General features: G+C 45.9%; 6 protein-coding genes across 6 annotated transcripts in view; 4 read left to right on the plus strand and 2 right to left on the minus strand.

Moving 5' to 3' along the window:
- Positions 1-7784: 7784 nt before the first annotated feature.
- Positions 7785-139617, minus strand: Nckx30C (solute carrier family 24 member Nckx30C; the record flags this gene model as incomplete). Its single annotated transcript, XM_084592022.1, has 10 exons — positions 7785-11900; positions 21099-21235; positions 23244-23363; positions 26310-26465; positions 28009-28203; positions 29326-29597; positions 29670-29790; positions 57818-58051; positions 134580-135245; positions 139483-139617. Coding segments are annotated over 10 exons (2298 nt in total), but the record flags the coding sequence as incomplete, so codon positions are not given.
- A 110741-nt stretch (positions 139618-250358) lies between these two features.
- On the plus strand, positions 250359-252436 carry LOC146199037 (E3 ubiquitin-protein ligase CHFR-like). The gene has a single exon (XM_084594517.1). It carries the CDS (start codon positions 250466-250468, stop codon positions 251423-251425), a length of 960 nt encoding a protein of 319 aa, XP_084450643.1. The 5' UTR covers positions 250359-250465; the 3' UTR covers positions 251426-252436.
- A 3257-nt stretch (positions 252437-255693) lies between these two features.
- Positions 255694-260046, plus strand: JTBR (jumping translocation breakpoint protein JTBR). Its single transcript, XM_084594518.1, has 4 exons — positions 255694-255934; positions 256032-256176; positions 256463-256545; positions 259806-260046. Exons 1-4 carry the CDS (start codon positions 255735-255737, stop codon positions 259960-259962), a joined length of 585 nt encoding a protein of 194 aa, XP_084450644.1. The 5' UTR covers positions 255694-255734; the 3' UTR covers positions 259963-260046.
- A 5211-nt stretch (positions 260047-265257) lies between these two features.
- On the minus strand, positions 265258-269616 carry LOC146199039 (perilipin-2-like). Its single transcript, XM_084594516.1, has 6 exons — positions 269488-269616; positions 268902-269319; positions 268162-268299; positions 266729-267064; positions 265695-265970; positions 265258-265601 (listed from the first exon to the last, which is right to left on the minus strand). Exons 2-6 carry the CDS (start codon positions 269286-269288, stop codon positions 265479-265481), a joined length of 1260 nt encoding a protein of 419 aa, XP_084450642.1. The 5' UTR covers positions 269289-269319; positions 269488-269616; the 3' UTR covers positions 265258-265478.
- Positions 269617-269829: 213 nt separating this feature from the next.
- On the plus strand, positions 269830-280997 carry LOC146199040 (uncharacterized). The gene is made up of 6 exons (XM_084592023.1): positions 269830-270019; positions 270103-270207; positions 270354-270411; positions 272539-272639; positions 277015-277276; positions 280686-280997. The coding sequence occupies exons 1-6, from the start codon at positions 269976-269978 to the stop codon at positions 280824-280826; spliced, it is 711 nt and encodes a 236-aa protein (XP_084448149.1). The 5' UTR covers positions 269830-269975; the 3' UTR covers positions 280827-280997.
- Positions 280998-284119: 3122 nt separating this feature from the next.
- Positions 284120-288358, plus strand: part of Ctr9 (RNA polymerase-associated protein Ctr9) — a 43514-nt gene continuing 39275 nt past the window's right edge. Inside the window, exons 1-3 of the mRNA XM_084594519.1 lie at positions 284120-284299; positions 284608-284706; positions 287642-287881. Coding sequence (XP_084450645.1) covers positions 284258-284299; positions 284608-284706; positions 287642-287881 — 381 coding nt within the window. The 5' untranslated portion in view covers positions 284120-284257. The remainder of the gene's footprint in view (positions 284300-284607; positions 284707-287641; positions 287882-288358) is intronic.

A 288358-nucleotide genomic window follows, 5' to 3' on the forward strand; every position in this document is an offset into this window, starting at 1 on the left:
CTGCCAGCTCTGCCTCCATCGCTCTTGAAACGTTTACCTAGCTTCAAAGTGATTAATCGATTCACCCTAAGCACGTGTTCGAGCTCACTTACATGGTCACTCACTCCTCCGTCAGAAAATGTGTTTACTCCAAGATCGCGAACATTGTTCATGAGAGCTGCCTTTTTCGTATTGCTTTTCTTCACTTGCCCATTTTGCCAGTATAAATAGGTACTCGAAATGATTGTTGAATTCGTCACGCGCGTGAAACCACTTCGGAGCGGTCTTATCACAATCATTTCTTTACTCGCTGCTTCCATAAGCCATGGAAATAGGTCACATCTGCCTCTGTTGCTACCCAGGTGCATGCTTCAATACGGGGAGGCACTGCTTGCGCGATTAGGTTTCACAAAAGATGAGAGCTTGATGACAAGATAGAACAGCGCAAGCTCACAAGGGCAAGAAACGGAACGAGGCACACGCGCAGCGCTGACTTACAAATTAAGATTTATTTTTCTGACAGTTCGGTAAATATGTAAAAGCGTCAAGAAAACAAGAGCATCATCATCCTTACATCCGCTAAGTTACAATCGCTACAAAGTAAAAGCCTCTTCCACTGACATTTAATTAATCATACCCTGTACCAGCTGTGGCCATCCTACACCAGTATCGCGACAAATTCCGTCATCTTTTCTCCCCGAATGCTCTGGACCGCCACGGGCAGCCTTTAACTTCTATTGGAATATGCTTAGCGACTCTAACAGATTACCGCTCTCCTCGGCGATCTGTGATCTATTATATTATCAGAATGACTCGATTTAATTCAACGCAAAGCTTGAGGTTGCCATTACATAGAATAGCCACGTTTCCAAGCTGTACGATGCGTAGCAAAGGCTTGCTGGGTAAGTGGATGAAATAAAGGGGATGGGGGGCGCATTATCACGGAGTTCAAATGCAAAGCTACAAATGTGATGAGAGCAGGAAATGTAACAGCGTGTTAGTATAATGTTCTACTGGCGGCATGCCTGAGCCCTTAGAGCTGTTTTGGTATGGTATGGTTTGATTTGGTTTGTGGGATCTAACGTCTCAAAGTGGCTCAGGATATGAGAGACACCATAGTAGAAGACTCCGTTAATTTTGACTACCTGTGTTTTTTAAGTGTGCACTGACATCGAACAGCTCAGGGAAGCCTTGTTATTCGCCTTCATTGAAAACTGGCCGCCGCGGCCGGGATTCGATCCCGTATCTTTGGGAAAAGCAGTCAAACGCCCTAACCACTGCGTCACTGCGGCGGGGCTTTGGCATGGGTATTGATATGCCTGGTATAACAAGACCGACGTGGAATATGAGGCGCGCCACAGTAGATGAATAAGAATTTAATATATATACCTCGTGGGATCTTCGGCGTGCTCTGACAATGCATGGACATATTTGCATTTAGCCTACATCAAAATGCTGCCAGGATTCGATCTTCCGACCCATCAGCTAGGGCCATGAGGAAGGTCAAGCCAAGAAGACAAGGCCAAGAAGGGCCAAACCACAGAGAGAGGTCCCAGTTTTTGAATCGGCACGTTCTAAACAATAAAGTTGTTCCAAAAGTTGGGAGTTGTTCTTTAACATATATGGCAGAAATGCGCCAAGGAACCGGAACAACTCAGAAACATGAAATGTCATTTCACTTACTTTATTATGTCAACAATACCCTTGATATTTCTGTGGAGCGGGGTCGAGAATTGAAACACATGCACGCACGCACGCACACACACGCACGCACGCATACGCACGCACGCACGCGCACACACACGTACAAGGACTTTTAAACCTGCTGGCAGGTCATTTCAGCAGATACTAAAAGGAGGAATGAGAAACACTCGATCATCCGTCTCTTCAGCATTTTTATTCCATCATCTGGCCCGCATACATGTACATGCTGTACAGCAGTTTTTATGCACATCTCTGGAAAAGGCAGGACACTCCGTTAGCTTCGCCCTTCGTTGCTTTCATTCTGGGTATTAAATATAGGCGATGTCGCCCCTTGCTTAACCTGCATTACCTTTCTTTTGCGCTTATTTTAGACCTTCGTAAAAATCGATGCGCTTCAGTGCCACGATGAATTTTTAGTCAACGTAATGGATATATGTAGCTCTTTCGAACGGTTACTAGCTGGTACTAAGATTCGGGGCATTCTGTTCGCTTCTCTAGGGTAGTTTCTGGTTCGGTGAGGGGTACCACTTTGTCTCAAACATAACTTAACCAGTTCGGATCTGAAAGAATCGATTGCTTTTGGGGCACACTGACTCGCGATCAAGGCACTAGTTGAAAAGGGGCCCACCTTAACGGTGAGGACTCGCACTGGGTTCTTGACTATGGCTTCTGGCCACCTTCGATGCGATAACAAAGAACAAGAACTAGGGCTCGACGCACGGTTTCCTGGAAGCTTCTGTGATCAATTTCCTGAAGCCGTTTGTTTCGGCGCTGTGGCGTACGTACGGACCTTAAAGACATACGGTGACAGGGCGATTAAATGTTCCAGGAGCAAGGATTGGTAGAAGAGCGACTTTGCTGTTTGATAACAGCAGAGGGCGAGGACGAGACTTACGATGTGTCAAGCCTTCTCTCACCGTACACGGCACTCCGTTTCTCCGTTCTTGCTATATCGTCAAACATCTTTGCAATATGGTCGACCCGCGTGTACTTGTGCAGAGAGCAACGCTGTGCCCCTGGCAACGTTAACAAGCAGTAACCACGCGAAAAGAGTACTCCCCATCTCGTTCATGCCAAGCATTTTTTTTTCCACGAAAGCGCGCCCAGCTATCGATACTATGTACAAGGCTCGTTTTTGTTTGTATATCATTTGACGGCACACATACGGTTCTGTATACATTTGTATTTTTTATTCGTCGCGAAGTACGCAGATCAAATTGCTCGTGACGCGCGAAGCATGTTTGTTTTCGACACGTGCACAAAGTGCATACCGCTAGAAGGCTATCTGGCGCCCATGAGGATCACACAATGAGAACAATTTGGCGCTCGCAGTCACAGTGAAGACTGAAAGAGACGATAATAGCTTTCTTTAACGCACACTTTACTAACCTGCGAGTGATCGAGAAATTTCCCCTTTCACGTATGAGTCGACGAATGAGCGACTTTACTTCGACTTGCGCACTTCGCGACTGAAGCTATGCGACAACACGGCAATGTCTCACTATGGCAGCTAGCTACGTCAGCACATGGCTAGAAAAGTCACAGACGACGCGAAGGCGATATAGAAATGAAAACGTACTACTATATCGTGTACCTTTTGATTTCGCTTCAGTGCCTAGTAGATAGATGGTATGGTACACTACGCATGTGTATTATACAGGAGACAGTGAAAGAAAACACATTCCTCTTACCGTGTTCGTTCTCGTTACGCCGATTATTTGCGTTATGGTGCCGCTTTTATCGTGTCCGCCGAAAGTGTTTCTTTTTTGTTTTTTGTCTCCACCAACAGACACGCCTCAGCAATGTATTTTGTATTAAGCACGCTGTACACGAGGCTGCTTTAGTCAACGATATAAGGTAAACACTTAGCTGTAATAAGATGATACCTTGAGGAAGGGAACGTGAACTTATAGCTCTTCCAGCACCATAACATTCTTTATACTTCCTCCTTTGTACCTCATCAACAATCAACAGCTGAAGCACTCCTGTGAACAACCCGAACTAGGTTAGCGGCTACTACGAAAATAACACTGTATCGCCGCTTACACTCGTAGGGCCCTGTATCGTTGCATTTTATACCGCGACAGGATATTGTGCGCGATTAAGTTAGGTGATTAGATAGTAAAACGTTATGTTAAAGACTTAGATGAGCATAAACATAGAGACCATCATAACGTCGACATTACAGCGGTGATACACTAAGCAGAAATGGCACGTGTGTTTGACGTAACAAGGATATTTGCCAGTGACAAGGGAAAAATCATTACCTGCAGAGGCGAGCAACAGTGCGTTCATTAACACATTTCAACAGGTATCAGCCAGCAATCGCCACAACAACTTCCTTTTCATTCCGAACACGACATTGTAACTACAATCCCCCCCTCCTTCACTTCCCACCCGAAAAGTGTGCGACAGGTGTTCAACGGCGTTTCGTTTTGCTAAACAAGAAGTACATACGCAACACGTTTGAAAACAACTATATGTAAAAAAGAACTGCGCTGCTGAATCTTGACTGGTTCTTACAGGCAGAGCGTGTGTCAGCCTACTGACGTCACGCGCGCGAACCAGATAACAACTGTGGCGGCAAACAAACAACCAGATGGGTACACACACCTTTCCGTGGAAGCTCACATTGCAAACTGTTGCAACTTCGGTGTCTTTTGTACGTGACTTGGATGGAAAGTAACAATGCAAAAAACTTTGGCTACAGTCGCACTGATGACTGGACATTTCGCAGGCAGCGCAGCTCTGCGTCGTACGCACGCGCTGACGCGCCAGCTAGAAGTTAAAAAAATGCTACTAGAAGACTTGACGCGAAGCCCGGGACGACTGATGCTTGCCTGTGCCTCGGAGGTTCTCTTTTGTTTACCGAACAGAAATTAATTAATTTTCCTTTCATCAGTATCACATAGATAGCGATTTAGGTGCTTAGAACATTTTTTTTTCTTTTTTTTTTTTTTTACTAGTCGAAAGTCATTTGGCCTCAGCTAATTGTTTTTCGTGGAACAGGCAAGCGTCCGTAACGTGAAATGTCTAGTAACAGTATGCTCAGGTTATACACGACCACGAAGCTTGAAGGGATAAACGAAGCCACTGCCATGATTGCAGCTTCAACCCATCTATTTCGTAGACATGCTTTAACGCGTTCGAAGTACGTTAATACGGAATACCGCTCACAATTCTTCGCCGCTACACATCTACGTGGGCGGCGACTTGACGGCTGTACCGTATCGAGCGTAGAAACAGGGAAAGTCTGTCTGACGGCGCTTCCTCGACGTACCGTTCGTATATAGCTACTGAGACGCGTACAAGTTCCACAAAGACGGGCTGGTCATACAGTGGGAGACACTCAGTGGGCACAGTACGTATGTACAGACTATAGACCTTTAAGTACCATTGTACAGACGCGTGTGAGGCACCAACTTCTGTAAGTAATCTCAAGGCTCTACGACGGCTACGGGCGCTACAGAGAGAATGTCTTGCAACAGCATATAAATTTGTTTGCTTGAGTCTGTCTAGCGGTACGCTCTGGCATTTAGAGCGAGTGGTCTGGCTTTACAATGGGCCTGTTCTCGCGTTACAGGCTAGAGAGTTACTGCAACACAGTGCAGTGTCAATGGAGTCGCGAAAAGGAAGGAGGTGTGTTGGGGGAATTGGAGGGGGGGGGGATACAATTTGTATTATCCAACATAAAGCGGCTTTTCGCTCTTTGGTGGGTGCCTATACAGTTGCAGCTTTCGCGTATTGTCTCCAGGTTCCTGCGCGGAAAAGGAGTAAATAATTATGCAGAATGAATTCTTACGCCTTTTTTAAAACACAAGTATATTTTAAAAGCAGAGAAGTTTACTCTTTCCCTGCCTCACTGGAAGGGGCTGCAGAAACTACCGTTTCATAAGACGGGTTCTATTGCGTCAGCACGCCAGCGCCTCTTTTAGCTGCTGCTCCGATGCTCACAAGTCCATTCACTGGAGAGGAACTACGGCAATCCGCCTTTTTCACAAGGCCGCTCTGCGCATGCGCGCCTCTCTCTTGGTTGAAAACAAACCACCAGCCCCAGCTGCGCATGCGCAGTTCTTGGCCTCCGCGAGCGGCGCAGCCGTAGCCAATCTCGGCAGCCATGTGTAAGTTAATATTAGTGACAGGCGTATGCAATATATGACGGTAGCTGTCAAGAACGCAGATATTTCGCTGGCGCCAAGGACGTTTTCAACCAGTAGCAGAGGAATTTTCAACCACTCCTAGAGGGCGCCACTTTTTGTGAAAAAGGCGGATTAGGAGCTGCTTGCAAATGCGTTTTCTGCGTGCCCCCGCGCGCAGTGCGGTTCTGCGGAGCGGATGAGCGAGTTTGTCGTCGTGGTCAGTGCGCTTCGATAGCGCGGCACTAAATCTGTTCAATGATATGTTCACTGACGCGAGCATTTTTCTTGAGCATATTGCGACCCTCGCATGGCGCTATTAGAGGAATGAACAGGTTTACTACGAGAGTTCTTCCTCCTCGGAATCGAATTTTTCCTGTCGTAATTTGCTGAATATTTATCGGTTTATGGCACTAGTGGCTTTTAAGGAATCATTCGTTCCAAGTGAAAAATTATGAGGATAATTCTTAAATTTACTCCCAAGAGTGTATGCCAGCTTGGTCAGATTCGCGACGTAATTTACAAAAGAACGCATCAACGGTACATTAAACTCCTTTTGTGTACCATAAAAATGGCATAAAAATCATATACCTACTTGTAAGAAGTCTTTGCGAAGCAAGTGCCAGCAGTGCAAATGAACATAAAAATAAAAAGACCGCACAAGCTATTGTAAATAAGTTGCCTTCTTTTTCACTCCGCTACAGGACCAAGGATCGAAGGGCAGCTAGGCGGTTGATATTGGTGTCGAAATAAAATATGACGTGAAATGAAATGAAATATGAGAAGAGAATTCCTTGGTGTCAGAAAGCTTTGGGAGAAAACGGACAAAATACAAACGTAATATTTTCGCTTTTCAAACATTATTAGGAAACTCCAGTGGCTTTCAGTTCTTCTCTGTTTATTGGATAATGAAGATTATTTGCTGTTTATTCGAGGCGGTATGAATGTGGTCTAATTGGCCAGATTGATTATCGATGTATGCGCGGCAAAAGCTCCATTTTTATTTTATGTAACCAGGACATACGCCTGACAGCGCTGATTGTTGAAGGCTGGGCGCACATTTTCGATCGACGCTGATTGACACTTGCTAGATGAGCATTCTGAGCGTTACGGTAGACTGCTATAGCCGAAGCTTACAAGAACCTCTGGCTATTAGACTCTATACGAATGCCAGCACTACGCGCTGCGCTCACTAAAGAGCACGCAAAATTACTATCACGTGGTTCCAATAATAGTGCATGAAAACGGCATCTATACAGCGATGGCGGTAGTTCCGACACTTGCCGTCAGCGAAACCTCATTACATATACTTCCCGCATTCAGACAACTACAACTGCTGTGCAGCGTGTGCTTTCAAGAGAAATAATTGGACCCTCTGAAAACGCCAATTTTTTTCTATTCGTACAAATCATAAAACAGAAACCAAGAAATAGCTGCGCTTCGCATCACGAACACCGTACCTGAAATGCCAGTTTCTAAGTCAAGGAAAGATGTGCCGATGACATGAGTCCTGTTGCAACCACATATCGGCAGCGGATTTGCGAATAAAGCACTCTGTCACAATAAGAAGAGCAACACATTTCTTCTGAACCACTGCCAAGCTCACAATGCAAAGGCATCGGGCATCGAATTCGGCGCTATGGCCTATATATGATGCAAGAAACGATGACCCTCAATTGGGTTGCTTCCACTACGTTTAAGAGCAGACTTAGGTTTGTATGGTTTAACGTCCCAAAGCGACTCGGACTATGAGAGACGCAAGAGCAAGCTTAAGTACAGCGCCACCTCATCAATATCAAAGCAGCGACTTGCATAACAGTGCATAGGCGATAAGCTCCGGCGGCGCAAGGTTGCACCGAAGCAACATTATAGCGAGCAGCTCGCACGGCGGAAACTTTATATGGACAGTCAAACTTCTCGCCTCAATTCAGCTTAACTGAAGCTCGACTGAAGATTGTGAACAATGCAAGCCCGGTGTACGAAAGTTTTACATTTCAGCAACGATTCGTATATTGTATTGTTTGCTCTTGACCAAGGACAGACAATTTTTTTTTTCTGAAAAGAGGACGCTTTCTGCTGAGAATTTGTTAGGTGTCCTCTCAGCGTTAGGAGGCCGTATTTCGGCACACTTAAATGGTCAACAATCTTGTTTCGACGCAAGTCTGTACGCTTTAATCTTTTCGTCGCGAATAACACCATGAACTTATAGCTAGATGCGATAGCGGCACATGTAATATATTCCGGGCAGATCTGTATAGACGAGGCTTGTCGTAAGAGTACTCGGTATGCGAGGGAAGCGAGCGGTGGATGGGAGTATACAACGAAGTTCCGTTCATCTAGAGGCGGAGCAGAAATTCGCTCCAAAAAAACTTCGGCACATTCCCCGATCGACACAGCTGCGATGGGTGCGTTTTGGAAACCGGGTCGGCATAGAGACCACGAAGAACGCCTTGCTTAAAACAAGTAATGAACACGCGTAATGGCAGAATACTATCGAAGACAGGTCTCGTCGATTGTTATGGCGACGGGGGACGTGAATGAGGTGTGGGGAGGGAAAATGAAGATGAGGAAGAAAAATCGAGGAGGGAGGGACATGAGGAATGGGTAACGAAGTGGAGATCCAACGGTTGTGAAACGATGGTCACCTGTACGTACGAGGTGATTCGGCGATGACATTTTGCGAATGAGGGAGACAACGAGGACAAGGAGCATGACCGCGATCAGTCGTTTGCACCGTACGTAGTCTGAACGTCGGAGTTTTCACCTCTATATCATAGAAGCCCGTGCCTCGCGCGGGAAGAAAAAAAATTCTGACTTTCTTTTTTGCCGCACTAAATGTGGAAGAAAGTGAAAGAAGAAGTTTACTCTCATCCGTACTTCCATGGTTTGTAAGCAGCCGGATGAGCAGATGCACCTTTTAACTTTTTTTCTGTAACATAATTCGATATAACTAAACCTAGCTGTGTTCGCTTAAAGGAAAGATGGAAAGAAACCTCATCATATAATACCCTTCTCAGCTCCTTGGCGTAAAAAGAAACATATAGGGTCCACAATTCCTTAGAAATTGGGCTTATCAGCATTGCAGTTCTCGGCCGTGCTTTTTGGTTGTGACAGCAAGTGTGACTTGTTTTCTTTTTGTTTAGGTTTTTTCTTCGCGACCGTTGTGAGATCGCCGGAAAACGACCGTTCATAAAAATTTGAAGAATTTTAGGCCTGTCACACAGATGAAAAATAAACAGACAAAAATATAGGTTTATTAATAGCCTGCAGTGCAAGAGTGTTTGAGGACTAACAATTATAAATTGTCCTGCCTGGAAAAATGAAATTTTGTTGTATGCGCGTTGTAACCAGCCCTCAGTTTAGGCATGATTTGCGCCAGTTGTTCCGCGAATAATTTCAGTTTAAAATTTGTGGAAGTTTTGCGATTCGACTCTCCGCGCGTTTTTAACAGCTGTAAAAAAAATAATGTTATCGACGTTTGGTTCAGAAAAATCTTTTGAGGAAGCGTAGTGATAACATTATTTTTCTTGTGTATGGAAGCACGTGGAGGTTACTGATTTTGGAGTGATTTTACCACAAGACTAGCAACTAAGAAATGTACTTGAGATATCGAAAACGCCTTTTGTTTTCTGCAGGCAAAGAAAGGGGACCAGGGGACATAAATGATCAATTTTCCAAAATCGACGTGTATTCTTCGTTGTTACGCATGACTTGATAATTACTTATTTCATGCGTTCATTATGCGTATGCGTCTAATAATCACCCCCTTTTTATAGACATCTGCAAATATAACGCGATGTTACCAAAGCATATTCGTTTCTTAGTCGTTTGCTACTACGCCGTGTTCACTAAGAATAGATAACACGTTCAATTTCGGAAATGCTCTAGTTGAGGAAAGAGGAAATAAACAGAACAGACGATAAAACAAATAAGCAGTTCAAAAGATAGCCAGGAATGACAGTTGTACTTCGTCGCTGCCTTTGACAAGGCTTCTTTGGAATAGCGCGTTTAGTTCCTAAATAGGCCTCGATCTATTTTCCAGGGGTCATTTATTTACCGTTGGTTTCCTTCAGCGCACAGTCCTCGAATCTCAAATACGAATCTCCTCCCGCATTGCATTTTGGCTCATTGACACAGCGCGCTTTCTAAAGCGTTCTAATAATTTTCACAGACGTTTTTCTCTCCGTGAAAATAGAGGGATCTTTTGATATCGAGGATTTTATGAGGCAATAAATATCGACTAAAAAAAAATTATCGGGGATTTTAAGACCTGCGCACATAGAGCCGACATGCAATAGTTGTTTGACTTCACTGGTGCCTTGTTATTTGAAATGTGCTGCAGTGATTTTCTTATTTTGTGTCAGTGGGAAGCCGTTTTCAACAGTTAGGCTTCTTTTTTGCTCAGAAGTGGATGAAGGTCGCTTGCTTTTGCGTTCAACACAAGTTTATGACAGCAAAGTTGAAAGGAGAAACAGTAGCCGATAACCCGCCTCCACGAAAGCTGCGTTGTATTCGTCTAAAGCGCCTGCTCCGCCACGTCATGTAGGAGCTTTGCAGTGGGAGACTTGGCAGTTCGGGGCTTGGACTGTTTCACAGAAAAGCTCGGTGCCGAACCGCAAAAAAATTGAAGAGGCCCCTTTCGCAAGCCACCTAGGTGATGTCACTTCTTACACAGCACCCCCGAACGGAACACACACGACATGAGGACGTCAATGGAAGCGAGCTGCTGGAAGACCAGACCTGATGAGGATCGGCCATGCTTCCACCTGGCGCGAACACGGTGACAAGAGGAGCGGGGCAAGGAGCTTCGTTCTACACGCCACGCAGTCTGCTTATTCGCGGCACCCCGCTTCAGCGTCGCGAGTTTGCCTCATCGACAAAGCGTGGCCGAGGAAACTTTAGAGGTACGAGCGTCGCGCTGCCTCACTAACGTGAGACGATTGGTTACTGGAGTTTAGAAAGGAGCAACCGAAGATCCTCCGGATCGCCACACGTGGCGATAAGGGCCGACGAAAACGGCGTAGAAGATCCAACCACTCTTTAGGAGCGCATTTTACACTTGGCGGTGTTATCGTCTCTCTGGAAGAGAGTCCACTTGTTTACGAGACACACTTTATACAGCGATCTTGGTATTCGCGCATAGGAGGAAGCCTACTGTAAGACCACAGAAGCACCGAGAAGCTTTGGAACTAAACAGCGTTCTCAGCTGTTTCTCTTTAGTCGTTCCAGACACGTTCCTTTGCTTCGACAATCAAACTGTACGCCGCCGCTAAGAGAGCTGCCTCGTTCGGACAAAAATCTCGTTGTGTCACGAAAATTCGGAGAGTTATTGTCGTGGAGAAAATTTCGCCGCGCTTCTGGAGTGATGTATATACCTACATTGCATTTCAGTGCGCAGTGCTCAATAAGATGGGTGCCTGCTTCACACACACACGCAGAAACAGGCCGCAACAGTTGGTCTCTCACTGACCAAACACGATATTTGAGGGTTCCTAACTCGTCAATAACATTTTGTTTTTCTTTGCAGACGACGTCCCCCGTGCACTCTCACCGGCACACTCTTCCGCACCCAGAGTGCGGTGCAAGTACAGAACCATAGATTCCGCGCTCTTCACACGCCGGGCGATGACGGGCGTTGCTGGCTTGTCCCTCCACGATGCGGCACGACCAGACTCGTGTGCGACACGCTGTTCGTTCCGCGCTCTCCTGTCTCAGCGATGGTCCATCCCCCTCTCCTCCCGTCAGAAGCGAGGGGAGACGGAGAGGGAGAGGAGGACCCAAAAGCAGCAACAGCAGCGGCGGCAGAAGCGGGGTAGCCTTCATCGGCGCATCAGATAGTTGATGATGTCGGTGCAGCGCACCACCTCGTACTCCAGGATGAGGCTGCAGGCTATGAAGACGAAGTAGAGGAAGAACATGACCATCGCCAGGCCGACGTTCATGCGCCAGCGAAAGATGGCGATGGTGATGATAACGAAGAGCAGCATCATAAAGAGGATGAAGATGGAGCAGGCCATGCCGCTGCTGCTCACCGACACCGGCCCGTAAATCATGCATGACAGCAGCCACGGCAGAGGCAGCCTGCGTCACGACATAGAAAGAAGATTTAGCATAAGCACAACACGCTCGCAAACAGAGCCATTCAGCGATACAGTTAAACTCCCTCATCAGCGCCCTTTACACCACGTTGCATATTGGCAGTTTGTCATCGATGTTGGGGATAGAAAGGTAATGTCACATTTAAGGAAAACAGATGTGCGGAGAACAAGGAAACGAAAGGAAAAAGGTTTTACAGTGAATTCTACTTAACTACCCTGCGCTGAATAGAGAGGGGGGGGGGGGGGGGTGAACGGCAGGTGCTGTGAGCATGCGGAGCTGTGATAACCTTTCACCCAAGTGTGACACCCTCGAAAAGCTAAACGGTGCATGGCAGGTTTTAAGTACTGGCATAATATGTAACGGGACTTTTTTTCAGTACAACCTGCAGTTACCTCCCACGAGATAGGAGTGTGGTGGGCGCGGCGCACATTACGAAAGTAGCCAGTTCGGCCCGTCAGAACTGTGCTAGACGCTGGCCTCACAATAGACCAGGAAGTTTAGCATGCTCGACCTGTAGCGTCAACGTACTCCCGCACACATTACGGGCGTGTGGTCATTCTGGGTCGCCGGGGCATTGAAAAAAACCCAGTAATATATATTTGATGGATTGATGGATGATGGATGGATGGATGGATGGATGGATGGATGGATGGATGGATGGATGGATGGATGGATGGATGGATGGATGGATGGATGGATGGATGGATGGATGGATGGATGGATGGATGGATGGATGGATGGATGGATGGTTGATGGTATGGATATCATCAATCAATCATCAATCAGGTGATAGAAAAATGCGCGGAATATAACCAGCCCTTATACATAGCATTCATTGATTACGAAAAAGCATTTGACTCAGTTGAAACCTCGGCGGTGATGCAGGCATTGCGAAATCAGGGGGTAGACAAGCCGTACGTGAAAGTGCTGGAAGATATATATAGTGGCTGCACAGCAACCATAGTTCTGCATAAAGAAAGTAACAAAATTCCCATAAAGAAAGGTGTTAGGCAAGGAGACACAATCTCCCCAGTACTATTCACAACTTGTTTAGAGGAAGTATTCAGAGACTTGGAATGGGAGCAGTTAGGGATAAGGCTAGATGGAGAATACCTCAGTAATCTGCGATTTGCTGATGACATTGCCTTGCTAAGCAACTCGGGAGATGAACTGCAAATAATGATTGATGACCTAGACAAAAAAAGTAGAAAGGTAGGCTTGAAAATCAATATGCAGAAGACTAAGGTAATGTTCAACAGCCTCGGGAAGGAACAGGAGTTTACATTAGGTAGCGAAATACTGGAAGTAGTAGGCGAATATGTCTACTTAGGACAGGTAGTAACCGCAGATCCGGACCATGAAAAGGAAATAACAAGAAGAATAAGATTGGGATGGAGCGCATTTGGCAAGCACTCGCAGATTATGACTAGCAGCTTACCGGTATCGCTCAAGAGGAAAGTATACAACAGTTGCATCTTGCCTGTACTCACCTATGGGGCTGAAACGTGGAGGCTAACCAAGAGAGTTCTACTTAAGTTGGGGACAACCCAGAGGGCTATGGAACGAAAAATGGTAGGGGTAACATTAAGAGATAGATAGCGTGTAGAGTGGGTCAGAGAAATAACTCAAGTTAACGACATTCTATTGGAAATTAATAAGAAGAAATGGACATGGGCAGGACATGTAGTGCGAAGAGAGGATAACCGATGGTCGCTGAGGGTAACAAACTGGATTCCAAGGGAAGGAAAGCGTAGCAGGGGGCGGCAGAAAGTTAGGTGGGCGGATGAGATTAAGAAGTTCGCAGGGGTCAAGTGGATGCAGCTAGCACAGAACCGGGTTAAGTGGAGAGATATGGGAGAGGCCTTCGCCCTGCAGTGGGTATAATCAGGCTGATGATGATGATGATGATGATGATGAATATATATTTACAACGAAATGTGTGCTAAAAAATAACTAGAATATTTTCTGCGCAGATAGCGATGTACTATGCATCTCACTGCTAAGAGAGTTTCTCCAGTGTGCTAGGTTCGGCCAAGGCGACTTACGTTTTGCACTGTGAGCCTAATCTTTATTATTTTCTCTGAGGGTCACCTTAACTTTGCTTTTGACAGTTCTCATAATCCATAACTTGAGTAGGAGCTTAATATTATTTTATTTATATATATGCAAAGCAAAATGAAATCAGGTGGACTCACTACCGGTGAATCAAGTTACCTTTCTCTCACTCGATACCCTATGCTGATTTGGACTTTCGCTGGAAAGTGCCCAGAACCAAAATATGTTGCTATCCAATTAAAAAAAAACGAAATAAAAGCTTCGTCCTGAGTCTAACTTTGTTCCTCATTTTTGATTCTCTTACCGAAATGCGCCCTTCTTGACTGTTATCTTCACTCGGACTTTTGTTTTTATTTTTATAATTATTCCCCCCCCCCCCCCCCCCCCGGGAGTTGCTTTCAAGGCATGCAAAAGAATGCTAACTGTCTTGCTATTGTAAATTTCTTTGAATGTCATTTTTTAATTCATGAACGAAGTATTTGTGCCTTCCCGCCTAGGACTGGTCATATAGTACCGGCCGTAAGCTCCGCTGACTCCGTACGGAGCACTAAAATGCTGCACACATGGATCATTACGTTGCGAAACAGCGCTAACGCGTCGGTTGCCCGTGCCGATGCGATCCACGTTCACGAACGTGACAGTGGCAGCAATCTTCTTCAAAGCAGGCGCTCCCTCGCCAGCCAGCGCTTGATTTCTCAGCTTGTTTTGAAAGGCAGATATTGCCACGCACGTTTGCGTAAGCCGGCGCTGCTCATGAAAGTTCCGAAGTAGAGCAATATATGGGACCACGTTCGGCTGCAAATCACTGTCAACACTGTTTCTAAATGCTTTTTTAAACGTCAGCTTATTATATTCTATAAAGGGGTAGCAACGACGCAGATTCGCGCTGCGCAAGTTGTCCTTACAGCCTCCACGGGCCGGCTTTGATGGCGCCACTGCTTCGCCGCCTGACCTCTTTCTTATATTTTTTGCGATCCTAGTTGTTTTATCATTTTTGTGAGAAACCGGCACGTTTAAGTTGTGATAACATGAACACTGACTACGCTCATATTAAAGCAGCTGCCATCTGTGTTGTTTTTCCACGCCGAAGCAACTGCATCGCTCTAAACAAGCCTGTTCTTACGAGTAGGTACGCTGAACGTCCAAAAATGACCGGATCAAAAATAGCACGTGCGCTGCTTACATCGGCACACACCACTAAGCAAATGGTACGCGCGATGAATGAATCCGTACTTGTTAGCTCGTTTTTCCTTTCTTTTTTCAGCGACGTACTGTCACTTGTGGAAAACAATTCGTTCCCAGAATACCCAAACAGGTCATTCACGGTGCCGTCTTCGCGGATTGAATATTAATCAGTACTAGTTGCCGTGATATCTTTCGCTGCTATCGCGCAGCGAGATCACAGACCACGCAGAGACTGAGCAGCTGTTTGGCTTCGTTTTGCTGTGTGTTTTTCTTAGTGTGAACGGCCTCGGAGACCCAGTGCGTGGGTCGTACAGTTCACAGCAATGGTGAGAGATCCGAAATGCATACAAAGTAATGCTGGGTGGTAGACCCTTGCTGGTTACTTAGGCTGGGTCGCTGAACCCATAAAAGAGTTGGCGAACAATAAGAGCGGCACAGGTTGGGTCGAAAAGCAAGAAAAAAAAGTAAAAAAGTAGCCAAATGTTTAGCAAAGAGTAAATGTAAGTGTAATAGGGCGTTTATTGACGCTCAGATGGAGAGCTGTTAGGAGAGGACCTTGCAACGGCGAGCCCAGCGTACTTCTTCTTTGTCTTCGTCGCACAACGCACTGGTGCATGTTGATGGCTGAAGTGCTGACTATCACAGTACATTTTCCCCCGGGTAAAAAAAAAGGAGCCATCCTGGCGACTTATGGCGCGGAAAGCACAGCGGGGTCATAGAATGGCTTCAATCGGTTCACGTGAACTGTTTCACGACCACGGCGACGCAAGTCCGCAGAGGGCGTAACGGGCTCAACTACGTAGTTGACTGCAGATGTTTGCTGGAGGACCCTATATGGCCCGTGGTAGCGAGCAAGAAGTTTCTTTGAAAGGCCAGGGATTGTGGAGGGCACCCAGAGCCACACCAGAGAGTTCGGGAGATATGACGAAGCTTCGCCGGTATCACGGAGGTATTTTTGTTGCCACTGATTTTCTGTTGTGAGAGAGCGGGCGAGCTGACGGCATTCTTCTGCGTATGTGACGGCATCGGATAGGGGGGAAGATTCGGAAACGTCAGGGCGGTAGGGAAAAAGTGTGTCCATGGTACAGGGTGGCTCGCGCCCGTAAAGGAGAAAGAATGGAGAGAATCCAGTAGTGGTCTGTGCCGCGGTGTTATATGCGTAAGTAACAAACGGTAGAACTTGGTCCCAATTGGAATGGTCGGTGTTCACGTACATAGCCAGCATGTCACCGAGAGTGCGGTTGAAACGTTCTGTGAGTCCATTCGTCTGAGGGTGGTACGAGGTAGCGGTGCGGTGTATGATGCGGCATTCTTTCAGGAGAGCCTCAAGAGCGCCTGATAAGAAAACGCGTCCGCGGTCACTGAGCAGTTCGCGAGGGGCACCATGGCGAAGAACCAGGTTTTTCAGAATAAAGGCAGCCACGTCGCGTGCGGAAGCAGAGGGCAGTGATGATGTCTCAGTGTAGCGGGTCAGATGATCCACTGCCACGATAATCCAGCGGTTGCCAGCTGAAGTTGTAGGAAGGGGACCGTATAGATCTATGCCGACACGATCAAACGGACGGGCAGGACAGGGCAACGGCTGCAATGAAGCAGGAGACTTGAGAGGAGTTTTTCGGCGTTGGCAAGACTGGCAAGAGCGGACAAAATGGCGGACGAAGCGGTACATTACACGCCAGAAGAAGCGTAGACGCAAGCGCGTGTAGGTTTTCAACACTCCGCCGTGGGCGCACTGGGGATCAGTATGGAAAGCAGCACAAATTTCGGCGCGGAGATGACGGGGGATGACTAAAAGCCACTTCCTTCCGTCGTGAAGATAATTGCGGCGATAGAGCAGCCCGTCACGAATTGAAAAATGGTGAGCTTGGCGGGCAAGCGCCCTAGACAAACGACCTGGAGAGTGACTTGAAAGAAAGTCCAGAAGTGTAGATATCCACGGGTCGCGTCGCTGTTCCGTGGCCATGTCGATAGCGGCAAGCGAAGACAAATCGTAGGCGCAGATCTCATCAGACAACGAAGAGGGAGGCAGCGGTGAGCGCGAAAGAGCGTCCGCGTCAGTATGCTTGAGGCCTGAGCGATATATGACACGAATGTCATACTCTTGGAGGCGAAGAGCCCAGCGAGCAAGGCGGCCGGACGGGTCCTTGATGGACGCCAGCCAGCACAGAGCGTGATGATCAGTGACCACATAAAATGGTCGGCCATAGACATACGGACGGAATTTGCCGATGGCCCAAATAATGGCCAAGCATTCTCTTTCCGTAACAGAATAATTTGACTCTGCCTTGGTCAAGGTGCGGCTTGCGTACGCCACCACATAGTCTCGGATACCAGGCTTGCGTTGGGTGAGAACGGCGCCTATCCCAATACCGCTAGCGTCAGTGTGAATCTCAGTTGGCGCATTCGGGTCGAAGTGGCGGAGGATGGGAGGCGAAACCAAAAGACGGCGTAAAGTGTTGAAGGCGTCATCACAAGCAGGTGTCCATGCGGAGAGGTCGGAGCTGCCGGAGAGGAGCTGGATGAGAGGAGCAATAATAGAGGCGAAATTTAAGATGAAGCGGCGAAAGTAGGAGCACAGGCCGATGAAACTTCGTAGCTGCTTCAGTGATTTTGGGCGTGGGTATTCGGCAACTGCACGAAGTTTGGTGGGATCGGGAAGAATGCCATCCTTAGAAACGACATGACCTAGAATAGTTAGTCGGCGAGCAGCAAAGCGGCACTTCTTCAGATTCAGTTGGAGGCCGGCGGTAGCGAGACACGTTAGAACGTCCTTCAGTCGGAGCAGGTGGGATTGAAAATCGGTAGAAAAGACTACGATATCATCGAGATAGCAAAGACAGGTTCGCCACTTGAATCCACGAAGCACAGTGTCCATGAGGCGTTCAAATGTGGCCGGGGCGTTGCAAAGCCCAAAGGGCATGACGTTGAATTCATATAATCCATCTGGTGTGATGAAGGCAGTTTTAGAGCGGTCAGCGTCATCCATTGGCACCTGCCAGTAGCCAGATCGTGAATCCAACGAGGAGAAAAACTCAGCGCCCTGCAAGCAGTCCAGTGCGTCATCGATGCGTGGCAGAGGATAGACGTCCTTGCGCGTGATCTTGTTGAGCCGGCGGTAGTCGACACAAAACCGGAAGGAGCCATCTTTCTTAGGTACCAACACAACTGGAGACGCCCAGGGACTGTGGGATGGCCGAATGACACCACGACGGAGCATGTCGTCCACATGATCAGCAATTACTTGGCGCTCCGAAGCCGACACACGATAGGGGCGCTGGCGCAAAGGTGCGGTTTTGCCGGTGTCGATGGTGTGCTCTACGACAGACTTGCAGCCCAAGTCAGTTTGAGGAAGGTCGAATGAAGAAGCGAAGTTCTGCAAGAGGGCGACAAGTTGATCACGTTGCGCAAGTGGAAGATCAGCATCAATAGCATGTTGGAAAACGTCGGATGGCGTCGAAGCTGTCGCAACATCGTAAGAGCACAGACTAACGTCGAAGGAGGGGGTTGAGTCAGCAAGAGTGGTGATATGACCGGGATCAAGCTCTTCAAGACGTCCAATGCATTCGCCACGGAGCAGGACTGCTGGGCAAGAAAATGGGTTCGAGGCGTAAAGTGCACTCTTGCCGTCTTGAATTTCGAGAACTGCGAACGGAAAAAGGAGGCAGGGATGACGGGAGGCGGCTTCGGAAGGTGTAAAAATCGCAGTCAAAGGAGTTACCCACTCACAAGACAGTGGTACGAGGGCAGCAGAGAACGGAGGAATGTGGGTGTCATGGGCGACGAGAAGTTTTGCAGTGCGGGGAGGGGTATCACAGAAGGGGGCATCACAGAGTGGGGCGAAGGCAATTTGCGCACGAGCACAGTCAATAACGGCTTGATGAGTCGATAGAAAATCGTATCCGAGGATGATATCATGCGAGCAGTTCGGCAGAACAATAAACTCGATGGGGTACAAGACGTCTTGAATGAGCACACGGGCTGTGCAAGATGCGGAGGGGTGAATGTGCTGTGATGAGGCGGTGCGGAGCGAAAAGTCGGAAATCGGAGTGGTCACTTTGCGAATTCGACGGCAGAGCGCTTCACTGATGACGGAGACGGCTGCACCGGTATCGACGAGAGCGAGAACTGTGGCGCCTTCTACAGAAACTTTGATAACATTAGCGGGACGACACGGAGGACTTGAGGAATTCGAAACAAGCGCAGTTCTTGCCCCCGGAACTGCGACTGTTAGTTTCCCTCAACGGTGCTAGTAGAACGTCGCAGCATTGGAGAAAGCGATCGGCGCCGAGGAGAATGTGATCGACGAGTGGCATACGTTTGGCGATCTTGTGAGACAGATTGAGAACCGGGCGGAATCATTTGCGAGCGTGAGTCGGTATCGTACGTATAAAGTCGAATGTCGGTTGGTTGGAAGCGCTGTGAAGGTTGGAGGCGCTGGCGACAAAGGCGTGCAACATGGCCCGGGCGACCGCAGGCATAGCAAATCGGAAGGTTGTCCGTAGTACGCCAAGGTTTCATAGGATGTGGGCGGAACCTTGAGGGTGGGGCTTGGAACGAAGGCTCAGCATGCGGCGGTGACCGGTAGGCAGGGACCTGCACATAGGAGCCAGACGTGGGCGAAGGTGGTGGCCTAGCCGTTACTTGGGCATACGTGAGAGGTGCCGTCACAGGCGGCAGCACGGGGTTGGACGGCAAGACATCAGCGACGTGTTCTTGCACGACACGGCGTATAGTAGGGGCCAAAGATGGAGCCAGTTCAGGAACGAGGCGGCCCGAGTCTTGAAAATGGGGAAGGAGTGAGATTTGACGTGCGACCTCTTCACGAATAAAATCTTTGATCTGTTGAGTCAGCGGGCTCCCTTCAGAAGTTGGCGAACCGCCCAGGGCTAATGCGGATACGCCTTCGTCGCACACACTGGAGCGGCGCCTAGAAGCGCGCCGCTTTCGGAGCTCGTCGTAGCTCTGGCAAAGCTTCACGAGTTCACTAACGCTGGTGGGATCTTTCGCTACCAGCATCTGGAAGGCGTCCTCAGAAATACCCTCGAGGATGTAGCGGATTTTGTTAGCTTCCGGCATGGCCGGGTCGACTCGTTTGCAGAGATCAACGACGTCTTCTATGTAGCTGGTAAAGGTCTCATCATCGCGCTGAACACGATCGTGCAAACGTTGTTCGGCACGAAGCTTACGCACTGCCGGGCGGCCGAACACTTCCGCGAAATTCTTTTTAAATGTCGACCAAGATGACAGGTCAGCCTCATGGTTGCGAAACCAGAGGTTCGCCACGTCCGTCAGATAGAATATGACGTTACTGAGCTTGTATGAGTCATCCCACTTGTTGTAGCTGCTTACTCTTTCATATGATGACAGCCAGTCGTCGACATCTTGGTCGGCCGTGCCACTGAAGAGGCAAGGGTCACGCTGGCGCACGACGCCAGAACACATGATCGTGGGTGGAACGGCCGGCAGCGTAGAAGTGGACTGGTCTTGCATGGCGGTTGTAGAGGGTAGTGTACGGCTTCGCAGTTCCTGTTTGGATGGGATCGTACCCCGCACCTCCGCCAATTGTAATAGGGCGTTTATTGACGCTCAGATGGAGAGCTGTTAGGAGAGGACTTTGCAACGGCGAGCCCAGCGTACTTCTTCTTTGTCTTCGTCGCACAACGCACTGGTGCATGTTGATGGCTGAAGTGCTGACTATCACAGTACATAAGTAATTTAAAAAAAAATTAAGTGGAGTAAATTTAACACAATAAGATAGACAAAAATAGGCTGAATGTGCCACCCCTTTAGCGCTGTTTTGGTGCAATTGATGATGAACATTTAGCCGAACTTTGTTTTCTTGTTAAAAAAGCAAGTATAAATCAGTGAACAGTACGTCATGTCATAGTATAGTAATAGTTAGTGGTCCTTCACTAAATGCAGCTGACCCGTGATACCCACCCTACGGCCACGTCGAAGATGTTACTTCCAACCGAACTGGACACGGCCATGTCGCCGAATCCTTTGCGCGCCACGAGGACGCTGGTGATAAGGTCCGGGATGCTCGTGCCTGCCGCCAGGAAGGTCAGGCCCATCACCTGCCAACAGAGTGAATATGAGATAGGGACGACCACAGTTGCTCTGTTTCGCTGTTCTCGCAAGAAAGAAAAGACTTACAAGCGTGTCTGGCGTGCCATTTCCGTTCAGCTATTTATCGTTCAGCTGCTACGGATTGCTCACTCTTTGCTGATGCCCTCTTGACGCCTCAGTGTTCTCCTAAGCTGCATTATTTTCACGGATAACGAGAGGCTGCACATGGGCATGCAAAGGCTAGGGTTCGTTATCACGGCGGTGTTTATCTGTATCGGAGTTATAACGTTCTAATGAAAGGCACACTGACAACCAGTCAGAGATGACCTGTACCAATAGGGTGCCGCACTCCAATATAAAGAGGCCACTCTCGGCGAAAAAAGGAACTCCATAAAGTTAAACCTACCGAAAAACGGAAGGATAAGGCCGTCACCACTGGCCTATTTTGCAAGTGGAAGTGGTACACTGACACTGATTTCAATAAAACAAGGTGCTGGGCTAGTTGGGCGCAAGTCCCCACAGGCCATTCCTATTAAAACTACGGTCCCTCCCGTTAAGCGTGCATCAGTTTGAAACTACTGGGGCAATGTTCCTTAAATCCAGTTGTCGCAGCGATAAATTTGTTTTTAGCTCCCGGACAAATGCTGACGTGCTTAGGAAATGCCAGAGATTCAATTTTTACGGGAAATGATACATGCATGGCATTACAACCGGCTTCATTTAAAGAGCTTGCTAGGAAGTATTGGCGGTTAGTTTGCCTGACTATCCCCACGCTCCTCTCCCGCCTTTTCAAGGTTTTGCTCCTTTTTCTTTTGTTTGTTTGGCGTACCTTCTTTTTATTTCGGTTGGTAATGGTCTTTCTCTGACAAAGTGACAAAGATTAATTGCAGCTACGACGCTTCTCCTGTAAAGTTTGGTTCGCCACTAGTAGATCGTTGTTGCGGCAAAGCACGCTTGCCGCAATCGGTCTTCGAGCAGGGCATCATTGAGCGTTAGATGCGCTTTAAAGAATTCTTACCAACGCAAGCAAGGTCGTCTGTAAATGCTGTTATTCTCGTCTAAATGAAGAAAACTTGACAGTACAACGGGTTTTTTATATCATGTTTGTTTTTACTTGAAGAGTCGTAAAGCATTCTATGTCCATATTTGTTTATGGCATTTTCCCCTCAACTTTATTGCTTCTTCGGAAACATATCGTAAAAGGATAAGCAAATCAGCTGGCTATTTATGTGTTCTGGCAAACATGCTCCATTCTGACAGGTCTGAACTTTCAGTTATTTAAATTCACATTTTCGAACTAAGTGATAAATTTGAACATACCTTTCTTGTTCGCAAAGAAGATTTCATTTTACACTTACAACAATCGCCGAAAGGTAGGTGTAGAAAGCGCAAACTTCTTATAACATGTTCTGCCATATGAGTTCAAGGTCCTGTTATCTATTTTGTTACAGGTGCAAACAAAAACATTGGAGTTCCAGACTGGGTTAGCTTTTACCGTAACTAAACGATATATCCAGCATGTTCCATATTTTCGGGAAGCATACTAAAGCAAATGAAACAGAATATTTTACGCCGTGCTCTGAAGGCTAGACAAAACAAGAAATAGAAAAAATAAAACCGCCAATGCATCCAGTTTGATTTCGACATGTCCTTTCAACATCGTTGTTGGTGTAATTTCTAAGACTCCTCTCCAAAGACAGCGGTGCCTACAGGGTGGCTGAACTACAGCGACTAGAAAGCCTAGAAAAAAAAACACAGTTTAGATTATCTGTCCAGGTCTCTGCTACTCAAAGCTGTGAAAATGAGGATTCGTTCATCTCCAGTGCCGATAATTTTGTTTTAAACACGCGCGTCTTAAAAGATGGTGGAAATTTAGGTGAGTTGACCTCTGACAAGCGTCATACACCGGCGCAGCGAGTTCTGAGCGGGCAAAAAATATGCAAAACTTGCGTCGCAGAAAAAAGGAACAAAAATGAATGCGAGACGCCAGAGGGATACAGTGGCCGTGTGGCATACCTCTGTCGGGATACCGAGCGTGCGACCGACCACGGTGGCCCACCAAACCATGAGGTAAGAGAAGATGGCGATCCATGCGATGCTGCCTAGGAAGGAGCCGGCCACGAACTTCACTTTTTCCTGCGTCGAGAATAGAATAATACATGGGGGGGGGGGGGGGTACATCGGCTCACCAGGGGAAGGGGGGGGGGGGGGGGAGCACCATCCCCATAGCCGCCCTTACGCCACCGGAAACGATCCTGCGCCAGCCACTTCATGCAGCCAGGCACGCACTTTTGCCGATGCATCAGCTCAAATCCCGCAAGGCGCCACTGCCGCCCGCGAAAGGCTTCCGCTTCTTTACGTTTATTTATTTTCTTTTTCCACATCTGACTTGCAATGCAGCAGTAAACTTTCTAAAGTGATGGTAAGGAGAAAAAAAAATGAAAGGTGGAACGAAAGACGCGAGAGCGGTTTTATTCATGGCTCTGTCACTTATTCCGATAGGTTGCCTCCATTGCACGAGGCTTTCCATGCATGTAGCATTGCACACGTTTTTTTTTTTTTCTTTTCATGGTTTATTTTCACTTCTCCGACGCGGCGCCGAAAGGAATATATTTTCCGAATATAATAGGGAGCATGGTGACGTCTATAAACGAACTATGAACAAGCAAAGCGAGTTCGAAACTTTACGTGTTTTCTACGGGCCTTTTCACGCGTTGTCGGTGGGGAAAAAAAAGAAAAAATAAAGTAAAGCTTTTTCCTCTAGAGTGCCGGCGCCGTTGGTTCGTCCACACACGAAACGAACGCACGCCGTTAAATTATGCATTCGTTCTGTGGCCCACTGCTTGCGGCGTTGTGCTCTGTCGCTCTCTCGCGCGTCTAAAGCGCCCTTCTGCGTCGTCCCCTTTATCACCACTGTTATATTTTGTTGCCGAGGAAAAAGCATCCTTCCCCGCGTGTGCGCTCTTTTGCAGGTCAAGCATGACCAACGGTAGGCATGCATTACGCAAATTGTTCGACGCCCTAAGGATTACGACTTTGTCGTGAAGCAGCGCGGCATTATGCGGTTTAGAATCGCTTACATTACTCGAGTTTCTTACGCTCATTTCATATAACCGAACGCAAATGTTTATTTATGGCCATGTTCACTCATTTTGTACACCGTTCTTCGCAGAACAAGAACACCGTGTGTCGACGGGAGAAGGTGTGGAATAAAAAAGACGTTTTAGTACCATGGGAAGCCGAGCTAGCTTGTAGGACATTTTGCAAGCAGGGGGAAGCCTGAACATACGGCTACAAGAGCATTACGATTCCTCGGGTAAAGATCCGTCCTTAAACCTGGCACTACACCATAAAAAATACCGCCATAAACCGCCTTGTATCCCTTTGTTCGACAAAGCTTCGGTCCTGTACAGGCACAAAGATAAATTGACAAGGGAAGTAAAGGAAGCCTATTTCATCCATAAGAACCACGACAAATGCGTCAGTACTCCATCTGTTAATACCCGTAAGCGTAACATCTCATATTTGGACGATTCTGAATGATTTTCTATGTTATGTTTTATCTATATACATGAGCACCTGGTTTACAGACAATTCTGTACATCTATGTTTGTTTTCTCGAATATACCCTGTTGATCGACAGCGCTGGTCCCGTCTGTTTTTTTTTTTTTTTTTTTGCTGTTTTTTTTGTTTGCTATGTTTTGTAGTGTTTCCACAAAATTGTTTTAGTACGTGATGTAGGTTTTATTCTCGATGCAGCGTGTGTGCATAGCTGAGAAGTTTCAAAGGATGCGTCGAAGACCCCAATGCAGACACATTTTTTTCTTTTTTCTTTTTTTTTTGTGAAGTTCGTGGATGGACATCTGATAGAAAGATCGAGCGTTATTCTAGATTTCTTTTTTTCTTTTTGAGCGTCTCAACTGAGCACCTTTATGTTGAATGAGCTGAACCACCCCGCACCTCCACCAAGGTGTTAGGGGTAGTTCAGCTTGGAGCAGAGGGCGGACACGGAAGACAAGGCTTTCAAACAACAGACGTTTTCTGCAGACGTCAGCCGACCCTGTTGAACGTCGTCTTCTCTAAAACTCACGAGAGTCTTCTTCTTCTGTCCTTATGCGCGTGCACCGCCTAATGTGACACTATTATTGCGATATGGACATTGCTACAAGAAAACAAGTTAAGCGAAGCGAACTGCGCAATTTTATGCGATGGGAAAATAGCGCGTTCACGCGAATCTGCCTTAAAGATGCTCAATAGCTTCGAAGAAGAAAAACAAATGTGGATTTGTCGAATTTTGTCTTCTTATCACTGATAATGTATTGTTGTTATACTACATACACGTGGCTTATTTGTTTTTTCTCCAAAAGAGTACTGAAGCCGATAACCAGGAGCTTTCTTTTTGTTAGTTTTTTTACCCGCACCAGGATCATCACTACACGGGCTTTGTCTATATCGACTAGAAGCACACATCATGAATGCTCAGATCATGAACCAACCAGCTCGCGAATAAGACTTACCTGACCATCTACCTATTCATTCTCGCACTTAAACAATCCCCCATTGTAGAAGACGTCGAGTTTCTCAGACTGAAACGGAGTAAAATTTTGAGCCGCCGTCTAGTCAGCTTGATCCACAACGGGAATGCCGAGAAGACGTGGCTTACTAACAGGCTTGACTATTTATTATGCGCATCCGAAAACGTGGGTTCTGCCTCTAAATGTTTGGCTGCGATTCCGCGACGCTCTCCTTAGTGCGTAAGGGGAGTTATTTCAGTGCAAATGTTTTAATTTCTTTAATAAACTTAACGGAAGGGCATCTTTTGTGTTAGGCCGGTATTGAAATTTTAAAATTCCTTGAAATGCTTTTTCTTGTAAAAAGTTGTACTCTTAGACAGAATCCACATTTCCCGCCCAATATAACATTTCCCGCCCAATATAACAAAACAAAAAAAAAAAACGAAATAGAAAGCATTCAATTTTCTAAATTTCTCTTCTCTCCGCGGTAACGTTGAGAAACTCTGTGGGAGAATCAGAAGGCCGCCCGCTTCAGTCTCCAATAGCAGGAAGCACGTGTAGCACCCACCGGCCGGCGCACGTCGGGCATGGTTAGCCAGAGCGGGAAGATGATAGGTGCCAGGACCACGTAGTTGAACCGTTCGCGCCACGTGTCCGGCCAAGCGACGCTCAGCGGTTCATTGGTCTCTTCGATGGTGTCCGGAGGCAGCTCCTTGGGGGCCTGCTGCAAAATAAACCAGGTCCACTTCGTTCTAGACCGAATTTACTAGCATAGCAATTAACCACCGAGACTAAGAGCGAGAAGACTACACTGAACTGCTCAGGTTAGCCCCGCGGTAAAATATATCCCATGGCTGTAATCGTAGTATAATAGAAGCCGGTATTTCTACACTCTGAAGAGATGTTACTCTGGGCTTGGAAGGCTCGTGAAAGTTAACACCTGGCTCGGCAGACTAAAGAAAAGTTAAAGCGGTCGCCAAAAGATTGCAAGGCTTTGAGCGTGGTTCAACCAGGGATTGAAAATTGAAACACACTTGAAAACAATTGAAACACACACACACACACGCACACGCACACATACGCACACACACACAAACACAAACACACACACACACACACACACACATACACACACACACACACACACACACACACACACACACACACACACACACACACGCACGCACGCACGCACGCACGCACACACACACACACACACACACACACACACACACACACACACAGACACACACACACACACACACACACACACACACACACACACACACACACACACACACACACACACACACACACACACACACACACACACACACACACACACACACACACACACACACACACACACACACACACACACACACACACACACACATTTCGCAGCGAAAGTTGGGAGCCGCGTGCTTTATTTGTCAGCCACAGCAGCTGAAAGTAGTGGCTAAGCCCTTCTGCTAAGGAAATCACGTTATTTGCCATCAAATTCGCAAGTCACATTGGGGGCCACCACCTGTGTGCAACTATAGTGTCAAAAGCTAACGTGCGATAGGCCAGTGAGCCGGGATAACACACACACACACACACACACACACACACACACACACACACACACACACACACACACACACACACACACACACACACACACACACACACACACACACACACACACACACACACACACACACACACACACACACACACACACACACACACACACACACACACACACACACACACACACACACACACACACACACACACACACACACACACACACACACACACACACACACACACAATTTCGCAGCGAAAGTTGGGAGCCGTGTGCTTTGTTTGTCAGCCACAGCAGCTGAAAGTAGTGGTTAAGCCCTTCTGCTAAGGAAATCACGTTATTTGCCATCAAATTCGCAAGTCACATTGGGGGCCGCCACCTGTGTGCAACTATAGTGTCAAAAGCTAACGTACGATAGGCCAGTGAGCCGGAATAATGCAAGAGTATACATTTATATTCTCGCTGTCTTTTTAACTTGCATCATTGATTAAAAAGGTACCTTTGCCGCTCTACCGCCGGAGTCTACGAGTCGGACTGGCTTCGGCCGTTACAAAAGGGAGCAAAATCGCAATGAATATAACCGTGGTTTTACACCAACCCTGGTTTTACTGCCGCTAATTGACGCATTAGGGTGCGCTGCGTAAACAAGCGTGATGCAGAGACGTGTGCACGTGGTACGTATGGCACAACTCACCACGGCCTGTGCTGCTGTGGCGCTGTTGTAACCGGAGTCTGGCAGCGCGGAGATTATAGCGTCGCCGGTCGGCGGTAGGCTCGCCGACTCGATAGACTCCTGGATCGGAGCGGGTCGCTGGTGCAGGATGGCCACGCCGCCGCCCCCACTGGCCGCCATCTTCTCACTCAGGTTGGACGTTATGGACGAGTCGCTCTGCGCACGCGTCACCACTCTATATTGCGCTGCAGCTCCGCACAAGGCAGGGGCGCCTAGCTTTTATTTATTTTTTTTTTCAGAACGTTTTGGTTCATATATCTAGATTTTTTTTTTCGCGTGCTCTGCTCGATCATTTGTATGCGGTGTCGGTGACATGCATACTATGGCTGTTAGTTCGATTCATTTCATGGGTTTAATAACAAGCATCTGTGTCCGTACGCACTGATCGTTAAGAGTGTACTTGCTGACTTATTTGACGTTGATTGCTTCGGCCCGCTCTAGCAAGGGTCCATCAGTTTTCCATAATATGGAAATATATGAATGAAAAATTAACTTGATAGTGCTAGTTTTTTCGAATAATCTTTTTTATTATAATATAGCAAGCTCTATAGTACGAGAGACTAACCAACTGTATTGACAATGAACACTGCTCTCGGTTACTATTAGAGGCACGAAATCTGTTCTCGGGCCTGCAAATGTGGTCATGAGTTTTGGAAGCATTAACTTGTTGTTGAAGATATGATGTGACGTTTAATTGCACTGGAGGTAACCTCACAAAAGTGTGCACTATTTGCAACGCATCATGGTAGCCGCCATAAAAAGAAGCTTCCTTCCGTCTTTAGGTGTGCTTTCATCGATTGTGTGAACGACCACTGCATAGTGCGGGTTTCGATTTCTCGCCCTTTGCCTATGCCCTGAGGAATTAATTTTTAGAGCGGCTTCTGTGATATCCGCAACTTAGGAGGGATATATCGCATTACGTTGTCACAGAAAGGACGCCGTTTTAGTGTCACAACTAATAGCAAAGATGTGGGAGTCGGAAATCAAACAAAGTGTATTGAAACATTTCATGAAGCGCCGCCGCAGCCTTTTGTGGCGCACGTGGAGATAGATGGGAATGGTTACTGCTTAACGTAGCCGCCTTTTATACCATTAAAGATATTACTGAATTCTGCCGTCAGACCATGGCAGTTGAGGCATCTTGAACTACAAGAACTGCGCAAGAGCTTTAGGACCGGCCAGAAAAGCGTGCATTTGTTGTCTCAAAATGGACGTGATCATAAGGTAGGGGAATGCGAAGGGACGCTATACCCCTGCCAAGGTGCGAACAGGGCCCACCTGGAGGTTGGAGACGGAGTCTACACGCACGAGCGCGTCGCTGTTGCTGAGGCTGGTGAGGCGGGTCTCGGCGGAGCCGCTGCTGCCGTCCTGGGTTCCCCCCCGAGGGCAGCCCCCGAGGGGGGCCGGGGGGGGACCGCCATTGGCCACGCCGCCTGCCGAGGACTGGGGCGCACCGCCCCCGCTGCCACTCTCGCCGGGCTTAGTCGCATCCAGCAGCACGCGCAGGGACGCGATAGTGTGCAGCTGGGACGCCTTCTCGTCCAGCTTGGCTGCATGGTGACGAAAATTGTTAGTGCGCGTGGAAAGAAACAATTGTTAAAGGGAGGGGGAATGCAACTGACCATTGGCTTCCCCTTCATGCTCGTGCAAGGGGTCGATGGAATGGATGAGGAGCTGCAGGAGTCCGTGCCGGAACTTGCTGCCCGAGTGGAGGATAGGGGCGCTCATTCTCCTCCTCGCCATCTGAAGGGGGCAGAACACCGGCACCAGCGCAGCACCAGCGTGGCGAGTCAGTTGCCGTGTATTTTGACGGAAGCAGCACGAAAGTAAGAGAAGTGAAAAAGAAAAACACATGCGCCCACGGAAGCGTTACACGCTTGGTGGTAGTTCTGAAACTTGTCGATCACGTGACAAAATACGCTGCCGGTAAAACCGGTAAGTAATTTTGGATGCCCCGTGACGCAACCATGACGAACACTGGAAGGGAGATACGAACAAGAGTTCACTCCAAACTAGTTTATTCCCCGAAAAGAGAGAGAGAGAAACATGCAGTGTGTACACCCAGGCACATGCAAAGAGCATCTATACCCGGTCTCACAGTACGTTGGTACTAAAGTGGAAAGTACAGAAGTGAGCAGGCTTCTTCAGAGCGCTGCAATGCGGAAAATTTCGGTATGGTAACCGGTATTTGGGGCTCAAAGCCAGAAGGCGACATATGAGTGCAAAAATGCATTTCCTAAAGGACGTAGTACCAGCTTAAAGTAAAGAACTTCTTTGTTTGGTCTGTAACGTGCCACTCGAACGCTGTATAGACAAGTCAGCTCGTGTCTGTACATCCAGCTACCCGCCTATGAACTGTACTTCTCCGTACATGGCAGAACGTTATTAGACAGGAAGACCAACCAGCTTGACTGACGTCAGACAATAAGACTATCTCGCCTGCGTAAGTGGCGGAGCGATGAAAAACATGGTGTCCAAGAGTCTTCCTCGTCAGTACCGTATTATTTGTGGTTCACTCTTCCTGACTCCTGAAAATGCCTGACGTAGTTTGCACTCCAGTATCAGCAACTGTGAGACGTAGTATACAAATGAGTGTATCAAAGAAGTACAGTTCAGATACGTGCATGAAGAGTATTCGTGTTGGGAAGTTGATGTATGCAGGAAGTACTCTCTTCCCGTGTATAAAAAAAAAAAAAAAAAAAAAAAAAAGATTTGATAGGTTCCCGTGCAGCAGTGTAGCAAGACACAAGAAACAAAATGTTTGACCTCTGGTATGCACCGACCGGCGAATTCCAAATTGGGTAACCATCCAAGGCCCTTATCCGGGTTATGGTGCAGACGACACAGCGTATAGTTTCGAGTCCTTTTAGTAAACGATAGGCAACACGAGCTTTTTGTGTAAATATGAATGGGTTCACTTGCATCGTAAGCTTCTCCCAACATAATAACAATCATCTTAGTTAAATTCGTATTATTCCACAGGCCGACAAACCCTCATCTCTCGTCGTACCGTAATAACGGGCGGCTGTAATTTTTGTAGCCTTGCATACTGGCAACAGCAGACGCGAGAAAGGTTTAGGGCAAGATGGGAGGTGCTGCAATAATTTTTCTAACCTAGGAACCAATGACGTTAACATAATATATAGGAAGAATGTCTGCTTCAAACGGCAAAAAAATGAGGCGACAAAATTTTTAAGGAGCTAACGCAAGTCGCAGCTTGGAGGAGGTGAGCGTGAGGTGTCGCTCGAGATAGCAGCAAAGGGTACAATACGATGGAATGAAGGCTGAAAGAAATGGTTATAATTGGCGCGATCAAAGTCATCTTATGGTGCTGATAGCTTCCTCTCAGTTACAGAAATGTCACACTTTTCCTGTCCCGTAACCTTCTCTCTTCCTCGCACCTCGCACGCATTTTTTGTATCGTACACAAGAACGTGCCGCGGGAGTTCAAGGGCTATGGTGGTCGGCTTCTGTGCCGGATGATCTAGGCGTGATTCCGGCCGTCGGGGCCACGTTTCGATGGAAGCGACACGCAAAAGGCGCCCGTGCGCTGTGTTACGTCATTGAACGTCACTGTAACTGTAATCACATGACCTCGTATCGGTAAAACAGCTCACAACAATTACACAGTACAGCAGTCACGATGTGACTACACAGTTCCTCGTTGGTCTAAAAGGTCATGACGTCACATGGAATTAAAGTTTATTAAAGCACCAGGTGAACTGTGTAAGGACAATAGAAAGCGCAAGAATGGAAATTAGTCCCACTGAAAAGAAAAAAATTGTGTGAGATGGGAAAAGAACCTGGGACATTTTGTTGACGAGCTAGATATGATATAGGCATAGGCCATAGAGGCACGCTCATTGAACTTAAGGGAAGGCCTTGTTTTTCTTTTCGTAAATGAAAAACAAAGAAATAGAAGGACGCTTAAGCTTCGCCTTAAGCATAGCCGCGATAGCGCTTTTAACACCGCCTTTTCATTCCACGAAGTTTTGGAAATGAGAGACTGGCACAGAGTTTGGGAAAAATGTTAAGCATATCTTGATGGTTTGGTTTTGGGGAAAGGAAGGTGCAGTATCTGTCTTACTTCTCCATGGATGCCTACACTCACAATGGACGGCACACAATTGGTGATACATATTTCGTTGTTTCAAATCCCTGTAGAAAGCCCGCCTCCAGCTTGACTGGCAAATGGATGCTAAATGCTAAATGAGATGATGATGATGATGAATCAAAATTTATTGTGCCCGAAATAAATCGGCGGTGCATGCAAACGAAATAGTATTACAACGTTCTGAACGCTCAACAAACAACTATTAAGTCGTAATTTTGATACGAAAACACGGGCGAATATTTTCCGACACCATCACGCCCACGCCGACGGTGACATTTCGGGCGAACGAGCGTGCACATCAGCGCCTGAAATTTGTGGAAATAAGTGGCGATATTAAAGGCGCTATCGTGTCTACTCTCCTTGTACTTTTTTACGCGAAGCGTATACAGCTCGGCTCGGCTGCGGTGGCTCAGTGGTTAAGATGCTCGACTACCGTACCACAGTACCCGGGCTGGAAACCATCCGCCGTCACCTGCGTTTCGGTGGAGGCGAAACGGAACTTTCACTTTCCCCGTCCTCCCTTCCCTTGTTCAGGTGTTCGCGGAAGAAGTGTTTGATTCGGTTTGGTTTATGGGGTTTAACATGCCAAAGGGACTCGGACTATGAGAGGTGTCGTAGCGTAGGGCTACTTAGCAATTTCGACCATCTGGGGTCCTTTAACGTGGACTGCTATCGTACTGTACACGGGCGCCTTGCATTTCGCCTCCATCGAAAAGCGGACGCTGAGGCCGGGATTAGATCCCGCACCCTTGGACACAGTAGTCGAGCACGCTAACCACTGCGCCACCGCGGCGGTGTACAGAGAAAGTGTGACATACTGCGCCTGAACTTTCCTTCGAACCAATTTACATTCTAATAGTTTTCTGACACTTTGTCAAAGTCTATAACAGTCGCACAATGCCAAAAGCACACGGAATAAAAAGGCACTGTTCAAGGCGCCATTGCGTCTACTTTTAAGGAGAGGAGTAAACGTTTCCCTAATTATTTTTGCGAACGGACACCACTGCTTCCAACTGCGGTAAAACGAGCATTTTGTTCTGTGGTGCTCGAAAGCTGGTCGCATTAAAAACCCGAAAAATTACCGATTTCACCACATCGTAGATGAACACACCAGAAAAAGAAAAAAAAAAGACAGAAGAGAAATATATCGTACTCGGGATATTGGATAGCTTAGGTAGGATATTGGATAGCGTGGTTGTCTGTCGTTAGCACAGAGTGCTGGCATTTTTTAGCACACAGTAGGATTATTTTTTGACAGGCTTCATTTGCATAACGATTCTACTTTATCAAAAACGCTGTGCTTTCTGTAAACATCCAACAGTTTTGTTTTTTGTTTTTGCGAGAAGCGAATGAACAGACCAAAATTTACGACAAAACATTAAAAGCTATATACGACATTATTACTGCAACGTATTCTGTTCGAACAAAAGGTCTCAAGTAACAGCCGTCCCGAGCTCTGCCTAACGTCGCAATCAAGCGCGTAGGCTTAGAAAAGGAGTAAGTTTATTTTTCCCCCTTTTTATATAAAGTTGAACACTGGTGGGTACGAACTTATGTTTGCTGAGCCTGAGGTTTCACATTTCTTGTGACGGCCGTGTAAACACCAAGCCTACCATCACACTTTGTAGGTACATATAAATCCACTCTGAATTAAATGAGAGCTGCTAAGTGGTGCGGGCCTGAATTTTGACGATCTGACGAAACACTCGCTATTTTCTACGGTCTGGGTTCATTGACCTTTCTGCATAGTGACCAGCGTGGGCAAAACATTAGTGTGTCTTTTTTTTTTTTTAAATATTGTTATGTATAAGGAGGCCGCCTTTATAGAAGTGCGCATACAACGACAGGCGGCAACCGGGGTCACCTCGCGGACGTTGTTGCTGCTGTTTTAGTCAACGGCGGGAAGAAAATGAAGATAGTTCACGTATTGCAAATCTGGTCTGGCCGTCCTTCTTGTCGAAATTGCTGTCGCGAATGGTTAGGAAACATCAGACTTCAAGACAAACTACCACTATGCTGAAGGAAAATCAAGAGAAGAAACTGCATAGACGCCTCCTCAACAAAGTGGTTCTGTGTTCTCTTTATACTTCTTTTTTTTTTATGAAAATACCCGCGAGAGCGTTAAGCAAGAGGAGTGTCTGCAAACGACATGCCATCCATCAGAATAGTGGCGCAATATGTGTACGCGCGTGTTAGTGTCGCAGACAATTTGTCCCTGAGTTTTGAACTGCCTGGAATGTCCAGTCAAAGAAATGGCCGCTTTGTGTAAATGAAGGGTGCATGCCCTAAAACAGCGACATGTTGAACGTTTGTGTATTTCGACTTTGAGAAGCTTCAGTTAGCACGCTGCATGATGAAGCTGGGGCTCGACATTTGGTGCATTCTATTGAGTTTGAGCGACTGAACACTTTGCCTGGTGTTACAAGTTTTTATGCCCCTTCTGCGTCGGCTGCGAAGACACATTTTGGCATTAACGTCGCATACTTAACAATAATAATGAATGGCGCTGTTAACGTCTCACATTTATTCTTGAAATCAGCGTGGCGGTCTACCAAAGCAAACAATATTGCAATAGGCATCGGTCATCTCAGCTTCACAGAGATGTGTGTCGACCATAGGCATATTATCTGCCGTGGGCATCCTTACCGAGACTCGCAGTCTATCTCTTGAATTGCATGAATGGGTTGTAAGCAAGTAGTGGTGTAGTTAAAAAGGGGTAAAGATGGACTCCTTAATTAACTATCTCTACCGCTAGAGTTAACAAAGAACAAAGTAAAATCTTAAAACTTGACCTCCTAGGAATCATGGCATATTTACGCGCGAGCGTGCTTCAACAATAACAAAACTTAAGTGCCCACACGAGCGTGTTTCATGCCTCAGTATTAGCCAAGGACTGAATAAAAAATACAAACGCTTACATATGCACTTGTCGATCGACAGTAACAAATATTGCTCGCTGCCAAAGTTATCTCAAACCCCGTCTGTGTAGCAGAAAACAACGGCTCGTCATTTCGTACGGTTATTATTTTTTTATCCAGTTCTGTGCAGCAAAAATATGATATAAAGGGGTACGCAAACGTTCTTAAAAACAAGGAATTATTTGCGAGATTTTCGACGTATAACAGCTAACCAGCATGTGGAATATAGTAGCTGAAATATAGTAGCATGCAAAACCTCTGCAAAACCTTTGGGTCAAAAGACCTGTTAGCGTAACCGTATACGCGACCTCATTTTTCGCTACCCAGATCACGTCTTGGAAAGCCAGCCGACCGGGCGCTGCTGCTGGGTTAATCGATTGTTAATCGACCGATTCTTGGGAACCGATTACAGCGGGACTTCCGAATAAGCGGATTTTCGTCTTGCTTTGTCGTTTCGCCGCTATTATATCACATTTTCCGGTGTTCCGGATCGAGTCACGCTTACTTGGCACGCTAAAAGCTGGACAAAGCTCCACCCACCTTACACCGGGAGGGCTCCGAGAACGTGAGCGAACTCTTGAGGACAAGCCCGGCTCGGAAAGGAGAGAGAGGCCGTAATTACTGGCGCAAAACACGAACAATATACCGCTCCTGAGTCTCGTTATACGGAAATTGAGCAGGCTGGCAATCACCTTTGCCAAACTTTTTTTTTTTCATTTTGCTGCTTGTAACCTTCGCAAGCTTGCAGTATAAGAGACAATTCAGAGTCCAAACACTGAAACCCAATATAGTTACCCAATATAAGACTCAATATAGTTCCCAATATAGTTACCGTATAGTTTCACAATATATGCACGTGCGCAATACACGGGTTGCCCCGCTGCACAGCTCGTTGTGCTGCGGCAACATATTTTTCGATTGCTTTAACCTGGGCTGGAATAGCTAGTTTACTTAGTCGAAGACAAGCCGCTCCTTGCGCGCCTATAAACTATCTAAGAAATGCAAAAGAGAAAAAAAGAAAGCTTCCGGGACTAGCTATAGCTTAAGCGTTTAGAAAGTCTTTGGTGTAGCCTCGTGTCGCGTGAAATTGGGGAACGTTCGAGCTATGTGAAGAATGTGTAAATGTAAATTTGCTTGTTCGAAAACGGTCCCCTTATATTTTCAGTGATATATGCAAATATGACGTACTAAAAACAGCATGAGCTGTTGTTATCTCGTACACGAAAAAATACAGTGCGACCATAAAGTCATGGTGCCCTTTTGACCGGTCAGAGTTCCAACTTTGACCGGTCTCTGCGTGACTGTCAATAGCAATGTCAAATCCGCCTCAAATAAAAGGAACTTTTTCCAGTTTCATACCTATTTAATCCAGTTCGATGTGGATTCCATTTGTCGCCCTAAATATATACAAACGATAATGAAGTCTTTGCCACACACTGATAACGACGTCTGATGTACCAGAGGGAATAACGTCTGTGATTCTATGTTTTAAATGATAAATATCATTGATACGTCCAATATACACATATTGCTTGGCATAACCACACAATCAAAAATCTAAGGGCATCTGGTCTGAGGATCATGGTAGCCATGGCTTGATATAATCTCTGCCTATCCACCGTCAACGAGGGAATATTGTACCTCCGATATATGCCCGATGTTACGTATCACATTCGCATGTGCACATGCTGCCACATCATGTTACAAAAACTGGGAGAGTTTTTCTTTTATTTGGTGCGAATTTCACATTTCTATCGCCGTTTCTTTTTTGTTGTTGTTGTTGTTGTTGCTTTCGATAGAGAGGTCAAAAGTGCGTCATGATTTTTCGGACAGCAGTGCACCCCGGCATAAAACATGACAGAGGTACAGAATGAGGTAGGCTTTTACGAACTTTTGTGGGTCGAAAGCAGCACCGACCTGCCGCCCATGATGCTTAATCTGGGCGTATTCCTGACTACAGGCTACATCGTGAAAGATCTGACACGCGGCGTCCTAAGACGCCGGCGTTTAGCAAAGCCATCATCAGCTGATGAAAGCGTTACCATTCTGTTTGAGGCGAACATGCTTTGTTTCGACGCTAAAGGTGTTTCCCAGCTTGCTCTACTAAATTTTATTTTTTACTTATAACTGCGAACGAAACGAGTGGGGAGCAAATTTCTATTATTAATTGTACTTAGTAATAGGTATTTATGAGGCGGTGTTGAGCTTCACCGCGGGTTTCTGCTAGAGAGAATCGCGTAAGAAAACTGTACCACATTAAATATATATTTGTGAAATGTACAAAACATCCGCCGATTTAACACACAGTAAACGTGACAATGGCAATCGGTGTGCATTCCGATGCGACAGTTTGCTGCTAGTGCGTTGTTTGAAATGCTCGGCCCTGTGCCGTCGAAACATAATGCGGGTGCAGTGAACGTCACCGACTGCTTAAGTCATGTGAGTCTTTTTTTTTTTTCCGAGCGAGAATTGAGGCCAAGCAAGCGTAAAAAGCATCGTTACAGTTTATCGGCGCTTCACGCACAACCAGTGCAGCTCTATCGGAGCAGCCGCGTCTGGATCAGAAAGAGGAAAGCGCTCTTTGTGTCCTAAATTATTGAGGGTTATCAGAACGCGATGCAGACGCGTTTGCACTGAAAGCGAGAACAAGCGTCTTTGATCGAGTGCGTCATTTAGGTGCTGCGCTTCCCTAACCTTCTTCCGAGCAAAGAGCACTTCCGGCGGGGAGATGGTTAAGGTGGAAAGGGAAGGAACTAAATGAGTGGTTTCGCTTGCCAGAAGTGGATGTTCGCACCGAAAGAGCGATTTTATCCGGCACGAAGCCTTGCGTGCAGATTGTTGGAGTGGAATGGAAACAAGTTAACATCAAATTTGAACTTAATGTTTCACGGTGAGGTGACGATGAAGGCATCTGAAGACTCCCTTCCCCCCGCTGCTGAAGAAGATGATTTACAATGCGAGTGCCGCATGGCAGAAAAATTAGTGACGCATTGGGCGACGCATTGCCGGGAAACGCATTGCCGGGAAGAGAAGGGAGTACTCATAAGAAAACTTTGTGGAAAGTTTTGCCTCTTTTTGTTTTAAGCGATGACTATTGAGAACGCGTTTCCCCGTTACGCGGCGTCGGCACTTCCGGCTTCCATACGCTGGTTATTCAGACGCACGAAATCGCTTGGATGAGAGCTTGTTGTGCTGAATCAATGTATAAATATAGATAGGACGACGGCTTTGGTTTTAGTTTTGGGGTCACCAGCTGTAATGCAACGGAGTAAATATGGAGAATCAGTGGAACACGTTCAAAGGAAAAGGAACTATATTGCCGGACGTAAAAATTTAAATAACGTGCAAAGTGCAATATCATTGAATGCGCGGTCGATGGAAACGAGGTAGAGACAGTTTCGTGCGTTATCATGACCGATATTCTCGTTTTATGTATTAAAAATAAAAATAAAAAATGTAATTAGGCTGAAATTATTTTCTCTTTGAAACGAAACAGAACAGTTGAGTGACAGCAGCTCCTGGCTTTGATGTACGCGATAAAAATATTGTGCTTTTAGCTAACGGGCGAAACAAACCTCGCAGAAAACGTAGTCGTTCGTTTGAAATGAAGGCAACGCTACGGCGCCTAATTTCAACCCACATGCATCAGTTTTGATGATATTGAGTGCCAACACTGAAGAGCCGCTTAAAATACAGGGGCATTGAGTACAATTACCTTGTAGTATTCAGAAAGCGACGAAATGCACGCGAAGAAGCACGAGCAGTTTACGTGGCGAAAATGCATATATATATATATATATATATATATATATATATATATATATATATATATATATATATTGTGGAAGAAGGCTCTATCCACTTTCACTCCCACCTTCATCCCTTCCCTTACGGCGCGGTTCGGGTGTCCACAGAGCAAGTGTGACAGTTACTGCGCCTTTCCCTTCCTGTGAACCAATTTAACTTTTAACTTTAAGAAGGCCACGTCGAGACGGCAAGGTCGAGACGGCGAGGCAACGGATGCCGTGTCTGGCGTTTTATTCCGATGGACAGAACCTAAGCGCGTGCCGAAGCCAGCGCCGCGGGACGATGATGATGGTATGTACAAGAGGAAGAAGAAGATCATAGTATGTACAAATGAAAGAAGATCCGTGGAGGGCTCACACAATCTGCCCGGGGGGTCGGAAGCGGCTAACCTGGCCGCTCCTAATCAACCGATGTACCGCGGCGCACAAACGGCTTCAAGCGAGATACATGAGCAATTTCAGCTCCACGGTGGCGTCGGTCGGCGGGGGGATCAACAGGTGTGACTCGGTAGTTTACTGGGGACGTTTGGTTGATGACCTTGTAAGGACCAACATAGCGGCGCTGAAATTTATCACTAAGGCCAGGGGTGAGCAGTGGTGTATAGAGCAGTACTTCGTCACCAGGACGAAAAGAGACCACGCGATGCTTCGAATCGTAGCGACTCTTGCGGTCTTGCTGACACGCTTTTGTGTTGAGACGGGCAAGATGACGGGATCGGGTCACACGGGATAAGAACTGGGCTGGTAATGATGAGGAGTAATCGGGCGTAGAGAAGAAGGAAGTGTCGAGGATTATAGTGGGAGGACGGCCGAAAACGAGAAAAAATGGGGAGTAACCGGTAGTCCGCTGTACTGCAGTATTATAGGCGAATGTGACGAATGGTAGAACAGTATCCCAATTTCGATGATCCGGTGTGATGTACATGGATATCATGTCCGATAGGGTGCGATGAAATCGCTCAGTCAGTCCGTTAGTCTGGGGATGGTAGCTTGAGGTTGTCTTATGGAGGGTGGATGAGGCCCGAAGAACTTTGGATACGACTGTCGATAAGAAGGCCGTCCCGCGGTCACTTAGAAGCACCCGAGGAGCGCCATGACGCAATACAATTGACCGCAAAAAGAAATTAGCTACTTCTTCAGCGGAACCAGTCGGTACAGGGGCCGTCTCAGCATAGCGTGTAAGGTGGTCGACAGCTGTTATAATCCAATGGTTACCCCCGTCGGAGAGAGGTAGGGGACCATATAAGTCGATGCCGACTACGTCGAATGGCGTGGCGGGACATGGAAGAGGCTGTAGGAGGCCAGCGGGCGAAGAAGTCGGCCGCTTGCGACGTTGGCACAGATGGCAGGAAGCGACGTATTTAGCTCTGGTAGAAGATAGGCAAGGCCAAAAGAATCGTCTTTTCACGCGGTCATATGTTTTGTTAAAACCAAGGTGACCGGCAGTGGCGTCAAAAATGGCTTGATGGGCTTGAAGCAATTCCAGCAATTCTTTGCTTTGGTGCGGCATGAGGTCCGGACTGATTGTCTTCGACAGCATGAGAAGAGAGACGTGCGATGAATCACGTTGCTGAGGTAGCGGGGCGGTGAACACCATCATGGACATAGGGTGAGCATCCACTATGCATGGCAGGGAAGTTCCTTTGGTCAGCACGAGGGATTCACGGGATGTGTTCGTGGCAGCTACTATCGCTGAGCCGCTGCGGAATCGTACAAGACTTGATGGGAAGGCAATTCCACGTGCAAGATGACGATGAGATGGTGCGATGAGTACATCCCCGTCAGTGATGTGTTCTGACACAACGGTAACAAGCTTTTCGCACTGTGGAGGCAATACAGTATCAACTGCGGCAATGAGGGAATGACGTCCTTCAGAAATGTCAGATGAAAAATCACTGTCTGTCATATGAATGACACGGTCGCCACAAGAAATTAACGCTGAAGCGGTCGACAAAAAATCCCATCCAAAAATCATCTGATGCGCACACGTTGAAAGCACAGCAAACTGCACATGGTGGCGGACGCCGTCTATAACAATTCGAACTGTACACTTTGCTGAAGGATGTAGAGGGACGTCATTTGCTCCACGAAGTTGAGGTCCATCGTATGGTGTCGTTACCTTCCGCAAACGGTGGCACAAATCAGCGCAAATAACAGAAATTGCAGCCCTTCTGTCAATCAAAGCTTCGACCGGTAATCCTTCAGCTGAAACGGAAATCATATTGTACGGGCGATGAGGAGGACTTTTGGTTAGTTTGCAGAGTGCAGTTTCACCTCCGGAAACTGCGTCGCTTAGTTTTCCGAGTGACGGATAGGAACAGTTGTTGCTGGTCGAAGTGGAGAAACAGAGCGGTGGTATGGGGAAAGGGACCGGCGTCGGGATACATGGGCACCACTTGGTTCAGACGAGGATACCGGCGGTGGAGAGAATCGACGAGGTGGGCCGGGATTAGGTTGTCGCTGATAATATGAAGGTACGTCACTTTCGAAGGCGTCGTAACCACGCCGCTCGTTCTGAATGCGTCGACGACAGAAGCGGGATATATGTCCTCGTATTCCACAGTAGTAGCACACTAGGCGAGAGGGGCGCCAAGGTGCGTAGTAGGGTGGCGTAGGCTGAGCCGTCATCACGGCGTTGATGTGGTTGTAGGGCGATGCCAGTTGGGGCGGCGGAACAAAAGGAGGGGGTGATGCTGTGACGTGCGCGTAAGTCGATGCTGGGCATGGTGCAGGAGGGTAGGACGCCATAGGTCGGGTGATGGTTGCAAGCTCATCTTTAATGATGTTGCGGAGACCGGCGTCATTAGAAGGTACGGAAGAATGATCGCACCCATGTCGACAGACAGGCTTGAGGGCTTGGAGCTCCTCCCGGATGATGGCTCGAATCAGTGCCCGCAGATCCAGGTCAGCAGAGGTCGGGCCAGCAGCAATGCCGGGCTGCAATCGGGAGGACTGCAGCTGGTCGATGCGTTGGCAGGTCGCAATAATGGCGTCAACAGTAGAAGGATTCTGGGCAATCAGGGTATTATAAGCCACAGAATTAATTCCTTTCAAGATGTGGTGTACGCGTTCAGGTTCCGGCATGGTGGGACTAATACGCCGGCAAAGTGCAAGTATGGCCTCTATGTAAGACGCGTACGACTCATCGGGACCTTGGAGGCGAGAGGCGAGCTTGTTCTTCACGACCTCAGTCCGAACTGCTGGGTCCGCGAAATATTGGCGGAACTGCTGCTTGAATGTGGTCCAGTTAGTGGTGTGGGGTTCGCGGTTAATAAACCAGGTTCTGGCGACCTCAATGAGGTAGAAAGAAACATTCAGAAATTTTAGAGCATCGTCCCACCGGTTGTAGTTACTGCATCGTTCATAGGTGTCCAGCCAGTCATCGACGTCTTCATCGCGACGACCAGCGAACAGCGGCGGGTCGCGTTGTCGTGTGGGCACAGTCGGAGGGGGTGGTGCAGCCGAGGTAGAGGGTCCTGCCGATTCGTGGGTACTCTCGGTAGACATAACGATGGTGGCAGGGGGTAAGCAGCGACCGGAACGCAGCTCCAGCGAGAGGCAGGGCACAAAACGGCAAGGGGATCAAGTCTTACCTCCACCACTTGTGGAAGAAGGCCCCGTCGAGACGGCAAGGTCGAGACGGCAAGGCAACGGATGCCGTGTCTGGCGTTTTAATCCGATGGACAGAACCTAAGCGCGTGCCGGAGCCAGCGCCGCGGGACAATGATGATGGTATGTGCAAGAGGAAGAAGAAGATCATGGTATGTACAAATGAAAGAAGATCCGTGGAGGGCTCACAATATATATATATATATATATATATATATATATATATATATATATATATATATATATATATATATATATATATATATATATATATATATATATATATATATATAAATATAGTGTAGTGTGGTAATCTTCGTCATCATAACCACTGCTGGCATGCATCGCGTGCTGGCGCGCGCACTAGAGAACGATGAAGTTGGTCGCTGTCCTGGTGATTCGCTACGCCTGACGCTCCGCTGCGAGTTAATCCTGTGCGGCTGGATTCATCTGGGTTGACTGAATAAACACACCCTTACAATATATATATATATATATATATATATATATATATATATATATATCTATCTATAGAGAGAGAGAGAGAGAGAGAAGGAGGCCGCGGAGCCATCGTTAAACGGTGCTATCAATATGAGTTCATATAGGCAGTAAAATTTTCACGGAAGCACTAAATAACACTTTCTCAGCGCGAACGCATTTATAGCGACAATAGAGAACGCACATGAATTATAGCTATGTTTATTTATCTCTCTTTCATTTTGTCCTCTTTGTTCTTTATCTGGAGATTCAATTCACCGTCGATATAGACACAATGGTGTCTATAATACAGCATAATAAGTATCGACATTTGATGATGAACGTATTTAACGATTACTTGTTACGGCCGTCTCTCTCTCTCTCTCTCTCTAAATTGGCAGCTAAACATACACGTACGTCAAAAAACGCGGTCAAGGGCGAGACCCTACTACGCCTTAGCTTATACGAGGGGGCTGTAGAGCCCACAACTTATATCCTATTCATCCACTGTGATGGGGAAAGAGCCTCGACCGCAAACAGTGATTCTGCCACGCCGACGGCGCAGCAAAACAGGCAACCAGATTTGTTTACGATGCAGGTCGGTATAGCGGCTGTACCCACTGCTCTGATATGCTCATTCGTTCAAAGTATTTTTTTTTCCTATGTGGTTCGAGCGCATGGCGATGACCGCAACTGGACTGACGAGGCTCGAAGCACGCTGTCCTCGGACGCGGCTACCAGGAAAGTCACTCCGCGCGGGCTTGTTTGCTCACCAACGACGTTGTTTATGCTGATGCGTATCGACCGTTGCGCCGAGGCGACCGCGATTCGAGCTTTGCGGGCAGGGGGGCGACGCATACAGTTTGATGCCGTAACTAGTGTAATGCCCGAGGTTCATTTATGGACGCCACCACGTGTGCATGGACGTCCTGATAATATGTATACCGTAAACTTCCGACAAAGTGCCACCTCCCCCCTCCCCTTACCCCATTTCACACGCAATAATTACCGGAATCTCTAAAAACGGTCAGTTATACGTTGTCTCCAACAACCTAGCATATGCGTAAAAAGATAAATGCGCAATAATAAAAAAGCAACTTTCTCATGACTGCGGTGCCACTGTTAAGAGCCAAGACGCCTACGAGATAGCAAAATCCGATTTTCTATCCAGTGCTCTCTCCGATGAAAAATAATTAAAAATAACAGCCGGTCACGTGACAGCATTTTTGAATGCCTATATATAGAGCTGCGTAAGCCGTGGCATGATAAGAGTTGTCTCCCCTGATGGGGCTGGTACAGGTGGGTCACCACCGCTTGCGGCGGGGGCTAGCCTGGCACCGAATTTTTATCTGTTCTAGGCCGTCATTGCACACGCCACCGCTGGTGGTGGACGACGGCTGTCGTTGCGGCGCGCGTCTTTCTTTCCCTCTTCCTTTTCTTTCTTATCTATTTTCTCTTCTGTCTGCACGAGGCAGCGGAGGTGGCTCAGCTACAGAGCCAGTAGCAGGCCCGTGCATTTTCTTTTCTTTCTTCCTACAGCCACAACAACAACAACAACGTGGCATGATAGAAACAAAATAGCTAGCCGTTTTTCGAGGTGGGGAGTATAGACACGTTTTCCCTCAAGGCAATAATTACAAATAGCTAGTTAGTATTTAATAATTAATTAACCTTGGCGAACAAAAAGAACTGCAGATTAGCTTATGTGACTCTTAAAAGCTCTGAAATGGTTTCACTGTGCCCGGACTCGCCGTTTTTTTTAAGACCTTGGATAGATTTAGCTGGCGGACCTGTCACGGAGTGCGCGCCGCAAGCACGCAAGGGCGTGCTGTGATCTCTCTCTCGCAGTGACCAGAGGGTTCCTTTGAGAGAGAGTGGGCAACCACCGCAAGGTACGCCTGTCTCGGTTCGTTGGATCACGATCGACAGGCTCGAGTTGCACTCTCAGGTACGACCCGGGTGTCTGTCTGTATATATATATATATATATATATATAATATATATATATATATATATATATATATACTTTCTCGTATATCCTATTTTATTATAGGTACTACGGGGTGTTTAAACCTTCGAAGGCGTGCTCAAACGCAACAGACAATACATCACAAACAAAGGCAATCTGCGCGTTTCAAGAGAATAAAAGGCTGCAATATGCTAAATAGTCTCTCTTTGGTCAACTCGTTAGGATATTTCCTATTCATAAATGAACCGCCCCGCTTAAGGCACTTAACTGCTAATCCCAAGGATGCAGGATCGCATCCCGGCCGCGGCGGCCGCTTTTTGTTGGGGCCGAAAAACAAAGCGTCCGTGTGCTGTGCGATGTCAACGCAAGTTGAAGAAAATCCTCAGGTACTCTAAAATTCCGAAGCCCTCCACTACGGCGTACCTCATAGCCTTGGTCGCCCTGAGACATTAAACCCTAAAAAACGATTGAAACACTAAGCGAATCAAGTTTATCTCCCTTCACGGTGTTTTTATATAAATTTTTGCTTTTATGCTTGTGCATCGCTGTCTATTAAATTAGCGCGATTTTCTTACAACGCTGTTGTGGTTCATCTGGCACACATCATGAGCTAAAAGTATGCAAGCAAATACACATTTCACATTCTTCTACACTTTTCTTTCAAAATGAAAGCAGCAGCGGCGTGTACTGTTGTTGTTGTGGCTGTAGGAAAAAGAAAATGAAAATGCACGGGCCTGCTACTGACTCTGTAGCTGAGCCACCTCTGCTGCCTCGTGCGGACAGAAGAGAGAAAGTAGAGAAGACAGAAAAAGAAGAGGGAGAGAGAGACGCGTGCCGCAACAGCCGTCGTCCACCACCTAAGCGGTGGCGGGTGCAATGACGGCCTACCTCGCATCGGTGCAAAAGGCCTCAGCTTCTGCCCCGCCGGGGTGGTGCAGTGGTAAGACGCCCGACTACTGTGCCGGAGTTCCCGGGATCGAATCCCGGCCTCGGCGGCTGCGTTTCGATGGAGGCGAAACGATGCGGCGTCCGTGTGCTGTGCGATGTCAGCGCACGTTAAAGATCCCCAGGTGGTCGAAATTACTCCGTAGCCCTCCACTACGGCCCCCTTTCTCTCTATCCACTTTCACCCCCACCTTCATCCCTTCCCTTACGGCGCGGTTCAGGTGTCCACAGAGCAAGTGTGACAGATACTGCGCCTTTCCCTTCCTATGAACCAACCAACCAACCAACCAACCGATTTTACCATTGGCCGTGCTGACTCTAAGAGGCATGGATTCGAATGCCACTCAAATCTATATAGTACCGCTTCCGTTTTTTGCTCGAGATTTCCCTGGTTTTGGACCGATGGAAGGATAGGGGATCAAATTGTGCAGACAAAGAAGGGAGAAAATGTAAATCCGCATTAAAGCTACTTGTGTAAACCAATGCCACGGGAGAGATTGCCCACCCAGGTACTTGTTCTCAAGTCCGCAGCTTGAGTCTCTAATCTCTTCAGATATGATGTCCACTTCTGCGTTTTCAGGAAAAACCAGGGACCTACTCAATGTATGTTGGGTGCTGGTCAGGTGTTGTAGTGGGTGCCAGTCCATATTTGCAAATTTCTTGACGTGCGTCTTGGAACTCCTCCTATGAACGTACACTTAGTGTTGTGCGATTCGCGACGATTATTTTTGTTGTAGATGCTAGGCTAACGTCAGTCCCCGGGTGATGGCTATGGTCTCTTTTGACTAGGCGTGACATCAGCCTTGCACACTGAAAAGTAACACAGCAGCAGAGAATGCATCTGTGGCTCACCGCGTCGGTCAGCTCTCCACCTCTGTTTCCTTACACTTTTGTCCTTACAGTTGCCATGTTTTCACTAGCCCTGCTCCTTACCGTCATGCAAGTTAATAATGCGAAGCAGCAGTCAAGCTGCTGCAAAATATTTAACAACATCCTTAACAACATTTACAACTTTATCAACATCTTTAACTCTTCTTTAACTTTCTCTTACCCCTTTCCCCAGTGTGTAGCAGCAGACCAGGGTCTATTTACCACCGGCCGACCTCTCCACCTTTCTGCTCATTAAATTACTCTCTCTCTCTCTCTTAACAAGAATATTTTTTGCCCGCTGAGCGCTGACATAATACCAGAACAATGCAGAGCTCATTATATCAGTAACAAAAAAAAAAGAATTATAAATCGGTCGAAGGGCGCTGTGGAGACCCGAGCGATGCAGGAAAAAAAAAAAAAAAAAAACAAGAAAAAGAAAGAACGCTCACGTGCGTACATCTGAGCGAGACGGGACGAGAAGTGTGATGAAACACGCAGGTCTTGAGAGCTCTTCCTTGCTCCACTGCGTGTCACCTCGCTTTCAGTTCTCTTGAGCACGTAGACAGTACGCAACCCAGAAAGAGCGAGCGCTTAACGACCGAAATCTGATCTGACGCGAGCGTTCGGTTCCTGTTTGCTTACAGAGAAACGACGGCGCATTATGGCAGAGGAATAGAACAGCAAGATGACGTCACTACTCTGCGCCGAAACACGAGGCGAGAGCAAAGGGAAAAAACAAATAAAAATATGAGACAGCTATAGAAAAAAAATGTTATGTAAAATATGGAAAACCAATAAGTTTGCATTACCGCCCTGCTCCGCCTGTCCTTCTCGAGTGCATTTTTTTTTTGTACATCTACGGAGAGAGAAATGGGTTGATGGACACGTGAAGGCGCTAGTGTAAGAACAGCAGCACTGAAGCAGAGCATTTGGGAGGAAGGAATAAAGGTTGCAAAAATGAAAAGGGAAAACTACGTTGAACAAGATACAGAAAGAACGACATAGCATATATTTGGACCCCGCCGGGGTGGCGCAGTGGTTACGGCGCTCGACTATGTTCCCAAGGACGCGGGATCGAATCCCGGCCTCGGCGGCAGCTTTTCGATGGAGGCGAAAAGCAAGGCGCCCGTGTGCTGTGCGTTGTCAGTGCACGTTAAAGAACCCCAGGTGGTTTTTAAAGAACCCCAGGCGGAAATTTCGACCAGGTGGTCGAAATTTCCGGAGTCCTCCACTACGGCGTCTCTCATAGCCTGAGTTGCTTTGGGACGTTAAACCCCACAAACCAACCAAACCAACCAACCATATATTTGGCCTCTCTCAGAAGTTCAGCGTCATGAAAGCCGCAGATTTGTCACCGGTCCATTTAGGGATCCCTTACTAAGCTTTTCTTTCTTAATAACTAACTCTGATCGACCGGCACCTTGACTATTTCGTCTACAGCTAACAAAATGCTACCGGTATGGTTAGTGAAGTTCATTTTCTTCGTAAATTTTGTGAATTCGTGAATTTGGCCTCGAACCACTGAGGCCAGCATTACAGCTTCTCCTATTCTGCCTCCTACAACTAAGGCGACTGTCCCACTTTCCGGGTCTAACCCCCGAAGAGCGGGATAGTCACTCCGTTGGACAAAAAGTTCTCTCTTTCTCTCTCTCCTATGCTGCGCGCTTTCACCGATGAAGGAGGGCAGTTTGGTTGCCAGGGGCAGACAACCGGAGACAGCGCCACCGTCGTCGGCGCTGCCTTTGCAGCACGAGTGAATTGCGCTCGGCTTGCGTCAGCTGTCCACGGCAGCTGCCGGTTCATAACGGATCTCGTCGCCAGGGGATCGACATGTCTCCCGATGCTGCGACGTCGCCGCAAAACATGCACGCGCGTCGACATGTGCAAACGCGGCGCAGTACAAAGAATCGTTGCGTGGTCAGGTTACAAAAGAGTGCAGAAAAAGAAAACGAACGTGGATAGAAAGCTTGCGCACACCCTCTCACGGACACACACAAGCACCCATATAGGGTGCGAAGTAAAGGGCTGCAAAGAGGCCGGCTGCGCAACGGGCATGAGGTGACAAAAGCACGCGCGTCGAATGTCGCTCATAAAAGCGAGGGCGGGCGTGTAATAATGTCCCGTTGGCCAACAAAAGACGGAAATTCCTTGCCTGACTATTGTTCACAGCGCTCAGACCTTGGCTTAGGAATTGGACAATGGCGTGGAGAGAAGGAAAACAAGAAGATAATGAACGCTTCCCCGTGTTTGTCTTAAGGTGTACGTGCAATCAGCGGTGTTATACAGATGCGGCATTACGTATGCAAGCGTTCGGAGGCTTCTTCCGTTTTCTTCCAGCATCACGACGCGCCGCGCTCGTCAGAGACAATTACGACGCTGTGTTTTCACTTACTCATTAAACACGCGCATGAGGCGACGAAAGATGTGTGAGTGAAAATGTTGCTAACATTTAACGGAGACAGCCCTTGTCTTTTTTTTCATTTTCGAGTAATCGATGTCACAAGAGAAAGAGAGGGAGCGAAATAAGTTCCTCCTCTGCTTTTAGCTCGAACAACGAGGGCAGCGAACAGTCAATAAAACTTTATTGGCGTCATGCCGTCGGCTCCTGAATGGCAGTGAATTTCCTAAACGCGTGGGTTGCGAGAGCATTTTACGAAACGTCAAGTGATACAGCCGCTTGACTGGCGGCTCGTTTCACCGTTGCCTTAGTGCTTTACATTGCGATTCATCAACATCCACGCCCCCGCCTCCGTTTTATTGTTTCGCTTTAAAAAAATGAAGTTTCGCAACCTTTAGTTAGAGAGCTGATCGGCGCAGCGAAGAAACGGGGGTATTCTTCTCTGCGGCCGGAACCACGCGTCGTCGCATCGACCCTGCCCTTGCATGCTTTAGAAGTTGCCCAAGACGCCGGATGTCGGCATCGAACGGGGAAGGGCTGCTGTTCTCTTCCTATTGGTACAAGTAACAGAAAAATAAATCGTATTTTCGTTTACTCGACGTCAGCAACTTTTATTTCTAGAAGTAGTCAGATACCTTGCCATTTAAGTGGTCGAGATAAAAATTATAACAGATAAGTGCTTTAAGGGAAGGAACACAAAAATGGCTATGTCGATTCCGCTAATGCATCTTTAACATAAACTAGGATGCTGTTAAGGGTTTCTTTCAATGCCTCTAGGATACAGTGTGTCACTCCGGTAACGCCACTTACACTGTGACATATTTGGAGGTTAATTTTATAGTTGCGATGACGTGAAAGTCCAGCGTTCTTGGACATCGTTTTGGATTATGTGGAAACTGTGTAACGTTGCCATATACTACTATTCCATGTGCTTTAAGTGAGTAGTTAAGTCTGTCACACACAAAAAAGTGCACTTTTGATAAGAAATAACGGAAAGCTGCAAGCGTCCCGAAGGAAGTGATCGTACGATTTATTGATTATTACAATTCAGTCTTACGACATGTGACAATACATTGCATTCATAAGCAACTTCCCGTTTACAAAAAAAAAAAAAAAAATAAAGCGCATGGGTAGAGCTTCTAGGTCATGCATGCGAGGTCTTCTGTGCCAACACTTTCCCTCGTCGCATGTTTAATGAATCGTCACTGCGCAGATTCGCGATTATTTTGGCTTAGCGACGGATAACAAACCGATAATAAACGTTGCGCAATGATAAAAATCACAGCCCTTAAAGAATCTTTGCGTTTCTCTACAGATGATTGTGGTACGACATGTTAAGTGACCAGTATCTGTAGGTTCCTTGCTCGATGCCTCTGATACCACTTCCAAAGCCCTGGACAAACGTGCGCTTGCGTACTTCCTCAAAAGGGGTACGCTGCTTCAACTCCATGCCACTTTTATCAGACTGCTAGAGCACTGCTTGTAGCTAGTTTCCTGCTTCGTAGCATACTTGTACCTCGTTCGCGAAGCACTATAAGGTCGGGTGAGTGGCCATGAACGTCCTCACCGTCTCAGCCTTTTCTCACCGACTGATGTTCAGCTCCCTCTCTCTGAGTGTATGCAGATTTCTCTTCCTTGTTCTTGGCGCACTAAAACATCTCCATTTTCACTCGTATTTTCGCGTTATTGTGCACAGGCCCCGGCAATTGTCCATCACGCTTGCAAAGGCAACTCGTTGAACATCAGCGAAATCAAATTTCTTTCTTCAAACTTCGCCGCGTGCCGGTCTACTTCTGCTGGTCTACTTCGACTGCTTCAGTCCAATTCGAGAGATTGCATGCAAATACTGGTGCCGAAGCAAACTCGCGAGTAGCTGCTCGTTCAGCTTTCGTTCTAGGCCTCCCACGTGAAAGCGCACGAGTGACGCGCAGGCATCCCCATTCAGGGAAGCCACCTCGCACACAGAAGTCATCGTTCCAAGAAAGCTCTGCAGAGCGCGCCGCTCGCAACCCCCAAAATCGAAAAGTTGGCGTCTGACAAATGGTAGCGTACTGCGCGTTTAAATTACCTACGCTTTGGCGATGGCGGCGGCAACCTCCCCACTGCTAGGCAGAGCTGGAAACGCTTCGTTGGTTCGCTGTAGCTTTCCTAGCCCTTTTATATCCCTCGTTGTTTCCCATTTTCCCAGCCTACGCCGGGAACGCGCCAGAATTGATCTGAGCAGGCGTAATTTAAACTGTCAGGTCTTCTAAAAAAAAATAAAAATACCAAGTGAAGCCCTGTGCGCCTCCTACTCCCTGCCACGCTGCCCACTCCTTTTTCCTCTGTTCTTCCTTCCTTAATTTTATTTTCTTCTTTCTAAGCCTCCCGTTCTCCTTCGGGCACCTTCTTTTTTCTCAAGCAAAGCCTCGAGGATTGTAGTACTCCACGTGGCTGGAAGCAAAGCGTCAATTATTTTGAACGCTCTTCCTCTGCGGGAAATATACACAACAAAGTGCAATAAATAAATGGCCAAAAATGGCGTATGTCTCACTTATGCTTGTCATCCATTCATTCATTTCTCACAGCCTTCAGAATGTTTTTCGGTTTGCTGTTCTCATAGCGTTGTCAGGTTCGCCAGATGGACAAAACGCTTGTTCGGATTTCTATTTTACTCTTCCTTATGTGACTCGCAGTTCGTGTACAGGGCACAGGTCACACTGATAAGACAGGCGCGTGTGCCCACTTCGAGTTTCGCCCATTTAAGTGTGCATTTGTATGCGAATAAAAGTAGAATTAAAAAAAAACGGGGGGGGGGGGGGGGGGGTGGCATGCCAGTCTGTTTCGTAAAAGTCAGCTTGACCAATTTTTGGGTCAAGGTACTACGCTAAGGGACGAACTCCTTCTGAGCTCTGCTAGCTTCCTCAAGGTTGACGCTCAATTATCAGCGCTAAGAGTACAGCGTAGATGACCACAGCGTCATGCACATGTGCCGCAACTCATTTCGGTAGCACGCTTTCATGTCGTCCGCGCATTGTTGCCCCATACGCATCAAGTACACAACGTGAATAAATTATGCTCGTTAACAATAATTACCAGAAAACAAAAGGAAAGGTTTGCCAAACGCCTCGTACGAAAAAGGACTGGAAAGGCTCCCCAAATAGGTCTCGGCAAGCACCCAATGCTTAGAACCACAGCCTACATGTCACTTGCGTCGGCACAGGGGACATGGAGCTCACGCGAGGCAACATTTCCACTGTATGCAGTGAGCCTGTAGTAACGAACAGCGTTAAATAAATTTCAGAGGAAGGTCGCGGCTACCACAAAAGGCGTGCGGGTATCCTCCAGCGCAGTGCGCAGTCGTGGAAGAGCGATGGGTGGTCCCGGGGATTGCAGATGGAGAGGCATGAGGAATGCGGGTGGGAACGCCTGCTCGCGACAGCGCATGCATCATCCTGCCAGCGGCTCGCTTTGGCTCTCTCCACCGCTTTCGTGGAGGCCTCCTGATTCGTCACCAGCCGTTCTCTACCACGATCCCTATCCGCGCGCGCAATAGCGAGGCGACCATTCTCGCGCCGTCCTCTCCTCTGATTCTTTTGTTCTACGCGTAGCTTTGAAGATCCAGCCGCCCGCCGCCTCGTGATTGTCAATTCCTCAAAATGCCACTGCCCATCTGCGCTTATTGTAGACGTGCATCATTTCCCTTTACAGGTTTTAACAAAACAGAAAGAAATATACAGAATGGGCCAATTCTTTTCTTTTTTTTTTTCTTTCTGTCGCGCATTAAATACACATTGAGCAGCTCGAACCGAGCGTACAATTATAACTGTCACTTTCACGTTTGAGTAAAGTTAAATATCTGATGGTTTAGTGAGCCAGGGTGCGCAACACGGCCGTAATGGCAAAATCTGCAGGCAAATGAGCGATGTTCGGGCAACCTATCTAGTTTTGTCGCTTTCAGATCTCGGCGTAAAATTATTTTCAATAGTGGCGTCGCTTTAGGCAGCTCAACAGAAGGAAGAAAAGGAATATAGAACATCATAATAATGGAATCGTCATACTATACCCGCCCTGAAATCGCTTGACCAAGATGTTCAACGCCGAATCGAATTCAGAGCAGTGGTTTGAAAAGTGAAGTTCCTCTTTCGTTGACACGGGCAGAAATCGTTGCAGCAATTTTCTTAGTCAGTTAGAGCTCGGCTTCAAATTACGCTTGAACAGCAGAAACTCTCGCACCCTACCCTCACAGCTGACTTTAATTGAAATGACAACTTCATCGTAAACGGCATGAAACAGCCGGAAAAAAAAAAGTGAATTAAAAGAATAACAGATCTTTTATTTCTCCTGTTCTGCGCTGAATATAAACTCCTGTAACGTACTGAACCAGCTATTCTTCAGAAACAACATGCGATTCCTCTTTCTAGGAGAATCTTGCTGCCAGAACTAAAAAGAATCGACGTAACTCTTTCTGGCATGTGGGGGCTTTTTCACGGATGATGCGCTCAAACACTGAGCAGCTTTTTTTTTTTCTTGATCACAGCTAGCGAACAGAAGCCCACAATAAGGCGGAAACACAATGATAGATGCAAGCCTATAGCTTGAAGAGAGAAAGAATTGAGGCAGCACATACATGTCGCCGGCTGCTAATGTTCATCAATTTGTATGAGGACGTTATGAAGCATGAATGACTGAATGAATTCAGCGTGCTTCTTCCCAAATGCTAGACTGTCAGCGTACTGCTACTTAATTTTCACGGGATTTAGCGTAAGCGGTGTTTTCACTATCAGCAGCTGGCTACCTTTCACTTGCGCAAAAGAGGACATCAAGGAACGATGGGACGATAGTTTCAGATCGTGACATTTTTAACAGAAGCATCTGCGTTTTGTTTCATCGCTCTGGAAACACTTGTGAGACGTTCCAGATACCGTGTGTTTTACTTCAGATTAACAAATATACTTCATCCTTGCAAAGTTGAACACTAGCCACAATTGCTTCCAACGTTACGAAATCAAACCACGAAGAATGATAAGGATATTACGAACAAAAAGCACCCGCAGCCATCGCTGTCAAACGTGAAGTAAAAGCTAATGGGCACATAAAAACTCCTGCTTTCTTTTATGAATAATAAAGAAATGTAAATAACTTGAACGACAGAAACGAAAGTGCAGAATAGCACAGTTCCTTAGATCGTCAGAACCTTACTCTGGAAGGAACACAAATAAATGGAAGACGTAAGGAGGAGGGCTATCATGTTAATCGGGTCTGCTCCATTCTGCAGTAACAATAAGTTCACAATAACATGGGACGGGAGATAATTTGCTATGCACACGGAGTCGCGTATTCGGGGAGAGCGTAATGCAAATGCTTAATGACTGAAGACACTGATTATCCCCCGTGCAAGGTCTTTGTGCAAACAGTTTCCGCGGTGCGCCGCACAGAGGGACGAATTCTGAAAGCGGTCGTGATGAACAAAGACGTTTCCATCCTGAAGCATGGTCGATATACACAAAGGCGTGCTGTTTCTCGCTGGAATTGTTTGTACTAAGTACATTATTTTTTCCCTTTCAGAACAGGCAGCAGTGTACAACCTGTACAAATCCCTAGCCTCTCCCCTTCCCCCCTCCAGTGCAATAGGCAACTTATCATGAAAAACAAACATACTGAAGCTTCAAGCTTGAGTTGCAAGCATTATGATGGAACGGCCGCATCTAAAGCAGCCTGTCAGGTATTCAAATGAGCTTGGAATACAAATGAGCTTGCAAAAAGTGTAAAATTGCGTACTGGAGGCGTTGCTAGCTCGTCATATATCGATGGTACAGGCAAAACATCCACCGCTTTCCTCGCCTTTAGTATCGTTCACCAGGCGTCAGAATCACACAAGCGTGCCGGCGGATTTCTTTCTTTTTTTTTTTTTTTTGCGATGCAGGTGGGAGAAGTATTTGAAACCGAATCAAGAATGAGAACAAGCCGGTAAAGGCAAAGAAACAGAGAAAGAAGAGAAAAAAAAAAACTAGTGAGCGAATACATGTTCAGTGACTGGAGAAAATAAATTCGTAGGCAAACCTTGTGATTGGCGCGGAGGGAAATGTAGGCTCTCATATAGTGGCAATGCTTTCTGTGGACGAAGTGAGTTCGTTAATGTCCTTTGTTAGCCTGCCGCAACGGGTAAAATTTTCCGCCATTCCACGTGCCTTGCTGCATGGTCGTCGCGCGGCACTATTCTGCGGCTCGCTTATTAGAGGCGTCGCACGAAACCGACGAAGCGTTTGAACTAGGGCTCGCATGTCCAAATTTCCGGCCGTTGTCGAATCAAACGAAGGTTCCCAAAATTCAGAGCGACAGGCTGGCAATTTTGCGCTCGGGAGATACGAGAGGATTGCAACAGTGAAACAGGCTTGTTTGCGAAGCAGCAGGATCGATTGCAGCTCAAGGATGAGTATGCTATTATTTACTACGCTGATGCACTTTTGGCTTTAATATGCGAACGGAAAGGATTTCTCAACATGGGGGCTCTAATGTTCACGTGCTTATAGAAAGCGTTTTTGTGACCCACTTATGTGTCATATTAAGAATGGCGTTCTTTGAGTTAATAGTAAGCGACTTTTGATAATGACTCCTTCCCTGAGCTGCCCTCCTGTTTTTCTTTTTTTTTTTTCCTGTCCTCGCATCGACTATTAGTTTGCAAGCTTGTGCTTCACTACTCGATGCATTAGCGAATAAAACGAGAAAAAATGAACAAAGCAGGCTCGAGGCTGCAGATATCTCTTTAGAGACGGATACACACGTTAAGCGAAAACGCGGCACGACGGGTTAGCTTGTCACGGCAATGTACGCCACCAGAAAAACCCAATCGGAGTCGCGTCCACCCTAGAAAGCGTTGGAAATTATCGGCGTACGAAAATTACTTTTTCAAGACCAGGTAGAATGAGAATAGTGCACCTTCGTTATCAAACCGAGCATGGATCGAAAGTTTTTACGATTAATTCGCTACTTCTGCCAATATTCGCACAGAAGGAATAATCGCACGAAACTGAGAAGTGCTAGGCGAAGATGTGTTATAATGCTGTGTCTTAAAGAGGTACGTACATAGATATGCACTTTAAGGTTCGCTCTGATCTTTTTCTAAGGGATACGCAACACTAAGTCAAGATTTTCAATCACTTATCACCATGACATACGAGGGCAAATATATCTTATGATACTAAGGATCACATCTTAATGCTAGCTCCATATCTCACTAGATAAGTGGGAAAGAGTTCAGCATGAGCCATGGTTTCCAATACTAGGTACATAAGGGCAGGGTTTTCTAAACCTTCCAGAAGCCTAGAGCGACACTCAGTCTTGAGGGACAAAAGTAAGCGCAAAAAATGACAAACACGAGATAGGAGACAGGACAGGACAACGCGCTACTGGCAACTGTCTTTTTTTTGCGCTTACTTTTCTCCCGTGCGATCATGAACCAACTAGCCCAGCAACAAGTTTTACTTCAGCGACACTCAGTCTTGGTGACTGTGTACGAGCTACCCGAACGCTGCGGCAGGAGTGAACAGCGCAGGGCGTTGAGCCCTCCTTCACGCGTACACCGATAGCAGAATCATACTGCTCAGTGTTGGAGTGGGCTCTCTTTTGAGGCGAGTGCCTTTAATGGCTCATACTGTCGGCCTCCGTCCGGTCACATTATAGCTGTCAATCAAGTGACGTCATGATGATGCCATCAAAAAAATAAAAATCCTGTCTTCACCGGGAGTCTCGCCTCCATCCCTCGGAACCCCAGCCGTGCGCTTTAACCAACTGATCCAAGCCCGGGATTGTGAAAAGCATACCATTCTTCTGCTTGTCTGCCGTGAGGATAATAGTAGCGATGACAATGATGCTGCAATTAGTGATAATGACAATGATGACAGCAGCTATGATAATGATGGTGCATTTAGTTGATAATGAGAACAAACGTGATGCACCCTGTGCAGCAGCAACGCTCAGGCTTTCGCATTTTAGATTCAACAGGGCTCTTGGAATTTTTTGTAACAGCCATCGAATAAGCAAGAACAAATATACGTACTGTTGGCGCAAAAGTTTACAGGTCGTGAGTTTTCAGGGGAAATTTTTTTTTTCTGCCCTGTAACACTTACCAATCGCCTGGAAAATAATGATAGTTAATATGGAAAGGCGTGCAGGCTTCTTTATCTGCCAACAATACGAGGTGAATATGTCTGCGGACGCAGAGGTACAGTTAATGTTTTCCCCAAAACTGGCATCACGCATATCTTTGCTGCCGGCAGCGCTTTTGTTCTAAATTCATGCCGATTATTCGCAAACTGTTCAATAAACTTCAGAACATATTTGACCTGTTTCGAATAATTCTGCATATGCAACATTTGATTCGTTCGGCAAATCAAACAGGAGGACATTCGATTCGGTAGTCAAAATTTTGGAACATTCGCATACTTCTGCTGGTTTGAAACACCGACGGGCATGTGCAAGAAGCTCCTACAGCACACTCCGAGCGCCGGGCTTGGACCCCTGTCTCACGTTATGCCGCGGGTATTTAGCGACATAACAAGAGCTGTTTTTAGCAAATGTCTCACACTGTTCAAACCTGGCTCGCGTCATTTCCAAACGAAGGAGGGGTCGGTTTCGCAGGTTGTTAGTGGGGGAGAGGATCGGGGCTGCCGGGTCGTGACCTACCGGTGGGGGGGACGGGGGCTGATACACACTGTCGTCGTCCTCGGCTTCGTTGTCTGGCTCTAGCGCGCTGTCCGGCGCCGGCGGTTCAAAGGGCCCTTCCTCGGGGGCTACTGCGGGCGGCGGCGCCGCCTGGCCGGCCTCGACCGCCGCCGCCGCGGGACCCTCCAGCACCACCGACTGCATCCGCCGCAAGGCGCGAAGCTCCGACGCCGCCGACTGCTTCCTCTTCACCGCCTTGTTTTGCGTTTTGGATTGTTTTACGTTCGTTGTGTCGAATACGTTCGTTACGCATATTCGTTGTATCCAATATGTGTGATTTGTGTATTTTTTAGCAGAGCAGGTTCCGATTGGTTCGTTTGGGTGAAGTTCCAGTTCCGATGGTGTTGGAGAGGTGTTTCGGTTGTAAATATAAATGGTTGGCAGTTTTGTTTTGAGGAAAGAAGAGAGAGGATAGGTGAAGGGATGAGGAGAGGGGGATCGCGCAATTCAGAACAAGAACACACAGTGATATAAATGCATAAGAATAGTCAGCTCACAGACAATACTGATTTTGTTGAACTATCTTCCGAGAGATTAAAATGAAATGCGTGCTATAAATTTGCACTTAAAAGCAACCAAGTATTAAAAGCAAAAAACGAAAAAAGAGAATTGTGGTGACTTGGTATATCTGTGGAATAGAGAACTAACTGAAATTTGTGTGTGTGTGTGTGTGTGGCAGCGGTTACGGGAAAATGCAGAAGTTTATTCTTAACATTCTGGCCAAGGTTCCCCTTTCTGAAGAGCGAACATTTCGGGAAAATATTTTCACTCCCAAATTATTAATACTGACGAAGGTCGGACTGCTTCCTAAGCTTTGGGAATTATCTGCTTCTGTTTGTACATTCTGCCATTTCCACAAATGCACTGCATCAAAAGTGTTTATTTATTTGAACTTATAGCTGTGTTTTGTGTACTGACCGTCTGACCGAGCGTCATGGATAAAGAACTAGAGTCATCCAGCGCCTCCTTCCTAATCCGCTAATAATTATGACCTGCTTGTCACCAATGCTTGCTTCACGGGGGTAACGCTTTTCTTGTGAACCAAGGAAGCAAGGAATAAGACAGTGGCATACTATTGTACGCTTAGCTAGCTTTACACTCGGTACCTCTGCGCTAATCGCATTTAGCTCGTCTGTCAAGCCGCATATCCTTTTTTTCGGGCATCTAAGGGTCATTTACTACTCGAATGGCCCCCTGTTCTTGGCCCTGGCTTTTTATTTTACTTTTTTGTGTGCGTGAAGGAAAAGAAGGGAAAATTTAGTGCATTTCGTGTTGCAGTTAACGGCCAATAAGCCTGGTTCTTGGCCGCTAATTGGCATGACAGGCTGAGTATGGAGCATTGCCAGTCGGTTACCATGCGTCATAGTTTGTTTGCTTTCTTTACTTTGTGAGGAAATATTTACCGGTTTGTTGTTTGACCAGTTCCTGCTCCTAAATTACTGTGGAAGAATTTTTTTGTTCAGTTGCTGCAGTCGGTCAAAAATGTGATATTATATAGGCGCCTGAAAGAAGCTTTAGTAAGTCTTTTTTGCCTATCGAGAGTTAAGTTATTTAATGGGATCGAGTTTAACTTATTTGCTTATGCAAGCACATGTGATGCCAATTGCTCATCCATGGCTCGCCGTTCATTAAGCTCACAAACAAAGCAACTAGGCATAGGGCGACCCAAATAAACGGTAATTTGTCCCTAAAAACTATAGTTCAATAAAGAACGACACATGTATATACTTAAACGTAAAATATAAACAAAAAGTAAGTCCAGATAATGAAAACAAAATTCGAGCATGCGCAGATAGTTAAAATAAAGATTATCAAAATAACTGGCAATAACCACAAGTGTATTCAACACGTTGATTCAGATCTTGCACATATCAATTACTTTCGTGCTCTAAGCTATGGTAGTAACTGAGGTAGAAGCCAAGAAAAAAAAAAAAAACAGTCTTGCACTGCAAAATAAGTCTCAGCAGTTGTCATGGATTCTTGATGATCAACAGTCCTAACTACACACATTTCGAGCAGAGATTCCTTATGAATAATGAATGTGCTAAGGAAAGGGTAAACGAACACCACGTAACAGCCAAGTCCATGCAGGGCAGCGTCTAGCTAGTTGCTGTCACTTCGTTTCTATACTCTCGGACAGCTGAGGGATCTATGGCCAACATTGCTAGAGTATGAAAATGGTTTCCAGAGTATCCAATACATACATTTGTTGTGAAAAGTTCTTTCTTTTTTTATTATTGCCTTACAGCACTAAAGCCGTCATCCTTTAGCGCATACGCAGCTTCGGAAAGTAAACTACTGTAGTTTGGAACCAAGATGGCGTAAGGGCTAAGTCACAGCATCAAAGTGTGAAGTAAAGAGAGTGCATTCCAGTGACTGTATGCGAAACAAACTTAAGAAGCAGTAAACTGTATAGTTAATTCCGATGCCTAGGTGGTGCACTTGTATTTTATCGTCCCCCTCTTTTCACGGCAAACGCTTCATTCCATACGAAAAAGTACAGCTCTGATTAGAGAGCCAACGAACGGGTAAATTAAATGTTTTAGAGCCGTTGCGTACTAAATAAGTGCGGCAGTTATGGCCGTATCTCAAAATACGACCTGCAAGGTGGCTCCCCGGTAGCAAAGCAACGTGCTATTGTATTGGCCGAGTGGCGCTCCGGTTCGGCTAAAACTCTCTAACGAAATGTAAAGTACACTGTACAGACTTTTGTGAAAATTGACTGCGTTTTCATTTTTGACACCCTTGATACATACTCGTGACGACGACGGAGTTACTCATTTAGAGTTATTGAACCGCATAAGGTTAAATTACCTGCATATGCATATAGTGCGACTTGCAATACCCTGAACATTGCTATGTGGTTCTTGCCCTCTTCTTTCTTGTTTATTTGTATTTAGCAATAACAAACGTACTGACATAGACTGAGAAGTTCCGCGTTTGAAAAAAGAAAAAAAGAAAGACTTTTGAAGTCCAGCCCATGTCTATACTCGAGGACAACTTTCTGTGGCAATGTGGTGGAAGCTACGGAGCCGAAACGAGCCAGCTCGCTCCGCACAAGAATATAGTGCATCTAGAAATTTCACAGGTGATGCTGTGGAATATTATACTATACTGCTATACTGTTCACCTTATTATTTAATCAGGCTTTTACTACAGTACTATCCAGTACAGCGGGAGCTTAATCCGCAGCGTTCACGTCAATGGCTGCGCGACCTGTCGACAACCTCGCAAAGCGCAAGCAGTGTACGTGGGGCCGGGTGGGATGCGTCTGCCGCTTTTCTCCACCCATTTCTGCGCGCGTTAGTAAAGCGCGTCTGTTTTGACAGACGCGCATTCGTAACGCGTTCGTAACGCGTTCGTAACTGGTTTCTGTTCTTGACCGCGTACGTCATGCGCGGTGTTGATTAGTCGCGGCTTTATCTTCATAAACCATCAGTGACGGAAAGGAACATGCTGCTGCTTAGTGATAGCCAAGGAAAATGTTAAATCTGAACAAACATTGGATTCAAGTGCTCGAAACTACATAGCGTAGCAACACAGTTAGGAAAGCCCCGCCTACATAGCTTTGGCTTCATTGCCACAAAAAGTTGTCCCCGACTATAGCTTACATCGGGCCTGTTTTCACAACGCGCTACACTTCTAGCGATATTAAGTAATTTAGCACACTGTGGTAATAAAATCTAGTTGTTGACGCAAAACAGTTGAGGTGTTTATTTGTGGGTGCCCATCCCGGCATCTTTAGCAAAAATAGAATAAAACGTCTATTTCTTGGTCTGATACCTACATAGAGTTTCTTACTCTTACCTAGAGGGAAAGCTGTGCTGCCGTCTATGGGCGTTTACATGGAGTTTCCAGACGGCCAGTTCAGCCACCATGGGCGCTCAAAGCATCATGGGCCGGTGAGCTACCGAGTGCAGAACTACAACTTTTGACCAAAACTAATGCGAAGATAAACGTTGTTCTACCGTAAATAATGTCCTAAGATTGAATATTGTCACTATAAATTACAAAAAGAGAGAGAAACAGAATACCAGTGTGAGATTTATCCAATATAAGCGATGGCTCTTTCTCCTATTGGCTTAGTTTTGAGCAGCACAAATACCAATATTTCGCACTTAATAGGCAAAATTTGAAATAAAAAAACGTTATAAAAATATTTATGGTTGTGCAATCACTTAAGGAAGTTTTTAGTGGCATTTCAAGAAAGAAAAACCATTTATTGGCGACGTCTGCTTATGCGCCTTCGCTACTATGGCTTTCGCGGTCTATGTACGCACCTTCAAATGATGATGATGACGAAAAAGAAACATCGCAGTAACGCCACTCCACGTACCCGAGAAAAACCGACTGTCCCGCAACAAGTAGCACACCGGCCCATGATTCTTAGCGCGCCCATGGTGGCTGAAGTGCAGCGCCCTCAGCTTTCCCTCTAGTTAGTGTAAGGAACTCTATGGATACCTACCTTAGAACTGCTGTTCATGTTCTACCCAAAACATGGAGTGGTTGAGCTCTCCTTAAAACATTGTTATTTTTTGTTGCGCCTGTATTTAGAGTGCGCACTTACGCCTTTACCTATTAAGCAAATAGCAACTGCGCCTTTGTGTCTCTTGGGGCTGGAGGCTTTGAACGCGTAATTTACACGATCACTTAAGTCAACTTTAGAAGAAAGCAGGTTCTTCTCACGTGCTTGAGGTTATAGATTCCTGAATGGCGACGCCGCGGCATGCATTAAGAATTACGCACATCTACTCTATATAATTTCAGGTTTGCTTTCTTGAGCTTGTACAAGACAAGCCGTCGTTAAAGCCATGGAAGGAGTAGCGACGAAGCAAATTAACAGGAGGTGCGCTTCTTTTTAATTTTTCGGAGAGACTGCCGTATGCATCACAATGTTCATCGTTCGCAATAATCGAAAATGCATGTTTGCACACATCACAACGAAATCAAGGTCGTCTTCATTGGTGACGAAATTTGAGTCATCCACTTCAGTGAATTCAGTTGCGTTTGGTGTTTCACAAAGAATATACCATTCACAGGCATGTTCCTGCCATCCAAAAATAAACGGCTAAAAATAAATAATAAATAAGAGGAGCTCCTCAAGATACTCAATCCCGAACTTGGATATCACTGCTGTCCCAATAAATATTTAGGCCTTCATCTGCCTAGCGATCTTAATTCGTCAAATCATGTAACGCAGGTTACTAATAAAGCTAATCGTGTACTCGGTTATTTTCGGCGAGCCCTGCGCCTTGCGTGCACTTTAATCAGTGAAATTTCTAGCCTTTTTAACTTTTATTTCGGCTAAAACTGGAAAATGCGAATGTTATTTGAGACACTCAGTAAAGTAACTGTTATCCTCAAAACAATGAGACACTGAACTAAAACGTAATGCTCGCTTCACAAGCTCACTAGTTTGTCGCAACGTTTTAAGAGTATTTTTACAATATTTACTATAATCTCCTCCTAAGCTTTGGTACTAGCCCTGCTACCACATCTCCTATCGCACGGATTGCGAGATTACCGTTTACCCCCCCCCCCCCCCCCCCCCTCCTCCCTTGCCTAAACAAATACTCTTTTGTCATCATTCTTCGTTCGCACCTCAAAAGACTTGAATGATTTGCGCAACGCTGTCGAACATCATGCCGACTCCTTTAGATGACCCTTTGAAAGTATTACGAGCACCGAAATCCACTCTACCTCCCCTTCTAATCCAGTCCCCTGAATGAATACTTTGAGGTGCTAACAAATTAAATGAAATACTCATGCAGACCTTTACATAACAACCTCGATGTTGTCCCTGCACGCACGATGAGAGTCAAAGATGATTGGCAGGTATTTGCAGTTCACGTAGTAAAGGTAACAAGTAAAAATAAGCTACCAAACGGGCAACTTGGCAGTTATTATTTATCTTAAACAAAGAAAATATTGGAGTTCAACTCTATTATGGGAAAACCACACAGTAGAGCAGGTTTTATAATTAAGAAGTAATCACTCCTTAGCATCAATTGACACAATTATCAGGCTACAATATCGCTCTTGGAATACCATGACTCGTACCCAGAGTTGGTGATCGATTGGATCCCGCATTGCCACCCACAAGCCGCCCTGGTTAGCTTAGAGAGCGACTGCCCCAGCCTGACTGTGCTTGATCCCGGGATCGACTTCTATACCACGATTAATTTTTCATAAACTGCGGAACTTCTGAAAAAGCTGTGGCTACATGGCTGCATGCAGTGAACTGGATTCCAATGGGTAATTGCCTCCTAATTGAAATATTGGAAACTTTACGCGCGCAACTTTTATCCTCATCCAAAGCTTTGGGAAAACTCCGTCCGCAAAGCTTAGGGCATAGTGTAACCATGTGAACGCATATGGAGTGGTTGAGCTCTACTTATTTTGAGGCAGGGAGATCCTGAAAACATTGCACACGTCAATCTGGTTTTTGGATTGCCCATTTACCGAGAGAAATTAAAGTATTGCCCGCCGGATTTTTAAGCAGCCGTAATAGCCTGCAGTACATAAGAGAGGCATTGGTAATTACTGTTTTCTCAATGCATGAATGTTGACAGTAAAACGCGACGCGGACAAGAGAATCGACGAATCCACTGGACGAGGCATACCTGTCAGATGCATTATTTTTATCGCGTGCGGTTTATTTTTATACGTTAGATGAAACTCCTGTGCATGCCATCTATGTGCATATCGAAAATAAAGGTTTTCTTGCTTCCACTTTGTTCGCCTCTCTTTGACTTGTGTTTTTAGCGAAAACTTGGCGCTTTGTGAAAGTAGTAATTAACGTGGAACACTTGCTAGCATGTTTCGCAACTTTGTTGAACGTAAACTGCATTTACGTCAGGGACGCCTAATGAGCATCGGTAGTGGCCTCTGTATCCTCGTCTATGGGGTGTGAATAAACTAGGGTCGATAGTTTAACTAGGCGGTAAGTTTCGACGTGGGCGCCCAGAAAAGCCTCAGCTCAGCGTTATCTCGACGGGTAAAGGATGACACGTGCCTCATCGATTGTTTTTCCCCCCGTAATTAGCTGAGTTGTCGTCCGCTTTACTTCGGAAGCAAAAAAAAAAAAAAAAAAAAAAAAAAACCGACAAAAGCTCAAAGCCTTCCGGGAAGGAAGTGCATCAGAAGGCGGTCTGAAGAGAAAGCAGAAAGGGTGAAGCTACCGTGTAGTGTAAAACGAGACAAGAGAAAAACACGCGAGTGAAAGAAAAACCGGTGCATGGATCCTGAACTAGAGTCGACGGCGCCAAGAATTGCGTTTTGGACGCCAGCCCAAGTGCTGGCACCCAAACTTCGGGCTTTTACGCCTCAAGTTCTCTCCTCTAAAGCCCTCACACTCTTCGTTTTACTTCCTTTATATTTTTTTCGCGAAGACTCCTCTTCCTACATGCGTTTCACTTCCGATTTTCTCAACTCCGGTTTTATTTTCTGCTTTTCGAGTTTTTTCCTTAACATTTCGTTAGAGCTCGTCTTTCATTACGAGCGTTATTTCCTCGTGTGCCATTTTCTCGAGTACAACACGAGGAACATGTACGCCCTATATATTAAAGTACGGGCGCACTTTGCGCATGCGCGTTGGTTACGGTTTGCCACCGCGTTCCTGTACTAGGAGGTGCACTGGCAGTGACGCTCGCCTCCACGCATTCACAAAAAATACCTGTCTGCCTGTCTGTTCTTTTTGCTAATCTCTTCACGCCCTTTTCTCATTGAGTGAGGGAAAGGATAGATGATTTCGGCGGCCAACATTCACGAGTGTCAGCATTTATATCGTTCCTTTATAACACAGACGCCTTCAGCAATGCCCCAGTGGTTCGAAGCCGCGATGCTTATTAAAGTTGACATGTTCCTACTTCAAAGAGCACTGCCCATTTCTGACATGTACGAAACAGTTGAAGAACGCTCGCTTTTGTCTTGTGCAGCGTTTTGCACTGGCAAAGAACTGGGAAAGGGGAGGGGAGAAGAGCGCTGGGTGTGGATGGGTCTCAGAAGCGGAATGTACGCCTACGAACGGAACGGTGCTTTAAAGGTTCTCGTCACTTTTTCCCACTTGAGAACGCTCAGGTTTCCATTCTGAGCCTTTATTTTCATAACCGTCTGAGAGGCTATTTATAGGATGGTAACTTCAGCGTGGATAACATACATCGGTTATGAGACTGAGAGTAATGAAAAAATAATAATAAAAAAATAAAAATGGAAGTATGTGAGCATTTAGGTTCCCTATCAGAAGAATTAAGTTTCGTGAGCGGAGTGACAGGAGCTCTAAGTCCAAACGGACCCTTTTATTCTATTGCTTTTTTTTTATTGTAAGAGCGATATCTTCTTTTTAGTTGACAGAAGCATGACAAGCTTTTGCTTAGTCGAACTTAGTATAGACGTCCATGAACTCTGGGTTGACATGTGTACAGTATAAGACTGTCCGTGAAGCGGTTGGTTTCACATCTTTAGTACATGCAACGGAGACGTCAGTAAGGCTGAATTCGGTCTTCTTACATATAGCGGCGGCCGAAAGAAATGTCGCCCTGTCATCAGTAAATACACATAGGTAAGGAACTCTGATTTCGATACGTTGCACTCTGTGTGGCTCTTTTAAGCTTCAGGGCTTGTATGTTGCGACGGGAGAACTCTGTGACAAAGCCCGTGCTTTTTGTTTTCAGCCACGTTTCTTTTGCAGTTTCGTTTCATAATTTTCTTTTGGCGCGTCTAATAATGTGTGCACTGTTTTTCCCATGAACACTTGCCGAACTCTCACGCTAGCACGTAGAGTGAGAGTTGGTGGAAGTCTGCGTGGCTCTACTTTCACTAAAGTTATTTCTACGTCCTTTTAGCGAAAGTACCGTTGCTGCTGCATTCATCAGCCCCACAATTTTTCGCAGCACCTCGAACTTTGAAAACAGCTTTCGTTTCCTTTACGCAACAAAGTTTGGGTCACCGCTTTCGGGTAGTTGCCCAATTATGAGCGCTAACTGTTTTCAAAGGTTTCGATCCTAGGCACTGCAAAAAGCTGTGCTATAGGAACAGGCGAGATACAAATTAATATTTTTGCTAGTATACCGAATGTACAATACCATTTACAACCGCATAATCATGCGTATTGGAAGTGATGGATGGTTTCTCTATTTAGATAGGATGAACCAAACTCAAACTTCTCTATGTAATAATAGATTTGGCATGTTGCAGAGCGAAAAATGTTTGCACGAATAATTTTACTTCCCCACGTGCTGCAGCTTCTCCTACGTACTTCGCTAACAGACGTCAGACGTGTAAAAATGTATGCTCGCACTTTACTGTGTCTCGGTCCTGGCATTTGGTTCGTGAATGGTCGGATCATATGTACTGGCTTTTCGTAACTGATATATAATTATTTGCTTGGTAGTAAAGCTGCCAGCTCATTGTTAGCTATACTTTCGTGGGAAGAGTTCGTGGATCCCGCCTGCTCGTAGCCAACGACAAACTCTAACTAACGCGAGGCTAAACAATTTCAGAAAAAAAAAGAAAGGCTTTCTTTACTGAAATGCATACATGTGACGTAGTACAACGTATAATCGCCCAATAGTGCCTTAAATAATGTCTTCTATATCGTTTTGTAAGTACTGTTTCCACGCTGGCAGAATTTGTGCAGTACATACTAACGACTTCACGTCACCTGGCTAGCCTACGTTTCCCTCCCTTTTACCCAGCGGAAAGGGGGACAGAAAGGAATGTATTACCAATGCCATTTAAATAGGGTAATGTTACTCACAGAGCCATCGCCGCGCAATACAGTGCAGTAAGTACAGTACGCTTAAAACCGGTACTGCAGGATTTAATTTACTTTCTGTGTGGCCGAGAAGTATAGTCATACCTAAGAAGAAGAGCAAGTGTCATGCACAGAACAGAGGTAAAACAAAAACGCCATGAATTATCGACTGTAATCTGCTTGGAAGCTGTAGTTGCGGGAAACACCAGGAATTGCAGAAATGTTAAGGTCAGGAAGATATAGACGGACACACATGACCTGCGATGTCAGACGCAGTGAAGAGGGGATTCGACTAGAATTATATGAAGGGAATAATGGTTAAATTCTGTTAACCTGCGTCCAGGTTAATGCCAAACAAGATTCTTGTTCCGTCGCGATATGACTGATATTTCATTTCGACAAGTCACCGTAATCGGCTCAGGCTCACCCTTTGCAATTCATCCAAATATTTCAAAGTGCCTTAAGCGTAATGTGTAAAAACTAAAGCACTAACGACGGTAAGAAAAAAAAATAGCAGAATTAGATTATTCGAGCTTATACCCAAGAACATCATCGAGAATAAGCTTCACAAAAAATGAAATTGAAGTATTTATTCCACTTTATTTTTCTGTAGACAGAATCGGCTTTCACAGCCTTGGCCTGAAAGCTGATTTTTCACTCTAGTGCGCGGACGACAGAGAAAGGACTTGCGTGTTCGAAGCTCATGTCCCGAGTTTCAATCTCTTTCGGCTCCTAAAAAAAAAAGAAAGAAATCGCTGACTGTCACAATCACGCTCCAAGTTCTTTCTCTTGCATGCGGGCATTGAACCGGCTCAGATTTCTTGCCACTTCCTGCGCACGCTTTTTGCCGAAACCCGAAATACTAAAACGACTTGCTATCGCTGCTCATTTCTGTTTTCTTTGTTTGTTGCGCTCCGAATAACTATACCTGCTTTTTGTTTTGTTTTCTCGATTGTATGACGGTAGCTTTTGTGTGAACTATTAACGGCATATTCTCACTTAACCAGGATCTAAGCTTGCAAAAAAAAATCATAAAAATGAAGAACAAACTGGAAACACCGCAGCCAAATCTACCTCGCGTCTTTGCTTTCAAGAAATAAGCTTACGCATCTGAAGAATCGAAGAGTAAATACAACTAGCGTCGCGAAACAAACAACAAGCGGGGAGAGTACTTTTACAATCAGTGTGCATGGAGTTTGCCTTACTTTAACTATCGAATAAGCTGAAGTAAACATAGCATCGGCTTTTCGGAATCCTTCGCGCATTTCTTTTATGCCTAGTAATCTCGCCGTCTCTACAACCTAACTTCATCATAATGCGCGAAGTCTTCGGTTCTACGTAAAACGCACCAATCTTATCGACACTTCCTTTTTTCTAGCTACGCAACTCAGTTCCTTTATTGCAGTTCTACTAGAGCTTTCGTTTTGCACGTTTTGTATTCTTTTTTCTTGCCTGTTCTAGAAACAAAGCCTTCGCAGCTCTTCGGTCGACATACTGTTTCTGCTTGAATCTAGTTGCCAGCTTCAAGTCATTTCCCTTTTTTACGAAAATTTCGCAGTAGCTGGACCTGTTCTTGCCGATACTCTGAAGGAATGTGTTTGTTTGAAGAATGTAATCTCCAGTTCAGAATCGTCCAAAGCAATACTTGTTATCGCTGGTTCGACAGGGATAAGAAAAAAAGAAAAAATAACCATAAATCCGGTTGACATCAGCTTTGACGCTGTTGGCTGTCCCTCAATTCCTTCCTTAATTTTTTTATGCACACATAAAGTCGCTTATTTTGCGAGAGTTATTTATATACAAGATATGTTTAATGTTCCGCTTTAATCGAGGTTTTGATTTATTTGTGACTTGCGATTTTTGGAGGTCAGTATGTTTACAGGGTGCTTTTTTGCACTGCTCATCATTCTGCCACCACACCTCGAGGGTTCAATGCTTTTATTGCGACTTTCACTGCAATGGTGTCCAAAGGAAGACGTTAGAAGAAAATACGTACTCCGCAAGGTAGTTATTTGATACACACGATATAGTTTATGTCCATAAGAGCTTTTCCGCAAAATACTCGTGCCTCAGCCACCTTGCTGCCAGACAGCCGGTCCTAAGGCATTCTTTTCTCATTTCACTTCTTCCTTTCGCTTTAACGAGCTCGCAAAAAAAAAAAAAGAAACGTGGAGCGTTAACTTTGGTTACTTATTGCGAAGAGTCTCGAGACATTATACAGAAATGCTTGATTACAGCTACTCTGAGACGTCTCTGTCAATCCAGAGCTGTCATTAGCGGGTGACGCCGCACCGTTACCTCATGTGATCCGGTAAGCTCAACCCTCGTTCCATACCCCGTGATGTGAACATATTTCATTTTACGTCAAACGAATGAAGTATCATGCTAAGCCAAAGTCACAACTTTCGACACATGGCCATCTACCGACACACACACACACAAAAAGTAAATGGGCTAAAAAGGGCTCAAAGGATTGAGAGGCTGCATAAATTGGGGGTCAAAGCTTTTCGAGCCTCTTATTTTCGTTTCCAGAGGGCGCCTTCTACCAGCGTCTAGCAGATTATATATGGATACCAGCGACAGCGCGGCGCCAGGGAGCGTGGCAGCTGATAGTGACAGCATATAGAAACGACCTCCCTTAGACGCCATTGATCCTGACCTGAGGTTACTCGAAGGAGGCGGATTTGAAGCACCTCAACTTCTAAGCAATTGCTTGCTACAAGAAGATATAGGCGGATTCGTCTGCAGCGCGTAATGAGATGGTTCCAGAAAAGCTTTTTTTTTTTTTTTCCTTCAGCGTGGCGAGATAAATAAAGCTGCGTGTGATTATTTTATGCGTTCTTTTCCAGCTAAGATACCTCGCCGATCGCTGCCGCATAACTCATTGTTTATTTTTCTGAGACTTCATTGCTTTTTCTGCGACATTCCGTTCGTTCGGGTTCTGCAGGGCAGCGCACTTCCGTCTTTGGGAGCTGTTTTTCTTTCACTATCCGCAGCACGGAAAAGACGCCGTTTGCGAAATAACAGGAGACAATTATTTTAAAGATCGAACCTGGAGCTACACACGAACTAAGGAGTGTTTCGTCGTCGGCGGCGGGGAACAAATTGTGCGACTAATCCCTTGCGACACTTCTCCAAATCTCTCCAAAATCCTTTCTAATGTCCTCACTTTGGGAGTGTAATAGCACGTTCGAGTTCGGAGTGTTTACTTTTTTTTTTTTTTCAGTTTAGCTTCCAATTCTCCCTTTACCCCTCTGACCATTTTTCTACTTCCTTCTTTGTTTCCTGGGATTAGTCATGTTTATCCTACTCTCTCCCTGCTCCGCATTTTATTTCTCAGGTATTAAAACGCTTCTGATTTCTCCTCGGTTTGTCATTTAAAGAAGTGTCTTTTGTTTTGGTGTTCTCCTCGGACTGCAGTTTAAAGAAGTGTGCCCTGTTTCGGTGTTGTACTCGTTTTCCTATGCGTATAAATTTCCCAAACACCCTTGGCTACTCGTTTTCGTTTGCGCCTGAGCGGGCGTGGGCGTGGTTACAGAGGGCGCTGATTGACCAGTGGTGTCGCACATGACGTCACTGCGACTCGCCTTAATGACTGGTGAGCATGTCACACTGTTATTTTTAGTTACGCATTAGGCGAACTGAAAGATGCATGGAAATTATCACTTGTCTGCAGAAACAAATTGGAAACATTTATGTAGAAAAAAGAAGACTATAATTACTCGCATACGAAATATTTTCTCAATTGCGCCGTCGAAGTGCATATTGTCATATCTGTATATTCCCACTTCTGGTGTCCGATTTATTAGCGATGTCGCTTTTTTTTATTCTTTCTTTCCTGACTGAAACAATGTAAGGCTAATAAAGAAAAGTTGCTCTCCGCGGGTGACTGGCTTCGGGCTAGGCGAAACTTGTGCACGGAGAACGCGTCAACGTTACATCGAAGAAAAGAATTTGTAATGAAGTGGGTGACAAAAAGCTAAGACACGGCAAAGAGCTGAGCCTCAGCTCCATATCTAAGAACTACCGAACATTATGGACGCATCTAGTCTGGCCAATCTAGAATGTTCTCGAATATCGGAGGTAATGAAATTCAGCACCTGACATATTAGTAGTTTTCTTCACCCAGAGACCACACGTTCCATCAACTTACTCAATCGGAGCTGCAGCGTGAGAGCGAGAGCAGGCAGCCCGCTTCGCGCCTTCACCCCACGCTCTTAACTTCGTGACCCGTCCGCTCAGGTCATGCTCAGGTTTCTTGTTCGGCGCCTTGTTTCGCCAAACTCGGTCACAGGCGTATTTGCATTAATCGACCGGCGGGAGGAAAACTTTCTTATCGCTGGCCGCATTGACGATGTGTCGACCTACGACGTGCATATGCAAGCGTTATCGATCAGGCTGGGCGGACCAAATTCCTCCTCACTTTTTGTACTATTTTTGCATGGCGCTCAGTACAAGTCAGCCTTGTCGCTCATCGTCCCGGAACTTGATATCGCGCATTTTTCTCTCCACACGACGTCATCGAACAGCAGGTGCATTTAATCGACAGTGCGCGCATATGCTCCAGATGCGATGGCAGAATTGCAGCCTCAGAAGGCTTTGGCAAGAAAAGCCCCGGATATGTGAGCCTGAGCATGGGCTGACGCAGTTAATCTGCAATGCAGGTGTAGGAGCAACCAATCAACTTGCCTGGAACCAATCAAAGTGCACTGCTAATATATATTAAAAAAGCACATAGTAGTAGGAATATTCTATTCTATCCATGCACCCCATAAACGGTGTAGTGACATGTTCAGGGGGCCAAGAAGCCACGTAACGTGATTCGTTTGTAGTTGAGTGCGTCTGCGCTTGTTCGACACCAACTGAGAGCCGTGGTGAATTGAAAATGGAGCGCTTGGGAAAGAAACCGCTGTAGTAAAAACAACATGGGGCCCTACGAGGGGATTATGAACTTTCGAAAGTAATGAAAGTTGATTCAGTGGAACATTTTTTAAAACTGTATACTATGAAGTATGATCTCGTGTGATCAGACAACTATTTTCCTTACGACGTCGCCGCCGATCTATCGCTGCACAATAGCGGAATATGCAGATGAGACCGAAGAAGAAAAGCTATATGTGATGAGAGCGCTGAGTTGCAACTTGTTTATACATATCGACGCTTGATTTTCTTTTGCATGTATTGGAGGGCAGGGGGGGGGGGGGGGGGGGGGGGGCTCTCGGGGATCACTTAAGCATTTGGTGCGAAATGCACTGTATTTCTACAAGCCGGCGAATAGCAAGGAAACATTTGCCCGCCGTGGTGGTGCAGTGGTGGTCAGGGAGCTCGACTTCTGTGCCGAAGGATGCGGGATCGAATCCCGGCCTCGGCGGCCGCTTTTCGTTGGAGGCTGAAGGCAATGTGCCCGTGTATTGCGCGATGTCAGTGCACGTTAAACAACCCCAGGTGGTCAACATTTCCGGAGCCCTCCACTACGGCATCCCTCATAGCGTGAGTCGCATCGGGTCGTTAAACCCCACAAACTGAACTTGACATTGTAATTTTATATCAAAATGTGTGAGCATCCTAGATGACGTCTGCTAGCGTCTAGTAACGCTTACTATGGTTGAAAATAAGGAAACATGACTTTGCATACCTCCTTTATATCTCTTCTGAATACCGCCCAGTAGGTGTGTACGGTTTTATCTCGATGTGCACGAATGGAAAGATCGGCGGGCAGCAACAGATGTCATTTCGCCAGTCTCTGGATCCGCGAAAGTTCATGTTCTTCGTCTGGCGCACCATGCGTGAACTATGTACAGTCGTGAGTAAAAGGGGTATACAACATGCAACCGGTGGGGGCCCTCGGAAAAAATAGAGAACAAAAAAAAAACATTGCAACGCCATCTGGGATCGAGAAAATTGCGGCAGTGCCTCATTTTATCATCATGCATGGTCATTGTCAAGTGGCGAAATCAGAAATGTCATTGGGCGGTATTACACGCCACGAGTCAGAAATAAAATGAAAAAAAAAAAAAGAAGGCCAAAAGGATGGGAATGCAGTACACAGAACATTTCGGAGAATTTTCTAACACCGAGCCTTCCTGGGATTTTTGAATATAAGTACATCTGTACTTCTAACCCTTGCGTAACGTTTTTTGGATCCCTCAATACCGTGCACAGTCAGGCCCTTCGCATGTACCTTGAACTCCCTCGGAAAGAAACAATGGTTGCAACTTAGCACCCACCGGGGACCACCCCTTTTTCACTTATGTCACCCTTGATACTCTCCGAAAGCACTTACGTCATCAAGGATTCCTCAGCATCACATTTTATTCGTCCTCGTAGGAAGACCGCACGCTGCATTCGTGGTTATAGCAATTTACCAGGCATACGTCTAATCACAGTTCATTTCGGTGGCACGACCTACTTACTCTACGCTGTGCTGTTTGCGGAACCCATGTATGCACCTCACAGTTCCGAGCATAGCGAAAAATCAGACTTATCTTTGCAACACCCTAAGTAGTCGATAATGTCTTTACTACAGGCCAAGTATAGTGGTCATGCTCATTTACGTATGGATGGTTCGGTCTTGCTGATACTAATTCAACTTGCGATGTGGTTGTTTCAGCGAGGTAGTTCAGTATTAACCAAATAATTTTACACAGAGCAATCTCTGCCGCAGCTTAACTAGCCCATTTCGCGTGACTCCGCAGAACATCGGTCAGCAAACACCACTAACATTGGCTGCGTTCTACGATTATAAAGCCGCCTTTCAGTGTCTTACATCTTACTCCATTCGCGGGGATGAGAGATATACAACATCGGGCACTTCAAGGTCTCGACATCCTCTTCGACTGGTTACCAAGTTCGGGCGGCATTGTCGTGAAAGAGTTAGGTGATGAGCAGCTCATAGGCCTACCTACGGCAGTACCAGCAGTATGCTGGTGCCACTGACAAGAACCGACGCAGCAAGAAATCTGCGAGAGTTTACACGAAACATCACTTAAGCGCCATGTCTACGCCCGGAGGGTCGTGCGTAGACATGGAGCAGATAGAGCTATCCGCCTCGTGGAATTGCATCCGCTTCGCATTCCGGGGGTATCAGGTTCGATAGCTCTAATAGATGCAAGATTTCCCCCGGCCTGATGCTCGGCTCTTGTGGGGTGAAATGACCCACGACCTCTTATATTAAGACGAAAGCCTTTATTGCCTCATCGTTGACAGCAGAAGCTGTCGGCAGAGGCTGAAGGTGTCACGCTTTCGAGGGAGATAGTTAAAGATAAATAAATCAACCTTGTCTCCCCCGGGAATCGAACCTCCATCCCTTGGATCCCCAGCCGAGCGCTGTACCAACTGAGCCACGCCCCGGATCGGGAAAGATTCATCATAATTCCCCTTGTTCATCGTGAAGATAGTGGGATTCCGCGAGTGACAGATACTGCGCCTTTAATTTCCTGTAAGCGAATTATAGAACGCCGGTGAACTTGCATGCGTACAACGGAATGCTGGCTGTGTTCGCCTTTCATTTGCCGATTCCTCGGACGCCGCACCACAGAGCAAACAGAAGCAGACCAAGATGTCTAGGAGGCGTTAGTACAGCAAGCATCAGTGGCATTTAAAATTGATTTACAGGATAGAAAAGGCGCCGTATCTGTCACAATTCTCCGCCGACTGATTCAAAAAAAAAAAAAAAAAAAACTCATTCATTAATGATTTATTTATTTATAGAAAGGGAAAGGCGCGGTAACTGTCTCTCTTGTTTTATGTGGACACCTTAACCGCGCTGTAAGAGAAGGGAGGAAGGTGGGAGTGAAAGTGGAAAGAGAGAAAGAGGAGCCGTAGTGGAGGGCTACGGAATAATTTGACCACCTGGGGATCTTTAACGTGATTCATTACATGTACCACGCCGTAAAGGAAGAGATGAAGGTGGGAGTGAAAGAAGAGAGGTAGATAGAGGTGCCGTAGTGGAGGGCTACGATCCACCGCGCTATAATGACTTTCGCCTCACCCCACTTTAGTGGTCCAAGGTGCTCTCTAGAATTTTTTTATCAGCCACCTCTCCTGCTGCGATGTTATATACGCTATTCTGTTGCTCAGAGTAGTACTTACAAATTCCTATTCCCACCTCATCGTAATGGGAGAATATTCAACGTGTGAGAGTACGGATGCGATGAGACGACTGGTCACTATTAGGTGAGCGCACTCCGTTTGAGCTTGAGCGCGTTGTCCTGACTGGTGCGCTTGATCCGCCGCTTGGATATGCGTACCCTCATAGAAGGCAAGACTCTGGGGTCTTGTACTACGTGTTCGTTTCAGAGAAAATCAGTGCAGACACTGCTGGCATTCCTGAAGGGCTCCGAGCTGAGTTTAAGTCTGAGAACTTTCACTATGTGCCCTTTGTATCCTAGCAGTGATGTCCTGCGGAAACTTGCAAAACTGATTTCGCATTCACATCAACTTTTTATTTCTTTCTCTTTTTCTTCCCCTTCGCATGTGTATGTAGGCTATCCAACTGGATGTAGTCTAGCTCTGCCTTTCCACACTTATCTCTCTCTATTTCTGTATATACAGATATTGATTGAATACCTAAATGGTTGGCGCACAGTAAGAATGGAAACCTAAGGTAGAAACACTCAGCGCATGCAAAATAATGTGTCGCCTAAGCCGCATTAGCTTGCACTTGCAGCTTTATGGTGCTTCTTATCCGGCCACAATAATGCAGTTTTAATCACTCGGACACAAATGTTTCATGTCTTATTTGCCGTACCTGTTATTTTGACGCATCTATATCTGCGCTCCGCATAATTTGTGCATATTGCTGCTCAAAAAGAAAATTGCTATTATGCTGCTCGAGCTTTTTGTTTATTATAAGTTCGTCCAAGTCGCTCGATCTGTAACCATACTTCACTAACTAACCCAAACTTAATTTTTCTAGGCATCATGAATTTAGCGAAACTGACTGGTCTTTTCGCTAGGTTCGTGGTGCAATCGAATTGCGTGCGTATGTCACAAAGCCAATCAGCTGCATGGTCGGCAGACAACGCTCACGACTATTTGTGAAAAGGGGACGAAATAAAAGTACGGAGAGAATCGAACGCAATCCCCGCCGACTGTATCTTCGAGCTCATTTGAGATCAAACTCAATTGCAGTAGCGGTGGTTAGAAAGACATGCGGCGTTCATAAAATTGCTTCCGCGCCGCGTTTCCTGTTCTCCGTTTCGTTAGCGCGCACAAAAGGGGAGTGCAATATTGGAATATTCGTCGGTCTTTTCTCATTACGCATTTGTGCTCACATTTGCTTCCCCGTGGCGAGTTTTGGCAGCGCGCATTTCTGCGAAATTGCTTATTGATCGAGCCCCGAATGGCGCCTCTCCCTTTTTTCCCACCCCCTTCTCATCCGGTTCCATGACTTCTCTAATCGGCGATGACGTTGTAATGTAAACGCGTAGTGCAAAGTCGTCCGGAACACGGGCCAAGCGTATGAATTATGACCTGACATAACCATCGGACCGGTACTGCGGCACATCCTTCCCTAATGGTTCCCTCGCTCATGACGATATTCGGCTCTTGGCTGACTTCTTCGTGGCTAGCGGTATTTCGATTCCTGGGGAAGGCTTAGTTCTCCATCTCTCACGCTCTCTCTCATCGTTGTTTTCTTGATTTGGTCGCTTTGCGACGTACTTTGTCAGCGGCACTGACACCAGAAGACACCGAAAACGCCCACGTTTCTTTACTTTGGCCGCGATGAGTGCCCCAGTGTCTTCTGGTGTCAGTGCCGCTGACACCAGAAGACACTGGGGCACTCATCGCGGCCAAAATAAAGAAACGTGGGCGTTTTTGGCACGTGTATCATGCGCCACAAGCAGCCGTATACGAAACACGCTTCGCTTTGTTGACATGGTTCAGGCCCGATGCTCGCGTGAGATCGCTCAATAAAGCCCCCCCCCCCCCTCCCCCCCCTTATTTCCGCAGCAATGCGAAGCGGCCTTGAGAGGTCAGTAATTACGGTATACATCTAGGAGCTACTGGGGACAACTTTTTTTGCCAGCCCACATGGCAATGGGGAGCCTGTACTTTTACAAGGAAGGAAATGTGATATGGAGCGTTCAATGACTGCACTGGGGATAGAAATAAAACACTGGTGTACATGTTTTAGGAGCAGCTACGAAGAGGGAATGGGGGAGAGGGGGCGTTGACGACCCTTTTTAATGAATGGTAAGTGGAAGACGAACACGCTTTGAATCAAGAAAATTATCTAGCTCGCTATTGGCCCGGCACCGAAAAAAATAATGCCCAAAGAATTTCAGATTCCAAATAAAGTGCATAACCAGTTCTTTCTGAGCCCCGTCGAGGTGGTACAGTGGTTAGGGCGCTCGGCTGCTAATCATAAGAATGCGGGATCGAATTCCAGCTTCGGCTGCCGCTTTTCGTTGCAGGCGGAAAACAAGGTGCCCGTGTGCCGTGCGATATCAGTGCATGTTAAAAAAAAAAAGGAAAAAAAAAACAGGTGGTCAAAATTTCCGGAGACATCCAATACGGCGTCTCTCACAGCATGAGTCGGTTTGGGACGTTAACCCCACAAGCCAAAACAAGCCAGTTCTTTTTGATTATTTACTACTTCGCGCATACGAATGTCCTCCTGTTTTCGTTTGTTTTTCCTAAGCACAAGGGAGCGCTATATGCACCGCGGAAGCCACACGTCTGCACCGTTCCAATGAATTGCTGAGCAGGGCGGAACCGTGTGTGGACTGTGCAAACGGGGGCCGCTCTGCACGCCCAAGGTCGAAGAGGAAGCATGCGGAGCACGCACGAGCCGCAGTCCAATGTAAACACAAGGGATCGCAACCGTCAAGTCTACGCGCCGGTACTCGCGTAACATACATCTCGTGTAGGAAGTCAACAGAAACACTTTGGCGCGCGCGCCGCCTCTGGAGACCACGGCAAGATGGCTGGGGGTCCCGGGAGGGGCTCCTTCGGCTGCCTTCACAAACCCGAGTGTATGGCACCAGGTCTTCAGCCGTGTGACCCACTGGGTGCCGAAATTCACTACTCCTAGAGATCGACGAGCTGTTTGCCTAATGCTATATTGGCTTGCATGCGTACGGAATGAACATTTGAAATAGCTAACACATATCCCAACCTGTTTGATCACGTTTTGCGACTGTTCTTTCTGATAGAGTTATCGCCTGTTTTATAGTTATCCCGCCAAGGTGGCGCAATGGTTACGGCGCTCTACTACTGTTCCCAAGGACGCTGGATAGAATCCCGGCCTCGGCGGCAGCTTTTGGATGGAGGCGAAAAGCAAGGCGCCCGTGTGCTGTGCGATGTCAGTGCACGTTAAAGAACCCCAGGTGGTCGAAATTTCCGGAGTCCTCCACTACGGCGTCTCTCATAGCCTGAGTCGCTTTGGGACGTTAAACCGCACAAACCAACCAATCAACCGTTCTATAGTTATCGTATTTCATCCAAGCGCCGCATGACATTTGTTGGGGGCAACCTGAGCGCTATTAAATTTACTTGCTCGGCGCGTTATATGCACAAATGCGGGAGCAATAAACCTGTGCTAGAATGTGCAAAAAAAATATATACAAGTGATTATCTCAAGCCAGGCATGCAAAACAACGGCAAAAAAAAAAATGTTTTTTTTTTTTAAGTGAATTATCGTGTTTTTCAGTAGCTGAGGTATGGGGCCCCCGCTAATAATAATAATAATAATAATAATAATAATAATAATAATAATAATAATAATAATTGGTTCACAGGAAGGGAAAGGCGCAGTATCTGTCACACTTGCTCTGTGGACACCTAAGCCGCGCCGTAATAGAAGGGATGAAAGTGGGTAGAAAGTGGACAGAGAGAAAGGGGAGCCGTAGTGGAGGACTACGGAGTAATTTCGACCACCTGGGGATCTTTAACGTGCGCTGACATCGCACAGCACACGGACGCCACTTCGGCAAAGCAGCTAAGGATCGGATTTCATTTTTTGAAATCATGACTATTTTAATACTCCAAAAATATGTTTACTTGTTCACGCAACAACTCGTCACGATGTGGACGCATGGTGAGTCGAGAGGAGTTTTTCGGTAAGTCGTTTAGAAGAGTGACAATTTTTGCCATGCCCTCGTATTGGCATGCGCCTTAGAATTGAAAGCCGCTTACGAACTGGATTATAGTCAGCGTTTAAAGGACGCTAGAATTTAAGGCCACTGCTTGTTTCCTGTTATACAGATACGCCATTCATTCCCCGGGACACCATTACAGGTTAGGTTAGTATCTCGTTCATCCTTTAATTGGGGCATTCGTGCGGGCTTTCACGGCAATGTAATCAGAAGCTCTCTGGCATCCTCTGAAATGCTTGCAGTGATATGTGGACAACGTCGCCGATCATGGAACGCGATCCACTGGCGTGCAAGGAGAAAGCTTATTGCCGAAACAACGCGAAGACAGCGGATCGCCACTTAATCACTGCTGCCTCATCAAACGCGGAGCGACCGCGTATAACGTTACTGCAAGGGCTGTATCGGGTGCAATTCGGCTACCCGGGGGAGTAACTGCGCTGTTGGCTGCCTCCTTCCGCCGCGCTGCGGCCAGTTACGTCGGAGAGACGAGGCGAGAATGGCGGAGGGAGGATCTTTGACAGTGAGAACCGCGCGCGCGGGGAATGCGACTGGTCCCTGATACGGGGTTTCCCCTCGCGACTGCTGGCTTTTCCCACCAGCTCCTCCCGAAGCTTTCCCGAAACGGGATTGGAAACAAAAGGGCAATGAAGGAGGAGTGTCGTGCCGGAGGCACAGCTGACTGACTGGCTGACTGACTCGGTGACCCAGTTTCGCGCGCCGAGATTAGCCCAAGCGGCGGCGACTATGGCGGCGGCCCCGTGGGCACAGCGGGGATTCGCTTTTATCGTGTCTCGGGTGCCGAGTGGTAATGGCTTCTGTTTCCCAAGCGCCGGCACAATCGGGCGCCGAAGGATTTGTCCGCCGGAACTTTCGCTTGTTATCTTTGCCCCGAGCACATCTTTTTCTTCACTTATCATTTCTTCTCATGCAGAATGTGCTCTCGGTGAGAGGCAAAGAGTAAATGTAAATAGGGGGGAGGTGTGTGTCTGTTTAGGAGGACATTGCTTTTGTTTCGTTATTTTGCACTTATACTGATTTGCGCTTCAGCATGCGTGTTCATACAGGTGCACATTTTCGACGCTTCCGTGCTTTTTTTTTTTTTTTGTCTTCGGAAGTGAGAACGGCGGCAGGTAATTTCCTTTGTCTCTTATTCGTGATTTCCTCCTACAAGGGCATGAACATGACGGTCCGTAGTTGTAAAGAGGAAACAGAAAAGCGGTCATTTTTTTTTATCTTTTCTTTTTTTCGTCCCTCTTTCGGGGCTATTCTTTGAGACAAGCAGCTTCGAGTTACAAAATCTCGGCCCAAATCTTCATGTTGCTGCCTAAAGTAGCGAAATTCTGAGCTCTGTAAAGAAATGTTTTCCACCACCTCTGCTCGAGATTTAGACGTAATCAGCACGCTGCTAAGCTGGTGCTTCGTCAGGCGCTTTGTTTTTCTTTATCGTATCAGGCATTTGTCTTTTTTGTTATCGAACTTAGGTGCGCTATATCAGATAACCGCACCAAAGCGCAAATAAAATGAAGACGAGAAAGAACTAACCGAAATGAGAGGCCGAGCTGATATCTTAACTACTGTCCAGTACGTATTGGAACAAAGAAAAAAGTGTTTCCCACTTTTTTTTTATTTAAAAAAATCTTAGTTGTTTATTCAAATCGTATAATGAACATTTCTAGTGGTGTTTTTATTAATAAGTGTATGTTGTTGGTACAGGCAGCCTTACAATGTTCTCACAAAAAAAAAAAAATTAAGTGAAACGGACAGGCTTTCCGTACATGTTTTCTTCTACGGTGGTGACAACTTTACCACCGAAAGCAATATAGTTGTATAATGATGTCCTTACTGGTGTTAATAATACACTCTGGGGGGCTAGAGTTGCGTTATTTCAAAAAAAGAAAAAAAAAACACAGCCGCAAAATTGAAGACACGGAAGGAAGAAAGACGAACGCATGCGTAACTTGCGCACCATGCGCAACTGGTGTTAATGTCGCTGGAATGATGGTAACTTCCTCTGCGTTATCAAACATACATGTGCTTTTTGTACTTGATGTGTAAGGAATCCGCTAGGCATTTTTTTTTTAATATGCACAGCGGGAAAGCCGACAATGAGCTTTCAAACCTGCATTTTTGAAGCTCGGTATTTTCAAATGCCGATTAAGAAAAATTAAAAATATGATTCATCTTTGATATCGGTGACCTTCAAGTTCGCTATATAGAAGTGCCGCTAACATAAAAAATAAGACGTTTATTTAGTCGTTTTATTTAAATCTCTATTATGTACCTAACGTAAAACCCACCTTGTAAAACCCACCTGCAAAGACCGCAACAGATGTGTTTATCGCAGGTTTTCGAATACAAGCTCGTAAATGGTAAAACAAAATCACCAAATTAAAAATCGGCCAAGTTGGGATCCCCAGGTATACAATGATTATCTCATCGGAATGAGAAATTGAATTTATTATTGTGATCTCGAGACCTATAAGAATCACTGCGACATTGACCGTCCTCTCAGAAATTGTACCAGCAACTCATTAGCAGCTAACCCGCGCGACTGGCATACTAGATTGTGAGTAGATACTTAATGGGTCTGAGGTTATGAACTGCTAAATACTTCTACTACTCCTAACATCAACCGTAGAGAAGCGCTAAGACATTAAATATTTCAGTAGAACAAAACGTTGATCGTATTGGGAAAACGTGGAGCCTGTCGGACTAGTATCTATGCTTAGGCGAGTCTCTGCAGCAATCCCTCATTTGTGCCGTTATCCCTTTATTTCTTTTATTTCGTTCTTAATTCTTACATTGAGCGCGACAACAACCGGGCCCAACCTGCTATAAACCGGGGCACCCAGCTTAGCTCGAGCCATCTGTTTCTACTACAAAAAGGAAAACTGGAACGCCCAGCTCAAAAGGTTTCTCCTCATTCCACTCCTTTCTCCCCCCCCCCCCCCCCCCTTCCCCCCCCCCCCCCCCCCCCCTCTTCCACTTTCTATCGCCAAGGGCGTTGGCTCGGGGCAAGGAAAAGACCCCCGACGCGGTCAGCGGAATGGTCGCCGTAGCAACGCGAAGACACCACTGCCGTCACTGACTGTTTTGCCGAAGCGGTGACGTTGTCGTCCACGGCTCCCATCTCCCCCGACACGTCATGAGCGTCGGGGTGACAGAAAAGGGAGAAGAAAAGAGGGAGAAAACGCGATAAAAACGAGTTGAGCAGAGAACGAGTGCTGCCACTGCGGCGACCTCCCATGAGGCGAAGCAGCCCATTCATTGGATATGGACGAGGCGGCAATCAGGGTCAGTGGGCACGGCGGTCTGGAAGCCGCGCTGCGGGAACGGGAGAAAAGCAGATCGGGCCGATGGGGGCTGTTTGCAGCTCGCCATTGGTATGGGAGCCGCTTGACGCGCTTATTTGATGGCGCGGGTGGTTGGGAAAGGCGTCGTCCTCGATAAGCTGGACTTTGGTGGGTAGTGACTGGACGTGCCGGAAACGTTGACGACCGGGTGTTGTCTCCTGAGTACGCTGCGCATGTCTGTGCGCCTGCCTGGTTGTTCACGCACGCGTGTTCCGAGGCCATTTTTGTCCTCTGTGTGTCTTTCTGCCTATAGACTCAGCCACCTAAGGCATCTAAAGGAAACAAAAGAAACGGGAGCGAGCGCCATCAGTGCTGGGTGGAAAAGGAACAAAGACACAAGTAAATTGGTACCGTTCAGTCAGTTTATGGGTGCAGGATAGCATATAAACAATTTAATGGTAAACACTCCTCCGATTAGTGTCTCGAGTTGGTGAGGCAAAATCAGTGCAACGCCAGCCAACTAGCGAATCCGCTCTACAAACAACTCCGCAAATTGTAGCGCAACTGATACGGACGTACAGAGCATAAGTAACTCAAGCCTTAAAGTATTAGGCCCAAGTTCCGTCCGCCTTTGGGTATGGCGCGATAGCGTCGGCTACCAGCCCACATATAAAGCCCAGATAAATCAACCTGTATGACCATGCCTGCGTGGCCTGGGGGTAACGTGAATGCAAGGCTCCTGGTAGGCACCATTCTTTTTTTCTCTCAAACAATATGTCGGGATCAACTTTTATAAAAGCAAGCGAGATAATTATGTCAGGCTTTCAAAGGTCTTTTTCTGCCTAGTCGAGGCATATGTGAGGCCAGCCGAATTTTGTTTTGGTCGCGATGGCGATTTTCTACAGGTCAAACTTATTTGCAACAAAAATATATATGCGGAAGTAGTTGCTCCACATTAACTCGGTGTAGAAGTGAATGGTTAGTTTTTGCAATGTCATAGATTTAAAAGTGAAGTATTTTTGTGCAGTTTATTGTTTCTATTGATAAAACATTCTGAGTTAAATTATCTTAATGGCTTCGATAACAAAACACGTTAGAAATGTTAAGAGACAGGATGAAAGCGAAGCATAACAAGGACAGATGATGAGCAATGAAGAAGAAAGAAGAAAAAGGGATGGGTGAGACACCTAAAATAGTGAAAGAAATATCGATTTGCATGTGATATAAAGGAAAATACCGACCATCAGAAAGATATTCAAGGCAAAAGGAACGCGACACAGCGGTTTATTTAAAAAAAAAAAAAAAGACGAGTCGGAAAGAGTCAGCGTACATCACGGACGTCGTTATTTTTCTTTTCATTTGCTTGTTCTCCAGGAGAAACCAGAGTAGAAAAGAAACTTGGAGGATGACAGCGTTTAGTGCTTCAAGCTGTTCCGGCTTTGCATCAGTTCGAGGAACTACCCAAAAACGATCTGAAAGACGGCAAGGCGAAATAAGGCTGTCCCATGATACAGAGGGAACTCTACGCCTGCCGTATTCACATTTTTTTTTTCTTTTGTCTCCCAAGGCGTCTATATTCCACCGATATCTCCGAAAGGGGTACCAGCTGCCACAGGAACCTCTCTTGTGCGACGCTTCAAAGTGAGCGCTAGCGATGAAAGCGATACGCGTAACGTATAATCGCATTTCAGTATCATTTAAAGACGTGCCATGAAGACGGCGAATCCAACAAGGCGAAGGTTAGAAGGGGGGGGGGGGGGGGGGAGAGAAATGAAGACACTGCAGATGGTCACATTTTTCGCCTCAGTGAGTAAAGTGCGGCACGCGTGCGTTCTTCACCCTAACCGCATTTCGCGGGTTGAGATCCTTGACCTCCTTTCTCTCCCATCTCTTTATCTCTATCTCTATTTCGTTCCTTGTTATTTCCCACCCTGCCGCGCTGCAAGGAGATGGCTCGATAAGATGAGAGCCGAGAAGTACAACGATTTGAAGAGCAGAAGAGGAGGGCGTAAGTAGGTGGAAGGCTTCTGTTAGGACGAAATCCGAGCTGGCGTGTGCATTCGCGCGTCGAAAAATTCAATCTACCACACTGGCCGCGAGTTTGAGTGAAGCTGGAAGCGCTCTTATTTCCGCCCAGAACGGGGCTTCCTAACCGGAAAGCGCGGCGAGATATTGAAAATGTTTCTACGCTGTGAGCGTTGATTTGACAGCACAGAGGAAAATGGAACAAAAGAAAGAGGGAGCGAAAAGATAAGGAACTGAGATCTTATATTTGGAGCTGCTTCCCCGTTAGAGGGACTATTTTATTAAAGCTTTCCTGGTTCCTATTTTTTTCTCTCGATATGTTCAATATCCCTTGACAGACAGGCCCGTCTGCGTTTATTTCAATCATCTTTCGGCTTTCAGCGATGAGCCTTGTCATCCAAAGCGAGCACAAAAGGAAAAAATGTGTTCTTTGCTTTTAAGAAGGGGTATATGCGTTATGCTACTTTCCAGGCCGACTTATCACAATTTTCTTCTTTGGTTGCTTGATTATATTGCGATATTTTTTCGTCGGTTCAGCCAGTAGTTTCGTGTCCATGCATCAGGTAAAGCTGTATACTCCGCAAGCTCTTGACTGCGGAGGCTGTGTAATCCGTTCTGGATTTTTTATTTTAGGATCAAAATTGTAAGCCTCTTTTGTTCATCCGGGACTACATAGTACTGCGAAAAAAAAAAAAAAAAAAAAAAAGCCCAGCTATGAAAAACAAGATGTTACATGTGAAATGGTTTTAATAAAAATGCGGCGGATTAAAGATAGCTATTCTTTTTTGATAACTTGAGCCAGCGATGTCATGGCAAAAAACAAAAAACTTTCTTTTTGTGGACTGAGCGACTATTTGATTCCCTTTTCCAGAGCAGACTCAGCGGGCAGGCTTCGCGCTTTTGCGCGGGCATACACGCTCTCTTTGTGGAATTCTGGACAGTTTGCGAACTGCCACTTAAAATCCCTGGACCCTGACCCGAAGCTCCGGCTTCCACCTGGCCTACCCCGATGTGAAGAAACTTTGCTGTGCCGCCTGTGGGTTCGTGTAGCATTTACAAACTCTTATTCTTTTGTGATAGGTATGGCAAACAGCCCTCCATGTACAAACTGTGGGTGCGACGAGTCTATAGGCCACATTCTTTGCGAGTGCCCCATATACAGTGAGGAAAGACAGCGTCTGTGCCGTGCGCTGGAGCATCTAGATGGACGCCCATTGACTGAAATTAAGATTTTAGGTCTCTGGCCACAGCGATCGTCTGCGGTGAAGGCCTCCCAGGCCCTGGTCCGCTTTATGAAAAGCACAGGCCTAATCGAAAGACTATGATTTTGCTGTTATGTTACCTGATATGACTGTGACGTGATGTGATGTGAGGGATGTGACATGTTTATGATGTGACTGTACTAACTTCACCCATTCCTCTCTCACAACTTTTATATCCACTCACCCCTTTCCTCCAGTGCAGGGTAGCAAACCGGTTTCTTTTATCGGTTAACCTCCCTGCCTTTCCTCCTCCTGTAAGGTTTGCTTGAACATACAAGATAAATCGATGTTGTTACTACTAGCTTTAGCGTGCAATTTGATAGCGAATGACAACGACCCCAAAATAGGCTGGAGTATTATTCTGGCAGTGGAACTTACCTGTCATATGGTAAAAAGAGAGATTCGTTTTTTGATTTTTTGTTTTTGTTTCACAGAGTATCAGCACATTTCGCCGCAAATTTGCTGAGCGAGAGTGGCTTCCGTGCGCAGTGCTATTCGTGTAGTTTATAAGTGACATGCAAGCGAAATTATAATATTTGCAGAATTACTGAACCTTAATTTCCTCTCCTCTTCTTCATCGGCTAGAAAAATCGCAGTTCCACACCTCCGACACGCCATCCATACGGACAGATCTCCGAGAAGCCGTTCACCTTGAACGGATGTTTATAACCCCAAGGTTGATCGCTATACTTGCGGAAACAGCCAATAGACATACAAAAAGAATCACGACACATCCGTCGCCTCTTTTCTCCGCCTTCTTCATACCTCATTAGCCGCGAATGCACTTGCATTAGATAATCACTGACTAGTTCACCACCAGGTGACCTGCACAGCCACCGCATACTCAAACGATCAGCGCCCCCTCCACCCCCTCCCTCTCCTGTCAAGTATTTACCTTGGCAATGAAGTGCACACACATTGGACCTGTCCACGCGCCATTCATCTGGCATATGCTAATTCCTACCTCCCCCCTTGATCTATTTCAAGGTGACCTGAGCTTTTTCTTTTGTTGCACTAGTTACCGCCAATAATGTGGCCACTGCTCGCTATACATATCATGCATCCCGTGTCTGATCCAGCATCAACTGAGTAACCTAAGGCGGTGACCGGGATCTTGGTCGTGCAATAAATGTTTCCTCTCTCTCTCTCTTATTGCTCTTCTTCTTGCAGATGGTCAAGTAGAAGCCCATGCCTTCTCTACAAGATTTATTCGTCCTCTCTACGTGCTCAGTGCGCTCATGTATTCCGGTGTTTGCGCGATTTGACAGACTAGAGGCACACAAAATAAACCGCCTTATTGATTGTTGTCGGTAAAAACTTGTATTCTCGGCCGGCTTCGAATAAAGCAGCCAATTAGACAGCGATGATAAATTCCACAGGAAACACGCTCAAATGCCTCTACTGGCAACGTCCAGCCAGACAGTGCGGGTGCCATCACACAAGTTTTGTGAGCGCGTGGATGCGTACGTGATGCGGCGACGATGGAAATGCGTTCGCATCGGAAATCAAATAGCGCTGTTCTATCGAAATTCTTATAGGCTTAAGCTACGGTCGTTCTAGAGGCCAAATGGAATAGCATATGAGAGCGCCGGGCACACCTGAGCTCGACAAAGAAACGTGACGCGAGGTCACCGGTTTTATGAAGGCAGCAGCACGAGGCGCCGCTTAACACGCACGAGATTGCGAAAAAGAGACTAAAAAAAAACACACACACCTAAACTACAACAAAAGAGAGCCCAGCCTTGTGAGGAAGCAGCAGGCAGCCGAAATGAAGGCCGTGCCACTGTGCGCCGCGAAGAAGAAGAAATAATGTCCCCGGCGCGTAATATTCAAGGCGGCGTCGCGACGTTCTTCATCAAGCACTATGCGGTGCCGCATACATCTACGTGTCGTGCCTCGCCGTCGTTCTATCTGCATTGCACTACTGCTCCCCGGAGAACGGAAATTCGCGTGCCCGGATGCACCACTGTCTGGCATTCATTTCGCAAAACGAGAGAGAGAAAAAAAAAAAAAAAAGGCGCGAGCAATAGCCGACTGAAAGCACAGAGCTATACGAGGCGGGTGACCAACGGGCTGCAGTCTAGCAGCAGCTGAACCCAATCTGACTGCCCCGCTACGACGACATTGTCTGCCGCTGCTTTTTTGGTGTTTGTGCTGCGATATGTGCTTTTTCTTTACACAGATTTGTGTGTTTTTTTTTTTTTTTCGCGCAACTAAGAGAGGGAATAGAAGAGCGGGTAATGAAAGAGGGTGACGGCGAAGCCTATTCGCCTGGGCGCTCTCTGGGATGGGCAGCTGGCTGAAATTTCAGGAACCCTCGGCGCTGCGCGGACATTCGCGCTGCGCACGCAAGCATGCCGCGTCCGGGCGACAAGACAAACATCCGCGGAAGAGCGAGCGGCGCCTTGTTCCCCAAGTTGCGTTAATTAAGGACGCCACCCCGCTTCACTGTCTGCTCCTGCTTGCGTGTGTTCCCATCTATCTATTCAGTGCGATAAGGAAGAAGCATAGAAGCCGGCGCCAGCCAGCTTGAGCAGCTGCGATCCGCCCACTCTCCCTTTTTCAGAGATTTTTGCCGAGCGGGCATGAATCTCGCATCAGCGACACGCAGTGCGGAACCGATTCTTTCATTGTGCACCGCTAATTATCGTCGCTTCTGATCCGTAGTGCAAGAATACTGCCGCACAAACAAACAAAAGCAAAGGATACTCGCCCGATGTAAAAATCGATCGTTTGAAACTCGCTGACCTCCCTGCTTTCGGCACTCCTCCCGTTAATGCCTCGTTTGCTGAGGACATCATCACTGCTCGCGCTGGCTCGCCAGCGCGCCTTCGCAAAGTTTTTGTCGCGCGTTCAGATTCTCTCTAGATCAGCAACTTCATGTTTCTTCGGGAGTTTTCTTTTTTGCAGCAAGAGCTATACTGGCCACAGTCTCGCCATTTCACCGTGTCTGCCCGTGCCTGTCCGAAGAGCGAAGAAGAAGAAGGAAAAGAAGAAAAGGCGAAGAAGTAAAAGGAGAACACGAATGAAAAGAAGAAGAAAAGGACGAAGAAGTAAAAGAAGAAGAAGAAGAAAAAGGAAAGAAGAAGAGAAGAAAAAGATGAAGAAGAAGGAAAATAAGAAGAAACAGACGAAGAAGTAAAAGAAGAAGACAATGAATGAAAAGAAGGAGAAAAGGACGAAGAAGAAGAAGGAGGAGGCAAATAACTCAGTAGTTGGTAAAGGTGAAAGACAACGGCGAGTTGCTAGGACAGAAGGTTTGTTCGAACGTTGTGACGGCGGTGTGCTCCGGAGTTCGACGTAGAGACGATGTCATACCATTAGAAGTCTTCTACACCCGAATGAGAATGGTCAACGACGAGAAGAAAGGGGTGCTCATAGGTGAAGTGATTCCCCTGTGGCATAAGTAAAGCTGGAACCATAAATTACTATGTGCAAAAACCATGTCTTTGCTTTAAAACCGAACCTAAACGTAGTCATGTTGATTGCTCTCGCGTAACTCCAGGTTTCACATCACTTCACTTTAATACCTTAAAGACCCTCATTAGAGGGTATTACATAAGGGGTGGGGCGCACAGAAAGGAAAAACAGAATAGGTAACATATATGTGTAAGTAAGTTATACAAATACAAGTTTTTAACAAGGTTTAACCACCATCTAAACCACAGCTAATTTTCTTTCTTTTTTTCTTCATCTGTTGTGCGCTTGTCGTGAAGCTTTTTTCGTATTCATTACGATGCCTGTCAAAGCCAGAGGTTCATAATTTTACTGAAACCAGAAGTCATTATAGCACAATACTAATATTGCGATAAATGAAATACTTACTGAGACGTACATTAATTCCAATAATGAGTGCGGAATGAACGAAACGCGAACTGAAGCAGTGGTAATCCGCAGGATCAAACGACGATTATAGAAGGGATTCGGAGGCGCACAAAATACAAATGAATTTCAGTGGCATCACCTCCCTTCTCAATCCCAGTGAAGGCGCAACGAGAAAACTGAGAAGAGGGGAGGAGGAAGTAGGGTCTAAGGTGGCAGTCGCCACCTCGAAAATGTTTCTAGGTAGCGCTTCCTTCAGAACCCTGCAATGAATTACTGGTGATGCAGTATGTTATCGTCTCGACACTGCATTTGTCAACTTTATTATGCGAGAGCGTACAAGGATCGTTGAGCCGAAAAGCGCCATCGCCGTACACCAGAATATTCGAAAAAACACTTTGCATCATTCCAAACGTACCGGGAAAAAAAATACACGCGAGAGTTTGCATAGAAATTATGGCGCAACCATTTTTGTTCAGTGCCTTGCGTGGTTTGGTTTGGTTTGGTTTGGTTTATAGAGTTTAGCGTCCCAAAGTGACTCAGGCTATGAGAGATGCCGCAGTGGAGGGTTTCCGAAATCTCGACCACCTGGGGTTTTTTAACGTGCAGTGACAACGCACAGCACACGGGAGCCTTGCTTTTTGTCTTCATCGAAAAGTGGTGTCATACCATTTCGCTTCCGACTTAGCATCAATTGGTTCATCTAGTTTTGGGCTAGATTGATTGACTTGTTTCCTGTGGACGCCTCAACCGCGCCGTAAGGGAAGGGGGGAAGGTGGGAGTGAAAGCGGAAAGAGAGAAAGAGGAGTCGTAGTGGAGAGCTTCGGAGTAATTTCGACCACCTGGGGATCTTTAGCGTGCGCTGACATGGCACAGCACACGGACGCCTCTTCGTTTCGCCTCCATCGAAACGCAGCCGCCGAGGTCGGGTTCGAACCCGGGTGCTCCGGCACAGTAGTCGGGCGTCTTACCACTGCGCCACCCCGCCAGGGCTTTTACCTACCTCCAAAAGTAAGGCGTTAATTTAGGTGTACGCGTCCATCGAGATAGGAGTCAGATATTACGCTTTCCTTTCACCAAAACCCAAATTTAACGAAGTGGCGTCCGTGTGCTGTGCGATGTCAGCGCACGTTAAAGATCCCCAGGTGGTCGAAATTACTCCGTAGCCCTCCACTACGGCTCCTCTTTCTCTCTTTCCACTTTCACTCCCATCTTCCTCCCTTCCCTCACGGCGCGGTTCGGGTGTCCACAGAGCAAGTGTGACAGTTACTGCGCCTTTCCCTTCCTGTGAACCAATTTAAATTTTAAAAATATAAGCAGCGAAGCTGGGGCATCCCCCATACTTTTTATGTCATGTTCAGTGTGAACAATGATATAAAAATGTCGTGCCTGCCCAAAGTCAATCCCGTGAGCAAAGATCGTGGAAACTGATGATTTTGGATGGACCTTACCGCTTCCTCGGCCATGCTTGGCTTAGCCGCATCTTCTAGGATACTGTCGCTTTACAGACGCAGTAAGAAGGCGAACAATTCAAAAGCGAAATGCAGAACTAGTATTAATGTAGATTTGGCGCATCACATGGCCTGGTCGCATCTGCGTTTTTTTTTTTTTTTTCTGTCCTACTCTAGCTTGCAATGTATTGGGTGTCAGCAATGACCTATTTTCGTTTCCATTATAGCCACACACGTGTGCTCGCCTTTTTGTTTGTCAATCTCGTCGTACTCGCAAACAAACTTTCGCGCTCACATGCTCCCCCTACGTTCTGGAGCTTGAACTCGATAAGTTTGTAATGTTTAATGAGCGTTGGCTCCCGTGTAATCTTCTAATGGTTTTAATCGCCGCATACGTTCCCGCTTACTAAGAAAATAAACGAATTGAAAATTCGGACTCGTCACTGCTCGTTCCTGAACCGAACCACACCGCTTTGTACCCCGTGCCTATAAAAAAAAAAGAAATAAAGCGAGCAGGTAAAACATTAGAGAGACCGGACGCACGTTTCGAGCCGACATATATTGATGTTTACATGTTTCGCTGGGAGTCCCTGCATTTTTTTTTTTCTTGCCAAATTGATGAATTTTTGTTAGTGTGAATGTTCGCAAGTGCCGAAATGCGTGAGAGGCAGCCCTGTTTAGCTGAGATGCGCTTTAATTTGATTAATAGCATGCGCTGCGTTCGAACGCCACTTTGTGCGTGCGCGTATTGCTGATTAAAACTACAAAATGAAGGTTTTTCTTTAATTTTTTGGGAATTGTGGGCAACGTGTTCGCAGCGTCCTGAGAAAAATACGAAAATAACATACAGGAACTAAAGCGGCAGGTATACGTTGGAAGTTGAATAGATAACCCTCCTGTGGCGAAGTTCAAATGGGGACGATTAAATTAAGAGGTACGAGATTATGGTAGTACTAGTAGCGTTAGAGTGCCGATGTGCGTGTAAAAAGTAGACGGGGAGATTATAGAATAATTGTGGGGGGAACGAGGTGCCAGAGTATGAAACACAGAATGGAAGCCTGTAGCTATTCAAGCTGCACTGAGCACTTCGACTGTGCAGATATTTACGTCATCAGCATCATCATCATCCTCATCACCACCACCACCACCATCAGCCTGACTATACCCCCTGCAGGGTACATTCCCTCCTCCAATACGGGCAAAGGCCCGTAATCTTCAAGGCAATGTCATCGGCGAATCGCATATTACTGAAATATTCTCAATTCACCCTTATCCCTAAGTAATTCCATTCCAATTCTCTGAATACTACCTCTAAGCAAGCGGTGAAAGTACTTGGAAGATCGTGTATCCTTGCCCAACACCTTTCTTTAAGAATTTTGTTACTTTCTTTATGCAGAACTGTGGTTGCTGCGCAGAATTCGCATATCACGCAAAATTGCCAAATGTTGCTGCGAAGCGTAAAGCGCTGCTCGGTGAAATGTGCCGCCGTGCTGTTGGCTGTCTTCTGCTAATGTCGAAGACCTACAGACTTTGCGACAGTTTGGGCTGCCACGAAGATCGCAGCAGGCCCACGATCAAGTGACTCGCTCTAGTCGCGGGTTGAGAAGAGTAGCGCAACCGACCTCCCTCAGCAGTAAAGGGGCTAACAAATGTTGGCGCACGCAACTCCAAAGCACCCCGCTATTTAAGCAGGTCTGTAGTTTAGTAGACATTGCACGCAACAGCATTTTGACGGTATATGGCACTCAATCGCCTGTATAGCATCTTCCGTAAACTTTTTGTCGGCGTGAGCTTCTCATATGAATTCAAGTACGACCAGAGTCAATGCTTCGTTTTTGGCCACCGAAATATGTACTCTTCTGGGCCGTTGGATAATGAAGGTGCATAGAAAGAGAGTGCATACGCCCTCAAAATTATACCTAGTGAAAATGTTACTACCATATATTTCTAAATATATCTCTTGCATAGAGGAGTGAATAGAGCACTCTACACATAATGAGTAAAAATGAACCTCATTATTGGCCTGCTCTTAGATGGCAGGCTGTTTACTCCCATCTGGATATTTTTCTAACAGTGTTAAGACGTGGACAAAGTAGATGAAGCACGGTATTTTGTTCTAATTGAAATAATGGTTTCCGGATAGGAAATAATGAAACTTTGTTCTTGAGAAAGCACTCTAGCGTCGCCAACAGCCTGCACTTATCACAATTGTCAGTTTCAATTAGGAATATATGAAAAAACATTTGCCTGTGTGTACAGGGAAGGTACAAGAGCGGTCCTTAAGGGACCGCACCTTAAATTCACTGCGTGGGCTTCCTCTTACGGAAGCCCACTGTCAAAAGCGTAAAAAAATGTTTGAAGGCATTGCCGTGACCGACTTACTTTTGTCCCCGCCTGCACATCAATGATTGATTCCTATTTCTTCTTTCTGCCTCGAATTTTAGGACGCAACTTATATACCTTCCCTTTGCGGTCTCATATAGACATTGCATCTATAACTAAGGTGGTAGTAAGTCAATTTTGGATCCAAGGAAAGCACACATACATGCATGCTTAGGTATACGCACAAGCAAGCACGCATGTGCACGCAAAAACAGAGATTCTGATATTTAAAAATATAGACATTTGTCAGAGTCCAAAGTATGTCATGTGTGTCATGTCAATAGTGAACCATTGATCGCTACCACCCTAAGCCAATTGACAGCGCCCGCGACAACTTTTCCTGGCAGTGGAAAAGAAGTTGTGAATCTGAACCAAGTTCTCTTTTCCTATTCAGTGGAATATAACCCCCATTGCAGTTAGCAACTCGCCACGCTGCCAGGTGAGCTGTCATGCGGCTGAATTATTTGGCGAACGACACTCTTACAGACGCGCCGCCCCCTGTATCATTTCCTTCATTGCCAAAAAATGCTGCCGACAAGCATAGCTTTCAACGTAACCAGTTCACGTTACCCCAAAATGGACACTTCTTAAAGCACAATGAGAAAGCGCCAGAGGCTTATAAACAGTTAGCCTGCATCCTGAAGTCGTGTTGAAGAAGAATCGCACGACTTGGAGAAGGACGGAAGGAAGAAATACACGGATAGGCCCTGGTCCGTGTATGTCTTCAAAATGGCATACTAACTCGCCCAAGCATCAATTCTAACTGAAGTCGTGACGATGTGTTAACTGCCAACCCTGTTTATGTAGAAAAGGGAAATGAAATTCTCGTTGTAATCGGCATTGGAGTTACCAACTCTCATAATGGGGAACGCATCAATCTCGTTTCGTTTCCACTAATACCATTTCAAACACATTTGTTTCAGCATAGTGCAGGGTAGTGATTTTGCTTCAGTGATGCTCAGTTGGCAGAAAACGCGTTTTCCCGTCTACACGAGCGTTCCATCCGCAAACTTCCTCTTAGCCTCGCGGGCTGGCATGTCAGTCACAAAGTGTGCGCTCACGTGGAGCGCTACCAATTGGCGCGTGCTTCAGATCGACCACGGCAGAGGCATTTCCCGCATGGACGCCAATATCCGGTTGGGGAAAGCACTCGCTCGCTCGCCGCTCGATACTTCGCACAGCCACCGAAGCGAAGAAGAGCTCTCTCTCATACGCTTCTGGACCACTGTGGCGTGCGAATTTCACTTTCGCTCCATTACACGTGCAAAACATACGAAGATAACAGAGTGGCTGCTTTTTCATCTTTTTTGAGCCCCATACATTCAACGCAGGTTTCGAACAATGAAAACATAACAAACGTTTCGTGGCACGTGGAGCCGATACGCGCCCTTAGCATACCGACGCACGCGAGCGGATCGACACCAGCATGCATTATTTTGAAAGATACGTGCACACAACATGCTTGCGCATGTATTGACTGCATGCGAAGCGGCGTTGAGGCACACGGCTGATTGGGGTGGTCGTTTATTCACACCCACCGAGTTCGTTTGCCAGCCCACTTCCTCAGAGTCATCGTTAGAAACTCTGCCCTAATAAAAGGGGCGAGCGAATGCAGAAGAGAAATGGATCATTTGAACCACGACTTCGGGTGCGGAGAGCTCGTCAAGGAATCTCAATACCAGGACTGTAAACTAAACTGCAGATCAAAAAATTCAACCGTCGATCGTACATGTGCTGGGATGTTTCGCGAGCTTTTCAGATGAACATCAATAGATGCCGACTTTTCAGGAATTGTTTCAAATGCTAACGAGCGTTGTAATAAAGTTTGGTCGGATGATAGGGGGAAAGGAAGACACAGATGGGGGGCTCGTTAGCCCGCTTTCGTTGAGTACGTAGAAATGCACTTGCCGATTCTGCAATCACAGCCTAGAATTATAGTCCATTACATTCAATATTTTACGCCAATGAGTCAACATAGCTTTATAAATATTCATTGTTGCCAGTGCTGTATCGCCAGTATGCCATAACGCAACGCTGAAAAGAACGATATTTGCAACCATGACTTGAATTCTGTAGTGCCCTGTGCACATGATTTGTGCCTTGCAGTGACCTTGAAAGCATTGATCAAAACCTAGGGGCCCACTTCATCGAAATGGCGATGTCAAGCTTCAGAAGTGTTATACCATGAGATCTTGAAACTTTGCACAACACGTCGCGGCCACAATTGGCGCCAAAAGCGCCATCTATCCTTAATGTGAAAACTTTCGAAACGCAAGTGTCCTAGCGCCTCCTCTGCATCTCGGCTTGAATGCTGTGTTTACGCTCTTGTCGCATCGGTCCTGAACACTTTTCATTCTAACAGTGCGCCACAGATAGGGAGCCGAAGTTGGCACGAGGCCAGTATGTTTCCTTAAGCTCCTTATGCAGTTCTGTCGGACACAGAATAAAAGCACTCATCGCACTATTGTTGAATTTTGGGCAATGTAGAACTTGAGCACAAACCACAAAGAAATTCATCTTTTTAAACAAAATTAACTGTTGGGTGCAGTGAATGAACTGGAAGTACATTGCAGACTACAGAACGCATGACTGAGGCGTTTCAGTACTTGAAGATACGACAAATGGACGGCGCCAATACTTACATAATGCTAAATATATAGCAGTCTGGGTTTATTTTTTACTTTCCTATTCTCCACAGGAATCATTACGGTTTTATATCGTATTTATTCCTACAAAGAAAGAAGAGGCTTTGTTTTTACCTTTCTTTTTTGCGATGCAATTTCTCAAAATCGTTTTACAGACAGATCAGTTTTTAACCATGACTGGCTTAGAAATGGATGAAAACTAGACCTAACCTACCCTTAACAGCAAATTACACGCACAGCTTTTAACCTTACAACCAATTTCGCTTTCTATACCTTCCTCCCCCCTCCCCCCCCCCCCCCCCCCCCTTCTACTCGTTCATTCCCCGCATTCCTTCGTTACTAGCAAGACGTGACGTAGGACCATGAGCGGGGAAAGTTAAGGATGACCAGCCTGGCTGCCTTGTTCGTACCATAAGCAAAGCTTCGCCGCACTACAGAGCCACCCACCGGTCCCCTACTCAGTGGGGCGTGAAGGAAAAAGCTCGACGGCCTAAAACCGGCCTGCGCAGAGGAACGTTGCGTGCTGGCAGGTTTACTACATAACGTACACACTCCGATGGCACTGCGCTCCGCTCCTCGGTTGCTCGCGAAGTGGAAGAAACGCCACTGCTTCTACGCAATGGGGAAGAGCAGGCGTGCGCTCTCCTTTCCCGGAGGCGATGTTCCCGAGCAGCCCCATTGAGTCCATTCGCTACCGAGTGCCCCTGGATTCGACGCTCACCGCATGGGAGCCCGCTAATGCCGTTCCACGTGGCTCTGTAAGCTGCGGCTGCTGTTTCCTCCACGGTACATCTGCCTCTACTGCACTGCTCTGTTTTTGAAGTTCGCTCTTTCCTGTTCGGTTTCCTCTTTTTCGTCTATTCGAAAGTCCTTCTTGCGCAGGCGATGCGTCGTCTGCTCTCATTCCGCGTCGTCTCGAATTTGCTGTAGCGGTTTTACAACTTCTTATCCCCTTCCACCTTCGTATGGGGACAAGCAAAGGCAATGCGCTCTTCCAGCGTCGCTTTCGGGAAGAAGTGGGTCATCGATTTGGAAAGTGAAGCTCCATCGGTTTGAAGCGCCGCTTCTGTGCTGCCTCGCTTGTGTTCCAGCTTGCTCGTCTTCTCCTTCTGCTTCGTCTTTTCTTATCCTTCTGGGGTGTGTGTGTGTGTATGTGCGTACGTGCGTGGTATTTTTCCCACACACGCATGCACTTTTGTTCTCTTCTCTTTTCTAACGTCTATTCTCTCCCCCTTTTTGTTTCCTTCCTCCCTTTCGCAAAGCGGGGTTCTTCCTTCTCCGGGCTGGTCTTAGTTTTCGTCGCACTCGAGCGAGTTCGAACCTATCATTCGCAGAGCCTTTGCTCGCGCACCGAACAAGTGAAGCCTGCAGCAAAGGCGAAGAACTGGCGCTTTGCCCAATCCGCTTAGGCCTTCAGCGACATGCCTGCCATATTTCACTCTTCGCACAATGCTTGCCGAACCCGCCTCCCTCCCCCTCGTACACTGTCTCCCCAGCCCTTCCCCCACTTCGCTTTTCAACGTGATCATCCGTGTAGCCAGGGGGGCTATTTGCGTTCAAGGAAATTTGGTTTTGCTCCGGCGGGTTATTGTCGTCGGTTAAAAAGATCCGCTCAAGCGTGGCCTCTTCGACGGCATCCCTCGCCTTCTCCGTCTCCCCCTCGTGACGAGAAACCGTATCATCTCGTTCCCGTCCTTCGTTGACTCTGATGACGAAACGGCCGAGTCCATCGTGATTGACGACTATGCGCAACGACGCCGATATAGAGCGACTACGCTTCGAAACACGTGACGTCATTGCCACGCTATTCTAGGGAGCGGTTTATCCCAACTTATCTAAGCCTTAGAACAAACAGAACTGCTATCTTTCCTGCTATACCGATAATGCATAGTCCTTCCTGTTGCCAGTCTGAAGCCTTCGCTCGCAACTGCGCCCCATGAGAGCAAGCTTACAAGCCCCGCAACTCTCTAGCTCTGAAAGTGCATTCGCCCTCTCTCTGCACGATAATGTAGCTCCGTTTCTCTCCACTGCTACAGTATATCGAGTTCGACTCAATTTCCCGCTCAAATCAAAACAATGACTACCAGGTCTAGCTTCCACATACTTACTGGACGTGAAGGTGCCTTTATTTAAGCACAATATCTGTGCGGCAACCTATGCTCATTTCCCATGAGCATGCCCCTCACCTCGGGTAAGCTCGTTAACATCACCATAGGTGGGCCAAATACGCTGCAGTCTCATACATGCCACTGACCTGCTTCAAAGGTCATGACTTCGATGTTCTTTTCAACCTTAATTGTCATTACCTCGGTGGAAGCTCATCGCTGCAGCAAGTGTTACATTTGTTGCAATATTGATGTCGCAAACTTTTGTTGAGCTTTGGACTACTATGTCGCTGACTATTAAAACTGAGCCAAGGTTTCGACTCGGTGGGCATGAGTATATTGGCTGTTTCACCCTGAAATGATACCGATATTCGCATAGTGTTTCAAAGCGCTAGTAATAGATCTGAGCAAACCGCTTGCGCCCATCATGCTCTATAGACACTCCGTTCCTTGAAACCAGGCGCACTCGGGAAAAGCAACGTTTTAGCTAACTTTTCTCCTCACATTCTTCTACTCACCCCCAACATGAATAAGCTGTCACCAGCAACCTGCAATTACAGCACCGATATATCTCCATAGCTACCTGTCATTCTCTCGGGCTACGTTATATGAACAAGGAATACGTGACCTCGCCCCAAGTAGGTCTTTCACCTACCGTTCTCTATATATGTAAGGAGTATCAAAATTATTAGACGAAGAAAGACAACGGTAAAAAAGATCAGCTAATGTAGATTATGATACATAAATAAAAGATTTGGTAGGTGTACAGGGTCATCCACTTCTAACTATAACACAGTCACTACTTTCAAAGCGTCATTGCGTCCGACCTGGAGGCGCAATGAAGCTGAGTGGTAGGTCATGCAAATGGCCACCGCCAGATCCCACTATACGTGTATCGATTTGCTTCGATATGCGCCTGCGTCGTTCACAATGCTGTTTTGAAAGCATTGAGCGTTTCATAGCTAGAAGTGGTTGACCCTGTACATCGCTGAGGCAGCTTAGCACTGTTTATCCCTAAACTGTTGCTGCTCCGCGTCTTCGTTGCCTGCTGTACTTCGGCAGTGGCGGCGCTGTCCGCGAGTCTCCCTAAATCTTACATTTTGTTTCTCGCTACCATTTCCAGTCTTTTACGCATTACACAGAAAAGAAGTTACCGTTTACAATCACATCTCCTGATATGTAATAAATTTCACTGGTCAGTTTCAGCCCCCACAACTTAAAGGAACAATTACGAAAGAGAACCGTTACTGTTACATTTCTTTGGATTTTATTCGTGAAATCTGCGGCGTGATTCAATCCAAACGGTTTTAATCTTCATCACCAGTTGCTTTCCTTAGTTTTCGCCAGCATTTTTTTTTTGTCATCTCATTGTCAAAACGCCCTAGGTGCACACGCTGAAAGGAAGGATGGAGTGGTAGCGAGCGATGACCTTGCGCACCAGCTCATAGTAATTAATGTATACGCCGCACTTTATCGTTTGCGCTTTGGGGAGACAAGTGTCGAACTCTCTAAACATTACATGCTTTTGTATCGTTCTACAGGAAGGCGAACTGTGCAACACGAGGCGCGTCCAGTTAACGCAGATCATTTTGTATTGCATGCTTAGACAGCTTGCGCTCACTGATGTTCCTCAGCCCGACCACTGTCTCCTTATCAGGGAGGTATGTATACCTCGCTAGGAATAGTGCTTGCCATCAAGTTCAGGTTCTCGAAGTTATACCACCGACCAAGACTTGTTTGTAGAATTGAAACTAAACATTCAATGCCGATTCTATAGCCACTGGCATCAGTACCGACCTCAGTGGGGCTGCCGCATCCAAGCGTGCCAAAATTTACATTGTACTATGCTTTGATAGTGACGAAGGGGTTTTTTGGTTGGGTCCTCAGAAGAAACTTACCCCCTTTTTTTTAACCGTTCAGTGAAGAAGCGGGGGTGTACGCCTTCGACGAAACGACGAAGTACCAGCCCAGCCACAGGAAGCTACGGACATAGTTGCAAAAATGTGGCAAAGGGTGCCTGTAATCTACTACTGAAAACAGTGTGTGTGTGTGTGTGTGTGTGTGTGTGTGTGTGTGTGTGTGTGTGTGTGTGTGTGTGTGTGTGTGTGTGTGTGTGTGTGTGTGTGTGTGTGTGTGTGTGTGTGTGTGTGTGTGTGTGTGTGTGTGTGTGTGTGTGTGTGTGTGTGTGTGTGTGTGTGTGCGTGTGTGTGTGTGCGCGTGTGTGCGTGTGTGTGTGTGCGCGTGTGTGCGTGTGTGTGTGTGTGTGTGCGTGTGCGTGCGTGCGTGCGTGCGCGCGTGCGTGCGCGCGCGCGTGTGTGTCGCCTTGCAACAACCTGAACAATATGCCAAATAATATTTTAAAAATGGAAAGCATAACAAAGAGCCTTTTTTTTTTCGTGTTAAGCTGCCATCCTTTCACTCTGTGGCGCTAAATGGCACAGATGCGCTCAGATGGAGCCACGAAGCCCTGGCGCATGCGCTAGATTGCGGTGACTGAGCAAGGAGGGCGCCACGAGTCAAAGCGCTCACGAATCCGAAGCCCGTTTTTTGGAAGGCACTGAGTGGCAGGTGCTGGGCTTGTATGTTTGAAGCGCATTGTTACCGGCAATGTAGAGCAGCCAGCGACAAATGATGTTTACAAACGAACTATACAGCATGTTTGAGGTCTGAAATGAGAAACGAGAAAGTTATTTTGTTTTTAGTTTCGATTTGCCTACTCTTTCTTTAGTGGTCTTAACAAACAAATGTGGCTCAGAACGACGAGATGAAAAATGGAGACGTTAACATACAAAGTGCAGAGCGAGAGGCTTGCACTAAAACACGCGGTGCGAAGAGCTATTGCAACGCTCGTTGCAGCAATCAAAGTATAAAAGCTACACGATGATTCAGTGGCCAAAAGCAATGAGAAGCAGAGACTATTCCCTTTTTGTTTCGCCGCTGCCAGTTAGAGTCCCATGCTGGCCTACAACAATGTTAAGTATTTGATTTATGTTTCCCATTTCGTTTCGTCCTCGGCTTGCTTCATGCAGACTCTGACGCCAGGATTTTGCGAAATGGCACTAACGCAGAAACATTCAGCTAACCAAGATTTATGATGCTTATGCTTACCTGGTCTGGACCTTTAAATATACAAATTAGTCACTGACGTGTCCATGATTTGCGCAGTACGCTCTTACAACCGGGATGCACATCTCGGTGCTCTGCTCGTGAAAGCGTTTGCAGCAACTGTACAGTAGCAATACGTTTCCAAACCGCAAATATTAACCACCACCGTCCAACCCCGAAGCCCTCTCTCCTTTAGCACCTGCCTTCCTTATGTTCTTTTCTTTTTTTCATCCAGACCTCCCAGTCAAAAAGTACAAGTTAGGATTTCAACTGGCTTCAGGCACTGTTTTCATTCACTGGTACGTGTGAAACAAACTGTTGTGCGAAGCGACGGCCGCATTTTTTAACTTTTCATTCGACGGCGGTGTAGTATTTTCCTTACTATGTTTCTATTACAGACGAATTGAATATTGAATCGTCTTGTTCGTAGGACTTCAGCCTTCAAACATGTATTTCGGTACACTCTTGTCTGTCCCGAATTTTGACAGCTGCGGAACATGGCACAAATTTACAGTGAATAAATAGGTAGCACGTTTTTCTCGCACCTTTGTTTTTGTTCTTGTTCAGTGTCAACGTGACCCTAGGCAGGTCGCAACGTTTACTCCCTTTCCTAGTGCGGATACGGCTCTGCTTCTCTCTGAGGTCCGAATTGTTCAAGGTATGAAACGTAGTCTCTAATGCGTATATGTTTTTATGTTGCATATAATGTCATAACTCGCTGTTAGAGGCAATGTTTCTACTTATTCTGAAGCGACGGCTCACGAGAATCAGAAAGAAAATAAGAACGTACAAAACATATACAAACGAAAAGCTCTCTCGCAAGAACGGTTTTTCTTTCTTTCTTTCTTTCTTTCTTTCTTTCTTTCTTTCTTTCTTTCTTTCTTTCTTTCTTTCTTTCTTTCTTTCTTTCTTTCTTTCTTTCTTTCTTTCTTTCTTTCTTCCTTTCTTTCTTTGTTTCTTTCTTCGTTTGTTTGTTTATTTGTTTGCTTCTTGACTGCTGCTCCCCTGAATAGCCATTCTCGCAACACGGAAGGCTGTATCTCACTCGTCTGCTACCGTTCCTATAGCAAGCAGGAAATCCCAAGAAAAAAGACACAAGCAAGTAAAGCACGCACTAGCGTAGCTAAGCTACAGGGCAAAAAAAGTTAAAAGAGAAAAGAATCAGTGCTCAACCTTCACACTGTCAGAAAACGTGATAGGATCACTGGCTATCGCTTGACCTCTCCAAAAGCGAGTCCGCGGGATAGGAGACGAGAGGGAAGGTCAGGCACGGGAAGCGCACGCGCACTCCTAAATCAAAGTTAATCGTGATTCGTAGCTCGAAGGTTGACAGTCGAAGCCTTGCCAGAGTGCACGTCCGTCTCTCTCTCTCTCTCTCAAGCATTAGACGGCCGCCACGTTTCACTGTTCAAGGGAAACGGCATGGCTGTCGAAACGGCGGCGTCTGAGAAATATGGAAAGCGCGGCCTCTTTCAACAGCCCAGTGTCCCCTGCCGTAGCTACAGCAAGTTTGCTACAGAGGCCACTTAAATTGTGGCGGCTGTCTTCCCCTCTCGAAAGAGCAAAAAAAAAAAAAAAGAAAAAAAAAAGAAACGATGTCATGCGGCTGCACGAAATGACAAGGTCTATATACGTAGGTCGAAATTATCGCGTCAGCGTTTTTTGTCGTGGTTTTTGTTCCTCATCATTACCACTGTGGCGAGATTTGTTCTTCATTAACAACACAGAAAGCGCATCTCCGGCTGTTATATGTGAGGAGAAGGAGAAACGATGCAAGATAGGCAGACAGCAGAAGAACTAAAAATCTAGTTTCTCAGAACGACACTCCCGAAGTGGTGTCGCAAAGACATTCGGGTCAATATTATTTCATTCTACCGTCATTTACGGGAGGAAAGAGGTGCAAAACTTGGCAAATGTGCATAAACTACAAAAAAAAAAAAAAACAGTAGCTATGACTGTGACGCGAAAAGTCAATCCGCTGAAGTTCTGCTACAACATCGATAACAACACGTTATCTCGGGTAAATAATTACAAATATCTAGGAGTTATAATCACGTCAGATTTAAAATGGAATGACCACATAACGTACACTGTAAATAAAGCTATGAGGCAACTTGGATATTTGAGGAGAACCCTTGCTAAATTCCCAGCAGAAATCAGACTTCTTGCCTACAAATCTTTCATTAGCCTGGTTTTAGAATATGCGGCAGTTGTTTGGGATCCGCACACAAAGATCAATGTCACCAAACTTGAAAATGTCCAGCGTAAATGTGTCAGGTTCATATACAATTGTTATAGCTGGAAAACATCCCCAACAGCACTTTTACAAACACCTAATTTGGAAACCCCGCAGGCAAGACGATGCCAAGAAAGATTAAAAATGTTTTATTTGATCTACCACAACCAGCTTGGCATAGATAGAAATGCATACTTTCATTCAGTCACCCAACGACAAACCCGTTCTTTTCATTCTAAGAAAGTGAGCGATTTTTCGTGCAGAACAAATGTGTTCAAAGCCTCATTTTTTCCTAAAGCTATCCGTACTTGGAACGACCTACCTGCAAATGTGGTTGAGTGTTCGACGTTGTCTTCTTTTCTGAGTGCATTCCATGATATATAGCGGTGTTTCACATTGTCATATTATGGTGTTTACACTTCACTTTTTTCGTGCTTTTTGCTCTGTACAAGTGATATGCCTTTTTTTTTTTTTCGTTGTCGTTATTCGCAAGACGGAATGTACTATGTATTCTCGTGAATTGTATTCTTCTGTACCCCCCACTCCTGCCTAAAGCCTGACATTCCGTCTGGCAGTATGCAATAAATAAATAATAACATGAGCAAGATGTGTATGATGTACAGTAGCAAATAACTCCATAGCACGGGCACAAAGTCTGCCGGAGGCATGTCTGTAGAGAAAAACGTCTAAATTTGCCTTATTTTCCTGATGTGGATAAAATTGAGGAGATAATTTTTTCAACATTTCTCTTGTATGCAAAGTTGAGCTTGGATGCGCAGAGCTTTCAATGACCTATTTTTACGATGAGTAGACCATATAAACCTCTAAACTGACTTTTAAACTTTCTCAACTTTACTAATCTAACACGGCCGATACAGATTCCCGTACATATTGCATGCTCTAACTTAAGTCTGATCACCATTTTATTCCCCTGAAGTTCAATGTCAGGCGTTGCATGTTTTAAGTTCTGTTTTAAGAAGTCGAACTTCCGGCGAATTTGGTCCACATCTGCCCCCGATGTGCTAACTTCATTTCAATGTATCGATCATTCTTGCTCCTGAATATTTTGTATATACTACATTTTTACAGTCTAATATTGCTCACATTGAAATACAAACTAGGGGCTAGTTCTTATTTGCGCACTGGGTGGAACTAGCAAGTCGTTTGACGAACTTTTATACACATTCTCTAAAGACCAGTTCAACAACTCTTTAACAATGGCATTTCATACATGACAAAAAAAAAATCCATTCACTAGCAAGCAATCAGACTTCGAAATGAAGGTCTATATCCATTTAAACATCTTTAATGTAAAGCAACAATGGTGAGAGGCCAAAAACTAAGCCTTGAAAAGGTTAGATTGTGGATTCAAGACAGACGAGTATGCAATATTGCTCAAAAGCGCTGATGGACAGCACCGAGAAGGAGGGCTGTTGAACAACTATTAATGAATACCAACTCGCACAATCTGCTGTTTTTCTTGCGCATTCCCCAGACGTGTGAACAAACTGTTTCCTAATGCAGAGATAAGCGTAAATCAATAATCCACGTATGCTCACCGTAAAAATAAGTGCCATATCTTCAAATCAGTTTTCATGTTTATATAATTTAGAAATTAATAACGGCCCTTTTTAGCACATGCTTCTGAAAAAATAAACAATCACATCTATTCACATTATTTTGTTTATAGCAGCAATAAGGGTACCAAAAATTCCAAATGAATGAGTGATACTAGACAAAAGGTACCGAAGAGCGCGCTGCCTGTGATTATGAAGGTATATTTCCGTTAATTTCCACTAAGTATTTTGGAAGCTGGGGATAAAATACTTATAAGGCGATTTTTTTTATATTCATTTTATCGCCCAATTTACAAACCTTACGATGTAACCTTGTGGCGTGCAGTAAGTAACCAGAGGGATGGAGCAAAATCAGAGACTGGCAAAGTGAATTACAAGATGCATAGAAATGGTTATACTAGAAATTGTGGGGTACTAAACTTGGTTTGTTCCGGAGGTCTTACACACAAAACGACTCATTGTGTTCGCCATTGACCTTCAATGTTCAAGGAGGGAAGGGAAAAATGGTTAGTTAAATCCCCTTATTACATACAGGATGCAATGTACTGCATCGTCTTTCATAAAGCATTCATGAGCTGCAGCAGCGTTGAACGCCCCCGAAAACTGCTTCGGCATGCGGTCGTTCAAAATACATCCCTATGGATATTTGTTAGGCAGAGAAAATATTAGTGCGTTGAATTAGCTCAATAATTTCAACATGAACTCAGCGTGAAAGTACCTATAAATATTGTTGAGAATGCCCAACTCCTAAACGGTGGCCACTTTTCCGCTCACGTTCAACTCTGCCTCATTATTCTACCCACATCCTTGACCGCTTGATTCCAATACGAATTAAAGATGGCATGTAGAGTATGCGCACAAAAACAAAAACACGACCTCAAAATTATTTTTGTAAGTACTGGCAGAAATGTGGCATAACTGCACATATAGCGATGGTAATACGATGGTATAAAATGTCTTCTTCTTGCCGAATTGAGTCTAATTCATCAAGCCAAGCACTGACGAAAACACGGCAGTTTATTAGCCGCATAAACAGGAGCGCTGCCCGTGCTAATATTATAATAGTAGTTATATGGCTACGTGTACTGAAAAGTTGAGCTAAATGTTAGACGATGTAAGGCTGCGAATTGTGGATTTGGCTCTTTGCGATGTGAAACGATGCAGAACTGACCCATATTCATTCTAAAAACCTTACGTCGTCACTACTACTGCATCGAGCCCTATTTTCGCAAAATAATGCTTGAAACGGCCATAGAAAAGTACACCAGCTAGAATACAATCATCTAGAATTTATGGCACTTCGCCGAATGATCATGAATCAATTTTTCAGATAAAAATGGAGTACATAGACAGTATGACTGATGTTCCTCTCGTTTGCTCTTCGCGGTGACCATTTGGTAGTAACGTATTTGGGGAGCCAATACCAACTACCTCAACCAAGCATTTTAAAGGTTAAAGTAAAAAATACGCATCCTTGCTTCCACGGAGACGGGGCGAACGATCCCTTCGTTATGCTGTCGCCTTCTGTGTTAGATATCTCGCCAATCTCTTAATATCATATGCAGTCGACTGTACAAGATAGCTTGAGAAGGTATAAAAGCTGATATATATATATATATATATATATATATATATATATATATATATATATATATATATATATATATATATATATATATATATATATATGACGTCCCAAAGCAGCTCAGGCTATGAGAGACGCCGTAGTGGAGGGCTCCGGAAATTTCGACCACCTGGGGTTCTTTAACGTGCACTGACATCGCACAGCACACGGACGCCTTGCTTTTCGCCTCCATCGAAAAGCTGCCGCCGAGGCCGGGATTCGATCACGCGTCCTTGGGAACAGTAGTCGAGCGCCGTAACCACTGCGCCACCCCGGCGGGGTACTTTTAATTTGGAAACGGAAAAATTATTTCCCGAATCACCCTTTTCGATTATTAACGCAATTTGTGCGCTAACTTGACCTCTAAATATAGGGCCCATTTTTAGCCCCCTGCCTCAAATTCTTAGGGTTCTGCAAAATTTAAACCTGAAAACGAAATTCTCCTGGCAATTAACCTTGAGAAGCAGAACGGTCCTTGACATCCTGTTCACTCCATCGCAGAGGTTGTTCGCGAGTTTCTACTAAGGCAACAGGAAACCGTCGTTACTGGCAATCACTCGCATTTCAATTTCCCCTGTCGTCACTGGTTAGACTTCCAAGCTGTCCAGAGAACGGAACATTCGTACGATTACCAATGAAGCTTTGTACCTCAGCGCAAGCTTACAAAACAAAAGCGTTCCAGTCTGCAACTCTTGCATCGGATTTGTCAGCGCGCTGCGGCAGCACGTGGATCGGGTGTTGTCCCTGTTCGGAAGATACGAGCGCTTCCCTATTGACCAGTGCCAGAGGAAACCGACCGCTCGCCTCTTCGCGAAATGAAAATCACAAATAAAACACGACCTTCGAGAAGGAAAAAAAAAAAAAAGGAAGACTTGCGCACCCTTTGTTACCTCAGTCTTCGATCCTCTAGGAGGCCGTGCGGCGGAATTGATTGAGGCGTTCTGCTAATCTCTTCATTGCGCCGCGGTTCAATTGCAGAGGGGCCCGAGCGTAAGACAAATACTACCGCTACGCGAGGTTAACGCGAATTTAGCACTGTTTCCTTTTTTTTTCCTTTCGCTCCCTGTCTGCGCTGCGCAGCGCTCACTTTCGATCTGGGCCACAGTCAGGTCCCGGCGAATCCATCGATTCAACCGCCGTCAGCCGCCTATAAGAGCGATCCGCATGACGGCTCGCTGGGAATCATCGCACGAGACGGAGCTGCTACTAGTTGTTTTACGCACGCAATGCGGACGCAGTCTTCTCCGGAAGAGTGCCGTTCTGCTCGGAAAGTTCTTTGTTTTTAAACAATATCCGCCATTTGCGACAAATTTGCGACAAGATTATGGGCTGCACACTTCTTTTCGATCTTGTGCAGTGAGTTATTTCAGGGGCGTGTTTTGTTTTTATACTTTATTTACCTACCCTTGTTCGTCACAATGTCACTTCCAACGGGATCAAAGAAGCTCAATAATGCTCCTCAAAAACGAAGTTGGTCCCAAGGCCTTACTCACATGGCTGGCGCTCACAATTGTTTACAAAATGGCACGCGTAAAGACGTTTATTCCTTATAGGTACTCAACTGCACGCAAACATTTTAATGGCATCAGCCATGCGAGACTATAGTTCTTTAATCATTTATTTATATTGGTCATTCTTGTACATTTATTTGTAAGGGCCTCCTCCAAGCTCCATTTCTCAATGCAGGGTTTCACGCCAATGGTTTTAAAGAGGCGCGTAAAATCTCTCTCTCTCTCTCTCTCTCTCTCTCTCTCTCTCTCTCTCTCTCTCTCTCTCTCTCTCTCTCTCTCTCTCTCTCTCTCTCTCTCTCTCTCTCTTTTGAAGTAAAGAGCCCTTTATCGCCCTCATTCAAAAATAACATTCAGCAAATCGCTGAGTTCATCTAAAAACAGGCTCACCAAAGAGTACTGAAAAACGGCCGCCTGCTGGTGCGTATGTTTTGCACAAGGTACCGCACCCGTCTTGCCATTTGTGCGAAGATTCGATCGCTATTAGTGTCCAAAAAGCAAGAAAGTGTTGTTGTTTTTTTCAGCCACCAGAACCTCGACGTTTAAGGCACGTGCTAGTGACAAGTGGGAACCAGAGCCAGTAAAACGAAATGCAGAAGGAGGTTCGCCAGTGATCATCTATAATGACCGAGATATATTAATCATAATTACTTGAGGAATATTGGCTTCTTTCATAACGAACCATACTTGGCCTTGTTCAAAATGGTTACTACCGTTCTTATCAGGCTAGTTCAGCCCTTCAAGGTTACGGCACTTTAAGCAAAGTTGAAGCTGAAAGAGGTCACAGGAACATATAAAGATCGTTCGTGTTATTCGTCGGCCCACCATCGTCTCACCGCCTCCTCTCATTAATCTCTGCCCAGGAAGGCGGCTGTTAATCCCGCTTCTCCTCGAGGTTTGTCACCTGCGCACCTTTCACCCAGAGTCAATCTTCAAGCTTTGCGATAAAGGTGCGGGCAGGTGCTCGAAAAGGCTGCCACGCCCATGACCCGAACAATGGGCTTCTGGGCATCGCGAAAAATCAATTGGGCGCCAAGAGCCTTCATAAATGTTGACGAGCTCCTAATTTGCCAGGTGAATTTTCGCGACCATCTATTTCTATTTTCGCTCGACGTATAGTGCTGTCGCTTGTGCTGCTCAAAGAGATACACACACACCTCGCAGGTGGTGCTATTTCAGGACACCGGCTCCTGTGCCCATTCGCCTTGAACTACGTGTCGCGCTCGACACTAAAACGCGACACAAAATCGACGTAATAAATCTTTTTTTTTTTTTTGCATTTAAGCACGCATGAAGGGCGACTTGCTTCCTCATTTTGTGCAGATTTCTCGCCTGATGTGTCTTGGAAATTAATTTCCCTGGCAAATAATGCTCTTCTTGATTGCGAAAGCCACTTATTGACGTCATAACACCGGATGATATCATGTGTGTCCCATAGAGGACCACCACCGAAAGAAAAAATGACAGGTGTTATTACAGCGCGAAAGCACGGGAAACTGCAGTTTCAGCCCTCCGTGTGGCACCATCTATAAGCCGCCGCGTCAAATGGCAGACATTTAACCCTACTTAAACATTGTTATAACGGGCGAAAGCACCCGCCGCGGTGACTCTGTGGTTGAGACGCTCATCTACTGAGTCCGAGAACCTGAGTTCGAGCCCGACCCCTTCAAATCTGATCCATTCTTTTTTGTTTTTCATTTTATTTTAAAAGGTGAGCTTATCAGTTATTTTGTAATAATATATGTTCGCCTCTCGAGACAGAGCGGTGCTAAATGTTGTTTCGTGCTGCAGACGTAACCGCATGCGAGTAGTACGCGACATATACGTCGGTTACACAAATCTCCGACACATCTGCGGGTTCTGGGTCAGTGTTAATTATTACCAGGGAAAACGAGTTCAAACGGCAAGAAAATCTGGCATGTGCTTTCCACAATCCACAAGCCAAGTTCACATGGAGGAGAGTATGCTACCACTGCCCCTCCCCCCCCCCCCCCCCTCCCCCAAACTCACAAACGTATGTGCCCAACGCTACCTTCACGGTTTACACAACAAAATTAAACGCTGTCAATTTTTATTTCCTTAAGATACAGATCAGCTGCCGATATTCTACACGAAGCGTAAAGTAAAGGTTTGGTGACGTTGGAGCGACTTTCTCCGGAAGGGATATTCTCCCAGAGCATGTCGCACCAATTCGTCCAGACCTTTGCGCTGCTTATCGTCCCATTTCTAGTACATCGGGCTCGTCTAACGCGATAGCGTTTAGGGCCCCGTTTCGCAGAAAAATCAGCGTCTGCGTTGTGGTTGTAACATGGAAATCAGGAGAAAGTGAAGAAACAATAAAAGTTTTGAGCAAACCGGCGGATTCGAATACGGTTCTTTCGCAGTGAGAGGCGAGCACGCAACCACTCAAATCTGATTATGAATTTGGGAATAAAGAAAAAAAAAAGCAACCACTCCGCCACAGAGCCTCGTTATATACTGTCAGGCTTTGACAGACATCACATTAAATTGCAGACAAAAAAGTAAAAGCCACTGCATTGCTTCTCTCCGAATAAAAGTAGACCTAGCGTATGCATTGCCTTATGACTGTAAGCTAACGTTTACGTGCGTCATTATAAAGAATTTAATTACGGAAGTAATAGTTAATCCAGTAGCAAAAAACATTTCCGCTTTTCTTATCAGCGATGCGATGCTCACTGGAAAATTCCTTCGATCGTACGGCGCTGCCGCAACAGATGGTGCGAGCCCCCGCCTGATTCAAAGCCTCATACATCTTTCCATCGTCTTCAAAGCAGTGTGGTTTAAGGACAGCGAACGGGGCCCTATAACGCTATCGCGTTGGACTCTTAAAGGCGAAGCTTAAACGTCCTCTAATTTTTTTCTCATTAATGTTTAATTCCATGTGTGATTTTTTTTCCTTGCTTGCCAACGCCGAATGTATGGACACAACCCCTCGTATTTGTTTCCGCTCCAAGATTGTAACCCGGTTAGAGCTTTGGCGTGTGTTTTCTTTCCACGTCTGCCTGCCGCGCCATTCTTCGACGGCGGCGGCGTGAACGAACAAGATAACGCGATGCACTGGCTGGACAGAGTTTACAAAAGTCGCAGAATGGATAGCGTGGAGTGTGACTTAATGTTCCACGTGATTGGATGAGGCTCATAGTGTGGTGAGCGAGGTGGCATCGTGGAAATAATGTTACAGATGGAAGCTGTAATTGCCCGTGTGCAGGCGTAATGGTTTACGAACGCTGTAACTATCCAGTCACCATAGTGTCTGTAACCAAATCAAGCAAGCCGAGTGTTTCCCGCCATACCTTCAACTTTATCGTCAAAACAACGTCGGTAAACGTAATGCTAAGACACGAGGGCTCAACCCAGTCCTTACAGCAATGGTATTCCACCCAGAATATAATTTTGTAGCAATTCATAACGGCATGAAATAAACTTGACTTTCCAGAAAAATAGTTATTGAAGAACTAACGAGAGTGCACAGGGAGAAATATTGATTATTACAACGCGACAATGCTGAAAAACATTTTTTCGTTCAACTTGTTTACAACTTTGTACTTTTTCCATAATATAGATTGATGTTAGCGGGTATGCCCTGCATATATACCTCACAGCTCAGCTAGTCGCAGAAACATCGCTGTCTTCTCAAGGAGCCACTCCCCTTCATTTCCTCGCCCGGTAGTTAAATAACAGCTGTTGAGAACCCACGGCGGATGGCAACACTCTGGAGGCGAGGCAGCTTCGCAGGCGGCGGCGGCGCAGATGTAAATGGTCCGTATGCAAATAGCTGTCAGCCGCTGCTGTACGGCGCAAGGCCAACAACAGAGCGCCTCCGACTTACTTTCCCTTCCCTTCTCCATTGCCCTCACACCCTTTAACGTCTTGCGGCATCTTCCGCGAAGCCTTGCAAATTTCCGGACCTGCTATTTCTCTCCTGGCGGTCAACAAGCCATCGCGTCGCTTCTCCTTTGTTACGCCTCTACTTCATTCGACCACGCCGACGCCTCAAAGTCTCCTCTGCCCCTGTCTTCTGTATTTTTCAGAGGACCTCTACAACCCCATTTCCCTACCTTTTCCTCCTTTTCTCCCTTCCCCAGCGCGTTGCTTCCTCGTGGTCTCGCGTGTTGCGTATGCGTCTATTATCCTCAAGCGGGAACGCACAAACAGCGCTGTACGGCGACGATTACATTCGCGGAAACTGCGCTCGAGGAGCACACAGCGCGCGCCCACGTTGTGTCGAAGCGGCTGGCGCGGCTGGCGTGGCGTCGCTTCCGCGCGGGGCCCTTCGGAGGGTTGCGGAAACGGCCTCATACTTTATGCAGCCGCGGACGACAATGAAGTTTATGCACTCGTTATGGATCGCTATCCACACGCAGAGACAAGAAAAGTGTCGGAACTCGCTTCTCCTCCGCGCTTCTGCTTACTTTGTTTTATTATTTCTTTTTCTTTGAACATGTCGTTCTCTTTTGGCACCGTTTTCTTATTGATCTCTCCTTCGAACCTCCTGGAAGCTTAGAAAAGCGCATCACGAATGGCAAACTGATTTGAATGCGCAAACAAGCGCTGTTGCTCAGGACGTAGCCGGCTTTATGCAAATGAGCCGAGAGACTGAAACGTAAGGGGAATAGAGAAGACACGGCGAGGCGCTTTCCTCTTTTGTTTTTTGTTTTATTGCGGTTGTGCAACGTTACTCGTCCCGCTCGAGACAGGGGTTGTTGTCGTCCAAGGTTTGAAGAAAGAGTACAACAAAATACTAATTAAATGTTGATTGCTCGGAATGGTTAGCGGAAGCATAGCTAGATTGCATAACAGCGTGAATAGGGTGCAGAGACCAAACCCAAACTGCGAAAATACAAATTATTTTTAACTGTTTTCTTCCAATTCAATGCGCTACTTTTTAATACAAACGTAATAATCACTTCGTGTCTACTCCTTATTGACCTCTCTGTGTGCTGTATCCTTGACATTGGTTGTTTTCTTTGAGCACGACACCCGCTTTCTGTGCGATGACAGTGCTCGGCAAACAACCAATCTTTACATGATGAAAACCTCACCCGGAGGATCACCTGATCTCCTGTTTCATAGCTCACTTAGTACTTCCCAGGAGCTGCATAAACCCCACATTCTTCTTGTGCTACTTCGACTATTTCTTTCTTTTTTTTCCTTTCTCAACCTCCAGGAAATTGTTAAGGGACAGCTTATACAGCTCATTCGGTCCGAAAGCCTTCGGCGTAGAAGTATTGGTAGTAGTTGGCACTGCTTGTAGGAAATAATCGGAGACTGCGTAAAAAAAAAAAAAAAAAAAAAAAAAACATATTATGACGATTTGTGGTTCTAGTAATTGATGATTGGTTGGTGTATGATAGGCGATGGCGAGTTAATGAACCCGTAATTCATTGATCAATTAAAGTTATAAAAAATGAGTAATTGGGTTCAAAGGCTTCAAATTACTTGAAAACCAATGCTCGATGGTGCTCATTAAGAAAATTGAGAGCATTTAATTGATAATTTCATTAACTGAAATAATTGGGGAAAAATATGCGCTCAGAGGTCGCGAACAGCTCAGAATGGAAAAACAATGTTTTGTGGCGCTAAGTATCGGTCTATAAAAAAAAAAACGTAAAAATTATCAAAATTGATCAACAACGTTTGTGTGTGTGAAACGCTATCGCGTCATACCCTTATCGGCCTTATCGGCGGAGCTTAAGTGTCCTCCAAATTTTTCTTTTTCTTTGCTCTCGAATTTTCGTTCACAAAGATTTTCTTTATCTTTCTGCATTTTATAAGATGAAAAAAGAAAATCCGCGTCGTTGAGCCCATTACGCTTCCTTTCTTCTGGCTTTGCGCGTGCATTCGGCTGCGGCCGGCTATCAAGGATAGCGCCTCTCCACATGGCCAGGATTCCCGATTCGAGAAGAACACGCATCGCTCAAGTTCCAGCTCCCCTTACCTAAAGCACGGCTTGCGTTGCCCGAGGACATTAGGCGGCGCGCCAGGCCTAACACTCGACTCGGCGCCACGTTATAAGGTTTCATTTTTTTACCGCGTTTTGAAAGCCCGTGCTTCAACTTACGTCTTCCACGACTCGAGCCGCAAAGTGGCCAATGCATTGCCAGTGAGGCATCCTCTCGCGCAGCTGCCGTGCTTCCCCGTTATCCCGTGTGCAGGAAAGGAGAGGACGGGAACTTGGAGAGTCTGCGGGGGGAACATTGTGAAATCGTTCAAGAAGCTGTTTTTCCCCCGTTCCTTGGTATTTTCGGTTGCAGTGATGGCATGGTTTGTGGTTATTTTCTTTTTCTCTTTGTGAATCTAGCTCTCTGGGTTTCTTTTTTGGTTATGTTTTTCGTGTAGCTGTAGTTCCAGCGACGTGAATAATAAAGTTTTTCCTATTCTTCTGCATCTACGATTGTGAGCGCGTTTCGTTGGAATTCAAAATGCGTTTGAGTCCGAAATAGACAGCGTATTTTAAATTCAGCTTCTCTCTCGCTCTCTCCCCCTCTAGAAATCCTTTTGTTTGCCTCAGCTCCTTTGGCGTTTTCATTGTGCTCCTACATTGTAGTACCTACAAATAGAGCCTTTCTTGCTACCACAGCAATAAACCACGTTAAAAAGAATAAATAAATGTCAAGAGCTTAGCCTCAGAAGACGCGGAAGACCAGACAACTCGAGAAAGACTTTGAAGCAGGATGAAAGACGCTTTAAACTTCATGTGATTATAATTTGCTGAACTCAAGCCTGCGAAAGATAGAACACAGATTGAAAAACAACATGTATTTTGTTCCTTTTTTTTTTCAAATATTTGCTTATTTTTTCGCTGCCAGGTCCTCCCGCTTTACTTTCAATAACAGCTATGTGCGTTTTAATGCGCATACATGTCCTGCCTTATGAGTGGGGTCATCAGAGTGCGTCACCACGAGCTGTGGAGAGATGTGTTGTACAGAGTGCGTCCACATTCTTCTGTCCATCATTAATTAAAAAAAAAAAAACATTGTCTACGTCAGACCTCGCGCCGATATCCATCCGTGTCACAGCTAAGTGCGCTGACCACTACTCTACGTCGACTTTTTTTTTTTTTTTTAACGCGGTATTTATTTCGCTGAAACAATGTTTTATGTGCATGAACATTTTTTGGAAGAAGGCAGCAGAGCAGGTAACAACACAATACTTAAGAAGCACACACAAACACAAGGACAACGCTGCACTGAGAACTATATTGACAAAAAACCACACATCTTCTCCCTTCACTACACGTCTGCAGCCAACTTCTTCCTTCTCTTTACTATCCTGCTGGTTTGCGCAGAAATTCCAATTCCTTCTTCAATAATTTGTGTTGTTACCTGCTCTTCAGCCTTCTTCCAAGAGATGTGTGACCAACTAGCATGGACATTGTTTTTCTAATATTCCACGCCAGCTTCATGTGAACGTGTCCGTAATTCTCTTTGTCTGACGTAAGGACGCCGGAGGGCGTAGAGGAAAAAAGAAAAAAGATATGACTGATAATGAAAGTAAAGTGAGTAAGTAAAAAAAGAAGAAAACGAAAAACAAAAAAAAAACAGAATTAAAGCACACGGACACTAAAAAGATAAGACTGATAATGAAGGTAAAGTAAGCGCATAAGTAAAAAAAAACAGCAAAAAAGAAAACAATAATATGAATAAATCAAAACACAAAAGAGAGTAGAAGGAGGCTGAAGAATAAAAAGCGAGTAATTGAAACCCAAAAAGCTCTAAATAACAAAAATGGAATCTCATACGAGACCTAAACTAAGTAAAGTAAACTTCTGCTTCAAAAAGCAACTGAACGCAGAACCAGTAAATAACGTAACTACAGGAACTCGGAGTGGTTTCGCGTTTTCGCGCGCAAGGAGACATAAGTGCACCCCTGTAATTTTTTAGTGATATATTGTAATGATACAGCTGCCGCACGCGTTGTTAGTTTCTCGTGTTGCGAAGGCTCTCAAAATGTCAACGCTCAAAGCCGAATGCCAAACCGTGTTGGCCAGGGCAACGGATTCCCGCACCCGTTTCTTTTTTGTTTGTGATTTTTTTTTAACTATGCGCAACATCCTACCAGCTAGACACGTTCAAGATAATGAAAACAGGCAGGCATTTTAATTGCTGACTCGGGAATCTAGTTGCCTCTAGAACCAAGTGCGACCCTCGAAAGTACTAATTTGCCTGACATCTATCGCGAGCCATAAAAAAGCCAATAAGCATACGCGACACACGTCTAGCGTGATTTTCGAAGACAGCTTTCCAGCGAACAAAAATCCGGCCTTTGGGTTTTTTTTTCTTTTTCTTCCCCTGCAAGGCAAATATTTGCAGCCCTTGACAACATCTGCGTCAAATCGTCGGTCTTAGAGTATGGCAGAATCTACTCAGTTGCCGTTTATAAATGAAGCTTGTTAGAGAAACGGCGTTCTTCGTATAATGATTTTGTGCGTGCTTTCATCATCTCGCTCTCCCAAACCGCAGCATAGGTTCTGGCCATGATAAGGTCATACAGAAATCTGCCTCAGCTCAAAATTCTAGTCTGTGTAGCGACTGTAGTCCCCAGCAAAAACTATTAAATAGATGAAATAGGGCGCACAGTCTCGGTTTAACCCTATCCGCTAACTTTTCAAGTAAAATGATCGACGCATTTACTTGTGCGTTCTTGATGGGCCGAAGCCGGGATTGTGTCGTTGGTTAGGTCGTTTGGGCGTCACTCTGTCTACGCCGAGGGCACCCCGTTTGTAATTTCAAGGCAGCAGGAAGGACCCGCCCAGCAACGCAGCCGCTGCGTATAATGATCGTGTTTTGTTTTGTTTATTGATTGAACTAAACATCGCATGAGTTCTTTCAGCTATAAGTGTTGCGTTGGTGGGCCGCGCATCACATGAATACCCGGTCTTTAATCACGTTCTCTGTTTGCTTTTTCGGCTCTGTCTGGACCGAAGCACGCGAGAAGGTAGTAGCCTCGATATCCTACATTGGTTATGCAACCAGTGTCCTGGAGAAGAACAGCCGGGGCCACGAGATTCAGTTAACAGACAAAGTGCAGCATGCAGTTCAACTGAGTATGTTAACTCCACTTGAAACAGCGTGGAAATAGCTTTAACGGTCGTAACCTTATTTCAAATTTTACAATAAACGGTTCATTACTACATAATAAACATTGACGCTTCTTCTGCACAATATAGCACACAGAACCTGCGTAAACGGGAAACTTCTGGTGGTGGTGGTTTGTTGTTGTCGTTGTTGGGAACGTCTCTGTCATTTATTATTTCGCACATCGCCATGCCAGCGTAAGGAGAAGCGTGACATAGTGCTCCAGTAATTTCGAACGTAATGTCCTTTTCTTGTTATCTTATTCGGAATAGGTAGGATCTGCGTGACTTTGCGTGTTATCGAACCAGTAGCAGGAGTGCACCGTCATTACGATACGATACAATACGATACGATACTATACGATACGACACGATACGATACGATACGATACGATACGATACGATACGATACGATACGATACGATACGCTTTATTTTCCATCAACGATAGAGGGAGACGCGTGCTTTCTTACAGTAATGAATATTTGAGTCTTGGTGACTGGCGCCGGCGCTGACTTTCGGTACTCCGTTTTTATCCGTACTGGGCGACGTAATTCCCTTGCAATGAAGAGCAAGTGGCGAAGCATCTACAACTGTACCAGCACTCCGTTAACAGTTCGGCTTCAAGGCAACTGCAACGACTAACTGGCACGCTATTAGTGGATGTGTGGCCGCGGCTGCTTCGCTTCGTCGTTGGCGTGAATAACGTAATCTATTATATGAGCTCCTTGAGACTAGAAGTGTCTAGAGAAATCACATAACCAAAGAAACGGGTCCTTCTTGGACTGTTCAGTTTTGAAACTGTGCGTTTTGTTTCAAATAGGCTTAGACAATGGACATTTTTAATATACTGTGTGTTTTAGGAGGACACTGTTGACTGCAGTTGCCGACTGTGTTCCGCTGCGTAGGAAAACAAGGCAAATTTTGACTCGCTATCTATGGCTACATTAACTAGTAAAGCTATCGCGGAATATAGTCATTTTCAACTTTCATTTCGCGTTCAAACGTTTTTTTTTTTTTTTAAGTAATGCGATTATCATGATAGGTTTTTCCCTATAGTGCCATGAATCGCAACGCGAATGACAACTTTCTGTTTAATTCAGAGAAACTGCGTCACGCGCAAGTACATCTGTGGGCAACTTGTCATGTTAACGCTGTTAACGCTGTTACCGCTGTATTCATGAGTACGTTGCCGACTATGAGCGCCTGCAGTGTTTCGAGAATGGCGAGTTGTGCGGTTTTTCATTCAAATCACTGTTTTATAAGTATTATAGCATACTGACTGCGTCTTCTTTGTGTCTTTTTTTGAAGTGAGGTTACGAATGTCGTTTCCCGCCTCAAGACGCCTAAGGTATTATCTAAAAAACTTTCGAGTCTCTTTTACAATACCGTCTGCTAAAAAAAAAAAAATTATATTTTCTTGTAGTCAGTTAAGCATTATACATCATCATCATCATCATCACCACCACCATCATCAGTCTGACTATACCCACTGCAGGGCGAAGACCTCTCTCATATTTCTCCAGCATTTTACAGCATGCGCTACACGCTATGCTGATTTCTTGTAAAACGTATGAAAAGCAATCGAGGTATTTTGGCTGACAAGTATAGCAAAAAGTTTGATAACCTACAGCAGCATTCTCGCTTGATCTTCTCGTGCTGTTAAATGTAGGTCTTGAGGCGGCGACTCGAGCTCAATGAAACGACACTTGCGAACGTGTAGCCTATCCTTCCTCGGGTGATGGTTTGAGTATTAAAAAACATATAAATACGGCATATCAGGGAAAAGTATCTACGAAGTGCGGGCTGGATAGAACATAGCAACGATCGAATGTCTATGTTTATATTGAAAGCAACATAACTGGTACACTTATTAAACATCCATGGTGTTTTGTTTTGGTTTTTTTTTTGTTTTTTTTTTTAGTTTTCCAACTTTTTCTTCAGAAGAGTACAGTGCTGCGCTAGTTGGCGGGTGTTGTTAAATGGGCGAAATCACAGCTAACGGACGCAGACACAGTCTTCGTTTGCGCTGGTTTCTTCCATAAAACTTAGGTGCAGTATTTGGAAGCCGTAGCTACTAATGTAAATCAGGGATATAAACATTTCTTAAAGTAAGAAAATGAATTTCCGTGGATGGTTGCCTTAATGTCTGGACCACCAGCCTGCATTTGTATAAGATAATCTCATTGTATGCTGGGGACTGAGTTTTATGCATCACAGCTGTTCGTTCCTTTCGTATATGAAGAAAGTGATGGACTCCAACAAACTTTCACCACCAATAGCTCTTTAACGTACACTGCCGTCGCACAACACATATATAGTTTATATGCAGTCGATGTGGCTGGAAATAGAGGCCGCCGCTCATCCTCGTACGCACTAGTAAGGCTATAGTTACAAAATTAGAGCAGCAGGTATTTCAACGGTAATTAAATACAACGTGAAAGCGGGATCAAAAACTATTTCCACTCGACTGTAACCTATAAACTTAGCCAATCTGCTGAATTCTAGAAGAGATACAGTATCCGGCGTCGGACGTGGCTTTCGCATCTGTTCGCTCTATCGCTTTCATCTATAGGCGTGTTACTTATCAAAGAGTTCCACGCGCCTCACAAAACAAATATCCGCAAGCTGGCTTCCAGTCCGAAAACCAGTTAGTCAACGATTCCACTCAGGCTTTCGATCGGGCGTCCGCGAACTTCCAGTTGCCCGCCATATTATGCGGCTCGTGGCGTTCTCTATAAGCCTTGAAACTCAGCAGTGTACGCTTCTCTGTCTGAGAACATTCATTTGTATTGCTGATCATTAAAAACAAGCAAGCAGGTTTTAAAACAATACGCGCGAGCCCAAAGCTTCTTATCTCTTCACGCAGTGATAAACGCCACCATTAGTGCGTTTCTTTCTTGTTTGTGCGCAAGCGCCTGTATGCGCAGTTTTCTATCTCTGCCGTCGCCTTCTCAAGCAGTGCTACCAAAGCGCGTCTAATTTATTGCGTTAGATGGCATGGCGGATGCTGTTCCTGCCCTTCAACATAGCAGCACTATTGCGATGCGTGGCTTCTGAAATGCGAGTAATTATCCGAATCCCATGCCTTGCATCGCTTAAAGAAATAGAAGAAAAATCTCACAATTCGCTATAATGTAGGCCGCCGCTTGAGCAACCTCAGTGTTTACAGCATCCATCGCGTTGGGACATGCTGTCTCGCTTTACAGAACTTGCGAAATGCTCTTCTATTGCTGCCCAGATTTCTTTGTACCTATTCGTTATTGTCTCTCCCTCCTTTCCCCCATCTCTCCCTCCCTCCCGACGGCACAAAGTGACAAATCTCATTTTATTACCTGGGGGTGAACATACGCGGTGATTATTGTTCAATAGGCAAGCACGTGCCGAGCCGTAGACCTCATTTTCGGAGCACGGCGTAATGACGCAACGCACGTAAAAAGCGGACTTGGTTCGCCCGGGTTGATGCTTCGCTGACGGCTAATATTACGACAGAGAGACGACATAGGAAGGCACAAAACATAGTCTATCGCTGGGGTGAATCCGCGCGCGTTCACAGATATGGACGTTGCGAAAGCCAGTGAGAGTAAAGGGGGCAAACCGGCGCACCCACGGCACAGGCGTGTAAGAGAAGAGCGCAAGTGGAGCGAGCGTGTACTGCATGCAGCGCACTCGCACAACATTCGATTGCAACGTTTTTCACCGGCAGTCGGAAAAGGAGAAATATAACTGGTGCGTCGGCAGTGCTACTGCGCGCACAGAATCTGCACTAATCACGGCATGCTATGGCGAGTTCACGCACGCAAGCTCGTCTCCCGGTGGAGTGTGTCTGAAGCTCCGTTGAAGACGTAACTTTCAAAGACTCGTTGAGTCAACGCGTTGCCGGCCCTTCCTTGAAAGCACGCGCTTCGTTAAAGAACACTAAAGCCAAAAAGCAGAGTAGACCTTCAAGCACTGATCATTCAACAGGGAATTCCTAATTTTGTTGACGAGCCATCGGTTAAGCTGCTTGAAAAAGAAACACGTTATCTCATTTTATGAAACGAAGTGTCTGCAATTATTGCACCTTCTGTATCGTCCAGCTTGGTTTTATCATTTTTGTGTGATTACGGGCCTTTCTAGTGGCATAGGTATCACTGCAGGCGAATCAAAAAGGTGAGTTGCGTCATCTTGTGGTACTGCTCCTTTTTATTTTTTACTCTGTGTATGAAGTGGGGTTTCTGATCTTAGATAAGCGAAAACGGTAGAGTGAGAAGGGCGAGGTGGGTGGTCAATATCGTGATGTCATGATCGTACTTAAAGAGCTGTATTGTCAGGGACATCATGCATGTACCGAACAGACAATGTACAAACAATTAAATGATGTTAGTGACAATATCGATCTCTAGGAGTATATGACGCAAAAAGGAAAAAAAAATATCGCGACGTGATCACTGAAGTGTTTTGCAAATGTTCTGCCATAAAGTAGATATGTCAAACGTCTTAGCCTAAGAGAATACATCATGTGAATGGGGTGTCCAAGATGGCAGCATGGCTTGGGTCACCATATAAAATTTTTGAAGTCCATCCTTTTCTTCTTTCATTATTTGATGAACTGATGCGACGCCCCCGCTATTGCCGGGAAGTCATAGTAGAGCGCGAGAAAAATAGTAAGTGCGCATAGAGAAAGAAAAATGCACAATAGTAAGTATTTTTTTTTTTTCCTGCTCGAGAGTAAAATTTTCTCAGGTATCTTACAGTTATTTCATTGGCGTTTGAAAAACCACGGAGTGTCTAGATACATTTTAGCTGCACTTGTTTCTTCTGCAGCAATTTTTACAGTTGTCAAATCATACCCGGCCCTGCGTTCCAATGACCACGCTGTAACAAGACGGGAGCTTGCAAAGAGGACAGCATCCCCGGATAATAACTTCTCTCTGGGAGCTGAATGACCTAATTACCTGACGTCAACAGTGGCACGCCGCCGTCGGTAAAGACATTGCAAACGCACCTTATAACTACGCCATCCAGTGATGTTGCCATCCCCGCAAGCACTCAGCCACGTGCGCAGCTAATGTCAGCCACGAACCTTCGTTCCTTCCACCCACGACGCGCGGCAGCGTGGTGCTTGTAAAACCGCGCACCATGCCTGAGCTTTCACTGTGTCATTTGCAAGGCACGCTGAACCCCTGCTCATCGGCGGAGTGACTACGACGACGCACACTTACCTCGCACAGATTGCTTACTACTTACTTTGGCGGTGATGCCGAGATAATAATACTGGAGGGCGTCGGGAACTTTAGGAGCAGTAGCTTCGCGAAGGGAAAATACCCTCAGGCGTCCATTTCGAAGTACGCTTTTATGATCGAGCTATCTTCGCGACTGTATCCGCACGCACGCGCTTACGGCTTATGCAAATATGTGTGGAAAGAAACCGGCCATGACAATGACCGATAAGGGACGAACGCCGCTGGGACGTAATGAGAGGCGATGTATTGCTATGCTAATAATTGCTCGAGGTGTCCTAAGAGGTATTCTCGGAAATGTCGTATGGTGAGATACGAGCATTTGGCGCGGCGAGGAAGAGAGGAAGAAAAAACTAAACGGAAAGAAAGTACAAGGAGAAGAGTGTGTGCGAAACGAAATGGTGATGGAGCGCCCCGTGGAAGCTTCATTAGCATGTGACTGCCCCAGTGGCGCCGTCTATGCACTCTGCGAATACAGTTTTTGCATTTGGTTTTGTTTGGTGCTTGGTTATTGTTAGGGGGTAATTAGGCGCAAGCGTCGTCCGCCGCAGCGGTGTGACAGTCTCAGAAAAGCCTGGTTTAGGTTCTAATTAACTCCTAAAATTAGCGTCAGGACAAAGAAGTAATCGGTAGGAGCAGACGGCCGTGGGAAAGCTAATGTCTTCCGACCCATTTAGGCATTGTTGCGCAGTGTGCATAACACGCTGAAATGAAGAGAACATACTCATTTCTTTCTAGATTCCTGAAATGCACGTCTCAATTGCCTCGTTAACAGAGACCGTTAACGACGCTGACCAGTCTGTATAGGCGAAACGAAGCGAGGTACTCAGAAGCACATCTATGGAATTGTGTTTACTCATCTGATCTTGCATGCATGTTAATAATACTTCGCTATTATGAAATTATATGCAGACAGGGGAAATGCGCTAGGCATGGATTGCCCACACACTCTAAGCACGAATGCCCCTATAAGGGAGTAAAAATGGAGTAGCGTGTACTCTAGTGCACTCGCTATGGAAGCAGGGCATTTTTGTTCAAGCCTCGGGGGTAGATTCGCACTCGAAATCTGCAAAATTCTATACTGTTGGCAATACAGGCGTATTCCCAGCACATATAATACTCATATGATGCAATTAGTAGAATACAATTAGCCATCGCAAAAGACATTGTGCTTCGGTACTACAAATCTTTAAGTTATCATTAAGAAGAGATCGAAATCTGGGGTAAAATAACTGACAGCGAGAGCGTCTGCTTTATCTGGCGACCATAGTTATTTCGCATTTTCGGTGATGCAGGTGTACGCCAGGACTTGAGCAACATACCCTAATTCTGATTGGGAGTGCGCTAGAGACAAGATACTCCCTTTTTACTCCTTTATAGGTTTATTGCGTTTAGAGTGTACGAGCTCGTGTGTTCTGTAGTTGTAGTTGTAGGCTTTTTTTAACATGGCACATGTCCAGATGGAGAGATCGGCCAAATTGAGGATAATGATGATGTCCTCAATCGTAATGGCACATACCCATGGCGGAGGATTGGCCAGGATGCATTGCAGATAACAAACACTCGTGGGTAAGGAATGGAGTATTTGGTTAATATTGTGTGTATAGTGGCATATACAAGTAATACCTCTGCCACAGTAGCAGATTTAATGTCATTTGAATCGAATAACATTCAGTTTCTTTCGGTGCTACACAGTAAAATATAATGTCATTCGCAAATGGTAACAATTATGATCAGCTATAAAAGAATACTGCACTTAAGGACATCAGTGTGCATAAGAGGCGTTTGAAATCATTGTGCAGCATTTTAAAGCTAATTAAAACATTACTGTACGATAATTCAAGTAAAAAACATTACTTCTGACTGCGTTATATCACTTGAGTTATAAAAATCCAAGCCAAGTATCGAGTCACCTACAAATTCAATAAATGTAAAGAAACAATATGGCTGGACACAGCGGAGCGCGTATACACAGCGCGGAGAGGCACGGAGACACGTAGAGCATGAAGTTGGCGTGAAAGCTGTTAGGCACTCAGTCACAACTTTAATAGTCCTGAAATAAATGCACAGGGAGAAGCGGCCACCAAGGAACACAGAGCCTAAAATGATCGTCAGTCACTGGCATGACTGGACCCCTGCTGTGACCGAGAGTAATTGCATTCCACGAGAGCCTGCAGTGCGAATAATTTTACACCTCAATTAACAGTTTTTAAAACAAAACTCTAGAAATATAATGTTTAACTTTCACTGTGCGCAGAATACCTTGTTGCGTTGCTTGTTTCTGCTGCGTATCTAGCGTCGAGAGTATACATTCGGTTCACGATCGAATACCAAGATACTTTGTTGGGCGAGTTGGTACTTATTCATTATTAATATAAACAGCGCGAACACGAAGACAAGGGACAAGAAACAAGAAAGCCACAGTACATGCGCTGACTCACAACTAAGCCTAAGCCGTTTACTCCAAGGACATTTCAAATTAGTGAAGAATGGGATGATAAACACATGCTTATAAAAGCGTTGAAGAAATCTTGTTACCACGGCATGGGCAAGAGTTTTGAAAGACAAGTGAAGAGAATTGCAAAGGCCGGTTATCGGGAGTCAGATATTATTGAGGCCAGTTGCCGGGTACTGAAGAACCTTAAAAGAACGCACAGACTGAAATCCCTGCCCAGCATGGGTGAGAGGAAGAGGAAGGTTGCAGTGGTACCATATGTGCACAGGATTTCGCATGGCCTCAAAAATGTAGGCAAGAGGTATAATGTGGACGTCGCACTGACCGCCCCGCTCAAAATGAAGAGGATCTGCCCGGCTGTTCAAAGGGAAAGAGAAGCGAAGAAGCAAGAATGTGGGGTGAAACATAGAAACCCATATGTTGGATGCAAGACAGGTGTTGTGTATAGGCTTCCACTCTCTTGTGGAGCCAGTTATATAGGACAAACCGGACGGTGTATTAATAAGAGACTACAGGAACACTGTAACAACTTGGAAATTGGAAAGGACAAAACGTTTCTGGTATCCCATTGCCAGTCATGTGAAATAATGAAGAAGGAGAAGAAGAAGTGCACTCCTAAGTTTGACAGTGTTAAGATTTTATATCGCCACAAAGAGAAGATAACGAGAGAGATAGTGGAATCGTATTTAATTTCAACGGACAATAAGTGTGTCAGCAAGACGTCTCTTGCTCTTTCAAGCAAAGAGGTGTCTTTTTTAAGTGATTTTTTAAAGTAATTTTTTATGCAGCAGGTGAACCCAGGGGTTGTATCACGTGACTGTTTCGTTTTCTTCATGTTTGTTTTTCTGGGCCTTGGATTAAACGGCTTAGGCTTAGTTGTGAGTCAGCGCATGTACTGTGGCTTTCTTGTTTCTTGTCCCTTGTCTTCGTGTTCGCGCTGTTTATATTAATCACGATCGAATGCGAATCAGTTCCCCAAACTCATTCGATGAACAATGTCATTCCAACTTAATGACATTAAATTTTCTCGTGTAGCAGGTGAATAATGACATTAGATGCTAATGTCATTCGATTTGAATGGCATTAAATTTGCTCTTGTGACAGGGGTGTAAGGATAGTTTCTTCGTTTACCTCTCGTACTTCTTCATCTTCCTCTTCATCGACCCACTGTTGTCCTATTAAAGCAATCATTTATGTGATGTTCCCTGTAAGTGACACTAATCATTTTTTCCCACTCATAATGGTCTTCGCTGCTATCGAAATTGAGTGAAAACGCGGTGTACACGTTTTAAATTTATTCCTGCATTAACTCATTTCTTGCAAAAAATAACCGCACACCTACAACGATGCGAAGAGTTACGAGTAGTAACATGTAAAAGTATGCCGAACAGACAAAAAGCTCTCAAAAAGGAACATCTGAATTTGATCGAACTTTCTAGGCCAGAGAAACAAAACCAAACTTTGTTATCATAAGCTGTTAGCAACTACGTTTTGCTACTGCTCTAATGTATAGTTACTAGCGTCCTCCGATTGGTCTAAACGCGTTGGTGTTACGTAACGCAGCGAACATGGACGAATTAACAGGGGAAGTTGATAACAACTGCAGGAACGCGGCGTAATTTGGCTACGAAGTTGCTTCCTGCTTTCGTCATCAGTGCAGTTTCTGTGCACAATAAGTTCCCCACACGTGCAAAACACAGTACAAGCAATGAGGAGTGAGTTCGCGTTTTTATCGCAGTTTTCCCCGCTCGCTCGCACTATCTCTGTCTTTCTTCTTTGGTCCCTCTACTTCTAGTTGAGTTTCTTTTTCATATGTTTTTCTAACTACAAACAAAAAAGAAAGATCGTCTGCATGCAGAGGAAGCGAAGGGAGGAGGGGGGCTGAGCAGAAGCTCTGAAACAGCCCCCTGCCGTCTGCATCTTCCGATTTCATGAATGCTTATATCCGCATCAAACGCGACTGACGTCAAGTGGCATTTCGCAAGAGACGCCGCGACTGACGTCAAGTGGCATTTCGCAAGAGCCGCCAAAAGATCTTCTCCCCGCCTCCCCCGAGATCTCATTGCATCATAAACGTAGTAAGAGAGGCTCCTAACGTAAGAAAAGGGGGGGGGGGGGGGGGGGTGTTCGTTTTAGGAGCTGCATTCGTGTGTCCCCACATAGCATGTAAGGGAAAGAGATGGGAGTCGACGCGGCGACGTGGCACGCAGTGCGCTTGCGCATGAGCGCCACCAGGCTATACTGTATGCAGTGTAGTGGTCCGCGTTATCAGCGCCGCGGCTTCATTGCACGCTCCCCCGACGGTCCCAGCCGGAGCTTTGTTTTGCCTCTACCCTCCGTCTGCCCTTCCGCTCATCGGGCGCAGCATAGTAGACTGCTTGGCCCCCAAGCGGAGCTTTTCGTTATCGCCTCTGCGCACTCGCCTGTTTGTGGATGCGGTGTGCATTGTGCTTGCCTCTCCATCGCTCCGTAACCCGGGCAATTTTCACCCTCAACTCTCTCTCTCTCTCTCTCTCTCTCTCTCTCTCTCTCTCTCTCTCTCTCTCTCTCTCTCTCTCTCTCTCTCTCTCTCTCTCTCTCTCTCTCTCTCTCTCTCTCTCCCTCTCTCTCATTTTTTTTCTTTTTTTTTTTTTTTTTTGCCTAGCCTACATTGCCACTATCCTTTCTGTGAAGCCGCACTGAGTTGTGCATAGCGCTTTCTTCTATTTGACATTTTTCTTTCTTTCTTCGTTTCTTCATTTCTTTCATTCTATCATTGTTTATCTCTTTCTTTCTTCCATTCTTTCTTTCTTCCTTTCTTTCTTTCTTTCTTTCTTTCTTTCTTTCTTTCTTTCTTTCTTTCTTTCTTTCTTTCTTTCGTCCTTTCTACATTTTTGTTCTTTGTCAACGTCTCCGCCTGCATCCCGCAAACATTTGGACTAGCTGCGAATCGTCACATGTGCCTTCGTACTTCCGATCCTTAGAGGCATCTGAATCGATTCCGAGAGAAGGTCGTTTCAGCTTGATGCGCCTTTGGTTGCCCCAGCGCTAGGATGAGGTTGTGTACGACGCGTCATTTTTTTTTTTTTTTTCGTGATCGCGAATGGTGTGTTTATACGGCGCTATCTGTGCATTCGCACAGATAGCGCCGTCTTCGCTTCCACGCCAATTTCTACTATGATCCCCTACGTCAGCTTTTTTTCGAACTGCCACTACATAGACGCAACCCAAAGAGACGGAGGAACCTGAAGTCTTCAAAGTTGTCGGCATTGCTTGTGAAATGCACGCTTACGCAAAACAGACAAGGTATAGCTTCTCGCGTACACTCTTGGTCAAAAACATTCAGACTGCCGTGAATGCGGCAGCAGCGCTTGTTACCCGCTACGCGGCGCTGTCACCACCGGTGCGCAGTGCTACTCGCTTGCAATGAGGATAAGGCGGAGGAGGGAACATGCTCCTTACTCTCAGCTGTCTCTTGATAACAGTGCTCGTAAAAGCATAGTGAGGCGTGCATCCCGACATACGCGACCGCTTTGTGAGCGCAAACGCAGTGGCCACGTAGAAGCATCCCGGTGGTGGAGTGATTGTTTTGCAACTACGAAGGTTCAGCAACACACAACAGCGCAGGAAAAAGATGAAGAATCAAGTTTCTTACACTTATTAGTTCTCACTGTGGATTGCTTACGTTGACAGACTTGTTTTATATCGAACATAAATTGGGATATCGTTCATGTGATTTATTTTGTCATGAGGAGTGCACTAAGAGGAAGATCAACGAAGCTTTGGAAGGCGGCTGCCATAAGCTGATCAGTCAACATTTAAAGATTTTTATTTATTTTCAGCCTGTTAAATCTGCACATTTTAACCGAATGGCACTCTTCTTGGTATCACCAGCAGCTCTGACAATCTGGGATATGGGCAAGCCAATTCCATAGCATTAACAATTTATAGCGCAAACATGCACAGTGAGGAGTCTGACCTGGAACTCTTGAGTTCGGGTTGAATTTTAAAAGAACAATAATTAACTAATTCGTACATATATTAATATTATAAGCGCCGTAGATGCATGCATATGTCGTCGCACATACATTGCCTTAACGACGATGAGGTCGCTTGGTGATCAGCGCACGAGTCTGGTTATTCCGAAGGGCGTCCTGACTGACTGGCCTTCTGCGTGCCAGCCACAAGATTGAACGCCTTCCCTTCTACGCAACGTGCCCTCGTTGCTCCCAGAAAAACGCAACAATTTACAGTGCGATACTTTGCAAAGATGCATCGAAGCTAACCGTCAACCAAATTTACATTGTGGCTTATCTGCAAGCAGAAGCGCTTTAAAAATGCTGAATGTTCTCTGAGCAGCCTGTGTCATATACGCCGAATATCCGCTGGGATATTTCGAAGGATTGCCTTTACAAGTACTTATTATTCAAATTCAGCAATGTATAATCCGTACCGTTAGGCAATTTTCCAAGCTGCAGCATTCTGCAGGAAGCTTGACGGTTTCTTAGGAATTGTACCTGTCACATTCTTCTTCATTGTGGTCACAGCTTTTACGTGCTCCTAAAGGCCTCAGAGACCTCTTTGGGCTAAGTATAGGTATGTTGCAGAGGGAACGTAATTCGCACTAGGCTTTCTGTTATCAAGAGGCACCCGAGAGTAAGGGCTACGTTTATCCTCGCTTTCGTGAAGGAGAAATCTTCGGCGCAAACTAGGGGAAGCATATGCCGCATGCCCAACACACACGTAAGAGCCGACCACCCCCCAGTTACTAAGCGTCTCAGTAATCTTAACCAACCACGACCTTTTTCTAACGGACAATCATGCAGTGCTCCTTCTGGTTGAACACCTGTAGGTAAACGGTTAAGCAGCAGGTTGAAACCTTAGACGAAAACAATTAGGCACAAGAAAAAGAGAGAAACGAAACGCTAGCGGGGTTTTAATACTTAGCCTCCATAGTGCGCAGTCTGCAATGTGAGCATTCCATGCAGTGCCGCTGGCCTGTGCACTTAACTGTGCTGTGCGCTGTGATCTCACTCACTACGTGCGCTCTCTTGGCATCTAGATGCATCGCTTTCATATAAAGCTGTGCGTTGGTTTAGAAAACTTTTCGTGTGCGTGCTCATTGTGCATGGGTACTCCGAAGATTACTACATTACAACCCTGATTTTTAACACGATGACGTTTAACACGCCGTCCTGCATAAAATTCAACGTCGCCGCCGTTGTGAGCCAAAATCGCGGGGATGGTTCTCGCAGATTATAATCGGCAGTTGACGTGGCTAGACACTGATTGGCCGGCGGCTTGTGCGACGTCACGAAACCATATGATCTGACAAGTGCCAATTAAGGCTTCTGATATAAGATGAGAAGGCGAGATTGAAATCGAAACCACCGGAACCCCGAGTAGGATAACGCTACTCCTAGGCCACTTAGGCAGTACATTCGTACTGACTGGTCAAAGCGGAGCTTTTGATCTACGCCGAGTGACCTTCCTAAACGGTGGTACGTAACTTATTACGGTATGCTAAATAGTATGTGTGAGAAAACTGGAGCACAAATAAACGGATTGGTGATTAAGTGAGCCATAAATTGTATCCACGCGAACGCGGGTCCACAAAGGAAACCGCAAAGGGTGCCAATAAAGCTATCGCGCTAAACCTTTAAAAACGGAAGTTCATATTCATCCCATGGAAATAGGCGAACCTGTGCCATTTACGAGTTGCCCAGTTTACCTAATGTCTTTCAATTTAGGTTCATGCAAATTAGCTACAACTTTGGATGCACAAAGATAACAAACATTGTCCTTGTGTTTAAGGCTGCTTCAGCTATTTAAGCGTGATTTAATAAACAAATTCGCACGTAAGGAGAACCGGTGGAAATAAACGAGAGCAGAGTGAGGCCAGCTTCGGTGCCTTCGCTCCAGAGATGCTTTCCGCGTGAAACAAACAAACAAGCAAACGAACAAACATACAGACAAACAAGGAAGCGGTCACAACAGTATATAGTTCCCCGAAAGAGAGACGAAGGCAACCAGTCAGAAGAAGCAACATCAACAACGGAAAGTGAAGCACCATGCTAACAAGAGTCACTGGATCGTTTCGGAGCATCAGTGGTGAGGGCTCAAGTGCCATATTGGCTCCAAGCTATACCATCGGCCGCGGCCATTTTGGTTCCAAGACTGGTAGGGGTAAATACCTCTGGGTGTAACCTTTCGTCGTTTTCGGGTTGCAGCATAACATTTCGTCGCTTCAGGTGGCTTGCTGCCCGCTGCCAAGTTCACTCTGCCACTACACCCGTCGCTGCAACGGATGTTCACATATATTTTAGCCAATGAGACTATTACATTAATTTATGTGCAGGTCGATATTGTGACTTTTATCGAGGCAGCCAACACTCAGCCACACTGCGGAAAAAATTTGAAGCAACGGCCTAAAGCTTCACACGCGACATGACGCAAATCCCTTGCAACGCCGTCAATGCTAGTGTGCGCATGCAGCGAGTGTAGGCTGGCGCGGGCGAACTTTGAGGCAGCGGCAACAAGCGGCGCCGCGGGCGCCTATCACGGCGTAGCTGGTCACGCACTCGCTGGAGCAAGTGTCCGAACGCAACGCCACGCCACCGTGTGTGCGCAGCGTATGTAGCGATACTCTGGCAACCATATCCAGTGACTCTACTCCATGCTTTGAGTACAGGGAGTGAAGAGTGACAGGCGAGAAGAATAGGGACAAACAGGGACACGCACGTACACTGATGATGCAACAACAGCTGTGCCCGGCCCTTGGCAGAACGCCCGGACTTCTGAGTCACCGGTGTGAGTGACGCATAAGCACTGCAATGTTTTTTGCTTTCTTTCTTTCTTTCTTTCTTTCTTTCTTTCTTTCTTTCTTTCTTTCTTTCTTTCTTTCTTTCTTTCTTTCTTTCTTTCTTTCTTTCTTTCTTTCTTTCTTTCTTTCTTGAAATGTTGACACTGAGCCTTAAATATGCCTTTCAATGAGGTTCAAGCGCAAGAAGCATTTTCTCTATAAACACATATGCTATAACTACTATGCGGTTGTTCAAGACAGGAAACGTTTGCAAGTCTGTACAGAATTCGGGCCGCTAAAACTTAAGTTCTGCTGGCAATGTACCATATATTGATTTCTGCACACGCTGCCTGTAGTTATCCGCCGTTGAGATTAAGTGAAAACTTAAAAAAAGGAAACGGACTAGGAGTGAAGAAGCTGCGCTGAACCTGTAACCTCATTGCATGCCGTGCTCCCATGCAGGGCGACATTATTTCTACTTCTTTTTCTCCTTCATCAATTTTAAAGTGTGCACCTGATTAGGTGCTCATCCCGCGGTCTTTTTTTTTTTTTTTTTTTTCGCGTACAAAGCGAAATCGTTTTAATTTATTTCGCCTTCAGCTGTCTTTTGCGTGCCTTTTTCTGCTGCGTAGTAGACCGTGTTTTGGACATGCATATGTAAGCGCTTAACTCGGCTGTGTGTGTTCTTATGGTCAACTCCCGTTCATATAAAGGAATGAATGAAATGTTCCCTGAGTTAGTGGTTTGTATTTTTTTTTCTTGCTTTATGTGTTGTCATTTTACAGACCTGCGTACACAAACCCGAGCCAGTAGTGCAAAGGGTCGGCTACTAGACGAATGCCCCGGCGTTCAGCCAAGGACTGGGCAGCGCTGCAATAGTGAAAAAGACCTGCGGCGCTGCAGAGCGCCGGCATTGTGTGCACAAGAGGCCATATAGAGAAGGGTACGGCATGGTTAGGGGAGAAGGCTGGCTGCGTGAAAGATGCAACTGAAATGCGCCCATCGCTGTCTCATGACATGACCACCTACGTGAACGATGCACAGACAATGTCATGTGCAAGCAGGCATCGTTCCGAGTGCCCATGCAAGGAAGTTAGGCTCTGAGAGGACCGAAAACGCCTCAGGGGATCAATTTATTTCCCGGACTTGTTCCTGTTTCCTTCCTATTTCGAACAAGTTACTCACTACTGCCCTATTGACAAGTATAGTCTGCTCCTGTTTCGAGCGAGGTACTCACTGCTGCCCTATTGACAAGTATAGTGAGCTCCATGGAAAACATTGAAATCTCTTTTTCATTAAGAAGCACGATCTCAACTTATAAAAGTAACAACTGGCTTCTAAAGTGTAAATTTTCGCATATCCGTAGCACCAGTCCGAGTGTCTGTTGATATCCTGTGGTAAAGCCAGTCTCTATTTGCTGCACTCCACTGCGGCTTGGCGAGTCCGGTCCCCTCATGATTCGGCGCCCTACTCCAGCCAAAGCCAGCGAGGTCTCACTTTCTGGTAAGCGGAGCACAGGCTGAGCCCGTTTTCGAACAGCGTAAACGAAGCTTTGCAACATTTGCTAGGTACTGCACTTAATATCACCCAGAACCTCCGTCTGTTTGGCGACGTTAATGGTCGGCTTACGCTTATATAAAGCTACCACTTTGTCTTAGCCGTATCGCTAGAATATGCCGATAACAATTTTCAGAACTTGTCACATCAGCGGACGAAACCCGATATTTTCTAAATCTGTTAAGCCAAATGCCGACAGTCAGAGGTGGATGATTCTACCGCTCGATCTGCGGTGTTAATATCAGGGGACAAAACAATGGCAGAAAAAAAAAGGCATCTTTTCGGCTTCGTGTCGCTGTTCAAAAGCGGCTCGGCCAAGAGCGCAGGGGGAAAGCTAACGTTACGGAGCATCGCGTTAGAGCGCGCCAGTCCGGCAAAGCACGCTGAGTGCTCCGTTTCGACCGACGCCGAAGTATCGAGCCTCAATTTCGACTAGCGTGTACTCACCCTTATTTGGAGAGCGATAAAAGTAGCAGTCGAAATTGAGGCCCCGTGACCTTCATTTGGCATCAGCTTGGGCCGGACTAAGGAGGCAAAGGGTACGCAGTTGCCCGCTCTCTACTGCAGCGGTGGATCACAGAACGCGTGTGCGAGATGCATCGTAACAGCTGCACTTTCTGCGCACCAAGGAGGATGCGGTCAGCGATCCACCGCTGCTTCGAAGTCGGGCGGAGGGAAGAGCACAAGCGGGAGGCGGCTACGGAGGGCCACAAGGGACTCACATGCGGCATGAGGTGATCCGTGCTGCCCACACGCGTCACCTTGTTGCGATTGAGGAGCTTCTTGAGCATCTTCTCCAGCCGCTCGTTGAACTTCATGAAGGTCACGTAGGAGGCGTAGCAGAGGAGCAGCACCAGGGCCTCCCACCAGTATATGGTGCTGTCCCGGAAGAAGTGCATCAGAATGATGAGGATCACCGAGTAGAAGGTGACATCGCGGAACAGCGGCCACCAGGTGAGCTGCAGCACAGACTTGGAGAATATGGCGCACATGGAGATGACGAAGAGGATGTTGAACACGGCCGAGCCCACGATGGTACCGATGCCCACGTCATCGAACGAGATGAACACCCCGATGACGCTGGTGAAGAGCTCGGGCGCCGAGCCGCCGGCCGCCATGAAGGTGGCGCCGGCCACGTCCTCGGAGATGTCCAGCTTCACGGTGATCACGTCCAGGGCGGGGATGAAGAATTCGTCGCACACGATGGCCAGCGCCACAAACATGTACACCATGCCCATCACGTGCAGGATGACGGCGCCCCGCTTCAGCTGTTCGTCGGTAAACAGGTCCTCGGGAAACTGGGCCGTCTTGACCGGCCCGGTTGTGTTGCTCCCGTTGACGGCGGCGGTGTTCAGCAGGGAGCGGGAATGCCATGTCAGCGGTTCGAGCTGCGCAAAAGGAACATAACACTTCCTGCATGTTTACCCTGACTTGCAAGAAATTGCATTTCAGTTCTCTTGTCAGGAAAAATTTTGATCTTTTGAGCAACCTTGTACAACTTGTAAAGATACTGTACGACATGCAGCATTTCAAGTCCAATGTAATTAAAAATAAACGTCGTGACACATTGAATACAGCCTCAGCTGCGTAAAAAAGAAATGGCATTCAATTATACGCGTGTCTTTAACCATAATTATTCGCGAACAGTCGGCCAGATTCTTTATTTATTCCTTGACATTGCTGTAATGATTTATTCTTATTTTTATTCACTTTACCCGCCAAAGTTGCACTATGGGATGGGAGGTGCGCTGTAGTGGGCAGCACCCAAGCTTAAATATTTTACCATCTGCGGTAAGAGATTGGCAGCGGACTTAACACACAGCGTAATGTCTTCCTCAATCAAGAGGCAGCCGCCGCGACTGTGCTAGACTCGAGTAATTCGAATTCAAAAGATAAACGCTGCAGACGCTTCACCACTGCGACGAGCATTTGTGGAAAAAAGAAATAATTCTTTTGTGGAAAAAAGAAATAATTCTTAATTTTAGACCTGAATTTTTTTTTTCACATTCATAAGCACCATGCCCTTTTCGTTCATATTTAATTGGTATTGCTTTCGACGCCTTTATTGTCATATGTTTCATGCTGACCGTAGGTGCTTTACTCAAGCAAAGCCTCTTGGCACCTGGTTCCCTGCATACTGTATTTCTCGAGATCTTTTCAAAATTACAAGAAACTTTGGATTCTTGCATCTTGTAGGCGGTGAACTTGCATGAATGGGGGAATCAGCGGGGAAATACTGGGATAGGCACAAACCATACAGGACAGGCATCGTCTTCGTCCTCTTCTTTTCACGCTGTTCCCTCAGCCATGAAACTAAACAAACAAGTCCAAACCTAAGCTAAATTAAACTTGCATTCAACTACCATCCGAACAATAGAAACGGATAAGGTAAAAATGATAGTTGTTAAAATTCAAGACTACTGTGTTTCTAATTTGTGAACAAACAACGCTGAAATTGATGACCCACAAAAACAGCGGAGATATAAAAGAATAAATTGTATCAGTAGTCCCTTCACAGCAGTATATAATACAAATTAAAGCTTGCTTAAAAGGATGCAAGTGTGACGTTCTTTCATTTTACAACTACCATGAGACACTACATTTGTCATTGTCTATTGTATTTTGCATTTCGTATGCGTTTGCCTTTTTCATAAGTGTGACTAAAGCTAAGCGCTTCAAACGACGTTTTTTCTTCTCGTCGTCCTCTTCAGAATGTGTGCCCTTCATGTAATAAGATTGCCGTATATTATTTTGGCTCGTTAATCACTCTTATTCTATTAATTAGTGTAGTATTTTGTCGTGCTAGCAATTGTTATGGGAGAAGGCTCCTCACTCCTTCGTCTCCTGCTGTAGCATACTGTTTCGCGTTGTTGGCGCACCGAATCAATTCGCCTCTGCGGTTCTTTTCTCTAGCTATTGTTTTCTTCAAACACGTCAGTGTGTACCCCAACGCGGTGGTGAAGTGGTTAAGGCGCTCGGCTTATGCGCCCAAAGATACGGGATCGAATCCCGGCCGAGACGGCCGTCTTTCATCACGGGGCGAAAAACAAGGCTCCCATGCGCTGCGCGATGTAAGTGCCTGTCAAAGAACCCCAGGGGGTCTAAATTTCTGGAGCCCTCCACTGCGGTGTTTCTGACCGCCTGAGATTAAATCCCGGAAGCCAAGTCAGACGTCAGTCTGTGTTCACTTCAAGGTCTGAGGAGTCAGGATTCTTCCCGGCGATCCCTACCGGATAGTCTACTTCGAGACTAGCTTCGCTGTAGTTCTCGCGAGATTAGCAATAAGTTTCCAGCGCCTTCATGAAAGCACAACCTTGCCTCACGTTTCTTTATCGAGAATCTCGGGTTTCGTCTTCAATTTTGTCCTGAATCGTTTTCTAGGTCCTGCTTTATTTTTTCTTCTAGGCTTACCTCCTATATCTCTTTCTCTCCATCTCTACCATTGAATTTTTTTCTGCTTGTTTCTACTTTCCTTTAACCTCAAATGGCACCTTTATTTCGTGCGATTCTGTTTATTTCCCTCGCCCACACCGAAAAAGTAGTAAAGCACAATTGCATTTGCTCGAACTTCCCTTAGCTCCCCTACGTTCTTTGGCTCTCAATCTCCCCTTTTGCAGTGAGGGAAGAATGAGGTTGTTCCCAGGGGAATCTCGGCAAAAAAATTGGAAAACGAAACGGGCAGAAATTTAATTAAAACTTCTGAGACCATCAGCATTTGCATGCCTCTTAATGAACTTTTCTCTTCCGTCACGTCAGACCAGACAGATTCCTAAAAGAAAACCACTGAAAGGCTCGAGTAGTTCTTACAGGAGGACAAAGCAAATGCCGAGAAAGGGCGGCTTACAATGTGCAACGTTAAAAATATCCTCAGGGGTGACGTAGCCGAAGGCCAGGTAACCGTTGAAGCTCTTCGATTTGTCCTCTGAAGTCGGAGGTGATGTGAAACTCAAAGTAATATCCCGACCTTCTTTCCCTCCTGAGCCCTCGTCCTAAAAGCTAGACATACGACGGTTCCTATTACAACAACTATTTCTCGGTTCACCAAGTAGAGTGCGTGGCAGCGGCTTCCTGGTGCGTTTGCAAGCAGTCTCTGAAACTAAGTTGGCCTTGATGGCTGTGGACTTCTCTATGCGGATATCACAACCAGGCGATTATTTCTCTACCCTTGTTGTGACTTGTTCTCGTACCGACTTACACAAGTTGCGCTCAGTGGCTATGGGGCGTTCTCCTTATAGCTTAGCGCTGTTATATTAACTGCATACCGAGCGAATAGACTGTTTTTTCACTATTTTCATCAGTTACTACTTACTACAGAGATTTTCGTTGTCTGCAACTTTTATGAAATGAGATTTCTGGGCGCGAGAATTAAGAACCTCTCTGAGGCACTCGTACAGTGGTCAATCGAGAATCGAGAATCCCGGATACTCAGAGAACACCGCCTGATCATATAATGCAAGAGCTCCTAGCCTTAGAGGAAAAGTAAAAAAGCCACACTGCATTTGATACAGATTGTTCAAAAACAACTTTTTATGTCGGTAGTGGTGTAGTAGAAGAAAAACTTGAAAAAACAGTTAGGCTACCTCTGTGAGCAACAATGTTTACTGCCGAATGGTTTGCCATCTCCTTAGCTGCGGAAAAGGTAGTAAAGTACTACATTGAAAAAAGTATAACCTACACAGACTCACTTAGTGTGATCACAGCACTACACAACAGAAATGCAAAACAGCCCTTATTAGGAAATATAATACATTACATAAAAACAGCTGAAACACGGGGCACAAAATTAAATTCTGCTGGGGGCCAAGTCACGTAGGTATAAATGGAAATGAAAGAGCGGATGCATGTGCTGCAGCTGCCCAGAAGGCAAAAATAGAACGAGTAAATGTACCTAACAGAGATGTCTTAAAATATATACAAAGAAAATTGAAAGAGAAATGGCAGGATTCATGGGACAAAGAAGTAAGTAAGTTACACGTACTGAAGCCTGTGGTAGAGGAATGGAAAGCATGTAACTACCAAAAGCTTTATATTGAAGTGATTCTATGTCGTCTTCGTATCAGTCACACACACCTTACACATAACTTTTTACTAACGAAACACGATCAGCCTGCTTGTGAAGAATGTGGAGACATGCTCACAATCAACCATGTCCTAATCAGTTGTAAAAGACTTGAAGACCTACGACAGAAGCACTTCCCACAACTTTACAATGAGCATATACTATTCTACCCAAGCTTACTTTTAGGAGAAAGGTCACTAATTAACATTTCCTGCATATTCTCGTTTCTAAAAGAAGCAAAGTATCTAAATAAGTTATAGAACCTATAATAACTTTTTAAAGCCCTTTAATATAGTCCAGATTTTTAACCTTGCTTTTGGCGCATGATGGCCTTAGTTGCCTATGTGCCATAAAACACAACACAACACAACACGCTTCAGAACCATCGGATAATTTCAAAGGGAATCAGAAATTTCAGAAATCAGACAGCCATCAATCGGATATCTCGGACCCTCGAAAGATCGAGAATACTAGGATTTTTTTTTTTTTTTTTTTTTGTAATAAAAAGGACTGAAAGATGCCGGAAGCGCATACAACTGGAAATAACGCCGCAGAGGGCCACTCACGCCGTCGCTATGGTGTAGGAGGTGTTCGGCCTTGCAGCCGGAAGAGGGCGGCGCATGGAGGTAGGCGAGGCAGCCGAAGACCAGCATGGCGGAGAGGAAGACGAGGCGTGGGTCCCGCCAGCGTCTGCGCACTCTACCTCGGAGCATGGCCAGGGTGGAAGTGTAGCGGGCATTGGCCCCCATGGCCACTGTGGCCGGCGCAGCCAGCGGGGCTGCTGCACGGCCGGTCAGGCGGCAGGGACACCGCGGCTCCCGCTGCCGCTGCTGAACCGGGGGCGCTGGTCGACCCTCGCTGGGACGGGTCCGGGGCCTTTGGGCAGCGTCCTGGCCGTCGACAGGGGCCGCATCTGGACCAAAACGAAGAGGAAAAGTTACAAATTTAAGATAGGCCGATATGAAATTTTAGAGACAATCAAGGTATAACATTTCTTTTCACAGCGTATGTATGGATGGGCGCACATATAAAGTTTATAGGTTGTTGTATTGTCGTGACGCTGGGGCTACGTCGACCCGGCCTTCACTTGGTAGCGTGCAGAGACTCGGGGTTGAAGAAGGATTGAATCTTCGAAGTGGGTAAAATATTTACAAGCAGGTTTAATGGCACTTTGAGCAAACGTATTTACAAGAATATTTACATGAAAAAGAAGGGTACATCAGCAAAATGACAAGCGTTAAGAGTTCATAGCGAGAAGCGACTGGATGAGCCGTTTACCCAGGGCCCAGAGCGACATTTCGTGCTCTGCAGCGTCCTTAAAACCCCCTATGTCCAGCCCCTCTCTGAAGATGCTGACCAACCAAATCCAGGGCACGCCCCTCAGGTATCGGCATCCAATCGAACACATCACTGCACTGATGGTCTGAAGCACTGACTGGTCCGGCATTCATTCGTTGGGCGTGATCACTTGTTGGCGGGAAAAGCTTGGGAACGGCGAGGAGAGGAGGTACATTTCTATTCTTCAGCAAAGAAACCACAGGCTGGTTCTGACAAGGGGTTTTACTTCTCAGAAACCCGAGTGCACGTGGCGCCGCATCCGCTCCCAGCATTGTCCGTTTTCGACAATTGCAAATCTTTCCTGCATTCCTGGGAAATCACTTAATGGCTGTATGCGTCATGCTCCTTTCTTGTCCTGCACGTCAGCGGACATGTCACTCTGTCGTCTCCTTTGAAAAGTAGACATTCCTCACTGGACGATAGCCCTTCTCGACTGGAAGGGTGAACAAAAGAAAGCACTTCCTGCTATTTCCCGCAGGGGGACGTTTCTTTGTGTTTTTCCAGACGTTCTCTTGACAGGGTCAATTTGGCATTTGCAGGTTGTCCACAAAGCAAAACAGGCTTACAAAACAGGATTCCTGGAAACAGGCTCACTTAGAGCCATTGGACCATCACCACATATTCACAATACTTTTCCATGCCCACAGGCGAACAATAGAGCGCGCAAATGCGGATGCACGGTCGTAACAGCCTCCTCCCCCGCCAGAAGAGTCACGGAGGGCAGCAGTCGCCGCTGCTGCATGAAGAGACGACTTAATGGCCTGCACGTGAACGCTTGAAGCTCGCTGTTGCTTGTCGCGTTGTCTTGATTGTTGTAGGCCAAATTGCTCGAGCTGTCTGAAACTCAACCACATGTCGAAGCAAGCACTCGGCTCCCGTCCGAAGAGACCAGGTTAAAAGAAAACTGCCATTGTTGTTCGAGAAGCCCACTCTCAAGACGTTCAGGACCCACGTATTCCTAGAAAACCAAACGTGCTGCTTTACATAGCCACACATATACAAGCGCACGAAAAAAAAAACCTGTTTATCAATTTGGATACATGGTGAGGAACATCTCGGACCGCTTAGAAAGAGCGGCTAAGCGCGTCCGCATTCCCATTTAACTTCCCCTTTTTGTATCTTATTTCAAAATTGTACTGCTGTAAAATCAAGCTCCACCTAAGAAGGCGACTGTTCTTCGATGTCGCAGTTTGCAGCCAAGCCAGGGGACAATGGTCCGTCTCTACGGTGAATTTGGCCCCTCCAAGATAGCACTGCAATTTTTGAATGGCCCATACAATGCAAGCGCATTCTTTCTCTGACGCGCAATAAGCCCTCTCTCTAGAACTCAGTTTTCTGCTCAGGTAGAGCACGGGGTGCTCATTACCGTCATCTCTCTGGCAGAGAACAGCACCTAACCCTCGATCACTGGCATCACACTGGACCGTGAATTCTCGGTCATAGTCTGGAGCTCGCAATACCGGACGGCTAATCAGCACAGCCTTCAGGTTTACGAAGGAGGCTTCCTTTTGTTCGTCCCAGACTACATTTGTCGGTTCTGTCTTGCGGAGAGCGTCGGTCAGAGGGCTGGCCAAAGCTGAATAGTTAGGGATGTAGTGATTGTAGTATCCAGTCAGACCTAGGAATGCTCGAATTTCCGTCTTCGTGCTCGGCCGCGGGTAGTCTGCTACCGCAGAAATCTTAATCTCGCTGGGTTTCCTGAAACCTTGACCTACATTGTGACCCAAGTAGTCCACGGTCGCCCTTGCCAGGCAACATTTCTCGGCCTTTACGGTTAGTCCAGCTTGACGCAAAAGGCTCAGTACAGCTCTTAGATGTACCATATGGTCCGCCCATGAGTCGGAAAAAACCGCAATGTCATCTAAGTAAGGCACTGCGAATGTTTCACACCCCTTTAAAACCCTATCCATGAGTCGGGAAAAACAAAATGGAGCATTTTTGAGCCCGAAACTCATCATTGTTGGCTGGTAGCTGCCCGTCGGAGTGACGAAAGCCGCGTATCTGCTGGCGCGTTCAGTGAGCGGTTTCCTAGCCTCAAGCTTATTCTTTGTGTTCTGCGCGTTGGTCACTTCCCCACTTTTCTCACTGCCGTCCTTTCTAGGGAATTTGCCTGAAGAAACCTTCATTTCTTCGTTTCCAACTCTAGCAAAGTGCCTTTTCTGACGGTTATGTACACTGAACTTGGGATTGCGGAGCCTATCTACTGCTGGGTTGCTGAATTGTCGGCGCGAAGCGTACTCCTCAATGAGTTCGCCAGCTTCAGTTGCCGACTTAATTTCGCCTCGGTCCTGTAACCAATTTCTTTCTTTTTCTGGGAGGCAGCTATAAAACTGCTCCAAAAGAATTCGCTCGACTACAGCGTCCCTATCACTGTAGGAATCAGTGCTCTTTAGCCACTCGCCCAAATTAACTCTTAAATTGTACAGGAATTCAGGGTAACTCTCGTCCCTGGACTTAGTAGCGTTCCGAAAACGTTGTCTGAACGCCTCGGCGCTAAGCCTATACTTTCTCAGAAGGCAAGCTTTGACCTTCTCGTAGTTGTCCGCGTCCTCCTTGCTTAGCCGCGCGACAACCTCCGCTGCCTCGCAGGGCAGAACCGTCAATAATCTCTGAGACCAAGTGTCTCGCTGGAAGGACAGTTTTTCGCAGGTTCGCTCAAAGTTAGCCAGATACAGACCGATATCCCCTGATATCACATATGGCTGCATGTACTTTGACATCTTGAAATCTGCCTCCTTGTTGAGACGAGGTACCGCTAGCTGGGGACAATCGCCCGACCTCTTGCTCAACTCTAGTTCTAATTTCCGGAGCTCAATTTCTTGGTCCAGCTTTTTTGCTTCTCTTTCAAGCTTCTCACGTTCGTGCTCCCTTTCCTCTTTTTCCTTCTCAAGTTCACGCTCCCTTTCCTCTTTCTGCTGTCTGAGCTGTTCCTTTTTTTGCCCGATGAGGTTCCATGCTTCACTGAGCTCCTCATCATCGGTTCCCAGATCAGTGATTGCCTTTATAATCAAGGGTTTTCGTGCCAAACCACTTGTATTAATTCCCAATTCCTCACACAATAGCAACAGGTCCGGTTTCTGCAGCTTTTGTAGGTCCATGATCGCTCCGAGTGTCGGCTACTTCCAAAACAACAGTGCAAACTACCAAACCTAAAGGCGTTTCAACACTTTTTACCAGTTCTAAAATCTAACCCTGTTCTAGAACCTGGTCCACATCAGAAGAAAAGCCAAGCACTCACCCACACATGCGATCGATGTTCCGAGCTGCTCTCTTGTTGGCCGATTGTTGCGCCTGCTTGTTACTTGAGATGCCACCTCCGATCACCAGATGTTGTGGCTTGTAGATTCTGATCCACCTCGAATCACCAGATGTTGTAGCTTGTAGATCCAGATCCCACCTCCAGTCATCAGATGTTGTGGCTTGTAGATTCAGATCCCAACGCTGGACACCAGTCGTTGTGCTTGTAGATTCAGATCCTACCGCTGATCACCAGTTGTCGTGACGCTGGGGCTACGTCGACCCGGCCTTCACTTGGTAGCGTGCAGAGACTCGGGGTTGAAGAAGGATTGAATCTTCGAAGTGGGTAAAATATTTACAAGCAGGTTTAATGGCACTTTGAGCAAACGTATTTACAAGAATATTTACATGAAAAAGAAGGGTACATCAGCAAAATGACAAGCGTTAAGAGTTCATAGCGAGAAGCGACTGGATGAGCCGTTTACCCAGGGCCCAGAGCGACATTTCGTGCTCTGCAGCGTCCTTAAAACCCCCTATGTCCAGCCCCTCTCTGAAGATGCTGACCAACCAAATCCAGGGCACGCCCCTCAGGTATCGGCATCCAATCGAACACATCACTGCACTGATGGTCTGAAGCACTGACTGGTCCGGCATTCATTCGTTGGGCGTGATCACTTGTTGGCGGGAAAAGCTTGGGAACGGCGAGGAGAGGAGGTACATTTCTATTCTTCAGCAAAGAAACCACAGGCTGGTTCTGACAAGGGGTTTTACTTCTCAGAAACCCGAGTGCACGTGGCGCCGCATCCGCTCCCAGCATTGTCCGTTTTCGACAATTGCAAATCTTTCCTGCATTCCTGGGAAATCACTTAATGGCTGTATGCGTCATGCTCCTTTCTTGTCCTGCACGTCAGCGGACATGTCACTCTGTCGTCTCCTTTGAAAAGTAGACATTCCTCACTGGACGATAGCCCTTCTCGACTGGAAGGGTGAACAAAAGAAAGCACTTCCTGCATTTCCCGCAGGGGGACGTTTCTTTGTGTTTTTCCAGACGTTCTCTTGACAGGGTCAATTTGGCATTTGCAGGCCTCCACAAAGCAAAACAGGCTTACAAAACAGGATTCCTGGAAACAGGCTCACTTAGAGCCATTGGACCATCACCACATATTCACAATACTTTTCCATGCCCACAGGCGAACAATAGAGCGCGCAAATGCGGATGCACGGTCGTAACATGTATAGTGCGTTAATTAAAATTCTGAAGTTTCTGTGTTCTGTTTCGTTTTGTTAGGTTGTTTTTTTTTTTTTTTTTTTGTAATATCCGCAGGAGATGCCGCAGTAGAGGACTCTCGATTATGTCAACCACTTGGCTATTTAGCCTGTAGAGATATTGCAGAGTCCATAGGCACCTTGCAATTTGGGATCGCAAATATTGACCAGAGAGTCGTTCAATATGATGTCCACTACTATGCCTTTGTGTCAATGTGAAAACATCTACGCTTTCGTTAGCCTCACCGACTGTTGTCTTCTTTCCCACACACACACACACACACACACACACACACACACACACACACACACACACACACACACACACACACACACACACACACACACACACACACACACACACACACACACACACACACACACACACACACACACACACACACACACACACACACACACACACACACACACACACACACACACACACACACACACACACACACACACACACACACACACACACACACACACACACACACACACACACACACACACACACACACACACACACACACACACACACACACACACACACACACACACACACACACACACACACACACACACACACACACACACACACACACACACACACACACACACACACACACACACACACACACACACACGCACGCGCACACACACACACACACACACGCGCGCGCGCACGCACACACACACACACACACACACAGAGTCGATGAGGCTAACGAAAGCGTATATTTATTTCACACTCTCACAACGGCATAGTAGTGGGCATTATATTGGACGACTCTGTGGTCAATATTTGCGATCCGCAATCGCAAAGTGCCTATGGGCTGTGCGATGTCTGCACAAGCTGGGACCTGGGTGGCTGCCATAATCCAGAGTCCTCTACTGCGGCATCTCCTGCGGATATTACAAAAGAAAACAACCTAACAAAACGAAACAGAACACAGAAACTTCAGAATTTTAATTAACGCGCTATACAACAACCTAATAAACTTTATATGTTTATTAGGTCCACTGCAGCGTCCAATACAGGTATTACAGTGATTCAGTGTTACAATCGCAAACGTTGTGACGTCAAAAGCAATGCGTGCCGACACAGAGATCTCTCCTTGCAAGCAACCTGGAACGGCAGTGCAGAATGAATCATACAAAGACCCAACAGAAACAATGCTTGTGTTATGCCCAGGCAGAAGAGAAGAATGGTCGGAACTGCGCAAACGTGTCGTCTACACCGGCTCTCAAAGTGCACCGAAGAATATCCACGAGAGCCTTCAACATCGCTCTTCATGATAAACGACGCAAATGTGGCGACTCCACTGACTTGGATCCGCATTTATTTATTGTTTATTTGGTTTATCGTTTTGCTCACGTTCATAAAGACAAGCCGTCGGCCTTGGCAAGACTAGACTGACGGACCACTGTCATACTTCTCTGTCTCCTCTTCGGTATTGCATTATATATATTCTATTTGCGTGAGCCCGGATGTTGGGTATTCGGCGCCCCGCTTGAGTCTATTATCCTTTCTGCAAGTCTTTGCCACTGATTTTGACGTCCTTCTTTTATGTTGTTGTTGTTTTGTTTTTGTTTTTTTGTCGTAGGACTTGGCGTGCATTCCTTCGGGTACGACGATGCAGTCGAACCACAATGTCAGTATGTGGGACCGTCGCCAGGAGAGCTCATATTTCACGGGTTTGTACAATGTCCGACGCTCGCCGTCGAAGGCGGCCGCCGCCGCATAGCTCTATCCACAGGCCAGCACCAAAAGAGGGCGCTCCTGTACCTCTCGCCTTATTCCCTCACCCGACTGTGCGGTCCCTGACTCCCGCTATCTGCGCTGTTCACCCTTCACGTGTTTCCCTAAACGGGGAGATACTCGATCCCATACTCCCGGCCGCGAGTGCACTTCTTCGGGCAAACTAGCGGCTGGCTTTTTTTTTTTTCTTGCGGCTATCGGACCTTAGCAGTGTCCCGTTCTGAGAAGTGAATGTTCATATTTCCAGTCCTTCAAATGGACTGAGGCTCGGGTTGCCTTCCAAGAAGAGGCCGTCCGCTTTGGCAGAAAGGAAGGACAACAAGCTCGCAAGCGCAGTCGCATTGTCTTAACGGCACCAATTTCCCCGAATGTCGGTTTGCCATCAGAGAAGACGAAAGAGATAGAGGAAAATGGGGCGTAATCAAATGAATCTGGCCAACTGGCGCGCTGGCTGACCTATAAGTAATTTGAGTTATGAGGATTTCTCTTGCAGAAGCTTTGGTTGTCTAGAATAGCAAGGCATTTTCTGGGTTCGGCGAAAAGTAATTATTATGGGTCATAAGCAAATCTCTCTTTCCTTCCATATTCAAAGAAAGCGCCAGCAGCGATTTCACAAGCGATACTCATGCAGGTTCTTGTTTTTCGTTCCCATAATAAAAAAAAATGCATATATCCTTCGTGATTGGGTGCTTCCAAAACCTCCCGTCTTTTTGCAATCCCCAGTTGGTGTGAGCTTATCTTGAGCTCCCGTTCGCAAAACCGGCAGATCATAACGCCAGTGCTTCGGCTATGGATATTGTACCAAGCTCAATGCACCGAATTTCATACTGCTGCTGGTGAGGCCTTCGTGCCGCTTCCAGACTTGGCCTCCCCCAATCTGGCGCTGGTGAACACTCTCAAGGTTCGTATACAGACAACATAAATACCCAAGCAAGTAGCAGGGGGGACAGCGGCCGATGTAGCTCAGTTGGAAGAGCACCGGACGCGATATTCGGAGGTCGTGGGTTCGGTTCCCACCATCGGCACGTTGTTTTTTCTTCTACTTTGTGTTTAATTATCTTTCCCCTAAACAGATTACATTACTAATTTCCGTGCTTATCCAAGTAAACAATAAAAAAAAAAAGACAAAGTGCCATCCCCAACGCTTTCCTTGGCCTCGCCGACTGTTGGCTTCTTTCCTTCATATATATATATATATATATATATATATATATATATATATATATATATATATATATATATATATATATATATATATATATGAGGCCGTAGTGCTCACTAGAAGAAATCAGTGGTGATGGGTTTCAGTTCCATCTAGCGCCTGAGTAAAACGGGGACGAAGCTCTCAGCAGAGCCAAAGTTTGTTCTTTAAGATGCGATAAATCATCGTCTTCCACTTACTGGCCGATTAACTCGCGTTATCAGATTTGGTTATAAATTATAATTAGCCTTGTCAACATAAACTATCATTACAGTAGAGGAGCACACAAGCAAATGTTTTGGGATGCGTAACTGCGGGCTCAAGTGTGCATGTGAAGTGTGTAATAAAGGAAGGGAGAAAGAAAGTGAGGGATATGCGTATCTAAATCGGTGGGCCTTTACATTTTCGTTACTTCCGGGCTAAAATACTCCTAATTTTAAAAACCCAATTGTATTACGACTAAATGAGCACCACCCTTTTTTAAGTATTTTGTAGCGTACGTGCTGTCAAGGACTTTTTTTCTCTCTTCCTTGTTCATTACGCTACACCTCAGCAGTTATCTCTCACGAGTTAGGTTAGCCCTAAATAATAGCTACCCAAAGCGAAATATATACGAGGTGACTTTCTGCTTGAAAAACAGCAACTACATAAAACTAAAAATAGAGTGAACCATGCGATGCTGCATTTATTGCCAGGACCGTCGCTTCCATGTCACTGCATGTTTTTATAGTTTATTCGCGTCTGACAAACATTCTGATTTTTTTTTTCTCTAATTCCTGTCTATCCATAACTCTTCCCTTTTTTTTTTTCCTCTTTTTCCTTTCAGGCAGCTTCCCTACAACACGATGCATGTCAAGCTAGACAGAGCCGTTTCACCCTTACATTGAGCCTGGCTCGAGCAACGCACGAAAGCCGAACGAATGGGTAAACACCGCGGGCATAAAGAAAATTATTCCCAAGCACACAATAAATTGCTGCTATGCGAGACAATTTAGCTTCCCTTGTCTAACGCGTTGACTTTTCACGTTTACTTTTTTCTGTTCTTTTTTTTTTCCAGTGTATATATTTTAATGAACATCTACATTATGTCACTTAACAGTTTTCTTCTTAGTTTGCTTTTGTTGTTTGCTCTTACAGTGCAAGTATCTACGTGCACGGCAGGAACAGCGTGTGACGTGGTCCACTTAGTAGTACCCCTTGTTTGTTTGTTTTTCGGCATTTCTGTTCAACCGTTAAAAAAACGTGAAAACAACGGCTAAAGCGCCTCAATAACTGACAAAAATTGCCGCTGGACCAACTGGACCAGCCTAACAATGCTTTTCCCCAGAAGCAGAACAGCAGAGTGGGGCACAGTCCCGGCCATTAAGTTCCCGTTTTCCCAGGCACACGCCAATTCACCCCAGCGCTACTACCACTTAGGCCGAGGAGCAAAGCATCGCATGCAACTTTGCTTTGCTTGCTTTCTGACGTGGGATTGGTCGAAAAGCTAGATAGCAGTTCGTTTTATTTCTTCTTTTTTTGCGGCATACGCATTATAAATTATACAAGTTTAAATACTAAAATCTTCCGCTGCGTGGACTAACAATATTCTACTGCGGAAGCGTAAAGGCTTCGTTCTAAAGAAAAATCTACGTCCTTGTCGGCGTTAGCGTTGTGGCGGAAATTCACGGCAATGCTCCTGATAGGTAGCATTTGGCTGCTGAAATGTTGGGACACTGATTGGCCGATGGGTTGCGTGACGTCATGAGGTCGAATGACATGGTCGATCTGAAGGCTTCTTCTTTGAGATGAGAGGTTGGGATGAGAATGAAGTCCCCCAGGAGATTTTAACCCAGACTCGGACAAGCTACTTCTACGCCATCGGTACGTTAGTGCGTTGCCAAACTGGGGCTTCTTATCTATGTCGGGTCGTCTTTCCCATAATGTTTCAGCTTACGACTGCGCGCCTCTGAGCATGTGTGAGATAATAGTGGCACGAATCGAAATATTAATGGTTATTCGAGTAGCAACGTGTATGAACGCGAACGAGGGTTCCCAAGGGGAGTCGTGAGAAGTGAGGCATTAGCGCTGTCTCGTCATACCTTTTAATGAGAGCCAAAATGTTCCCCCAATTTTAAGGCGAAAGCCTTACTAGGCTTACCGTGAATATCTCGCGTCTGCGAGATGTGTCCGCGAGATTCCGCGAGATGTGTCAACGAGACGTCGCAATAGGTTCTGACGTCAACATAATTTCCCAAGTAAGGACGTAGTGATTGGCTCTCACGACGAAGCCAAAGAGAAAGTAATGAAAATATAACGAGTACAGAAACACGCGAGAGAAAGAAGAGGATGATGCTGAAGACGTTTATTGACTTAGGTTTATGACTTAGGGTAAGGAAAGGCTGATCGGATCCCTGGTCTGGGACACCATTGATAAAAGCCACCGTCCGTGCTCTTCGGACGAGGGCTCGTTGTTCCTCGAGGTCCGAGCTGGACAGGACCGCCTCCCAGCCCTCCCACGATGGCTGATTTATTATGTCTAGACTGTTGTTTTGCTGGCAAGCCCACACCATATGGTATACGTTTGCCTTCTGGCCGCAAAATTTGCACTGCACCGGAAAGGACTCGGGCTCAATGGCGTGAAGCGTCGCTGGATTATTAAATGACATAGTTTGTAACCTTCGAAGGTGACACTCTTCTGATTTACTAAGACCCTTAGCGGGCCTCGGCAGTGTCTGCCTTTCAAGGCGCAAATGCTGTAGTATATCTGTATATGTTATTAATGGAGATGAGGAGACTAAATCAGCAAGGGAGGACGTAGAAGGATTCTGGGGAAGAAAAGCTCGGGCCAAAGCGTGTGCGCGCGCATTTTCTTCAACTCCCTGGTTACCTGGCACTCATATCAGCTCTTTCTGTGCAGCTGAACTCCTACATTGACTCAGAATTTTGCAGACTAGCGGCGTGATTCTACCACCCATATAGTTTCTATAAACCGCCTGGGAATCTGTAACAATGTATTTTGATGCGGAGTGCGTCGCGGATTGCACTGTTGCCACTTCCTCCATAACCAACGTTTCCCTGTTACAAAATGAAAGCCCGTCCACGACCTTCATTTCGTGCACCACTGAAATCGTTGATATCCCCTCTACAGGACCCGCAGCATCCACGAAGAAGGCTCCTTCTTCGAAGCGAAACTAAGTGCAATCTTGTAATTTTTTGTTTTCAAACGTTTAAACAAATAATGCATCATTGTTTGTGCCTGGCAGTATTATATGTGTTTGGCCACTGTGGATCATACCAGGCGTTACAGCGAACATTAAAAGGTTTTGGGTCATAAATGGAAATCACTGGGCAAGGCAGATTTGTAGGTTTCACTCATCATCAACAACCCCCCGAAGAGAGGTTGGGCAAAGGTGTTTTTTTTTTTTCGCAAGTATTTCATATCAGCAAATAAAATCAGCAGGGCAGCTGAAAGCTTGTACCTACTAGAGCAGCACTGGGGGATCGAATCCCGCACGTCCCGGTATGTGAGGCGGAGGCTCGAGCACTAACCCACCGCTTCGTTTTGCTATGCCGCTCTCCAAAATAACTACCACGTAGTTAGAGATGAGGAGATGGCAGCTTTATCGTCATTTTCCTTATTTAGAACTTACAATCTCTTGGAATTTACGAAGGCATTCTCTAAAACCCTTGGTATACCGGGTGCGGCCAATGTAATCGAATATGTGTTCTTTCAGACAGCAAAAACGGACTATATTCATAAAGCTGCGATAAAAGGTGAAGCTCGTGTCGCTTACAGAGAACCAAGATATGCAGTGGGGTGTATAGAAGATCGCCACTAAGATTATCCCTTAGTTTGTCTTTTGTCCCATGCCGGTTGCCAGATCAGATAATTCCGTGCTGCCAGTATAGTTCTATTGAATGCTAAACTATTATGCTCTTGGAGGTAGACAGACAGCGCATAAGTGAAGCCGGCTACGGGATGAAATGCTTTCGCGCACTGGACTTTACCGCAGGCCCTGAAAGGCACCTAAGTGAAGCGCGCGCCACTTTTAAATGTCTTCTTTATGCCGTTTATTTTTTATTTTTTTTTTTTTGTGCTCAAAAATTAGAACCAAGAGAAATATTTTTTATGCACTACTTTTGCGCTGTCTTTTTACACTCCTTTTTGTTTGTCGCTTGTAGTTATGCGCAGTTGACCTTAAGGGAAAATTTTAACAAATAAGGGATAGGAAGAAGAGAAACGACGATACGAGAGCTTTTGTCGCCTGCTCTCTTCTTGCTTCCTTCCGTTCGAGCTAATTTTTAATTATACAAAATCAACTAGCCCGACTTCATGCTCTGCCAGTCGTCCTTATATATTGAAAAGAGCAAGCAACAAATCGTCGTGGCTAAGTAGATCGTGTCCGAAATTTCTGTTTCACTCCTAAATAAAAAATTAAATTGAGTAGAGAGTATTTCCAGATAAAGTTTCACAATCAGAAACCAAGAAATGTAAAGTATAAGTGTGTCCACTCGCGAACCTAAAGTTTCAGACAAGTTCAATTGCGAGAACGCCCGGATGTATTAAAGTTCCAACTTTGTTCAGGTTTCACTCAGTCCTTCAATTGCACGTTCTTCCTTGTTAACTGTAAGTAATCTTCAGGGTTTCTGTAGAGACGTGATGCTGCTGCGGGCGTTTGTGTACCAGCCAGCTTCAGCTCACAGGCTCAACTTTACATGCCACGATCTGTGGCCGCATGGTGGTTCACCCGCATTATGGCTGTCGAGGCTATCGCCGCTTTACTCGTGCTTGAACATCGGTGCTAATCTCGGTAAGGGCGTCCCTGTAGGCACTCATGCGTAAAGTGTTTTGCTGGAAACTGCGTGTCTTCACGTCCGGTGGCGAGGAAACGAATAACGGAGCAGCCCCCCCCCCCTCCCCCCTTTACTTTACTCTTTTCCGGCTATGGCGTTCGTTCTCTCTCGATTTTTTAATATGTGTGCTTTGCCCATTTTGCTTCAATTAAACTGTGCATCGCATTCGATGCCAGCGGTCCCGACAGCCAGCTCCTCGCGTGAGGCCACTCTGCGACATATGCATTTGGCGCAAGGTCGTCTGCTCACCTGAGTAGAAGCAGACGATGCTGTGAATACACTTTTCATGAGCTTAAAACAGAGAAAGCAGTGAATATATGTACTTGATGTAGCTGCTTCATCGCGCCTCTCGCTTCTACAGCGATGCAGGGTTTTAGTGGTACAAATTAGTACTGCCGCGAACTGTGTTGCGTAAACGCCGTCTCGGGTAGGCTTCGGTTCTTTCGCCGTGACGTAGTTCCGCTCTGCTGAGCGTTCATTTCCGGAGTGTAGCCACTGTTTTCTTCACACGAAACTAGGGCCGTTCGCCGGCAGCGCCGCCTATAGTGCAGCCGCCAAAGTGATCTGCTGCCCACGTTTGCTTCACCGGAATCATTAGGACAAATGGTGATCGAAAGCTGACAGAGCCCCTCGCGAGCCTCTGTAAGGACAGCCAGAATAAGACTGCCACACCAGGCCTAGAATACTCTTCGTCACCAGAGTTCAGATGCCGCGGGAATCATTTGAATCGCGAGGATTAGAGCTGACGTGTTTCGAGAAACACGAAGCGTATAGAGCAGCGAGCATGGTAAAGATGAGAGTCATCGTCCAAAAAAAGAAAATAAAGCTTCATTATTTTTCTTTCTTTGCTGACAGTTCATTCGATCTTTTATCTCAGAATCTCTCTCGCTGACTCCAAAGAAGCGCCTAAGTTCAGAATCTCGAATCCAAACTTTTTTTTAGTACTAGTAGAGATAAGTTTTCGTGGTCCGTTACTTTCTCGCATTTTGCTTAGCCGTTCAATCCACGTGCAGATCGCAGCCAGTGATACAAATGCTGCTGCTTTATTGGTTTGGTTTGGTTTGTCGGGTTTAACGTCCCATAGCGACTCAGGCTATGAGAGACGCCGTAGTGGAGGACTCCGGAAATTTCGACCACCTGGGGTTCTTTAACGTGCACTGACATCGCACAGCACACGGGCGCATTGCTTTTCGCCTCCATCGAAAAGCGGCCGCCGAGGCCGGGATTCGATCCCGCGTCCTTGGGAACAGTAGTCAAGCGCCGTAACCACTGCGCCACCCCGGCGGGGTGCTGCTTTATTGGGGTGGTTGCTGTTATTGAAATTTCTAGATGGCTCGAGATATATAGGTTGTTTTTATAAAAGTTGAAAGTCTTGAGCGCGATCTTTGTGTTCGTCGAATGCGTCTCGATGCTTGTTTCTTCCTTTTTTTCCTTTCAAGAAGTACCACACGTTTGATTGCTAAACACCAAAGACAGGTCAAAAGTAATTTACTGTACTTTTTGGCTAACAGGAATGAAAGCGTCTGGCAATTAAAAAGAAAAAAATATCTTGAGTAAACCCCGCAGTCCCGAAGATGTCCTGTTGCTATCATTTTGGTAGGCGCATTTTTAAGGCGAAAGCCGTCGTCGACAAAATGTTTCCCGCTTTTGCGGCGGCTCTGATTGGCCGAGGCGGGACGACGTCATAGAGGTCTCGACCAATCACAGAGCCACCACAGTGTGCGTGAATGCGTGCCTTATATGGCTATATGCCAATCAATGATCAATTGCTAATTAATGACAAATTATTTGATTACGTATTTACAAAATAACGGCTAATAAGTATTTCGGCAATTACTAATTTATGATTATTCAATTAAGCGATTAGTCAATTACCTACTTAATGCCTAACTACTAATGTAATTACTTAATAACTAATCAATTAAATAATTACTAATTAGTACCAGTTGTGCAGCAGAATACGGCACTCAGGCGTTCGCCTTTCACTACTTTAGTCGCTAAAGTCCCTCGCAATATTTTTCTTAAAGCTTTGTGTCTGATGCTTGATTGCCCGGCACTTCAAATCGCTGAAACAGCTAACAGCACCGCCTATTATGCAGCCTAAATAGTGCCCGATTGCTGCTAAAGTGCATAAAATTTCGTTGACATTAATTTACGGAGAACCTGAAACTTCAAATGTAGATATCTCCCACACATCACTAATGTCAAGCACTGCAGCGCAATCCATCAAAGATCTCAGCAAGCAAAACTACCTAGGAAGAAAGCCCTCAAACAGTGCCAGTACATGCGGGAAGACAAATGACAGCAGAAAAACAGCGCTTTCTCGTTGTTTTGATTGCACGAGGGGTGACACGGCCGCAAAGCACAGTTCAGTCACATGAGCGGCCTTCATGAATCAACGCTAGTTGTCTTTCTGTACAAGCGAGCCGGGTCGTAGAGGCACGTCTACGCGGTGCGCGTGCCGAAGATAACGTCCGGCTTATCCGGGGACCCATAAAGCAGGGCCGACATGCCCGCCAGGTCTCCACGGTGCGCCATATACCCAGCCACGTTCGGTGTACGACAGGCAGAAGCGAGCGAGGAGGAAGCACAGAGATGACAGGTCGTGCCGAAGCGAACGGCCACCCTCACGAAAGCAGCCCCGGTATAACATGACGGGACGAGGAAGTCGGCATTGACAGCGTTATTGGGATGATTGAGTTTTCGCCTCACCGGAGATGGCTGACCTGCGACAGCGGAGGAGGGGCTGGCGGTATTGACGCGCTGCTGTCGTGACTGCAGGGGAAAAAAAGAGACAAAAAGTAGAAGAAAACGTATCTCCACCCCTTCGCTGCCAACGCGGCTCGATCCGTGGCTCGAGTGAGGGAGAGATCGATAAGGCGAGTCCACGGGGTTTGTTGTTGTTGTCGTTGCTGTGGCTGCTGCTACTGAACACCGGGCATCCAAGGTTGCGACCATGGAAATGAGTGTGTCGCAATAGCTGTGACCGTCATTGAGAACGGGGCGCTCAGTTGACACAATGACGCGTCAGTGACCGTTCGGGCGCGTTCTTCATACGCTTTACTTCCCACGAATGACGCTCTTATTTTATGTCAATCTTCGCAGACCATGTTCTTCGATATTTAAAATCGCTGACATACATGATTTGCTGCCTCGGCTTCACTGTAACAAACAGCCAGCGCCTTTCTAAACAACTTCGGTCACCAGGTACCTTAAGAATAAAAAATATATAGCGCCTCTGTAGCGAGCTGAACTCATTGACAGTGTGAATAAGATTTGCAACAATTTTCCACAACGAAAGGATATTTAAGAACGAGTATGTATTCTTGAGCAGAACTTCGATAATGACACTGCGGTGCTTGAACGTAACAAGAAATCCTTGCTCGAGCGTCTTTTGCAAGTTAAGCTAGTGAACTCAGAACATAAGTATTTATCCGCAACCGCTTTAACGCTAAGCAGGCACACGAACAGCGGATCTCATGGTTAATTTTATACGTTCATACGCTTCACAAACAAATTAAAACGCCATTTTAAGCTATTAGATGTAGCAAAATCTCATGGTAAAAAAAAAATCAGCGCATGTTTTTGCTTTTGCGGCTCGTCTTCCATATGACCCTAACTTGGTCCAAATTCCTTCAATTTCGTGTAACACTTGGCTGGGGTCGCATGATTCATCCCTCCATTGATGTCGTGCGTCTTGGACTTTCAATTTGTTACTACTCATTATTTTTTTTTTTGTACGTCTCAGTTCTTATTACTTAGTTAGCCCACAGTGAGCGCTACGTTTTCCGTCATGCGGTATATTAACGACGTTTCTCTCACAGTTGTTTGCTTTTATTGCACTTTCCTCCCCACAACTTCGAAACCTATGCTACGGTGGCTGCGTTAATATGGAATCGGAATCCAAACACATCAATGTACTGTGAGATGTCAGTGCACGTTCAAAAACCGATGCGTCGCATTAGTGCGTCAAGCCGACAATTTGCAAACTCTGGCTTCTCCTCTTTATCGCTGTGCATGCAGTGAAGCCATCTTCGACGAGCAATGTACCTGTGGCTGAATTTACTTGGTTATTTTCCTTATGCTTGATTTTAATACATGTAATGTGTTCCCTTCATTTCGGGGGCTCTTGATTGTACACATGATGGTGCGCTCCATTGCTTATGATGCTAAAGTGACATACGGCCAGTGTGACAAATCTACAGCGAATGGGATGTTCATTTGGCTTGCATAGGCGACTGCGAAGCCAATATTCTTACGCGACGCCGGGAAACGACCTTTTCCTGGCACTTGCCCGAATGAAAGCACTGAGAAATTAGAGCACGTGATTAGAAATGAACAGGTCGACCGCCATCAGGGGCACGATTCGTAACAAGGATCATATTTGTGTTGTTCCATGGGTATAGCTGGAAAAGCCAACATGCTTTTGAACTGGCTCAGATAAGGAATCTAGTTCTATGTAGAAGTGTGCCTGGTATATTTCTTGAAGTGTTTGAACTCAAGTCATTTGAACTATTTTTTACCCGGGGAGGAAGCGATAACATATCTTTAGTACGTGGTTTATCCAGCACGAGAATGTGTCATATGATAGGACACCGAAAGGTACGAGAATCCTTCTATGAAAAGAGAAAAATTTTTGTTGTAACGCTTCCCAGAACATTTCGATGGTAGAGCCGCCATTTTCATTAGGTGAGGCATTTTAATAACGTACGCGATGACAGAATAAGGCAGCTAGCTAGTCGACGCTTGTAGAAGAAAAGAGCAGCCATAATAGAGAGGGCTCAAAATTTTAGGAATCATAAGTTGGCTCATTTGTTTGAAATGTGTTCCCCTATATAAAGCATAGCAAAGCCACGACTTCGCGCACAACTCTTTGTATCGAGGTTCTTTCTCCGACATTCTAAGGACGATGTTCAGGACAGAACCACTAGCACAGGTTTCTGCGGCATTACTGAAGCTTATTCTAATCGTGATTTATTTATTTATTTATTTATTTATTTATTTATTTATTTATTTATTTATTTATTTATTTATTTATTTATTTATTTATTTATTTATTTATTTATTTATTTATTTATTTATTTATTTATTTATTTATTTAGCATAAGCTCAAGGCTACAATGCGCATGACTGCATTTATATATAACTATCAACACCCTAATAGTGTTTTCATTACTAGCACGCAGTATTCCTTTACACAGTGACGACACTTGCTGATCTGGAATCAATTTAGTTTCAGCTACCTTACTTCTCACTGTGCTAGTATGCTGTTGGGAAACCATTTCAACGTCGCTTTGGGTAGCTACATCTGCCTTCAAACCATTGCATAATGGGTTTTGTCGAAAATAAATTTACTTCCGGCTTCTTTCCGTCAGGACCACGCTACGTCGCGTACCATGGAAACGATTCCGAGGAAAACCAGTGTCTTATATGCACACGCATCAAATCGCACGACACTTCTGGCACGCTCGCCCACATCAACGCATATGCGCATGCATGTTCCCTTCGCCGTTTCGCACGAAACAATAGGCAAAGCTGCACTGATAGCCAACGGTTGCTCGCAGAATGGGTTAGCAGGCGATTGAAATGACCCAAAAAGTAGCGAGTGTAGGCACAATCTGCTAGCTTTGTTTTCGCAGATGACGTGTCATAGGGCTCGCCCTCGTCATCTCACGACTGAGTGCCTGGGAGGCAAAGGGGAGTGAAAAGGGGGTGGGGAGGAGGTAGTCAGCCGTGGAACGTAACGGAGTCGAGGTGTGCGTGCGTGCTGCCAGCCTGGGAGGCGGTGACGACGTCGTCCACTACACCGGGCCATGCCTTGGCGTCGTCGAGGGCTCCCAATCGATTCCTGCCGGCCTGCCCCACGGCCGCTGCTGGTGCAACCGAATCGATACCACGCACACCGGCTCAGAACGACAGGGAGAAATCGCCACGGGGCAGGACAGCGCTCAGGGCCAGGCACAGCGGAACCACAGCAACGCGGAACACATAAAAGGGAGGGGTTCGCAACGAAGGTTGTGAAATTCGAAACGAGAGAAAAAAAACTGAGCTCAATGGCGTAGTGCGAACGTAGCTTAAGGAGCCTAACTTGAATGCGATGTCATACGAAACCTGCAAGGAAATGCAGTGAAGTCTCATCGATAGCCCAAAAATTTGTTGTGAACGAAGAAGAGAAAGAGAGATAGAAAGAGAAAGGAAAAAAAGTTGAGGCTGGACACAACGGCGACAAGGAGAGGAATAGCTGCACGAGAACAAAGCACATGACCACGAGCACAACGAAAGGGTCGAGAAATATGGCCATTCCGATTTCCGAAATGGAGCCAAGTAAAAAGAAGCTGGCCAGAAAAATTACGATCAGGGCCACAGCAAGCGGACACATTACAAGGTGCGCTTTCACTTTATGTGTATCTTTTCTTCTCCTTCCTATTGGTCACCAGGCAAATCTGTACCACGGCCGCTTAGGGCCGTACGACCGGAGGCATCTGCCCACTTTCAATAGGGGCTATCATCACGGGGGCGCTGCGCAGGTGCCGGCTACGACTTGGGCCTTGCTGCCGCTGAAACACACTTAGAAAGGATGAGTGAAAAGGGCGGGAGTCCGGAAGCGGTAGGGAGGAGGAGGGGGGGGGGGGGGGGGGGTCATCGCTGAGATATGGACGCGCGCTCGGTTATGGCAGTCTCGATGAATTCTCTCCAATACGGCTTTTACGGACAAATTCGGGGACGACGGCACAAAGAGCAGCGCTCTCACCCACGACCGCTCTCCTCTTTTGCTTCTCTCTTCGTTTCGTCACGGCGGTCCCTTTAAACCTCACAAAGGTGGTGGATTACCGAGCGTGGGTCGTTATGAATAATAACCCTCGCGGAATGGGCGGAGAGAATGCATGCAGAAAGTAAACAGACTGAAATAAAGGCTTCATCTGTGTCTTTGCACAAAAGAGGTATTGATCTTTCCGTCTCCCTTTGAAACAAAACACCGAAGTCTGCGACAGTCGGAAGAAACTTCATTACAGTTCCAGCAGCGGCAGCCTGACTTGCTCTTCTTGTTTCTTTTCTATGTTGTCGTCTTCGTTTTGACAAACACAGTATTTATTTCTTACACACAGCAGTGTTTTTTTGTATTCTATAGTTAATTTTCTTTTAGTGATAATATTTCAGTGCGAACATACAGGTATTATTAGTTCGTACCGTATAATTAGTAGTGTATAAGTAACATATATATATATATATATATATATATATATATATATATATATATATATATATATATATATATATATATATATATATATATGTGTGTGTGTGTGTGTGTGTGTGTGTGTGTGTGTGTGTGTGTGTGTGTGTGTGTGTGTGTGTGTGTGTGTGTGTGTGTGTGTGTGTGTGTGTGTGTGTGTGTGACAAAATTTAGGTTAATGAAGATTTATGGCTTCCGCGTCCGGCGTCTAAAGAACTTTATATAGGAAGCAATGCTGTAATGGCGGCTAGTTGGTTTTCCATCATCATGTAGGCGCGCTGAACTTTAACTCGAGACAATTCACTAACACAAGACAAGACTGATACGTGCGCGTACCAGTCTTGTCTTTCATAGGGAGCCAGTGCCGCCTCTATTAAGTTGAGGGAATACAATAAGACGCTATATGGCAAGTTATAAATGAAATTATGTATTAACTCTGCGTTCTCTTTTGCTACATCGCCGCTCGTAAATAAATTTTTCATGAAAGCAATAAAAACCAAGGCGATCACATTCAATCAAGGCCCTCCGCTACAGTGCCTCCTCTTATTTTCCTTCTTTTAGTTCACTCATGACGTATTTGAGGTGCCCGTCAAGAAATGAAACAGTTGCTTTGCCCTTTCTTTTTCTCGAAAAAGCATTACGGGCCGTAAGAAACGCATTGTAAGCTCAAATAATTAACGCCTACTGTGGACTTCACTATTCAAAATGGCGATTCCGTCATGCTGATGAGCTTATTTAACTCTTGAAATCAGCATGAATTGATGTGCAAAGCTCTGCACATTCCTATGGAGATTTGAGGTACCACGATGTCCACAGAACACAAAAAGAGCGGACCCTCAGCAGCTTCCTCAGGTGTGGATATTTCCTGCTCTTGTATGTACTGTAACACTTTAAGGCGAGGGCTTTTTTAGCCCCATTCAGCAACACAAAGACCCCGTTATTCATCGGCAGCAGTACGAAGCGAGCGAGCGCACGTGCAGAGAGACTCGGCGCTTCGAAGCATACGTGCGAGGGCGTGTGGAGACTCGGGTGCCTGACGAGCGAGCGTTGCGTACCTGGAAGGAGCAGAATGACTCGAATCTCCTAGCGGTCGGCAGACCGGCGCCAATGCGTCTGGCCCACCAGAGCAGAACCAGGGACAGGTGCACTGGCAGACTTGCAGGATCGTGGCGGAACATGGGGCCCTGGACTAGGGTTGCACTCAGGAATGCCAGAAAAATAGGCAATAAATGTTTTCCTCCCCCTATTCCTCCTGCTCTTCCTCTTCCCTACGTTCTCTTCAGGCCGTGGCGCCTCTTCCGCGCTCGACAGCATATATCTAACAGTCACAACACAGTCGGCGTGTGTCATGCATGTTTGGAGACCTTTGCGGTCGTGTTCATGCGTTCGCATTATTACATCCAAGCAGTCTTAAGTGTCTGTACCGAATTTTTCACATTCGATTTACTGCAAGAGCTCACCCTCAATGAATTAATCCATCTCAAAAATACAGTTTGACCTCTACGTAATGGGCATCGAGGTTTTCTTGTCCGCGACGGATCCGTCAAGGCATACTGACCACATGCGATTTTGATGAGTGTAAACAATAAATTGGAAACAGTTCCCGAAGTCGAATAATCACTTTTTCGTTTTCGCTTTGTGTGGGGACACGAACATAGACTCTCGAAGAGCATTAATGTGCGTGTGAGTACAAAGGTTTTAGCATCTTCCATACCGATTTTATTGGTTAGTAGTTCGGTTTCGCGAAGTCTTCATTTATTACGTATTGTATGGTACCATACATTTCTAGGGTGTCTAATTGTTGCGGATATTGAAATTTTTTATGAGAAGCGGAGAACTGCATATTAATTTTTTATTCGCCATTAAGGTTCTTCCCCGGCAATTCTTCTTTGCCTGACGGAACTCATTTCGTCCTCGCTTCTCAACATAAGCAATCAGAGACACATCCACCGTGGAAGTATTATTTTTCTTCGTCTCTATCGTTCGTTCCTCATTTGCTTCCTTTTTCCCTTCCTTCCTTCCTTCCTTCCTTCCTTCCTTCCTTCCTTCCTTCCTTCCTTCCTTCCTTCCTTCCTTCCTTCCTTCCTTCCTTCCTTCCTTCCTTCCTTCCTTCCTTCCTTCCTTCCTTCCTTCCTTCCTTCCTTCCTTCCTTCCTTCCTTCCTTCCTTCCTTCCTTCCTTCCTTCCTTCCTTCCTTCCTTCCTTTCCTCCTTTCTTCCTTCCTTCCCTTCCTTCCTTTCTTCCTTCCTTCCTTCCTTCCTTCATTCATTCATTCATTCATTCATTCATTCATTCATTCCTTTCTCCCTTTCTTCCTTTCTTCCTTCCTCCCTTTCTTCCTTCATTCATTTCTCCGCACGCTCCGCAAGCGTACATTGTGGCAAAGAGACTATTCCTCTCACTGAGGCTCACCAGCCTGCACGACCCACATAGGGCTATGCTTTGTGTTACTCCCTTTGTTTCTGCCCGCAATTAGAAGTCATTCGCTGCCTCAGCCTTGACTTTCGAGCGGTGGCCTCCCGGAGCCCGTTACGAGCCGTCTTCGGCTTGACCTCCTTTTGTCTCGAGGCAAATTTTTCAACTACGTGTCTAGGCTTAGCCCTCGACAGCCTTAGGCGCTATCTCCAGGCGCGCACTGCGTCGGGGGTCAGGCACAGAGTTCAGCCCTCTGCCGCGCTATTTCTTTACCGTTTTCTTCAGTGTCCTCTTCGACCGCGCTTCGCCGGATCGCTTTTGGGGACACGTGGGGCGCTTTTATTATTCGTCCGCTAAATATATATCTCGATGCCGGGAACACTTCGGCCCGTCCTTGCCCCATCGAAAATGTCCGGGTGTGGTCGCCGCCGGCTGTCTCCCATCGGTGCGGCAGGAAACGGTACAGTGTTGCTTTATTCGTTTGCTTCTTGGCCGCCTCTGGCCAGTATTTAGGGTGCGGCATCGTCCCTTTGTTTGGGACTGTTTCCTCTGTGCTGTCTTCTCCTTGGCCTTCTTTTCCACATCGTTCTTTCCTTCTTTCTAGCTGTTCTTTTTCTTTTTGTCGTCTTTTTTTTTTTTTTTTTTTTTTTTGCGCAGAAAAAAGCAGCCGTCGTACCCCGGGCATCACTTTCTGTTCGCATTGGGGCCACCTTTTCTTTGTACCAGTTTTTTGATGCCAGGTCGTTTGCTTCGAATACAGTGCTCTTGCTTAACCGGCCGCAGCACCGGAATAATTTCTTTCTCGTCCCCATTGTCTTCTAGCTAGTCCCGAAGAAATATTTCTTTCCACTCCCAGAAGCTTCTGAACATCTTGATTTTCTTTATGATCTTGCTTGTTTACTCTTTCTTTGTCTCTGCTAACAATTAGCGTAGAGCCGAGACCATGTCTCGAGGAGCAATCGACGTCACCCACCATTTATCTCCGCCTCAAGTACTTCACCTAGAAAATGTACGTGGGCAAAGGGTACGGTAAAAAAAAAAAAACAACTATGAAGCTCTTCGTGGTTTTCCTTCCTCGAAGCAAATTAAAAAGAAAAACGTTAGATGAGAAGAAACCATCTACTGCTAGTAAGCGGAAGGTAGGCTTTTCTTCAGATGAATGAGTCGATTCGAAGGCAGTGTTCGGGGCAGACTACAAGGCCCGCACTGTGGTAGCATTGACCGCACAAAGGATTGCAAGAAGCTGTTGCAACATGCATTTCTTGCACCAGTGCTTTGAGAAATTGATTAAAGCGAGCTGCTCGAAGGCGGAACGTTTCACTGAACGATGTTTATCTGCAACATTATGTCAGAGGTTCGAGCGCATGCTAATCACAAGCGCGATGTTTTACCTTTTTCTTTTCTCAATTCGTGTGCTTTCGAAACAGTGTAGCAACTTATTGTGTAGCTGCCCATCGTCCCTTTCATTATATGTCTTTTCTACCAGATTCATCGGCTGAATGCATCGATAGACACAAGTTTCTTTCCTTGAGTCATAATGCGAAAGCACACACACGTTCACCACACCATCGACCAAGCTTATTGTTCGGCCTGTCTGGTTTGTGTGGTTGCTTTCACACTAAAAATAAAACCATCAGAGCGAACTTCGTGGTGGCTCCCCCTATCTCAAACCTGGGAGATCAACGACGCCTGGTGGACCGAGCGAGAGCTGCTGCACCCTGCGGGAGTGACCAGGACTAAAAGCTCCACCAGAGAAACATTCGTTCCAATCAATGAACGGTTTCCATTCGCTCAAGGTATCCGCCTGGGAAATGATGGTTCGTTCGTGAAAGTGAATTCCTCGAGAACACGTTTGTTGACCGCTCATCCCATATTTCGCAAAAGCGGATTATGTCTAACGTCTAAAGTGCGGCAGACTTTCCTTCACTTGGTCTTCGTCTTTTCTTACTTCGTATCTGCGACTACCTTAAAAGGGCTTTTTGAGAGAGTGCCGAACTTGCACAATACACACTTGCACAGTACTTCGTGCTTGTGCCTTCCTTTTTATTTTATTCTCCCATGCTTCGTCGATTTTCAGTGTTGTCATCTCATATTATTATGTGCTTCCAGTTCATCGTTAATTTAACTTCTTCCTCTATATCTTTTCTACCCTACTCGGGTGAAACGCCCTTTGGCAAACGATACTCCCTTTCATTTCTGGATTAAATCAATCTTGCTGGATTTTCTCTTTAACAACCGACGTTGAACCACCGCCTATATCTCGCCAGTTATTCCTCATGAATGTATGCTAAACGCACGGTGGCTTCGACAATCTTCAGCAGTACACTGACTTCTCTGTGTGTTCTCTCTAGGGTATATTGCACCGGAAGCAATCACCAAAGATAACAGTCGGTATTTTGTAATCATTTTGCGGCGCAGCTATTGGCAGACGATTCACGCTGTGTGCTTAGGCGTGGGCACTATGGCGCGGTAGCCCTACTGGTCACGTCGCTTCCCAGCGTCTTTATTGATCTTCCTCATAGCTCTGATCATCGTAGGACCGTGTTCGCGGCATCATCGGAGAAAGCATGACAACGCCGGGTACACCTTGACTTCAGAGCTATCATACCTCGAAATACAGCAGCCAAGAAATCACAAATCATAAAACACAAAAAACACAAAAATCATAAAGCACACGCCAGCTGTGCTGGATAAACGCGTAAGGAGGAATATATTCGTCGTTATTTTTTGTTTATTTGTTCTTTCGCTCTTCTGCCGCTGGTAGTTGCGGAAGCTAACGTCACGGCTGACAGCTGTACAATGCAGGCTATTCGCCAGCTCTCGTGAAGAAGGCGGGGCCCACCAATGATGATCAAGAAAAACAGCGGATTGCGAAAAGAACCAGTAGGAAATAAGTTTCCGTGATCGGGGCAGCGGCAGCTATGCGTCGTGTCATGAGAAACTGGCCACCCAGTCTAGGCCTATCGTGGACTTGGAAGCCCCGCACGCTCTCTCGTTGACCGGGATTGAAGACAGATGCCCTCCGGCCAAGAGCACGCACGTCATGACCAGTCTGAGAATCATCTATGCGCCGAGGGAAGCCGAACAAAAACCAAGGCACGCCCCGAAGAAAGCTCGGCCTCGAGGCACCACTCAGCCCAGGATCAGTCATATCGGGGCCTGACAGAGAGCAGGAGCGGAAAGGTGCCCTCGGAAAAGCGGGAGGAGAAAGAATTTGCTGGATGACTGACGGTATGGCGTTGCGGAGGCTAATGGAAGGACACATGTCCATTCACTTCTTGGATATGGACTACCGGTTGCTGAGGGCCACAAGGATGGGGCGTCGCAAAGGCCGGTTCATTAAAGAATGTTACAGAGGTCTATTAGTGAGTGCGCAGGCTCGCTCTTTGTTTGCGAACGCATTAGACACGCCGCACCCGCTAACAGTGGCAGTCCTTTTACATAGCTAATGAGCTGCGCTGGTTTCTCTTTCAATAAAATGTCCAGAAGCAGCGAGCTAATGCTAGGCGGCAATGGATCTCCCAACGAAACGCAGCGCGCTCAGTGAAAGCGAAAATGCCCGATGAACGAACATATGAGCAGACCTGCATAAATTGGATGTATGCACTCCGCGTTCTTTCCTTGTGAGGCAGCGGAGAGCAGCCTTAGTTACCGCCGCAGTCTGAAATGCACAGACACAGCTGCGAATGTCTTACTCAGTAAGCGTATATGCAGCTCTCAGCCATGCCGACCGTTCGCTGTTAATTAACCACCGCCAGATTATGTCTCATATTGAGAGGACGGGAAATATCACAGTGACCACAGCAGAAGACACTTTTGTGCTAAATAATTCAGTGAAAATATTAAAGCAAACGAAACAGTACATGAGCGCCCGCTGCATGCTTGGATAAACTTGAAGGCGAAGAAAAGTTATGTGCAGGAAGGAAAACTTATAGGAAAGCACGAGAAGTGGCAAAAGATAACGGTTATCATGTCGTGGATTCGGTTCCCACCATCGGCACGTTGTTTTTCCTTCTACTTTGTGTTTAATTATCTTTCCCCTAAACAGATTACATTACTAAATTATGTGATTACCGAGGTAAAAATTAAAAAAAAAAAGAAATGAAGTACAATCCCCAATGCTTTCCTTGGCCTCGTCGACTGTTGGCTTCTTTCCTTCTTATATATATGTATATATATATATATATATATATATATATATATATATATATATATATATATATATATATATATAGGCGTATCAAAGATAGCGAAATGAACTATAGACATAGAACACTATGCGCAGTAATGATAGTGGGCAATCGTTTACTGAGGCATAACAGATACCATGGAGTTCCAGCTTTCTTGAAGATCTATATTTTAAGGCAACAGTTGAACAATGTAAGATACTGTTATGAAAATATTAAAAGGAATTGTCTAGTTTTTAAATGCACAGTAAAATCATTCCTTTAGAGCTCGTCCTTAATTCGCATTAAGAAGTTGAAACTGCCTTTTAAAACCAATGGGGAATGTTTTTGTCGGTAGCAAGCACGTTAATAGAAAGACAAAAGTAAGTTGCAAGCCTCCCGTGGAAAGATCCGTTGAGATGTCGATCATTGTAGTTGAAGTGAAAATGAGTTCATAAGCAACTTGCCGTTAAAAAATAAATGCGGTTATTCAGAATTTCTCGACGGGAGGCGGCGGGTGATGTCGTTAAAAAATAAGTTAAATTGGTTCACAGGAAGGGAAAGGCGCAGTAACTGTCACACTTGCTCTGTGGACACCCGAACCGCGCCGTAAGGGAAGGGAGGAAGGTGGGAATGAAAGTGGAAAGAGAGAAAGAGGAGCCGTAGTGGAGGGCTACGGAGTAATTTCGACCACCTGGGGATCTTTAACGTGCGCTGACATCGCACAGCACACGACGCCTCTTCGTTTCGCCTCCATCGAAACGCAGCCGCCGTGGTCGGGTTCGAACCCGGGAACTCCGGCACAGTAGTCGGGCGTCTTACCACTGCACCACCCCGGCGGGGCAGGTGATGTCGTGATGTGACGAGATTTGAAACTTTGCTGAAACAGTCAACGTGGTTTTCGCAAGTCATGCAGTGTAGAAATATCGGCGATAATCATTTGCTATGCTGTGTATTTTACTCCGATAACAAGAATCACGGTGGAGTACAAGGTGTGCACTGCGACTCCCGAAACTTGGCCCTTTTGTTGTGTTGGCCGCTATCGTGACCCCCCCTCCCCCCCCCCCCCCCCCCCTCCATCAAAACACTGCTCTTGCTGCTTATATCCTCGGGGACCTCGGATGGACGCTCGAGGTTAGAAGGAATGCTCGAAAATGAAGCGAAAAGATTTTTTTTTTGGTTCCACACGGTTATAGCTTTTCCGAACTATTAATTACCCCAGTTCCCCCATTCCAGTTTTCGAGAGGACGAGTAACTTGAAAAATGTATCACCCACTTCCTATGATCAACAATTTTTTTTTCTCCTGCTTTTTTATGTCAGCTGGCCTATTTATATAACCACCAACTGCTAGATTCGCTGCCACATACAGCACAAAACAATGAAAATAATTCAGCAAAAAAAAAATTTACCTCTTGTTTTAGTTTTCCTTTTAAAGTTGAGACTTACACTACATCGAGTAATGCATTAAACTCAACGAAAATTTAGCTGGGTGTGCGTGCTGTCAAAGCTCTTTGCGGCTTCTCGTACTATCGCGTATGCGATTTCAATCTGAGCCGAAATTGCACAACATCGGCATCATCCTCCCATCTTCCCATCTTCCTCCTAACTCCTATCATATTTTCCCGTCACTTGCTTCTCGCTAACTGAGCAAAAGGCATCGGCCCTGGGAGTTCTTCTCCCCTTTAGTCTTTTACACTCAATCGCTTTTCCTCACCCGTGTGGAATGGGGCTAGGTGTTATCAGTTGTGCAAGGTGTCATATAAATGCTCCCTCAGTAATAAAAAAGACGAGAACAGCATTGAATAGCAACATAAAAAAGGCTTGGGAAAACTTAAGGTACGCCTTTGAGAATATAGTGTCCCACTAGCATGTACTCAACACTCACACATCGGCTGAGGGCAACAACGGTTTGTCATGCCTTAGTTTGTCTTATCTGCATACTGTACCACGTTGGCCGCCCACTTGTACACACCGAGCAACATCTGGAAATCCATGTTGTAGTTAAGCACCGACGCTATCGACAGACGGAAATAGTTGAACTTCATCGCAATCCCGTTTCGGAATCAGATTCGATCGAGAAACGTCGTAGTGGACTATTCTGGTATACCCGTCGTCATATGCATTGTTTGTGTGGCACCCAAAGCAGACTTCCACCATATTCTCTGCATTTGCTATGAGCTGCAGCCACCCTGCAATTGGCAACTAACAGACATAGAGCGGTGGGAGATCGTGGTGTCCACCTCGAACCCGGCTGCACGAAAGGAGCTGATGGGCTATGCTCTAAGAGTCGTGGAGAGCCACAAGCGCCCGGCCACCCATGCGCGATATCGAGCCTACCCATCAGTATAGGATGTAATCATAAGACTCAAGAACCAACAAATGTTTTTACCACCATCATCACCATCACTTCATGAATGGTTGTTACTTCATGAATCCATTGTATCTTGCAGTATCCGTCCTTCACCATGAAAGGTTCCTTCTTTTTCTCTTCAGTTTGGGAATGCCGAGCGCATAATGAGGGCTTGAGTTTGCAGCCGCCCACTACAGCACCTCCTCCTCTTTGTAGTTCTTCACTTTCACCAGCTGCATTTCGTTTCGGCAGGCTTGAGGTGTCCATCGAGTAGTGTGACAGTTCCTGCGTTTGAACTCATATCTTTGAAGACTATTTTTTTTTTTTTTTCACTTCATTTTCAGCGTGTATCGGCGGCCAAGTGGCGGACTTTGCTCTTAAAGACTAAGGTTATCTCAAAATCCCTTGCGCTGTGATTAACACTCGCCTTCATTTTCTAATAATTATCTAATTTATAGTTAGTACGCTCATAATCACTCATGAGCCCATCAGTACTTGTCTCTAAGACACTTCACCAAATCAAAAACGACCCACCGCGGTGGCTCAGTGGTTACGGCGCTCGAATGCTGAATCCAAGGGCTCGGAATCGAATCCCGTCCGCGAAGGCCGCTTTTCGGTAGAGGAGAAAAACAAGGCGCCCGTGTGCTGCGCGATGTCAGTGCACGTTAAGGAACCCCAGATGGTCAAAACTGTTCCGGAGCCGTCCACTACGGCATCTCTCGTAGCCCGAGTCGCTTTGGGACGTTAAACCTAATAAACTAAACACAGTAATAAAAAAAAATACTGCATTCACCAGATACAGCTTTATACACCTAGAAGCAACAAATTCTCATTCCTCCGGGTAGTGTATTTGTTTCGTAATCCAAAGCTCCCAGGTTCGAATCCCATTCCGATCATGAAAGAACTCTTTCAGCACGATTACTTTCTCTTGGTTTCAAGTACCTGTATGAAAACTTCGCCGCAAATTTGAACTTTATTTTGCCTGTTTCTGAATTTTCTTATCTACTTGCTTCCATCGAGACTTTTCGCTCACAGTCATCAACGCCGAAAGCGACGATGCCGAATTTTCTGCCGCGTGAGGTGCTTAAATCGAGTTAGAACAACGAACCATACACAGTCACACCTGCGTCCGCCGAAGAGAAAGAGAAAGGAGTCTATTTTTCTTCATCAACATAATTCATTACCACGCCACCTCGCAGCGTTAAGTTAAGGGTCAGAAAACCGCTCTACGTTTGTTTCATGGCCTGCCTGGAGACGATCGACTACCACGACCGGCCCGTCGGCGCCAGGTTACTGAGAAATTGCTCCCATGGCACGCACACCGGGCTCTAAACTTCTTGAAAAAAAAAACCTACAGTTCCAGGAAGAAAGAGACCTTTAGTCGTCGTTGAAGCAGGCTGCGACGGGCTGCCGAAGAGCGGCCCTAATTCCACCTCGCACGGTGCCAAGGACGTGCTTTGTGACGTGCTTTCCCCGCTGCCTCACGCATCCCGGTTTCCCTCGTCCACTGCACACGCACATGCGTTTGTATGTGTACAGAGGTAATGCCGTCTATCTCAGCCAGCATCAATGCTGAGCCCTTTGAGCTACGAATCGATGACTTCTGCGGCCCTGGCCGGACGGAAGCTTGCGCTAGTGCGCAGCACCACTTAGGATGACCTGCGTGCTCAGACATGGAGATGGGGGAGAGAGATTGCCCTCATAAAGGAAGGTGGGAAAGTAGGCGCAGATGCACGTCTGGGAAAATCAGGAGAGTGGGGCGAGATCTGTTAGGCAGAGAGGAAGAGTACGAGGCAATGACGGAGGAGGGGTCATCGTGGTGCTGCGTATGGCGTGCCGCAGAGTCGTTATACGTGCGATCCACGTCCTTGAGACGGGGACGCCGGCAGTGGGTGAAGGAAGAGAGGGGCACACCTTGGCTCCGTAATTAAACGCGCGCTCGCCTCCTCAATCGATATCGAACATCAGCCACTTCTGGTGGCAACGCCCCGATCCACCTATACATCCCTCCACTCCCTCCCCTTCGCTGCTACCCTTTCAGCCAAGCCTTTTCTATTTCCTCTCAGTTTCAGCAGCCCAGCTAGGAACGCATGGACACAACGGCCATGCGATGCGGCGGTGCGAAGCCCCTGTGCTTGGGCCAAGAGTCCGGAGTTATGGCTGCTCAGCCATTTCTTTCACGACCGTAGAAGAAGAAGCAGCAGCAGCCGAGCGAGAGTGCTGCTCCATCTTGTCGTCTTCGTCGTCGTTCGAGATGGGCTGCCTCTCGCAGCTTTACGGTTGAAGCGAACCCGGTTTATGATTGGCTGTTATATTTAGCCGTTGCAGGTCAAGCGAGGAGCAATCGAAAGAGGGGGCAGACGTGACGATTGCGCGGGGCACGCTTGGCCTGTTTGGGTAAGAACCGAAAGAAGCTCCGATTCCGAACTCGGCAGCCCGCTTTGGCCGCCTCCTATTAGACGTTGGTGCCTCCTGCCTGAACGAGTGTTCCTCACCTCGACGACAGCGACCTCGTCGTTGAAATATCTGGGAGTGCATGCACCGACGATTTGTGATTTTTGTTTTGTTATTTCCTGGCTATTTTGTGTGTGTGTGTGTGTGTGTGTGTGTGTGTGTGTGTGTGTGTGTGTGTGTGTGTGTGTGTGTGTGTGTGTGTGTGTGTGTGTGTGTGTGTGTGTGTGTGTGTGTGTGTGTGTGTGTGTGTGTGTGTGTGTGTGTGTGCGTGCGTGCGTGCGTGCGTGCGTGCGTGTGCGCGCGTGCGTGTGTGTGTGTGTGTGTGTGTGTGTGTGTGTGTGTGTGTGTGTGTGTGTGTGTGTGTGTGTGTGTGTGTGTGTGTGTGTGTGTGTGTGTGTGTGTGTGTGTGTGTGTGTGTGTGTGTGTGTGTGTGTGTGTGTGTGTGTGTGTGTGTGTGTGTGTGTGTGTGTGTGTGTGTGTGTGTGTGTGTGTGTGTGTGTGTGTGTGTGTGTGTGTGTGTGTGTGTGTGTGTGTGTGTGTGTGTGTGTGTGTGTGTGTGTGTGTGTGTGTGTGTGTGTGTGTGTGTGTGTGTGTGTGTGTGAAATAGAGCGTGAAAATTAGGTTTTTGTTATGCTCTATCCGATAGTAGGCATTGAAGGTATTCTCAATAGTTTTTTTGTTTTTGCAAAGGCGAGAATCTTTCACATTCATGCTGCATTTTTTAGTCGCTAATGTTTAAGAGTTATGGTCACCTTTTTCTCTTGCCGACTCTTTTATAGAGTCGTTTATTGCTGCCAAATACTTCTATACGTTGTAGAAATATTTTAACAACACAGAAACATTGGAATACTTAGCAATTTGCCTAAGAGTCCCAAAACAACACAGTAATTTATACAGATATCTTCGGAAAGTAAAATTATGACAAATATGCTTTGCCTTAACAGTAGACATGGTAGTGCATTTCGCCACCGTTTCATTCCACTTATTTCTGAAATTATGACATTGAGAACTGGCACAGTGTTCGGTAAAGTGTTAAGCGTTTTTTGTTGGTGTATGATCGGAGAAATGAAGGCGCAGTGTCTGTCTCACTTCTCGGTGGACGCCCACACTTACAATGAATGGCATACAATGTACGTAAGTCGTCGTTTCGAATCGCTATCGTAAACTAGCCTTCGACTTAACTGGCATATGGATGATAAATAAGAATAAAATTGGTATGACTTGAACTTTTTGATGTCGCCAGTTACGAAACTTCCCACAGGGCCAATGTATAAAAGAAAATGGCGTTCGTAGTTGGTCGAAATTTGGGTGTTTGTGGATAGCGGCGCCTGCGGTCAATGAACGAAACTGTGTCTAAGTTGCAAACATTTAGGTTGTTGATAAATGCACAACGACCTGGCAGATAGAACTGTTCAAGAGGTTCAGTAGCGGATATTGCTAGATGTTACAAACGTAGAAATAATTGAGATGGCAAATAAATAAAGAAAGGCAGGAAAGCACTTGTCACTTTATGTGCAGCACGGCGAAAGCATTTTGGTCGCCCTACTGCGATCATTGAAATGCCCCTGATTCCTCGAAACAGGGAGAGAGAGAGAGAGTCGCTCTCTCTGGAGAGGCGCCTTCTTACTCTCATTTTTTCTCCCTGTGAGAGAAAGCTCTTCCTCTTCCGCGGTCGGTATTGGATCCCGCACCCTTGGGCACAGCAGACCAGCGCCCTAACTATTGCACCACCGCGGCGGGGAGATTTTTAGGAGGCAATGGAGCCAGCCCAAAACATTTTGACCCTTACTTTAGTGACAGCTACCAGCACTGTGAAACGGCGTCTTCGGACACCTATCACATTGGTTATTACCCCAATCCCGAACGCAACCCGGAAGTACTGGCACGCGAACCTGCTCGGCTGCCACTTACAGGCCCAACAAGCCCGCGCCCAGGCGGTGGCTACCCCCACTAGGATACCAGACAGGGCACCTCCACATACGGCTTGTGAGGACCGGTTCCTTGCGGGCTGATCCAAGCCTACTTCCTGTTTCTTGTATGAACTAATAAACGTTTCCTGCACCACCAAGGCAATAAACGATAGCTTTTATATGTCAGCTTCCAGATGGCGACGCAATCTTCAAGCACTCTAAATGTGCACGATAAAATTAACCATTTTTGGAGCGTAGTTTCCCAACTGCAAGGGTGGTAGATTGGGCTTGTTGGTAATTCAGATTTGGAAAAAAAAAAAGAAAGCGCGCCTTTAAGACATGAACAGTAGCCAGATAGGAAGAGTGTCGTCTTATCTTTCACTGTCCACGTTTTGAGGGTGCGCTGTTTTCTTGTTTTTTTTTTCTTCAAAATTTGCAACCTGGTAGGATCAAAAACCTCTAGTTATGACAGCACTCCGAACGCTGCACAAATAACGACTGTGTTACAACGAAATACGTGCGCATTTTTTGCTCAATTCTTGGCTACGGCAACAATGACGGCAACGCCTTTTCTACCGAACGAGCTCTGTACGCTATCACGTAAAATTCCACTATCAAAGTGTTCTGCTGGTACACACCAGTGGCACACGACATTGACGCTAACGCAAAAAGCTTTTGGGGACGAGAAATGGAAGATATACATTTCACGATGAAATTGATCACGGGCGCAGTTTAATTGCGAGGTAATCACGGAATAAAAGAAAGATTCCTAGTGGCCTAGAGGTAGCGTAAAGTGGTAGAGGCCGCACAAGGCTAATTTTATCTCATAAAGAGTTCTTCGCACAGCATATAACTTATATTGGCGACAATGATAGAGAACTTCCTATCATAGGCAACATCAAGACGAGTACACCGTGAACTTCCTCTCCCCCCATCTCCTTCTCATTCCTTGAGTCGTAATAGGCCATTAAGACCGGCAGTTAAAAGCAAGAGACTATATTACGAAAATATACAAACACTGCCGTTTTTCTTCCACGCGGATAAAAAACGCTAATCAGGGAGAAACGTAACCCGGGACACGGCAAAAGCGCGCTACTGAAGGTTGTCTGATCTGCGCGGATTTCGGGGGTGCTGCTCTTCGCTTCCCGCCAGGATTGATTGTCTTCCTCGCTTCACCCCATCTCGAGAGAACTCACTGCTGCCCACGAGTGAGGGCTCCCAAGGGACCAGCCGGCAAAGGAGTGCTTTTGCGAGGGACCGCGTAACGCGATACGGAGCACGCAAACAAGGACCGCTTCTCTGTCACGCGCTTTCCAAGACAACGAGGTAGAGGCGCGCGGCCAATGTACGCGGCGCGGGATACGATTGTTAAACTATGAAGTTAGACCGGTCGGCTGTAGCTTTTGTGTACTGACGGTCGCACTCTCATGAACTTCAGACTTGCTCACCGCAGTGAAACGGCTGTCACACGTCATGACGGCCTAAAGCTCGTATGTCCACTAGCTAATGGCAGCAAACAGGCTTCTGACTAAAAGAACATATTGCTTCCTTGTAATCAGATGCAAGGCTACAAAGGGAAGTTATACAGCTCTCATAGAATGTAGTAGGTCCTACTCCGGGTACTAAGGCTCACATTTCTTCAGCTACAAATATTCTGTGAAATCCGCAAAGTATTCTTTCTCTGCTATGTGGCTGCGCTTGGTTGGAAGATAATGAGCAGTTACCTTCTTACTTATATTGCACCATCTCCGAGGCGGTCTCTATACATTTGGCTAATACATTTTTGCACCACGTAAGTCTTACCGAAATCATAACGGTCGCCATACTATAAATCTGACACTCCCGGGAGCAACATTCGTGCAGGGCTTAGGAAAAATTTAAGGTAACTCAGTCAAAACACTGTCCTTGGTAATGATTGCATTGTATGCGCTTGCTTATGGTGATTATTGTCTGGCAGTAAAAGGCACAGTTATTGCGGAGAAAACTGAACTAAAATATTCTCTCACAGCTTGACACAACCTCGAAGCCTCCAAACTGAAAGCAACTGTGAGTGAGTGAGTGAGTGAGTGAGTGAGTGAGTGAGTGAGTGAGTGAGTGAGTGAGTGAGTGAGTGAGTGAGTGAGTGAGTGAGTGAGTGAGTGAGTGAGTGAGTGAGTGAGTGAGTGAGTGAGTGAGTGAGTGAGTGAGTGAGTGAGTGAGTGAGTGAGTGAGTGAGTGAGTGAGTTTTGTTTGTTTGTTGTTGTTTGTTTGTCTGTTTGTTTGTTTGTTTGTTTGTTTGTTTGTTTGTTTGTTTGTTTGTTTGTTTGTTTGTTTGTTTGTTTGTTTGTTTGTTTGTTTGTTTGTTTGCTTTTTCCAGCTGTTGCACACGGAATTTTACTTCACACAGGGTGGGAGCAAAGATTCACTTTTCAAACATTTACAGTAGAACACAATACAATACAATTTATTCGCCGGTTTCTTTTCATACAAATAATCTGCTGGTCAACCTATAAGCACATAGCGCTTGTTGGTCGACCTGGCAGTCAGGGAATACACCATCATCTTCAAATTCATAAATTGACAAAACCAAGATCAGATGACAGTACCCCCGAGAAACAAACATTTCGGTCGAATATTTCGGTCCATTTCCCCTTTGCGAATACGAGTACCAAGCCAGGGCAAAGCCTGCACCGGGGGTCCCCAGTGGTGTCTGGGGATCGAAATAACAGGTAATATAGCAGACAGCGTAGCTAGATGTCGCGTGACGATGTTGACGTAGCGACTACATTAAGTGCCCTTCTGGGGAATCGTCAGCAGAATTTCTAAGTGTTCGTAACCTGAATTGCTATAACCGACTGCACAATAACAATTATTTGCCTCAGCATAGTAATCATCGCATAGTTCGAAATAATGGCTTGGAAAAGTCTTAATGGCAATCCACAGCTAAATATTGGAATTATGTGCTGCCGATAAAGAAGTCTGCGAAATTCTATTCATTCTTGCTATTCCGTGCAGCGCCATATACGCCGCATTTTAATGACGAGGCACTTGCGCAAAGCGACATACCTATGTCCGATGTTAGACAATGAAACTATAACAAAGGAAAAAGTTCCAAATCCTCCAGTTCAGCTTTTTATGCTCGTTTTATTACAGCAAAGAAAACATTTCGGGACCGCCACATAATGATCCCGAGACTTCTTTCTTTTGCCATCTGAGTATTTTTTTTTTCTTTTTTATCAGGATGTGAAATAAAGAAGAGACGAAAAGCCTTCCCACAATACTTTTTATTTTGTCCGACCGCGCACTGAAAACTCACCGCAAAAATACCGCAGCTCACATGTGAGGAATTCAGATCCATCCGCAAAAAGCAGCTAATTGTGACCAAAACTTCAGCCCGACTGCCTTTACATTTTTTTTTTTTTTTAGTTTCATCTCAGGGCTTTGAAGCTGGTTCCTCGCATATCGCCTTGCCTTCCTGGAAAAAGTGCTCGTAAGAACTGCAAAAGGGACCCGCAACTTTGAATGCCAAGAAGAGAAGAGAGAAAAGAAATACCCAAGGAATGTCTGTCACGTTACATTTTTTTTTTTCTCTCTTTTCCTCTTCTTGTTCTCTTTTAATTTTCCTTCGCGCAGTTATCATATGAAAGAGGGAAAGCGCAGGTAAAACCTTGTGCCGAGAATTGTGTCGAGAAAGGCAATGTGTCTCGAGCCCGCATTGGAATTCCAGCCAGTCCCTGCGGCAGATCGGAAACCCAGGCTCTGAAAGCCCCTGCTTCGTTCTTCGAGAACCAAAATGAAGTAAATGCAATAGTTGTGTGCGCCCTACTTTGCCTTCTGATGGTGGTAAAATGGCGCTCGCTTTCTGTCGGTTACGCGAACACTGCTACGCAGAGCGGGAAATCCGTCACGCCCACACCGCACTCACGAACAACCTAGTTGTTACTTTCTTTTTTTTTTTGGCCCTCTCTATGTCTTTTTTATGCGCAAACTGCTCCGAGTTTCACGCGTCCCTTTCTGTTAGCTGACGTAGGCGGGGAGCTCTTTGGAAAAGTTTTGGCTCAAACTTATGAGAGAAAACAGCACCGAAAAGCGTCAAACGTGGGGAAACATTAGTTTTTATTCTCTCCTGACAGGTAGAAATATTTGAACAGAAAGCGAACGAAAGACGAAAAGAAGTGACGGGCTTTATTTTTTCAACGGCCTACCGCTGTGAAAATGACTGGTCGATGTACGAGAGGGCCGCGTGTTCTTGCGGCTTGTTTATCGCCCGATATGTTTGCGCCAGAGGTTTCGTTAATTGCTACGCAGGGGCAATAAAGAAGGAAATGCGCTGCAGATCTACGCTCTCGCATTCGCGTTCACACTGAATTTACGACGCCATTACGCCTAGTGGCCGCCAAATTCTAAGATGGCCATTTGCTGCCTTCCTAACGAAACACCTTTCACCTTTTCACCCGGTTCGAGTAGTCAGCAAACGCCGATGGAAGCCAAGTCGAATTAACATGCATTAGGGAGTTCTTTTTTCTATTTTTTTTATCACTCTGGCCGCAAAAGGTCGAGTCGGAACTCCGCGAATCTCATTAGGGCGGGAGTGCACGGACGGCGCACTTTCGTGCAGATATCCGAGTTCCTTTTTCGAGCTCTAGTGGCTTCATAATTTTTTCACTGGTTGCATGCATTTGAATCTCGTCTCTTATCGGGCTCGTCGTTGCTACGGGAACCTAAAAGTGCTCCTGATTTTCGCTCGCGATCGCAGTCGGGGCTTAAATAATATATGCTAATGAGGGAATTCACTCGCTCTAGCTCCAGTCTGACCCTCCTCAGCACCGCAAGGTCACAGGTAACTTGCCTGAGAGTGGATTGGTAGCTATAAATTTGTGCGTTTCAAAACTGGAAAACTTTTGCAGCGCAGTCTTTTCTTCATAACTTGCGCTTTCCAATTATTTTACTTTTCTCCCCCTGTTTGGTTATTGGCGCGTATCTTGCAGCACAGCTCGTAGCAAAGCTCTAGTTAGGGGCATAAGCGGACAATGCGTTTAAAGATGTGTCGATACACACATCAAGTCGAATTTTCCCACAACCGTTATGACACCGCGTCGAGATTCCCAAGCCACGGGGCGAAATGTACACACGTGCCGCCGTACCAGTAGGACCACGTGTACAGTTAGTACCGTGCACAGGCGGTAAGAGCAGCGATTGATTTTCGCTGCCGTTCTTAGACCTGTTCAATAACATGTTTTAGCATAAAACATTTGACGATTCGCCATAACGATCGACCTCACCGAAGCACCAGGTGTTCGCGCTGCGAAGCGCGACGCTATAACACGCTACTTATATTGCATCATTTCGATTTTTTTTCTGTCCTCAATTTTCTTCCGCCCACAATGCTTAACTGGACCGGTGCAAAATCCATTTGGTCACACCGGGCGGTGAAAGGTCAAACGTTCGCTCGCATGTACTGGCGCCCACGTTAACCTACCGACCTACTATTTTGGAAGTGTTTATCCACCTCTGTCGTTTCGGAACTCGGCAGCAGCGAGAAAAAAAAAAAAGACACACACTCTAAGCCGTTAACCCGACTGCGCAGAGACCTCTTTTGTTCTCGGGTCTCTATTGCGACAGCTGCGCGTGACAACGCATGTAGAGGTGTACAGTGCTGTGCAGACACGCGCGCAGTGCATTCGTCGCACAGCACTGCATCCCCTTATGCGCAGGTCGCGTCACGCTGACCGAAACAATGGCCAGGCTGACACACATGTGCACAGAGGCCAAGCGAGGCCGCCGCAGAACGCTGCGAGCTGGCAGAATCGCTCTTTTCCAAACGGCCTTGCGTTCTTACAAAAGCACAAATTGTTACTTGCGTTTTAACGCGACAACGTTAATGGTCTAGTTCGATGGAAAACCCGGTGTTGTCGGCATCGTCGGGGCAGGAAAACCTGGATTGGCATAGCGGGTCGTGACTTCACGCGTGGAAATGCATCAGCATAGATAGTCAATATGAGTTAATGACATGACTCAAACGTGCACATAAAGCATAATTAGGCAAATAAATTAACTTCGCTTGAAATAATTTGAGTTGCCAAGTTTTGGAATTGAACCTCTCTGACATTTAAGATGCGTATGAGACCCGCTAACATTGCGCTATCAAAAATGTTTTTTTTTTCTTGCATGGTATTTATATTAATTACATGCGGTCATGTACATACAGTGCTTTCAACTGCGTTAAAAACCACCATATGAGGGCAACGAGTAATTCACGCTATCACGAGGTGAAGCAAGTTTTCTTGGTGCAGATTTCTGTATACTTTCAGTTTATTTCTGGAGACTTGTCCCCGAGTCATCGGAACGCTGCACTTCTACAAGCATCTAAACAAATCCAAGGAGTGACGTCGAACGCGTTGTTTATTAAGCGTAGTATGCAGCTGTAAGTGAGACAGCATGAATACCGTTCTGGAGATTTGAACGATGGAATTTTACAGCATAATACTGTCGCCCTGCAGCCCGAAGGTTTCCACTCGTGTCGACAAAGGCTTGTGCCATCGTTCGGTACGTGTGCATTGCTGAAATGGATGTGTCAGGGAATCCCATTCATGGCACACAAAACAACGACGACGCCTTTCATTGCTGTTCTTTACATTCCAGAAAACGACATATATTTTCCGGCCATATTTGCATCTGTTTTACTTATTTTGTTATTTGTAGAAGAAAATTTTGGCATTCGTTTTTTTATTTTATTTGAACTAAAACAACGGCACCTTACCGCGTTTTCCAGCCCCAGAAGGCATCCTGTTTTCTTTTATTTACTCCTCTTTCTCTCTCCACCTTTTTGTCTGCTATTACTAACCCCATTCCTGAAATAAATGGCTCCTTTTGATACGGGCCTGTCGTTACGAATGGTTTTTCTGACGTCTCGGTCTTTCTGAACACCACTATACCATATGCGGTGACATTCAACTTCATCTTTCATCCGCTGGTCTGCTTCCCAAAACAAAGCGCACGCATTCAGACATTGCAAAGCATGGTTAAGCTATGACATCTTTTGTGGCCGCTGTCCCTGGCGAAGTGCTCTGCATCGGACACTTCACTCCGTCTATGATCAAAGTCTTTTTTTTGGAGAGTCACAAAACGACCCGAGCAACGATTAGCGCTCAAACATCTCTCGTCGACAGTGCCGGGAGTCCGAGTTTGTACGTCACCGATTACGCAGGCAGCCTCGTCACTGTGGCTAATAATGAAAAGGAAGAAGAAGAAGAAAAAAAAAAAGGGGGGGGGGGGGGGGGGGGCGTGCTGTCTATTTCATACCGCGCCTATACTACAGCACTACAGTAACACATGCATGCTGTTGCATGTTTCTAGCTCATTCAGACACAGGAAGTAACAATAGAATAGTTGTCCATAAAATTAAGAATAACCTCTTTTTCTGATCCAGATGCATAGCACGGCGTATGAGTCTGCGCATGAACACCCGTTGAAACCATTTCTGGTAAGAGGTAACGTTCGTTAGCACTGGTCTTGTAGAAACAAATACAAAAAAATAATTGATTGATTGATTGATTGATTGATTGATTGATTGATTGATTGATTGATTGATTGATTGATTGATTGATTGATTGCTTGATTGATTGATTGATTGATTGATTGATTGATTGATTGATTGATTGATTGATTGATTGATTGATTGATTGATTGATTGATTGATTGATTGATTGATTGATTGATTTGGCATCCAAACAGATCCGAAACAAATGGTCAAAGTAATGTTCAATGAACTAAAGCTGTCACAAAATGAAGTTGTATGTGTGCAATGAAAATCAACCTGAAGGGATCAGTCGTGGCATTACGCTAACTGCCAGACCCTGCGCCTCGTCTGCCCCTACGTCTAAAAGACGTCGAGCTGTGTCGAAAGGGAGCTGCCCGCCGGCGTTGAGCAGTGCTTTCGGGGCGCTACTCCGAAGCGCGGAGAGAATGTGGAGCATTGTATTCTCGTCTCCATAGCGACAGCACGCTCCTGAACTCCGTAACCGCCTTTCATCCCTGCACCTCCAGCACACGCCCCGTCCCTTTCTGCGTGATTCAGCCGCTCTGTTTGCGTGTGCCCGCGCCGTCGCCCAGCGTCGCGTGGTCTGAATTAAGCGGTACGGAGGCTGTACCCATGCGCGCGGTCTTCGGAGGCGCTCAGTTGTGGCGTCCTCCCCCAAGGCTGCGTGCACGCGGTGAGAATGTTTACACTTCAGCGAGGAGGAGCAGGACGGCTAACGAAGGCACAGAGCGAAAAAGTTGGCAGCGCTATAATTGGATAATGAAATTAGCCGTCTGACAAATGGTTGCAGACATCGCAGCGCGCACCTCGTTTATCACTCTCTGCCCCGCCACCTGCATGAAAAACTTTTCTTTTCAACTTCTCTGCAATTTTTTTATTGTTCGTAAGTTATTTTTCAAACGTAGCGAACTTTGAGCAGATTAGCTGTGACCATGTTTGTGCGCGGCTCTACGATATCCCTGGCCCCTTAATTGAGCTTTGAGGCAGGCCAGCCGGGCTAATTGATTCTCAACCTCCTGAAATCGCAGACGGTTTAAAGAAGGCCACTTGGCTTACTCGAAGCAAAAGTAAAAAGCGGGGCTACTTTGCAGCACCAGCCGAAGAATTTCGGCTGTCATTGCTCACGAAACGCGAACAGCGAAGTGCTCTTGAGCTGTCCTGACTGGCTGTCACCGACCTCATTCGTTTCCGAGCAGCGATTCCGGAAGACATCCTCACCCGGAGAAAAGTTTGGCTCAACTGCACAAATTTGATAATACCCATAGTTTTCTTTTGTAGCCATATGTCTGCGCTCATTTAGACGCTATTTTACAACTTCCTTCTCTGTTGGACTTTACACCAGACTAACTTACTATTATAATAATCAACAGCAGCAGAATAACTGCACCCAATGCATGGCGGAGGCCTCTCCCATATGCCTACAATTAACATACTCCTGTGGCAGCTGCACGGACATGATTCGCGCAGACTTTCTGATTTCGTTTGCTGACTTATGTTCTGGCAGCCCCATCTACGCTTGTTTTTCTCTTTGAAACCAGTCCGTTACCATTAATGACAGTCAATTAGCTTGGTTTAGAATTGTACTTGGCTATAATGTTGGACAATATATGTTCTGCTCCTACCTGTACCTCGGCCTATACCTCGAAAAAATGACCTTGCTTTAAGGAAATTGGTGCAGCGGTTTTCTACGTCAAACATTAACGCACGCCCAGACAATCGGGCGTTTTAGGAGACGTCTTCGAGCAGTAAGTTATTATTTATGTAGCATCATTACCGGCCAGCTGAGGTCATCAAAATCATCCTCCTGACTATATCAACTTCAGAATGAAAGCATCTCCCATTCGCCCACCTAACTTTAATGCCGCGCCCTGCTACGCTGGACTATCTACCTTTTGGATCCAATTTTTTCCCCTTGGTGACCATTGGTTATGCTCCCTTCGCATTACATGTTCTGCCCATGGCCATTTCTTCTTCTTGATTTCGACTAATATGTCATTAAATCGAGGTGATGTCACTTCTATTTTTTTGTGATGTCATTTTCATTCAGGTGACTTGCATTACCTTGAGTCATGAGAAATTACTCGTCTATTCCTCACGCACAATATCCAGCTACGTAGCTTTTATGCATTGTAATTACCGAAAACAATCACTCACAAATTATTTAGTCATAAAGATTCGTGACGTGACAGGTATTTTATGATCATGCATCACATGCATACACTTATCGCCATAGACAGCTCGGAACGATCCACATATACTAACCGAGCATGACTCGACAAAACAACGCCTTACATAACGCCTCAACGGGCTCCTTGAGATATCGCATAAAACCAACGAGGTAATGAAAATCTTAAATGTAGGTTCTTCATCAATGGCACCAAAGTCATTCAGTACCGCCGAGGACACTGAACACTAAGCTTGTTTTCATGACTTTTCATTATTGCAATCGCTAAACGAATTATTAAAACTATTTCATTTGATCATTATTGAGTTTACGTAACGCAACTTCTCCGCAAATAACGAAGACAATGCAAGCAATCAGTTAAAGACAACTTCTCAATTCCGACTACCGAACGTATTTGCACGCAGTCGTAGAGGCCTGAAATTAGTGTATGGTGCCCGAGGTTTCTTCCCCGTGTTATGTAGCCACATCAAGGAATTAATTGTTCGTTACTGTCCTTTATGGCTCTGAAATGAAAATGCAAATGTGCAGCCTGCTGTTGTTGTGCATTCGCATCTATTAGATTGCATTCTTTCTTCACCGAGAAACAATTTGCTTCGAAGAGAGGCCTAAGCGACGCTCAAATAATATGCTCAAAGCGCAGCGCCTCTCAACGAGACGGCAAAACCTGTTTCTGACGGGACAAGATCTTATTCATTTCTTCGTTGTTGTATTTTGTTTTGTTTTTTTTTTTTGTTCGCAATTTCAGGCGTACACGGCGAATGAAATCTTTGCAGTACCACTAATTATGTGCACTACAAGTGAGGTGCAGTAACCAGGAAGAAACGCTATAGCGTTCCCAGATTCTCTGACACCCTTCAGACCTGCCAGCCTCCTGATTCGAGTAGCTCGTCAGTGTGTACAGGTGCGAGCAACAGCGAAGTGAAGAAATAAGAAACATAGCTAGGGACGCTTCTAGAATGAAAAAAAAAATGATGTGTCTGGTTGAAGGTTTTGTCATGTGGAAGAGCCAAAGTCCGCTGCTTCTTTGCGCAAACTAGACTGCTTGCCCTGGTATAATCCTCAGACACTGCGCACAATTAATGAGGAGCGCTGTGCGAGTGACGCATCTCATCCGCGGCTGTTCCTTGGGCCCACAGGCTCATATGCAGACAAAGAAGGAAGAAAGGCGTATAGGGTGCATGAAGCAGCAGGCTCGCTGCCTCCTTTATTTCCTTTCGAGAGGATAGGGAGGGTTGCGGGGGTTGCGTGCGCAGTCATTCTTTTTTCTTCTTTTCCCAGGCCGCGGAGGTGGAAGTATAGCGTCTCAACGTGAAGACTGAAGTATCTGGATGTGTTCCTGCCTCGAGAAGCGGCGCACCATTCCTCATGGCGCGCGCGCACGCACCGGTAGAATCGCCTCCCAGCGTAATTTGTCAAGCGGTGGCAGCGTGCGAGGCATCGCTCGCGTGCCCGCGTGTTTGTTTGGCACTGAGCCTGTTTCCTAGCGCTGCGAGTGGTTAAGCAGCGTACGATAACGGTCCCTCGACAACCATGCCCGCCAGGTTTGCTTTCGGAGTTTCGGGGAAGTTCGCTGACACTTCTACGTCACGCTTCCTTCTCCCCCTTCAGTGTCGAACACAGACAACCGGAGGTCTCTTTATGCGCAAAAAGTTGCGCAAAATGCACCCGTGTGATGTACGATATCAGTACACGTCAAAGGTATCCAGGTGGATGAAAATATTCCAGACCCTTTCACTATACAACATCTCTCTTTTTTTTTTTTTTAATGCGTTACGATTCCAGAATATTCTGTTCTTCAGAAAACCCGACGTCGGAGTTGACGACATGAGCGAAAAATCATCAGCACAAATCTGGCAGGGGAACCTGGATCTCTAGGTAGCCACACTGCCCATAGGTCATTAACGCATATTAGTGTAGACAGGATTTGTACATCCGCAGAAGGTGCCACACCTTCATTGTCAAGAAATGAATTGATTGATGTATAAAAGAATGGTGTTGTGAGGTAGAGGGTGAAAAACAGTTTCTGTATGCAAAATTTGGTTGATGTTGAGAAATTAGGAAGAGCCAAGAAAGTCAGTTAGACATCAAAGCAGCAAAGGACGTGGATATAGTGCGGAGACGTCAAAACAGCCATGGCGGTCTAAATTATTGTACAAAATACGTCAAAATTGTGAAAACATACCCACACTTGGCAAAAGAGCATAAGAAAGAGAAAAAGGAGCAAAAAAAGCGAAAAAAAAAAGAGGGGAGAAGATGGAAAAAAGAGGAAAAAAAGAAACAAATGAGTGAAAAAGCGCCAAATGAATGCAGGGTCACTCTGTAATGTCTCTTTTAGACTTTCACCTTATAGAGAGATCTAAGTGCCTGCAACAAATTTTTCTAGGGCTCGGTTAAATCGAAACGTTATATCTATGTCGGATGGCCCTCACATATTGACATATTAAGACGAAAGCCTATAATGGCTCCTACTGCCTGTGTTCAGTCACACTGTAGCTGTCAATCATCCTGACAGCCACGCCAGGAACGTGAGAAACGTATCTTATTTCTTGTCTAGCGTCATGCCAACGCGGTTGCCATCTGCCATGGAGACCGCCGCCGCTAGTTAGTGGTAGAGTGGCCGATACTCTCAGTCCAGAACTGTGTCAAAAATACGACAAAATATCCTGTAGTTCTGTCGTAACCATCTGATTTTTCTGTAATTCTGTAGTTTTTCTGTAGTATATTTCTGTTGTCTGTAGTTCTGTAGTACTCTTTTTGTTGTGACTACAGAATGTTCTGTTGTCACAACAGGTTTCCCGTCCAAAACCGCACAGAAATTTTGTCATAACATCAGAAAATGTTCTGTAGTTTTTTTCCGACTGGGATGATATAGGGGCAGTGGCAGTGATGATGATGATAACGGCAGAGATGACTGGCTATGAACGTGTTCACCTGGTGACGTCATGACCGGATCTGACGTCATCATGACGTCCCATTCGTTCATATCTAATAATCGGAACTTATGTCATGATGACGTTATATCTTGTCATGATGTCACCTGGCGATTCACGCATATACAGACAGGGAGTTACATACACCTGGTCTGGGCCTCTCACGTCCAGAAAGATGAGAGGCAGGACGATGAATGCAAACAATGTGGGAATAGAGGGGCCCTTAACCACTTAATTTGGGAATGCGCTAGCTCCCCAGGGGCTAAGAGAGTAAGAGATAGTAAAGAAGCCTAGAAAACCCTTCTGCGGAGCAAGGTTCCAAATCTGAAGAAGCAAGCCATCCGCCCGGCTGAAGATCCTCCATTCTGGTGGAACTAAAAGTTGTTCGCTCACACACGCGCATATACAAAACTGATCCCGCAGGGTCAGCTTCAGGTCAACTTACAGTAGGCATCAGCGGAGTTTCAAATTGTTTTACAGGAAAGAAAAGGCGTCATATCGCTCACACACTTTAGCCAGTAGCCAAGCCTCTAGCCAGTAGCCACAAGACTCACAACTGCGGCGGTCTCGCACAGCGCATGCCAGCGTCCGTGCAGCGTCTTTCACTTGGCGCTTCCTCGAACGCCGCACCACACAGCATGAAGAAGCAGACTCAGTACAGCACCTAAGTGTAGCTATCTTGATGTTGCTCTCGCGTAGCTTCAGGTTTAACCGCAAGCTAATACACGGCAATTTTTAAGCATTGTCTTGTGTCCAGTGTGCCTGGATGCGTGTCTTAGTTTCCTTATTAGGTGCATGGATTTCCTGGGTGCGGAACGCTCACTGCACGTTCCGGGAAAAGAGGCGCGAACACCAATCCGCGCCTACCTTCGCGTGAGTCATCGCCATTCCGGAAAGTCCTTATTCAAAATGTGAGACACATTGTGCGTTTCATTCCTTATAATTCGAAGAATTCGCCCCGTCGGATGCTCAGCGGCGTCATGCACGGAGAAAATGAAGTTTCACACAGCAGGAACCTATGCCGCAATTCAAACACGTGAGTGTACAACACTATGTTCCAAAAAATAGCATCGACGTTCTTCCTGTTATAAGTGTGGACTTCCCCGTCACGACAAGCCTCTATCGAATTTATATTTTGAGCTGAGGTAAGCATTATGTTCAACGATTACGACACACACAGCTCCCTTAGGATTCTATCACCTTGACTTACAACATTATTTTCTTCATATGCAGAGCGTTATGAAGACAGTGTATACTCATACACTTAAGTCGCAGAGTCTTTTGTTGCTCGCGAGTAAAAATTTATCCCGCTATATCCTTTGTAGCCAAACAGCAGGTCGTTTACTGTCATTCATACCACTCGGAAGGGTTAAAAAAAAAAAAAAAAAAAAAAAAAAAAACTTCCCGGATTCTTGGCGGTTGCTGAACCTAAAAGCTCAGCAACCAAGCATACTTGTGAATTTGTAGTCCCTTGGCTTGGTTTTGAAAAACGCTAAGAGCGAAAGAACACGTTCAGGCGCACGCCGCGCAAGCCGTTTCCCTACAGGAGCACTGGCTCATGGGACGCCGACGGAACATTTATGGCGGCGCGTGACCACATGACAACGAAGAACAAGTCGGAGGCGCGGCTTGGCGCGGTGGCGGGGATAAAACGGATGCGGTACTTTCCCAGTTCCAGTGACTTTAAGGAAAACTGCATCTAAATGCCATCTAGCGACATCGACAAATATAGGAACGGCGACACATGTTGCTAAATGGCATTGTAACGCAGTTTTCCTGAGATTCTGCACCGGCGGAGTGCTGATACCACTCTTGCTCACGACTGTACATTTAGCTCTTCTTGTGTCTGGCTGGTAGCTGCTGTTCTGCCGCCATTTTCTATAATCGATGCGTCTTGTGTAATACAGGTTCCTCAGAGTACATCAACCAGAGGGCTAGACGCCGGCTTATCTTTACGACGTAGCTTAGTCGCTTTATTCGTCGTAATAGTCGTGAACTCCCATGAAGGGGGGTCAGCCATTGTCGGTGCTTGAATTGCCACCGCATTGGTCAATGATGGCATGGCTATAACATATTTTCGCTTCATGTTTCTTGTTGACTCTTCCTGTTGAATGAGTTCTGTCGGTGTGTTGAGCTGCGTAATTTCCCAAAGAAATGGGATGGGGGTAAGTTTTGGTAAGGCTGTGATTGCGCGCATTGCGTTCCTATTTATTGTTTTCAACTCTGCCCACTGTCGCCTCGTCATTCCTTGGAACTAGGTCAAGTATAGTATCCTGGCTGAGACAAGATTGTACAACACATCTTGCCATCTCCATACGGGCTTCTACTCCCCTTGACGAAATACATTTTATCAAGTGCAAGGAAGTCGCAGCTATTTTCTTCATCCTTGGAGCTATTGTATTAATTTGCCAGGTTTATGAATATCTGGGCCAAGGATTCTCAACTCGTCCACCTATTGTAATGCCGGATTTCCAATTTTTATCGTAACGCTTTTCGTTGCCGATCTTCTTCAATTATTATTTGCAGCATCAATGTAGCTGGGCTTTTGCTGTGACAGCTCCAGACCTGCATCCTGGATGTACCATTCTAGTGTGTTTAGACCATTTTTCAAATAAAGATTTTGTGTCTCAAGACGTTCATGGGTAGACCATATTGTGACATCGTCTGCGTAAATAATTAACTGCACCTCTCGTATTTCGGCTAATTTCCACGCCAAAGGGATGACTGCGATATTAAACAACAAAGGTGTTAAAACTGACCCTTGCGGCACGCCTCTGTTTGAGGTGCAATTGCCCATTTGTTGTCCATTTATCCGGACGCAAAATGTCCTGTCATTAAGCAGGTTATGCGCCGCTTTTATGGCCTATAGGAGAATGGCCATACTTTCCATGTTGTTAAGTATCTTGGCATGTAACACGAGAGTGTCCATACTTTCCATATTGTGAAGTATCTTGGCGTGTAACACGTTATATATGCCTTTTCCATGTCGGTAGCCACCTCGGTGCGTACAAGCTGGCTATAAGGCGACACGTGTACGACCTCTTTGGGTAGTATAACCAACCGAATTTCTGTGTCAAGGCTTGTGCGGAATCAAATATGCCGAGCATGTTATTTTTGCTGCCTTTCCAACCACCATGACAAGCGGATGGCTATCATTTTTCCATCATTGATTCGAGAAAATATGTAATTGATGGTGCGCGCTCTTAAAATCATAAACCGGCATCCCAGGCCGATTATTCCCACAGTTTCAAGGCTTCTGCCGAGAGGGCGCAAGTGACTGGTGGTTCTTAAAGTGGTTCTGTGGCACCGCGCTGAATCACTGGGTGCAACTTGGGGATCTGGCAAGCAACAAAGCGACGGCATGGCGCGCTTCGTTTGGAAGCCCCCTCCCCCCCCCCCCCCCCCTCCCTTCGCCCTTTAGGATGCAAGAAGTCCAACAAATATTGTAACTTTACGTTGCGCTTTTGAGGGACCAAATCCAATCTTTTCCTAGGGTCCAGTGCGCATCAGAAAAAGAAAAGAGAAACACTATACTTTCAATTTAAGGCCGTGCCCCTGTGTTAGCGTGTTTATTAACTTTCGTTGGTACGTACACTTGTATAATTTATTAACCTGCAAAGGAAAACAAAAATCACTTTTTTTTTCCTGCAGTCGGCCAAACATTCATCTTAGTGCGCAATACCCGCTGCCCTTCTAGCCACGCAACCTGCAGATAGATCAGTTAGGCTGGTCGAGCGGGATAAGCTAGAAGGAACAGCCAGAGGGCCCCTGGGCTAAGAGGTCCTCCTGGGAGTGTTTACATTTTTTTTTTAAATAAAGTTTTTTCCTCCTCCTCCTCCTCCTCCTCCTCCTCCTCCTCCTCCTCCTCCTCCTCCTCCTCCTCCCGCTGCGTTCCTGCAGCTCCCTCTTAACCTTGCCTCGTCTTCCTTCTGCGGTCAGCGTTGTTTGTTTAGCTTCCACTTTCCTCATTTCGCGTTCGCTTGTTTTCCTTACATTCTCTGTTCCCCTCATTCTTCTAAGGAAAGTATAGCTAGACCAACGGTTTGCGAATGGATGAACCTGCTCAGACTGTAACGTAACGCGAAGTTAGCGCACCAAGACACACACACGCGCACTGCACTCACAAAGAGGCGGTGAGAGCGGCGCGTTCGTAAATAGACAAGCCCGCAGGAACATACGTACTTCGTGCTTGAAACAACCCAACTGCCTGCGTACGTACTCGTATCCAGCGGTGACGGGGCCAGTGAGCATATCTGCCGTGCCGTTGCTAAAGGCAGCCACTTTTATCCACGTATAAACATAGCTACCGCCGCAAGCCTACCATCTCCTACTCCCCCTCCTTTTTCGTTTTTCTTCCCCATTTCCCCGACGACCCACCTCAGTTTCTTCTGTGAGCTTCTGCCGTTTGTTTATCCTGAGAGCCGGCCTAGTGGACTTCCTTTGTGTTTCGACCGCCGGCCAGAGCCGTTCAGAGACGAAAGGAAACACGACACTGCGCAATCGGGCCTTCTTTCCCTCCCACGCGTTTTTTATTCCGGTAATGCAGGCGAGTGAAAGGAGACTGAATGGAGGTCGAGGGAGGAGGAGGCAGTGCACCCGTGCACTACTGGTGATTTGGGACCTCCTGCCTGCACTGCACAGTCGTGTCTGTCTGTGTGGTCTGCCTAGATTCTTGGTCGGCTTAAGCCATTGTGCGCTCGCCGTCGGGGGATCTAATTTAGATTGCCTCGAATCTCCTGATATAGCTGTGCCTCCTGAACGGACCCTATGGGTGCAGCAAAGCCATTGTTTGTTTCTCGCTTCTTTTTTCTATGCACTCATACGCAGGGTGGTAGTGCTCTGATTTCATTAAACTAGCTACAAGAGACGGTCATGAATAAACGAGAAAGAAAATAGCGCCACTGAGCAGTCATTCTCGTAATTTTCAATTGATTGATTCATTGATTGATTGATTTTATTATATTTGATTTGATTTCATGCCCTGTTACCGCGCTCAAAAGGAAGATGGGGAGCTGCGTTGAAAACAAGCTTAACATTTTCTCAGGGAACCGGCACAGACTAAGGCGGATGGCTGTCGGCAGCTGCAGCCAATCAAGAGCGGCGCACATCACCGCCATCGTTGTATCCCACCTCATCGCGAAATAGAATGATCAGCAGATTACCTTCAGTGCTGGCGACAGCTTCGAAAGTAAACCACCATTTGGAAAGGACGGAATGGCGGGTAGGGGGGAGGTCAATGACTAATGGTATCCGCGTCTGTTGTGCCTCCGCTACATAGCAAATAAAAAATAAACGGCCCGCAAGACAGCACTGCAGTACAGAATGTAGGGACGCGATACCAGCCCGAGATTGGGCATTTGCGCATCTCCACTGTTGTGAACGGATTTCTTGCTAACTTGCTGCGCGGTGGCTGCCAAAACATTTCTCTGAGGGTCTTCTAAACAGAACGGCACCGGCTATCTGACCGGAAATCTACGCCTTTTTTTCAATAAGTTCGGTTAGTAACCATTACAACGGGTTTTCTTTTAACGTGACAGTGTTAGAAGTTCTATGAACATAGAAAATGTCTGGCGACGGCTGCAATGGTGGCATCGTCTGAATGAAGCCCTGGGAGGATAATAAAACCGGCTGTAAAGAAAAACTACCTGTAACAAAAACACTACACACAGCGAGTAAGCGTTATAACAAAACCCCGGATAGGCTGAGACACCCTATATAGTGAAACACCGGCTTCAGCAACTTGGTAATGAAACCTCAGTAAAAAGGGATAACAACTGGATAACAATCATAATAGAGGTTTTAGTAAAGGTACAAGTAGCGGTAGTAATTGCAATGGTACACTACGTGCTTTAGCCTGAATAGCTATAGACGAAGGGAAGAAAAGACACCGAAGAATGCCGTAACATTTTTTTTCCGCATCAATCCAATTCATCGCCCGTAAACTTTCTCTTGTTATGTCTACCTAGCGACGACTATTAATGTAAACTAATACATAGAAAGAGATTGCAATTTGACCACCATTGTTTTAGCGGACGCAACAAGGAACCTCGTTTTATCCTGCTGTGCATCTTGCGGTTGAACAAGTATATTTCCTGTAACGAAATAAAATAGACTTCCGTGTTTCCATACTATAGGCTCCATGTCATGAGAGCGAACTGTAGAACGAGAGGAAGAAGACGGTTACACGGTATGAAAGAGCACAGAACAAGAGTAGACGGGGGGAAGCCTCAGTTTGCAAGTCGAGCCAACATTTCGACAAGTGGACTTGTCTTCGTCTGAGCCCAGACGAAGTCAAGTCCACTTGTCGAAACGTTGGCTCGACTTGCAAACTGAGGCTTCCCCCCCCCCCCCCCCCCCTGTCTACCCTAGCTCAGTGCACTTTCATACGAGAGTGAACTGTCATTTATGGTAATACTGTCCCGTTTCTTTTTGCTCGCTGATGCATAGACACATTAAAACAGACTTTATCAAAGATTTCGAAAAAAAAATATCTGGATTGGCGCCTACATGCATACTTGCCCCTTTGATTTATGACGTCTAGTCGTCTCCGCACCTATCTAGAGGGCTGTGCACTTTTGTCAGTGCACTTTTGTCATTTACGAGTGGCTTATAGAGCTGAAAACCGTATGGTGTTGTTTATGCCCATTCTCATGGACTGTTCAACTCTCAAAGTGTTTAATTTATTGATTGATTATCATGATTGATTATTATGTTAAGTACCGCGCCCGCTAAGTAGCGATGATTGTCATAAAGTCACAATGAAATGGGGCGTTCTGGCGCTCTACGTATGTGTGACCGACTGTTCAAACATTTGTTAGCTCTTTATACAGGTTGGCTATACACTCATACAATTCAAGCTAGTAGCTGTCAGTACCCTCAAAGGGGGCCCAACAGCCAATGGCGTCGACAGAATATAATGACGGCATGGCTAATTTATAGATAAGATTAGAGATTATTCGCAGTTAAGATGAGATAAGGTTAACGTTACGTAGTGATAACTCGTCAGCGCCGTTTGCTAGAGGGCCTTCTTTAGAGGGAATTGAGTTTCTGAATTGGATCCTACTCTATTTGTAGCCGTGACTGCTGCTCTTCTATATCCTATGGCAGAGGTGACCTTAGTGGTCTCAGCATCCACTTGGCATATGTGAGGTGCGGGTTCCGTTCCCCGGTTCCGTCTGTGGGTACGCATCACTTATACAATCGGTAGGAGCTTTTTGCTGACCTCGTGTGCTCGGCTTAACTGGGGTGAATTGCTAGTCTTGGGTCTTTGGCCCAACCTTGAGGGAAAAAAAAGAAGCTAAGTGTCATGACACTATGGGCTATAGTCAAAGCTGCCCTCGTGCCAATAAAATCAATCGTCATCATCATCATCATGTTAAACTGTTCTTTCCTTGAAATATATATTTTTGTTTGGTTTCCTGCACTAGTTTCTAGTTTCCATTTGTCTCAGTCTTTTTTTTTTTAATTATTAATGCACTATTTCACGCACCGCTGCAGCTTCTTGCAGTCTCTCACATATTTCCTTTTGGGGAAGATGTAGAGAAACTGTTTTAGCGATATCTGTAGATTTCAGTCGTGTATTTTACTTGACACGCTATGCTAAATGAAGCAAAACAGATTCGCTCAAGACATGCGCACCTAAGCATTCATTCAGGAGATTTTCACACTCGTCCAATACGAGGTCCTCGCGAAACTCAATTACGTACATCGACATGGTCCATAGGGTCACGAAGAGTCGGACACGACTGAACGACTGAACTGAACTGAACTGAACTGAACTGAACTGAACTGAGTTGACTGAATCAACGTTGCGTTCAACATGTAAACACTTGAGAGAAAAAGTATTCATCGTTGCCAGAATTTATTACCGAAGAATAAAGAAAAATTGGCTGTGGTTTAGCTTTGGTTAAACAGGGTTGAATTGCGTTAGCAATACTTGGGTCTCTCGTTTCACATGGAACGGTTATGTCAGAATCAGCCTGCCAGGACCTTGGCATTCACGTTACTCCTAGAGGCCGCTATGGCACGTCCATACGGCTTGATTAAAGCGAGGCTTTATATGTGGGCTGGCAGGAGCTGCCAACTTGGGTCTCTCGTTTCACATGGGACGCTTATGTCAGAATTAGCCTGCCAGGACCCTGACAATCAGGTTAACCCTAGAGGCCACTATGGCACGTTCATACGGCTTGGTTAAAGCGGGGCTTTATATGTGGGCTGGCAGGAGCTGCCAAAATGGGTCTCTCGTTTCACATGGGACGGTTATGTAAGAATTAGCCTGCCAGGACCCTGACAATCAGGTTAACCCTAGAGGCCACTATGGCACGTTCATACGGCTTGGTTAAAGCGGGGCTTTATATGTGGGCTGGCAGGAGCTGCCAAATTGGGTCTCTCGTTTCACATGGGACGGTTATGTCAGAATTAGCCTGCCAGGACCCTGACAATCAGGTTAACCCTAGAGGCCACTGTGGCACGTTCATACGGCTTGGTTAAAGCGGGGCTTTATATGTGGGCTGGCAGGAGCTGCCAAAATGGGTCTCTCGTTTCACATGGGACGGTTATGTCAGAATTAGCCTGCCAGGACCCTGACAATCAGGTTAACCCTAGAGGCCACTATGGCACGTTCATACGGCTTGGTTAAAGCGGGGCTTTATATGTGGGCTGGCAGGAGCTGCCAAATTGGGTCTCTCGTTTCACATGGGACGGTTATGTCAGAATTAGCCCGCCAGGATCCTGGCATTCACGTTACTCCAAGAGCCCAATAAGGCACTTTCATACGGCTTGGTTAAAGAGGGGCTTTATATGTGGGCTGGCAGGAGCTGCCAAATTGGGTGTCTCGTTTCACATGGGACGGTTATGTCAGAATCAGCCTCTCAGGACCCTCGCATTCACGTTACCGCTATAGGCCACTAAGACACGTTCATACGGCTTGGTTAAAGCCGTATTCGGCTCGGCTGCGGCTCAAGGTCAAACGTGCCCATTCCCGAGACGACGCGACGGGCTGAAACCTCGCGCAGTATTGCCAACGCAATAGAAAAAAATCGAAGCAGTGAGGGTAATTTTTCAGAGGCATGCAGTGTAGTACGCAACGGCAGTTGCGAAGACCTCATTCTAATACAAGAAAAGGGGAACATCAAAGCTCTTGTATACTTGTTAGCTCTCCCTTTAGTGTTGGTACTATGCCGCATGCTATTTATGGACTTGTGCACGTCACGTTTCATACGCTTTAAGCAGACAGTCGCAGTATTTACATTGTATGACGTGTATTCAAAATTGAATATCTTGAAGCCACCGCGTTATCAGCCGCAAGATAGTCCCTCAAAAAATATTTTCGTGTGTTTATCGCACGAACCCGCACCTTTACAGGTCATGATATTTCCCGGAGATCATATTAAAACATATATTCGATGCAGGAGCAGTCTAAGCAAACACTACAAGAAGTAAACACGCCAGACTTTATTTAGTCCCATTGAGAGCATCAATGTTTACGCGGCCTTATCGAGAGCGTACACACAGGAGCGGCAGAGATCTAGCCGCCTTTCGTGACAGTTTTGTTGATAGAACGTCTCAGCGCGGTTAATAATGGCTCTCACGGCGTTCGCGGCAGCAAAAACGGCTCGATATGTGGACCGAGGGAGACACCGAGAACCGCGAAATGAACCCTCGAAGACGCAGCAGCGTCTGCACGAGCTCGCATAACGCTGTATGGCGCCGCTGACGGACGCAAGAGCGAGCGCCTCTATAACGACGCGATAATGCAGCGAGCTTGCTTCCTCTAGGCAAGCCTATATTCCCCTCAGAACTCACTACCGTTTTAAAATAGAAGTCTTAAGTCCCGCTCTCCAGAAAATTCGGCATTGGCGAAAAACCACGAGTAGACCTCTAACGGGTGGTAGCAGATGACACATGGCCTGGCTTTCAAAGGAGCTGATTGAGCGGCAGGTTGCGTGACGTAAGAAGACCCTCTTGCATGCACGAGTTGGTAAGAGCCGGCTAGCTCATTTAAGATAGGCGGGACATGATGGGAATCAAACCCAAATGAACGCCAGATTCTTAAGTGCATTTGTTAACTAATACGTGTCAAGATTATGTGTTGTGCTGTTTTATGCCCCCCACCCCATGTAATGCCCACTTGGGCTTTTATGGTATTTAAACAAAAATAAATAAATAAATAAATGTGTGTGTGTGTGTGTGTGTGTGTGTGTGTGTGTGTGTGTGTGTGTGTGTGTGTGTGTGTGTGTGTGTGTGTGTGTGTGTGTGTGTGTGTGTGTGTGTGTGTGTGTGTGTGTGTGTGTGTGTGTGTGTGTGTGTGTGTGTGTGTGTGTGTGTGTGTGTGTGTGTGTGTGTGTGTGTGTGTGTGTGTGTGTGTGTGTGTGTGTGTGTGTGTGTGTGTGTGTGTGTGTGTGTGTGTGTGTGTGTGTGTGTGTGTGTGTGTGTGTGTGTGTGTGTGTGTGTGTGTGTGTGTGTGTGTGTGTGTGTGTGTGTGTGTGTGTGTGTGTGTGTGTGTGTGTGTGTGTGTGTGTGCGCGTGCGTGCGTGTGTGCGCGTGCGTGCGTGTGTGTGTGTGTGTGTGTGTGTGTGTGTGTGGGGTGTGTGTGTGTGTGTGTGTGTGTGTGTGTGTGTGTGTGTGTGTGTGTGTGTGTGTGTGTGTGTGTGTGTGTGTGTGTGTGTGTGTGTGTGTGTGTGTGTGTGTGTGTGTGTGTGTGTGTGCGTGCGCGTGCGTGCGTGCGTGCGTGCGTGCGTGCGTGCGTGCGTGCGTGCGTGCGTGCGTGCGTGCGTGCGAGTGTCGCCCGATGTCAGTGCATGTTAAAACGTCCAGGTGGTCGAAATTTCCGGAGTCCTCCACTACGTCGTTTCTGATAGGTTTAGTCGCTTTAGGACGGTAAACCCAACAAACCAAACATACCCAACAGACCAGACATCACAAGGATGGCTACCAAGAAAAGGTCGCAGAATTTTATCGTTCGCCTCACTTTCTCAAGGTAGCGTTCTCAACGAGCAGTTGAGTACACCGGCATCGTTAAAGAGCGTTTCCTTGTAGTCATAAAGCAATGCAGGGCTCTCGAATCCGCGTACGCATGTTTCAAAGCACGTATCCCTTCCTTTATCGAGGGCAGCTTAAGTGACCTCCATTACAAACGCCTTAAAATAGTCGCTCTATGCAGATGACCACGAGCCTGCTCGCCTCGAGCTGAAATTATCTAAACCACACTCCGCAAACACTGCAAATCGTTTAATATTGGCAGTCGGCTTAAAATCGAAGAATCGTTGGAGGGAGCGGCTGAAGCCGGGGGGATATGAAACTGCAGGCGCGTGTGGCGTTGCCGAACGAGATTTTTAGCGACGCCAACCGGCGGGCGTGCGCCCGCACGACTACGCGCTGCCGCAATTAGGCTGCAGTCAGCGGGCCCATCTCGGCTGTCGCGTTTTCCCGGGGATGGAATGTATGCGCGCCATTCCGATCTGCGGTGGCCGTTACAGCGCGGCCGTTAATGAGCCCCGAGGCGAACCCGCGCCTCAGCCCGTCTGCGGCTGCGGCTCCGACCGTACCAGGCCCGCCGGTCGCACGCTGCGGCAAGCTGCTGCAAGCGGTGGACCGCGCTTTGAAGCACTCGGCCCTGCGGCGCCCAGTGATGCCGGATAACGACACGTCGTTCTCACTGTGATCAATGCGAAAGCGTGGTCTGTCAAAGCGGATCCATAACAAAGCTTATTAGTAGTAGTGAGGTTGGTTTTCCTTGTTTTTGTTGGAACCGTGATACTGTTAATTTATTTATTTTTTCTAATATGGGCAGCGCTAGCTCAGTGGTTTGGACGCTATACTGCTGGCCCTAAGGATGAGGGATCAAATCTCGGCCATGGTGGCCGCTTTTTATGGAGCCGAAAAGCAATGCGCCCTTTTACTATGCGGAGTAAGTGCACGTTAAGATACTCAGGGTATAGAGATTTCCACCTTGAGTTGCTTTAGGGTGGAAAATAATTTAAGCCTATAATTTGACACCTATACTTCATGTATGTGGATAGGATAGAGGTGCACTTGTTTCTGGCATTTCATTATTCTTTTTTTAGCTGGCCAGCAAACTTGTGTTTTCAATGACTGCATAGTAAATCTCAACTTCACCTTCTCGGGGTCCTAACACTCATCCGTAATGTCTGAAACATAGAGTAATAATAGCAAGAGAGGGCACTCCTACGGAACTCCTGTGGCCAACTTTTACTCAGTGCACCTGCGGAGGCCAGGAACCGCACTTGTCTAGTGAAATACCACAAACCTCTTTTACTACTCTCCTGGCCCACAACCGAGTTGTTTTGTTTTTTGTTATTGCTGTTTTTTATGTGCAAAGCCATCTGGCGGAGTAGTGGAATACCGAGGTCGGCCGCGAAAGGGCCCGCGTGTGCATCCTTGACGCCTACGTTTCCCGTATTTGAAGCGCATAGTGAGCATGCTTAAAAAGTAAAAAGAAGAGAAGAACTGCAGAATTCTACAAATATGAATTCAGTTTTCCGTGGGACTTCAGAAGTATGGTGAAATATAAGGCAAGATTTTCGTAGCCTCGCAGAACAATGGTTCCACTCGTTTTGTTTAATACGTTTCAGCTGAGCACCTTTTGTGAACAGTGGTTTTTATTTTTAATGTGAATGATGCCACATTCGTCATCTCGCTAACTGGTAACTATCGCCGTAACCTTAATTGAAGTGTTAACCATCAAAACGAACACGCACTCTTAAAACAAACTCCCAGGTAAGCACCGCTTGTACCGCTATAGTGGCTTTTTTTTTTTTTTGTTCTTTTCTAATATTATTTAATCCGAGAAGAATATCCCTCTTTTGTTCGCAAAGCGCAAGGCTGAGTTCGATTTTCAAGCGATAGCTAAAAATCATCGCCAATTGCGATCATACATTGCGTCGACCGATTTAGGCATAAAACATAGCGAAAAGTGCCAGTTTTTCATGCTTTCAAGAATTTCTATTGTATACTCGACCAAAGAAGTTTCTAAGCTTTGTCGCATAGCATCGTGTCATGCGAGTAAATCCTGTCGAAGGATTTTCTTACGTCACGCCGCGGGCACTTCAAGGAGAGAGCACACGGAGGTACTCAAACACGCGCAGATACAAACGCAGAGAAAAAAAAAATTAAAAGCGATTACAGAGGCATGCGCCCATTCCCGAGACGGATATTGTCCACTGCCGAGTCAAGCCCGGTATTTCCGATCGCTGCAGATCCGAGCGTTCGCCGGTACGCGGTGACGCTGTCAGCACAGCCTGACGGATTACACAGCCTGCGTCTCAGTTTCCAGAAGAGAAAGCGGGGAACGATCTAGAATCGCATTAAACCGGGGAATTCTCAAACTGTGATGGATCTAGTGCAGGATCTGAGGATCTCCGTGTCTGATGGATCACCGTCGTTTTCCCGCTGTCACGTGATTTCACGCGCCGTGTCTTCAGTGTCGAAGAAATCGAACAAAAAAAAAGCGATAAAAGTTCGCGCGGTGTTATTCTCGCGAAAAAAAAAAAAAAAAAGGCGATGGATTGCTCAGTGTCCACCGGGTTTTTCTTGCTCGACGCCTTCTATCTGTCTCTGTTCTAGGCCCACGATCAGCGACTAATCGCCGGGCTTCTTCCGGAGATCACTGATCGGATTAGGCGATTCTCCTAATCCAAGAAGAATCCTTTTTGTTTTATATCAACGCCGGTGCGGGTCAATGACAGGCGGGTAAATGACAGATTGGCCACACGCTTTCTTCACGTTGCGACGCACATGTACTTACATACATCTTATCTAAGCGGTGTTGCCCGCCACCTCGTTTTACGCTCTGTTCGAATCCCGTCTGTATGAGCTAACAACTCGTCTAGACCATGGCGCAGATGATTACGAAAACTTTTTATTGAAAGGAAAAAGGGAGGGGGATTTATGGGAAGGTTGGTTGGATCCTTAGTCCGGGATTTCGTTGGCTAAGGCCGCTGACCTTGCTCTTTCCACGAGGGCTCGCTGGTTCTCGAGGTCCAAGCTAGACAGGGCTGCCTCCTGTTCTTGCCACGTTGGCTGATGTATAGTGTATAAGGCACTATTGGCCTGACAGGCCCATATCATACAGTACAAATCTGTTTTCTGTCCGCAAAATTTATATTCGGCTTAAAAGGATCCTCCCCTTGCTGCGCAGAAGCAAGACAATACATCCCGAATGAGGGGATGGGCAAGTTGGGGGACACTGCCCATTCCTAAAAACACGCACCCGGAACATCATCAAGCATGGACGAGTGCGATGGCCAAGATTATGGACAAGAGCTACTCTAAATCAGAGGGAGCCTTCTTCGTGGATGCTGCGGGTCCTATAATGGGGGTCTCGACCATATGGGCGATGCATCAGGGGCAGACGGTCAATGGACTTTCTGTTCGACACGGGGAAATTTCAGAGTTGGAAGAGGTGGCGATCGCCATGGCTGCTTCGCATCCTAATTCTGAATGCATAGTTACGGACTCGCAGACTGCGTACAGAAATTATATGCAGAACAGAATGGCGCCTCTAGCCTCCAAGATCCTGAAACAATATGGGGTATGCGCTTCGCACAATGAGCTTATTCAGGTACCAAGTCACCAGGGTGTAGAGGAAATGAGTGTGCACATGACGCCGCCCGAGCTTTTCTCCCCCGGGTTCCCTCCCTGAAGTCTCGAACTCCCCACAATCATTATTACGCTGACGTATTACAGCACTTGCGCTTATCAAGACAAATTTTCCCGGGTACAGCCAAGGAATTAGATAAAGTAGAACAGTGAAATTTACGCCGATTACAAACCTCGTCTTTTAACAATTCAGCAAAGACTCACGCTGTCGATCCAGAACCATAGCGCAAAGAGAAAAAAATGATGATAGCAAGTTTTGTTGACATTGTCCACACGAGTACAGCAACGTCGAATGCCGCCAGTGAAATACGTGAGACAATATTTTTCTTAACATTAACATCGGCATGAACGTCGCGACCGAGATGTTCTAGCCGGTTCAGGAGGCCTGAGACGCAACGCTAGCGAGGAGCAAGAAAGCGGAATGACAGCTTTCATCTTAGCTAGCAAAACCTGCGTTAAAGATGTCCGCACACACATACACACACCTCGATCGACAAAGTAGTCTGGAGCTGTTCACTTACACATTGTCTCTCTAGATAGAGGAAAAACGAATTGATACTCGCGCCCTTTTCTGATGAGCAACCTAATGAGGTCACTGAACACGTATTGTTAGTGGTGAGCTGCACGCACACCAGATTTGTCACAACATCGTAGCTATTTGGTTTCAGAGAACAAGGCTCCAAATGTGTACACGGGTGTGGCTTTTAATCTAGACCTTTATCGCCAGTGTTTTGGTTGTACGGAGCAAACCTCCAAATACTCCATTTATGCGCGCAAACTCGCGCACAAATTGTGAGCAAGTAGTTGGGGCATCCAGGGGTCTGTAAGAACGACGCTTGAGATCTCTATTGTGCAACTCAGCACCTAAGACGTACCCCCACGACTATATGCAACAAAAACGGCTAAAATCAGAGCGTTCGTTTCATGGTGACCTCTGGGGGAAAAAAATTACCTTCCTAATGACCTCCGGGCACAACTGCGCGCACGAATTCAGCCCGATCAGTTGCTTTGCCCGCAACGAATCGTCGAAAATGCGCACGAGAGAGGGACGCCCGGTTTCAGCAGCGGAGAAAAAGGCGGGACACGCAGCGGCTCAATCGAGAGTCTCTTTTCGCGCGAGCGGTCCTTGCATTCATGGGCGCCGAAGAACAAGCGCCGCTTACGCGCTCAAAGCAAAAAAGGGGGGGCGACCGCCGCACCCAGGGCAATTACTAATGGCGGAGGCTCGACGACACCGTTTTGACCCGCGTCGCTGGCACGAAACGGCGAAAAAAAAAGGAAAAAAGGGGTGGGTAGCGGGCAGTGTGCCGGGTCGGAAGGCAGTGGAGCGAGGTGCCAACACACGAGAGTGCGGACCGCTTCCGAAACAAAGGGTTATTCCCTGCACGCAGTTAGATGGCGCTGTGGCATGCAAGGAACAATGGGCAGCCGAGCACTGGCAGCGAGGGAGATAAGCGTCGCGTTGTGACCGACTTGCGTGCATGCATGTCCTGGCGTTTCCTCCGATACTGCCAGGAGCTTTTACGGCGAGCTGCGACCACTTTGGGGCTTTTCACGTTCGGCTGTCGCCATCCCCTTACAATGTACATCAAGTACCCCCCCCCCCCCCCCTACCTTCTGTAATCTCCTTCTTTCCTGCAACCTTTAGGTTATCGGCGTATCGGAAGCGCTCCGGCAACAACGTGTCTCGTGCAGTCATTTCTAAAGCGGTAGCGTTAAAGGCCACGTTCTTTAGAGCATGCAGCATCGGCACTGCCGGCGTCGTGTGAGATATATCGCGAGCATGACTCTGGCAGATGGCAGGTGACATGGCCGGGGACTGATTGGTCGGCTGGTCGGATGACGTCATGAGACCACATGACAACGCTGAGATGACATGCGCTCAGCTCGGGTAGCTCCTTTGAGATAGGAAAGTGAGATGGGAGTCGAACCTGGGATCCCTGAACCCCAAGCCACGCAGGCATATTTGTAAGGCTTAGTTAAACCGGGGCTTCACATCTATGTCTGATCGTGTTGCAGGTAATGTTTGATCTTGCGACTGTATCATAAGGAGATATTTGTGAGGCACAAATTAAGGAATTCGTTATTAAGCGAGCAGCAAAGTGCACATAGGTGAACGAGAATCCGCAAGGGCAGCTTCAAGCGGAGGCCATTAAACATGTCGGGTTAATGGGCCTTGCCTTACATACCTTACTTACTTACTTTATATACTTACACTTACATTATGCAGCCTTAAATGTTATATACTGTCTATATAAGCTTATATAAGAAGTTACCTTGTATAGCCTTATTCTACTTCAACCTTGGCGTAGCTTTTTCGTTTCCATCGAAATACTGCTACGGCGGCCCGGAATTAGCCAAGATTGAGCCCACGGCCTTGGTCAGCTGCCGAACGCAGAGCCACTGAGCCTACACAAGGCACGTGGAGGGTAATTGAAATCTTGAATAATGCAAGGAACCATTTTGTTTTCACGTTTAGCCTCTAACAATGCTGCTGGCTAATAGCGATAAAAGTCATGCCTAGGGAAAATTATTCGATGTATGATCAGAGAACATGAAGTGTGCTTGCATTCGGAGTCTGCACTGCCGACTGACGGCACGGAAATAGCGAGGCCTGCACTGAGTTGCTGTTTGCATTACGTTGACTTCAGCGACTCGGTCCTAGTTAAATAATCTGTTCGATATACCTTACTAGCTGTGTCCCGTCAGTCAAATACATGCCACGACTGACATTGCTCTCAAGCAGTTATAGAAAGCATTGATAAATTGAAAATGACGTCTTTCAGTAAAACAAAGCGGGCGTGACTTCACATTGCATTTCACCAACTCTACTGGGATCGCCAGAAAAAAAAAAGAAAGTTACAGACTGCCCTTATTTTTTGCACGTTTACAAAGTGGTACAATATGAGCACAGGGTAGCAAAGCGGAAATAATTGTGTGTGTGTGTGTGTGTGTGTGTGTGTGTGTGTGTGTGTGTGTGTGTGTGTGTGTGTGTGTGTGTGTGTGTGTGTGTGTGTGTGTGTGTGCGTGCGTGCGTGCGTGCGTGCGTGCGTGCGTGCGTGCGTGCGTGCGTGCGTGCGTGCGTGCGTGCGTGCGTGCGTGCGTGCGTGCGTGCGTGCGTGCGTGCGTGCGTGCGTGCGTGCGTGCGTGTGTGTGTGTGTGTGTGTGTGTGTGTGTGTGTGTGTGTGTGTGTGTGTGTGTGTGTGTGTGTGTGTGTGTGTGTGTGTGTGTGTGTGTGTGTGTGTGTGTGTGTGTGTGTGTGTGTGTGTGTGTGTGTGTGTGTGTGTGTGTGTGTGTGTGTGTGTGTGTGTGTGTGTGTGTGTGTGTGCGCGCGCGCGCTTGTGTGTGTGTGTGTGTGCGCGCTTGTGTGAAGCGTGCTGTTCGCCCTTGTTGAGTAATTGAATGCCGACCTCCATTTTTTGTTCAGCTGTTGCCACCGCTGGGAATATGGTTGCCTTGCGATCGTGGTTTGTTTATGCAGGAAATTCCACTAACGCATGTCCTGATGTTCCGTACTACCTTTAACGCGCCATCCTACCAGCGAAACCACGCGTGGTTTGTCGGAGGTGCTGGGTAACATCAACAATGTCATTACTGCGAAACTTCAAAGCCTCAAAGCACCACATTTTCCTCTCACGAAAGCATGACGCCCCATTTTCAACCTCAAAATTTCAAACATGGCCACGTTCTGGCGGCAAAATCGTTAAAGGTCTTCTTCGGGTTCGTGCGTGTACGGAGTTCGAGAGAGACTTTACGGCGTCAAAACAATCACCTACCTCTGTGTGCACCTCCTTCTGGGTAATTAAGCGTTACTGTCTCCCTAAACTCGCGAGAGAACAACACAATAAACTACAAAAAGAAGCGAAGTAGACATAAGTAAGAAAAAAAAAAGGTGGCAGGGGGGAGTCACGCACAGAACGTGCTCCATTCCAGGTGCGGAGCATCACCGGGCAGCACTCCAGCCTCGCACTCCCGTCTCGAATGGGCGCTGGCTCTTCTCGTGGAGAGCACTTGTACTCTTCCTTTCGTTTCGTGCTGCGAACGTGCGCGAGTGTGGACCGTTTAATCGCCACCTCGGTTCCTCGCAGACGCCTAATGCGACACCCATTGTGCTCTTGGCAGGTGAAAAGAGCCCAAGTACTGCGCCGCACCGCACTTACGAGCGCGTTTAGAACGTCGTTAAACGAGACCTGGCTCCTACTCCGCAGGGCTGCCGCTGCATGCCTGCACTCTTCATTGCTCCCCTCCCCAACCCCAAATAGAAGAGAGAGGTGCCTCTCCTCTTTAAGCACGAGGAGTCATTCCATAACAAGCGCTCGGAAGCTGGCGAAAGGTGCAGGGGTTTTATTACTAGGCGGTCCAAGGCTTTTTCAGGCGAGGACTACACTTGGCAGCGTGAAAAAGGATTTCATTTCCTTGCCGCGGGGCTGCTTCACACGGAGCCTCACGTGAAGGAGTCTAGTCTTTGTCTAGAAAGTGAGGGTGAAGAGGACAGGTATAATCCTTGGTGGGTTATTAAACGCTGCCTTCCTCAACGCTGTGTCCGTCACACCGAGCAACATTTGTGAATGAGAAATTGTGCTGTGGCTTCGTGAAATGGCCGTCTGGGTACAGCTGCGCGATATGCCTTCTGTACCATGCAACTTACTTTTTGTACATCAGATCTCGAAATTTTAGCAGCGCTGCGACAGGGGACAAAGAAGAGAAGGAAGGACGAGCGCTACTGCCAACTGAAGTTTATTTGAAAAATACGCAAGTAATACAATCACAAAAGTCAACAGAAGCGCATGCGCTCCACTTCTCCCCCCAAAAATAAAAGCATACGCAAATGTTAGTTAGGAATCCAGATACGAAATTTCACAGACCACTCTTTCTGCTGATGGCACAAAACGCAACCATATTCCACTTGGGAGGCATTTTTTCTTTTGCTTATTTGTTGTTTTCGTTCTCTTGCGCTTCTGTCAACAATAGCGCAAATATTTTCCTAGTTTACTAGGAGCCAAAAACAACACCTCAACCCCACAACTAGTGCCAACTTGCTTAAGCCTATTGGATACCTTATGGACCCACGGTATCACTGCATGCGTCTTTTTATCTCTACTTAAAGCCCCTGTAAACCCTGTTTACCAAGCGTCTTTATTTTTTTCAAGATTTTATTACAAGCAAGTGTTATCACGTCATACGGGAAGCCGGCTAACCTTAGCCTCTGGACCTGCTGCTTGAAACATCTCTCTATAGCGTGGACGCATAATTTAGTAATCGCTGATCCCAAACACGACACTGTTATGCCGCACTTAACTACCTTCTTTTGTCCTAAACGATAACTAAGTAAAGGCTTTTCCGACCGCTGCAAAAAGAACCAACAAACGTAATCGTCCTTCCCTATCATTCTAATTTGCAGGAATTAAAGCTGATTTCTTTCCGGTATTTTGAAAGTAAATTTTTGACCACAGCCACTGTCGACAAAAGTCTTCAAAACTTCATTCATCCTTTCTTGAAGTCACTGCCTTCAATACAAAACGAGATAATCATCTACATAGCATATTCGTCTCCAGTATAGTTTCAGATTTCTTTATAGTTCCCCTTATTTTATTTCTCCTTTCGCCCTCAAGACACAGCAGCAAGGCACACGTTCGCTCGTGCCTGTTAAATATGACTCGAGCGTCAAGCACATCGGTAAAAGCTAACAACAAGCTGAAACGTTCTGCCAAATCGTCGGCATTTCCAGCGGTCCGCTGTCTCTTTTCGACAATCCCGGCGTCCAATTCAGTCGTACAGAGTCAACGAAAGGACCAAGTTACGATAAACGCTGATTTGTGGAACACACCTCTAACAATGCTTTTAAATTTGGCAAGTCACCTTGTTCGACTTCCTTCTTACTACCACTATTAACCATCATCACCCATTACACTCGCCGGCTGTCGTTTTGAAAGCATTCAAGTATGAGAGATAAAAATTAGCCTTATTTTAACTTCGCTTAAACCGTTTAAAACGGGCGAAAGCACTCTATGGCATTGTTTTACATGCGTGTTTGCTTGGCGACTTATCACTGAGAAACTGACACAGAGTTTGACAACGTCTTTACTACACGGCATACAATTGAAGGTACACATGTTGTCGGTTCGAATGCATATCGCAAGGTAGCCTTTCACTTGCGTAGGAATGCTAAATAGGGAGCGAAATAGTATGACTTCACACTAAACGCTGCACAACGAACGCTTTGCGTCATAATTTCAATCGAAAGAGCGGAATACTGGGGCCACATGGAGGTCTGTTTTTCATGTACGAGCAAATGGCGCGCAAGAAGCGATACGGGAGCGAGACCTGTCACAGAGGTATTTGTTGTGTATGCTGTCGTCCCACTCGCTTCTTTCTGTCGCGACAACGGCATGCATCACAGCTTCTACAGCAACCAGCAAGGCATCACGCAAACTTGAAGATATGAGTGCTTATGCACTAATGATGAGTGTGGAGCATGTTCTGTCGTAATTAATGGCGCAGAAGACGTATTAAAAACGCTGAGAAAGATATGGTTGTGGCACAGTGAGGGTCGCCTGTCCGCCGCTCCGGCCTGCCAGAAAAACTTCCCAACCGCTACTTCGGACCCTACAGAGTGTTGGGTCACATATCAGATGTTACTTACGAGGTTGTTCCAGACGGAACTGTACCTAGTTCTAGTCGTCAGCGCTAGGTCAGCGCTTGTTTGACGTAGTGCATTTACTTCGCATGAAGCCGTGCTTCACCCGCTAAAGGCCGTACTTCCCCTCCGGAACATTTCTTTGTGTGAGTATGTGGGATTTTTTTTTTTTCAAGGGGGTGAATAATGCCACCTAGTGGTTTCAGGTGGCGCCTGAGAGACGAAAAAGTTAGAAGCTCTCGTGCGCTTCTTCTTCTAGCTGGGACTCACTGTAGATCAGCCCTTTAATCTGCGTCTTAGCCCTCTTACCTTTTCACGTTAATCCCTATCTTTCTGACAATATATATTCTCGGCATTTTTACGGTGGAAAACATTTCGTTCGTCTCAAGTCCCTTCCCCGCTGAACTATGCGCACCAATACAAGCCTCGTGTTGTCTCACTTCTCCGTGGATCAACATGTCAACAGGAGGATTATAACGTCTATTTCGTCACTATAAAAACTTCCACGGTTTCTAGGAGTCATGGGCGAAAACTACTCGCAAACATTGCGAACTAACCGGTCTGCAGGCCGTAAAGAAGCCGGCTTCGCTGCGCGTCACTCGTGCGCACTGCGGCAGCCCCCGCATCTCGTCTAAGCAGCGCCATTTTTCAACACGCCATCATTCTGTCGTCAGACACGCGCCACGGCGCAAAACCATTTGTCGCTTGTCTGCAAACAAATTTCTCGGTTCCTTCCGTTTTCTTTTCTTCACTCAAAGACAGAATTTATACTGCGAAAGAGGCACGTAATACTAGGAGGCCTTCAACTCCGACGACCCACAACATGCCCGACGGGCGTTAGGAGGAGGCATCTTTCGCAATCCTTCGGTGCAGGGTCGCGGGGACGTGGCGAAAGACGCGTCAAGCGAGTATGTGACGTCAGTCTACCGCTTGCGTCCGTCGCGCACCAGTGGCGTTCAACAAAAAGTGCTCTGGCCTGCTATGTTTAAATTACATCATGCATGCATCCCTCTTGTCCGCGATGAAACCGCACACTTAAAACGTCCTCTGGCCTGTACAAGTGCACTTTTGGTTTAAACGAGATGAAAGGGGTAATTTCGCATTCAGAACGCCATGCGTCAAAGTTAGGGCCCCGGGCGGTTGCGTAACCTGGAAAAAGAGGGAAGTACTTCGGGCCATTTGAACCCGGCGCTGCTGCCTTTGGAGCCAAGTTGTGTAGGGTAAGCTCCGAGAGCAAACAAAACAGTGCCTTTCTTTAAAAGCTGCCTCTGGCGACATTCTGAGCTCACTGAAAGAATCGAAGTTTTTCATGGTCACATAGAAAGCGGCTTTGTGGAACGCAAGTGCGGACGCCTTGAGTTAGTATAGTATAGCCCTTCATTGGTGAGAACAAAATAATATAATTCCTCCATTTTTTGCGTCTCGAGCGCGCATTTCTTGGAAACACGATGTTTGTCCGCTTTTTGCGGTGGATTACGAACGAGTGAGCATATTTAATTACGTCTTGGAGGTTGACGTCTGCAAACTTGCCGGATGCTCTGCGCAGAATCAGCTGGCAGAGCTGTACAGAAGCTCTATTACTCTGCATTTGCGTGCAAATCGGATTCTCCCACCAAACTAGGTCGTGCGTGGGAACGCTCCAGCCGAGTTGACAATTCAAAGCCAGCGCTCGTTGTCCACATGCGACGTCAGAATACTCCGAGTGGCATTCAAAAAAACGAGCCTTTCATTTCCTTCATCTCTCCTCATACCCTCTTCTCTCTTTCCAACCTTTTTTTTCCTTTCCTTCAACTTTTAGTCTATTTGTTAGCTTTCTCTTATTTTTACACAATTCTGCTCTTTTTTAGCCCTTGTCCACCTCAGCCCTCTCGAAACGGGAGTCCGCCCTTCTTGTTTCGAGCGAAGGCGCAGCATTAGCCCTACGTTCTTCAAGCAGCTGCGGCGTTGAAATCCCAAGCTCCTTCTTCTGAGCTATCCCACGGGGATAGTCACGCACACTCGCGGGAAAAGCGCTGCGCGGCACTTTTCCAAAATGACGGTTCTTCTCTAAGACGACGCCGACGACTCGTCTTGAAAACTTCTCGAGCGAGCAAATCCCGCGAAAGAACGTTTGTAAGCCCGGCAAGAGGACGAGGATCTCTCCCTTATCCCCGCCTCCCAAACACACCCATTTATCCACGCCTTTCCAGCTAGTCGAGAAAATAAAGGGGGCCTAAAGCGATGGAAACGATGCAATACAAAACAGCAGGTAACACGCCGAAGGACGAAACGTTCAAGTTCCCGTAACCTACTAGCACACGCACAGACGCTGCGAGTATGGTGTGCGCAGGCGGAAGCCGCGGTCCCATAAGCAGGAGCAGCAGCAGTGTATAGTGCACGTAATAGTAGCAGAAGCAGTAGCAACAACCGGTGTGTGTCGCAGGGCTGGTAGATTGCTCGTTTCCAGCGGGAACAATGGATGGTTCCGCTTTTACTTTCGGGCCGCCATCCCTCTGTCTATGTTCCCCATAGGGTTTTTGCGTCACTTTCGCTTCGCGCCCTCCCTATTCTCTCTATCCCCACCCCCCTGTCTGATTCACACGAGCCCGTCCCTGTACGATATCCGCAGGGCGTCCGGCTCTTGGTGCTGCTGCTGCGGCTTTAGCGAGTGTGTAGCGTGCCCGCCGCACCAGCCGTCCTTGCGCCAGTTCTGGCGTCAAGGTTGCTGGCAACGGAGACTCCGCACCCCCCTACCCTACCATCCCATTCCCCTCCCGACCGCTAGCTATCGATTTCCCGATTTCTCCCGGCTTCCATTTCTCACAGCTGCTCGGCCCCTCCGCTTCCTTCTCGCCCATCTGCCTTTGCCCTTTTCTCCTTCTTCCTCGTCCTTTCGTTTCTAATGCCTGCTATTTACCTTTTTGTCATTATTCTTTAGGCCAAGGGTTATATTCCTTCCTTTCAGCGCTCGCTTTCTCGCTCGCTATCTTTGTCCGCGTCCGTCGCTAGCTCTGCAGTCTTTCGCTGTTCCCTCCTCCATCCTGGGACCCCCCGGGACTGGCTCTTAGGTCGCGATGTTCCTTCCTTGAGCGTAGGCGATAAAGAAAAGGGAAGATGGTCCCTAAAAGATGTGCCCCGTAGACTTGTGGAGAAGAAAGCAAGGAAGCGAGATGAGCAGGAAGGCGGAGGGAAGCTCGAACGAGCTGGCCTCATCCCCGACGGCGCAGCAACGCTCACAACGACCGCGACGACGAAGACGACGACAGGAAGATTCCAGCCGCCTTTGTCGCCTCTGCCGCTACGGTCCATTGTACTCCGTGACGACGCCCTCACACGGCCGGCATTATTGCGGGGCTTTCCGGAGTGCGGTCACCGCCTACTTGGATAAAACCTGCCGGCAGTGTGGCGGCGTAGAAATCAGGCGTTGCCAATATTTTTTATTTCACCCAGCCAGTCAAGGAGCCTAGTCGCTCGGTCAATCGGTTGAATAGGTGATCAGATAATTAACTATCCTTCCGAAGCATTCCTCGCTAATCTGCCACTCTGGCCTTCATCTTTTCCTTTGGCCTTCGTCCTTTTTCCTATTCGTGCGGGACTGCGTTAGCTATTTTTATTGACTTTCCTACAAGTGACTTCTCGTCTCTCTCCAGCGTTTCAGGTCACAAATTCTGTGCAGTGGCGCGTTAAGAGAATACTCATCATCATGGAACATGTGCGGCGTTGTGTGCGGAAGACAGAGCAACGGTTGGGACATAGTGCAAGCGTGTGTTATGTGACGTGCGCGTGTTGTGCGAGCTGAGTGCGGGACGTGGTGCGTTCATGTTTGTTGCGTAATGTGCGACCGTATTAAACCTTTCTTTTAATTACCTCGTCGTGTCATCGAGGCAGTAGCTTGACTCCAACCCCAAGTGAGCGAAGGAGGTAACAAATGTAACGTATTCTCGCGCGTCATATTTCTCGGAATCAGTTAAGCGTTTCCAGAGCGATATCACCCGAATAGCAAGCCCGATCCAAGCTGACCTGTACAGAAGCAAGTATTACTCACAACACCATAAGTGTACGCTGCATACGAGACTGAGCGTTTTGTAGAACGCGCTGTGTTGATAAAATATTTGAGGAAGAAAGGTATACGTAAGAGGCAGAGAATAAGAAGACAGCTTCGATACAACGAAGGGGCTCCCGTGAGCAAAGCGATGGAAATCATCTATTTAGTAGTTTTGCAGCGGCTGGCATCCAGTGTTTCGCCTGCGTTTTTCCAAGTTTTATGTTTGCATTTTTTCGGTGATTTAAGTTTATAAGCGTTATACAAAATCTGCAGTGTAAGCTTTATATGAGCTGTTTTGTGAGAAATACGAGAAAAAATAGCGACCAAAAGACTCTAACAATAGCACGTGCTCAAAATAACAGCTTGAGGGGCAAGTTAATGCGCACCCAGAAATGTGGCGCAACAAACACAATCACATGCGAAGAAACACAACACAGGCGCGCACTACCAACTGTAATATGGATCTGAACACACACTTCCTCTTCACCACTCCTCCTCTTTAACACCCAAGTACATTTTTGTATCATCCTTTTCTTTGCCAAGGAGATAGTAACACTTTCTTCCCCGCAGAACATAAACATCGTCCAAGCATGACAGTCCCCAATTCTACACCCACGTACATCTCCACGCACCTCTTATTTTCCCAGCAGCTAATACCACACTCGTCCCAGTGTACAACAACCATCATCCAAGCTGGACAGTCACAAAGTCCACCACATAGTCACCCACTAGCAAACAACCACCACACGTGCGCTTCCTTATTTTATTAATTTCTCTTATTTTTTATACCATTCTCTAGTAGCACGAAGGTCCCTGGGCAGAGCGTGTTTGCCATTGCTGTCGTCGTTGCAGTTGCAAAAACTCTCGCGCTCGTGACCCGCCCGTATAATCAGAGCTGGGGATTCTTTTTCTTTTTATTTTTTTTTTTTGCCGTCCCGCGATAACTTCCCCGCAACAAAAAGAGCGAAGGTTCGCAAGAAAAGAACGTTTGTGTTCGCAGCTATTTCGCGTCGGCGCAGGGCGAAGTGTAGAAGAAACTTAGATTGCTAGTGCATACCGCACGAACTAGCGCGACGGAGGGGCAGCTTACCTAAGCTCTGCTCTTTCGATCGACTCGGCTTTCACATTCCGATGCGTGTCGAACCAAGCTTTCAGAGCTACCGTTGCACAGCCCGCAACACAGGCAATAAAAAAAAAATATTGGGGAGCACTTGAACTGAGCCTTTAAAGGTATCTGGCGACATCGCTAATGGTCCTCACCTCAGGCTCTTGCTCGTCCTTGTTCGCGCACATGCCTTTTGCTAACGTGGAGAGACGGACTAGTTGATCTTGGAAAGCAGTATGCATATTGTTTTCAGCGCACATTACACAGAAAGGAGATTCAGGACTAACGTTGACGTCCTTTGTCGCTTGTTGCTCGCTTAATGTCTAATCCCTTAATTTATGCCTTTGTTATCCCACGCATACTCATGAGCATGCAGTCGTATGCTACTCCAGTATGTTAAAGGCCAGCCCATATAGATATAAAGCCCCGATTTAACGAAGCTCCGCTTTAACGAATCTTTAACGTGCCCGCGTGGCCTACGGGCAGCTTGTCTCATTCATCGCCCAAGGGTCCTGGAAGGTTCGCTTCCCGTCTCAGCCACGCGTCCCATAGGAGAAGCCCGAGTTGGCAGCACCTGACATGTCACGTGGTCTTGTGACGTCACACAACATGCCGACAGAGCCATGGGCCCGTAATTTTTCGCACGCAATGGCTACAATACCGGATTTTCTGCAGGACGGGGCATTTAACCGTATCGCCTTAAAAAGAAATTTTGACCACTCGCTATGATTTTATTAAGAAAGCCAGGTTTCGGACGTCGCGTAGTCCGTGGCCGCAGTCACGAATGACCTTGAACAGCCGCGAAGAAGACGAAGACGAGGACGAAGAAGAAGAAGAACGCTCGGTCACCCGCAGCTAATGTTTTCGCTCCATATTCGGTTCAGCCGCGTTAACCCTTCTCATGTTTTTATAGGCAACAGAAGCATATCTGAACGTAGCACCATGTCATCGCGTACGAAGTGCATGAAACGCTGAGCAGCTTCGAATATTTAGAGAATAAAATAGTGCAAAAACATTCTGCCCTGAAGTTTGGCTCCGTACAATTTCGACACCTTAGGCTATTTAACATGCACTGACGCTGTTAGTGTATAATGGAGAGAATGACTATATTGATTTGGGAGCATGGTATGTAAGGGCGAATAACTTTCAGCACTACGTACCTTCACGGTATGCTACTACTAAATTTGATAGTTACACGTGAAAGCATTACGCTATTTATTAATTTTCTAACTTAAATAGAAGGGTGTCAGGTTTAAAGACGAAGCGGGCGAACAATGCAGAAAGAGTACGAACACAAATTCAGCTCTCTTAGTCGCAAACAAAAAAAAACTTAAGCAAAATTTGTGCTGTCTTCGCTTCGCCTCACAGCCGTTGATTATAAAAGAACCTTATGTTAATGATAAGGGGAGCTGTTTTCCTGAGTAACTGCGCGAACTTAATAGAACATGTCTGTGGGTGGCATAGGGAGTGAAGCTCGCTAAAAACTGGAGCCCTGAACTTAGTTTATATCGAGCCGCCTCCGATAATTATGTACATATTCGTTGCCTCATAAACTACCCTACCCAAATTGTATGGATTAATTATACCCACAGACCGGGAAGCACATATGTAAGAGTAATGCTGCTAGCTATTTATTTTGTAGGCCTGGGCAATATCCCTTGCTCCGTTATTATTACCGCGCGCGGCTTCATTGTCGTCACCACAGTTACCTTGGTTGCGTAGGCATCAGCAAAAAAGGTTTTTAGCTCGCACGATCGCTGATTACCTTTAGTGTACTTCATGCATGTGGCTCAAGTTCCAAGCTAAAAGTGCTGCGCAGGGCATCTTGCCTATTCGAGCTCTTCAGTCGTATCACCAAAAACTCATTATGCGGAGACACCACCAAAATGATCACTGAACCTCATTTTCCTAGACGGCGCTCAATGGATTAGGCTCACGTTAACTGAACGAAAACCGTTCAACAGAAAGGGCCGCCAATATTTTCTTCATTCTACCGAAATTTGACGTACACTCGCGGCGCGTTCTTGTGCAACGAATTTGAGTGTCGCCCGCCCAAATCAGTTCACATCCTAAACCCGCAAGTGGAAGTTACACCGATGATTTGCCTCTGACAAATACATCTCCAGCATATTTTACCAATCATTATGCTAAGCAGTATTATAAGCAAGCAGCTTGCGTTACAGTTGTATTTGGCGAGGCGCAGTCAGTGATCCGAATCCCTTCTTCGGCATCGGTGAGTGCGTCTTCAACTACATACATACGTGCAATCGCCCAGTTAGTTGTCCGAGGCCTAACGTAAATGAACAGCAGCAGCAGCAGCAGCAGCAGCAGCAGCCTGACTTCACCAATTGTATGACAAAGGCCTCTCCCATATCTAGCGAATTAACCCGGACCTGTGCCAGCCGCATTAATCAAAATTTATTGCGAAAGCAAGGAAACACATTGTATATTTTTATTTGTATTTCTTTTCTTATCAAAACAAATCTTGTCCCGTTGTTCTTGCATTGCGCGCGCATTTTTTTTTTTTTTTTCAGAGTTCGATCGAGAGAGACGGAAGATAGCAGGGTGAAAACAGAACGGCATATCGCTGTTTATCGACAAATAGTCGCCGGCACACACTCTCTACAGGAGTGCCATCATGTACAAGCCTTCATCATAATGCAACTCTAGTCACTCGATTCGCTCGTTTGCTTCCAAACAGTGTCGCATCGACTCAAGCTAGGGCCGACTTCATGTACCTGCTTCAGTTAGCTCTCCTTCGGCACGGCCTGTACAATGATATTCACAAACTCATTTTTAGAAGTTGCGGGTGCGAATGGGTCTGGATGCATTCAAATGATTCGTAATGAATGGTCGGCTTGTTTCGTGCGTCATAAAACCGCTAATAAGGTCATCCATTTTTGTTGCCGTTTTTCATGCTGTGCGAGCTACTGATGGCATATTTTTCTGGCCACCTCTCAGGCACGAACTGCGCCGTCTTTCCGCATAATGGAAGATGTAATGCTTTCGCTTTAAAAGTGTTGCAGAACTGGTGCAATATAACTAAAATATGCACTTGTCTTCCTTCTCGTCTCGCTCAATAGTCTCCGGTTTCCTTCTACTTGCCTCCATACTCCTACCTCCTCCACTACCCCCCCCCCCCCCCCCTCCCTGAACACATCAGTGTCATCGTGGACATGGAGAATGCACAAATAAGCTTTCAGACATCGGAACCAATTCATTTCTAGCAAAACAAAATGGGGTGCACAAATTGCGCGTGTGAGGCCGCATAGAACACCGCTGCAGCGCTGACCACTCGCCACACAGCAATGGGCCGCATTTCACGACTATCTCGATGAAGAGTTAGCGACAATTATCGGGGGATTTTAATGCGCCCGTGTTATCCAACAGAAGAGAGAGCTACGCCTGCAACTCGATTCGTCTCTTAAAAGCCGACGACAGCTCACCTTGAGAATTGAGATGCGTCAAAACACAGCGTCTATTGCATTATACGCACGACTTAGCCTCGCGACCTATGCATATCCTGTTGGAGCCGGAACTCAGCCACATTGGCAGGACAGAGAATAAGACGACTGGTTCCGAAGTGGACAATGCCTCACTAAGCTTAGGCGAGCAGCCGAGGCCATGCTGTTAGAACACAAAGGAAGACGTCGACACAATAAAGACATGGCAGAAGTAAAGAATAATAATAATAATAATAATAATAATAATAAAAGAAGGAAGGAAGGAAGGAAGGAAGGAAGGAAGGAAGGAAGGAAGGAAGGAAGGAAGGAAGGAAGGAAGGAAGGAAGGAAGGAAGGAAGGAAGGAGGGAAGGAAGGAAGGAAGGAAGGAAGGAAGGAAGGAAGGAAGGAAGGAAGGAAGGAAGGAAGGAAGGAAGGAAGGAAGGAAGGAAGGAAGGAAGGAAGGAAGGAAGGAAGGAAGGAAGGAAGGAAGGAAGGAAGGAAGGAAGGAAGGAAGGAAGGAAGGAAGGAAGGAAGGAAGGAAGGAAGGAAGGAAGGAAGGAAGGAAGGAAGGAAGGAAGGAAGGAAGGAAGGAAGGAAGGAAGGAAGGAAGGAAGGAAGGAAGGAAGGAAGGAAGGAAGGAAGGAAGGAAGGAAGGAAGGAAGGAAGGAAGGAAGGAAGGAAGGAAGGAAGGAAGGAAGGAAGGAAGGAAGGAAGGAAGGAAGGAAGGAAGGAAGGAAGGAAGGAAGGAAGGAAGGAAGGAAGGAAGGAAGGAAGGAAGGAAGGAAGGAAGGAAGGAAGGAAGGAAGGAAGGAAGGAAGGAAGGAAGGAAGGAAGGAAGGAAGGAAGGAAGGAAGGAAGGAAGGAAGGAAGGAAGGAAGGAAGGAAGGAAGGAAGGAAGGAAGGAAGGAAGGAAGGAAGGAAGGAAGGAAGGAAGGAAGGAAGGAAGGAAGGAAGGAAGGAAGGAAGGAAGGAAGGAAGGAAGGAAGGAAGGAAGGAAGGAAGGAAGGAAGGAAGGCGTCAACATGTTATGTTAAGAACTGCTTTTCTTCTTGGCCAACAGTGCAGCCGCCAAGCCTGAAGGAGTGGCCAATAGCACAAATCAGAAAAGAGGTTTTGTGGCGGGCATAGAAGCTTGATTACTAGGCTACGCACGGGCCAGAAGGAAAGCGGTTTCCTGCCAACATGCAAGCGCTCGTAAGGCCCGACATTGTTCTGTATACTTTAGTTAAATTCACGGAGTGGTTATGTTACGTTCGAAACTGGTCAGTGCCCTATCATCTCGTAAGTTGAAGCGGTGAACAAACACGGTGACGCAGGCCCATCACGTATCCAGCTAATGGAAGACCTCTTAGCTTGAAAACGCTTCCAATCAAGGCTTTACTTCTGGCTGCTTCACCAGTATAGCCTGAATCACTAAATGAGTTTACCGGACAAAACTAAATGGCATCAATAAGAAAACTTCGAATTTCAGCGAACAGGAATTGCGCAGCCTTCACTGCAAAACCAGCACCTTAGCACAGCGCACACCCTACTGAGAATTCATTGCAGAAGTATGGACCCCGTGCGTGTTAAAGCTGACGTCAGCCATTAGGCGCGAGCGTGCCTTGACTGCCTCCGTGCTAAGTTGAGCCACAAGAACAGAGTAGCGCAGTTTACTCAGTCAGTGCGCGTTAGAGAAACGTATCGCGGTAGCTAAGGTTAACCACCCTGAAAACTGGCTTGCAGCGAACAATCGTCGAGACTGGATGCACGACCACCTTAGGACAAAATCCCTCCGCTAGGCTTGCGCTTTTCTTTCTATGCGTGTTAGCATTCCACTACATAGAGTGAACAAGAAAGGTATGATTACCAGAGGCATGCAAAGGACGCTCGGAACACTCCCTATTAGAGAGAACGAAGAGCAAGAGCCAAACGAGCTGCTTAGAGTTGAAAAGCCAAGCATGAACTATGCAGTACCCACGCCTTAGTGATACAAACTGCTTTTGAACAGTGGTCTTAGATAAACAACAAACGGCATGAAGATTATGCAATGGGTCATGTCCGGTATGCGGCACGTGTCATCTTTTTCGAGCAACAAATAATAATACATGTACGCGGTACAAACCAGATGATGAGAGACTGGGAGAATTTTTTTTCCTCCTCCTTCTTACTCCACGTATACGGTACATACCTTTAAAGGGGGAAATGGAGGGAAATTTCAAACTAAGCAAGACAGATATATTATTATCCGGGAAAACTACCAGAGATTTTTTGCAGTAAAGGCAGCTGCGCTGCTGACAAAAAGTAGTACTGAATGTCCCAAAACCTTTCCACATTCAAAGCGTCCACGTAGAATGAACAGCGGTGGAATCATTTGAAGAAGCCTTTGCAATCTCACCAATCCCGAGAGCCATGCACAAGTGAACGACGGAGTCTGCTGTTAAGATGGGATGCCGTGCCCTCTGTTGCATCGCTATGTCTCACGTTCCAACGAAAGACAGATGCTCTCTGCTGCATCGGATGCGTCTGCGTCTTGTTGAAACGTGCGTGTACGTATAAATCAGTCCTGTTGGTGCAAAAGAAATTTTAGAAAGCCATCGAGCTTAGCTGCAGACTGCTGAAATCGCGCTTAAGCACGTAAACATTCGGTGACGATAACGCTTATGTGCAACCTTCGGTGACTGTCGAGAAGTGTACTCAGAAGCCGAGGGGCATTGAAGAGCACGCGAGCATGTTTTCAACATGTTTCATTTAACGCCAAATCTGGGCGAGAAATTGGACGGGCATTAGTAATCAAACGGTGGACTTTGTTTTTGTTGTTGGTTATCGCGTGTTTGTTCACTAACTTCGCAGTAAGTCAGGCAACCCCTGTGATTGACTCCGCTGTAATCGTTAAAATTCTCTCCTGCGTTGGTTAACTACTTCCTTTTTTTTTTTATGGAAGGGAATCAGGGTACCTTTCATCCAACGATAGTCTGCCGTCTTCTGGCCATAACTGTCCGTGAAGAATGCATGCATAATTTTAAGGAACATGCTTCATCTCATTGAATATTTTTCTTGCAGAAACTTTGCGGGTAGCTGCCCCGCATACTGCATGCATGATAGTGCTGCGAAACCTTCAAAACTATATTTGTTGTTTGTTGACAGCCGCCGCCATACGGCCTTATCACTGATTCTAGATCGCGTGTCAGTTCTGTATTTGTTTGTTAGTGGTCGATGTCGCGAGTCACACCTTTATCAGTTTCGTTGTAGCGCAAGATGCACCGAGATCTGTCCCGAAGATTCCGGCCACTCCTTTGTCTTTCTACAATGTTCCAGCTTGTGCTGGTAGCTGTTTGCGACGTTATCTAGATTGTTCTGAGCAGCCTTTAAATTGAGCGTTGACGAGTGTGACGAGCATTCTTTGTTCCACGATCGACGAGCACGTTTGTTTCTATCGCCGCCGTCAAGTTGATTAGTTCTTTTCGGGCTCAAGTCAGCCCAAATAAAGAGTTTCTTTAGTGCAATCATCGACCCTTCATTTGTGTCGTCGACCTTGTCACCCCTACGTGACAATAGCCTGCGCTAAGAGTTTTCCTTAATAAAATAATCCAAGCAAAGGGTGATGCTGCATGCGAGTGGTACTTCGCATGGGAGAACTCGCAAATCGACGGTTTTTGCGCCTGAAGACGCCTTAAGGCCGGAGAAGAGTGTGTTCATTGGGGCTTCGCATTCCGTAAGAGGCAGCGTGCCCGTTTATTTTTGCCCTCCGTTGTATACAGACGTCAGCTGCTATGTCAGCAAACAGGACCTTCCGTTACCCTTGCGTCCTGTGGACCCTTTTTCCTTCCTTCAGCCCGTAACAGACTGCGCCTAGAGTGGGCGATCTGGAAACAAAACTAAAAATGCATAAAAAAAAAAAACAGGAAACGCACTCCTCCAAACCATTTCACCACCCTTTCGCTCAAGATCATAAAAAAAGTCTTTTTTCTTTGTTTCGGAGAGCAGGAAAACTATCTGCACAATTTCCTCACCCCCCCCCCACCCCCACCCACCCACCTAAAAAAAAGATGCGCGGGCTGCTTAAAGCTGCTCAGCGAAAAAAAAAAAAGCAAAATTGTACCAACCTGAAAGATGTTCTTTCATCATTCCATTTTTGTTTTCGTTTTTTCGTTTCCTTTTTTGTGTTGAAGAAATGTCATCGCATACTTTCTAGATTCTCACCGGATTTGAATATAGTTTAGTTACGTGAAATTAAAAAAAAAGGGGGGGGGGATGAATGAGCATAGTAAAGCGTCTGTGGTACGGAAGAGAGACAAATGAAAGAGCAAAAGCAAAAGGTTAATGAGGCAAAGGCCAGTTCACTACCCTACGCGTTACCCTACCCTATAAAGAAAGAGACAAAAAGAATAAAAGTAGAGCTGAGTTGACAGCATGGGGACACGACCACGTTGTCATGCAGTCTGTAACGTCACCGGAAGCCCATGGTGAGGCTAGTCCCTGGCGCTCAAGCATGTGACTCAAATATGTGAGCAGCGCCTTGGTGGCTCTCCCTGGAGGTTTACGTTGAGACTAGGGTCTCGGAATTCTGGCTTTCGTTCGAGGACGTGAACCAAGCGGTGGGGTGCTGCCCTTGGGGACTCTAGTTGGATGTCAAAGCAGGGCCCGAATATCATGCCGGAGCAGGGGAACACGCAGGAAAGGAAAGTGCGATCTGCCGAGAGTCAAGTTAAGTGACAAATTTGCGAAACGTTTGCCGGAATAACTTGGCAAGTACTGTGGCAAGACAGGAATAATGGGGGTAAAGAAACAAGATGTAAAGAGCAGCTGCACCAGTTTTCAAGAATTGTGCGACATTGAAGGTAATGCATACAAAAGTTTTTTAGCGCTAGCATTCAAACCGATGGCCTAATCATAGATTATAACTCGGGGCTCCTCACAGCAGCACTGAAGGGCTGAGGCGGAGTCTGATGATGACATCATGGCAGGTAATATTTCTTATTTTCTTTGTCTCCAGCCACATCCTGCGATCCCTTTTCTGATGCCACCAAACAAAGTTTCTAGGCTAGTTGGTATGAGTAGCAGTGTTTTTATTATTTTTCAAACCACGCTTTTCTCTGGAACTTGTACTGGTACTATTAATGACATGTCATGCACCCTCTCCCCCCCCCCCCTCTCGTGCCGCGATTCGGAGAAGCCTGATAGCCGTCGAGGTTGTAATCGTTAATTGCACTATTCTTTCAAGTGCTAGCGCCAGTATATTTTGTATGCTTATACAAGCTATAAGCATTCTACACCTCGAAACTCATCAAAATCGAAGACCGACGAAATCTGCCTATAAATATTTTTACATTACCATATATATCATGAGCTTCGCCTTTATTATTTTTAATATACGCAACATGGTTTACCTAGAAGCTTAAGAGCAATGGGCACAGAATGCTTGGATAGTGACCTGAGACCATTTCCTTGAAATGGGTCTTCAGTTCATTTATTTCCACAAACTCTCACTTGCTTCTGTGGTATGACTTCAAAACTTACATTTAGAGGTTTTCAGATAATATATGATGGAAATATTGCCGAATGCATGGGTAAAACCAAAAATATGCAGTGATCAAAAGTTCGTGATGAAAGTCTCGGATGATAAACATTTTTCGGTCAAGAAGCGCAAGTTGCTTTGACATGTGTTTTTAAAACCATAATAAGATTTTGTAATGAGTTTGCGATTTGATACGAACGGAGATAATTGACTTGGAGAATTTTTTCTAAGCATTCAGAAAATATCCGGAAAGTAAGATCGGATAGTAATTACGAATGTCTAATTTATCACCCTTCCAGTTGTGCAGAGCTAAAACTCTTGAAGTTGTCCTTAGGGGAAGAAATGTGGCTGTGTAAATACAAAAACTATAAGTGTACAATTAACTACACTTCAATTCGCCGTATCCGTAAGTTGTCGGTATCGCAACTAGACGTATTAGTGTCGGCGTTGCACAGATCTAGAAGAAAACTTGTGTTTCTGTTGAAAGACAAAGGACTTTCCAGCGACTGGAAGGCTTGTTTGTGTGATCTCTGCGTACGAAATAATGGTTAAATGCATCAATCATATCGTGCGCAGCTGTTTCATGGCCGTTTTGTGCAAGATTTGTTTTTTTCTACTCGTCCACACATTTTATTCCATCCAACAACGTCATTCATCTTGTTCCAGCGTTTATCACGTTTCCTGCGAAAGATAACGCTAGCTGAAAATAATACGCGTTCTCTAATCAAATTCCGCACCAATTTCCAGTGCCAATTTCCGCCCTTGTGTGCTTGACGTGCATAGAGAAAAAAAAAAACGAAACAAGGCAGTTCTTTTTCTTTCTTTCTTTTTTTCTTTTTTTTTTTTTTTAGAGGACGGGACATAGAAGGCAAGGTAGGTTGTGGATTTAATTCTTTTTCTTTTTATTTTTCTTTCTATCTTCCAGCGCGTCCGATGGGCAAGACGACGGAACTGATTTTTTATGTATACCTCACGGCCAGCGCCGGGAACCGCCGCAAGCTGAAAGTTAGTAACAGCTCTGCGCAGACTGCCATTAATGAAGTTAGCAACCAGAGCACGAACTCTGCGCTGTGTCGCGCTTTCCAGACTTCTCTCTGGAAGACGGGGGTCAGGTGTGGTGTGTCTGGCATAGAATCTTGCTCGTATTCGCCGGTGCTGCCCGTGTGATACTGAAGTCAGCTTACATCAGCAGCGAAGCAGAGCTACGCATTCAGTAACCTAGATTTATTTTCTTAATGCAATATAAATGCGAACTAGTTAAGCCAGACTTTACAATAGTATAGGACAGAGTATAGAAACTGTTTCAGCGGGCAATACGCGAATAGAACTTCTCCATAAGATAGTTACTTCACATCCTTCACTTGAAAGTTTGTACAGTGTGCCGAGAAAGCAATGCTATCAAGTAGCCAAGATTGATTTTGCTATTGTATCGTCTTATTGTGCCTGTTTGTGTGCGTGCGTGTATATATATATATATATATATATATATATATATATATATATATATATATATATATATATATATATATATATATAAGTTTGCTGCGAGATCTACCTTTCTATTTTGTTCCAGCTGTACGCCTGATAGCATTCAAATCCAGTACATCAAGCCACTCCTGTAACATTCCCAATTAGGACTAACAGTGTCTTCAAATAAATACTTAAGAAGCGTGGTCCCCAGTGGCTACGCTGCATTGTTGATTACGTTAAGCCCCATGAAGAGCGCGGACCTAGGCAGGCTTGGTAGTGTTGGAGTAAAAAATAACCCCACAATGGCGCGAAGAATAGCGAATAGCTTCTTGACGGAGCGAAAAATATTTCCAAGAAAATGAGAATAGCTACCGCTATTCCTAGTTCACCCTGTGATGAGCTAAGAGCTCTTTCATGTCGCTGTTTTTTTCGATATACGCTGTTTAGAATGTTTATTGTTTAAAAATAAATTTGTATACCACTGTTCAAAAGAATGGGGCAACTAGAAAATCTTTCCCATCTTCCTTTGCTCTCAAATCTGGAAAGCACTAGCAACCTATGTCGGAATTTGTCTTAATGTATCAGCAATTTATTTGCAGCGGTTACATGCATTGCTTGGGAGGTTTAGAAAGTACTATAGCTGAAATTATACGCAAGCCTCGCATTGTTCGCACCGAGGAGGGTCGGTTATACTTGCTGACACTGATACAACGGCGCATGCGCCGAGTATGAGAGCCTATGCGGGATCTATGCGCGTTCTGGAGAAGTGCAAATATAATCGACGTCAGCGATTCCTGAGAGTATCGAGGGCCACTTCCCGATGAAGTGTTAAACGGCAACTCTAGGGGCTTTTTGAGGGTCGCTATATAGCTTCTTCGTTTTGCCCTGCACACTAAATTCGCAATCATGTTGTCTTTCGTTTCTTTCTCGATTACTTTAAAATGGGCTGATTTCGGGAACGTATTTCAGGAAATTACAGACAGAGCTGCGTTTCTGACGTCACAAACATTACTCGCACATTTATCTCCCCTTCACGCTTGCTTCAGGCTTGTATTCAATAGCTTTCAATATTTCGCGAATGAAGTCATCGTTTTCAGTGCCTGTTTCAGCCGTTGAACGCGTGCACGAGGGTATTTTTACGCACTTTGTGACATTATTCATTGCGTCTCTCAGAGCTCTGCCTCCGGCATCAGTTTAAGTTTGCTGTTTTCTCAGTTTCAAAATTGTTTTACTCTAAGTTTTCGTAGGCGCTTCTATTAAACGAATAAATGGAATTTCGAAGGATGCAAGGCGATTGTCAGCTGAAAATATTCGATGAACAACCAAGGTTTTCTTTCAGTACTGCACAGCAAGCAAAACTGAGAAGCCCATCCTGCATTCATCCTGCTTACATCCTGCATACATCCTGCATACATCCTGCGGTGCTGCAAGGGTTGTATTGAATAACGGAACATCGTTGTCACGACAAAGGTGGTAAAGATACATGCCGAAATGTACCTAGACTATGACTTAGTAAAAAATGCACCTTGAAAATGAAAATAATTGTCGTTTTCATTGTCCTTGTCAGCCAAGAAAGTGAAACAAATAGCTTTTACCAACGACCGAAGTGGGTCCAGGAATACTATCGCATTTCGTGACAAACGTTTATTCGCTTTACGCAGTTAGGCGCCCGGTTACTGTTTATATCCATCTCACGTGCTCACTGGTTATTATACTTTAGTAACTAGCAAAATAATCCGTAGCTAAATGCACTTCGTCACCATGGCAGGCTAGTGTTTACATACGCGTCGTCAAGTGCCCAGTGACTGTTACTACGACGTCAGCTTAAGTATGCAAGACAGCTTTTTAACTAGCACCCCGCTGACTGCAAGGTATTGCTCTTAGTCATCAAGTTCCATCATCATCGGCTATATCTGATGCATCCCAGTTTTCCGTATTTGGACCTTTACTTTTTCTCTTTATATGAATGACATTGTAACACAAAAGTATAGTTGCGTTGCCATAATTTCACGTGTTAACTAAGTTAAACTAAGTGCTGAGTTCGATCGACTTTTAACTGGTGCAGTATATAGAAACTGTGCGCGAATAATGCCAAAGATGATTGCTTTGACTGTCATAAAGAAGAAGCGTCCATTAATTTTTGACTGCTCAGCTGGCGGAAACTATCTTCTCCTAGTATCAGGATACAGGTAGTATATTGGTCTTCGCATAACCGACGATCAATGTTGGGACCGTATATCAATTTGAAAGCATTTCTTGTCTCACGATACCACATTTACTAATACTGAGGTGTCAGAATCGCTAAAATAATATAGTATTGAAATATTACGCACAATGAAATCATATACTATTATATACTGTTACATAAATAAAATAATAAGAAATATATATGATTACAATTAATGACATAAAAGATAATACTATTTGAAGCACTCTTTTCGACATTTATCAAAAGACGTCACGCTTCTAGAATACAACTTCCTTGTGTTGCCTCTTCTTGATTAGGGCAATATTGTTTTGAATCCATTTAAATCTCTTGATATCAATGAAATGAAAATTGAGCCAAAGAAAGCAATCAGATTCATCTTCAAAGTGACATACGTTGGTTGTGGAAGTTATGAACAGAGCAAGTTTGAAATTTCCATTAGACACAAATAAGGATGCGCGCTTGCGCTTCTTTTTCAATGTTGTGAAAGATAGGTTCAAAAGCAACACACTTGAACGTTTCACACATCCGTCAGAATACGCGGAAAAACGTAGAAATTCCTTTAATCTGTTCGTGTCCGTACAAAAAGCCGTGTTTTTAACTGCTTAATCTTTATTTCCTTGCTAGTCGGGTGGAACGGCCTCATGACAGTACATTGATTAAAGTGGATGACACAGATAAATTTAGGCATTAATAGTCCTTAGTGCGCAAAGACTTCTTGCTCGTTTAATTTATTTGAATGCACTGTAACTTCACTAACATGTGCTCAATATTTCCTTTTTCAATCGCTTTTTCTCATCAATCAACTTTTCAATACTATAATTATGTTATGCTTGTGTAAATCCCAGCCTGTTATGACCCCTGCAATGTGTCTAACAATACTGCGGATCACTAAATAAATCAGTATACTGATATTCTGCATGCACCACACCCGGTCACATGCATGCCATTTTCTTCTCTTCACAAAAATTCGTGCGGAAGGTAACGGCCGTAAACAACTCATTCTTGCAGGTAGCTTAGTACAGCAAATCGAAGCTGGGATATCAAGTTTCGCTGACATCTGAAAATCGCGTGTTCTGCATGAATTGAAACCAATATGAAAAACTGCCTTCATTATCTCAATGTGTTCTTTCTATACAAAGGAGTCAGCCATTTTATTCAAGTCGCTCCTCATTTCCTGCTGTTGCAATGCACGTCATGTGGGGAGGGTCAGTGGGATTGAGATTGAGGGTCAGTGGGACTGAGAGAAATGCGATTTTATGCGATACACATTCGAAACGGCAGAATACGCTTGTGCATGTTATGTGCGTGTGGCACAGTGAAAACTTGTACTGATTAAATCGTCTCCACGGGCTGCGTTTCGCGCTTCTGTGATTATTTCTACAACCAACGGACCCTGAAATCCACTTCACACAATGATTGTTCTCACTAAAAATGAATTTTGTTCACAAATTTTTTTTGTTTTTTTTTTTTTTTTGCTTACCTAAATTATGAAAGCTCCATTTTTTATGATAGCGTTCACTTTGTAGTGAGAACGCCGCAGCCTATCTATAAAGGCTTACTCAAAATTTTCTTCAGTGTCCTTTAAGATGAAAACAAAAAATCATAGATTTTATTTCTTTCTTTCCAACGAAGAAATAGGAAAGTGGGCTAAAAGACCTATAACGCCTGAAGAACCTCAGTTGAGGGAGTTCTCAGTATGCAGTACAGTAATAAAAGAAAAAAAAGATAAGACGCTCCACAAAAAAATGCTCGCAGATTGCATGAAACGCAGTCACAAGAGAGCAGCAAAAACCAAAAGCATACATGATGCACAAGTACGAGAGTCGAATAATACAGGGCATCGTGGCAGATTTACTAATGGACACACGAAGGAAAATAGTATACCATGTGACAATTGTAACACGAACGTTCCGAAACACGGGTGCCCGCAGTTTATAATTTTTTCCCGCCCCCAATGCCCTAATTCCTAGTTACTGAAATAAATGCCTTCCTACTACTACTAAAGATTCTGCAAGTCGTTCTCTATAACACAAGGTTTGGTAACATCTTTATGAGTGCGAAGAAGCGCACTGAATTCAACGTGACATGGAAAAAATATTTGAAGCGGTTGGCATTTGGCAGCTCTCTTTCTGTTTTCCACATTTGGTATGATTTCTCGGAACCAGTTTTCTTTATGTTCCAAGTCGCTAGGTAATTGTCTGGAATGGGGCTATACGCAACCAATCCATGAACGGCATGCAGACGCAATTCAAAAAATTATTTTCATTACTTTTATTTGCTGGCGCATCCGCATTTGGCACGGAGCCGCTTTTCGAGTGACAGCATAGTCTACTCTCGCCTCGCAGCTGAAAAAAAAAAAAAAAAAAAAGAAAGAAAGAACATCGGGATTTTTCTTTTCTCAACCTCGCCTAAAGAAGAAGAAAAGATGCACGAAGCCTTTTCGTGGAGCTGGCATAAGCGGCCGTTGCCCAGGCCGACAAGATGGCGTCATCCAGATTTCAGCCACTCTGTCGCAAAGAATTGCCCAAACATGATGCTCCGGCTGCAACTATGTAGCAAAGCAACGAAAATCAAGAACCGCAATCGGTCGAGCAGAAGAGCGAACCTTCGAGCTCTCGACCATGAAGATGAGCCCGTCAGCGTCGGCCTGAACGGAGAACTGCGATTTCGATGGGCGGCAAAATTGCTCGGACTTCGCAACTCGAAAGACGCCAATGGCGGTAGTGGGCAATGAACCGCGATGAAAGCAAATCGCTGTTCGCGCGCGTTTCTTAGTCGTTTCATGCTTAATACACCCTCCTGCTATATAAGACGGGCCCCCATCTTCTCGCTCGTCTCTCGTCTTGAGCCCATGAAGACAATCATCTGGAATGCACATGGAGGCCTGAGCTGTTCATCTAGCTTTTCAACCGGCCTGTCCCCGGAGTTGACGGAGTCCCGATTCCACATCATGTGACCCTTGCGATGCGCAATACCGCACGACCAGAAAGCATCACAAAACTTGCGCTGTGGCGGCTCATCCATAGGCTTGACGACTGCCAAGCGTCAAAACCCGAATTTTGCGAAACATTGTCTACCGAGGGGGGATTCTTCTAACAATAAACGAACAAGTGTTTCCCAACTATTTCCCATATTTCTTCCAACGCAAACATGAAAATAAACAGAATCGACGCTTTCAAGAGAATTAACAGCACGCAAAGGAAGTACTAAGCTCTGTTTTCTGAATAACTTTACTCATAACTTCGCTCACCTGCACCCCGCCATAGCCGCAAGTCTGCGTTGCATCAAATCTTGTCGAGTGGAAGATAAGAAAAGTTCGGGTATAAATAAAGCACATCGTCATTGCTTTAACGAACAGCGACCAGATTATTGCGGTACTGGAGTATACAAGCGCCAGAAGCAACGCTTACGAGTAAATATTGCAGCAAACAAACCCGTAAACTGAAGTGTTGAAATCCGAAACAACAAGCACACGCATCTCAAAAGCTGCTAACGTTAAATACAGCAGGCGCATTTCCGATTTCCAATCTCTAGAATTTATTAGGGCCCGTAAAACTGAGATATTTCTTCATGTAATTTACACGTTCTATTTTTTTTATTTTTTTTTTTCGTTTGGTTTTCTCAGCTACGTCAAGACGAAGCCTCAAAAACGGTAACCGTGCTTCTCCACGGCGGCCATAGTTTTACAAGGGGCGAAAAGTAATATCGAAACTTCATCCTATTACGGCGCATCGTTTCGAGCGAGAACCGGGTAACAGCGGTAAGCTGCTTGGTCCGCGAGCGCCTGCCATCATAAAGTTTGATAATACGTCTGACGGCTCGAAAGAATTCTGCTTCAACATTTTTTTTTTTTCTAGGGTGCTCTTAAACGTATCCCACATCTCGTCGGTATAATGCGATTAAGGCTTCTGCGTCCCTCCATTGAAGTTGAATCTTTTCTCGACGGCCTTTTTGCTTCCGTGTTTATGGCCAAGAGTGGGTGTTCGCTAAAAGAAAACAGACGACTTGCCACTCTTGAGGATCGCTAGCGTAAGCAATTCTAACAACGAGAGCGCAGAACAATGCAATTATAGGCTACACCTTTCTGTGTGTGTGTAGACGGATGCGTGTTTTACGAACCCCTAAGTAATATAGAATAGAAGAAATAATATAAAATATTAGAAAGAATTATATAGAAAAAAATCAGTCCAAGCTCATTATCGCATAAGCAATGAATTGATCAGCCAGAATTGTACATACAGATACTTAGGTGTTATACTGACAAATGACTGTTCCTGGAATGCTCATGTCGACCATGTGGTTACCAAAGCCGGTAGAGCACTAAATTTTATACAGCGAAGTTTAAGGTGTTCGCAGCCAAACCTAAAGAAACTGCTTTTCTCTCTTGTGTTCGACCCATCACGGAATATGCGTGTATTGCATGGGAGCCTGCACATCAGGTATTAATTGACAAACTCGAGAAAATTCATAAAAAAGGTTCGTCTTGGGGAGGTACGGGCGAAGGGATAGTTGTACAGCAATGAAAGAAGAATTGCTCGCTTCCCGTAGAAGAAAGTTGAGGCTAAAATTGCTCTACTTAATAATTCACGGAAAAACCGGGATTGATTTTGAAAGTTATTTAAAACAGCCGTTTTACATTTTTAAACGACATGACCACTCTCTCAATATTAGAGAGTACCGTACCAGAACGAACCTTTTTGCAAATTCATTTTTTGTTAAAACAGTGCAACAGTGGAACCGGCTTTCCGAAATGCAAGTGAGTTCTGCAAGTGAAGATGTATTTTTTGCCAATCTGTAACCCCTGCTATAACGCCTTTGGGCAATGCGGGGTAACTCTTGAATAAAGAATCTATTACAACGATATGTACTATACTCGCACACTTACTCACGAAGACAGCCACACAAACACACGCTGCGAACGAAAGAGCAGTTACAGGATGGTATTACACTTATCCGGACGTATCGATATGCAACTCCGATCTACGCGTAATGTCGATTAGTAATAAACTTACTTGGGTCACTGTCGCTTCGACAGTAACACCGGTCCCTGTAACACGTACATCACAAATAATAAGAAGCGTATCACTAGGGCGTGGTTTGACAAATTATTTCCAAAATGCGAAACAAAAAACACGCATTAAGAAAGTACCAGGTTCATTCCCCGGTGCCGCCGAGTACCAACCGGTTTTTCAATGGGTTTAAGCTTTCCCCCGGCCTGGTGCTCGGCTCTTTGGGATGAACTGCTTGAGAAAGGGGTCATAGGTCCCAAATAGTTGGGACCTATGCGGTTAGGCAAAACAAATTACGTCATTGAAAAAATATTTACAGCATTAACTTCTTGCTTATTCGTGCCGAGCTGTGTGCATCGCGTTTCTTTTTCACGCAGCCGCTAGGGGCAGTTTTGATCGTTATTATGGTGCTTCGAGATATAATCAACTGTTCCAGATACTATCAAATCTCCCAAGACGGCTTTCAAGCTTTCAGCGACTAAATTTCATCCTCTAACTCTATATATTGATTTAACATTGCGTATTTTTTTAATCGGGACGAACAAAGAAAGGGAAATGTATAGCCATAAAAAGAAAACGGGGGGCGGGGATGGGGGGGGGGGGGGGCGGTCGCATTTTATTGCGAGCAAAATTTTTAAGAATACGCTTACTCACTTATTTATTTCAACAAATACATTTGTCAAAATCCAAATTACAGTGCAAGCTACATAACTTGCCAATATTTCTAATAAACTCAGCATGTGTCCATATTTCGCCGCATAACGAGATAATGGTTGCACGCAACCAAAATGGACAAATTATTGCAACAAATGTAATTACCTTGAGAGCTTGTTCATCTTTCATAAACAGATGGTTGCTACTACCGAAAACGCTTTTGACGAAAACGTTTTTTTGTTTTTTGTTTTTTGTTTTTCAGTCTTATTTGAACACATCTATAATCAAGAATTACAACTTGATCACAAGCATCACGTATTTGTACTTTCCTGTACAGAACTCTTGGCAGACCCTTCGCCTCGGGTTTGGGTTGGTTTATGAGATTTAACGTCCCAAAGTGACTCAGGCTATAAGAGACGCCGTAGTGCAGGGCTCCAGAAATTTTGACAACCTATGGTTCTTCATCGTGCACTGACAGCGCATAGCACACGGGTGGCTTGCTTTTCGCCTCCATCGAAAAGCAGTCGCCGCGGCCGGTATTCAATCTCGCATTTTTGTGTTCAAAAGTCGAGCGCCCTAACCACTGAACCACCGCGGAGGGGGCCTTTGTCTGAAATGCAGCTTTTTATCTACTTCTAATCTATTTTGAATTCCTACAAATGTTCATCTCCTTCTTCGAACTGCCAGGAAGAAGGAATATTTTGTTCTCGCTGCCCAATCTGTAGGCACGATTCTATGCACGCCTTCCTTTCCCCACTACTGCTTTCATTACAAAGCAGAGGCCGTGTACAAAATTATGTTCTCTGTCGTTCGCAATCTGCCGAAAATCAATCCTCGTATCTTTACTTTCCATCGCAAAGGGACAGTCTTCAACCGAGTTTATTCGTAGGATCGGCTTTCGGAATCCGACTGCTTACAACAAAATATACATCAACAGCTGCCAAAAGCAGGGCTGAGCTTACAAGGAGTCCATCAGCGCCAGCGTAATAGAGTCGCCCTACGGTTCGCCCAGACCTCCGCCTCAGCACGCACTTCAGTTAACAAAACATGCATAAGGTCCGTGCATATTTTAGGTAGCCCTTCACCGCACCACTTACCGCTCGTCATTAAATTTTGAGGAGGCTTATTTGGATCGCTCCCAAGAGTCTCAATGTTTCTTTAGCGTCACGCAACATGAGATGGCTGCACTTCACCAACTTACGGTGGTGAAAGCCGTAGCGTAAAAGTGATTCTTTCTCCACTTCGCCTAACGGCACAGAGGAGAGAGAAAAATGCAAATTGTTCGCTCTTCCCGATGAGATGAAATCATAGCGATATACGCATGATTGTACTCCACCACCCTCATCTTTTGGTGCACTAGCGCCCCATCTAGATCACCACACAGCCGCCGATGGTAAAGCCTTTGCTAATAATAAACAGCATATGCGTGGAATCCGCCTCTAAGCAGTGTGTGAGGTTCTTCGCTGAACCATAAAAATTTTTATGTTCGAATGCGTGAGGTTCAAAGTGTTTCTCCCATTTGAGAGATTTCTTGAACGCTTGTAACGCATAAACATAACAAGCCTCATAGTATGATCTGCGGCTAAACATCTTGATCTCCAATCTTTTTGAAAAAAGGTGTTTATTTACGAGAATTCCCGCATTCCCGGGCCACCTGTTCCTTGTGTTAGCTCATGTCCCCTGAGCTGAACTGGGACGAGTTAGCGCGCCACTTGCGATTACGAAACACGGGCCGTCAGTATATAGTTCTCTCATCTCTCCATGTTTCGTAAGTCCGTGCGTGTAGCATGTATATTAGGCCCTATTGTTGAGGCCTTTCTGGTTACAGGATTCTTTTCGGAAAACAGGTACGTGCGTATTATGTGCGCACGTGTATTCAGTGACAGGAGTCACAATATTAGAGTCTTTGTTACAGGGAGCAATGGCGGAAGATCAGAGATGGAGGTTGAGTTCCCTTCCGCAAGGCGCACACTCTCCCTCGCGATTCTTTCATCTTCAATACCTGATAAAAGCACTTGTCTGGCTGCACAGTCATCTTCGTCGTTGCAGTCATCCCGTGAGGAAAGTCAGTATTTGTATATATCCGCCTATTCGTTTCGAATGCAGCATGAAAATAGCATCTACACTCGCCCTTGTTTTCTTGTACACTCAACTTTAAGTTTATGCTTATCTACCTTTCCTCATTATCCTCTGCTTGTGCCACAGTTCAGGATCCAACCGTGGTCCTCCTTTTTTTTTTTTTTGCTTTTTACGATTTAAAAATACTACCACTAATACCAATTGTGCTCTCTGTCATGAAGTTGTATGCTGCTGCAGTTCCTCCAGGAAAAAGCCTTTCGTATAGAATTGCAACAGGACGAAGAAGAATACGATAGAGTGACAAGCGTTATTAGGACACATTAATGGGGGCTGCGCAGAGACGAGACAGAGAGCCTCTGACAAAGATCACCTCCATTTAGCATCCTTAGAATCAGCCCACTTTTAGGTTGCCTTGCGTTCCTTTCGTTTCAGCCGTTTCTGGTCTTGTATTTATATTTCTTGCATTTTTTTTCCTTTTCCTCTCAATTCCTCGTCTTCATTAATTCCTTTTATAATGATTGCACATTTTTATCCATTTTAACCCCTAACATAATCCCGTTTTTGTCGCTTTCATTCGTATTGTGGATTGCGGGATTTTAACGTCACGAAGCGATTCATGCTATTTCATACAAGCGAAACATTTTGAGCCAACTGGGGTTGTTAAATGTGCGTTGGCATCGCACAAGCACACGGGGGCGCTTATATTTCGTCTGTATTTCAATACGACCGCAACGGCAGAGATCGAACCCATGACTTCGGGATCATAAGCCGAACACGAGAGCGGCGAATATACATGGATTTTTTTTGGGCGCTGAATATTACTTTGGCTCCAACCTGCTCGTTTTATCCTTCTAGGCTAAGCAAGATTGGGGCGAGACAAATACAAGAGAAACGTGCGACAAAGCGCCATGTTCCGGCCTGCGTATTTATATTTTAGCTCGCCTATACATATTGCGTAATCTACGAATAAAGAAGCTCTTTAAGTCGGCGCTCTTGTTGTTGCCTCTAATCCGCCAGTTCTACGCTGTTTCGAACCAATTTCCATCCAAGTAGGCCGTACCAGTATCCTCGAACAAGACACGCAACGCGAGAAGGACATTGAATTTAAAGAAACTCTCGCGGCTCGGAGGGACCCCGCTGTGACCGACGCGCCGCGGAGCCGTCCCACGTAGGCGGTGGCGTAAAAGAGGGGGCCGCCTTCGATCCGCCCGTAAACAACCGTACATCAGACGCTGTGTAGGCACTGCAGTCCGAAAGGCGAGTACGACAGCGCGCTTCCACGCGCGCGCACAACCAGCGCACCGAAGTGAGAGAATTAGAAAAGAAGGAAGTCCCCGTCCGCCTTAGTCAAAGCCCGAAAGTAGCATCACCATACACTTATCTCCTTCTATTTCGACCACTAAAAAACTTTCTTTAGAAGCTTCTTAGGTCCCATGCTGGAAGACGTAAGCAGCGGACCTTGAACTTAACAAAACTTGTTCGCCCGAAAGCGGATGTCTTATTTTTGAATAAATATTGCCTTGAGGCGGCTGGTTTTGTTAAGTAAATGCGACATATTAAGGAGGTGTAGCTGTGAAAGAACCCCCTCACTTACCGCGAATGGATGTCAGTTTTGTGGAATCGCAGGGACCTCCAGCGCTGGCCTTTAACGTTCCTTCATCAACGACAGAATCTTTGCCTTGGACCTTCCAGGGGCCCACAGCCGACAGCAAAGGGGGCGTACTGGGGAGGACTGCGTCTTCTGGCACCAATACGAGTCAGTCGGCTTGAAGAACCATCGATGTCAGGGGTGTTTTTTCGAGGGACCAACACTGTCCAGGACAGGAATGGCAATGCTCAGCAAAGGGCACGTTTCCGAACGGGAACACTTCAGAGGTGTGGGCCGCAGTCACTCCACCGATGGCAGCCCGGTGGTTGACGAAGGGGAATCCTGAATCGGTGATTACACGATCACAAGAGACATTCAGAGATCGGCCTCAGGCTGCAGACTCTTGGAGGCAAAGGACAGCAGGGACTAGCGAACATCTATTTTGTTGCGTTATTTTGTTTTCTTTTTCCCAGCCCTTCGTCTAAATTGTCCGACGACGCAGCGAGGCGGTCGAGGTCCTTCCCTGCGCCGGCGGCCGCGTCTGGCGAAGGAAAACTTCGCACCCCGGCTACGGCTGTGCAGAGGTTGTGCCGGGCCCCGGAGCTGCACAGGGCCCCTCCTCCTCTCCTCGCGACCGTAACCCGTCTCCTCCTCCCCCAACTCGGTAGAATCCTTCCCCGCCCACACCCTTTCCCGCCCCGTTGAAAGCGCTACGCCAGCGACCCTTGCTCTCTCCCTAAGTGTCCTTTCCAACTCGCCCTCCGTCCAACGTACGAAGGTGCGCCCTTTCTTGATTTGTGCTTGGGTCTCTGCATGTGTTGATGATACTCGGCGCTGCAGTGCGCGCAGTCTGCCCGCTTTGTCGCACTGCTTTGCCTGTTTTCTTGTATCTCTGTTTTGGGTAACGATGCTCTCCTTCCCCGTCCCCCACAATCAATAGGGCCAATCAGGACCCTGCAGAGCGGGTCACGTGACAAGACTTTCCAAGACGCCCGCGCTCTCCGCAAAGCTTTCGCGTTTCGCTTCGCTGCCTCTGTAAAGCTCGTCAGCGCCAGCTGTCGGCTGCAGCAGGAACTGGCGCACCGTCGATACTCAAAAAGCGCGCGAATTGTATCAGAAACAAGTGACGTTCGCCGTACGCATGTGATTACGCGAGGAAGGCCGTATTATCTATTCCTTGCTTACATGCATTTCTCTTTTCTTGTTCCAAGGGGAGAGGAGAGTGGCAACGACGAAAATCAACGCGCGCGTCGCGCAGTCACACGCTGAGAGTGAAGAAGAAAAAAAAATAAGCAGGGAGGGAGGGGAGCAAAAGTAGAAGCCAAGCGAAGGCCAAGAAAAGAAGCGGGGTAAATGAGGCTTTCTGCGAGGCAAAATGTCAGCAGGTACAAATGGCGCCCTGATTACGGTCGCCTTAATATCTGGAACGGCAAATGTAAAAGCGGTGGTGAATGAAGCGGTGGAAGAAGGAATGGCTGAGTGCAAGGTAACAGCATGCATGGTGATTCAGGTGCAGGGCGAAAGGAGTGGGGGAGGCTTTAACCAAAAGCAAGACGTTACGAAATAATTATCCTGCAGGCGTATTATATTTATGTGCATGTATTCGTTGGTTACCGTCTCACTATATCTCTCTCTTCCCTCCTGTTTTACTTTCTTTCTCTCTTTTTATGAGTCGCTACGAGTTCTTCGGTTCAAATTTCGCCGAGCCGCTGTCGCAGCAAGTGTACCGCGCTTGCAAAATGCTCATTCCGTTCTTACACTAGGTATCCGGAGATGCAGCATTCGGAGCACTTTCATTTAAAAAGAAAGCATGCATGAAGTCTGTATTCTAGATCCTCTGGTAAACCTGGCCCTATTATTGCATCAGGAAAGCTTTCTCGGATTTGCTGTGTTTAGAAAAAGCTTATTTACATATGTACAACTGACCGGTTATACAACACATGAACATTCACACCAGATATTCGCACGAAGAATCACTCTGGGTATGTGAAGTGGGGCTTAAAACGGCACTAGAGCACAGATTAATGACATAACAAAATTGTGATCTAGGCTTGTGTGCTATACGCCGAATGATATGCGTCGTCACAAAACTGCACGACCGAATTTATAATGGTGTCATGTCGAAAGAAATAATCTGTACAATTGCGCTGTACCTGAATAAGAAAAAAAAAACAACTCATGGTACGATTACCGCTGTGTAACTCCAGATTCAGTGACAGCTGCGGAGATATTTTCATTTCGCTCTAGACGGAGGTAAATATTTTCAGAGTGACATACGTATACATGTATAGCTACAGAGCTCTGTTTAGCTTTCCACACATACCCATTCTTAGAATAGCACTCGACTCCAACCCGCCGCTTCTTCTCCTTCTCCTCTTTCTATGTTCTTGTAACCACCCTCCGGTTACACCTTCCTCTGCTCTCGCTGAACACCTTCTATGGTAACCCTGCACCTTGAGGTCTAACCCTGTGATTAGGCCGCCTACTGCTAGGACTACAACGCTGAGCCCATGGAGAGCGGACAGCGGTAGCTGTCAAAAAATCGCAGGACGGTTACAAGTGCGTAAATGCGTATTGTCCAAAGTCAACTGGCATATGTTCGCAAAGTGCGTGAAACATATATATGAAAGGTCTATTATAGCGGATGTTCTTACCAAGAAACGCAACAATGGCCTAGTGGTTAGTTGGATATCCATCCCGTATTCTGGGCTCATATTTACTAGTGAGTAGTGGTTCCTGAACTCGCGGATGCCGAAGACAGCGTTACTTCCGTCACAAGGTGCGGTGCCTGGTGACGCGCGTGATAAAGAGCTAGTTGTCACTTAGTGCCGATGCATATTCCACGAACCTCTTTCCTTATTACTTTGCCTCCGTTAAATGTATAGTGATCTTTCTGCCAAAAATCCGCAATCTATCAGCTTGTGCGCGTGCGTGAGCGTGCACGCGTGTCAAGAAGCTTCCCCCTCGACCGATCCACCCCCTTACACACACCACAAACCAGCGAAAGAGTGGGGGGGAAAGCCGTGGTGGAACAAATTCAACGTTACGGCGGTAAGATTGGTCAACGCAAAAGCGAAATAAACAGTGAACCCCGCTATCGCAGGATTTGTGCACTCGCGTCGCATGGTCACCCATCCATGGTTGTTTTCATTTTCTTTCTTTCTTTCTTTCTTTCTTTCTTTCTTTCTTTCTTTCTTTCTTTCTTTCTTTCTTTCTTTCTTTCTTTCTTTCTTTCTTTCTTTCTTTCTTTCTTTCTTTCTTTCTTTCTTTCTTTATTCCTTTCTTTCTTTCTTTCTTTCTTTCTTTCTTTCCTTCTTTCTTTCTTTCTTTCTTTCTTTCTTTCTTTCTTTCAAATGTGTATTAATCGGGCTAGCAGGAGAACTAGCCGCAACGTAAAATGCACGATTTTAAGAATGGCCCTTCAATAGCATAGTTGTGTTACTTCTTATTGTTGTAACCATTGTGATAGCATGGCGAGCAGGTCGTTCATGGGACGGTCCAAACGAAGCAGGGGATTTTCACTTAAGTTGAATAGGTCACGACAACATCAGTTTCCGCGTTCTATGACTGCTTCGTATTTATACAAAACAAGAAGTTCAGCACTGAAGCAGACATAATGAGTTGTCTCATAATGAAAAAACAGCCGTCGTTGGACATAGAACATAAAATAACGAACAGCTGTCCAAATAAAAAACAAATCAGGTTTTAGCAAACATTTACAGCGGAGTACGAGTATGGCATGGCCTTTTTGCTGAGCCAACAATATGGTACTCTTAAATAAAAAACGATTGACGCAGTCTTAAAAAGCTCATCTGAGTGCTTCCATTACCCTTCGCCACAAACAATCTTCGTCTTTCATTCGCTATAAGTTGATTTGTAATCTAACAAAATCAGCCCTTTAAAGTGTGAACGTGGCTGATCAGGATAGTTCGTAAATCATGGCAGCTACATCAAGTGGTTTCCCGTCTTTTTCTTCGTTTTTTTTTTTTTTTTTTTTTTTTTTTTTTTTTTTGTCGCTCTCTTTGAATTGCACTGTGTTGCATTTTTAGAAGCCAGATTTAATCCGCAGGTAGTTCCGGCCGGTAGGAGCATGTCGACGTTAACATGTCGTTTAATTTGACGATAATAATAATAAAAAAAAATTAATCCTAAATATTTCTTTCAAGACAGGTAGGCCCTCTTACGTGTATAAAGACGAAAGCTCGTACGCACAGCTACGTCCGATTCGGAGGAGGAGAACAAAACATCTTTATTTATTTAGTCAGCGTGGGGAACCCTCAGTCCAGGGTCCCGTTGGCCGTGGCTGCAGCAACAGCGCGGTGAGCCAGCTACTGCTGGCGCTCCGGGCAGGATTCCTGCAGGGCGGCCTCCCAATCTTTCATGCAGAGGTGGGGGAGTGGACTTAGAGAAGGGGTAACTGGGGCATACAACTGAGGTGCATAAGTCATTTCGAATCCCTATCACTTAACTAGAGTAATAAATGCATATCAATTACGCAACGAAATGGTACGACATCACTTGCAACGCTCCGCAAGGAACGGTTGCTTCTCAATTTTTATACGAGAGAGGACAAATCTGGTATAGATGGAGGTCCGTTAGTGAAGCCGTTGGCAACAATGCCTATTAATGTGATGGCTGCATTCTAAAACTAGTTGAAACGAAGTTTGTTGTTACAAGCGTTTTAAAAGCTGTACAGCAGATGACGCGCGCACATGGTGCGTGTCGTGGAGTTCGAAAATTATCTCATATGATGTAGAAACGGGCACTCGAGAAAAGTCCTCAAGTCAGGCCTATTGAAAGTGAACAAACTTCCGACAGCTCGCGGTGAAAAGCTGGAGGCTAAAGCGTGGCTTGGATGAATCTGGTTCGTTAAAGTGGCGAAGTTTTCACAATTTCATCCACAATTACAATTCCGAAACGCTGTGTAGCCGTCTGAGGAACAAACGTGCACGGAGTAAAAGAAGGCGCACGTCACATGCGCTTCAGAAGTACTGAACATATTGGTAAAATAAATTATAGTCCTTGCCGGCGATTGCCGTTCGTTCACAATGCTTTAAATTTGTTAGATTGGCGATCATGCCCCTCACTTTAGCCGAATATAATGCATTCCCGCTTGCAGATGGTGCTGCAAACAGCAGAAAGCCGCCGAAACGCTACAACGCCACAAGGGCTGCCACAAGTAATGCCCTCATTCTAGTTTCGATTCAGAAAATGATAATTTCTGCTAGTGATTACAGGAACATTTCTTCAATTACGAATGCCATAATTTGCTTCGAGTACTCTCTCTCTTGACGTACTACTAGAATACGCTTCTTTTATGCTATGAAACACTTCGTTACAGTTGGTGAATGGCGCGCCAGAGGCAATAATGGGAGAAGAGTCCTGGCGCAGGGTTATCTATTGTGCATGTCATTGTCCCACTCTCCGCTTCGGTGGCTCGGCAGAGCAAGGGCTCGCGCTCACAACCTTATCTGAGACTCGAACCCTCGACCTCATGGAACGGTATCACAGTTGCTGTAATGCGAGCGCGGCACTCGAACCCACGACGTTCTGTGGGACTCGAACCCTAGACGTTACCTGGGGTTTAATCCACAGACCATAATTCAAGACTAGAATCCTCAAACATACACTGGGACTCAAACCCTGTGTCTTATCCCCCTACAAACATTGCAACTATTACGTCACAGTGACGTCACGAAACTTCTGTTACCACTTCATATAGACAACTTTCATGCCAGGTTGTGAGGAAATAATTCGTCCCATGAGACATGAAAGCCATGAAGGCTTTCGTCTCAATATGCCATAACATCTCTTATGTCGTTTACTGAAAGCTGTCTTCACTGCAAGCAGAGTGTATGTGTAAGAAAGCCCGCCGCTAAACGTAACATAGCCTCACGCGATTCGGAGAAGCCGTTCGGCGCTCGCCGGTGTAAAGGTGAACTGCTATGAAAAGGAAGATGAAGTCTGCCAATGAAAAAACCTATTATATCAATTTATGGAATGACGCAATATTCATAGTGATTCAGCCCAAACGTTTGGGATGGTGCGCAAATCATGACGCGAAACAATATGCGTGCGGGTTCGGCTGACTTGATTTTTTACAATACTGTGATTCGCAAAAAAAGCGGCGGCACAAGGCGACCGTCAGTGATCTATCTATTTGATTATGTGTGTCATGAAGATAGAGAGTGGAAAGAAAAAGATGGCAGTAGAGGCAACGTTTTTCTACGTTTGTTTCTAGTTTCTACTCATTTCTCACCCGTGTGATCTGCCATTGTCGGCATTCTGACGTGGAAAGCATTCATGGTGTTTGCAGTCTGCATTTTATGCGACAGTGGACTTTCATTCCAGCACCAGTGTTTTCTGCTCGCAAAACAAATCAGGAACTCGTGTAGCGCTCTATCTATACGCTGGTCGAGATAATATCATGCCATTCGCGACATTGAAGAATCCTCCTCCCTCACTCTAAGGTTGGAAATGGAAATTTGTCCCATCTTTTCAGTGGGCCTGCACTTGATCTGTATCTTCTTGCTTAAAGAAACCGATACCGCGGATGGGCGGGAACGGCTGTTGTTGACGCTCTCAAAAATGAAATGCAGGTCACGTGCGTTGCAAGCGGGAACAAGAAAACAACGAGACCATGTTTGCCTCCGACAACAACGCAGCGTGAGCATCGATGATGATGAAATTGTAGGTCATGCTGCTTCGTAGGACGTGAAGGGCACGTTGCTAGAGCCTTTTAGATATCATCTGGATGTATAAAACATAGATTTCCGCAGAGCGACTGCAAAGGTCCTAGCACCGACGACGATATCAAGACTCAACGTCGCATGATCGGCGACAACAAATACTTTTGTCTTAAACGATGTCCAAGACACGAAAGGCTTCAAACCACAAGACAATCACAAGAGCAGAGCAAAATAATATTGGCGTTTCTAGGCGTAGTATTGCCCCGGAAATCACGTTAACTACTTCTACGGCATAAAATAGACAAACGGTTTCCGGATTTGCTGTATTATGAGTACGAGTGACGGCATTTTAAAAATGTGTATCGCGGAAAGCCGGCTTTACGAGCTAAAGAAATGCGAGTTTTTTTTATGTTCAGTATTTCGAACTGCGTTGCCAATAAAAAAGAAATTTAAAAGCTGGACTCAGCGTTTATGCTGATGGCGGCCATTTTTTTTTTTTTTTGTAATGTTGAACCCGAAAATAAAAAGGAAAAAAAAATGATTAGTTAATGTCAATTAATTATTTCGTAACCACTCAGCTCTACCTTGCACATAATTTCCACCTTGTTGTATAAACCACGTGCAGAGACCATACCGACGAATCTCTCGCAGAGTTTATAATAACGATCTGTAAAAAGTTAAACAAAAAGAGGTTTGGTTTAACGTCCCAAAACGACTCAGGCTATGAAAGACGCCGTAGTGGAGGGCTCCGGAAATTTAGCCCGCCTAGGGTTCTTTAACGTGCACTGACATACAGCACACGGGCGCCTACTTACACAGGCTCCTCCGCCAAAAAGCAGCCGCCGAGGCCTTGATTCGATCTCGCATTGTTGTGTTCAAATTTCGAGCGCCCTAACCACTGCGCCACCCGGCGGGGCTAAATGAAAAGAGGCACCTGGTATGTATGCCGCATGTACTGTCACCTATAAAGTAGTATCCAACAACTGTATGCTAAAGAACGTATGCGTAATTAGAGAAACCCATGGGCAGCAGTCGCCTCATACTCGTAAGGCTGAGTTTAAGCGGAAGCAACATTAAGACGTGTAAATAACATAATACGACGCGCAGTTAAATCCAATCTGTATTCAAGTATGAAACCAAATGCCGTGAATGAAATTATCCTGCATCCCACCACCTCAGCGGCTCTTGCCCTCTTCCTGATATCCCCCCCCCCCCTTCTACACTTCCCTCACGGCGTGGTCGATGTGTCCGTCGAGGTGCATGAGAGTTGCTGCACCCTTTCCTTTCTCCAAAAACAGGCAAGTTCGACGCGTCTGTTGATAAAAGGCAGATTGCACATGACCTGTCGTGAAATATGCGAAGCCGAGAATGGCTAGCCTGGCCATCCGCGACAGGACGGCAGCAAAGGCATCGCACGTTCAACTTGAATGTACAGCGTTGCAGCATCGTTGCAAGTCTCAAAAACAGATACCAGTGCTGCATATCCGCCTTTCGAATGCGTTGAATAGAAAGTGCTGTTCACTTTCTATCTCTCGTTTCGAGCACGGCAATGTGGTCTCAATTGTTTGCAATGAAATACGCACATCTTTGTTTCAACTGTTCCGCACACTTGACCCAGACCGACTTTAGTCCAGAGCAGTATTAATATGTTCAGCTAGTGCTCATTAAAGAGTTTGGCACATTGGTATCATCAAAATTCCTTGTCATCCGAATGATTTCTCATTTCAGGGAAGTGCAGACCCAGACAAGCTTTAGACCATAGCAGTATTGATATGTTCAGCTTAGTTTCCATTAAAGAGTTTGGCACATTGGTATCATCAAAATTTTCTGTCATTCGAATGATTGCTCATTTCAGGAAAGTACGGACTCACAGATTTTAGACCAGAGCATTATTTATGTGTTCAGCATGGTGTCCATTAAATCGTTTGGCATATTGGTATCATCAAAATTCCTTGTCATCCGAATGATTTCTCATTTCAGGGAAGTGCAGACCCAGACAAGCTTTAGACCATAGCAGTATTGATATGTTCAGCTTAGTTTCCATTAAAGAGTTTGGCACATTGGTATCATCAAAATTTCTTGTCATCCGAATGATTTCTCATTTCAGGGAAGTGCAGACCCAGACAAGCTTTAGACCATAGCAGTATTGATATGTTCAGCTTAGTTTCCATTAAAGAGTTTGGCACATTGGTATCATCAAAATTCCTTGTCATCCGAATGATTTCTCATTTCAGGGAATTGCCGACCCAGACAAGCTTTAGACCATAGCAGTATTGATATGTTCAGCTTAGTTTCCATTAAAGAGTTTGGCACATTGGTATCATCAAAATTCCTTGTCATCCGAATGATTTCTCATTTCAGGGAATTGCCGACCCAGACAAGCTTTAGATCATAGCAGTATTGATATGTTCAGCTTAGTTTCTATTAAAGAGTTTGGCACATTGGTATCATCAAAATTCCTTGTCATCCGAATGATTTCTCATTTCAGGGAAGTGCAGACCCAGACAAGCTTTAGACCATAGCAGTATTGATATGTTCAGCTTAGTTTCCATTAAAGAGTTTGGCACATTGGTATCGTCAAAATTCTTTGTCATCCGAATAATTTCTCATTTCAGGGAAGTGCAGACCCAGACAAGCTTTAGACCATAGCAGTATTGATATGTTCAGCTTAGTTTCCATGAAAGAGTTTGGCACATTGGTATCATCAAAATTTCTTGTCATTCAAATGATTGCTCATTTCAGGGAAGTGCAGACCCAGACAAGCTTTAGACCATAGCAGTATTGATATGTTCAGCTTAGTTTCCATTAGAGAGTTTGGCACATTGGTATCATCAAAATTCCTTGTCATCCGAATGATTTCTCATTTCAGGGAAGTGCAAACCCAGACAAGCTTTAGATCATAGCAGTATTGATATGTTCAGCTTAGTTTCCATTAAAGAGTTTTGCACATTGGTATCATCAAAATTTCTTGTCATTCAAATGATTGATCATTTCAGGAAAGTACGGACTCACAGACTTTAGACCAGGGCATTATGGATGTGTTCAGCATAGTGTCCATTAAAGCGTTTGGCATATTGGTATCATCAAAATTCCTATGTCATCCGTATGATTTCTCATTTAAGGAAAGCGCAGAGCAGTATTGATATGTTCCGCTAGTGTCCATTAAAGAGTTTGGCACATTGGTATCATCAAAATTCCTTGTCACCCGAATGGTTTTTCATTTCAAGGAAGTACACACCCAGACAGACTTTAAACCAGAGCAGTATTAATATGTTCCGCTAGTGTCCATTAAAGAGTTTGGCACATTGGTATCATCAAAATTCCTTGTCATCCGAATGATTTTTCATTTCAGGGAAGTACACACCCAGACAGACTTTAAACCAGAGCAGTATTAATATGTTCCGCTAGTGTCCATTAAAGAGTTTGGCACATTGGTATCATCAAAATTTCTTGTCATTAGAATGATTGCTCATTTCAGGGAAGTACGGACGCAGACAGACTTCAGACCAGAGCAGTATTGATATGTTCAGTATAGTGTCCATTGAAGAGCTTAGCCTATTGGTATCATCACAATTCCTGTCATCCATATGATTGCTCATTTCAGGGAAGTGCCGAGCCAGACAAACTTTAGACCAGAGCAGTATTGATATGTTCAGCTTAGTGTTTATTAACAAGTTTAACATATTGGTATCATCAATATTCCTTGTCATCCGAATGATTGCTCATGTCAGGGAAGTGCGGACCCAGAGAGACTTTAGACCAAAGCAGTGTTATATGTGATCAGCTTAGTGTCCATTAAGGAGTTTGTTTTCAAAGCGTGCCTTGCTGTAATATATATTTCTTATTCGTTTTTAATTACTCTAATTGTTCGTTGTTTTGTAGCTGTAAAGCTGCCGCGGTGGCTCAGTGGTTAGTGCGCTCGACTGCTAAAGCCGGTTCAAAGTCAGCCGCGGCGGCTGCTTTTCGATGGAAGTGAAAAGTGAGGCGCCTATGTACTATGCGATGTCAGTAGTAGACGTTAAAGAACTCCAGGTGATCGAAATAAAGGTTTGGGAGGGGAAACCTTTCTTCCCTCCCAAATATCTTACACATCTCCCGATTCCACACCAGTTATCACATCTGAGAACTATATGTGCTACATAAAAGATCGGAATGACCCCATAATCTGGAATCTTGCAGAAGCAATTTCCGTCATTCACCAAGCATTCGAACTCATGCATACCCTCCTCAGTAGTCTCCTGTAGGATGACGAACGCATGGAATTCCTAACTCATTCTCTCAAACGGCCCCGTCCATCTACATCCACTAAAGCAGCTGTTGCGTCATCTTCCGTCCCCCTGAGAAGCGCGCTAACGTAGCTTAAGAATGGCTGCGAACAATAACATGCACATTTTACAGTGGAATAACAGAAATATCAGCATCATTCGAACCCTACTTATCCAATAGCTCCTGACTTTACATCGCAGCCCCACGTCATTCTCATTCAGGTATCGCGTGCTCTTAAAGGTATTCCGGGCTACCGGGCTCTGCATGCAGCTCATGACAGCGATTGTGTCCCACAGTCGGGCTCTCCAATTTGAGGTCGTCGACGTCCCCTAACGGCGGCTGCTCTGTACTCTGATCACTCATCTCGCCCTTTGTCCATTCTCATTATTTATAATCCCCCTACAGAGTACATGCTTTTCAAACCGCTCATGCACATTACTTCAATATTGTATCAAGACTCCGACTTCTTGATAGGTGGGGACTTTAATGTCCCGCACGTTATCTAGAATTACCCACGCACCTGCTGATCTGGCCGCATTACACAACGACACAATAAACGGAGCTGAAAACTGTTTATAATACCCCAACTTCTATTCCTCTGGAAGGTTACAGGCACCAACAATCCATCATGCCAGACCTCACATTGGGCCGGGGACTGCGAGATGTCACCTGGCAGGTTACAGATGAAAAATTGCTAATCGACCATTGCATTATTCAAATCGCTATCCCTAGCTGTACCAGTCTACGTAAACGTAAACTTTGCCACATAAACTGGAATACCTTTCGCACTACCGGCAGTCTTCAGAGCTGGACAAAAGCCCTCATGTAGGCCCAAAAACAAGCTATACACAGGAGAGTTCCACTTCAGCCCCCTCAGATAATCCGGACCCTTACCTTGACCGCATCTGGAAGAGGCGAAAACAACTCTTGCGCACCCTTCGCACTCAGCCCAACAATTCTCGCCTGTCTGAGCGTGTCACCGAATTGACGAGACTGGTTCAAGAAGACTGCGTTACACTTGGTACGAATCAATGGAACAAAATTTCTAACACCATCAACGGCACGCTAAATCAAAAAAGAACCTGGCATTTACTCGGAGAACTCTTCAGGCCTCAACCGGCTCCTGTTCCCACTCTCGAGAAACACTATTCGCTACTAGGCACGGATGCCTTAACAACCGAACTCCACGATCTCCATATTCCTCCTCTTTATCCTCCGTACACTGGTGTTTCCATGCAGAACTCGATAAACTGTTTACCCTCTGGGATCTCGGCTGGGCGCTAGAACAGCTAAAGCGGAAATCAGCCCCAGGTGAGGACCAAATTGCGTACTCATTCATTCGAAACCTCTCCGACAAGGACAAAGAACATTTTCTGAGCGTTATAAACTCACATTGGGAAGAAATCACCCTCCCAGCATCTTGGAAACAATCACTAATTACTATACTGCCAAAGCAGGAAGAAAAAAAAGGCGCTTCAAAATTTCCGCCCAGTTTCTCTAACTTCATGCCTGGGAACCATGGAACGGATGGTACTTAATCGGCTCGAGACTCATCTTGAATCCAGATTTTTTTCCCTCTCAACAAATTGGCTTCCGAAAAGGTGTGTCTACTCAGTACCTCTTTTTCCTCCTCGCGCACGAATTCAACCCTCTGCCCTCTTCCCAAATCCAAGCCATAGTGGCCCTTGATGTGCGTACGGTCTTTGATCACCTTGCTCACGATCCTCTCTTGAACATCCTTGCCTCTAATGGCTGTGGTCGAAAGATGTACAGCTACCTCACTGCATTTCTTTGCGACTGCACGGTCAAGTTCCATCTCCCCGATTCCGTCTACGATCCTTTTCTCCTCACACGTGGTACTCCACGGGACGCTATTATGTCACCAACCCTTTTTAACCTTGGAATGGCTCCCCTATCTCGTATTCTAGTGTCTATCCCAAACCTAAAACATACATTCTATACAGACGACCTTACTCTTTGGTGCACTTCTGTGTCTCCTGGAGCAGTAGAGGGGACCCTACAGCAAAGTATCGATGCAGTCACTAGTTATATGACAAAGTAGGGCTACTTCCCGCACTTGAAAAATTCGAATTGCTGCTGATTGCAAAAACTCGCTATCAACGCCAGCATAACCATCTAATCAATCTCACAATGGCAAGTCACCCCATCCTTCGTGTATCGTCATCCTTGGAGATCATATCCATGAGTCAACTAATCACGCCAATCACGGTTTCTACAACTGTTAAAGTTTTGAATCAGCTTACGCATCTAGTTCGCCGTATTGATAATATTCACGCCAGGCTACGTGAGGGTCAAGTCAGGCAGCTCATCCACACATTAGCACTCAGCAGACTTCTCTATACAATTCCAACCCAATACAAGTAAGTTCGAGCCTGAAAATTCTGGGCTTAACAATTCACCAATCAGGATCAGCGACTGCTTGGCTTTCTCAGGCAAAAAAGCAAGCACTTCAAACTATGAGTTTAATAAGACGAATTGCACCTAAAACGGGTGGTGCTGGCTCGTCTGTTGCACGCCAGTTAGTGAGGGCGGTTCTGCAGCCACGTATTGTTTATCAGGCCCAGTTCCAGCATCTTACAAGAGCACAATGGGATCGCCTTGAAGCCGTAAATCGAGAAGTTATGAGGACTATAACATGCCTTCCACGACTCACACCAGTCGTAGCGTTACAGGAGAATGCGCAGCTCAACACAATCGATGAACTGGTGCAGCAGCACCGTGATGCTAGCAGACTCAAGGCCACTTTGTCACATTCCACGCAAGCACTGAGGGCGTATGCAACGTCACACATTATTCTTCAGCCACCTGCGCCAGTTCTCCCTCCCTGGAAATTTATACAGTTAGGAGATAACAAGCCAACTGACATTCGCAGACTAACGTCTGCCAACTCGGCATCGTTGCTTCGCCAGAAATTTGAAGAGCAAGATACTCACCTGCCTCAACATTCCATAGTAGTGTACGTGGATGGAAGCCTGCAAGGTTGTGAAGCCAAAACGGCAATCTACTGTCCACGGAGACCTAGCCTGAATCAGACCACTACGTTTCAGCTTTCGGAACCACCTACATCTTTCTGCGCTGAGCTCGTGGCAGTTCAGGAGGCACTCTGCTCCGTGGCTTCCATAACCATGCTCCCTACAGCCCACGTTATCATCCGAACTGACGCACTTCAAGCAGTACGTCTGCTCCGACGTGTCAGCCGCTGCCCTAAAATTTGCCAAGACATCCACCAGCTTGCGGCGCGCATCCCACAGTCAATACGCATTGAGTGGGTCCCACGGGATCTGCTGCCTTCCCAAAGTCAAGCTGATTTAGCAACCCGCCTCGTGAACCAAGACGTATCAATCCCACGGCTCCTCGAAGTGTACGACGCTACCCTCCTTTTGTCAAGAAAGGAGCACCTCCGGCGCCGCACACGTGCACTTATCCCTTCGTGTGCGATATCCCTTCCCCGCAGTCTCACCCGTGCAGAGGAGGTTGCACTTAGGAGGATCCGAGCTGGTGTTGCCCTTACACCAGCTGTCACTAGGACGCGGTCATACTTCCAACACTTATATCCCCGCCAAGGGTGCCCGATCTGTAAAAACGAAGACGTCGAGGCCGACATCCACCACTTGTTGTGGGACTGCCCAGCACTCAAACCAACACGAATCCGGCACCTGAGCATAGCTGGCCTTTCAGCAACCAATCCTGCCTCATACGTCACTTGGACGCAGGGACCTCATCATCGCTCACTTCCGGACCTCATAAAATCAGCCAACCTTTTTCCATTCATTTAATCATTTATTCATTCTTCATCTCATACCCTACTGATGCCCTGGTGCAATAAATATCGACTAAAAGAAATCCACACCTTATTCTGGCCTGTCACCAAAGACATCAGATGCTTCATGCATTGTACAAGGATGCCCTTAACGTCCCTGTACATACGCCCACTGAGCGCCTGTACTCTACAGGGCTGTTTTTGTCCCTGGGAGACCTCAGAGAGCAACATCGAGACCGGCCAGTTTCAGGACATTGGATACTTCAGCAAGTTGCCCCTCATTACCCCTCCTTCCCCGCTCCCAGATAACCTCAGAGTTGCCCCTATTCCAAAAAACGTTGCACCCGACACTAACTCAGGCAGAAGTTCCGCTCGCATTCGCAATCATGTTCATTCTACTGATTCCACGATCGTCTACACACTCATCACGAACTAGCGTCGGAGCGGCTGCTTAATCAATTGAGAGCTGCAGCGAGATAGTGATATACCCTCTGTCACATAAATCCTGCTCCTACAGCGACTCTCGAGACCCTACCAATAGTCAACAGTATTCAAGACCTCGCACAAGCAGCCCCTAACCCTATCCCATAATTTGCCTCCCATCGTTAGCCTCTTGTAAGTTGTCAGCATTCGTTTCAGTGCTACAAATAATTATAATTGGTTTACAGGAAAGGAAAGGCACAGTATCTATCACACTTTCTCCGACAGGTGTGCGTTTGGTCGGTACACCATCGCTCCTGTCGCGTGGCGTTCATTGGCGCGCGTTCAAGTGTGGCATTGCAGATGGCAGGGGCTCATCCCGCCTCGACCAATCAGAAAGCGGCAAAAGAAGGACACACCTTGTCCAGACCTTGGTACAGACAGCACAGCATGAGCCATTAAAGGTTTTCGCCTTAATAGTAACTGGTTCACAGGAAAGGAAAGACGCAGTATCTGTCACATTTGCTTAGTGGACACCTGACCACGCCGTAAAGGAAGGGATGGAGATTGGAATGAAAGGGGAAAGAGGAAGGAGCCGTAGTGGAGGGCTGCAGAGTAATTTCGACCACTTGGGGATCTTTACCGTGCACTGACATCGCACAGACAGACACACCTACCTCTCCGTTTTCCTCGGGATCGAACCCGGTAACTCCGGCACAGTGGAATCCGCAGTGGAACCGGTTTTTCAGCAGTCCAGAGAGGAGGCGTTACGTCATCCTCCTCACCTGACAGAAAGGTGTATACTGGTTATACTAGTGTAACCTCCTTGAGATAAACGATGCAAACTGATTGGACTGCCCAAATGGATTCACGAGTTCAACTGGTTGGCATATTGAATCCATTTGATTTCAATTCATTAGGTAACTATGAAATAATTTCTCTCTTACAAACAGGAGTCTTTCTTTGCGTATATGTGTTCTCCAGGGGAGAAACGACTAATGTGAACCGAAATAACGTTCCATTTCACATTAGAGCAAAATTAAAACCGGTACAAAAGACAAATGCGGAAGTGGCGCGGAAACGCGAAAACGACTCCGCTAGCTGCAGAGAAAATTCGCCGTACGTCGCCATTTGCTCTGGCAACCCGACACAGTTAAACATGGCGGCCGCTGCTTGTTCTGGTAATTGACGAGCTGTCTTGCAGTTCGGACGCTACGCAGTGCATTCGCTTCCCGTGGCTGCCCGGAAGCCATGGCGGTCGTGGGCAAGCCAGGGATCCAAGTTATCGACGTGAATGGGCCCCTTCCTAATCGCCTGGTGCTTGAGAGGGACGAGGAAGTGGTGGGCCGCAGCAGCGAGTGCAGCATATGCGTGCGTTCCGTTATGGTGTCCCGACGCCACGCCGTTTTCAGCCGCGACGCTTCGGGTCTGTGGAAAGTTGCGGACGATTCAAGCATGAACGGTGTGTACGTGAATGGTCATCGAGTGGAGCCTGAAAGTCCTCAGGCATTGCAGCAGGACGACGTTGTATCACTGGGCCCACCGCAACGAACGAACCTAGTTTTTAGATTCGTTACAGACGACCCTCGGCATCGAGGTGGTGATGCAGGTCAACGCCCCAAGGACTCCGCCGCGAGACCGCGAGCTTTTCTCGTGGTGATCGGCGGCAGTAACCAGCCGCACAAGGAGGTCGACGCCAACGGCAGGGTGTCGGTTTCCCATGGAGCAACGCATGGTGCTGACGATAGCGAAAGTGACGGCTCGCCCGTACTCCCATCGGACAGGGACAACAACAATCTTTCCTCGCGGTCAGGTGCTTCGCAAAACGGCTGTGGAGCCGGAGGCAGAGGCGACACTTTTATTTCTAAACACAGCAAAAAGATCAGGCTGTCTGCTGGCGACAGCGTTGTGCGCCGTGTTGAAAGCATCATGGAAAACGAGCTGACATGCGCTATTTGCAGCGAGCTTTTCGTGGACGCCGCCATGCTGCAGTGCGGTCACACATTCTGCTCCTACTGCATTCAGAACTGGCAGAAGCAGAAGAATGTCTGCCCTTTTTGTCTTGTTACCATCAGCTCGATCACCCGGTCATTTGTGGTGGATAACATCATTGGTGAACTGGTTTGCTTCAATCCAGAACTTAAGCGGTTCAGGGAGAGCTTAGCGCACTCTAGATTAGCTGCTGCTTTTGGTGACTCCGCGAAAAACTGAAGCCTGTGCCTGACTGCTGCTTTGCCGTGAACATGTTTCAGCTGTGAATGTGCTTTGATTAGTGCTATTAGGTTTTTTGGCGTCTTCAGCATTTTTTTTTTTTTTTCAGCGTTTTTAGCACGAAGGCGGCCGGAATGCTGTGAATAGCAGTGAATAGCATGCAGTGCATGCTACAGGGTTCTCGTGTCAAATCTTGATTGGAGTTCGATTATTCACTTTTATCCCCCAAAATAAAATATTGTGATTGGTTGAATACTGGATGTAGACTGTGCCTTTTTTTTTTCTTTGTTTTTGTTAACAGTATTCTGTGGTAATGAAAAAGGTGTGATGTGTCTTTACCACATCATTGGTAGGCAGTATATTTGGCTTGGTTTGATTTATGGATTTAACATTCCATAGTGATCCAGGCTATAAAGGACGCAGTAGTGGTGGACTTTAGACATTTTGAGCACCTAGGATTTTCTTTTACATGCACTGATATCACACAGTGCACATTCGCCTTGTCTTTCGTCTCCATCAAAAAGCACATGCCAAAGCCAGGATAGAACCTTCGTCCTCATGATCAGCAAGCGTTCTAACTTCTGAGCCATCTGGCAATGTATTTGAAAGGCCTTAAATGATGGTTTTTAAATATTTTAATATGACTGTGCTTAAATCTCTGCTTTGCCATGTTCTCTGTGCAATTACCGATTCTGAAAAATGCTTCAAAACATTTTTTTCATGATGTGAGAAAGAAAATCAGAATACTGAGTGTGCCTTACTAAAGGAAGATAGTGGTGCACAGGAGGGATGACGTGTTACTGGGTAACAGAGTAGGCAATGAAAAAGAGCATACATTTAAAGTTTAAGTTAGCAGTGTATTCATGCCACAGTGACGTAACTGTAATTGTAATGGAAAAATAAATTGCATAAACACAAGATAAGTCATAAAAAATTTGAACAGAACTGCATGCATGATAGCACTTATCACAGTGTTGACCGAACTGCATTTATGAGAAGCATGTGGGGAAATTCACTGTTCCAAGCTTTCTAAGATTGTCTGATTTGATGTGCTCATCATCTGAAATAGATGCATGGGCTTTGAGGGACACCTTAGGCGAGGGTTCCAAATTAATCACTTTAGTCATTTAATGTGCACTGAAATCACTCAGATTGCAGGCAAACATTTTTTTGTTTCACCTCTCTGAGATACATTCCAATATCAAACCAATGATGCTGGGATCGGCAGGAAAATCAAATTTTGTAAACGTTGGCACTTCCAAAGCCCCCAGAAAAGGCTCTCGATGAAACAATGCACTGACACCGCAGTTGCTTTAGTCACTTCTGACAAATTTGTGAGCTATGATCACTCGGTTTTGCAAGCTGAAAATGTGCATGGCTTTGTTTGAAGCTCATCACACCTTGACCCACCTGCTTGAATACAAGCCTGCAATATGTTTCACTTTTGTTATGCCTACATGCCCCATGATCAAAAGGGCTTCTTTGAGATGTGAAGTTTGTGTTCTTTATATAATTATTTTTTTTAGAATGGTGCAGCTGCATGCATTTATCGACACATTAAATCACAAAGAAAACAGTTGAGCTGACACCTCATGTACAAGGATTTGTGCATGCCATGCTGCTTTTGTGCATGTAACCAAAAAAAAAATTTTTTTCTTGCCTAGGTGAACTGCAATTATCTGCAAACAACATATGGCCAAGTAACTGCTTAAGTGTGCTCATTAGTTAAATAAATGTTATGATTGTGCCTGCAATGACAGACTTGCAAGTGCTGTCATGGTAGGCTGGCATGATTTCCGAAGGTTCAAAAGACCCAAATGTATTTAACTGTGAGAAAAAAAATTAGTTGCATTTCAAAATGGGCGTACAAAAGAAAACCAGAAGCAGTGTCCATGCAATGCATCGGAAAATCAATGCCCTAAGGATGCTTGTTGCGAGAGCCCCTGACTCACAATAAGTATGTTTCCAGCAACAACAATTCGTATCATGCACTCAGGCTCACTGTCTAAAACAAGCCATTCAGTTCTAGTACCACTGACCCAACCCTTAGTCTGCACAGTAGATCTACATGTGATAGGCAAAGCATATGGGTTTCCTCTTTTATCCTTTTCATTCATTTTTTTATTATTATTCCATGCCCAAACACATACAGGTTCCATTACCCTATTGGAAAGTGCAGAACCTGTAAAAGGGCAGCGACAGGCATGTTTTTCTCATTCATTCCATTTTTCACGGGATGACAACACGTGCCAACCAGCAGTTGGTTTTCACAGGCGGCTGTGGTTTTCTGTTTTTGCCACACAAAAATAAAAATACTTAGAAGCAAAACAATCATATTTTGACTCAGCCATGATTTCAGGGTGAAATTTTGTCCCGAATGAAGCAGTGAATATGAAATTTTTTGTCAGTGGTCATACCAAACAAGGTGACATTTTGCTCACACAGAAGTGGGTCTGGGAGACATATGGCAGCTTTTCAAAGCATTTCTTATCCAGGAAAGTCGATCATCTGCATCTGGTATCTGGACAGACCCAGCCGAAACACAGTCAACTCCAACTGAGAAGTTTCCAATCGTAAGTTGGTACACGATTGGACGAGTTGAAATTCGTATGGCTCATCGTAATAATGCACACAGGAGATACTCACAAAATGTAGTACTGGGGATAAAAGTTTTCACGATGTATGATCAGGAATCGAATTCGATAGCTCTGTTGTCAGCCGGTGTCCGGAGACCATACTTTTAATTAAAAGTTAGACTCTCAAGTTGTGACATCAGCTAGTGAAATCAAGGGATTGCCAAAAAATGTGGCACTTGTAGTCCAAGTTTGCTTTTATCGTATCCTTGAAAATACTTTTGACCTCAGTGTACCTATCCTCATTATGAGTGACATTGGGGTGCAAAAAAAAATGACTTGTAAGCTCATTTTTACAGAGAAATTAACTTATGACAACTGTACATTTTCACAGAAAAATTAAGCCAACAAGCATGCATCATGTTCAAAGAACACTGCTAAAATATACTTTTCATCAATATACTGTTCTGGAGACGCCACTTGTCACTCAGCATAGTTGATACCCGATTCATTACATGCTAAATGAGGAATATTTAAATCTAACCCAGGCGAAAATTGGAACTGGTTCGTCTAAATGGTTTAAGGAACAATTCCCAGGGATACCAGTCGGATTCCAGTTGAATACCAGGATCCAACTGGAATCCGACTGGTATCAACTGGGAATTGTTCCTTAAACCATTTAGACCAGTTACGATGTTTGCCTGGGAAGCTTCTGAAAGCTGAATATAAAAATATTGGTTTTGTCACGTTAGTCAAATATGAAAATGTTCACATTGAATGCTGGTTGCAGGTTGACAGACCAGTTGGCTAAAGCAACTGGACTGATCAGTTGGCAAAGACTGATTGAACCAGTTCTAAGAAGTATGGAACAGAGCTAATACATATGCAGCCACAGAACAGGGCGTATAAGAGGATGAGACACAGCGCTGCCTTGTCCAAACTCTTGTCCTGTTCTGTGTCTGCCATGTTGCAGCGCTAATATATTTCTTATAATCAGAATGAACCAACTAGCCCAGAAAGTCCTTATGATTGAACCAAGTGTGCTATAATTGTGCTCAACCTACCAATTAGACTAATGCTGTGTCCCATTATCAAATCCAGCTGAAAACCCAAATGAAGCTGACTCCGGCTGCAATCGTGACCAGTTGGATGCAATGATTTCCAGACCAATTCATTCCAATCGGACTTTACTCCTCTGACAAGCATAATCATTTGAAAACGAGGATTTTTCAATTGGTATCAGTTGATTTCTGTTGGCAAAACCAATTGGAATGTTTTTTTTTTTTTTTTTTATCTTAAGAGAGTTCTTGTGCTCATCTAAGGAGCATGATATTCGGTTCCTGGTACTATAGTGCTCTAGAAAATATTCCACAGCACTATAACGGTACCTCTGGAAATTTGGGTACATGTCCACCAGCCCAACATTCTCCCAGAACACCCACTCTCTCACTAACCTCCATGGTGACAGCATCGACAGCATTCTGCGAGCTTTATTTTTTTTTTTGTAAAAGTCGAGCGCGAGGAGCCGATGCGTGGCAAAGAATAACGTATGAATACAAACCAGAAATTTCAGGTTCGATATTAGGCCGCACAATAAAGGACATAAACTGAAGGCGAATCTTTTACTAAGCCCTGAACATCTTCTTTTTTCACCTGCTTTGCACTGAAAAGGTTGCAAACATTGGAAAGCTATAGTTTGCTTCACTGTGGTCTGCTTCTTTGCTTGGTTGTTGATAATGCACGCCCCTACGCAAGCCGAGGAACGCGACTCGACCAAGTACTCAACATGTAAACAACATGGCGGCTTCCAGGTCGGCGATTATGAAGACTTCGACGCAAGGCTAAAAATATCTGCTCCTAATGACACAATTGGACTCACAATGATTGAGGTGTGCTCTCTAAAGCGCATAATATTCCTCACCGTGTTTCTGATAGGGTAAGCTCACTGTATCATTCTGCGATTTGCGTTCAGCTGCGAAAGAGGTGGTGCTATTACCGGTTACGAGTTGGTTACGCTTTTGCCCTGACAACAGTGCCTGCCTCATGATCCTGACGCTAGAAAGCATTCTGTCAGACCACGACGGTGACCGAAATGGTTCAAATTCTTCGGAAGGCTGCTGGGAGAGAGAAAATTACGTCATTAAGCAGAAGTGCGTGCCCTGTACCGAATTTGAGAGGGTGAGTGACACAACTGAAGACGAAATAAGTACAACTGCGTGCACTGCAACTTTTCCGTGCGTTGCATCACCGCGCCGTTGTATCTGTGGTCGTTTTAAAGAAAACATTTTGATTGCCTGCGGTTTATTTCGGTAATCTGACGGCGAAGTTTAACTTGAAACTGTTCAACACCTCTAGGTGCATAGCCATATTTTATGTGGCACCACTTTTGGTTTCTGATGTGCTGTCCGCACTTTTAGTTCAAGGCTACAGCCGTTCTCTACATGATTTTTTTTTTCTTTTACAGGCGAGCAAACATCTTCCGATATGCATCCAGTCGAAGTACAAAGAGCTTGTCACCTGCAAGAACTCGGGGGATGCGTACCGCAGGTAAGCGTCCTTTTATTCCTGTTTTAACTGCTTCTTTGGCAGCTCTTATAACCTAGATATATGGCTTGATAACTAAACTCACGGACTTGGGGCAGGCTACCACGGCCCAGGTTTTGTTGTACAGTCGTACCTCATTAAAATGTTCACTTCAATTTTTGAGCAAACGTGACCACAGAGAGAGAGAGTCGTCCATAGTAACGAATCATGAAGGGAAAAAGAATTAGAGGGTAAATGAAGACGTAAATAGGCAAAATCTCTGGAGTGTCAAGTGCATTATTCTGATCAGCATTATATTAAAACAGCGTGATTCACTTCGAAGCACTTCACCACCAACCACAAGTACACATCTGTACAAAAGGTGGCTTTCAACATACATCCTTAGCAGCCATAAACGGTAAGGTGTGTTTCCTGGGTACTATGACATTGGAAAGCATGAAACCACAAAACAAAGCCATCATTCTGGCATTTGCATTTTTGCTGTACTTTTTGCTGGTGTCTATCACTGAAAGTGCTTGAAAGGAAATATCTTGTTGTAGTATTTGAGATTTTTTCTCATCACTGTCTATATTAATAAAAGATTACATGGACCCTAAATACAATCTGCACATTTATGCTCTGTTCATTTTCCAGCAACATATTTTTCATATTATTGAATCGAAAGCTTAGCATGTGATGGCGTTGTAAGTTTGCTTTTGCAAAATGGTTTTGGAAGGTGGACGAAAGCCAGTGGATGGCGAGGCAGGTAAAGAGAATTTGCTAGCAGTACATAAAGATAACTAAAAAGACGTTTGTATGCAAGATACCAGAACAGGGTAATGAAGAGTTTTAAAGAGGTTCAAGATAATGGAGGGTAAGGACTGAGTCAACTCTGTAAGCAAATGACTATAAATGTATATAAAAGGGTTCGAAAAATCAAAAGAATTAGTACTTGTGAGGCATTGGTCTAGCCCTTTAATTGCCAATTTAACTTTTGCAAAACACACTAAAATTGCAATTTTTTCTCTTTTTTTAAGCTGTCATAATTTTTTCGTGCACTTTTGAGTCTGAAAGTGTATTACACCATTGGTTCTTGGTTAGAATTGTCACAAGAAACTAAAAAAGAAAATTCTGCTTTTGAGGCTGGCTTTCCTTCAGTGGACACCGTAGTAATGGGTCACAGCACACTGAAATTCCAAGTGTTTATTTGATGAAATAAAATTTAACATACTTTTGAAAAGTGCATAGTCGTTGCTTTGTCGTAACATATTTTGATGATTAGAAGCCAAACCTCTTGTGGTAAACCTCAAAGCAGGGTGTGCTTCACAAAATTCTTGGCAGTTTTCGCATCATGTCTGTCGTCACTATCACTCTTGCCATACACTAATTCAAGATTGTCAAAAAGCGCCTTTTTCTCGGAACGTGACCACTGCCGACGTATCTCCTGTATAGCACCATTATGAACTGACTGTTGCCAGATTTTGAACACATGGAAGGGATGAGATGAGCTTTTTTTTTTTTTTTTTGACAAATGATACTTCTAGGGTTTATAATTGCCACGAATGAAAATGACGACCATAACTCATCTTTGACGACAGAAGTAGCACAGCATTGAGGGGGCGAACCAGTGCAACTCGTGATTGGCAATATTGGTACAAACTCACATGATGTGCACAGTTCAAGATTGGCAGTTAAAGGGCACGATGTTTAAAATGTCATGGTGGCTTAGACCCCATGGATACAAGAAAAAATATACCCTGGAAGGTGCTTCGTGCAGAGGATGTGGTAGTTACAAAGTTACAATTGAATATATTTTGCAGGAATGTTGCAGTATTAGTCCCAGTGTAGGTGCCAGCCAGATCAGCATCTCTGATGCACTAAGGCTCACTGATAATGAAAGTAATGAGAGTGTGTTAATAGTAGAAGTCAACAAAAAAAGTTTACACGGCAGTTATGAATGTGTATGCAAAGGTTTAAGCATTAGCTGTGACATAATAGTAAAGAATGTTTTGCAGGTGTATTCTGTACTTTTGCTTTTCATGATGTGTAGCCAGAAAATGAATTCCCAGGAATGCAGTGGTACTTGAAAGAACTTCATTTTTCCTGCTGCACAGTTTTGTGCCTGTTGACCTTTATTTTTTCCCTCGTTCCTACTCCTCAGAGCTCCTTCACTGTCTCCTTTTCTTTCTCAGTGCCCTGCACTGCCTTTTTTTTTTTTTTTGTACATTTTCAACAATTTCTTCTTACCACAATGTGTCACACACTTGATCTCAATGGCTATGGGTCTTTAAAAAGATGGCTTCTACTCACGTCTTACAAGCATGAGGGGATGAGCTTGCTGTACCTGTACCAAATAACATGTAAAGTAAAATCACACAATAATCATTTTTTTCTTTAATTTAATGAGACATGCTTTTTTAAGCAGATTACTCGGGGAAAAAGCCTGTGTTATATTCGTGCAACTATGGTAATGTTATTTTCTGTTGGTGGCAGCGTGAGCTGATTTAGGTTGGTCATGACACCACTTTCGCACTGCTTCCTGCACGCCTTCGTACTGTACTGCAGATTTGACAACTGCGACACATACAAAGATTACTGTGTTAGTCTTACCGCTGTCCATTCACGCATGCGTGATGTACACAAAATTTGACCTTGATTCCATCATTTGCCAGTCAGCTACTGCCATGCAAGCATGTCCACTCTCCTAGCAGTTTGCATCAATGATGTGAAATGGGCCGAAATTCATCATAACTTCGATGGTACAACCCCGCAATAGTTCAGAGCTTCTCACCTTTCAGTTTCATCTGTTTGGGCCACCCAGTTATACTTTGCAAGATTGCCAATTTGTCATGAAAGTTGGCCTGCGGGAAGCAGTTCTAAAATGTCTCCGCGGTCAACCAAAAAGGAATACACAGGTTTGTGGTCCGATGAACCAAGTGCTTTGAAAAGGGAGGAAACTATTTAGAAAAATGATATATATGTTGTGCCCTTATATTTGTGCATATATACTGCAGAACGAAAATTTCTCTTTTACCCTGTTTCTTTTTTTTACTTTTTACTTACTCTCGTGTACATCGAGACATCTACAAAACTATCCAAATGATCTTGCAAACTTTTGTATTAACAGTACTTTTTTTCCTCTGCCTGCGGCAGTGCCAAGTTCACCTTGAATTTATGTGGTTATGTGTCACTGTGCACATTTGACGCTTTCTTCCTTGATGCGAAATCTTTTGTGCTATGCGTACACACACTCAGCTGGGCATTATTATAAATGCTTACTGCAGGTGTGACAATGAAAAAGAAGGACAGCACTTTTGGATCTTCGAAGGCAGCATGCTCGTCATGGGTCTGCTCAGCTCCCTTTCAGTCGTGCTTCGGCAGAGGCATCTAGACCGCAAAGTGATGGAGCGAATACAGCAGCAAGTGGCAGCAGGCGTCTGACACTGCCACTCCTTTTGGGAGGACAATCTCATCACTGCTGTGGGCCGTCATTATTTATAGGAATAAAGCTAAGTGTACATGTCACCTCGGAATGCATGCAATAAACTACACCTCCAGTCTCTCCACCGGGAACCAGGCTATTGCTTCCAATGTATGCATTGGCTTGAGGTAGTGCAGAACTGGTTCGTGTGGCGGAATCGGCTCTCAGGCACACGTCTTGTTAGAGGCACTTGCTTGAGCACGTAAACACTGCAGCATTGTGCAGGTTACTTTTAAAATAGTATACTAGCAGTTTTTCTGCCATCTAAGGGTGCTTTGCTATAATGGATAGTAGGACACTTTCATCATTCTTGACAGTCACTAGTTAGGCCTCACCGGCAAATAGAGGACAGCCATTTCGTTCTCATGTCACACAGCATCCACGAAGCTCTTTCAAGTCCATTTCAAATAGCAGACTCTGCTCTTCCTATTCTTCTTGCTGGATGTTTATTGACATCTTTTAGGAACTGTTCCAGCAAGCACTTTAATTATTCTCATGCTCAAAATTGGTCATTAATATGGTACTGTGCATAATAAGAAATATTTTTTTATGCCATCTTTTTATGTGGGAAGGCATTTAGTGGCTACATTTCCAGCTCCTATTGTCCGTCACAGTTCTTTCTACCAAGGCAGTTGAACATCCCTATGTGGCCTGATTACTATCATTGGATATTCAGAAAATGTGTGTTGTTGCAGTAAGTGGTGCTTCAAGGTAACGTCAGGTGCAGAAATACTAACTGTGAACAGTCCTTTCAATTTTCCACCTCCAATAACGACATTGCACAGGCACAAGATTGTTAGTCTGAGAGAGCTTCTATCGCCTGCACCCCGGCGCGAAAGATTCCCCTGCCGCGCCATTTTCGGCCATCTGTTGGACCAGTGGTGCTGTCTGGCATAGCACCGTGCACCACATTTTTGTTTGAATTGCGGTAATGGCACCAGATGCCGCCACTTGTCCCCCCCCACCCCAAAAAAAAAAGTAATTCAGTGCTCATGCTTTTCTTCTGGATATCCCACTCGTCAACTGCCACCTGTGTTGCTAAGATGCTATGACCTCGCATAATGGCGGTGTCATTGCCGGAACCTTCCATGAGGGCTGCTGCCAGTCGCCAAAAACGTGATAGTCATCGGAAGTGACAGGAGAGAATTCTAACCACTGAAGAGGACACAGAGCGCGATCGCTTAAGGAAGCGTCAGGTGCAGAGGACAGAATAGGAGGAAGGGCATTAGCATGAACCATGTGTGTTATTTCAGTTACCACATGCCGCTACTCGCTGTCCTTTCCGACATTACAGGAGCACATCCGTGATGAAAGCTCAGTTTCCTCACAATATGTACTTTGTTTATGCCAACAGAAGATTGGCCTGCACGCATGCATTCCTGTAGTGGAATGATTAGGCATAGCAGGACTAGACCACCACTTTTTCTAGACTTGGCTTGAGGAAGTGCAGCATGGCTGGATGAAGTAAACCAGGAGGGTTGTCATCATCGACCCGACTATGCCTACCACAGGGTAAAGGCCTCTCTATATCTCTCTAATTAACCCTGTTCTGGGCCAGCTGCATCACTTGATTCCTGCAAAAATATGTAATCTCATCTGCCCACCAAATTTTTTACATGACGTATACATGACGTGAATAAAAGGATTTCATATTTTTAAAAGGGCAGTCTATAAAGATTGTTTATCTGTGAGTCAGGTTCAGAGTTTTCTGTATTTCTGAATGTGACCATGTGGCTTCATAACAAGCCCATTTATATTTTTCTCCGAGTAGGAGAGCCAGAGAAATGTTTTTCTTTTAAATGCAGCAAAGCTGCTTCTGATGTGTCTTGGGTACGCCGGAAAGTGTTTTGAGTATTCATGTCATGTATTGGTAACCATAGCATATGTCCAGATACTAGAATGGACCTAAAGATGCTTAATAGAGTAGAATGTTGAGCTAGTTGTTTGAACATCTTGCAAAAAAGCAGCAGAGCAGGCAACAGGACAGAAGTAGTACAAAGGCCAATGCTGTACTGACTATATTCACCTGAAACCATGCACCTTCTTCTTCCGGACCGGACAAGGTACTCTGTGTCCATCCAGGGCATTGTCTATCAGATTCCATTGCATTGTGGGAAGCAATACATTGGACAAACAGGGAGGTGCATTAATGACAGGATTAGCACACTGCAGCAATATCGGAGAAGTCGGCCACTAACCTCGCAGTGCACTGCAAAGACTGTGTGATTTGCAAAGACCAAAAATGTCCAGCTGGCCTTCACAATGTGCAGGTTCTGAGAAGGAATAAGGACAGGTTAACAAGGAAAATTTTAGAAGCATGTGCGATCAGGAACTCGGAAGACCAATGCATTAGCATGCCGTCGGTGGTACTGTTTTTACTCTTACTGGCAGGATGTTAAGGAAGAGGTCAGCTGCAGAGGTAACAACTTATTCTGCAATCATACAGAAATGCCTATCAGTGCAAGCAAAGCATGCACGCAATTAACATTACTCCCCGCACTCAGAAACTGAAGGCTTCTGAAGGTTCCACCTGAAAACTGCTTCAAACCATGCGCATGCAGCGCCACAGTTTGTCTTACTTTCAGACACTCCCTGTACATCTCAATTACTTAAAATAGCTTTGGGTCCCACTGTTCTGTTGCTGAGTGGTGCCATACACTAGAATTAAGGCCCCTAACATTCTGCATTGGAAATTTGTAAACTGCACAAATTGAGAATAATGTACAGCATTCCATCTGTTGCTGTGTGATGCCATACATTAGAGTTAAGGCCCCTAACGTGGTGGAGTGGAAGAGGGAGGGACGTCACTGTTGCCAGGCAACAGAAATACAGTGTGCATTGAAAAGAATGCATCTTCGCTACCTGCCTTTCCTCTTGGCCACAGCCTTGTTGGGACTCTGGTAACATTTTCGGGCTTGAGAATCAATGAGGAAGGTAAAGATGGGTTTACAATAAAGCAGCAAAGAAGCTTTATACAAATTATTCACGTGATTCTTGCTGTCAAATAAAAAATCAGAATATGAACATAGGGACAAGGTAGGCTTCAGAGCCATGAGAGGAACCACGTGGTACACACACACACACACGCACCCTCTTTATAATGCCTCTCTGATCCCTAGGTCCTCCCTTGATGGGTACTGCAACTGCAGTTACTTCAGTACTGAAATCAAAAGTATTTTATTTGCTCATTCAACGTAACAAATATATAAATTACATTTACGTATTTATGCATTGAACATGAAAAAATATATACATGAAAATTGATTAAAAAACTAGAACAGCTAGGTGCATAAAAAACTTCAAAATGTAAAAAAAGAAAATTGTCAAGGACATTTTTTTTCTGCCTTTTTTGTATGGTTGTGCCAGGTGTTGCAAAAATATTTTTTTTTGGGGGGCAAGTCATAGCATCATGATTAGGTACAATAAGTAGTGTGGCATAGGGAAAAGCGTCAGAAGTTATGATTTCACACTGTGTTTGCAGGTGTATATTGGATTAAATTGAGTATTTTAAGTATACAATCATTTTTACATAGAAAACCAGTTTTACACACAAGTAAATGTCTGAAGGTGTACAGAGTCGTTGAGAGGAGGCTGTTAAATTTATTAAAGTATTCATCGGTGTGCACGTGCCAGTAGTGCAAGATGCCGGGCTAGTTGGTACTGCATAATGAAATAAAACAGCGCAAGGAACGGGACGAAACACGAAGGAATGTGTCTTTGTGTCTTTGTCTCCCTTCCTTCGTGTTTCGTCCAGTTCCTTGCGCTGTTTTATTTCATTATGCACGTGCCACTTCGTGTTAGCAATTGTTCTTAGAATGTCCAAGTTTATTCACTTTAACTGCACCCCAAACATGTTGACAGTATGTAATAAATGACAACAAGGAAGCACTGTTAATTAGAATTTTCTCTGTCATTGGAAGACTGTACCTGTTGCAAAGGAGAACCATTAAAAAAAGAGAAAGAAAGAAAGATACAAGGTAGAGAAGAGAAACGCACGCCACAATGAGAAGAGAAACACGCCACAATGTCTGGGTGATGCGTTTCTCTTCTCATCCTTACCCTTTTTTTGGCTGTTTTTCTTCATGTCCCAACTGGCCCAGATTTCTTCATCGACCATAAGCTTTATCATTGCTACAAAGCATGGTATTGCCACCAGTCACCAAGCACTGACTAAAATCAAGCGATTCCCGCAGAGCATGACCCGCGAAGTTTGTTTATTTTTACTCCGTGGTTGAAAAGTCCAGTTCAGAGGGTGTACCCCTGTGCCGACGCCCAAAAGCATCATGTTTTGATGACGTACACAGTAACCAGTCTCACATAAAGCAGCCTTTGCCACAAAGCCTACAAGCCGCTAGGAGGAGACAGCTTCTGTATTATCATGGTTAGAGCATGCCAATCAATTGCAATGAAGGCAGATGTTGTAAGAGTGCAGGTCACCGAATATAAGAAAGCACTGAAAGAATTAACGCATTGGAGACTTTGATTCATTCTGTTTTGGTGTAGGCATCTGGAGTATTGCCCTCTGAATAATGTTACTACTGTCAACATATCTATTGATTTCGTATTTTAGTGTGTCATCTGCATTTACTTGTTTGGTGGGTGTGAGCCTTGGCTATTGTTGGCCTCAGCAGTTTGAGACTGCATTATCACCATAGTATCTCTCTTAAAGTTGCCCTGTAGTCTCAAACTCCCCCATGCATCATATTCATGCAAATGAGGTAAATTAGTCATATTCATATTGTTCTGGTGCTTGTATCACAATGAGAATTTGTATGTCAACACACATTTCTGCAAAAAATGCCTGAATGAGTGTTGCTGTGGTTGCCCGTTTATCCTGCTGCCGAGCTCTCAAGGTATGTGCCTGAACTGCTGGGATGTCTGTAGAACAATAGACAATTTCGCACTGTTTTTAGTAACGATGTGTAATTTCAAAATGCTAACGAGGTCACGCTGAAATCTGGAAACCTGAAGCGCGATGCTGTCTTTGAAGGATAAAATAATGATTCACTGAAATAGGTATTGCAACCAAAAATATGGACATACATTAAGAGTGTTGCTTCAAATGTAATATTTCACGGCATTCTCATGGAACTAACCTTTATGCTTCTTAGTATGGGACTTCCTGTTTTGAGCTACACTAATTTTCATTTTGTAAATTCGTTTGGTAAATCCAAGAAATACATTAGCAATAAACAGCAGCCTAGAGAGATGGCATGCCAAGCAGACTGTTTTGAAAAATATCTGGCAGCAGAGAATAACTATTTACCAAAATAAAACCTTTATTCGTGTTACAGCTTGCATACAATACATGTGGAATGGCCAAGTGGGCTTAGAAATAGCCGGCTGAAAGATTCACCTCTATGTGAACTGCATTTCGTCAAATTGTATGTGTAACATGCAACACCAGATGTGCATATATTTATATATAGTCTCAAATTTTATGCAAGAGACATATTTAAAAACAAACCGAGTACAGCTACAAAGATTCATCGGCAGAGGACTCTTCCTCAGACGAGCCAACTGTTCTCGTCGTATCCGAGCCAAAGGATGTCATCTCTGTTGGTGTTGGGAGCAGGCGTTCCACCATGGGAAGTGTAGCCTGTAAACACAAATCCGAAGTGCATCTGTTAACAAATGCACTATCAGCTGTTTGTATTTATTAGTCAATCTGAACTGAAATATCCGTCCTTACCAGCCAGTCCAATGACTGGTGAATGAAAAGGCGAACAGAGTACTCCAGACGAATGGACTGCAGGTGGAGGCTATTAAGGGTGGCCGCTGTCAGCTCGTGGATGGTGTTGACACCTGTAAGAGTCTGAAGCATGTCCGACGAGGAGTTCAGCAAGTGAGTGTAGGACTCTTGCAGTTGGGAGGACATGCCCCGAACCAGGACTGCTGGTTGTTCAAGGGCCTTGGTGGCAGCACCCAGTGCACCACGTGCTGCTGCAAGCACCATCATCTGAATGTTCTGTACACAGAGAAGAAAGAAGATGGCAGATTAACTAATTACAGATGGGCAGGTGCAAGCATCGAGTGTCTGCACTGGTAAACCTCTCAGTAGCACTTTCAGCAAATTGGAAACAGATATTGCCTGTATCATCACTCCCAGACGCATTTTCTTCCCTTTTGCTCTAAGCCTATGGTGTACAATGTAAACATTGCGTCCTTCTCACTAAACTGGTTAGGTTTATAGGGTCCCAAAGTGACTGAAGCTATAAGGGATGTGTAGTGGATGGCTCCAGAAATTTCAGCCACCTGGGGTTCTTCAGCGTACACTGAATATTTCGCAGTACGTGGATGCCTTGCTTTTCGCCTCCATCGAAAAGCAGCCGCTGCAGTATCTAGGATTAGTAGTTGAGCGTCCTAACCCCTGAGCCACTGTGGCAGCTTTAGAACTACCCTTCCCACTAACATAAGTGAGTGTTGAAGGAAAGAAAGAAAACCCACTATATATTGACAACTTTGTTGTGCTGTCATTATGGCTCGAAAGCCAAGCAGCTCGGGTCCAACAATAAAACCATAAATGTGTGTGCGTGTGCGCGCATGCACACACATGTATTCCAAGTAGCATTCTTATCTTTAACATGACTATAGAAACTCTAGAAGCGTACTGCTACTCCTTTCAGCACCATCAAGCTTTCTCCTCAAAACCTGCAGAATGCTGCTGTATTGATTTGGGAACCTGCATCAGCAATACTTTGCTCAAATGTACTGAGGATGACACACCTTAGCATGTGCCTCGTCAATGGGTTCCTTAAGCAGCCCCTGGAGCCAGGAGTATTGGAGGCTCATGCGGGCCAGGGTCTCCTGGAAAGACTGGTTGGTGCTGGAAGTCAGGCTCTGCTTCATGCTCTGGATCAGTTGAAGAGCTGCCTGGAAACGCGACAGGGAGTCTCCAGCATAGCGTTGCAACACGCTGAGCTGCAGGGCAGCATGGCGAGAGGCACAGGTTGTCGCCTTGCGGGAGATGCTGTCCAGGCGGGCCAGCAGGGCCATGTCTTCTGGAGGCACAGCCCCCTCGCCCCCTTCCTTCTTCACATCAATGCCAAGCAATGCAATGTGCTGCAAAAAAGCAGAAGCAGTCATTACACTCTGTATGTGTAACACTACAGGTCAACAGCATTGCAGTGCAACAGACAGTGCTGTGGATAATGGAATATACCCAAAGAAAACATAGGAGCTAATGACATTTATTTGGCAAGAATGAAAATTCTATTCTCACCTGTTGCCCCCTTCCATAACTGATTTGAAAGCATTCTGTCACTTATCGCTGGCATCAGCCAGTGGGCACATTGGGGTTTTGTCTTTCGTGTAGGCAATGGCATAGTATATGGACATCTATCCTTGCTTTCAGAGACCATGGCACACAATCAAGCCCGACTCTGTGGCTGAGTAGGACAAAATAAGACTGAAAAAATCTGAACATAGTGCCGCTTGGCTACAGGAGTGCAAACTGGTCACAGAGTGTTGGTGGAAGGAATGAAATCATTAAAGGTGAGCAAAGCTTTTTGGGTCAAATAAGCCAACTGTGCACCGACTGACTCGAGATGCATAGTACCTAAATTTATGCTTCATGACCAATTTCTAGTATTTATTGAAATAACAGTTGGCCTAAAATAAGTATTGCTTATTTTGCTTCAGTAATTAAAAGTTTTCTAATTTGTATCAGAATAAACTATTTGATAGCAAAATATTGAAGTTTTGTACAATGCAATGATGGGTGCAAGCTGCAAGAAGAACAAAGATGTGCCAGAAGAAGTTCTGTTTGCTTAAAGCATTTTTTTTTTTTACATACTGATTCCTATCCTAGCTCAAGATCTCTTCAAGAATTCTTGATGACGTGCAGCACAAAAATATTAGGATGAAAGATACTACCATACACCAATGCCTTACAACACCACTAGATTATTGGTATTTCGCTTGTGCAACGTAATAAGTACGAACAATAAAACAACAGTTTGGTGCCAAGTTGCAGCAAGCACCATATAAAAAACTGCAGCGCCTAATCTGAACATTATATCATGCATGTCTTCCCAATAGCATTCTGTGCAATGCCAGTGAAGAATGCTACAGCTTTATTAATAACCACCCATATGCTGCATTTTTTTTTTTCTTTCACACTGTGCTGCGTAATTTGTAGATAAAAAAAAAAAGCATACCTGGTCCAGAGTTGCCTCTGTTGCCACAAGAGCTTGCTTGGTGTAGGTCAGGATCTGCTCCTGGCATTGCGAAAGAGTCTCCACTGGATGTGCCACCATGTGGACTGCTCCACCAGAGACATTTTTGATGTTATTGATCTGCAATAATGGGCGAATTCACCCTATCTATGTAGCGGGTACTACAGTGTACAAGCGTCGCACAAAGATAAACGATATTAACCCACTTGAGCAGCAGTGTGCTATCGGGCATCAACCAGGATGTACATATTTGCAATAGTGAGTCATAAAAGTAGATACATCCCTTTCTGACGCTGCCGTGTTACATACGAACACACCGCAACCACTCGATTTCCGGTATTATTTAAACGTGACTAGATATTAAGTACACTGACAAAAAAAAAAACAAAAAACGCAGTTTTGCGTGGAGAATATATGTTCAGCAAAGCCAACAGACCACGTTAAAGTATACAAAATCGCCAGGATATTTTCTTTGTTCCTCTGAAACTACGTTAAATCCGCAAGATATCAGGTTCCGAAACCACTCAAGGACAAAGTGCGCGAAGCAGGATAAATGACGCAATATTAGAGAGTCAACAACAGCAGCAAAACAACGGCTTGTAATCGTCGCAAGATCAGACCGATTTGCTGTCTTGCATTCGTTTTTAGAGATGCAAGAATGCGATCGTCGCGCGAGTACCAGTGCATGCAAGGTGACCTGCCTCTCGCCAATAAATGGGTACCTTCGTAATGCTGTAATCCTTGACGTCCCCGTACTTTTTGCGCCCGTACACGACAGCATCGCTCACGATCTGCTCAGGTGCATTTTTCTTGACGTCTGGGTAGACCTCTTCGAGCTTGTCGAGTCCTTTGCAAGCTAGATCGTCGATGTAGCTGATCGGCGTAGCCAGTTTGTCCACGACCGGCTTGCTGCTTGCGAGGGCCACGGCGGCCGATTTCTCGGCTGTGCCAATCGCGTACGCCAAGAGACCGGGGTTTGCCTTCGCTCTAGCGTACGACTGTGCCGCAATCTCCCACAGGCTGGTGACTGCGGGCAGCTCAGTCACGCGAGCGACGAAGTTGGACTGGACAGCCTGGCGGGGCGGTGCCTCGGTCACAGCCTCCGGCATGTTTTTTTCCTGATACGTGCGACGAGGAAAGCTGCACCGGAAACAAAGCCGAGATCTGAAACGAGCTGTGCGAACAGTACGCCCCTTGCTTTTAACAGTCGATATTATCAACACTTCAAACGCGCGGTTCTGAACAGCTGTGCGTAGAGCACTACTAGCACTACTAGCACTACAACGAGAGGCAAAACCAAACACTCACATTACTCGAGCTAGTAAAGTAGAAACTAGCTGACGGGCGAGGTGCTGATGTAATCGCGAGTCCGCGGCGAAATTGAGCGGACGTTTATATACCAGTGATATTCCAACGGAACTGTCGTAGGAGACACGTTACGTGAAAGCTTCCGGAAAAGAAACCGAAACCAGTCCGTCGTTTTCGATTTTGTGCTGCAACTTATGTAGTGCGTCTTATACTCGAGTTATTTTATAAACTGTTGCTGGTAGCCTATTTGGCATAATTCATTTTACCAAATAAAATATAAATGTGTCCTTTGTAATATAAATTTTGATTTATGGTCGTGGTTCTATTTACAATGATGAAACTGTCTACACAGATGAAATCGTCTGCAACATTTTGGTTTAGTTCATGCCTTTCGAAAGCGCAGACCGCATTTACTCGAAGACGTCGTTATCCTATCAGCAGCTTCAACTGATCATTAATAGATAAAAGAAAAGTAACAAGCAAGGATTATGTATAACTGTCACAGTGGTGTAGTTCCTTCCACTCACATACGGTAAGCGAAACGACTCTCACGTCAGACAATTCGAGTTTGAAGAGAGCGGCTACTCCCATGTGATTTCTCCTTTCTCTTGCAAGTGCCTCGAACATCATTAGTCGGGAGCCATACGAAATGCTCACTGAATCCGAAACGGGGGAAGCAGCTCCTGAAATACTCCAAGATGTGGAACCTCACGCCACAAGGTAGGTGCTAACACATTCGCATATATACGTACGCACTGCGCTTGTGCGTCGGGAAGCATATGTCCCATAAATTGGCGCATTCGCTTTCCTCTCTTTTATTTTTTTTTTCCTTCTGTATAACTGTGATGTTTTGTTTACACCTCCAGCCCACGCAACGAGAATGAGAATGGAACAGACGACGTACTTCACAATGTAATGCGTCAGGTAGGATCTTACTTTGAACGTTTTTCTTGTATCTATACACACGTCGCATATTCAGCTCGCCAGACCGCATCACCAAAAACACTTAAGTCTCGTACGTACGTTGCGTCACCTTATACTTTCGTTTTCCGAGGATCTATCTGCAATTTTCTTCGACTGTCACCCGTCGAGGGATTTCGAACCTGACATATCGAGGGTTTCGTCTGTTTTCCTAATGAGAGGGAGATGGGGCGAGCAGTTGAGCGATGTATCGTGGCTTTATCATCTGTATGCAGAGCCTGTACACTACAGAGGAGGATGAGAATGGCATTGGATCTCGTAGACGCTCGTGAGTGCGCACTTATTCTCGCAACTGTGTCTTCACTCTCACGTGTAAATTTAGCTTCATCGCTTGAGGTGATCGGTGAATCTGTACTTGAGCTGATTCGCCTCAGCGACCAGCTGTTCAAGAGAATTATGCACACGCTACAGTCATTATAAAGAGTCGAAGAAAACCAGCGGGATATTTGACTCGGCTATATTATTTTCTTTACCGCTGACTCATTCCGTAGCTGATAAAATTGCAGCAGTGACGTCACACGTGCTCCGAGAGCGAGCTGTCCAGTGGTACGATATATGTAGCCCATAACATGGCAACTTGAATACTCGGGCATGAGAAGTGGCATACGCAGACTAGGTTTAATATGCGATAGCACTTCTGATCGTCGGTCGGAAAATGCGTTGTGCCACAAAATTTACTTCAAGCCATAACCATATAACCTCGCGCGGGCAATTGAGACACCCCACGACGATAACAGTAAAAGAGTGATGATGTCACAATTCCTCATATTGGTCTACATGGCTGTGACATCATTCCACCACCGTCACAGTGCCCCTGGAGCACGGTGGAAATAAGAAAAGCCGTTTCTCGTATAAGAAAATGGGGTCGAGCCAGTCGAGCGGTCATCGAAGCTCTGTCATTTCGGTCGTCTCGTCTACACCACCACTGAAGAACGTTGTTTGGAACATTAGACTAGATACTATGGACGACCCCATACCTCAGAGTAGACAAAGACACATTGCAGTAGCGTTTAATTTATAAGCGTCAGCAATAACTCACAGTTTGAAAATAGGCATTTTTTTTTTAACGTTATGTGTATGAAATTATCTCAATTAGTCATCAACGTCGCGTGACATCGAGGAACCGATCATGATGGCACCAAACCTGAAAACGGGCTAAGGATCCTTCAAAAATGATTAGACGCAGACTCCCCCCCCCCCCCCCCCCCCCCCCCCTTCCGCCATTTCCTTCTAACGCTGGTCCGCCCTAAAATCCTCGAAGCTGACCACAGCGGGCCAATGGACGCCAGAAAATGGGTGCACCCCTTAGATTTGGCGGTTGGCTCAACACCACAAAAGTGGGTTGGCCCACCCAAAAAATTTCAGATGATCCACTAAATGGACAAGGGAATATATATGGCTCTGGGTTTGGCCACCCCCAAAATTTTGTTATTAAGGTTGATTAGTGGGTGGATTGAGTGGTCGGTTCAGTATGGCCGTCAAGTTGCCAGAAAATTTGAGCATCAAGATGGATTATAAGGTGGATAAAAGGTCGGGTTTGTGTAATCAGTTAATTTAAAAAGTGGGGACTAATAAAACAGATTAGTGGGTGCATTGAGGTAGATTGCGGGGTGGATTCGTATAATCCGTCAAGCTAATTCCGCGCAAAATCCTAGAATATTCGAGAAAGAGGTGACACACACATGTCCAAACCGAAGCCGAGAAGTTGACTCGAGGAGCTTATATACGTCTCTGACCTGCTACTATCGAATGAGAAAGGGAGGACAGAAAAAATGGAAAGAGAAAAGATATGCCAGGATGTCATATTACAATGAACTGTGAGCTGTATCTGACAATGCACCCGTCCACATGCACGCTTGAGCAAGCACGTATGTGATATGCGTCTCAGAAATTTAAGCTGTGGCTTCCTATAAGCACCGACCTTTGATAATTAGCCAAAGTCGCTCCGTGTTTTATGCACACGGGAGCGAAAATCAGGCAGGCCACATAGCCGTAATTTATTTTTCCGGAGAGGAAGGTATGTCGTGTGTATCCAGCTTTTCGGGGAGGAGGCTAATTGTATATGCGCAGGTGGATGCAGAGATCCGCCAGTGCTTGGACCGTGGAAAGCCACTGACCAGCATCCTCCGCCCGGCGGTCAAGCCGCGGGGTCGAGCCAGGAGGCTGCTCAGGTTTGTATAATTACCTTTAAACACAATCCACGCAGCCGTAGTTCGTTGCGGCGGCTGAGTTCCACGGGGCAAAGGCGTGCATGGTGCGATATCAGATACTCGGCAGGACGGAAGTTCGGCGTCCTCACATTTCCTGATTCTGTTTCGGGACCAGTTTAATTGTTTTCTGTGGGCAAGAAATACGACTCCGCACAAAAAGAAAACCAAATGTATCTGGTCAATTAAATGTCAGCGGCCCACGTCAGACATGGCTAATATACAATTTAGTTACTGCAGTTTAGCTCTATACTTTTTCTAGCGATTTCCAATCTTATGAACTGCTTTCCTGGTCTATTATTTGAGTGTAATGATTTACATTAGATGAGTAATTTCTCGGCAAATATAATTCATCTCGAAATTGCTATAAGTAAAAATATGCCACCACTGCTCTTTGCGTAGGCAAAACTACGCATGCCCGGCAGCGCACCTCTTTCGAAAGCCTCGGCCGGCTAGAGTAAAATATCGGCAAGAAGAGAGAAAACTGAGTTGGGGGAACTGTGCACCTGCGACCGCCAGTGTGTATTTATGGTCGGGTAACTTAATTACTTCGGGAAGTTTATGGGTAAGCAGTAACGTTGGGGTAAGTAGCGAGATATAGTATTACGCCCCAACAACGAGATATTCAAGCCGCCCAAATAGACAAAACGCGCTAGTTCAAAACTATATAATAGAGCGCACTGTGGCATTCCTAGGTTTGCGTCGATGGTGATGGTGGCTTTGCCCTTTGTAGCGGGTCGCTGCTGTCGTGCGACGCGGCGAAGCAAAATAGAAAAAAAAAAAAAAAAAAAAAAACACAAAAACAACTGAGAAAAGTTGAGGGGAAAAAAAAGTAAGAAGTCCGCCAATTCGCTGTCCAGACTCTACGGGTGCACAAGCACACAGGTTTTTCCCTGACTGCCATGGGTATTTTTTTCGTACTCTTTGAGCAGGCTCGGGGCTTGGGCCCCAGCCTCTCCAGGATATTGCTACCCGTATCGACTGCACAACAGTCGCTGGTATTGGGATGATCGAGCCGCTTAATGAGCTCATTGAGATTGTTGGATACTCCGATGCTCAGGATCTTGGTGGACGCGTGTTTGGGGGAAATCCAAGGGCTGTTTTAATGTACCCTTCCCAATAATGATGTCCGGCTTCTCCTTCTCTGCCTTGTGAAGTTTTAGGTATGGGGTGACGTAAACTATTCTGCTAATCACGAAAGATTGCACGCCTCCCTCATACCAGTGTGCTTGTTGACTAATTATTTAGAGAAGCCTGCACGTTTGGCTCGTGCTGGCCTCGAATCTCTGAATCAGTTCGGACTATTTGCCATTTGCCTGGATTTTCTATCCTAGGACGCGTATACTCTTCGTCCTGGGAATATGAGACGTTTATCGTCAGAATAATCCCATGATCTCGCGCCACGATATCGACGACAGGAAGAGGACTTCCGACTTTTCGGCGGAACATTTCGGACTTCCGGATGACTTCCGACTTTTCGGCGGCCCGGCAATTGGCTCGTATAGCCGTTTGAAGGTCAGCAGCTGCTTTGGTTGCGCATGCATGAGAAATCAGCTCAACGTGGACAGTCACTGTATACGACGCAATAGGAATGAGACACGGTTGGCGAAAATTAGATGCGCGCGCGCATGTTTAAACTGCGCGCCGGATGGACAGTGGTTGGCCAAAGTTAGCGCGTGCACGCACACACACACAGAGAGCGAGAGAGAGAGAGAGAGAGATAAAACGAACATATATGCCACCAGAAAGGCAAATACGCGGTACCTGTCGCGCATACACCGGTCACTTGCACGCATGTCACCGCGCCTCCGTCGGTTCGCAATTCCCGCTGATAAATATATCGCGGTGCGCGCGTACTTGAGAGAAGTCGCGTTAGTCACTTCGCTCGTACCCCACTTTTGGACCTGTGCAGTTGTTTACAAAAAGAGAAGTGAAAACACGCGCCCTATGAACTGTTGCAACACATGTTGAACGCTCGCACGGCTTGCGCCACGCAAGGCGACTTGATATACGTTGCGCGTTTTGCGACGGCATCTACGAAAAGTTTACAGAATTGGAATAGCAATTTAATTAAGCGCCATCGTATTCGCTGGCGTTTTAAACAACGATTCACATCGTGATGATACGAGAGGGACCATTTGCTGGCGCGTTTTACGTCATATAGGAGGGACGAGTGTGCCGACGAACTCAACAAGTTAGAGACATCATTTACTTAACTGACACCCTCCCTTCTCTTACGGCGCGGTTCAGGTGTCCACAGACACAAGTGTGACAGATACTGCACCTTTCCCTTCCTCTGAACCAATTATTATTATTATTATTATTATTATTATTATTATTATTATTATTATTATTATTATTATTATTATTATTATTATTATTATTATTATTATTATTATTATTATTATTATTATTAAGTGGAACATTAAAGAAACCAAACGTATGATATCATAATATAAAGATGCGTGCTCAGACACGTGCTCACAGACACTTGCTGTTACGCACAGCTCTCTCTGGGAAAAGCCGCAACTTGAACCCTTAATATTTTTTTTTCCCTGTCCGAAAGTGGTGACCGCGGTCACGGACGTTATGTGACTTGCGTTTAATCCAAGAAATGTACGGCCGTGCGCTTGAGTCACGTTCTTTCTTGTTTTGTCTTTTCCTTGTATTTCACACTCCTTCCCGGCGAGTCATGATGTCACAAAAGCTGTAGGCAATTGCGCTACGTGCGCATGGTTGCTGGAGTCTCGCCACTCGATTATCCTTGTAATAGCAGAGCAACCGCACAGCTGTGTGGCGCGCGCTCGTGACCACATCAGTTCTTATCTACTGCGAAATTGCGCCTGCCAGTGTGGGGACAAGCTGTTAGACAACAGATGGCGCGCAAAAGAGATGCTGGTCGGCAATGCTTGGAGAGGCTGATGATGCACATGAGTTTATGTCCCTTCGTTTTCAGGATTTCTTTTTCCGAAATCCGTAGGTAAAAATCGGACGATTTCTTCCGTTTTGTTATAAATTGGTTTATTCAGCATAATATTCTACGACATGTGGGTTTTTCGGGCATCTTTTTTTTTTTCTCTCTCTCTTTTGCAGAAAAGCAAGACTGAGTGCTCGTTTTTGATCTGGGCGAGATAAAATGCCGATGTAATTGCAAATTATTTGATTGAACTATAAGGAAATGGCAGGTTTAACTTCATATACTTTGCAAAATCAGTTGCTTTTTTTTTTTTCAATAATTAAAATGATTTCATCTCTATACTGCATTACTTTGACGAGCATTTTTCCATGCCCGCTCTAGACTTCTCTGCTTTTGTTTGTACTCTACCTGTTCATTCACTTAGCATATCTCTACAATGATGCAATTCGGTTTCTGGCCAGTGCCCGTTTATCGGCCTCGCGCTTTCGTCAAACTTGTTCTCAAATTAGGTCGCCTCTGTGAAAAAGGGGCTTAAAGTACCCACTAATTCTTGTATTCTGGCTTGAGCTTCGGGCACTGGAAATCGGGAATCTCGTCTTTCAAGAAAGGTGTTCGGGAGTGTTCAAAAACCAGGTAAAACCGCATTTGCTTTCTTTCTTTTTTTTTCATCGAAGTGCTGTGCTTCACAGCGGTTCAAGCGCAACGACTGCATTATCCGCCCGTATACCCCGAGCTTCGATGATTTCGCCTAGCCAGGAATTTTTCTGGAGCCCAATTGTAATTTTCTGCTATGAACGGAGAAGGGGGAGGGGGGGGGGGGGGGGGGCGCGGCAGGGAATTACTTTACAAGGGCAGTGAAAAGGAGTGAGCGGGTTTTCGGAGGGCTGCCCTTTGCATATATAAGTACCTGCCACAGCAATTGGTTTTCCACATCTAGCCCTCGCAGCCGCCATTTCACACAAACTTCCTTCGCACACTTGGTTCTGGCAAGGTGTTTGCTGGCTGGGGCATGAGCCGCAAAGAATTCAGGCAGAGCTATGAAGTCATCAACGAGAGACGCATAAAAACCGGTGTGGGGAAAGGGAATACGAGGGGTGTACATTTCGCTCTCTATATCTCGTTCACGTGGAGTATCAATTATTCCCTCTTTTTATGAGTACACTGTAAATGACTGCTCGGAATTAGCATTATGAGACCTTTTCGACCACTACTGGGTTTCTGCGATGAGTAAGGAAAGAAAGAAGCCGACAAGAGTTTTGCCTCAGTTGCAGCCCTGACTCCCTTTGGATGTGGAAACTTGGTTTATTTGCAGCTGGGAATTTCTATTGATTGCGCGCTGTACAGTTGGTCGTAGCCGTGCTGTGCTTAGTAATCGCCGAATTGCCGATGTCGGCCAAGATCACTATGTTGCTCACATTGCAGGCAGCCGTTCACCGAGCATCCGGTGGCGGCCAATGGCGGGCCGCAAACGGCGCACTCTTCTGAGCGGGCTGGTGGCGGCTCGTCCTCTTGCTTCTCTGCCGCCATGGCGGCTGAGCGCTGGCTGCAGACGCCGCACGTGGTGAGCGTCACGCGAGGAATGAGTGGCACCCAGCGGCTGCAGCGCCTCGACGACGCCCGCGTGCGTCAGGCCTACCAGCGAGCGCGCTGGCTGAGCCGCGCTCAGCGCTTCAGCATCGCTCTGGTCCGTCACCAATTATTGTTGCTAATTATTGATGTTGTTCTTATGACTAGCAGATTATGACTAGCAGCTTACCGGTATAGCTCAGAAAGAAAGTATACAACAGTTGTATCTTACCTGTACTCACCTATGCATGGGCTGAAACGTGGAGGCTATACCAAGAGGGCTATGGAACAAAAAATGGTAGGGGTAACATTAAGAGATAGGAAGCGTGCAGAGTGGGTCAGAGAAATAACTAAAGTTACCGATATTCTAGTGGAAATTAAGAAGAAGAAATGGACATGGGCAGGACGTGTAGGGCGAAGAGAGGATAACCGATGGTCATTTAGGGTAGCAAACTGGATTCCAAAGGAAGGAAAGCGTAGTAGGCGGCGGCAGAAAGTTAGGTGGGCGGATGAGGTTAAGAAGTTCGCAGGGGTCAAGTGGATGCAGCTAGCACAGAACCGGCCTAATTGGAGATATATGGGAGAGGCCTTCGCCCTGCAGTGGGTATAGTCAGGCTGATGATGATGATGATTGATGTTGATTATTGTTCGCTTTAATCGGAGCTAAGTGTCACGAAGTGGCAAATGCCCCTCAAACGAGTCTCTCCTGTCACTGGCGTCGACCGATCCTCATGACATCATGGACAATTCCTTAGCTTGGACCTGCAGCGTGATTTTACGGTGTGACAGATATATGAAGCGATTCACCACGGTCATGAAAATCAATTCGCTGAAGGGTTTGCGAAAATTGGCTGTGGTTTAGCTCTGGTTAAACCTAGTCGAGTAGCGATAGCTACAGCTTCGCTTGTAGTTAGATATGTTGTTATTAAACTTGGTGGTTTCCCACTAGACTAAGAAAGGAGAAACATTGTGGTCAACCAACGGGTAAAACTATTTTTCACACCAATGAATAGGCTTGTATGATCCGTAAAGTAATGGACTTTTGTGGCGACATCGTCAATGGCGTAGTAGGCTAAGCGAGCCCATCTAAGCAGTGCATACAGTCTGGCTCTATCGAAGGGGATCTCTAGTTGTACGAGCACAGGTGGAAAGGGATATATATATATATATATATATATATATATATATAGAGAGAGAGAGAGAGAGAGAGAGAGAAAAAGCGGCTGGTAGCCTGCCTCGCACATCGTTTTAAACAAATTTAAAGGGAGACATCTTTTTTCCTTTTCAGGTTTAGAAAATATGTTAATGGCTTCTTATTAAAACTGACTGAGAAATTGCTGGAACAGAGAAGGAATGTTCTGACAACCTCTGACAAAAAAAAAATGGCAGCCTGCCTCGTATTCATGCAGTCCTAATACAATATTTGAGCGCGTAGGGGCCTCAAACCCATCTTAAATTCTGGTGGGGGTCTCAACCCCCCCCCCCCCCCCCCCCCCCGAGACCGCTCTACCTGACTTTAAGCCTGGCATCGATTTCATGGCGTTTGGCCAACCGTCCGGCTTGTTCCTCTTGTCTTTTCAGCGCGCTGTCTCCTCTTTATTTCTACGGCGATCCCACCATCCATCTCAACTATGTATAGCACTCAACTATGGGTGCGTCGTGCCTCAATGCGCGCCCGCTTTCCGTACCAACGGCAGGAGCTATGGCCGCGTGGTGACAGTCGCGAGGGCGCGGCGAGCGCGCCAGCTGTAACCAGCTTTGGCGGTTGCCGGGCAACGGCGGACGCGCTCCTGTAGGAGCTGACCGCGACCATGACCGTGACGAGCCGAGTTGCCGGAAAATCGAGTGTGTTGTTGTTAAGAACTTTATTTTTCCACCGGTGTAGGAGGCCCCCTACTCCCCGCCCCCGGCACGCAGGCCTATGGGACGGCCGCGACTAAAAACAGGCGAAGCGACAGTGTTTCTTCGCGGCTTCAGCCGCCAGGCGGGTAGCTTGCTGCTGGTTGGCGGGAGACTCGCTCCGCAGTAGCTGTTCCCAGGCTTCTCTACTATTCGTTTTCCTTGGCGCCAGGGGAATCAAGGCATTGCTAGATTATATGATCCAGAGTACCCCTTTCTCCGCAGGTTTCGCATTTATCGTCCGCCTTTTCCTCCACTTGCGTGTGGAAAAGCCAGACGGGACATGGAAAATTCCCAGCTTGCAGGCGCCGCCAATCGACGGCCTCCTTGTTATTTAGCGTTCGGTCCGGTGGAGGCAGGGACCTTCTGCTAAGTCTGTAGTGTTCTCAGATTTTCTTATACGTTTGCAACCTCTCGTCCATCCCATCGCAATCAGGCGTCTTTACGGCTGCCCGGAAGTAGAGAGCTCGGACTGGCTCGTGCGCCGCCTTGTTGCCGGGGCCGGATTCGTGCACGGGGTTCCAAATAATTCGAATCCTTCTTTCAAGTTTTCCTTTCTCTAAAATGTTGGCTGCCTCCGCATTTTGAGCCGTGGCCGCACTGTGATGTTATACCACGGCCCTCGATTCTCCAGCAACTCGGCTCGTCGCGGTGGCCTCGCGGCGACCGCGACGAGCCCAGTTGCTGGAGAATCGAGGGCCGTGGTGTGACATCACAGTGCGGCCACGGCTTAAAATGCGGCGACAATGAAGAAGCGAAAACCTGGCGTAATGTAGCTATCGCTACAATAACGACATCTGCCACTTAATTCGTGCGCTGTATATCCGACTTACGCACGTATGTGCTATAGCTGAGCCAGATATGCTGGAGAGCGTAGTTGCGGAAGATGTGAGAATAGTCGACTCCAAGGCCGCCTCTGGGCCCACGTCGTCCTGAAATAATTACTGAACGCCAGGCTGCAGGATGTCAAAGGGATTCACAATGTAAAGCAATGCAGTGAATGACAGTCTTGTTCCTACAAATGAAGAGATTTAATGGTTTGGGCTACAGTACATGCTTCGTGGGTGAGTTTGTGGACGACCTTCAGAAGCTGGCGACGGAAGTGCGAGGTGCTCCTACGTATAAACAGCGCACATTTCGTCGTTAAAAAAAAAAAAAAAGAATGGAGGTAGTATACTGGTTTCTTGCTGAACTATTTGCTCGAATATTTCGGAATTACTGCTTATTCCCATGATTTTCCGCCTATTATTTGGTTTATATATTTCGTACCAGCATGATGTATCAGTGCTGGTTAAGAATTACGTACACATTTATCGGCATATGCCACTGAATAGACGTACAGTCTTTGTCAAAAAATATACGGCCCAAGGGGTTTATTTCTAAGCCCCGTAACTGGGCTACTTACGCATCTCCACAGTTCGAAACCTCGTATGTGACAAGACTAGTCCTCACTCTTCTCTATGCTTACCTATATATTCCAGTATTGCTTCCAGGAGCCTTGTTACAGCGGTTAGAAGAGAAACCCTTGGGCTGCATATTTTTGACAAAGACTGTATATACTCAATCTCATGTAGTTGGAAATGCTGATTTGTACATTCATGACCTCGATCGTTTTTCTGCGATTTCAGGACATGGACGATCCCGATGTTCAGCGGTCTCTGGAGGTGGTGCAGCCTTTAGACTTCCAGCTCGGCCCTAAAGTGCCTCCTGTTCACATAGATGGCATCGATCCCGACACCGATGAGGAGGATCCTACCGGGCAATGTTAATAAAGGGCTCTAGCATTTCACTCATTCCGCAAGTTAGAGTTGCGATATAGACCTATTTCGTTCTTCGTTCAAATACTGGCTGATTCGCCAGAGCTTGTGTTCAAAATATTTATTGTACTTTATAAACGATAGAGTTCAACGTTATTCTTGGTGTCAATAAAATGGGTTGGTCACGGTCGAATGGCTACACTTGTTTCACTTGCGCACCCATCTCTTTTCTCTAAGATAATTTTAGGAAAACGCGCTCATGCATGGCCCCATATCTGCAAGACCCATGCATGGGGCAGACTCGGCGTCTCCCTCCGAGGATTGGGGAAAGGAAGGCGCCCCACCCCTCTTCCCTCCCTGTGCGCACGCCAGCAGCTAAACGCCATAACCACTACCTCCGGCGAAGACAAACATTTTCGCTACTTTTTATCTTTTTATCTGAATGGCACATAACTACAAGGTGATTGTAGTGTTCTGAAACTTTTTCAGAACCGTTTTGAAAGATTTTCCGCCACAACCGGAGGCTCATTCGCGATGAAACCGCGCCCAAGGCTTGCGCGTGGTCGACCTTTGGTCATAGCAAATTTGACCGTGATGCTTACCTGGTTTAGCCGTGCATGACGAAAAACCAGAACTGTCTGCGAAGAGATTCAGGGAGCAAAAAACGCCAACGCAAAACTTTCGATGGACAAAATGCAGTTGTGGCGCCATCTGGTGTCGCTGGAAAAAAGCGAACACCTCTGGAGCGCTCAAGCAAGCGTGATACGTTTTCGTAATGATGCTAGACGGCGCTACCACTGCCATCTCTGGAAAATGGCTGGTTGGTTGGTTGGTTGGTTGGTTGGTTGGTTCACAGGAAGGGAAAGGCGCAGTATCTGTCACGCTTGCTCTGTGGACACCTGAACCGCGCCGTAAGGGAAGGGAGGAAGGTGGGAGTGAAAGTGCAAAGAGAGAAAGGGGAGCCATAGGGGAGCGCACGTTAAAGATCCCCAGGTAGTCGAAATTACTCCGTAGCCCTCCACTACGGCTCCCATTTCTCTCTTTGCACTTTCACTCCCACCTTCCTTCCCTTACGGCGCGGTTCAGGTGTCCACAAAACAAGTGTGACAGATACTGCGCATTTCCCTTCCTGTGAACCAACCAACCAACCAACCAACCAACCAACCAACCAACCAACCGACCGACCGACCCACCGACCGACCGACCGACCGACCATTTTTCAGAGATGGCAGTGGTAGCGCCGTCTAGCATCATTACGAAAACGTATCACGCTTGCTTGGGCGCTCCAGAGCTGTTCGCGTTTTTCGCTCTTTCAATATCGACACAGAGATTCTGATTTCTCATCGTGTAAGACCAAAGCATATAAGCAGCTCTGTAAGACTTACTACGCAAAAAAAAAAAAAAAGGTCAACACAACAGGCTTTCTGCACGGTTTCACCACAAACGTGCCTCCAGTTCAGGTAGGATAATCTTTCAACGCGGTTCCGACCAACGTTGGTTCGGACAAAGTGGCGGAACAATACGCGGTGCTCGTCGAGTTTTTTGAGGACTTGATGAAATGAATGAAAGATTACAGTCGGTTGGGTCTGCCATATAAAGTCTATGTACCGTAGCGCCTGTGTGTCGAGCACCGAATAGTCTTAGTACAGTTTCTATAGAAATTTTTGCTTCACATCGAACTGTGTGGTGTGAAAAGATTAAAGTAAGCAAAAAGTTGTCATTCTTGTTTGGAACGCGTCAGTGCCCAGCCATACGCCTCTAGACATCCGCCTCAGAATTTGACAATGTCATTTTCTGTTCTGCGTGAGAATCCCACGCCATCATGCGTGCTTGCTCCATATGTTGTTGTTGTTGTGGCTGTAGGAAGAAGGAAAAGAAAATGCACGGGCCTGCTACTGGCTCTGTAGCTGAGCCACCTCCGCTGCCTCGTGCAGATAGAAGGGAATATAGAGAAGAAAGAAAAGCAAGAGGGAAAGAAAGACGCGCGCCGCAACAACAGCCGTCGTCCACCACCAGCGGTGGCGTGTGCAATGACGGCCGACAACAGATAAAAATTCGGTGCCAGGCCAGCCCCCGCCGCAAGCAGCGGTGACCCACTTGCACCAGCCCCATCAGGGCAGAACACCACGAAGAGAAACACTACATATGTAGACATGAGTTTAAGCATGGCTTTCACACCCAAATGCTTGCATTTAGTTGTTTGGTTTGTAGGGTTTAACCTCCCAAAGCGACTCAAGCTATGAGAGACGCCTAATACTCACATTTAATTGGACATGCTGGCCCTACAGAATGTTGCACTTGTGGCATCACGTACTATATGCAGCATGTATTAGTCGTGAGCACAGTGCATGCGCGCGAAAGGATAACACTGGCCACGTCTTTAAAACGCTTTGACCACAGCAAGGCTTGTGCAAGGAGATGGAAAGCTGTATAGGCAATGCGGGCTTTTTGCCGTTTCTTGAGCGACACAGGACTCGACTCGCGATTGTGATACAGGTTATCGTGGCTTGCACCGCCGGGGTGGTGCAGGGGTAAGACGCCCGACTACTGTGCCGGTGCTCCCGGGTTCGAACTCGACCACGGCGGCTGCGTTTCGATGGAGGCGAAACGAAATGGCGTCCGTGTGCTGTGCGATGTCAGCGCACGTTAAAGATCACCAGGTGGTCGAAATTACACCGTAGCCCTCCACTACGGCTCCCCTTTCTCTCTTTCCACTTTCACTCCCACCTTCATCCCTTCCCTTACGGCGCGGTTCAGGTGACAGATACTGCGCCTTTCCCTTCCTGCGAACCAATTATTATTATTACCGTGCCTATCTATATTTCATACGTCTTCTCACCATTATGCACGTACCTCTTGCCTATCTTCCCCTTCCCCAGTGCAGAGTAGCAGAGTGCCTTTCCAAGTGAATTATTCATTGCCTCTCTCTCCCAAATGGTTGATTTTCTTTCTACTTTTTCTTCAGGGCGCGTCACAATTTAAGAAGCGTCCATGTGCTGTGCGATGTCAGCGCACGTTAAAGATCCCCAGGTGGTCGAAATTACGCCGTAGCCCTCCACTACGGCTCCTCTTTCTCACTTTCCACTTTCTCTCCCATCTTCCTCCCTTCCCTTACGGCGCGGTTGCGATGTCCACAGAAAGCAAGTGAGACAGTTACCTCGCCTTTCCTTTCCTATAAATAAATCTGTAACTGTTTGAGTGGATCAGAACCTAACAACTTGAAAATGCCGCGCGTGAAACCGAAACGAAAAGCGCAAAGTATAACGGAAGCAGCAGCTTGTCCTGCTTCCGCTGTCAGTGCCATCGCTACCATCGCCATTTCCAAAACAACGCACGCAGGAGCAGAATGGAACGGCTGCAGGTGTTTAGTTGAGTTAGTTAAGTGTCACATGCTGTGATTTCTTGACTATAACATTGTTTCTGTCTGCGGAAAGCCCTCCAGGATGCCGGGCTCCATAGAGATCCCGTTGCGTGACACCGATGAGGTAAGTTCGTGTTATTAGTTAAAAAGCGCTAGAAACACGGACAGATAGGAGGACACACACACACATTGCGCTGAATCAGCGCATTATGTGTTTGTCTTCCTATCTACCCGTGTTTCTAGCGCTGTTTTAACATAATGTCCAACCAACTCGCCCAACAATTCACTCTGCTTAAGTTCGTGTTGTTTCCTGGCTTTCATCGTGGTTGCGGTCGGCATGTGGAGCGGTCGTGGCGGAAGCTTTGCAGTACTACTACCTGCCTTTTTCTTCGCGTTTCGATACCTGGCCAGACCGTGACGTGTTTGTTCCAGGTGATCGAGCTTGATGTGGATCAACTCCCGGACGGAGAAGAAGTCCTGGGCATTCTCCGACAAGAGCAGGCTCAACTCCACCTATGGGTCAACCTTGCGGTACGTAATAGCTGGTGATACCTGTCAGAGAACGCGAGCAAAAAGTTCAACTACACGATTATGTTCGTAACAGCCAGACCTTCTGTATTCCTGCAACCATTAGTATCACTGTTCCTTTGATAGCGATGAAACGTGGTGCGCAGCAGTGATAATAATAATAATAATAATAATAATAATAATAATAATAATAATAATAATAATAATAATAATAATAAAGGAGACGGAGAAGTGGCTAATCTTCGGCACATACTGACAGTCCGCTTAGTATTTCTGAAAAGAAAAATGGCAGGAAAGCTTATTTTGTACTTTAAAGCCAAAAGCGGGACTAAACTACGATGTAGATAAATTCTTAGCCAGTGTGGCTTGATCAGGGCTTAAAAATTTGATCAGTGTAATAAACCTGCTGAACTTGATTTCCTTGTTTTAGAGGTCGCGGTTTCCTTGTGCCGTAGGGTCTCACCACTAGTTTACAGTGCAGTGAACCTGTGAGTCGTTATCTTTCCTTTTTTAATTTGTGTCTTAACAGTGCAACCAGTGGTGCCAACAAGGAAATGTTGGAAGCGTACAGAGGTGACACTGTTTTTTGTCACTTTACTGCGGCAGTACAGTTTTGCTATCCTCAGTGCCAGTGTTATGCACAGTGCCAAGTTCTGAACAGGCAGGCAACCATTTGTAAGCGCATAACGTTATAAGCCAGTTGTTACGGCTAAGCCTGGGCCTCTCAGCTTTTAGTAACAGTGGCAAAGTAGATTATATCTCTTGTCGCTTCCTGTCTGCCCATACATTCTAGAGCAGGCGGCTGGATTTCAGTGAAGGATAAATGTAAAAGTGTCTATATGGTGTGCAGTATCGGCACTCGTTGATACATCCCAGCTGGTCAAAATGAATCCAGAGTCCTGTTCTATGACATCCTTCATTATCCACATGCAGCTTTTGGCCAACTAGCATACTACTGTTGTCTTCCCATAACTGATTCATTAGTGGTGTCCAACTTTGGGGTTTAAGAAAAGGTGTTAGCGAATTTAAATAATGAGGTTGTGGGCAAAGTTTTTTACCGCTAACAACTAGTGAAAAAGCCGTTCAAAGCAGGAAATCTGTAGATGAAGTTTACTCCTCGAGTGAACTGAGTTGTGCAGGTTGCTCGCAATTCAAGATAAATAGAAACAGAAGCAACATTTTTTTTGTGCATTAAGTGTTGAGTGCTCTGTAAATCAATCCTTTGTTGTGGCTGACTTCTCTACCGTCTTTGTGCGCATCTCTGCATGCATACCACAGGCTTCAGTACACTTGAAGTACTGTTGTTGTTGGTGACGGGTGTCAAGCACCCTAATACTGCATGAGCCATAATGAGGATGTCCAGTTTCGGGACCGAGGAATTCATTTTCTGGTTTCTTTGTTCTTACTACAGCCCCAGGTTTGTGAAATATAAGAACTGCAAAATTTTTATCTTGAATTAAACTTTGTTGTATTAGGTATGGCAACTTCAACAGTCAAGAAATACCATATTTTCTGGTGTATAAGTTGTGTTGTTTTTTCTCAAAATTTCGACAGTGTGTCTTATCTGTTGGTGCGACTTATGTATGGAGGAAATCCGGGCTGGCGTCGGGCACGCTTGGTCTGTGCCCGAAAAGGTGTCTGTGCGCTGCGCGAGGTCAACTCACGTTAAAAGAGTGTGGGGGCCTAAATTAATCCGCAGGTCACAACTACAGTGTCGCTCATAGCCCATATGTCACTTCGGGACGTTAAACGCAACAATTTACAGTTTTGGCGTAAGCATGCGCCCTAGGAAGAAAATTATGCACCACAACTGCACACAGTCGTCTTCCATGCACAGTTAACTGCATTTTGAAAGAACTGAAATGTATTTGCAAAAAAGAAATTCAGCTCATAAGTTTTTATAGACAGTTTAATTCTAAAATAGAAATATATGTTGTTCATTTAGATATGGTAACTTGCCAGTAACTTTTTAATTTTTGAGTCACTTCTGTTCGCATCATTTTCGTCCGCTGTGGCATCTTCATTGCATTGATCGCTGTAGCGGCTTTACATGCTGGACGCCACAACCAACAACCCGAAGGTCGCTCACAACGCAGCTGTGTAATTTTCTTTACTTTTGACCTTCACACCAATAAATGTTTTTCACCACCGCCGCCATGTGTGCTTCACACTTGTCACGTTGTGTCTTATTTTTCGCTAAACACGGCGTCTCCTGAAGGCAAAAAAATTGCGACGCAAAATTAAGCTACGTGCTGTTGAATTTACCATGGAGCATGGGTACCAGACTCCAGGAAGGCAGTTTGTGGTTAGCGAAAAAATTATCTGGGACTGGCACAAGGCCGCCAGTGTGCTCCGGGCAGGCAAGTCCACCATGAAGGCCAGGCGATTTGCTAGTTGGCGGTGCATATTTTGCCTCTCTGCTCCGACCTTTCCTCCTTTCTATCTCCCTCCCTTTTTTCTTCAAAAAAACATTGTTTAAAAGTACTGTTCAGACTTTGGGTGCCACATGCAGCATCTGTTTGAGCACTGCATATCACAGGATATGTGCATATGCGGCGCACACCGCATGCATGTAGCACTTTCTTGCAGCGTGATCCTCAACGAGTTTTCTATTGAGTGAACAGGTGCATTTCATATACTGGTGCGGCTTATCAGTGCATTTTTTTCGATAAAATTATTGTTTGTAGGGCGATGAGACTTATACAAAGGTGCAATTTATATACTGGAAACTGTGGTAATTGAATTTACAGTGGACCCATCTGAACTAGTTTCTTTCTTCAGTCCTTGTCTCTCAAGGAGATATTATGTGAGGGGATAACACTTGCTATGTACTATATACGCTTTCTTGCATGATGGCCATTGCATACTGGTATCTTTTGTTTGAATTCCCTGAAATCTATGTTCTTGTTTCTTTGGCCTGTGATGCCTGGCTCTGCAGCTGGAGTACTACCGCCAAGGCAAGGTGGATGACTTCGTGCGGCTACTTGAAGCTGGCCGCACTGAGGCCCGCCTCGACTACCGGGACTTCGAGCAGGACCAGATGACCTGTCTGGACACACTGGCTGCCTACTACGTGCACAAGGCCAGCCGGGAGAAGAACAAGGATCGCAAGCATGAGCTCTTCACCAAGGCCACTCTTCTCTACACAACTGCCGACAAAATCATCATGTACACACAGGTCAGAGGCTGGTAGGCTGTGACACGACATCCTGGTGCAGATGCCAACTTCAGTGACTTGCCTCTGAGTTGTGGCAGTCGTATCTCCCGGGAGGCAATAAGGGAATGCATCTGTTAGCTTTCAGGGACAAATGAGGTGTGAACTGGATATTAAATTGTCAGTTCAGAAGTGTGAACGTTTCTTTGCCTGATGGTATAGTTAATATGATGGCATAGTTAGTGTTGAAAGCAATGGAAAGCGGTTTCGTTATTATCTGTCCTCTATTAAAAAAAAATCTTCCTGCTTTTACGTTCCGATGTGCATCATATTATTGCTTTATTTGTCCATGACACCACGTGATAACTGCATGCCAATATGGTGAGAGTCTTGTTAATGTTATGCTTTTTGAAATCCAGAACTGCTATTGTTGTCTGAGATGCTCAGTCTGTGGGTAACATTATTAGATGAGCTAAGTGGTATGTATACTATGGTTGCAAA

This window comes from Amblyomma maculatum, chromosome 2 (genome assembly GCF_055883805.1).
Source record: "Amblyomma maculatum isolate TAMU_Amacu chromosome 2, ASM5588380v1, whole genome shotgun sequence".
Taxonomy (NCBI): domain Eukaryota; kingdom Metazoa; phylum Arthropoda; class Arachnida; order Ixodida; family Ixodidae; genus Amblyomma; species Amblyomma maculatum.

Coding starts and splice junctions, on each gene's coding strand:
- LOC146199037 (XM_084594517.1), top strand. CDS start 250,466: ATGGCGGTCGTGGGCAAGCCAGGGATCCAAGTTATCGACGTGAATGGG.
- LOC146199039 (XM_084594516.1), bottom strand. CDS start 269,288: ATGCCGGAGGCTGTGACCGAGGCACCGCCCCGCCAGGCTGTCCAGTCC. Junction 267,065..268,161: donor CAGAGGCAACTCTGGACCAG/GTATGCTTTTTT, acceptor GCTTTTTTGCAG/CACATTGCATTGCTTGGCAT. Junction 265,971..266,728: donor TTGACGAGGCACATGCTAAG/GTGTGTCATCCT, acceptor CTCTGTGTACAG/AACATTCAGATGATGGTGCT.
- LOC146199040 (XM_084592023.1), top strand. CDS start 269,976: ATGTATAACTGTCACAGTGGTGTAGTTCCTTCCACTCACATACG. Junction 270,208..270,353: donor GTGGAACCTCACGCCACAAG/GTAGGTGCTAAC, acceptor TTACACCTCCAG/CCCACGCAACGAGAATGAGA. Junction 270,412..272,538: donor TTCACAATGTAATGCGTCAG/GTAGGATCTTAC, acceptor GTATATGCGCAG/GTGGATGCAGAGATCCGCCA.
- JTBR (XM_084594518.1), top strand. CDS start 255,735: ATGCACGCCCCTACGCAAGCCGAGGAACGCGACTCGACCAAGTACTCA. Junction 255,935..256,031: donor CTCACCGTGTTTCTGATAGG/GTAAGCTCACTG, acceptor CCCTGACAACAG/TGCCTGCCTCATGATCCTGA. Junction 256,546..259,805: donor TCGGGGGATGCGTACCGCAG/GTAAGCGTCCTT, acceptor TGCTTACTGCAG/GTGTGACAATGAAAAAGAAG.